At 32.4% G+C, this 217,455-nt stretch overlaps 5 protein-coding genes and 3 non-coding genes across 8 annotated transcripts; 4 read left to right on the forward strand and 4 right to left on the reverse strand.

The window, feature by feature from the left end:
- Positions 1-2,140: 2,140 nt before the first annotated feature.
- On the reverse strand, positions 2,141-131,427 carry LOC120420975 (lachesin-like). Its single transcript, XM_039584108.2, has 10 exons — positions 131,387-131,427; positions 129,394-129,497; positions 88,042-88,249; positions 73,556-73,711; positions 68,140-68,268; positions 67,900-68,037; positions 26,862-27,026; positions 26,283-26,342; positions 18,643-18,714; positions 2,141-3,627 (listed from the first exon to the last, which is right to left on the reverse strand). The coding sequence occupies exons 3-10, from the start codon at positions 88,097-88,099 to the stop codon at positions 3,479-3,481; spliced, it is 927 nt and encodes a 308-aa protein (XP_039440042.1). The 5' UTR covers positions 88,100-88,249; positions 129,394-129,497; positions 131,387-131,427; the 3' UTR covers positions 2,141-3,478.
- Positions 12,748-13,218, forward strand: LOC120420977 (serine protease snake-like). The gene has a single exon (XM_039584109.2). It carries the CDS (start codon positions 12,878-12,880, stop codon positions 13,190-13,192), a length of 315 nt encoding a protein of 104 aa, XP_039440043.1. The 5' UTR covers positions 12,748-12,877; the 3' UTR covers positions 13,193-13,218.
- Positions 13,272-14,474, forward strand: LOC120420973 (serine protease snake-like). Its single transcript, XM_039584106.2, has 4 exons — positions 13,272-13,376; positions 13,436-13,462; positions 13,515-14,024; positions 14,080-14,474. The coding sequence occupies exons 1-4, from the start codon at positions 13,307-13,309 to the stop codon at positions 14,472-14,474; spliced, it is 1,002 nt and encodes a 333-aa protein (XP_039440040.1). The 5' UTR covers positions 13,272-13,306.
- LOC120420974 (serine protease snake-like) lies at positions 14,485-15,733 on the reverse strand. Its single transcript, XM_039584107.2, has 4 exons — positions 15,613-15,733; positions 15,517-15,546; positions 14,947-15,450; positions 14,485-14,889 (listed from the first exon to the last, which is right to left on the reverse strand). Exons 1-4 carry the CDS (start codon positions 15,665-15,667, stop codon positions 14,528-14,530), a joined length of 951 nt encoding a protein of 316 aa, XP_039440041.1. The 5' UTR covers positions 15,668-15,733; the 3' UTR covers positions 14,485-14,527.
- Trnap-agg (transfer RNA proline (anticodon AGG)) lies at positions 107,243-107,314 on the forward strand. The gene has a single exon. It is a non-coding gene; the product is annotated as a tRNA-Pro (tRNA).
- Positions 131,428-143,647: 12,220 nt separating the features above from the next.
- Positions 143,648-144,327, reverse strand: LOC120420967 (uncharacterized). Its single transcript, XM_039584100.2, has 2 exons — positions 144,228-144,327; positions 143,648-144,172 (listed from the first exon to the last, which is right to left on the reverse strand). Exons 1-2 carry the CDS (start codon positions 144,231-144,233, stop codon positions 143,648-143,650), a joined length of 531 nt encoding a protein of 176 aa, XP_039440034.1. The 5' UTR covers positions 144,234-144,327.
- Positions 144,328-155,959: 11,632 nt separating this feature from the next.
- Positions 155,960-156,032, forward strand: Trnar-ucg (transfer RNA arginine (anticodon UCG)). The gene has a single exon. It is a non-coding gene; the product is annotated as a tRNA-Arg (tRNA).
- A 143-nt stretch (positions 156,033-156,175) lies between these two features.
- Trnad-guc (transfer RNA aspartic acid (anticodon GUC)) lies at positions 156,176-156,247 on the reverse strand. The gene has a single exon. It is a non-coding gene; the product is annotated as a tRNA-Asp (tRNA).
- Positions 156,248-217,455: the final 61,208 nt, after the last annotated feature.

A 217,455-nucleotide genomic window follows, 5' to 3' on the forward strand; every position in this document is an offset into this window, starting at 1 on the left:
AACCCAGAACTATTATACTTCACTCGAAAGCATTTTTCATCGTGCTTCGAATGTCATTTTAGGAAATAAAATTCCCTTTGTGAATCGCCTCCAGCATGCAAAGATTCCGCCGACCTCAAATCAGGTCCAGAATGGCCTCAAAAACGTCTTCGCCAAGCCAAGACAATTCAAGTCATTTCGGGAAATGACAATATGTAATGTGTTCTTAGATACCTATCCATGAGCCATCGATCGACTCCGTTAGCGATACACTTTTTACCCTTTCTTAAATTTTCGCTTTAGCTGTAGAAAGTGAGAGCGGAATGCAAGGCGAGAGAAGGAGAGAGTTTACGGAAATTTTGACTCGTTCGAGCACTGCATAGGGAAGTGGCGTTATATCGTGCTGCCATCTGGTTTTTTTTAAGTGCAAAAGTGCTGAGTCATCGTCTAAAAATAGACGGCGTCCTATCTCGCCCAGCAAAATGAAGTCGATAAAGTAGTCGGTTTCGATAAGAAAAAGTGGAAAACGTGGTTTAAAAATAGTGACGCCATCCCCCTATGCCGTCACGGTGTAAAAACTCGCGTGCATTGCTTACATGGATTTTCGTCGACGAACATAGGCGTATTTTACTTCTACTCGGATTGGATAGCATTCGATTTAGTAAGTCTCTAGACTATATACTAAGTATTCTGCTTTCAGTCAAAAAGGATCGCAAAGTTATTATTTTAAATTGTTTTAAAAATCCATTTTAAATCCTTTGCGGTCGTACAAAGGGTCATTGTACCCAGAAAATTAAGCTTTATCATTTTGAACAATAATATTAGCAATTTAGTTGAATTTTAGAACTCAATCAACGAATCGCCTCTATATATACATGTACATTCTCAATACATTTATTTGTGTATGAACCGAGAAGAGGAAGCCCCCATTCACCTAGGTGGATTAAGTAACATTTTTGCTTAAATTTTTGTTTTCGTCTAATCTTACATTTTTTTAAAACTAATGATTGCAAAACAACTGAACTAGTGCAAAATGCATTTTAAAACACTTTTTCCATGCAAATGTTGAAACTATGGCTTGTTATTTCAATTGTTATATTCTACTTTAAAGACGTTTTCTAATGAAACCACGTATGCTAATTTCAACTTTTTTTTTCAAATAATTTTTCTTTCTTCTCCCAATTTCATTGCACCGTGGAAAATGCATTTTCCGAAAAATTGTGAAGTTTTGGAGCTTAAGTGTCTTCATAAAAGTTGTTGTAAATGATAAAAAGCAACTTTTGGTTTGGTTGAAAATTAGGGTGGTTCACGATTAGGGTGATTTTGAAAATCTAACTTTTCAGGAATATTTTTGTGATTTTTTTTTGTCTTCTGGAAAGTTGTTGGACTTGCCAATCCAAGCAACTTTGTCGAAAACACTAAAATTTTATCTCGTAATCTACGTCTTCTACGACCAAATTTTAAGCAAGCATCTGAGCAAACCTTCAAAAATCTGTTTTTTGGGTGTGGAAAATCAGCGTCAAGTTTTAGAGAAAAGTGATATTCAGGGCACTTTTAGAGCTCTTAAAAAACAAACATCATTTTTTTTTGACGAGTCAATTTGGACTTGAGGGTAAAAAGTTGCAGCTACTTTAAGGTAAAAAAGATGTAGATTTAAAACTCTCATATCTCAAAAAGGCGCAAGCCAAATTTTAAGCACCAGGTTGCATTTGAAAGAAGAGATCCAGCACAGCAAGCGCTGAATAAAAACCTTAGGGGTGTTTTTCTTTAAACTCGAGATAGGGGAACATCATCTGATTCCAGCGTGCCTCTAATGTTGCCATATCAGAACTTTGACATTCAATTACAGCTTATTAAAAGCATTTTCAACTGATATCGAGGGAAAAATAGCTTAATAAGAAGTGAGCAAGCAAGTTTCTATAAAAAGTTTTGCAAAATTAATTGTTTAAATAGTGAAAATCAGCAAAGGCTTCATCCATAAAGTACGTCACGCTAAAATCAGCCAAAATTTACCCCCAAGGGAACCCTTTGTCACTCTTTTCCTATACTTATAACATGCAATGTCACGCTTGCAAAGACCCCCTCCCCCCCTAGAGAGTGACACACTTTATGGATGACGCCAAATTGGATGGAGTTTTTTGCGACCAGTTATAGGAATATTGTGGATGGAGTTAGGAGCGAGTGCTTAACCTGCCAAACATACGAGAATTTCCCCTATCTTCATTTGAAAAGGTCTTATTTCCAAGGGAAAACCATATGGGATCACCCTAACGAAATTCGATAATTGTCCAAATATATGTTTTTCCATATAAATTTGCCCACTGAATTTGAATCTGCTCTCAGAATTGAGCCAAAGTGTCGAAAAATCGATTTTTGGTCATATTTTGGGTTTCCAGGTAAAATTATCAAACAATTTCGGGATACTGTGTGGCACCCGGAATCGAAAGTGGTTTTCAGAAGAAACGCGATAATTTTATGAATCATGTTGCATGATTTTTTCAACCAATTTATTCAGAAAAAAATGTATAGAGTTAAATTTTATTTTGACTTTACATTGCAATTTTTATAAAGGAAATCATAAGATTGTCTTTGAACGCTTGAAAAATTAAAAAAATAATTATTAAAATTAAATTGAATATCTGCCATTGCCAAATATATAATTCCTTACCCTAGCCTTAATTTGAATTGCACATTCGCACTCCGATCGGCTGGGGAACAAAATTGAGCCCTCATTAGACGGTGAATGGCTAAACAAGGGACCACCAGCGAGAGAGAGAGGAATAGTGAAAGCCTCTTGATAAACTCGATACTATCGTGGTTGGTCTGCCAACGAGTTGTCACACATTTACAGCACACATACACGCGTGTGTGCATAATGACGGTAATTCATTAGTGTTCGCGAATGTGGCTTTGATCCTAATTTACTGATATAACAAAAGTGTGTGTTTGTGTGTGGAAAAGTGAATTTCGAAAATTGCGCAAATATTTGTAATTAAAACAGAATCGTTTTCCAAAAATCCATCAAATTGAGCTTTTCATCGCAATCGTTTCTTTTGGCTGATAAATTTTCTGATATGACGAAAGCATCAGTTTTGTAACACTATTTTTGCTTACTCTACCAGCTACGTTATTTACAAAACAGTTCAACCTAACTCAACTCAACATTCTAGCGCTCCGTATAATTTCTACAAACAATCTAACATATTTTTTTCTTATAAATATTTGCTAGCATCTTATGGTCAATTATTCTGCGCCGACTTCCTAAATAGAAATATTTTTTTTTCCTTTTCTATTCTCCTAGTTAAGAACCGTTACACTCTCTCTCTTGCTTCCATTCTTGTATACAAACAACGTGCTCCTTTTTCAAGCCGTAACACGTAACGCGTTACTCTTTGCACTTACCGCGCGCGGATAGATTTAAGCTAAACGATGATTAGTGAAAGATTTTGATGGTGGATGGGTGAAGTTGGTGCGCCGGGACTGGTGGGACTCTTTAGTTTCATCTGTTGGCGGAGGTTGTGGACAACCCCCGTAACACCAGCAGCATCACCACCAGAAGGAGAGTGGTCGTCGTCCGTTGCCACGGGAACCGTGACGGGCCGGAACTGCCGTTGTGGAAGGCGCCCGGTGGGTGTCGTATCGAGGGACCTGTGAAGGGGAGAGAGGAAAATAATGAGTGAATAGATGTTTTTTTTTTAACAAATTGTTTAATATTTTAAAACATGTTTTCGTTTTAATTTAATTTATTGAGTTGTTTTGGCAACACATTTGTGCCAACATTAGACAAGAGAAAGGTAAAAAGTAACAAAATATCCTTTGAAATAGCTCATCTTAAAAATATGTATCACATGTGATTAGCTTTAGATTTTGTCATATTGACGTAATTCTTTTGGAATCATGTTGTCATACCTTGGCAACACTGCGCGCCGGGAGTGTCACCACCCGTTTGACACCACCTTGACGGTGCGCTCCGCGACCGAGTTGCCGCGCTGACAAACGTCATTCTCACAACAACCACAAGCAGAGCAACAACGCGGAATCTATTCTTTATACTTAAACCTAGTTTAATAAACGTGTTAGTAATTAGTTGCTCGTTCATTACTGCTACTATCCGTCCCGCCTTGCCTCCGCTACCCTCAGATACAACACATGTTTTTAGCATTTTTTGTTTATTTTGTGATGTTGCAACCGGTATTGCAATAATTTTTAAATATTTTGTTTATCTAAATTGAAACTTTCATTTCTTGTTGGGCCAACAATCAATTTTTCATCCAATTTTTGATTTTTAAAAAGCATTGAAAAGAAGAACTCATAAAATTTTAAAAAGTTTATGGGATGGAAGTTTTACTTGTTTAATGTGACTTTGCCAATGATTTTAAAAATGAATTTTTTTTAGGGGTCAACTTTGGCTGTGTTTTTTTAACATTTTCTCTATTTTAAGTAAAAAGAAGTATGCAGTAATTTTTCTTGTATCCCAGACTATGCCTCTACGCATTTTGTTACAATTTAAATGATAATGGTGCCATTTTATAGCAGAAAATGTTAAAAACAAGCAAAAAATTTAAAAGTGACTGTAAAAACAGGAAAAAATTAGATAGGGAAAATGTAATGATAGAAGGTGGGAGAATAGGCCAAAAACAAACATAAACTGAACAAGATTAATGCAGACTAAAGTACTAAAAATGAATCCAGAAAAAACATAAAACAAGAGAAGTAAAGTTTTTTGTAGAACAAAAGTTGCTCAAAATGACCTCCTGAACACGGAAAAAATAAAAATTTTCGAAAAAGAAAATTTGGGCAGCAGAGGGTTAAGGTGTTTATGAAAAAAACGAGCTTTTTTTAATTTATCAACTCAGGATTTTGTCATAGCAAGTTGGTGTCTTCTAGTCATTTGTAGAACTTCAAAACACACATTTATCTTTCAAGAGAACAAAAATCGGGCCTTTGGATCGAAAGTTATATGACTTCACTCTTGGAAGCATCTGAACGAACACATTCTAGAGTACATTTGCTGAAAAAATTTCGGAGGTCTTTTTTGTTTAACTCATTTAATCTCAATTTGAAAACGAGGATTTTTGAATCGTTTTTTGTCCATAACTTTTGATAGAATTGACCAAAATTTGTTTTTCTAGAATAACAATGTTCATTTTGACAAGCTCTGAGATTGTCTAGAAGGGCTTAAAATTGTACAAAATGATTAAGTGATTGTAAAAGCAAAAACAAGTTTTAGCTAAAATACTTCAGGAATCAACAAAATTAGTAAAATTTATTGTAGAGATTCGACTTTAAAAATGTACTCAAATATTACCAATGTGGCCATACCAAAATATGGGGTTACCAAATTTAAAGTTTATAACTTATAAGAAAAGTATAACAAATTTAATTTTAATTTGAAAAAAAACTTGATATTTTTTCTTAAATAAGATGAAGAAATGATTTATTTTTTCAACAAACCAACATTAAAGTTTTATTTTTCTGCAAATCAGACAAATTTATTCAGCCCTAACAATTGATTTGGTCAAAAATATGTGTATAAAACCCTTTTAAAATGTTAAGGATGATTTGAAAACTTTGATTTTTTTTCGAAGGAACGGACAATTTTTTTGACAGTTTAATGTTTTGACAAATGGCGACACTTAAAAAGACAATTTTATTTTGATGGTGTTTAAAAACCTTTTTTATTTGGGCGCTCAAGTGACAGAAAGTTCAAGGAGTTCTAGAAAAGCTCTTCAAAATTAATACCGCACTAAAGTATGGACCGTTGTTTAAGTCATACCTTCAAGACTTAAAAATTGTCCTATATGTTATTTTCACGTTAATTTGGATGTGAATCACAATCAGTCAAATTGTGAAAAATATGAACTGCTTTGAAAAAGAAATTAATTTAACATTAAAACATATAGTTTTCTTTTGAAATTTTGGCATTCTCGAGTTAAAAAAATGGCCTTTGAAATATTTTGAGCACGATTTCCCCTTTAATAAGCAGCATCGTGCATTGATATTTGCCTACGCTTTTTCGAAATACTAGAGTTTTGAAATAGGAAAATTGCTGTAAATTTTCACCAATAAGACCAACATTATTTTTCAAGAAAAATTGTTGTTCAGAGCACACAAACTGCTCTGAACATCATTTTTTTGTAGTTTTAGCATAACCGGTGTTGAAAAATTGCTACACTCTCGTCTGCCGAAATTAGAACAACTTATCGATTTAGGCTTCAGGCTGTTCAAGTGTTATTTCGGCAAAATTTACACATTTACTTTTTAAATCGTCTAAAAAGCTCTGGTAACGAGAAACTATTCAAACTTCTATTTTCTGAATAGTGCGTCCATCCCGGGAATTCCCGGGACAAAAATCCCGGGATTTTTCCAAAACCGGGAATTCCCGAATCCCGGGAATTTTCATAATTTGTCCCGGGAATTCCCGAAATTGAAAAAAAATCAAATATTGGTCTGGAAATTCAGATTTGGTTGTAGAAATAGATGAACAGTTGAATACATAGTAATCGATACAAATTTTAAAGCATTACAATTTGTATTCGGCATATATCCGCTTTAATTATTCTTATAAGGGAAAATTGTATAATTTTTTTTATATCACCGTTCCCCAAAATGCCTGGTGTTTTTAATATTTTCTATTTAATTTTATGTTTTTTTAAAGACTGGGTATTATATTTTTATTGAGGATTTTAAATTTGAATAAAAATATATCATCTTGAATTATTTTTCATCAAACACAGGAATCTGCGGCAAATCACGACAAACGTAACGAATTAAGACAGCTATTTAAGTCCGATTTACAAATTAAATGCTCTAAAATCTCCTGTACCTTCTCAGCCTGTAGTCCTGATTTTCCCAAGTTGGCGGTAGTAACTTAAAGATTATTAGTAAAATATGTTTTATGTTAAATAAGACAATCAAAACTTATCTGAAATTTTACATTGACTGGTATCATTTTATTTCTAGAGTTTTTGTTTTAAAGGGTCCGAAAAACATATGAAAGACTTATAGGACTTAAAAAAAATCTGGTTTTGTTGCCACTTCTCGTTTTTTTACATTTTTAAAGAAAATTTTCAAGCTTTTCTAGTTATGGCATACAAAAAATATATAAAAGAAATATATTTTTAAAACACTTATTTAATTTGAATCACATTAAGATTGAAAATTATAGTTTTTTTTAAAGCACAAGCAAAGAACAAAAAAAAACAATTTTTAATTTAAGTTATTTAAAAACTGTCGTCCTTGTTTGGATGGAAGTGTATACTGTTGCCAATTATTATTATTGATCTAATTTATGATTTTAAGCTTGAAAACGTATCAAATATTATGAAAACATCGATTTTATGACTGCTTCAAAAATTTCCCGGGATCCCGGGAATTCCCGGGATTTCAAAAATATTTTTCCCGTTTCCCGGGAATTTCAAAACCCGGGAAATTTGGACGCCCTATTTCTGAAAAATGAATTTCAGTTGAAAACAAATAAACAATGTTTAGTCAAGGAAAATATTCATTTAGCTTTGTGCAAAAACAATAACTTTCTAGGATATGGATTTTAATTTTACGAATTAAAAATGAATAAAAAAAACTACGGAGGAAAACGAAATCAATGCAAAACATAATTTAAAAAAAATAAGTTATAACAATAATTCCCAAGCATCGTGTTGGCGAATCAATAAAAATGAATATGAATTTCTTATTTTCGTTTTTTTACGAAATATAATGTCAATAAAATAAGTTTCATCAAGAAATTGCGCTGCATTTTGAATGATCTTTTATTGATTTTGACGAAATTTTGTTCTGCCGCTGCGTGTTAAAAAATGATACTTATTTTTTTTTTTAATTTTGATGAAGGATTTTTTTTTCTAATAACACCGAAATGAAATCCAATGCAAAATCAGCTAAACATTTTACGAATTAAGGAATATTCTTTGCAATCAAATCAATACTAGATCGGATCAAATTATGCAAGCTTAGAAAGTATCAAATTAGCTAACAAGTTATAGCTAAATATATCATGATTTCTGTGCATTTATCTAAAAAATAAAGTTATTAAAACAAAATTCCTGATATAATTATCGATTTTATGAAATCTGAGAAAATATTCAGCCAACTTAATTCCTACAATAAGTTTTCAATTTAGCCTATCTCATACTACATAATTGGAAAAACAAAATATAAAAAAAACTGTGTTTCTGATTTTAACCATCATATTTAGGTCCACAATTGCAATTATAAAATCTAAACACATTGAAGAAATCATTGGAAATTACCATCAATTTATCAAAACGCTTGTAAATTTGGGAGGGGCGCCAAATTGATATTTCACCAAGGGCGCCGTTGAACCAAGGTACGGCTCGGACTACACTGAAAAAATATGATACACGATTAAAAAAATTGTTGATTTTAATTTCTTTTTTTGTCATAATTTCACTTGATTTGCAAAAAACACTATTTTTAATTTTTTTTCAATTTTCTGATATGTTTCAGAGGACATCACATGCCAACTTTTGGGATTGGGCAAAAAATCTTTGACCGAGTTATGAATTTTTGAATCTATACTGATTTTTTTCAAAAATACGAAATATTAGTCGCAAAAATTTGTCAACTTAGTTTTTCTAAGTAAAATTGTTGCAATGAAAAAGTACTTTAGTGAAATTTTGATTAAGTGCTCCGTTTTCAAGTTATAGCCATTTTTAATTACTTCAAGATCGTTTTGAATATTTTGAATTTAAAAAAAAAATTACATGTACAATTTGGAAAGGATTTTTTTTCGCCATTTTCTTTGTTTTTTTTTAACTAATGATATTGTTTAATATACTGAAAAAACTCCATGTAGTAACAATTTGACTATCGTTTGATTGTAAAAGTAGAATTCCAAATGAAAATAGATAGTGTAACTTTCACCGGCTTCCTGCAGCTGGTCAAGCTGAAGTTGCTCGTCTCAAATCGTCCACGTACCAGAATTGGACCTTTCCGCGAAAGGGGCTCATTTTCCAGCCATCAAAGTCGCATCGCTCCGCTAAACCCGCGCAAGGATCAGTGATGGATGGCGAATTAATTGGACCAAATGGGCGTAATTAAATGCCCCGCCTCCCCCCACTCCCGCGCTAATCTTCACGTGTGCCAGGTTGTGTCGACATTTGTTACACGCGTCGTTGTCCCTCAACCATCATCATCAGCAGCGGCGCGCACTCTTCAGATGATCTGCTTCTCCTCCAAACTGGGAAGTTGAGGGGGTGGAGTCCTCCCACGCACACTGCAGCCGTGGGGCCGAGGGCAATTAATTAGTAATTTCAAGTAATTTATGAGCTGCAAATCCCGCATCAACATTCGCCGCAGACCGGCTAACAAGGCTGTTAACAACAACCAGCAACAACAACAACAATTTCGCCCAATGAATATTACAGGGCACTCGTACTCTCGGGCAGTTTGGTGGGGTGGAAAATGAGGTTCGCGCATTAATGAAAAGCCACGTGGCCACTTAGATGATGGTGCACGAGCACTGGACTGGTAATTATGCCGTGGAATCTTTGGGCGCCGAGCGCATTTTCCAATCGAGTGACCACGCGCGCCGCACACCGTCATCATCGGGGCTCGGAAGGATAAGGGATAACTCGAAAACTCGCTAATAATCGGATTTTCATGGACAGAACCCGGCGAGGTTTGTGCGTAATTACGCTCGAATAATTGCAGGCTGCATTTGGTACAGCATAACGAATTGCGCTGTAATGTGATTATAATTGAAGATGCTGATCTGGAAGGATTTAGATGTATTTATTAGGGTGGCTGGACGTTTGATTCCTAAACAACCCCCAAAATGTATAGGGGTCATTCTCCGCCAACTCACACAGCAGTTGCCCCGACCCCTCTTCGATTTGCGTGAAATTTTGTCCTAAGGGGCAACTTTTGTCCCTGATCACGAATCCGAGGTCCGTTTTTTGATGTCTCGTGACGGAGGTACGACCCCTTCCATTTTGAACATGCGAAAAAAGAGGTGTTTTTCAATAATTTGCAGCCTGAAACGGTGATGAGATAGAAAATTGGTGTCAAAGGGACTTTTATGTAAAATTAGACGCCTGATTTCCTCAGAATTCCGAAAAAACGTATTTTTCGTCGAAAAAAGTACTAAAAAAGATTTAAAAATTCTCCCATTTTCCGTTGCTCGACTGTAAATTTTTTTGGAACATGTCATTTTATGGGAAATTTAATGTACTTTTCCAATCTATATTGACCCAGAAGGGTCATTTTTTCATTTAGAGCAAAAATTTTCATTTTAAATTTTCGTGTTTTTTCTAACTTTGCAGGGTTATTTTTTAAGAGTGTAACAATGTTGTACAAAGTTGTAGAGCAGACAATTACAAAAATTTGTATATATAGACATAAGAGTTTGCTTATAAACATCACGAGTTATCGCGATTTTACGAAAAAAAAGTTTTGAAAAAGTTGGTCGTCATCGATCATGGCCGTTCATGGTCACCCGCGACAGACACGGACGACGAAACAATGAGAAACGTAAAAAGTAACTTTTTCAAAACTTTTTTTCGTAAAATCGCGATAACTCGTGATGTTTGTAAGCAAACCCCTTATGTCTATATATCAAAATTTTTGTAATGGTCTGCTCTACAACTTTGTACAACATTATTACACTCTAAAAAATAACCCTGCAAAGTTAGAAAAAACACGAAAATTAAAAATTAAAAATTTTGTTCTAAATGAAAAGTTACCCTTCTGGGTCAATGTAGATTCGAAAAGAACATTAAATTTCCCATAAAATGACATGTTCCAAAAAATTTTACAATCGGACAACGGAAAATGGGTGAATTTTTAAATCTTTTTAGTGCTTTTTTCGACGAAAACTACGTTTTTTCGGAATTCTGAGTACGCCATCAAATCAGGCGTCTAATTTTACATAAAAGTCCCTTTGACACCAAATTTCTATCTCATCACCGTTTCAGGCTGCAAATTATTGAAAAACACCTCTTTTTTCGCATGTTCAAAAATGGAAGGGGTCGTACCGCCCCTCCGTTACGAGATATCAAAAAATGGACATCGGATTAGTGATCAGGGACAAAAGTTACCCCTTTAAACAAGGTTTCATGAAAATCGAAGAGGGGTCGGGGAAACTGCTTTGTGAGTAATTGTAAATTGTAAATTGTAAATTGTAAATTGTAAATTGTAAATTGTAAATTGTAAATTGTAAATTGTAAATTGTAAATTGTAAATTGTAAATTGTAAATTGTAAATTGTAAATTGTAAATTGTAAATTGTAAATTGTAAATTGTAAATTGTAAATTGTAAATTGTAAATTGTAAATTGTAAATTGTAAATTGTAAATTGTAAATTGTAAATTGTAAATTGTAAATTGTAAATTGTAAATTGTAAATTGTAAATTGAAAATTGTAAATTGTAAATTGTAAATTGTAAATTGTAAATTGTAAATTGTAAATTGTAAATTGTAAATTGTAAATTGTAAATTGTAAATTGTAAATTGTAAATTGTAAATTGTAAATTGTAAATTGTAAATTGTAAATTGTAAATTGTAAATTGTAAATTGTAAATTGTAAATTGTAAATTGTAAATTGTAAATTGTAAATTGTAAATTGTAAATTGTAAATTGTAAATTGTAAATTGTAAATTGTAAATTGTAAATTGTAAATTGTAAATTGTAAATTGTAAATTGTAAATTGTAAATTGTAAATTGTAAATTGTAAATTGTAAATTGTAAATTGTAAATTGTAAATTGTAAATTGTAAATTGTAAATTGTAAATTGTAAATTGTAAATTGTAAATTGTAAATTGTAAATTGTAAATTGTAAATTGTAAATTGTAAATTGTAAATTGTAAATTGTAAATTGTAAATTGTAAATTGTAAATTGTAAATTGTAAATTGTAAATTGTAAATTGTAAATTGTAAATTGTAAATTGTAAATTGTAAATTGTGTTTTTTCAGAACAAGCGTAACAAAACTCAACATTTTTGAAGCTGATGTCAGTAAACGGTAAGAGTTGGATCAATTTGGTAAAGTGCAAACGCTCGCTAGACCTTCGCTTGCCATTTAGTCGATCGTGAACTTCCAAGGAACGAACACACAGTGAATCCAAGCCTGATGTATTCAACGTTGTTACTTAACTCGCTGGTTCTGCTGATAGGCCTAGGTTCGGACATAATTGTTTTTTCAATATTAAGTTGCAAAATAAGCTTAATTTAAATTTTCACAGCATCAGCCAAAAGAATTTCAGAACTCAGTAAGTATCTCTGTTTCCTTTGTTAAGATTATTCCAACAGAAGAACTTCTTTGAAACAGATTGCCAGAACTACGCAGATAAAAACATAAGGTTCTCGTGGGCTGCTCCCCTGGTCATCGACCCGGAACCGATCCCCCTCAAAGCTCCCAACTGTTCGGACAGCATCGATCTGATCGTTAACGGAGAGGAAGCCGCCAAAGGGGAGTTTCCCCATCAAGCTGTGCTCGGGTACGCCAGCAACGAAACGGGCCACATTGGTGGGTATCAGTTCCGGTGTGGAGGATCGCTGATTAGTGAGCGATTCGTGCTGACGGCTGCTCACTGTGGACCGCCGCAGGTTGTACGATTGGGAGTATTTGATTTGAGGGAGATAGGAGATGGACAGATCTTCGATGTGGCCACGTTCTACAAACACCTAAATTATTCGATGAACGCATCGTACGACGATATTGCACTGGTGAGGATTACACGAGATGTTTTGTTCACCTCCCACGTAAGACCGGCGTGTTTGTGGACCAATACGGCCTTGAATCTAACCACGGTGATTGCGACCGGTTTTGGCAACTTAGATTTCGGTAAAGTTACTAGTTTCGATACAAACTGGTTATTCTTCCATCAAAAATTTCGTTGCAGCTTATGAAAGTTCGAACCACCTGATGAAGGTGCGTCTTCAAATCAAAGAGAGGGAATCCTGTGTGAAAAAGTTTAAGTTTCAAAGAAAATTTCGACTTGGCATCCAAAACAAGCAGCTGTGCATTGGAAGTCAGCAGAACGGGACGGACACCTGCCAGGGGGATTCCGGAGGACCGATCCAGACCATTACGGACCCCAAGTCGTGCATGTACCACGTCGTGGGAGTGACCTCAACCGGTGCTAGTTGTGGAGGAGGAAAGGCGGACAACGTTTACATCCAGGTGGCAAGCTATCTGGACTGGATTGAGCGCATCGTGTGGTTGGGAGAGCGTGCTTGACGAACTTGAAGATTTTAGAAACTTTAGAGTAACCCTGTTTCACTTTGCGGATGATCCGAACTCCTTTCAAATTCACTAGCTCAGTCAGCTGCTGACGCTCTTGGTGAAAGCATCATGCTTGCTACAGCTATCACCGTTCGTCTGTTGCTCTATCTAGTCTTTGCATTGGACGGCATCATCTCGGGTATGATGATTCATTTTGCGTACGTTATCAGCTTGATTACCCGACCTTTTCATTCCCAGCCTCAACGCAACGAGTAGCAGAGCGAAGTAAGTTGATCAAATTGAATTCAAACCGAATATCAACTTTTCTGTCTCGTAGAATGTCAGGAATTCCTCGCAAAGAACACCAAAACAACACTGTCGATACCGCTGTCCCTGCACGCCGAGATAATAACCTTGATCTCGCGCAACTGCTCGGACAGCGTCGATCTGATCATCAACGGTGAGGAAGCGGCCCGGGGGGAGTTCCCGCACCAGGCGTTGCTCGGATATCCCGTGAATGGTACCGCCAAGCGGCACGAGTTCCGCTGTGGAGGATCGCTGATCAGCGAGCGGTTCGTGCTGACCGCGGCCCACTGTGGAACTCCGAGGGTGGTTCGGTTGGGCGAGCACAGCTTGAGCGAGGTTGACGGCGAGGAGGACGTTGAGGTGGAAGCGTTCATCAAGCATCCGAACTATACGGTGAAGGCGTCGTATCACGACATTGCGGTTGTCAAGTTGGTTGAGCAGGTTGAGTTCGACTACTACGTGCGTCCGGCCTGCCTGTGGACCAGTGTTCCGTTGAACTTGAGCTCGGTGATCGCGACCGGGTTTGGGGTGACGGAGTATGGTAAGGTTTTCCTAGATCTTCATCTAAACTGTGAGTGACGAGGTTTATGTTTTAGCTGGCAACACGTCCGACGTGCTAATGAAGGTTCGACTGCAGCTACGGGACAGATCTTCGTGTGCGGAAAAGTTCGAGTTTGAGCGAAAGTTCAAGCTTGGAGTGCGCGAGGAGCAACTGTGCGTGGGAAGTCAGAAGGACGGTAAGGACACCTGCCAGGGAGATTCCGGTGGACCGATCCAGGTCGTTACGGACGGTCGGACGTGCATGTACCACATCGTTGGAGTCACCTCGCTGGGGATGTCTTGCGGGATTGGCAAGGCGGAGAACATCTATACCCAGGTGGCGAGCTATCTGGACTGGATCGAGGACACCGTGTGGCCAGGGGAGAGAAGGACTGCTCCCCAAATGTTCCCTGACCATGTGATATACTTTCCAGAGGATGATTATGACTAATTTAACAATATACAATCATACAAAGCTTCAACATAAAGCGTTTTATTTACCGATCAATATTCGTCATCATCTTCGTACAGCTCGCGCTGTCCCGGCCACACCGTATCCTCGATCCAGTCCAGATAGCTGGCCACCTGGGTGTAAATGTTCTCAGCCTTGCCGGCGCCACAGCTCGTGCCCACGGAGGTCACCCCAACGATGTGGTACATGCACGTCTTGGGATCCGTTACGGTCTGGATCGGTCCTCCGGAATCACCCTGACAGGTGTCCTTACCGTCCTTCTGACTTCCCACGCAAAGCTGCCCGTCAAGAACGCCCTGCTTGAACCGTCTATCGAATTCGAACTTTTCCTGGCAGGATGCCTTCGGCATAAACGCCAGCCGTACCTTCATCAGAACATTCGAACCGCTACCAGCTAAAACAAAATAAACTTTCAATCAAGAATCTTTACTCAAACCCAAAAGTAACCCACCAAACTTGGTATGCCCAAACCCGGTCGCGATCACCGTTGATATATTCAACTCCGTACTGGTCCACAAACAAGCAGGTCGTACAAAATTGTAAAATTCAACACCCCTAACCAACTTCACCAGCGCAATATCATTATACGAAGCCTTCACCGTATAACCGGGATGCTTGTAGAACGCGCCCACCTCAATGTCCTCCTCGTCCTCTTCGTCGCTCAAGCTGTGCTCGCCCAACCGAACCACCCTCGGAGTCCCGCAGTGGGCCGCCGTCAGCACGAACCGATCGCTGATCAGCGATCCTCCACACCGGAACTCGTACCCGTCGCGGCCGTCCGAATAGCCCAGCAGTGCCTGGTGCGGGAATTCTCCCCGGCCCGCCTCCTCACCGTTCACGATCAGATCGACGCTGTCCGAGCAGTTGACGGTCGTTACGACGAAAATGTCCGGGTTGAGCGTGAGCGCGGCGCCCATCGTGCGCCGGCTGTTTTGCTCCAGATATTGCTGGCATTCTTGAGGGGGGAAAGCGGAAACACTTCAAACTTTCTCAAACAACATCTTGAACAACTTGAACTTACTCAACTCCGAAACGCGAAGAGCCACCGAGACTGTAAAAAATAAGTCAAAGCGATTACATTCCAAGAATTGATTTGCATCTTAAGTTTCAGACTAACCTCGACCGTTCAAAAGCACTGAAGCTGCTAGTAAGGGTAGAAGTAACTTGAGCATCGTTGTTGTGGCGTGATCGCTGAAGGTTCACGGCAGACTGAGCGCTGATAAGTGTACGAATGCTGTGTAACCGGTTTGAGGCGTTACTAAGTTAGCGGTTTTCAACTGGGAGAGTTATGCGGTATAAGCAACGGTTTGAACCGGTTAAGGTGAATCTTGACGTTATCGCAACACTTTCTTTGCATGAAATATTGTTTGCATCTCAAACGCCCAAACAAATTTGCAGGAAATAATTATTAACACAAGTCTTTATAAAGCTGTTTTAAGCCTGTTGTACAAAACGAATTTATTTATTTTTTAAATTGTTTACATTCATGGGATAGATTTCCATCTAATATTTATCAAATCAATTATGTCAACTTCAGACAGATTAAACAGCTAATTTCTCGATTCAATTAGCTAAAATTTCAGCTCTGTTGTTGTTCAGCTCATTTTTTCTTTTTTTTGTCTTTTTTGTCTATTTTTGCCTTTTTTGTGTCATTTTTTTGAAAATTTTATGGCTATTTTTTGTTATTTTTTTGTATATTTTTTTGTTTGTTTTTGTCTACTATTTTTTGTCTTTTTTATTGCTTTTTTCCTTTTTTTTTCCTTTTTTTGTCAGTTTTTTGTTAATTTTTTTCTTATTTGTCTATTTTTGGTCTTTTTTTTTTGTTTATTTTTTGTCAATTTTTCGCAATTTTTTTTGTGATTTTTTTGTTTTGTTTTTTGTATTTTTTATGTAAATTTTTTGTATTTTTTTTTATTTTAAAATTTGTAGTAATTGTTTTGTGTAATTTTTTTGTCATTTTTTTGTATTTTTTTTTTGTTAACGATAAAACAACAGTTCTATCTTTATCGTCGGGACGAGAACGATAATCTATCGTTATCGTTATTTTGATCATTTTCCGGCGATAATCTTATCGCCGATAATAGACAATAACTTATTTTTAAAATCTTTCTAAACTCGACTTTTCTCATCTAAATCGTGTTAAATGTTTAATGCTTTCACCAAGAAAGTATGTTTTGAAAATTTAGTAAGCTTCAATAAATAAACGCTCAAAATTATTCACAAAATACCGTATTTTTTTGAAAGTACTCACATTTTAATTATTTGCAATATGGGTATCAAAGGAAGCAACATTTGTTTGCTTTTTTACCTTAGAGATTTTTTTTAAATACTAAAATTTTCACAAAATGCCGTATTTTTCAAAACTACTCAAAATTTCAAAATTCACAAAGGAAGCGAAATTTTGAATGCATTTTCACTTTATTATTGTTTTTGTAAATCAAATATTGCATATTATGTAAACTTCAGTACCTTGGAAAACAAGATATTCTTTTAGTATTTTTCAAAAAAAAAAAAACTCTTATGAAGTGAAAGAGCATACAAAATTTTGCTTCATTTGATACCAATATTGCAAATTTGCAAAAAATTAGTACTTTCGAAAATCATGGTTTTTTGTGAAAATTTTTGTATTAAAAAAACAATTATGAGATGAAAAAGCTTACAAAATGTTGCCTATTTTGCAAATTTAAAAAAAAACGTTTTGCGGAAAAACGATATTTTGTGAATATTTCGGAATTCGAAAAACAAAACTCTAAAAAAGCATACAGAATTTCGCTTTGATACCCATATTGCAAATTTAGAATTTGAGTATTTTCGAAAAAATAAGGTGAAAATTTTAGTATTTTTCAGAAAAATTTTAATGATGTGAAAAAGCATACAAAAAAATCGTTTCGTTTGAAACCAATATTGCAAATTTAAAAATATTTGAATATTTTCTTCAAAATACGGTATTTTGTGAAAATTTAAGAATTTTTCAAAAAATACTTGATGAATTAATAACGCGAACAAAATTCCGCTTCGTTTGACCTTATTGTACCAATACTGCAAATTTTTAAAATTTGAATATTTTCGAATAAAACGATATTTTGTGAAAAATGTTGTACAGTCCAGACTCAATTATCAGAAGGCCTCGGAAAAATTTCACTTCGTATAATCAAAACTTCGGATAATCGAATCACGAAAAAAAATCTTTTCACTGTCTTATTTTTGATTGTCGAGCTTAGGTATGACTACGCTAAAGTGATTTACATTTTTTAAATCCAAGATGGCGTCCAATATGGCGGTGACGAAATATTGACAAAATGCATTTTATTTTTTAAAAAGCAATAAACTATTCAAAATTGACTAAAATGTGGTCGCAGAACTCGAATTTGACGTCCCGGGCAGACGGTAATAACAAAATTCATGCCATTTCAATAACAAATTGTGTTAAAATAACAGAAAGTGTTATGGAATCTTCCTGAAAAGTCCATTTTTGCATAAGGGTTTAATAACAGTTTATGTTATCATAGCAAAATTTGTTATTGATCTGATATTGATTGAAAGCCAAAACAACTTTGGAATAACATTTTTTGTTATTGAAGAATAACTCCAACTGTTATTGGGATGATCGGATTAGTTGTTAAAATAACAAAAAATAATAACAAAGATTTGTTCGAAGAATACCTAAAAATGTTATTAGTCTGTTATTACAATAACAATCCAATAACAAAAAAATCAAAACGACGAATAACAAATCTTGTTATAAATAACATAAAATGTTATTGGCCTAGTATTTTCAAATATCAAAAAATGTTATTCCCAGGTTATTCCAGGTTTAAAACAAGAAAAAAATATCTTGTTCGTGATTCGATTATCCGAAGTCCCATACAAACCTTCGGATAATCGAACTTCGGATAATCGAAACTTCGGATAATCGAGGCTTCGGATAATCGAGTCTGGACTGTATTTTCAAAATAAATCTCTTTTTTTGTCTTTTTTGTCTTTTTTGTCTTTTTTTATCATTTTTGTCTTGCTAAATTTACAGTTTTAGTAACTGGTTGAAACTTGGGTTTTCAAAAAACTTTAAACTGTCAAATTATTAAAGTACATTGTAAATCATAAAATATTTATGTAAAAATGGTAAAACCTTGTCTTTTCAACTACTCACCATTCTCCTTCCACTCCTCAACGCCGTAATCTCCCACCATCATCGGGTCGAGCTTTTTGTTGGCTTTCCGTCCTGATGAAGGGTTGTCATATTTGTTGTAGTTTTTCCAAAGAAAACAAAACGAAACGAAACAACGATAAAATATGATTAATGAATTGATCGGTTATCTTGTCCAGGACACGGCACTCGTTATATCTCGCAGGACAATCGCTACTTTCTTAAGAACTCCACTCCACTGTCACACTTTCGTTAGCGTTAGCGTTTTTAGGAAAGGGTTTTCCGGTCAACAAAGCGATTCCCATTTTCTTCCAGCTAAGCTAATATTGATTGTTATCGACACCTCTCTCTTTGTTGAGTGGGCGAAAGGAGGGAGAAAGAGATTTTTCCAGCTGAGCGCCGCCGATTGAAAATTATGATTGGCAGTTTGGGATTCTTCGCTTTATTTGACTTGGCTGGAAAGTGAAAGTGGTGTCACCTCCCCCGCAACTTCCTCCTACTCGAACCTTGAAATTTATTGATAACGATGACGTAAATTTTGGGTTGGCGTCACTTGAAGAAAATTTTATCGCAGACGAAATCGAAAGCAAAAGTTGTAATGATGGAGGGCGTGAAAAACAATGACAGAGAAGTTGAATTTAGGAAGATTTGAGATTTGGGTTAGAGTTGGCGTTAGAGTTAGAGTTAGAGTTAGAGTTAGAGTTAGAGTTAGAGTTAGAGTTAGAGTTAGAGTTAGAGTTAGAGTTAGAGTTAGAGTTAGAGTTAGAGTTAGAGTTAGAGTTAGAGTTAGAGTTAGAGTTAGAGTTAGAGTTAGAGTTAGAGTTAGAGTTAGAGTTAGAGTTAGAGTTAGAGTTAGAGTTAGAGTTAGAGTTAGAGTTAGAGTTAGAGTTAGAGTTAGAGTTAGAGTTAGAGTTAGAGTTAGAGTTAGAGTTAGAGTTAGAGTTAGAGTTAGAGTTAGAGTTAGAGTTAGAGTTAGAGTTAGAGTTAGAGTTAGAGTTAGAGTTAGAGTTAGAGTTAGAGTTAGAGTTAGAGTTAGAGTTAGAGTTAGAGTTAGAGTTAGAGTTAGAGTTAGAGTTAGAGTTAGAGTCCCAAGTAGCAATGCGCAACATGCTAAAAATGACTAAGTTTTTTTTAAGTTGCATCTAGGGATCAGAAATCAAAACTGCAACAATCTTGCACAATATGTAACAATTATGTTTCAACAACGTTTCCTCGTTGGAGCATCTTTTTTGGAAACGGAATTCACGCTCTTCAAGTTATCGCTTTTGCGATGTTTCGGCAACATAATAATAACAATATTTTTGAACATCGGGGTGACAACCGCTCGTCGCGTGTTTTTGATTTTTTTTTCTGTTTTTACGTGTCCTGCGGAATATTTCCCTCAGCACCATATAGCTCGGTTCATAAGCCAACGGTACAGAACTGAACTGAATCGGATGGACCAAGAAAAATGGCACGGACTGAAGCCGCTGAAAAATCCCAGTTACAATCGAACGGAACGGATCACTTATTCTCTGCTGGAGAAAGTCTAGAAGATTACCGAGCGGCTGATGTTCAGGAAAAGCCTGTTAAACAGGAAACTCGAAGACTACAATGAGTAGATCCAGATTGTCCGACCTGAGTCAGAGGTAAACCATCGGTCCCGAATCCATGCAGGAGCTGTTGAACGCCCGGAAGAAACGGAGCTGCTGTGCGACGGCAACATAAAAAATATGCGAGCCAGTTCCAGCCGGGAAAATCTTCTGAAGTTGGTCGATTTTTGGAATCACGATTATTTATGTTTTATTTGTAAATTGGAGGAAGAATATTGTTGAAATTAATTGAAGTTTTGGAATAAACAACTTGAAAATATCACAAATTGTGTATTTCTTTGTCGGATTCTGAAGACTTTGTGATTGATGCTAACGATTGATTTTGTTTGACAGCTCCAGCAAATCACTGGGGCTGGAATATTGCGGTGGCAACAAAAATACAACGTTCAAATAACGTCATCAGATATTAATGTTGCTGTTTTGTTACAACAACATTGCATAAAATTCAAGAAGCTTAAAGTGATGGAAACTTATCTGAAACGTTTTTGCAACATTTTTAAAGCACAACTACTTTGCTGTTTCGTTTGCTTGAATGAAAATTAACAGGGACGTAATAAGGGGGCTTGATTTGGAACACATGTTATTATTATTTCTGTTTCTGCTGCTGGTTTACTGCTTTTCTTTGTCAAATTTTTGATAATTATTGATGTATTTGAGTTTTATGTTGTCTAATTAATTAAACATATTTTTTTGCTGGGCATTAAAACAATCATTAAAAACTTATAAAGTAAAACTGAGTGCATTTTTAGGAGTACAATTTTAATATCTTTGAAAAACCAAAAAAAATGCCAGCAAATTGCAATTGTAGCAATGCGATGCAAAGACTTGAAAGTGTATAAAAGATATACAAAAAAGTATATAGGGAAAATGCAAAATTTCGAAGGTTTTGTTCGAACGCGAATCAGTTCAATATGAAGTGTCGGATCGAGGTGCTCTTTTTTACGTTGGGTTCGTATAAGTCCAAGGAAGATTTTCACGCGCCAAAGTGACAACTTTGGCCACTCTGGAACTCTTTCGGAAAATCTGCAGATTGTATGGGAAAAGATGCGTATAATCTAATTTGATCACAGGAGACGGAATGAGCATACAAGCTAAAAACGTCAAGAAGCGAAAAAAAAAATACAAGACGAAGTTCGTCGGGTTAAACTTGTAGTACATAAGGAAATACTTTGCACCCTTGAACAAAGAAGTAGTGCAATTGAATTTCCTACAAGAATCTCATAAAGTTTGATGATCAGGGTGCCAAAATCCTGAAGCAATTTTTTCCCCATACATTTTTTGCGAATTTTACCATACAAACATCTAAACAGCAAAACCTAAACATCATCCGATTAGGCAAAATTAGCCCAGACAATGTTTTTTTTTTACAAAATCGAGCGACTGGGTCCCTCAAATGTCATTTTTTACAGGAGACATGAAGTTACGGTCAAAGGGAACTTAAGTCCCCTAAAAAGGATCAGCCGAATAAAAAATTAAAACAATAAAATTTCATGAAATCGGCTTATTTCGCAAAAAAAAAACAATTGGGTCCTAAAATTAAGCTTAAATTTGTTATATTATTGTTCAGAACGATAAAGCTTATTTTTCTGAGAGTAATATCGCTTTTTTCGATCGTAAAGCGTTAAAAATTTGAAAAAAAAAAATAACTTCACGGCCTTCTTAACAGAAAGTTCCTACTTGACAGCTCGTTCCAAAAGGACCACAGTTGATCCATCGAAAAAATGTTGTCTTGTCAATTTTTGAAATGAAAAAAGTGATCAGAAATATTTTTTAATCGAGTTTTTCCCGTTGTACACAAAAATTGACAAAAAAAATGTCTTAAGGACCCTATTACCACAAATTTAAAAAAATCATTCATCTGTAATCAACGTTAGTTTATATTTCATTTAAAATATTTGATTGCAAGCATTTGTCCTTATCAAACCTTTTCTTTATTTTTATTTTTTCAAATATCAAAAAAAATATATTGGTAGACTTTAAAATTGTACCTCCTGCAGAGAATAAATATATACACCCAAACTCCGATGATTTTACACCAATTGTTGTCAGACGATCTGGGTGGCAGTGCGTGGCCGAATGGTTACGCTGTCCGCTTTGTAAGCGGATGATTCTGGGTTCGATTCCCATCTGCTCCAACCTTCTATCGGATGAAGAAGTAAAATGTCGGTCCCGGCCTTGGTTGTTAGGCCGTTAAGTCATTCCAGGTGCAGGAGTCGTCTCCTTGCCATAAGTACAAACAACACACCAAACCAAGCCTACTCCGGTGGAATCGCTGGCGGCGGTTGGACTCGCAATCCGAAGGTCATCAGTTCAAACACTGGGGTGGAAGGTTCCTTGGAGTAGAAAGAGGTTTGGGTGCTCTCCCCATTCAAGCCTTCGGACTCCTAGGTTCGAGCAGAAACTTGCAATAGAGACCACAAAAGACCCGGGGGTCGTTAATGTGGATAGTATGATTTTTTTTGGGTCACTTTTCAGTTTGACACCCTCTTTACACGGAGCTCACACACACTACCAAATGATTGGTTTGATAGTAAGTGTGAGTCCCGTGTAAAAATGACAGTTCGTCATTTTTTAGTTTACCTTTGTCAAACCAATTAAGACCTAAAAAGTGTCAAACGAAAAAGTGACCAACCACCGGGGGTTAAGTGTAATAGTGTTACACAATCGATTATCGCATTCTTCTCATTAAAAATTATTTTTAATACATATTTGAATCAACCATTGATTCCTGATGAAAACTTAATTTTACAAGAAAAATAAAAATTACAGTTATAATGTTCTAAAGGTTCCTGAATACAAAGCGCCATCATTTATGATAGTATTGATTCAATTGCTATTTCTGCTTACAAATTGTATTTCTGCTAAATTTCTGCCAAAATCGGACTAAACATTATGTCTTATGCAATAATAGTAAGGTTTTTTTTCCCCTCAAATTAAATTGTTCGCTCTTTAGCATTGCCTTGTATTCACATGAAAATTTATGGTAGACTGTAAATTTTCAACTCCTGTAAAGAACAAAACTAATTGTGATTTGTGTAGCAATTAGAATTTACTCTTGATTCCTATTAAAAATCTAGTTTGCATAAAAACAACAATTTTCTTACAGCAAATTTTATTACAGGTTCCTGAATACAGCCCTTTGCGTACAAAGCGCCATGATGGTAGATAGCAAAACCAAACTTTAATGGTTAATTTTCAGCTATTTAAACCCATTTTGAAGTTTTTTTTCTACAGAACTGACATTCTACGTAGCTTGGATTAAAACTTATATAATTTTCAGATATATTTGCAAACTTTTTTAATTTTGATACTAAAATGGCTCTAGAAAAGATACCAAATTTTAAAAAGATTGAGGGCGCATGAAAAAATCATGAGTAGAATGCAATTTTACTCGGTAAACTTGAAATGGCCAAAGACATACCCCTTCTATACATTTAAGAAAACCAATTTTGTTTGTTGTCGACGAAAAATGTGACAGGTTTATTTTTCCAGACTTATCCATTTTTGTTTTGTAGCGAAACCAAAGCGGAAACATATTTATTGGGAAATTAATTAGAAGTTTGTTGCGCTTGAAATCATTTCGGGTGCACGTTTGATTTCAATCAACCAAAAATTTCACCATAATGGTGACATATTTGCAACATATTTGTTACATTGTTGCAACACCATCAATTTCTCCTACCAAAATAAGCATCGCATAGGAAACATTGCCGCAACACGTTTACAACTATCTGGCTATTGTTGCCAATCGCGTTGTTGCCGTGCGCTTTTTTTGTCGCCAGAAGTGTTGCGAATATGTTGCCTGAGCGATTTTGGTTTGCTTTGGATTAGTTGCAAATAAGGCTTGGCAACAATAATTGCTGCTTGGGGTTAGAGTTAGAGTTAGAGTTAGAGTTAGAGTTAGAGTTAGAGTTAGAGTTAGAGTTAGAGTTAGAGTTAGAGTTAGAGTTAGAGTTAGAGTTAGAGTTAGAGTTAGAGTTAGAGTTAGAGTTAGAGTTAGAGTTAGAGTTAGAGTTAGAGTTAGAGTTAGAGTTAGAGTTAGAGTTAGAGTTAGAGTTAGAGTTAGTGTTAGAGTTAGAGTTAGAGTTAGAGTTAGAGTTAGAGTTAGAGTTAGAGTTAGAGTTAGAGTTAGAGTTAGAGTTAGAGTTAGATTTAGAGTTAGAGTTAGAGTTAGAGCTAGAGCTAGAGTTAGAGTTAGAGTTAGAGTTAGAGTTAGAGTTAGAGTTAGAGTTAGAGTTAGAGTTAGAGTTAGAGTTAGAGTTAGAGTTAGAGTTAGAGTTAGAGTTAGAGTTAGAGTTAGAGTTAGAGTTAGAGTTAGAGTTAGAGTTAGAGTTAGAGTTAGAGTTAGAGTTAGAGTTAGAGTTAGAGTTAGAGTTAGAGTTAGAGTTAGAGTTAGAGTTAGAGTTAGAGTTAGAGTTAGAGTTAGAGTTAGAGTTAGTGTTAGAGTTAGTGTTAGAGTTAGAGTTAGTGTTAGAGTTAGAGTTAGAGTTAGAGTTAGAGTTAGAGTTAGAGTTAGAGTTAGAGTTAGAGTTAGAGTTAGAGTTAGAGTTAGAGTTAGAGTTAGATTTAGAGTTAGAGTTAGAGTTAGAGTTAGAGTTAGAGTTAGAGTTAGAGTTAGAGTTAGAGTTAGAGTTAGAGTTAGAGTTAGAGTTAGAGTTAGAGTTAGAGTTAGAGTTAGAGTTAGAGTTAGAGTTAGAGTTAGAGTTAGAGTTAGAGTTAGAGTTAGAGTTAGAGTTAGAGTTAGAGTTAGAGTTAGAGTTAGAGTTAGAGTTAGAGTTAGAGTTAGAGTTAGAGTTAGAGTTAGAGTTAGAGTTAGAGTTAGAGTTAGTGTTAGAGTTAGAGTTAGAGTTAGAGTTAGAGTTAGAGTTAGAGTTAGAGTTAGAGTTAGAGTTAGAGTTAGAGTTAGAGTTAGAGTTAGAGTTAGAGTTAGAGTTAGAGTTAGAGTTAGAGTTAGAGTTAGAGTTAGAGTTAGAGTTAGAGTTAGAGTTAGAGTTAGAGTTAGAGCTAGAGTTAGAGTTAGAGTTAGAGTTAGAGTTAGAGTTAGAGTTAGAGTTAGAGTTAGAGTTAGAGTTAGAGTTAGAGTTAGAGTTAGAGTTAGAGTTAGAGTTAGAGTTAGAGTTAGAGTTAGAGTTAGAGTTAGAGTTAGAGTTAGAGTTAGAGTTAGAGTTAGAGTTAGAGTTAGAGTTAGAGTTAGAGTTAGAGTTAGATTTAGAGTTAGAGTTAGAGTTAGAGTTAGAGTTAGAGTTAGAGTTAGAGTTAGAGTTAGAGTTAGAGTTAGAGTTAGAGTTAGAGTTAGAGTTAGAGTTAGAGTTAGAGTTAGAGTTAGAGTTAGAGTTAGAGTTAGAGTTAGAGTTAGAGTTAGAGTTAGAGTTAGAGTTAGAGTTAGAGTTAGAGTTAGAGTTAGAGTTAGAGTTAGAGTTAGAGTTAGAGTTAGAGTTAGAGTTAGAGTTAGTGTTAGAGTTAGAGTTAGAGTTAGAGTTAGAGTTAGAGTTAGAGTTAGAGTTAGAGTTAGAGTTAGAGTTAGAGTTAGAGTTAGAGTTAGAGTTAGAGTTAGAGTTAGAGTTAGAGTTAGAGTTAGAGTTAGAGTTAGAGTTAGAGTTAGAGTTAGAGTTAGAGTTAGAGTTAGAGTTAGAGTTAGAGTTAGAGTTAGAGTTAGAGTTAGAGTTAGAGTTAGAGTTAGAGTTAGAGTTAGAGTTAGAGTTAGAGTTAGAGTTAGAGTTAGAGTTAGAGTTAGAGTTAGAGTTAGAGTTAGAGTTAGAGTTAGAGTTAGAGTTAGAGTTAGAGTTAGAGTTAGAGTTAGAGTTAGAGTTATAGTTAGAATTTGTGTTTGTTTCTACGTTTTATTGTCTAGTTCTTTCAACTTTCGATTTGTATGTAAACAACCTTCCAAAAGGGAAAAAGTTCTACTGGTTAACGCCAACCCCGTTCCCGGCAGCTCCCGAACTGAATCATGAAAGGGAAGGTATCGATTGACGCGCGTCGCCAACGAGAGAGCGTTCGAGTGGAGTGGAGTAAAATGAAAATTTATTTTAAAATTTACATTTAAATTACCTTTTGATCGATTGTTATAAAGTGATTCGGTTGTCAATATTGTCGTTGGCGCTGGTATTTCTGCATTTAAATTAAAAGAAGAAAGAGAGAGAGAGCAAGAGAAAAAAAATCGGCGTTGGAAAACGAGAAAAGGTATCAGTTATCGATCTGGCAACACTGCTGTTTCGGGAAGGGCGTTTGAAAACAGTTGGGGGAGGATGAGTAGGATGGGCACGAAATTGGTTGAACTTGGTGTGGTTTTTTGATCGACGACGACCGGGTTGATGCTGGTCGTGTGGCCACCGACTGCGGTTGACCCGGGTTGATGCGTTCCCCCTTCAATGAGGTCAAGGTATTATGTGGGCTTTGTTTCGAAATGGTGCACATTTTATGGACGGGATTTATCTACCACAGGAAATTTAAGCTCAAGTACTCGTGGAGTGATGTTGTGGGATTTTTGTGCTAATCAAAAACTCAAAGAAGGATAATTTCAAGTTCATCGAACAAAAACAAGATAATGATGAGGCTTAAAATCAGCTCAGTTTCGAGAAAACGCATCAACCTAGTCCAGAAATTTTCCCCCCAAAAATGTGTTGTTACCATCCAGCTTGATCAGGCCGTCCGTTTCGCCGAGCGAATTCTTGGCCACGCAGCGGTACGAGCCAAAGTCGGCTGGACCTACGCTGCGGATCTTCAGCTGCATGTACTTGGTGTAGCCGGTGTTCTGGGACATGGTCTCGAACTTGTCCCCGGTGCGGGAGGTATCTGTGAAATTGAAAAGAGATAGTTTTCAAATGGAATGTTTTTGTATTGGTATAAAACAGTAAAATTCTGATGCTTTTTTTAAAATTTATTGAATTTTGTTCATTTTTATTCTTCAAAATTTACACGAACTGTTTGAACAAACAAAATATCTTCCATGGAGAATCTTATAAATTGATTTTTTTTTCTGGTTTTAATTATGATTAAATAATTTTAAATGGTAGCAAATTAAAAAACGTTACTTAATCCACCTTTAGGTGGTTGGTGCCTTCCTCGCATATTTTTATCAAAATATCTGAGATCCGGCCTCAAAAAAAGTTTATTAAAAACACTAAAGTACTTATAACTTTTGATAGGGTTGTCAGATCTTCAATCTTTTGGGCTTATTGGAAAGGTCTTTTGATTACCTACCTATCCAACAATGGGTCACATGATAGATCCGGACAACTTTTTCATCAAAATATTTGAGATCCGGCCTCAAAAAAGTGTATAAATAACACTTAAGTGCTCATAACTTTTGATGGGGTTGTCAGATCTTCAATCTTTTGAACGCGTTGGAAAGGTCTTTCAAATACCTTTCTAACAATATATAGCATGACGGGTTTTCTTACAAAAACCACCCTTTTTTATAATATTTCAATATCTAGCCAAATCGTTTTTTAGCATAACTTTTGAAGTACTTTTCTAAACTTCATAATATTGACTAGAGTCTTGTGGGACCCCAAGACGAATCGAATTAGACCAAAACGGTCCAAATCGGTCCAGCCAGTCCGGAGATAATCGTGTGCATATTTTTTGGTGCACGGACTCACATCCAGACACACGCACAGACATTTGTTCAGAATTTGATTCTGAGTCGATAGGTATACGTGAAAGTGGGTCTACGAGGTCAAATAAAGAAGTTCATTTTTCGAATGATTTTATAGCCTTTCCTCATTGAGGTGAGCAAGGCAAAATATAATTATTTATAAAAAAAATCAAGCTTTTATGTTTTATGTTTTATGTTTTATGTTTTATGTTTTATGTTTTATGTTTTATGTTTTATGTTTTATGTTTTATGTTTTATGTTTTATGTTTTATGTTTTATGTTTTATGTTTTATGTTTTATGTTTTTTGTTTTATGTTTTATGTTTTATGTTTTATGTTTTATGTTTTATGTTTTATGTTTTATGTTTTATGTTTTATGTTTTATGTTTTATGTTTTATGTTTTATGTTTTATGTTTTATGTTTTATGTTTTATGTTTTATGTTTTATGTTTTATGTTTTATGTTTTATGTTTTATGTTTTATGTTTTATGTTTTATGGTTTATGTTTTATGTTTTATGTTTTATGTTTTATGTTTTATGTTTTATGTTTTATGTTTTATGTTTTATGTTTTATGTTTTATGTTTTATGTTTTATGTTGTATGTTTTATGTTTTATGTTTTATGTTTTATGTTTTATGTTTTATGTTTTATGTTTTATGTTTTATGTTTTATGTTTTATGTTTTATGTTTTATGTTTTATGTTTTATGTTTTATGTTTTATGTTTTATGTTTTATGTTTTATGTTTTATGTTTTATGTTTTATGTTTTATGTTTTATGTTTTATGTTTTATGTTTTATGTTTTATGTTTTATGTTTTATGTTTTATGTTTTATGTTTTATGTTTTATGTTTTATGTTTTATGTTTTATGTTTTATGTTTTATGTTTTATGTTTTATGTTTTATGTTTTATGTTTTATGTTTTATGTTTTATGTTTTATGTTTTATGTTTTATGTTTTATGTTTTATGTTTTATGTTTTATGTTTTATGTTTTATGTTTTATGTTTTATGTTTTATGTTTTATGTTTTATGTTTTATGTTTTATGTTTTATGTTTTATGTTTTATGTTTTATGTTTTATGTTTTATGTTTTATGTTTTATGTTTCATGTTTCATGTTTTATGTTGTTTGGTAATTCTCCGCCAATTCACCCGAAACCGGAAATAGTTAGCGTACTCGGAATTAAAAAAAAAATGTTATTTAAAAAAATGCAAAAATGGTTTCAAAAATTCTGGTCAATATGAAGTGATCAGTGTTATTCAGTTTTCAGCCTAGCAACCACGTCTTGTATCGAGTTCACTGACCTAACTCACTAAATCTCTTTCGACCCACAAGGTCCCCTGTCCGGTCACCGAAAATTCCGGCCAAATTATCACGACATTGTTTACAGGACACAAACATGCCTTCCAATCAGTGTGTACACAAGAGCACACAACCACACACACATATCCCCGGGCTCAGGACTGGGCCAACAGCCTCAACAGGACATGGCCACCATGCTTGAGGGGCTAGCCAATCCCACCAGGGGGCCTGAACCAGCTTGTTGTGTCAAAGTCAATTATTGCCCGGAATGTGTTCAGAAAGGCAGAATGTAATTTTGGTTGGGCTTTTATTGAAATTTTGAGTTTATTGTTACTGAAATCAAATTAATGTTAATTTTAATAAGTTTAAATTTGTTTAAACTTTGACCCCGTTCTGATGTTTCAAACTTACCAGTTAAAAAATAGTTTATCATCAGAAGCTCATCTATTACCCATGAAATGTGGCCATCACTTAGGTGGGAGAAGTTATCTAGTAATGTACTAAAAAGTTATCTAGTAAAGTACTAAAACTTGAAAAACATCGCCACTAGATAACTTTTTAGTACAGAAGTTATCTAGTAGCGATGTTTTTTTTTAAACATAGAATTTACTAGATAACCAAGCTACTAGATAACTTCTCCAATATTTTAACTTACAAGATAACTTCGGAACATTTTTCAATTTTTTCTGAAATAACTAGATAACCATGCTACTAGATAACTTCTCAAAAAAAAAATAAAAAAAAAACTAGATAACTGAAATTCCACCAATATTTTTTGGCTTACTAGATAACTTCGGAACATTTTTAAATAATTTCTGAATTTACTAGATAACCAAGCTACTAGATAACTTCTAAAAAAAATTCAGATATTTTTGGCTTACTAGATAACTTCGGAATATTTTTTAATAATTCCTGAAATTACTCGATAACCAAGCTACTAGATAACTTCTTAAAAAATATTAAATATATTTAGCTTACTAGATAACCAAGCTACTAGATAACTTCTCCAAAATCATTTTTAAATATTTTTAGCTTACTAGATAACTTCGGAATATTTTTAAATAATTTCTGAAGTTACTAGATAACCAAGCTACTAGATAACTTCTCAAAAAAAAATGCAATGTTTTGGCTTACTAGATAACTTCGGAATATTTTTTAATAATTTCTGAAATTACTAGATAACCAAGCTACTAGATAACTTCGCCAAAAAAAATGCAATGTTTTGGCTTACTAGATAACTTCGGAATATTTTTTAATAATTTCTGAAATTACTAGATAACCAAGCTACTAGATAACTTCTCCAAAAAAAATTTAAATATTTTTAGCTTACTAGATAACTTCGGAATATGTTTAAATAATTTCTGAAGTTACTAGATTCCCAAGCTACTAGATAACTTCTCCAAAATTATTTTTAAATATTTTTAGCTTACTAGATAACTTCGGAATATTTTTAAATAATTTCTGAAGTTACTAGATAACCAAGCTACTAGAAAACTTCTTCAAAAAAAATGCAATGTTTTGGCTTACGAGATAACTTCGGAATTTTTTTTAAATAATTTCTGAAATTACTAGATAACCAAGCTAACTTCTCCAAAAAAATGCAATGTTTTGGCTGACTAGATAACTTCGGAATATTTTTTAATAATTTATGAAATTACTAAATAACCAAGCTACTAGATAACTTCTCCAAAAAAAAATCCAATATTTTTGTTTTACTAGATAATTTCCGAATATTTAAAAAAAAAATTTCTGAAATTACTAGATAACCAAGCTACTAGATAACTTCTCCAAAAAAATGCAATGTTTTGGCTTTCTAAATAGCTTCGGAATATTTTTTAATAATTTCTGAAAATACTAGATAACCAAGCTACTAGATAACTTCTCAAAAAAAAAATTAAATATTTTTAGCTTACTAGATATTTTCAGAATATGTTTAAATAATTTCTGAAGTTACTAGATTCCCAAGCTTCTAGATAACTTCTTCAAAAAAAATTTAAAATATTTTTAGCTTACTAGATAACTTCGGAATATTTTTAAATAATTTCAGAAGTTACTAGATAACCAAGCTACTAGATAACTTCTCAAAAAAAATGCAATGTTTTGGCTTACTAGATAACTTCGAAATATGTATTAATAATTTCTGAAATTACTAGATAACCAAGCTACTAGATAACTTCGCCAATAAAAATGCAATGTTTTGGCTTACTAGATAGCTTCGGAATATTTTTTAATAATTTCTGAAATTACTAGATAACCAAGCTACTAGATAACTTCTCCAAAAAAAATTTAAATATTTTTAGCTTACTAGATAACTTCGGAATATGTTTAAATAATTTCTGAAGTTACTAGATTCCCAAGCTACTAGATAACTTCTCCAAAATTATTTTTAAATATTTTTAGCTTACTAGATATCATCGGAATATTTTTAAATAATTTCTGAAGTTACTAGATAACCAAGCTACTAGAAAACTTCTTCAAAAAAAATGCAATGTTTTGGCTTACGAGATAACTTCGGAATTTTTTTTAAATAATTTCTGAAATTACTAGATAACCAAGCTAACTTCTCCAAAAAAATGCAATGTTTTGGCTGACTAGATAACTTCGGAATATTTTTTAATAATTTATGAAATTACTAAATAACCAAGCTACTAGATAACTTCTCCAAAAAAAAATCCAATATTTTTGTTTTACTAGATAATTTCCGAATATTTAAAAAAAAAATTTCTGAAATTACTAGATAACCAAGCTACTAGATAACTTCTCCAAAAAAATGCAATGTTTTGGCTTTCTAAATAGCTTCGGAATATTTTTTAATAATTTCTGAAAATACTAGATAACCAAGCTACTAGATAACTTCTCAAAAAAAAAATTAAATATTTTTAGCTTACTAGATATTTTCAGAATATGTTTAAATAATTTCTGAAGTTACTAGATTCCCAAGCTTCTAGATAACTTCTTCAAAAAAAATTTAAAATATTTTTAGCTTACTAGATAACTTCGGAATATTTTTAAATAATTTCTGAAATTACTAGATAACCAAGCTACTAGATAACTTCTCCAAAAAAATGCAATGTTTTGGCTTACTAGATAACTTCGGAATATTTTTTAATAATTTCTGAAATTACTAGATAACCAAGCTACTAGATAACTTCGCCAAAAAAAATGCAATGTTTTGGCTTACTAGATAGCTTCGGAATATTTTTTAATAATTTCTGAAATTACTAGATAACCAAGCTACTAGATAACTTCTCCAAAAAAAATTTAAATATTTTTAGCTTACTAGATAACTTCGGAATATGTTTAAATAATTTCTGAAGTTACTAGATTCCCAAGCTACTAGATAACTTCTCCAAAATTATTTTTAAATATTTTTAGCTTACTAGATAACTTCGGAATATTTTTAAATAATTTCTGAAGTTACTAGATAACCAAGCTACTAGAAAACTTCTTCAAAAAAAATGCAATGTTTTGGCTTACGAGATAACTTCGGAATTTTTTTTAAATAATTTCTGAAATTACTAGATAACCAAGCTAACTTCTCCAAAAAAATGCAATGTTTTGGCTGACTAGATAACTTCGGAATATTTTTTAATAATTTATGAAATTACTAAATAACCAAGCTACTAGATAACTTCTCCAAAAAAAAATCCAATATTTTTGTTTTACTAGATAATTTCCGAATATTTAAAAAAAAAATTTCTGAAATTACTAGATAACCAAGCTACTAGATAACTTTTCCAAAAAAAATTTAAAATTTTGTTGGCATACTAGATAACTTCGGAATATTTTTAAATAATTTCTGAAGTTACAAAATAACCAAGCTACTAGATAACTTCTCCAAAAAAAATTAAATATTTTTTGCTTAGTAGATAACTAGATATCTTCTCCAAAAAAAATTTCCAATATTTTTGGTTTACTAGATAACTTCGGAATATTTTTTAATAATTTCTGAAATTACTAGATAACCAAGCTGCTAGATAACTTCTCCAGAATAATTTCACCAACTAGATAACTCAGGGCTGCTCAAAGTTTTTGAATTACAACCCAGAAAATTTCAACACTTCATGAAAAAAAAATAGAAAATGTATAAATTGTAAGTTTGTTATGCAAAGTAAGTTTGAGGCTCAGTTATTATGATTTTTGAATTATTATTACATACTTATATTTTTGCATTCATTATAGTTTTATATCTAAGTCAAATTTGAACATTTCCAAAAATGCATGATGAAAATTTTGACGATATTTACTAGTTTCACTCACAGTGAAACATGTGCAATTGTTTCAATTACAAAGATTTTTGTACAAAATATTTTTGTTTTTATCCTTATTACATAACTACGAAATAAATTGGAATAAATTTTTGAGTTTTCTAGATAACTAAGCTTATAGCAATCTTCACCTGAAATATCAGCAATATTTTCACTTATAAAATAATATCTTCTAAAATCAATAAACATTTTCTAGCTTCGAAATATTTTTGAATAATTTTATGTTCAATTACGTGATAACTACTTCTAAAAATTCCAGCAACATTTTCGCTAGCTAGTTAGTTTCAGTATGTCTTTAATAATTTTATTTTTGCTGGTAAACCTTGTTGCTTGATTACTTCGGTTTATATTTGAATATTTTCTTTTTTTTGAAAACTTTTTACAGATCAGATACAAAAAAAACATAAATAAACTTGTAAATTGGAGTGTAAACATTGACCATGCGATGATTTCAAATTTTAGAACATTTTAGTACATCTATGGAATTACACTGATACAAATCTAACTAGTCAGTTTAATAAAACTGCTTTATCGATGAATCGATAATGACGTTTATTCTACTATACCTTACAGTGAATCGAATGATTGTTAGTACATTGCGGTACGGAAACATTGCTTTAGCTTTCAATTAATCAACTGAATCGTGTTGGGTTTTATAGACAATTTGTTTGACAATTAGAAAATATAGTTTAATTCACATGGTTTCTTGCAGGAGTGTACGGACATTTATATGACACACTGTATGCTCTGATGGAAACCTACTTTACCGAATGGTCAACTTTATGTTGACGTTAAGCTTAAGATGATTTTAAATTGGAATGATTCAACAGAGATAAAATAATATAGTCCTATAACCAAAAGCGTCACTTTCTTGTTTTGCAACGACAGATTTTTTGTAAGCATTTGCACATTTGCATTTTGCCTCGTATGTCGCCATTCTATTATTTCATTAAATTATTTTTTTATGTAGCCATTTTATTGAGTGGCCTATATCGGCTAACGACCTTTTTTCGATTAACGAATCATAGTGGCCGATACAGTTGAAGTGCATTTCTATAGGCGTTTATCTTCTTTCCTCCATCATCGGTCTGATAGCCGAGCGGGCTAAGGCGCGAATCCGCTTTGCGAGAGGTGGATTTGATTCCCGTCAGTAAAATCTTTTTTTTGCGTGGGGAATAACTGTAAATGCAGTGGATTTTTTTGCTCAGGTTGAGACAGTGGCTAGCCTTAAGGCTAGCAAACCGACATGCTGCTGCAGAGAAACTTCATGTTTAATTACACAGCAACAAAACCAATGGTAAAATCTCTTGCAAAAGCATGCACAGCACCTCTGTGAGCCAGAGCATGAAATATTGTATGAGAAAACGTGTACAAAAAAAGAATATACTATAGAAAAAAATTGCATTCCCTAAAAAATAACATCGACTTGGCGAGGCACTTCCAGATAAAAAAGCCCCCGACCCAACCCTCTCGGCTATCTGTATGATGTAGCAGTAATTTGTCCATACACCATATACAGTTAATACAGTATACGACGTACGGGAAACCTACTGGTACATTGGTGTTGATCAAAATGTTTTCGAGACGGTGAAATAGCCGAGAAGGTTGGGGCGCAGACTGGGTTATCTGGAAGCGACTCTCTCCGAATCAATGTATTATTTTGGGGTGTGCAATATATTTTTTTTCTTCGTATGTGCAACGTGTACCACGTTTTCTCATAAAATATAACATGCGTTTGCTCACGAATGTGATTTTACAAAGATTTTTTACAGTGTAAATATTAGGAACAGCTGTGGCTGAATGGTTACAGTGTTCGCTTTGTAAGCGAATGGTTCTGGGTTCGATTCCCATCTGCTCCCATCGAGAAAGTTAAGGACATAGAAATACTTGAAATGCTAGCCACTAGGCCATGGCGACACTTGGTGAGCCTAGACTGTTGTTGTTGTTAATTGATTTATTTCCGGCAGTTTTAACCTTTCGGTCATTCGCTGCCCGAGCCTAGACTGGAATTAGGAATACTGTTACAACCAACCCGCAACGCCTTTCGAGGTGTATCCTAGGGTTTCTACCTCTCCTACTAACATTGAGTCCAAAACCTCCCTACAAACATCTATACCACTAAGGTGACGTAGGGGTCCTTGCGCACTTTAGATAGGTGTTTACTAACGATCCTTCCCATCCCTGAGGATAGCTTGAACCCGGCCAGGACCCCCTTATGCCCTGGGTAGTATTACACACTCATAAAAAGATGAAGACATGGTATCTCCCGTGTTGGATTATTGTTCCGGATGAGGGTCTAATACAACCAGACCAAACAGTGGGATAAGCGTTGTGGAGTGGAGCCTTCCGGTGGTGTGTAATTTTTTACAGTGTAAATATTGTTCAGTTAAAATCGATTCGGCCTTAGACAGCCGGCTGTGGAAAAACTGAATCAAAGTTAACGTTTGGGAAATTTTCGAACAAACATTCTGCTTGAACAAACGTGAATGAACCGAAAAGGAGACACAAACTGACTTCCACTATTCTATTTCACTATTCTACTTTTTAATTAAATTAACGAATCCGAGAAATCAAGATCAGTGCAATGAGTAAAAGCACAGAAAAAAAAGTTTAATTTTGGAACGTTGAAAATTTGGTAGGTTGAATATTACCTCTTTTTTTGAGTAATATTACATAAAAAATGTGTAAAAATGTGAACCTGATGAATATTCATCAATAACTGATCAAAATTCACCATTTTCTGAAGTAAAATTCATATTTTTTTTACACAGAATCTGTCACCATTTCCTGATGAATATTACCATCATTTTTTTTCTGTGAGGCTTAGTAGTCTCCAGCTACAAAGATTAATATTGTAATTAATTTAATTTACACATTTCAAGAATGAGGCTTTTTAAAAAAATTATTTACGTTTTTTTATTCTTTGCTCGTAAAAAAAACAGGTTTTATTTATGTACAGTCCAAATTCGATTTTCCACAGTCATGGAAAGTTTCCAAAAAGTATAGGGGTAATTCTCTACGAACTCACATGAAATCGAGAAAAAGTTGCACCGACCCCTCTTCGATTTGCGTGAAACTTTGTCCTGAGGGTTAACTTTTTTTTACGAGCAAAAAATAAAATAACGTAATTTATTTTTCAAAAAGCCTCATTCTTGAAATGTGTAAATTAAAATATTTTTTTATTGTTCTGGTTAGCTGGAGACTGCTAAGCCTTATACTCATTGCACTGATCTTAATAATACATTGATTCGGAGAGAGTCGCTTCCAGATAACCCAGTCTGCGCCCCAACCTTCTCGGCTATTTCACCGTCTCGAAAACATTTTGATCAACACCAATGTACCAGTAGGTTTCCCGTACGTCGTATACTGTATTAACTGTATATGGTGTATGGACAAATTACTGCTACATCATACAGATAGCCGAGAGGGTTGGGTCGGGGGCTTTTTTATCTGGAAGTGCCTCGCCAAGTCGATGTTATTTTTTAGGGAATGCAATTTTTTTCTATAGTATATTCTTTTTTTGTACACGTTTTCTCATACAATATTTCATGCTCTGGCTCACAGAGGTGCTGTGCATGCTTTTGCAAGAGATTTTACCATTGGTTTTGTTGCTGTGTAATTAAACATGAAGTTTCTCTGCAGCAGCATGTCGGTTTGCTAGCCTTAAGGCTAGCCACTGTCTCAACCTGAGCAAAAATAAATCCACTGCATTTACAGTTATTCCCCACGCAAAAAAAAGATTTTACTGACGGGAATCAAATCCACCTCTCGCAAAGCGGATTCGCGCCTTAGCCCGCTCGGCTATCAGACCGATGATGGAGGAAAGAAGATAAACGCCTATAGAAATGCACTTCAACTGTATCGGCCACTATGATTCGTTAATCGAAAAAAGGTCGTTAGCCGATATAGGCCACTCAATAAAATGGCTACATAAAAAAATAATTTTATGAAATAATAGAATGGCGACATATGAGGCAAAAATGTGCAAATGCTTACAAAAAATCTGTCGTTGCAAAACAAGAAAGTGACGCTTTTGGTTATAGGACTATATTATTTTATCTCTGTTGAATCATTCCAATTTAAAATCATCTTAAGCTTAACGTCAACATAAAGTTGACCATTCGGTAAAGTAGGTTTCCATCAGAGCATACAGTGTGTCATATAAATGTCCGTACACTCCTGCAAGAAACCATGTGAATTAAACTATATTTTCTAATTGTCAAACAAATTGTCTATAAAACCCAACACGATTCAGTTGATTAATTGAAAGCTAAAGCAATGTTTCCGTACCGCAATGTACTAACAATCATTCGATTCACTGTAAGGTATAGTAGAATAAACGTCATTATCGATTCATCGATAAAGCAGTTTTATTAAACTGACTAGTTAGATTTGTATCAGTGTAATTCCATAGATGTACTAAAATGTTCTAAAATTTGAAATCATCGCATGGTCAATGTTTACACTCCAATTTACAAGTTTATTTATGTTTTTTTTGTATCTGATCTGTAAAAAGTTTTCAAAAAAAAGAAAATATTCAAATATAAACCGAAGTAATCAAGCAACAAGGTTTACCAGCAAAAATAAAATTATTAAAGACATACTGAAACTAACTAGCTAGCGAAAATGTTGCTGGAATTTTTAGAAGTAGTTATCACGTAATTCAACATAAAATTATTCAAAAATATTTCGAAGCTAGAAAATGTTTATTGATTTTAGAAGATATTATTTTGTAAGCGAAAATATTGCTGATATTTCAGGTGAAGATTGCTATAAGCTTAGTTATCTAGAAAACTCAAAAATTTATTCCAATTTATTTCGTAGTTATGTAATAAGGATAAAAACAAAAATATTTTGTACAAAAATCTTTGTAATTGAAACAATTGCACATGTTTCACTGTGAGTGAAACTAGTAAATATCGTCAAAATTTTCATCATGCATTTTTGGAAATGTTCAAATTTGACTTAGATATAAAACTATAATGAATGCAAAAATATAAGTATGTAATAATAATTCAAAAATCATAATAACTGAGCCTCAAACTTACTTTGCATAACAAACTTACAATTTATACATTTTCTATTTTATTTTTTTTCATGAAGTGTTGAAATTTTCTGGGTTGTAATTCAAAAACTTTGAGCAGCCCTTAGTTATCTAGTTGGTGAAATTATTCTGGAGAAGTTATCTAGCAGCTTGGTTATCTAGTAATTTCAGAAATTATTAAAAAATATTCCAAAGCTATCTAGTAAGCTAATAGTAGTTTATGCAACAAGTTGCAAAAAGAGGATTTTTTCAGCACGAGTCGTACATTTATCCAACGAGGTTCACCGAGTTGGATAAATACGACGAGTGCTGAAAAAATCAAGTTTTGCAACGAGTTGCATACAGCATTTTTTGCAATTCCGAAAAACACCCATTTAGTGAAATTTTAAGTCAAATTTTCATGTATTTTGTCAATAAATCGTTTAAATCAAAAAAATGTTGAAAAGTGTTACTTTTCGAAACAAGTGCTGAAAAGTTCAACTTTTCAGCACCCATTTCAGTGCTGGAAAGTAGAACTTTTCAGCATTTATTTTGAAAAGTGTTGCTATTCGATTCTGTTATTTTTGGAACTGAAAAGTAGGCTATTTCGTCGTTCAAGAATGACAGTAAAAGTAAGTAGTTTCACGACGGAATTGCAAAAAAATATTTAAAATTTTTTTTGGGGAGGTTATCTAGTAGTTTGGTTATCTAGTAATTTCAGAAATTATTAAAAAATATTTCGAAGCTATCTAGTAAGCCAAAACATTGCATTTTTTTGGCGATGTTATCTAGTAACTTGGTTATCTAGTAATTTCAGAATTTTTTTTAAAAATATTCCAAAGTTATCTAGTAAGCTAAAAATATTTAAAAAAAAATTTGGAGAAGTTATCTAGTAGCTTGGTTATCTAGTAACTTCAGAAATTATTTAAAAATATTCCGAAGTTATCTAGTAAGCTAAAAATATTTAAAAATAATTTTGGAGAAGTTATCTAGTAGCTTGGTTATCTAGTAATTTTAGAAATTATGAAAAAATATTCCGAAGTTATCTAGTGAGCTTAATATATTTAAAAATTTTTTTAGAAGTTGTGTAGTAGCTTGGTTATCTAGTAATTTCAGGAATTATTAAAAAATATTCCGAAGTTATCTAGTAAGCCAAAAATATCTGAATTTTTTTTGGAGAAGTTATCTAGTAGCTTGGTTATCTAGTAATTTCAGAAATTATTAAAAAATATTCCGAAGTTATCTAGTAAGCCAAAACATTGCATTTTTTTTGGAGAAGTTATCTAGTAGCTTGGTTATCTAGTAATTTCAGAAATTATTTAAAAATATTCCGAAGTTATCTAGTAAGCTAAAAATATTTAAAAAAAAATTTGGAGAAGTTATCTAGTAGCTTGGTTATCTAGTAATTTCAGAAATTATGAAAAAATATTCCAAATTTATCTAGTAAACCAAAAATATTGGATTTTGTTTTTGGAGAAGTTATCTAGTAGCTTGGTTATCTAGTAACTTCAGAAATTATTTAAAAATATTCCGAAGTTATCTAGTAAGCTAAAAATATTTAAAAATAATTTTGGAGAAGTTATCTAGTAGCTTGGTTATCTAGTAATTTTAGAAATTATTAAAAAATATTCCGAAGTTATCTAGTAAGCTTAATATATTTAAAAAAAAATTTAGTAGTTATCTAGTAGCTTGGTTATCTAGTAATTTCAGAAATTATTAGAAAAAATTCCAAAGTTATCTAGTAAGGGTTTGTTCAAATATTACGTCCAGAGATTTTCATGATTTATGACCCCCCCCCCCCCTCCCCCCTGTCACGCACTATTCCTATACCTTTAACATGGGCTGTCACAAACCTCAGACCCCCCCCCCTCCCCCTATTCATGGACGTAATTTTTGAACGAACCCTAAGCTGAAAATATTTCAAAAAAAATTTGTAGAGGTTATATAGTAGCTTGGTAATCTAGTAATTTCAGAAATTATGAAAAAATATTCCGAAGTTATCTAGTAAACCAAAAATATTGGAATTTTTTTTGGAGAAGTTATCTAGTAGCTTGGTTATCTAGTAACTTCAGAAATTATTTAAAAATATTCCGAAGTTATCTAGTAAGCTAAAAATATTTAAAAATAATTTTGGAGAAGTTATCTAGTAGCTTGGTTATCTAGTAAGCTAAATATATTTAATATTTTTTTTTAGAAGTTATCTAGTAGCTTGGTTATCGAGTAATTTCAGGAATTATTAAAAAATATTCCGAAGTTATCTAGTAAGCCAAAAATATCTGATTTTTTTTTTAGAAGTTATCTAGTAGCTTGGTTATCTAGTAAATTCAGAAATTATTTAAAAATGTTCCGAAGTTATCTAGTAAGCCAAAAAATATTGGTGGAATTTCAGTTATCTAGTTGGCGAATTTTTTTTTTTTGAGAAGTTATCTAGTAGCATGGTTATCTAGTAATTTCAGAAAAAATTGAAAAATGTTCCGAAGTTATCTAGTAAGTTAAAATATTGGAGAAGTTATCTAGTAGCTTGGTTATCTAGTAAATTCTATGTTTTTAAAAAAAACATCGCTACTAGATAACTTCTGTACTAAAAAGTTATCTAGTGGCGATGTTTTTCAAGTTTTAGTACTTTACTAGATAACTTTTTAGTACATTACTAGATAACTTCTCCCACCTCCATCACTTTCCGGGACGATTTTTTCCATTTGAAAAATCACATCACATAAACCAAAACAGGAAATCGATCCTCTCTCTGCGGTATCAATCAAATACTCACACTCACATCAACCACAAGCATACAAGCATTTTCAATGTGTTAGCTTCCCGTATTGATTAAATTGTTTCGCCATCATTCGGGAAAACCTACGGATTCGTGAAAATAAATTTCCCTCCCACGCCCCGGGCAGGTCAAAATCACGCAGATTTGCTTTCAACTTTTAACTTTTTTTTTCCCGTTTCTCTGTCATCTGATTGTGGTGTTGAAATTTGAATAAAATCACCGTAAACAATGGGAAGTCATGCACATCCAGTTTTCCGACCGGAGCCGGACTGCGGAAAATCAAATTCTGGATTCGGCTTTGTTTTATTTGGATGATTTTTTTGCCATCTCCCAAATCCCCAGAGTGAGAGAGTTTTTTTGTTGGTTCCCGAAAAAGCGCATGGAAAAATATCCACTAAAAGCATCCGCCAAAGTGCTGCTGGATGTGTTTAATTTGTTTTGGGAGTTTCCCGGAAAAAAATAAATGCAAAACAACAAAGTCGAGCGCATCATCAATCGCAGCCACAATGATTTGAAAATCGGAGGAAATTTCACCAACAGGAAAATGATGAAAGCGTGAAAGCATGTCAGTTGGTGGGTGTCTGTTTTTTTTTCGTGAGTATTTTTTATTATTTTTTTTTTCATTGAAAAAAAAAAACTCGAGAGATTCAAACAGCAGGAAATGTGCACTTTAGCACTTGGTTTGACATGTCAACTACAGAAAATTGAGGTAGAATTGATGGTATTACTGCATTTGAACACTCAAGCTTCCAGAAAAATCAGGTAGAATTTATTATCTTTTTTGTCATACAGCAAAAGGATGCTAAGTGTTTAAAAAGCATGCCAGGGTTGCCAGATAAACAGCCAACTTCAAATCAATTAAAAGAAGCGTAAAACGAATGTTTAACGATGGGAAGGAAAAGTCTGGCTTCAAGAATTTTTATAAATACTTCAAAATTTGTCGATTTGTCAAGGCAGGGTTGCCAGTAAATAAATATTCGAAATTACTTCTAATTTAAACGATCTTTTACTCATGTAGAATTATTTTTTTTCAATTCAATTTATAAATCAAAGCTGATGACAATGTTGCCAGATTATCACATTTGAAATAAATATCACAATATGAACAACAAAAATTGTCACAAGAGACTATTTTCTCCTAATAAACAATACTTGGTCTTAAAAAAATTCTGTTAAATTCCCTCAAGTCAAGATTCGCTTAAACAGTGTTGCCAGAAGAGAAAACTTGATGTTTTTTGCTAAGTTTTTTTTCGAAAGTATGTTAATTTTTCATAATTATGATTCAAATTTCTTTTCCTTAATTGCACTTTAAAAAGTTTAACAATTTTCACTTAAGTATTTAAAACCATAGACAGTGTTACCAGATTATCTAATTTTATGACTGAATTAGAAATATATATTTATTAATATTCATTTGTCTGACTTTATTAATGACAGAGAAGCTCTTTTCCATTTTAAGTTATTCTCTGCCAACTCACACAGCTGTTGACCCAACTCCTCTTCGATTCGTGATCAGGGAAAAAAGGACAAAGTTTCACGCAAATCGAATAGGGGTTGGGGCAACTTTTTCCGACTTCACAGTTGAGTTGGTGAAGAATTACCCTCTTATCATTTTATCATTTAATCATTTAATCATTTAATCATTTAATCATTTAATCATTTAATCATTTAATCATTTAATCATTTAATCATTTAATCATTTAATCATTTAATCATTTAATCATTTAATCATTTAATCATTTAATCATTTAATCATTTAATCATTCAATCATTTAATCATTTTATCATTTTATCATTTTATCATTTTATCATTTTATCATTTTATCATTTTATCATTTTATCATTTTATCATTTTATCATTTTATCATTTTATCATTTTATCATTTTATCATTTTATCATTTTATCATTTTATCATTTTATCATTTTATCATTTTATCATTTTATCATTTTATCATTTTATCATTTTATCATTTTATCATTTTATCATTTTATCATTTTATCATTTTATCATTTTATCATTTTATCATTTTATCATTTTATCATTTTATCATTTTATCATTTTATCATTTTATCATTTTATCATTTTATCATTTTATCATTTTATCATTTTATCATTTTATCATTTTATCATTTTATCATTTTATCATTTTATCATTTTATCATTTTATCATTTTATCATTTTATCATTTTATCATTTAATCATTTTATCATTTTATCATTTTATCATTTTATCATTTTATCATTTTATCATTTTATCATTTTATCATTTTATCATTTTATCATTTTATCATTTTATCATTTTATCATTTTATCATTTTATCATTTTATCATTTTATCATTTTATCATTTTATCATTTTATCATTTTATCATTTTATCATTTTATCATTTTATCATTTTATCATTTTATCATTTTATCATTTTATCATTTTATCATTTTATCATTTTATCATTTTATCATTTTATCATTTTATCATTTTATCATTTTATCATTTTATCATTTTATCATTTTATCATTTTATCATTTTATCATTTTATCATTTTATCATTTTATCATTTTATCATTTTATCATTTTATCATTTTATCATTTTATCATTTTATCATTTTATCATTTTATCATTTTATCATTTTATCATTTTATCATTTTATCATTTTATCATTTTATCATTTTATCATTTTATCATTTTATCATTTTATCATTTTATCATTTTATCATTTTATCATTTTATCATTTTATCATTTTATCATTTTATCATTTTATCATTTTATCATTTTATCATTTTATCATTTTATCATTTTATCATTTTATCATTTTATCATTTTATCATTTATCATTTTATCATTTTATCATTTTATCATTTTATCATTTTATCATTTTATCATTTTATCATTTTATCATTTTATCATTTTATCATTTTATCATTTTATCATTTTATCATTTTATCATTTTATCATTTTATCATTTTATCATTTTATCATTTATCATTTTATCATTTTATCATTTTATCATTTTATCATTTTATCATTTTATCATTTTATCATTTTATCATTTTATCATTTTATCATTTTATCATTTTATCATTTTATCATTTTATCATTTATCATTTTATCATTTATCATTTTATCATTTTATCATTTTATCATTTTATCATTTTATCATTTTATCATTTTATCATTTTATCATTTTATCATTTTATCATTTTATCATTTTTATCATTTTATCATTTTATCATTTTATCATTTTATCATTTTATCATTTTATCATTTTATCATTTTATCATTTATCATTTTATCATTTTATCATTTTATCATTTTATCATTTTATCATTTTATCATTTTATCATTTTATCATTTTATCATTTTATCATTTTATCATTTTATCATTTTATCATTTTATCATTTTATCATTTTATCATTTTATCATTTTATCATTTTATCATTTTATCATTTTATCATTTTATCATTTTATCATTTTATCATTTTATCATTTTATCATTTTATCATTTTATCATTTTATCATTTTATCATTTTATCATTTTATCATTTTATCATTTTATCATTTTATCATTTTATCATTTTATCATTTTATCATTTTATCATTTTATCATTTTATCATTTTATCATTTTATCATTTTATCATTTTATCATTTTATCATTTTATCATTTTATCATTTTATCATTTTATCATTTTATCATTTTATCATTTTATCATTTTATCATTTTATCATTTTATCATTTTATCATTTTATCATTTTATCATTTTATCATTTTATCATTTTATCATTTTATCATTTTATCATTTTATCATTTTATCATTTTATCATTTTATCATTTTATCATTTTATCATTTTATCATTTTATCATTTTATCATTTTATCATTTTATCATTTTATCATTTTATCATTTTATCATTTTATCATTTTATCATTTTATAATTTATAATTTTATCATTTTATCATTTTATCATTTTATCATTTTATCATTTTATCATTTTATCATTTTATCATTTTATCATTTTATCATTTTATCATTTTATCATTTTATCATTTTATCATTTTATCATTTATCATTTTATCATTTTATCATTTTATCATTTTATCATTTTATCATTTTATCATTTTATCATTTTATCATTTTATCATTTTATCATTTTATCATTTTATCATTTTATCATTTTATCATTTTATCATTTTATCATTTTATCATTTTATCATTTTATCATTTTATCATTTTATCATTTTATCATTTTATCATTTTATCATTTTATCATTTTAACATTTTATCATTTTATCATTTTATCATTTTATCATTTTATCATTTTATCATTTTATCATTTTATCATTTTATCATTTTATCATTTTATCATTTTATCATTTTATCATTTTATCATTTTATCATTTTATCATTTTATCATTTTATCATTTTATCATTTTATCATTTTATCATTTTATCATTTTATCATTTTATCATTTTATCATTTTATCATTTTATCATTTTATCATTTTATCATTTTATCATTTTATCATTTTATCATTTTATCATTTTATCATTTTATCATTTTATCATTTTATCATTTTATCATTTTATCATTTTATCATTTTATCATTTTATCATTTTATCATTTTATCATTTTATCATTTTATCATTTTATCATTTTATCATTTTATCATTTTATCATTTTATCATTTTATCATTTTATCATTTTATCATTTTATCATTTTATCATTTTATCATTTTATCATTTTATCATTTTATCATTTTATCATTTTATCATTTTATCATTTTATCATTTTATCATTTTATCATTTTATCATTTTATCATTTTATCATTTTATCATTTTATCATTTTGTCTTTTTGTATGCACTTGAAACATCGTTTAAAATAACTGCACTAGCATTAATCATCACAATTTCAGTCGCATTCCCCGAGGACATTTTCCTGATAAATTCAATAATCACACGATTTCGAACAAACGGCCTCGTTTTTTATTTGCTCACAACCAACTCGATTGCCCGTTTGCATTTTTTATTCCAAATTTTATTTTCATTTGACGAACATAATATTTTATGCGCAAATAATTAAAAATTTATATAGATCGCCGAGTAGCTGCTGCGTTCCATGTTTGTTCGAATTGCGTTTTTATTTGCAAGTTTTTTTGTCCCACTCCTTGCCTGCAACTGCTGTCTTCATTCCAGCTCGCCAAATTGAGACCCCGCGGCCACTCCAGAGTTTCGCACCAGTTTCGGAATTATATTTTATCAGATAGAATTTTTAACGCACTCACGCGCAGCCCAATTGCATCAAACAGATTTTCGGGTTGAAAATGAGTAATTCTGAAAAAAAGTGCTTTTCGAGCAAAATTTGTTTGAGTGTGGGAAAAGTCCATCTGAATGAGTGTGTTTGTATTTTTCCGCCAATAAATTATTCCCTTTTTTCGCGTAAAATGGAGGCCAATTGACACTACCCTCCCACCACTCTCGCGCAGAGAGTCCAACACAGAGGACCGGGAGGCTTACGAGTTGTTGGAAAATAATTAAAAATAAATAACTTTTCCTGTTGTCCGATTTCCAGCAAACCCAATAAAACGCCAGATGAACAACAACCGGTGATGCAAGGTGTTGATACTCCATTGAAACAATGTACTTTGGACCTGCCCCACTACTGGGTGTCTGTGTGTATGAGTGTGTTTGCCAAATGGGCTTGTGAATGTGATGAATGGGGTGCATCTAATTGAAAGTACTTTTATTTTCACAACTCACACATCGGCGTCATTGTCGATTGACAAAGGGTGTGGCCAATTTGATAAGCGGTGGGTGGGTGAGGTGAAAATTGCTCTCTCTTTGTTTTTGTATCGAGAGCCTTTTTGTCCATGACGAACAATGGAAATTCGCTTTCATCAGTTTGAATGGATGCTTGTTGATAGATTTTCAACATAATTGTGTGTGAAATTGATACTAATCGAAGTGATTATTTCCATGATATGCTCACTTTTTAAATGCTTATCTTCACAATCAATTAATTTCAATAAAACAAATCAATTTCACACCAAATATTCTGTTGCGCCCTTTAAACTGAGACAATCATACAATCATTGAACTTTCAAAAATAATCAAAACAGATCAAATTGCTTTTACTGAATCAATCCTCTTTTTGCTGAGATTGTTTTTCCCTTTTTTTCAGCATTTCTTCTTTTTTATAGAATTTTGTTTGCATTACACTTTAAAGCTGTTTGCGTCATTGGTCCGTCCATATAAATTTCCTGAAAAAAATAACTGCTGCCTGCCCATGAGAAAATGGAATCTAAATAACCTAACATCTAACGTAATATCTGACAAATTTTGTGTCCTTTTTAATCGGTTTTTAGTACTGCTAATAACATTTCTAGAAAAAAATAAAATCCCTAAACTTTTTTTTGTTGATTTTCAAAATCACTTTTTCTTACTAAAAACATGATTTCTTAAAAAAATTAACTCTCTACAACCTAACCCCGATTTTAAGCGGGCTTCGATCTACAAAATCGCAAAAAAAACAAATTTTCAACCAATTTTCGATCTTTAAAAAGCATTGGAAAGATAAACTCTTAAAATTTTTGAACATTTTAGGGTTGGAAGTTTTACTTGCCAATGTTTAAAAAAATGTGATTTTTTCTGGGGTCAACTTTGCCTGTGTTTTTTACTAACATTTCCTGTAATTTCAGTAAAAAGAAGTATGCAGTAATTGTTGTAGTGTCCCAGACTATGCCTCTACGCATTTTTCTACAATTGAAATTATGATGGTGCCATTCTATAGCAGAAAAAGTGAAAAACAAGCAAAAAATTGAAAAAGTGACTGTAAAAACGTGAAAAAATTAAATAGGAATTATATCAAGTGGTAGAATAGGCCTACCAGAAACAAACATAAACTAAACAAGATAAATGCAAATTAAAATGCTAAAAATAAAACAAGAAAAACATAAAACAAGAGAAGTAAAGTTATTCGTACAAGTAGGGGAGAGTGGGGAGACTTGATCCCCTTTTTTTGTATTGCACATAACTCTGTCAATTTTTCACAAAACTATAAATTTTTTTGCTTGAATTGAAAGCTTAAACATTCATCTATGTTTGGCTAATAAGGGTATTTCATCAGATGAACTCTTCGAATCATGCCAAGCGTTTTAAAAAAATATTTTAAACCGGCATTTTAAAAATGCTAGGGGTAACTTGATCCCCCTTTCAACATTTTGAAGAAATCTTAAGCAAAATGTTTCTTATTCATCCAAACTTTTAATTTTCTATAAGTTACAGCAATTTCACATAAAACCTGTACGTTTGTGTTCAAAATATAACAAGTTTAGTATGTAAAATATTTAAAAACCTAAAATATTATTTTTTAGACCAAAATTAAGCATGTTTACAAAAGCTGGAAATTTTTGTTTACAAAACTTTTGAAAAATGGTTCAAACTGCAATAAGTTATGTACAACTATACTAAAGGAAACTATGTACGAAAACCCAGCCCAATTAATGAATCTTGAGGCTGATTCCAGTGACTGTAAAAATGCAGGGGTCAAGTCTCCCTAAACGCACTTTTTTAAACAATTGATTGTAAAAATAGTATGACGATAAATTTAACATCAAATGCGTAAGGGTTTTGGAGTTGATAAGTTTATCAAACAATTCATGCATAAAAAATATTTTTGTGAATAATTTTTGAGTGTTTTCTATACATATCAAAACAAAGAAAAAAAGATCTCTTGGAAGTTTTTTGCAGCTAGTTTTAGAAAAATGTGTGTAACTCAATCAAAACATTGTTTAATTTTTTTCTTTGTTTTCTACAATGAGTTTTAGGTAATTTCGCACAACTTTCTAGAACAATGCTAATTGTTTTACCCACATGCTGACGAGATACAGGCTTGGGATCAAGTGTCCCCGGGGATCAAGTCTTCCCATTCTCCCCTACATAAAAAAATAAATAAATAATATGGGTGCTGAAAAGTTCGATTCTCAAATTCTCTCTTTAATTTTTTTATATTTTGCTTATCAAATACAATATCATATCAAACACCTATACATAAAATAAAAAAAAACTAAAATAAAATGGGTGCTGAAAAAAATCTTTCTTTTTTGTTATTTGTTTCATAAGGCTGGTACAAATATTTTTAAAAAGTTTTTGGGTTTATTCAAAAATCATTTAGATCATTGAAAATTTTTGATGTTATGTACAGCAAAAAGTTTTTTTTCACAATAAATTTTTGTTTTCGTCAAATCTTACATTTTTTGGAAACTAATGATTGCAAAACAACTGAATTAGTGTAAAATGCATTTTTAAAACAGTTTTTTTTTAATTGATTTGTTTTATCTTTGGCTTGTTATTTAAATTTTTATATTTTTTTATTTTTTTGCCTCCGCCCCTCCTCCGGCCGAGGAACAAAAATTTTGAAAAAAATTTCCATCTACTTTTAATAACAAGTCACGCAAGTCAAATTAAACTAATTCAACTACATTTTCATCTGATGTCTTTCCCAATCAATTGACAATAATGATTGCAAAATCTAACAAAAAAGCAAACAACCCGAAAAAAAAATGTCCAAAATTTCAAGCAACACCCCACGATTTCCCCCGAGGTGTGAAAAGTAAATCACTCCCGTTCGTTCGGCCTGTGCAAAGGAAGACGATCTTTCCTCAAAAAAACAAACTTTCTTTTTTCTTTTTTTTTTCTCCTCTTCACTCCTCTGTCTGGTTCGGGATCATTAATCAAACAAACAGCCTCCAGTCTCCGGGTCCGCTGGTTCTGGGCTACCGCAATATTTTCTTTCGCTTTTTTTTTTGTTCTGTTTTGGTGGTGCGAAAAGTAAATGACCTTTTGGTTGAGATTTTCATCTTCTCGAAGGTGGCGGTGTCAAGAAGAGTGGGGTTTGAGCTTTGAGTTTTTGAATGTTAAAAAGTTTTTCTTTTATAAACTACTAGAATTGCAAAAAAAAACAAATCATTTTAATATTTTAACATAAAAATAATTTAAAAATAAACTTAAACCCCACCGTGTCAACAACTTCTTCCCGAGTGTATTCTGCGGAAAAAGAAAAATGGTTTCCAATTTAGCACTGGAAAAGCTTTACTTTGGGGCTGGAAATCTTACCGTGAAGGAAACCAAAGTTACGAAAGGTGAAAAAAGGATTTCTGCTTTCACCGGAACAACAATAGGGAAAATAAAGTGCAGAAAAAAAAACTTTCACAAAGAATAAGCCACTCAAGGTAAGCTTCTTTACGACGATGGTGCTGTTTCATCACTTTGTGAGTGTGAGTTCCCAGCCCCCTCCCCTCCCACTTGGGTAGGAGGGAAAGTCGGTGAAAAGTTATGGGAAGTAATTAAAATTTATGAATTAGAGTGAAAATAAACTTTTGGTGCAATTCTCGAAATTATCTTTGCCTTTTTGTGGAACGAGAAAGACGGAGGAGTTCTTTTTCTGTTGATAATGTGGCGTGCACATTTTAAGCTACATTTTCCGCGAAATGAGCAGTATTTATGGAGAAAAGTGGCGAGAAAGTTACTTTTGTGAGAACTTTCCGCGCTTTTTCGGACAAATAAAGGAAGTGAAAGCAAATTGGAACTGTTAAAATAATTTAAGCAAACAAAAAAATTTCAACGCAAACCACTTCAAATCTCAAAAATATCTCCAAACTGTCAAATACTCACTTAAAAGTATTATGAAAACGATCACCTTTCCACAGCGACCCTCTTCAAAGCGTTTCCTCAAGTCCACTCGAAAAGTCAAAGGCCATTTCCACACTTGACGCCAAACTGTCTCAAATCTGCCACCATAATTTAGCAGCAAACTTTTCCCCAAGTGGTTTGATAACGTTTTGCGTGACATTTTTTTCGTTCGAGAGTGGGAGTTTAAAAGAAAAAAAAAGAAACGATGATCGCCCATCAAAAACTTTTCTAAGATGTGTCTGGGAAGCGGTCAAGAGAGCGTGGAGAAAAACGATTCAAAAGTTTTCCCAATGCATCATTTCCCGGAAGAATTTCCTCTGTTTGCGGGGGAGGAAATGTTGAAAGCTAGATTTTCTATGTGGTCAAATATAGATTCACTTTAATGTTTTGATTTGAGATTTAAGTGCCAACTTTTCGACTAATTAAATCAACAAAGTGCCCCAAATCCGAATCAACACACCCCTTTTCCAAAATCTCCGGAAGTACTAACATTCCCTCCCTCGAAAATCCCAAATCCCCATCAATGTCCGCGTCATGTCTCGTGTCGTGTCTGTGCATCAACATGATGATCATCATCCTGATGCACGTGCACACGAATCGATGAACAGAATTATCTATGTTAACATTTCATTTGCCATAATTAAATCAGTTAAATATCTCTCGTGTTCGCGAGCACACACACACAGAAGGCTGGCCAGATGCCCTCTGTCCGGAACCTGATCGACGATGCCAGCCAGACAGAGTGGCAGAGAATGTTGCGGAAATACTAGCCACCATCCACGGTATCGAGTTTCTCGTGCGGCATTTATTGAGATACTGTTGTTTAAGGTTAATTTGGTAACCTTTTTAATTAATCTGAATATGCAACAAACTAAACGTCAAACACTTTCAGGTGGATTTCCTTTCCAATGTTCTATCAATTAAACTTCACTACTCATACCATTAGATAGGACTATCAGATTTACACAATTCATGGCTCATTCAAATAGATTTTCAATTATCATTCCACTTCCACACTTAGAAGGTCGTAGGATGGATCTAGAAATTTTCATCAATTTTGCTGAGATTCAACATCAAACAAGTTCATAAATATCACTTAAGTGATCATAATATTTGATAGAGTTGAAAATTTTATCCACTTCGAATCATAGGATAGGTCTTCTAAGTTAGAGTTAATGATATTTTGTTTTAGAAAACTTTATTTTCCCCAACATTTCCACAAAATTCTTACACGTAAATAAATAAATACCTTGTGTTTTTTTCAGCTTATTTGCGACATTTATGCAAATAAGAGCACAGGGGCATTCTACTTATTTTTGAAATTAAATTTTCTCAGAATTTGAGTTGTATGCGTGAAGGTGAGCCCAGGAGGGCTCATTGAGATGTTTATTTTAATTGATAAAATATTTTTTTTTTCAGCTGAAATAACGATTTCATAAAAAAAATGATTTAATTAAATAAAAAAATAACTAAGCGATGAAATGTTTGCCTATGCTTTTCGTTAGTTTTTATGGTTTCCTAAATCGTTTACTAAAATCTAGGAAATCAAATATATATCTTGGGAATTGGGAATCAAGCGAAACAAAGTCATTTCATAAAATGCGTTTATATTTTTATAGCGATTTTTGTCTGAATCTTCCTTATAAATACTTTATTATCAATAGCTACAAGTATGCGGAAGATTTCAAATCAATGAAAAAATGCATTTCCTTCGTCACAAGGAGCTATTTTGCATAATTAGTTTTGTATTCCAATTCTCAACTTAAAAAAAAATGCTGGTCATTAAAAATTATAAAAGAATAAAATATAAAAAGAAGGAATTTAATCATCGAGTTGATGTCTTCGGAAAAGTTGTAAGTTTACACAGTTAAAAAAAAGATTTTTTTTACTTTATTCACCTAACCCTTTGAAGTCAGAGCTTAACAGAATTTTTGCGGAAATAATAGGCTAGATTTGCAAATTAAGATTGTTAGGTTATATAAACCAAATTCCAAAACTATTTTATAATTTTCTGTATTTAATTAATGTTTTTGTATTACAATTTATCAGTTCTGCATCAGGATGTTAAATTTGCATTCAAAGATTTTGAGAATCTTTCATAAGCCTTTGCAAAGAGAGTACATATGTTTAAGTTTGAATTTTGTTAGTTAAGTGCTTTTTTGAGAAAAATAAATTTTGAGTAAAAAACGTTAGTTTAGATTTGTTCTTGGAGAATAGGGTAACTTTGAAAAAAAGTAATGATTTGTAAGTGATTTGAAAAATAAGGCTATACAAAATTTTAAAATTTATTTAAAATTCAAAATCGAATTTGCTATCGAAATTTACAAAGCTCATTTCTTTGATATAATGCACCGTTTTTAAATTATAGACGCTTAGGATATAATTTTTTAAATTTCCTTTTGTGGCTTTGTAACTGGTTGCAAGTTTGTAGATAATTTATCAGTAAAAAATAACAATTTTTTTCTATAAATGATACGATTTTTTTGATAAGCAAACAAATGATGCCAAATTTAGTCTTTGGTCATAGGGAAACCTCGCACAAAGTTTTGAATGTATAAAAATATACAATTCCCAAGTAACATTTTTTTCCAGGAGTTCTACAAGAGCTCTTCAAGATAGCTACAGCATAGCAGTTTGGACCGCGGTAGGATAAAACTCTCTTCAAGTACTCTTCCAAACTCCTGAAGAAGTTTTGAAGAGAATTTTATCCTACCGCGGTCCAAACTGCTATGCTGTAGCTATCTTGAAGAGCTCTTGTAGAACTCCTGGAAAAAAATGTTACTTGGGTTGAGATCCATTTCTGGGTTTTGTGGATAATAGGTCAATTATGTGAATCAACAATAAAATCTAGACTTTTTTTTGATTAGGTCCTATAAGCATATGAAACACAATAGTTTATTGGACCTTTTCAAAAAAACTCTGGAAATATTTGATTTATTTATGTTTCTTGTCTTTCTTTTATGTGTAATAAAATTGACATTTGAAAATAAATTGAATCTTTTGACTATTACTTGCTCATTATTTCTCCCAAAGTAATATTTATATTTTGAAAAGAATTAATTTTCTCTTTTTCAAAGTTTATGTTTATGTCAAAATCGGACCGAAAAATCAGGGACCAAAAACCTTATTTTTTTTCATAGAACATCAAAATTTCAATTGAAATATAAGTCAAATCAACTGAGAAAAATATAAAATGCCTTTTTCTGCTTTGATAATCATATAAAGCTCGTTTAAGTATCATGTTTGAAAACGTTTAAAAATATTTTGAACCTTTATGAAATTACAATGTACAGCACCGCAAAAATTAAATTTTAGTCAATACTTAGACATTTTTGGAAATTAATTACTGCAAAACAACTGGACGGACGTGTAATTTTTTTTAAAACACTTTTTTCATTTAAATGTTGACAACGTGGCTTGTAATTTAATTTTTTTAGAACTTTGAAATACCTGAAGCATCTCAATCTCAAATGCCATTAATTTTGAATTATTTTATATTTCTGTTGAATGTTTGTTTGAGTCAGCTAAAATTCAAAGCATTTGTCATTATTATTTTATCACGGATATTTTGCAAACAAAAAATATTCCATCTCAATTTTTTGATGATGCAGCCAATACCTAATTTCAGTGAAAATAATCTTAAATGATAAAAAATCAAACAAATCGATTTAAATGCCGATAAGGCTTAGGTCATCAAAAACCAAAATTCTAGGCCTTATTTTCAAATTATAAATTAAATGCGACACAAAATTCATAATATTTGTAACAGTAACAAGCATCAAGCATCATTGTATAAGGGATTCTTTTTGCTAAAATTTTAGATTTTTCCTGATCTGCTGTTCTTTTTTAAATTCCTAAAAGATTCCTGTTTCATTAAAAAAAACCACAAGTAACCTTTAAAAATTATTTCTAAAAAGTATACAATCGATTGTAAAACTTTTTAATTTATTTTTTTTACCATAAATAATGTTTTGCCTTATGATTTCCATTTCTTAAAAAAAATGGTCATGAAATATTACGACATTTTAAATTTATAAGGCTGGTACACATTTTTTTTAATGTTTTTGTCCCCCCCCCTCCCCCTCAAGTTGGCCTGAAAAATCAAAGGGCGAAAAAAAAACATGTTTTCAAAAAATTTCAAAATTTCATTGGAAAATGAAGTGCAATCAGCTGAAATCAATTTAAAATGCATTCCCCTGCGTTAATAATCATTTTTAGCATGTTTGGGTTGATTTAAAAATCTGTTGAGGTTTTGGAAATCCTCGATGCTAAATATCTTAAAAGTTTTTTTTTTTCGCTACAATTTTTGTTTTCGTCAAATCTTACATTTTTTGAAAACTAATGATTGCAAAACAACTGAACTAGTGTAAAATGCATTTTAAAACACTTTTTCCATGCAAAAGTTGAAACTTTGGCTTGTTATTTTAATATTAATATTTTTTTTTTATTTTTTTAAGGTTCAAATAATTTCTTATTTTACTAGAGCAATTCTCTACGAAATCGGTCTTTTTTCTTCAATTTTAATTTTTGTATTTTTTAATCCGACTGAAACTTTTTTGGTGCCTTCGGTATGCCCAAAGAAGCCATTTTGCATCATTAGTTTGTCCATATAATTTTCCATACAAATTTGGCAGCTGTCCATACAAAAATAAGTAAATCTTTCCCAGTTCCTGAGGGGAACACCCTTGAAGAGTATCGGGGCCGGTATTTACAAAGCGGATTCAGTGGCAGTTTTAAACTCAACTAATGTTAGCATGTTAAGGTGAATGTTAACATTCCATAGGTTGCCTTCCTAAGGTGTCGTTGATAAGGTCTAGCTTGTGACGATGCACTACCTTCCCTTTACTAAGCAATCGAATCCAGAAGAGAAACGATCACCAGTTGTGTTGGTCCGAGCCGGGATTTGAACCCCGATCTACCGCTTATGAGGCGGAAGCGTTACCACTAGGCTACATGACTCGGTCCATACAAAAATGATGTACGAAAATTCAAAAATCTGTATCTTCTGAAGGAATTTTTTGATCGATTTGGTGTCTTCGGCAAAGTTGTAGGTATGGATACGGACTACACTGGAAAAAAATGGTACACGGTAAAAAAAATTTGGTGATTTTTTTATTTAACTTTTTATCACTTTTTGATTTGCAAAAAAACACTATTTTTAATTTTTTTTATTTTTTGATAAGTTTTAGAGGACATAAAAAGCCAACTTTTCAGAAATTTCCAGATTGTGCAAAAAATCATTGACCGAGTTATGAATTTTTGAATCAATACTAATTTTTTCAAAAAATCGAATCGAATCGAAGGGCGAAATATTGAATGTTTGGCCTTTTTGAAATGTTAGTCTTGATTTGAAAATTTTGAAAATATTGTTTTCGAAAAGATCGGAAAATTTCACAAATGTTTCATATTATAACATTGAAAATCGGACCATTAGTTGCTGAGATATCGACATTGAAAAATGGTGGGCTGTTTGTGTGAGACTTAGAAAACATCAATTTTCCTGTTTTTAAACCTTTGCATGGCAATATCTCAGCAACTAAAGGTCGTATCAACAAAGTCCGACGAAGCAAAATATAGAGAATTTTCTCAGCTTTTCAAAAATATTTTTTTCAAAAGTGGGCAGACATGTGCACTAATTTAAAAAAATGAAAAACTGCGACTATTTTGAAAAAAGTTACATAAAAATGGCTATAACTTGAAAACGGTGCACTTTATCAAAATTTCACTAAAGTACTTTTTGATTGCAAATTCAATTTTACATCGAAAAATGAAGTTGAAAAATTTTTGCGACCAAAATTTCGATTTTTTGAAAAAAATAGTATTGATTAAAAAATTCATAACTCGGTCAATGATTTTTTGCACAACCTGGAAATTTCTGAAAAGTTGGCTTTTTATGTCCTCTTAAACATATCAAAAAATAAAAAAAAATTAAAAATAGTGTTTTTTTGCAAATCAAGTTTCAGTGACAAAAAGTTAAATAAAAAAATCGCCAAATTTTTTTTACCGTGTATCATTTTTTTCCAGTGTAGTCCGTATCCATACCTACAACTTTGCCGAAGACACCAAATCGATCAAAAAATTCCTTCAAAAGATACAGATTTTTGAATTTTCGTACATCATTTTTGTATGGACGGCTGCCAAATTTGTATGGAAAATTATATGGACAAACTAATGATGCAAAATGGCTTCTTTGGGCATACCGAAGGCACCAAAAAAGTTTCAGCCGGATTAAAAAATACAAAAAAAATCGAATGACCGAAATCCTAGAGAACTGCTCACTAGTTTTCAGTAATTCCAATATCTCAACAAATCAGAAATCAATCAAAAAAATTAATACGTGATTAACATATGATGCTCTCATGATTTTACGCAATCATTAGAAATTTTTCCTTTTTTTTAATTATACTATTTTTTAATAGCGGTCCGATATTTTCATTAAATACAATTGTACTAAAATTTTAACATGCGATTGTTATAAAGATTTTTTTCCGTTTCAATTTAATTTAATGAATCAGTAAAAATAAAATTCCCTTCAACTAACGGTCTCATTAAGGCAAGTGACTGCACGCTGCTACAATCAGAGTGAAAGGTCTCTTCGTCGATGTCGTCCCTCTCTACAGCAAGCCACCTCGTTCGATATCGCCGCGCAGCAGACTGCAGAGTTTATACACAGTAAAAAAAATCATGGTAAAATTTCATCTAAAACGGAGTACATCTTTTATGTCAGAAAAAAGCTTTAATTTTACCTCTAATAATGTGTAAATTTACATCTGGCAGACACTAGGAAAAAATATCTGTAATCCTAAAAAAATATCAAACCGGCGATAGTTATATCTAGCTTAATAAGTCCGCGCCCCAACCCGCACGGCCAACTCGCCACTGTGAAAACTGGACGATCAAAGCCAATGTAGCTCTATGTGCTCCGTACATTGTATACTGTATTTACTGCATATACGATACATAGAGGTACATTGGCTACATCTATAGATCATTCTATCAGCTCGATATCAAACCCATTTGAATCTAAATTGCTCCTGGTGGCCGATGCTGCTGGTTCTGGCAGCCAGCCGATACTCAATATCAGTGAACGCGATGCCGTCGAGAGGTCGAGCTTCGATTCCGGAAAACATATGCTGGCAAGCTGACTGCCGCCAAAATGTGCTCAACATTAGTGCAGAGAGAAATTCTACCAAGATTGAAGAATTTAGTTCGAAATTAATTATAAAATATAAATTTTGATTTAATTTTTTTTAGATGAAGAAAAAAAATTTAAGGCAGAGAATGATCAAAAACTGGTTTCCCTAGTCTAGTGTTTTGCATAAATGCATGGAAATGTGGTTTTTGCGAGAAGAGGTGAAATGATTTCCCTCCTCCACGCATCCAGGCAGTGCTGGGTGGTGGTCGTTTAGATGACGATGCATGACTTCCTCGTTCCGGGACGAACTTCCCGAGCGATAAGCTAGCACCATTCCGCGGATGCCACTATCGTTTTCCTCCGCAGAGGCGCATCACAATTTCCACGTTGTTCAATAGTTGTTTTCCACTTGGAAAATACTGGGTTGGAAACATCTTCATCAACGCTCTCACTCCCACTTCCCTCTCTCTGACTGACAGTGGCAGAATTTCCAGCGAGTTGGATTGATTTTATTGCTCTCGCTGACTGCTGACCGGAAATTAATCAATTTGCGTTGAATATTTATTAAATTCTAGCACTTGATAGAAAAGCACTTTTATATTAAAAATACGTTTCCACGATTGGATTGAAATATCCCACCCGGAGGCACTCCAGCGTTAATGGAAATGAATTGCAGGCAAATTGGATCTATATGTGCGCTATTTGTGAGTGGTTAATGGCACCGTCATCAGCTTGACTTGACTTGGCTAACATTTTCTCCGCGAGCGGAAAACGCACGAGCGTTTGATTGCGGTGATTGGAGTCCTGTGATGATAGGAAATGTGACACATTTGGGATGCTGCTGATGGGATAAAATGTTTATTTTATCAATGTGAAATTTAATTATGAGCTCCAATATTGAATTATGCTACCGGGTGTGTTTGAAAGTATTGGATTTTAGGAGAGCGAGTTCTGGAATAAAAAAATAATTTCAGTAATTTATTTAAAAATTTGAATGACAATTATGTTCAGATCTATCAACCGATCAATTGTTCAAAAGTTTGAAGACCTGGATTGTTTTCATACTAGCTTCAATCAAGTACATAAATATCACTCAAAAGGTCAAAACTAGAGACAGGAATGCCAACTTTAAAACTTTTGGTTAAGTCGGAAAGTTCTGTCAATTACCATTCCAACTATACAGCTTTTGAGGCAATTTCTGGCCACTTATCTGACACAATTTTTCAAAACTATTGAACTACCATTCGGAAGTTTTTATTTTGTATTTCTTCATGCATTCTCTATCTTAAAAGAAGCCTTTTTGAAACACCAGTTTTTGACTAAGACTTTTCCCGATTTTTTAGTCACTAAAAGTTAAATTGCTAAATGGCGTTTTTTCTCAGGATTTCTATAATTATCTAAATTCAAATTTGCAAGCAAAAATGACCTTAATATTTCTGGTACAGGTGCATCTTATTTAATTAACAGACATTTCAGACACTTGAGCAGCTGAGAAAATTTTATGCTGATTGCTGTAAAACAGCCTCATAAAGTTTAATTTTAAAAATATTTTTTGCCCTTATGTTTTAACATATAATATCTCTGAAACTGTTGACAAAATTTACATCAATATTTCATTTTAATGAAAATTACTTCATAAAAGTCAAGCCCAATAAACGATTTTTTTATGGAAAAGAGCAATAAATTTCACAAAGGTTTATCATTTCATAAAAAAAATCGCATCAAAAATTCCCGGGATAAAGAAAAGAAAAGAAAGAAAAAAAAAATAGATTCAACGAGTTGATAAAATGAGGGTTTATTAGTGACACTGAGGAAAACTAGTCATTCATAAAAAATAAATTTTAAGAGGATATTGCTCAGCTGTCCGAACAATAAAATATAAAAAAAATATATTCTAAGCTTTTAAAAAGAGAGTTATTGTTTAAAGCTGGTACAAATTTTATTTAAAGTTTTTGTATCCCCCCTCCCTTCAAAGTTGGCCCGAAAAATTAGAGAGCAAAAAAAAATGTTTTCATAACATTTCAAAATTGTAATGAAAATTTAAGTGCAGTAAGCTGAAATCAATTAAAAATGCATTCCCTTGCGATGCGAAATTTTTTCAGCCTGTTTGGATTGATTTAAAAAAAATAATTAGTTTTTTTTGAAAATTATCGATGTGTATGGTATTATCGTAAAAAGTTTTTTTTTCGATTAAATTTCGTCAAATCTTACATTTTTTTTGAAAACTAATGTAAAACAACTGAACTAGTGTAAAATGCATTTTAAAACACTTATCCTTGCAAATGTTGAAACTATGGCTTGTTATTTCAATATTTATATTTATGCACAAAAATCGAAAAATTAAGAGATAGGTATTTTGGGAATTCTAATTTAACTAGAATTTTTTGCGATTTTGGACATAATTTTTTATGTTTTTTTCTTTCTTTTATTTGTGAACATTTGTGTAATTTGTCTATTGCCATAGAAGTCATTTTACATCTTTAGTTTCTTAACAGTCTGGACCCGAAGCCTAATTTTTCTGTTACATTCTTATTGGAATTCCATATAAACTGTAACGGGAATCGCAGGCATCGGGTCCTGACTATTAATACAATTTTTCATGTAATTTAGAAAGCCACCATAAAAAAATTGCCGTTGCAAATATTTTTCAAATTTAATTTCACCCCCCATTCTTCTTCAAAATATGTACCTAAAATCGAGGAGAAAAAAACATATTTTTGAAAAACTTTGAAGTTCATATTTAATTAAAAATCTAATCATATGAAAACAATTTAAAATGCATTTTCCTGTGTTTATAATTTTAAGCATGTATGAGCTCTTTTCAAAAATATTTAGAATTTTTGTGGAATTCCGATGTATAGTATCGCAACAAGTTTTTTTTTGCGAAAAAATAATCTAGTCAAATCTAAGTTATTTGTAAAACTAATGATTGCAAAACAACTAGACTAATAAAAATGCATTTTAAATCACCTTTTTCCATCAAACGGTAATATCATGGCTTGTAATTTCAATTCATATATATTTTTTTTATTTTTTGACTTCCGTCAGGGTCAAGGGATATAAACTTTAAAAAATATTTGCAGCGGCATAGCACTGAAAAAAAATCACTCTATTTTTCAATTAGAATTAATGCTAAAAAAAATGGATTTCGCAAAATATGACATTTCTTGGGCTCTTGGTTCAAATTCATTGTTTGGCAGTGTTTTTTTCCCCAAAAAAATCATGGTTTTGGAAAACATGGAAAACACCTCGAAAACGGTGCTCGATATTAGAATTTATGTAATTTTCGATTGCAAATTTAATTTTACAAAATTTTTTTGCCGTATTTAAAAAAAAATCATTACTTTTTTCGAAAAATTGGCAACACCGTCTAAAAGATAGCATTTTTTGGCATCTGAAACAGATCAAAAGAAATAGCCACTGATACCGCTTTGTAAATGCGGCCCTGATACTCTGATGAAAAATTAAACTTGCGTGTTGCATAGATAGCTGTAAAAATTGTATAAATAATGTAAAATGACTTTTTTGGTAATAGAAAAAAGTACACACAAAGTTTAATTCAAATCAAAAAGTTAACATAAAAAAAACTCATTCATTGGTGAAATACTCAAAAGAAAAATAAAAATTGAAATTTTTAATGTTTTTTTCAAAGATGAGGTTTTTAGCATTAGCATTAGCATTTGGAGGACGCCCCACCACCGGAAGGCTCCACAACGCTTATCCCACTGTTTGGTGTGGTTGTATTAGACCCTCATCCGGAACAATAATCCAACACGGGAGATACCATGTCTTCATCTTTTGATGAGTGTGTAATACAGCCCAGGGCATAAGGGGGTCCAGGCCGGGTCCAAGCTATCCTCAGGGAAGGGGAGGATCGTTAGTAAACACCTATCTAAAGTGCGCAAGGACCCCTACGTCACCTTAGTGGTATATATGTTTGTAGGGAGTTTTTGGACTCAATGTTAGTAGGAGAGGTAGAACCCTAGGATACACCTCGAATGGCGTTGCGGGTTGGTTGTAACAGTATTCCTAATTCCAGTCTTGGCTCACCAAGTCGCCATGGCCTAGTGGTTAGCATTTTTGCTTACCAATCCAAAGGACGGGGGTTCGAACCCCGCCACAAGCGACTTTGATTTTTCGTACATATTCAGCATTTCAAGTATTTCTATGTCCTTAACTTTATCGATAGGAGCAGATGGGAATCGAACCCAGAACCATTCGCTTACAAAGCGAACACCGTAACCATTCAGCCACAGCCGCTCCTATTTTTTTCAAAGATGAGGTTTTTGATTAGAAAATCCCTTTTGAGATTATTGGAATGTGGGGACAAAATCTTCGAAAAAAATTAATACGAAAATTTATAGACGTGATTTTTTGAGTCTGCTTTCAAAAACATATTTCAAGACGAACTTTATTTTTATAAAAACTTCCACGTAGAACGAGACTCAAACACAATGCAGATCAGTTTTTTTCTGACAACTCTGCCTGCTCTCCATGTATCATACAACATTGGTAGCTCACTTCCCCACGAGTCACTTGCAAAAGACCATAAATTCCGTCAATGCCAACAACGTCCACCACTGCACTCCTGCTGGATGATGGCAATTCCGGTGCAATCTGACACTTTGTTACCACACGTTAAATACCACTCGCCGTATCTTTCATCTTGAGCCGTCCTTTTGAAGGCTAGAATTCCTTTCACAGCACGAGAGCTCTTCTTCTCCAGCACTGGATCTGCGCTGTCAATGCTGCTGCTCATGTGTGTGTGGGTGTGCGTCTGTGTTGACTCCCGAGTTGATAACATGTCGTTGATACACAAAAGATCCGACGAGAGGACATCAAAGACGTAAACAGAATACTTCCGCTAACAGATTTGATGTCAGCTACTTAAGCTTGTGTAGTTGAGCTTCGAGCAGTGATGCCAGTTTTCATGAATTTTCCAGAAATTGTTAAATTACGATTCAATTCCTTAAATTAAGTGTTCTTCCACCTAGTTATGTAAACGAACCATTTCACACGAATTTTGTCCCGTACCAAACATGACAATTCAACTACAGTGCCGCCAGCACCGGACATTCGAGGACAAAGGGCCAATTGACTGCGGCTTTCCGTTGTCTGTCGGTCGGTCGTGCGCCGGCGGGGCTTTCAAAGTTTGGACGTTTGACATCAAAGGGATCGAACATCACAGACCCCGGTCAAGCACAACAGGACTGACAGGATTTGGCGGAACAATCGAATCGCGAAACAGACACAAACATTGGTTAGATGAAGTCCAAACAGGCAGTCGGATTAGTCGGCGCTCTGAACAACTCAAACAGTGGCATTCTGTGAACGGGGATCGATATTTTTGGGAAGGTGGAGGGTCAATTTGGGGGCAGGGAGGAGGATGATGGCAGTTTAGGTTTGTTTGGCCGAGTTTTGAAAACGGTTGGACTGTTGCTTTGTGGTTTAAATTGTTGGAAGTTGATGGCAAGAGTTGAATAGAGAGTACCTTTCTGGTGAACTGCTTCTTTATTCAGTTCAAATATGGGATGGAAAAATCTACAACAAAAGAGCTTACTACATTTAGTGATACCAAGGAGTTAAATTAATGCTCAGTAAAGAAATTAAATTCTTAAAAACTAAAAACAAAAAAATAAAAACTAAAAACTAAAAACTAAAAACTAAAAACTAAAAACTAAAAACTAAAAACTAAAAACTAAAAACTAAAAACTAAAAACTAAAAACTAAAAACTAAAAACTAAAAACTAAAAACTAAAAACTAAAAACTAAAAACTAAAAACTAAAAACTAAAATCTAAAAACTAAAAACTAAAAACTAAAAACTAAAAACTAAAAACTAAAAACTAAAAACTAAAAACTAAAAACTAAAAACTAAAAACTAAAAACTAAAAACTAAAAACTAAAAACTAAAAACTAAAAACTAAAAACTATAAAACTAAAAACTAAAAACTTAAAAACTAAAAACTAAAAACTAAAAACTAAAAACTAAAAACTAGAAACTAAAAACTAAAAACTAAAAACTTAAAAACTAAAAACTAAAAACTAAAAACTAAAAACTAAAAACTAAAAACTAAAAACTAAAAACTAAAAACTAAAAACTAAAAACTAAAAACTAAAAACTAAAAACTAAAAACTAAAAACTAAAAACTAAAAACTAAAAACTAAAAACTAAAAACTAAAAACTAAAAACTAAAAACTAAAAACTAAAAACTAAAAACTAAAAACTAAAAACTAAAAACTAAAAACTAAAAACTAAAAACTAAAAACTAAAAACTAAAAACTAAAAACTAAAAACTAAAAACTAAAAACTAAAAACTAAAAACTAAAAACTAAAAACTAAAAACTAAAAACTAAAAACTAAAAACTAAAAACTAAAAACTAAAAACTAAAAACTAAAAACTAAAAACTAAAAACTAAAAACTAAAAACTAAAAACTAAAAACTAAAAACTAAAAACTAAAAACTAAAAAAACTAAAAACTAAAAACTAAAAACTAAAAACTAAAAACTAAAAACTAAAAACTAAAAACTAAAAACTAAAAACTAAAAACTAAAAACTAAAAACTAAAAACTAAAAACTAAAAACTAAAAACTAAAAACTAAAAACTAAAAACTAAAAACTAAAAACTAAAAACTAAAAACTAAAAACTAAAAACTAAAAACTAAAAACTAAAAACTAAAAACTAAAAACTAAAAACTAAAAACTAAAAACTAAAAACTAAAAACTAAAAACTAAAAACTAAAAACTAAAAACTAAAAACTAAAAACTAAAAACTAAAAACTAAAAACTAAAAACTAAAAACTAAAAACTAAAAACTAAAAACTAAAAACTAAAAACTAAAAACTAAAAACTAAAAACTAAAAACTAAAAACTAAAAACTAAAAACTAAAAACTAAAAACTAAAAACTAAAAACTAAAAACTAAAAACTAAAAACTAAAAACTAAAAACTAAAAACTAAAAACTAAAAACTAAAAACTAAAAACTAAAAACTAAAAACTAAAAACTAAAAACTAAAAACTAAAAACTAAAAACTAAAAACTAAAAACTAAAAACTAAAAACTAAAAACTAAAAACTAAAAACTAAAAACTAAAAACTAAAAACTAAAAACTAAAAACTAAAAACTAAAAACTAAAAACTAAAAACTTAAAACTTAAAACTTAAAACTTAAAACATAAAACATAAAACATAAAACATAAAACATAAAACATAAAACATAAAACATAAAACATAAAACATAAAACATAAAACATAAAACATAAAACATAAAACATAAAACATAAAACATAAAACATAAAACATAAAACATAAAACATAAAACATAAAACATAAAACATAAAACATAAAACATAAAACATAAAACATAAAAAATAAAACATAAAACATAAAACATAAAACATAAAACATAAAACATAAAACATAAAACATAAAACATAAAACATAAAACATAAAACATAAAACATAAAACATAAAACATAAAACATAAAACATAAAACATAAAACATAAAACATAAAACATAAAACATAAAACATAAAACATAAAACATAAAACATAAAACATAAAACATAAAACATAAAACATAAAACATAAAACATAAAACATAAAACATAAAACATAAAACATAAAACATAAAACATAAAACATAAAACATAAAACATAAAACATAAAACATAAAACATAAAACATAAAACATAAAACATAAAACATAAAACATAAAACATAAAACATAAAACATAAAACATAAAACATAAAACATAAAACATAAAACATAAAACATAAAACATAAAACATAAAACATAAAACATAAAACATAAAACATAAAACATAAAACATAAAACATAAAACATAAAACATAAAACATAAAACATAAAACATAAAACATAAAACATAAAACATAAAACATAAAACATAAAACATAAAACATAAAACATAAAACATAAAACATAAAACATAAAACATAAAACATAAAACATAAAACATAAAACATAAAACATAAAACATAAAACATAAAACATAAAACTTAAAACATAAAACATAAAACATAAAACATAAAACATAAAACATAAAACATAAAACATAAAACATAAAACATAAAACATAAAACATAAAACATAAAACATAAAACATAAAACATAAAACATAAAACATAAAACTTAAAACATAAAACATAAAACTTAAAACATAAAACATAAAACATAAAACATAAAACATAAAAAATTTAAATAGAAGACTTCTTGAAAGTTGCTAAAAAAAATATGAAATTTTCTAATATTTTTTTCAAATGAAATATCAAAAATGATCTGTCGGTCATTATAAAATATATTCAAATAATATTTCAGATTAATTGGTTGAATTCATTTACAGTCCAGACTCGATTATACGAAATTCGATTATCCGAAGGTTTTTATGGGACTTCGGAGAATCGAATCACGAACCAATTTTTTCATTTTCTTGTTTTTAACATAAAATTTGAGTTCTACGACCCCATTTTAGTCAAATTTGAGTTGTTGAATGCCTATTAAAAAATATTTTTTTCTTTCAACATTGCATCACCGCCATTTTGGCCGCCATCTTAGATTTAAAATTTTAAAATCATTTTAGCGTAGTTTAGGGGTCATCCCTAAGCTCGACAATCAAAATTTAAATATCGAAAAAAAATGTTTTCGTGATTCGTTTATCCGAAGTGAATTTTTTCCGAGGCCTTCGGATAATCGAGTCTAGACTGTATTTCTTTCTTATGCCGGTAAACATATTTTTTAAATCCCTCCCCCATCGACTTCATCCAGAGTTTTGGGACAAAAACTTTGAAAAATATTTGCATTGGCCTTATCCTTTATTCAATTATTTTCATTTGTAACCGTTTTCCTCAGATCTTTATGGACACGATTTAACTCCGTATCAAATTTATTGCCTGTCTGATCTCAATCAGTCTATTTAAACTCCATCTTCTGTGTCATGACCCCATGTGACATCGTTGATCCTATCGAACTAAAAGTTAAAATAACACCAAAAACCCAATTTCCGAACAACCCCCTGTTCACCCTTCTCATCGACTTCCGGGTGTCGACACCCTCTTTTCAACCAACCAGCTGCTGCTCCAAAAATAAATGTCAATTCAATTAGACGAGGTGTTATGTCGATTTCCGGATCCTTTCCGCCCACATAATCTCGATTAGCTTCTTCCTCCCAGAAAACCCCCCCGCCCCGGTTGACTTCAAAAGCTATTTCGGTATGATTTATTTGCGGTGTCCCTTTTGCTGTCCTCAGCTTCTTGGTAGTGTCCTTTTTCATCAACGTTCCCGCTCCCAGCCTCCACTGGAAGTGAGACCAAGGATGCCAATTTGGTCCCGGAGAATCAGTTTCCAATTGACTTTGTGTGTGTGTGTGTGTTTGGCACATTCATGGCACAGCTCACTTGTAACTAATTCGCCAAATTGAGTTGAGATTTATTGATTGCTGTCGGATGCTGTCCGATTGAGGGCAGTTTAATGAGCGAAAATGGGAGATCCTTAACTGATTGATTGCGGTGAGAAAATTGTTGGGGTTTTTTAAAAAAGTTTTTTCATGATAAATGTTTAAATTTTTCATGGTTAATTTTCAATATTCCATCAGTCTATTGAACCAAGTTTTAAAATGTCGAAAGAATTTTAACTCAAATTTGTTTCTAATAAATCTCCCAAAAAGATACCGCAACCCCTCTAATCAAACACACAGCTCACGACCATAAGAAGTGCCAACTTAATTGATCGAAACTGTCACCGTTGAAATCACTCACGACACACACACTCGAACCGCACCACACTTGAATGATTTATGACCCTTGATATCCCGTCAACAGGTCAACCAAGCCCCCTTTCCTAATCTAAGAAGTTCAACTTACCGGAAATTATCATATCTCCCCGCTCGGTCGTCCAGTAATTTATGGAGGCCGGATACGCCTCCGTGTGGCACTCGAGGATGACATCCTGACCGACGTACGCCCCCTCCAGCTGGTTCGGGATGGACAACATCGGGGGGACTGGGAAGAAGAAGAAGAAGAAGAAAGCAGTTTAGGGGGATACATTCAAGTAATGAACTAATCTCTTGTCAAGTGTGGAAGAAGGAGGGGGATGAGACTTACATTGTACCCTCAGCTGGACCCTTTTGCTGATGGATGGTGGGACACCGTTGGACGCTACGCACAGGTACGCGGCCATGTGCAACCGGCTGACTTTGGTGATGTACAGCATTTCGCCGTCGACCACGTTGACTGTTGGGGATTAAAAGATATTTTATTTAGGTTATTTTTTATATTTGACTCAAATGTTAATGTAAGATAAAATCTAACAAAAAAAAAGGTGTTTTAAAAGGTAAAATGTAAACATTTTCATTTTGAAACATAAAATATCAGGAATATTTTTTAAACTTTTTAGTTTCATTGAAAACAAGTTAAAGTTTCATTAAAAAATTATTTGATAAACAGAATTAAAATAAAATCGTTACAAATCATGCTGTTTTTTGCAACACAAATCTTTTATTAAGTTCGAAATTATAATCTTATTAAATTTTCATTTACTTTCCTATCAAATTGATTCAGTTGTATTTAATCATGCAAAAAAAAGGAATAAATACAAAAAATAACTTTATTTAAACATTAAACATTCTACTGAATTTTGTTATAAACTTCCCAAGCAGTTGTGAATAGAATCTTACAACAAATAATTCTTAAAATTTATTTAATTTAAGGATGGTTTTCTTGCATTATAATGACCTGTGTGTGTCAAAAATGTCCTTAAGTGCACTCAAAAATACAAACAATGACAATCAACTAATACAACTATGTTCAACATTTTAAGCAAAGGATTTGCCTGTTTCGTTTTGCCGAAGGCTCTTTTTTATTTTTAACAATTTATTGGAAAACTTTTGGGAAATCATTGAAATATACTTCATACATAAAGATCATTCATGAAAATCGGTACTCAGAAAAAAATATGGTAACGTCAGGGAATTGTGACAAATTTTCTGTCATAAATAGCATCAGAAATTTGTGATTTTTTTCAGTTTCTGATGAATAACATCAGTTCACATTCTTAGACATTTTTTATTTAAAATAACCCAAAAAGAGGAAATCTTGAACCAACCAAAATTTCAACCTTTAAAAATTAAACTTTTTTCTGGGCATGATGTTAAAATTTGTCAATATTAAGAAGCCTATTGTCGGCAAATATTGATGTTGAATATATTTTACCATAACTCAACACAAAAAAAAGTTGAATTTGAAACGTTGAATTTTTTTTCGGTTGAAGATAATCTCTTTTTTGGGTAATTTTACCTAAAAAATGTGTACTAACGAAAATTTTACCGGTTTGTGATTTAAAATTAAACATTTTTTACACAAAATCTGTGATCAGTGAAATAGTTTAACCTTAAATCAGGGCTGCGGAGTCGGGTCATATTTCAAACGACTCCGACTCCGACTCCGACTCCGGCTTTCTCAGATTAGCCGACTCCGACTCCGACTCCGGCTCCGGCTTTCAACAAATGGTTGGCTCCGACTCCGACTCCGACTCCGGCCTACCAACTCTAGCCGACTCCGACTCCGACTCCGACTCCAGCTTTCAATAAATGGTTGGCTCCGACTCCGACTCCGACTCCACAAATTTTTAAATGTTTCAAAAGTTAGTTTACTATTATTAGTTAATTATTTTTTAAACATTGATAAATAGGATTATTTGAATACTCTCTAAGCGTCATGTTTTTCTCAAGAAAAATAAGTTTAGTAAAAGTAAGGTAAAGTAAATAAACGGAAAAAAAGTTTCTTGGTAACAAGTTTTATACGTTATGGAAACAGAAATCAAAAAATATCTTCAGTTTTAGAGGCATTTTGAGAAGAACAGTTTTGTAAGTAAATTTAGATTTATTTGCTTAACCTCAAATTTGAAAATATTTTTCAAAGCTAATAAACTTAAATATTAAATTGTTATTTTAAAAAGAGAAAGTATAACTAAAAGAATCCTGGCCTTAATGATCTATTGAACATTAAAATTCAATTTGCTCACTTTCAGGCTGACATTTGTAAGAAGCACAGTGACAGGCACCTTATTTTTAAATGACAATTTTAAACGAAACATTTATTTTTTTTTGTTTTTTTTAAGACGTACATGGACATTACACCATGGCTGAAGGAGATTATTATTGCAAATCAATGTATTTAAACAATTTATTCGTGGAAAGGACGCTTAAGATGTCCTTTTCAAATATCTGTGACATGGAAAATATTTTACCCGGGTAATTTTTAATTTATTTTAATTTTAAAATTTTATATACTTTAAAAAGGAGGCGCACGATACTTCGTGAATCTTCACCTTAAACGAAGCTTTATGAATGATCTTGCGCCTCCATCAAAATATATGAAAAAACTTAAAATATAATAAAAAACAAATATCTACAAGTAAAATATTTTCTAGGTCACAAATATTTAATTTTTAAGGTACATTGTTATGCAATGATTATCACCTTGCGTCATATTGGCGTGGGACATACAGTATGAGAAAATTTGCACCAGTTGATAATATGTATTTTGATTTTTTTTTTGTATAATATTTGAAAAATAAATTAAAATCCTACATTTTGCTCTATACATTTTTTTATTAGTTCATTTTTGTACTGAATTCTTGAGATTTTTTCAACGATAATTTGCAACGATATCAAAATAGTTTAACTAAAATCAACATCAACATCATTAATCAATGATTAATTCAAAATTTGTTGCAACTTCTTTTGATATTTTTTGTTAGTTTCAATTATTTTAAATGCAACATATTGATTTTCTTGTACTTAGTGATAAACAAAATGCGCATGTTGAGTTCCAAGTAAGAGATTGTTATTATAGTTGATTATTTGTTACAATTGTTAAACTGTCAGTGACTCTTTTTCGATTTGCAAAAACAGTGATTACTATTTTTAATCTTTTTATGTACCTCGTACCAAGACATATGCTATCGGGGTAAAAGATGACTGTGTGTGTACTTTTTTTCAGAAATAACTGGATGAAATTTGGTCAAATTTGAATTGAAAGGGCACATAAATATAGGCAAAAGGAAGCATTCCAGAAACAATTAGATATGTCTGACTACATAACCAATTTTTTTATTATTTTTTAAATTATGATACTACATACATGGGTAAGAGGTTATCATTTAGTGATTATAGTGTCATAACACAATTAGAGCTTTTCAATCACAATAAAAAGCTTCAAACACACAATGGCATCTGATAAATCAATTAAAAATATAAGATGTTTTGTAAATTAAGCTGTTCTATAGGAAATACTGAACAATAAAAAAAACATATTTTTTGTTGAATTTAAGATAACTCCGGCTCCGACTCCGACTCCGGGTTATCAGAAATACTCGGCTCCGACTCCGACTCCGACTCCAGCTCTTAAAATTTAGCCGACTCCGGCTCCGACTCCGACTCCAGCTGTTAGAGTTTTGACGACTCCGACTCCGACTCCGACTCCAGGTCCCCAAAAAGACCCGACTCCACCGACTCCGGCTCCGACTCCGACTCCGACTCCACAGCCCTGCCTTTAATAGTCTAAATTTTCTTAAAAAATATATTTTTGTCGTATTCAGGAGGTCTTTTGATCTACGAAAAACATTACGTTGTTTAATGTTTTTCTTGTTTTATATTAAGTATTTTGATCAATTAACCATTTGCGGAAATTACATTTTTGTTTTTTTAAGTATGCTACCAAAAAAAGAAATTATTTTTTAGATTTTTAAACATGCAACAACTGTTAAAAATAAACAAAGTACAAATTGTTTTTTTTTAATTTGCATTAACTTCAAGTAAATGCGGTAAAATTTACAAATTGATCATTCATTTAAAGCTGAATTTCGAATCATGAAATTTTTCGATTTTAAAGTAATTGAAGATCTTATTATAAAAAGAAAAAAAAACAATAAGAAATAAAAAGTAAGCCACAAAAACTGGACAAAAAAAAGAAAGGAAAATTCATATCAAAAGTAAAATGATGAAGGAAAAATCACAATATTTATTAAATTTTATCACCGAAGAAAAATTAAACATAAAAATTTGTTAAATTATCCAATAATTTCGAAAACAATATTTTCAACAATAACAATTCAAAAGGACGAAATATTGAATGTTTGACCCTTTTGAAATGTTAGTCTTGAATAAAAAAATACATGAAATTTTTTTTTTCAAGGAGGTCGGAACATTTCACGATTGTTTCAATATTTACATATTGAAAATCGGACCATCAGTTGCTGAGATATCGACATTAGAATTTGAGGGTTGTTTGGATGAGACTTAAAAAAATCAATTTTCCTGTTACTTTCTCTTTAAACCGCATCCAAGGGTCTAATCTTTAATGTCTGTTAGACAATTTTATAGCAAATATTCTTAACCTTTAAAAAAAATATTTTCAGGAATGGACAATCATGGATACTATTGAAAAAAATCTAAAAAACGAATTGTTTCGGACAAAATTTAAATTTGATTGGCTATATTTTGAAAACGGTGCACCATATCTAAAAAATTGTTAAGTACTTTTCGATTGCAAATTCGATTTTACACAAAAAGTGAGGTCAAAAAATTATAAGCACGAGATTTAATTTTTTTACAAAAATCACTGTATAAAAAAGTCATAACTTGTCAACAAAATGTTAGTCCATGGCTTAAAAACACCAAAAACATATGAAAAAAATGCAAAATTCAAAAATACGGATTTTGGGAAATTGATTCTTTGTGAAAAAAGGTAATTAAAAAATCACCAAAAAATGTTACGTGCACCTAGTTTTTACAGTATAGTCCTCATCAATATCTACAACTTTGCCGAAAACACCAAATCAATCAAAAAAGTCCTTGAAAATTGGCAGATTTTCGAATATTTACGTACCATTTCTGTATGCACAGCTGCCAACATTGTACGGAGACTTCACAATTAAATATTTTGATCATTATGTCTTGCTTACAACGATTCTTACTACAAATCTTATTTTTTTAAAGCAAGATGAATTTGGATTAAAAAAAATTAAGCATTAAGCTTCATTAATTTTTTAATGCAGAAACGAACAGAACTCCAAAGATGGAAAAAGTTTGAAAAGGTACAACACATTGAAACTTTGATCAATAAAACAAACATGAAGGTTTCTGTAAAAAATATACTTTTGGAATAATTGCATTCAAAATTTTAATAAATTATTTGATTAACTACTCAAGAAAATTAGAAAACATATTTTTTTATGTTAATAAATCCATGTTTGAAATTTATCCAAAAATAGTTCTAATTTACTCACTAGTAACGTTGTAAATTGTTTAATAAAACTTAAATAATATTAATGGGAAATCGTTTCTCTCATACAATAAACGAAAATAAGAAAAAATAATTTCTTAAATATCTAAAATTTGACGATTCAACTGAAATTAAATATTATCAAATATTACAAGATTTTTTGGCCATTAATTTTAAAACTCATTTTGTCGTTTAAAAAATAACATTAATTTAAATTCACGAATAAAACACTTACCATTCTCTCCTCCGATGGCCATCTCGTCGCCGTCCTCCCGGCGCCACATCACGTACGGCTCCGGGAAGCCTTTGGCCTTGCACGTTAGGCTCACGTTGGTGCCCTCGCGGACCACCATGTCGTTGCTGGTCATCGATTCCACTATCGCCGGGGGAACTGGAAATTGTAGAAAAGAAGATTTATTTGTTAACGTTTGAAATTTGAGAAATAAAAAACCGAATTTAAATCATAAAATAGAAATTTCTGAGTTCCTCGACTGCTATTTAACCTCCAACGCCATAAACGATGGACCCGCTTAAAGTGCAAAATATTATAATCTCGCTTGTTCACAGGTACAGCCCGGAACAATAGCAAAATTTTACACTCCACCAAATAAACCCCATCGCGGATCGGGAAAATGCGATGAAAACGTGTCGGACACCCAGCGAAATCAGATTTTATCACCCGCCTACACATTACCAAACATCAACAAAGGGGCCCGAGCAGCGAAGCTGTTGTCAGATAATAACACGATTTGTTCTTTGATTTTAGTAAATTATGTTTTTTGACAAAATTTTCACACATTGAAAAGAATTTTTTTTTTAGGAACAAACGTATCTTTTAAAAATTTAAAGATTTTCAAATCTGCAAAATTTCAAGTGGTCTAATTTATCGGACTCATTACCAAACGCTGGCTGTGTGGATTCCGTGGGGGTGGGTTATGAGTGGCCACCAAAGTGGAATCGTTTTTGGCGGGTGCCGGTGCACGCGATTCGTGGTGATAAACGTGCCATAAAATCCCTAATGACTCGAGCTCGAGAGCCAATCAACTCCATATCGGGGTGAGGAAGAGTGGAAAATTGAGGGGGTTTATCGAAATGTTTGGCAAAATATATTTTGTTATGACTTGTAGCAGACGTCATCAATCGAGAGGGAGAGGTTTAGTAATTGTTTGATTTTTCGGTCCCGATAGCCAGCAGCGTGCTTCGTGGTTGCACGAACAGCAAATCGGTCGTAGATTTGGGTCGAATATCAATTTGTCACGGGCGGTAATAAGCGGGAGCTTTATGGTTGTCGTATAAAATCAGGTTTTGTTGCACTTTAAACGTGGATATTTGAGGCATTTTGTGATGGAAGAGGAACAAATCTTATAATATTTTATTTTGTTGAATTTTGTAACATCAATTTTCAGGGATTATTTCGAATTCAAAACTATGCGAAATATTTTTTTATTGAAGTTTTGAAAAATGCATGGAATTTTGTATAAATCAAGACTAAGGGAGAACAAGCCTTGCATTTGAAGTGGATTTTCACGTTACGTTATAAAGTTTCAAGCCATTTTTATTGCATTTTGCTTCAAAATATGATTATTATTATGAACGTTTGCAGTTGTTTTTAACAAAAATATCTTTAAGCTAAAAACTGTAATAAATCTATGCATCCATAAATTGCTCTGGGTGAAAAAAAGAAAGATAAATGTAACAAACATTATGTTTATCAGAATACAAGACAAAAATCAACAGGATTTTTTACATTTTAATTATATACCAAAATCTATTTTAAGCCTGATATTCAGAATTTTGAAGCAAAACAAGTATCACTAAATGCTTTTTAGAAGTAAAATCAAATTTGCAATCGAAAAGTCGAAAAGTACTTTACATAAAATTCAATACCGTGCACAAGTTATTTAGCCTTTTAGTATAGAACCTGAAATGTTTTTTTATTTGTTTTGATAACGTGATTTGTTTTATCTGTAGAAATCATTAACAAGCTTGACGTTCTCGAAAATGTTTTTTTTTTCGAAATTATTAGAAAATTTTATCAACAAAAAAATCATTTCATGCGGCTTGAAAACGGCGCACGATATCGAAATTTATGTGAAGTACTTTTCGATTGCAAAATTTATTTTACATCTAAACATTTAGTTAAAAAATATTTACGACTTTTTTCAACATTTTTCATACATCTTATTTTTTAATGGCAACAACTCCCAAAAGAATTTAAACAAACTTGTACAATAGCTAAAAACAATGCATTTTTTTCATCTTAAGCATATCAAGAGATTAGAATAAAAATATAGGTTGTTTTGCGCAATTCAATTTGTTGTGTGAAAAGTCCAACTAATGAAAGGTCAGCTAGCTTTTTTTCCTATAAGTCCTTGGAATAGGTTAGACAACTTCGTTCTAAAATATAGATTTTTAAATATTTGAATAGCCTTGTTGACCTGCTACATTTTTTTTATTAAGTTATACAGTATGTAAAAAAAGTATTTACACCCCTTGGGCACTTAGCACATATTGTGATAAAACATGTAAACAATTTAAAGTTTGACAGAAACCTAGTACTACGTTTTGTTCAGAAACTCATGCCGAACATTTTGCTACAAAATGCTCATGAAAAGATGATTTCCATAAAAAGTTATATAGCAAATACTGTTACAAAAATAAAAAAGTGCAAAAAAAAGTTTGTAAACCTTTCGAAAAATTAACATAAATAATGTTATTTGTTGACAAATCACCATAAATCCAGTCTCCCAACTCCAAATAGGCATCCTTGACTGATTAAAAAAATAATTTGGGTTGAATATAAAGTTTACTAACTACTTAGTATAAAAGTTTATATAACTCTGGAAATTCTATATAAAACTTATCTTAACTTAATTTTGCAAACTTTTAATTCAACTAAATGTCAATATATTACCATAGAATTGCTAAATAAACATTATGGAGTGGGTATAACACCGTTTTGGGGGTATTTGTATCGATAGAATAGATTTTTCGTTGAAATTTCGTACCAACCCGGAATTACGTCGTCGGAAAATCCGCCGGCATCCGAACCGGTCCACGATTCACAAGTCAACCTGTGTGGAATCGGAAAGGGCATAAAATTTCCGATCTTTTGATACCCAAATATCTAGGTTTTCTTTAAAACCTACGTTTTTAAATACTGGGCAAAAAGTAAGTTTGATCCACGAGAACAAAAATTACGAAATTCCATACATTTTTGGCAGGTAGCTCAAACGAAACCATAACAACGTTTTTGCCTAGGTATTTAAAAACGTGGGTTTCATAGAAAACCTAGATGTATGGGTATCAAAAGATCGGAAATTTTATGCTCTTTCCGATTCCATATAGGTTGACTTGTAAATTGTGGACCAGTTCGGATGCCGGCGGATTTTCCGACGACGTAATTCCGGGTTGGTACGAAATTCCAACGAAAAATCTATTCTAGCGATACAAAGGCCCCCAAAACGGTATTATACCCACTCCAAAATGTTTATTTAGCAGTCCTATGGTTATATGTTGACATTTAGTTGAATTAAATGTTTTCAAAATTTAGTTTAGATAAGTTTTATATAGAATTTCCAGAGTTATATAAACTTTTATACTAAGTAGTTAGTAAACTTTATATTCAATCCAAATTTTTTTTTTCATCAGTCAAGGATGCCTATTTGGAGTTGGGAGACTGAATTTATGGTGATTTGTCAACAAATAACTTTATTTATGTTAATTTTTCGAAAGGTGTACAAACTTTTTTTGCACTTTTTTTGATTTATGTAATAGTATTTGTTATATAACTTTTTATGGAAATCATCTTTTCATGAGTTTCTGAACAAAACGTAGTACTAGGTTTCTGTCAAACTTTAAATTGTTTACATGTTTTATCACAATATGTGCATAGTGCCCAGGGGGTGTAAATACTTTTTTTACATACTGTATGTATTAGAAATTTATGAAAACAAAGCTGATTATATGGACAGTTGCCTGAATTGTATGGAGACTGGTATGGTCAATCTTATGATGCAAAATGACTTCTTTCGTTTTAAAAAATGTACGCACAAAATTGAATCCAATTTAAAAAAAAATGCAAAAAATCGGTTATCCAAAGTATCAGAAAATTGCTCTGTTCTGAAAATTTACTCCCTCTTCAACAATTTCTCAAATAAAAGCCCTTGAAAAATTCAAAAAATCAAATCAATTGTTATAAATTGAAAACTATATCATTGGTAACTATAATTAAGATAATTTGAATATTTTTTTATAAACAGGCAATTTTTATTTATATTTATAATATTTAAAGACAACATGCTAGAAACTGATGATGATATGATTTTCTAAAAATGTTTTTTTTCTCGACCAGAATGACAATAAAGGGTCGCAGCACCTAAAAGGACCTAATAAAAATAAGTTGTGAAGAAAAAAAAATGACAATAAAGTTTGAAAAGACTAAATATCAAATTTAAAACTTGAATAAACAACACAAATTATATTTTTTATTATAACGTTTAAAACTTGTTTGTAAAGTAGATTTAAATCACAAATCAATTAAATATTGATGGCATTAAAAGAGATAAAAAAGAAGTTTTGCTTTGACACCGTTTAAAAATTACCATCGAATATAAAGAATGCTTTTTCCTTAAATTTTCACTTTAACTCTAGAGCTTAAAATAAAGGAAAAAATAAAATAAAATAAATTTTCTTTTTGTCTCAAGCTTTGAAGTGGAGGTTATTAACCGTGTTTAGAATATTAAATTATGCTTTTAATAGCTTCATATTTTGTACAAATTCAATCCAAAGAAAACAGAATTAAAATGCGACAAAAATGAAGGTAAATGTACTAAGGTAATCATCAAAATTTTTAGGGACAAAAACGGCTTATTCCAAAAATAGAACGAGGTGGGTGTCTGGATTTTGTATCATTCCATGGAAACATGAAAACGTATTTATCTTAAATATTCTAGGTATATTTTTGTATAATAATGAGTTCCTGGTACAAGTTATTGAATTTCTCTTTAAACGACATATTCAACCCAGTCACGTTGAAATGCCTCATCAGCCGCCGTCAATCTCAGCTGCCAAAAATAAATAATTGGTAATTGATATCACCCCACCGCAAATCGCTCAATGCAAATCAATTTCCTCCGCATGAAATAAATTGCGAAGCCCTTCCTCAACAAAGCTCTCCAAAATAAACATACGTTCCCAATCGAAACAGTGCTTCCTTCCGTCCCCCAATTTTGTTCCAAAATCACAGAAAAAACACGCAATTTTCCATCCCATCAGAACACAACCTCAAATCACACCCAGTTACAATTTCAACCACCTCACCCCACATTCGGTTTTTTTCGCTGGTGGTGAATGTTGTGTAATGGGTGCTGCTCGTCTTTCCCCGATAATAATGCTTCCAACACACCGCAACAAACATTCATTTTTCTCACCCCAAACCCCCAACTTTGCCCACCCACCTTTTTCAACGAAAAAGCAAAAAAATCGTCTGAAAAAAATGGGAAGTTTTCCGTTTTTTTTCTCGCAGCCTCCCCCCACCCAACGGGGAATTTATGCAAATTCCAGAATTCAAATGAGCATAACAATTTAAAGTATATTAAATATATTGGAGTCATGGGAGGAGGGTCCTTCTACCGAAAGGCAGCATCAGCAATATGTACGCCCTCCCTCCGCCTCCCTCCCACTCTGCTCCGGGGGGAATCAAGCAGAAAATATGATAATTTTTCGCTGATAGCAAACTTGGTCTGGTGGTTTGGTTTCGGTGGGCTACATGTTGAGGTGATGTTGCTGACTGCTGGGAATGGGCGGGATGTTTTTTTTTTTCGAGAGTGTCATCAAAAGTTGGCTGTGTGTGGCAATGGTGTTGAAGGTGGATGTTTTCTGGTTTTGAGAATGCGTGAGCCTTGTTTAAAGTTGAACCGTTTTGTTGTGATTTCGGGATGGACAGTAATACAAAAATCAACAAGCCTTTCAAAGCTAATATTTTGTTGAAGAGCAATTCCAGTAAAAATCAGAAAAAAAACAACAAAAAATATGAAAATGTTGCTTACTGATCACGTGAATTGATTTTTCCAAAAAAATTACATGAAAATCTCTATATTGACTTGATATTAATCATTTCCCTAGGTGTGCATGAAAAATTGATTTTTTGGCCTCAGAAATATTTTTGCTGGAAAGCTTGTCTGATTTTTTAAAGATTGTTTTCGATCACAATTCCATTATATGCGTTAGTTGAATGATTGCAGTTAATTTACTATCTTGAAATAATTCGTTGGTGTCGAACTGTCAAAAATTAATCGCGGTGAATACTTTTGTACCACAGTTTGTGTGATCAATGTATTCAATGATTTGATAGATATTAGACAGTCCTTGGCTGAAAACGCTCAACTTTGAAGAGCTATCAAAATAATTTGATTTGTAAAGTGAAACTTTTACGCAAAATTTTCTTTAGATGTCCCCAACACAACTTTTGAAACAACATCTAGAAGAACCTGAATAATTGCAAAATCTGTAGAAAACCACTTCGACCCCTTCCCCCCACCCCCCCCCCCCTTACAGAACCAATGTCACCCCCACTTACGGTTCTAGAAAACTATGGTTTGCTATAATAGATATTTTTCAATCTTGTTGTTTTTAAATTACTGTTCAGAATTTTGAAATGTTCATCCTAAGATATCATTTGCTTGGATTTTTTGATTTGAATTTTATAGGTTAAGAAATTTTAAAACAATGTTGAAGGTATTAATGTAAATTTTCATTTTAACAAATAATTCAAAAATAAAGCCTTATGTCAAGTATCACACCTTTTCTGTGCTCCCAAATTTCAAAATTGCCCTGCATGATTTAACCCTTTCAAGCCTGAAAATCTATTTTTGTTTTAACACGCCTATATTTTTGTAATGATCCCTGCAAATCAATTTACCATCATTGAATGATTTTTTAAATTCCTGGCCTGCTTTTTAGGCGAACATAAAAGTGATGCAACGTATTTTGAATGGGTAAAAATCAATTGTAATGGTTTTTATCATTAAGTTTTTGTTTATTCTTGCAATAATTATGTTTTGCATCCTGATTTAAGAAATTTTGAAGGTGTCGAAAACAAAAATTTCAAATAAAATTAGCTTTAGCTTTATTAAAATTATTTTTTAAAAATCAAATATTTCCCTTTAAACTATTTTCCCAAAAGTCACAGTTCCACAACAATCTTTTTTGGAATATGGCATTAATTTTGTTCACACCTTTGCAAAAAAAAATGAATTTAATTTTACATTAAAAATGTTTCTAAAATAAATTTGATAAAATATTTAAAAAAAATACACCATGCTAATGTTTTATATTATGATAAGGTGGAGTATGCACAATTTTCTGGAAAGTTTACAAACAAAAGTTATCTAATAGAAAAACTTGGTTTAAAAAAAACTGCTATAAAAAATTACAATGCAATTAGGGCCAGTTGTATTTAACGCTTTCGTGGAATCTGCGGAATTTGTAAAATTTGCCTTGGGCCATGCTATACCCTGAAATCAGGAAATTCAATGAAATTTCTAGTTAGAAATTATTCAATTCCCTTTCAAATTTTCATTTTTAAATCCGCAATTCATGAATTATAAAAATTTATAGGGCCAGTTATTTTTTTCTGAATTGTTTACAAATATGGATTTTTTTCACTTATTTTATAAATTAAATGTATTCAAAATCTTTTTAACATACTAGATAGCAGCAAAAAAAAAATGGTTGTAAAAAGTTAAACTCTATAGATGTATACGAAATAAGATTTATATGTTTAGTTTATTAATGAAATTTTACCTCGGTGCCAAAACTAAGATAATCTCTTTTGATGTGAGAGTTTGACAGACTGATTTGATTCACTTTTAATCCAATAATTTAACTTTTGGGATGTTAAAGCTTATGAACCAGTATTTTCATTAAGGCCAATGCAAAGATTATTGGTAGTGTTGATTATTTTTTTCATTTATGATCAAATGAGACAACTTTAGCCTTTGAGAAACTTTTGAGACCGCAGATTGGAAAAAGACGTAAAACTTTGAGTAGAAAAATAATGTCTTTGAATTTATTGCCACTTTGAAAATTTCCGGCAGTATCATGTAAAGCATGTTGTGTTACACAAGTGTTACATTCTATTTAAATATTTTGATAATCATGCTTTAAATTAGATTTTTCAAATATTTAATGTCCTTCGACTTCAATCAGGGCCATCAGACAAAATCTATAAATTAAATTTGTACTAGCCTTAATGAATGAATTGTCTCCAATAATAAATTAATAAACTCAAGCCAAAAAAAAAGTATTTATTGGGTAATTCTCTACCAACTCACACGAAATCGGGAAAAGTTGCCCCGACCCCTCTTTGATTTGCGTGAAACTTTGTCCTAAGGGGTAACTTTTGTCCCTGATCACGAATACGAGGTTCGTTTTTTGATATCTCGTGACGGAGGGGCGGTACGACCCCTTCCATTTTTGAACATGCGAAAAAAGAGGTGTTTTTCAATAATTTGCAGCCTGAAACGGTGATGAGATAGAAATTTGATGTTAAAGGGACTTTTATGTAAAATTAGAGGCCCGATTTGATGGCGTACTCAGAATTCTGAAAAAACGTATTTTTCATCGAAAAAAACACTAAAAAAGTTTTAAAAATTCTCCCATTTTCCTTTACTCGACTGTAAATTTTTTTGGAACATGTCATTTTATGGGAAATTTAATGTACTTTTCGAATCTACATTGACCCAGAAGGGTCATTTTTTCATTTAGAACAAAATTTTTCATTTTAAAATTTCGTGTTTTTTCTAACTTTCCAGGGTTATTTTTTAGAGTGTAACAATGTTCTACAAAGTTGTAGAGCAGACAATTACAAAATTTTTGATATATAGACATAAGGGGTTTGCTTATAAACATCACGAGATTCGCGATTTTACGAAAAAAAGTTTTGAAAAAGTTACTTTTTGCGTTTCTCTTTGTTTCGTCGTCCGTGTCTGTCGCGGGTGACAATCAACGGCCATGATCGATGACGACCAACTTTTTCAAAACTTTTTTTTCGTAAAATCGCGATAACTTGTGATGTTTACAAGCAAACCCCTTATGTCTATATATCAAAATTTTTGTAATTGTCTGCTCTACAACTTTGTAGAACATTGTTACACTCTAAAAAATAACCCTGCAAAGTTAGAAAAAACACGAAATTTTAAAATGAAAAATTGTGTTCTAAATGAAAAAACAGGGCTGTGGAGTCGGAGTCGGAGTCGGAGCCGGAGTCGGTGGAGTCGGGTCTTTTTGGGGACCTGGAGTCGGAGTCGGAGTCGGAGTCGTCAAAACTCTAACAGCTGGAGTCGGAGTCGGAGCCGGAGTCGGCTAAATTTTAAGAGCTGGAGTCGGAGTCGGAGTCGGAGCCGAGTATTTCTGATAACCCGGAGTCGGAGTCGGAGCCGGAGTTATCTTAAATTCAACAAAAAATATGTTTTTTTTATTGTTCAGTATTTCCTATAGAACAGCTTAATTTACAAAACATCTTATATTTTTAATTGATTTATCAGATGCCATTGTGTGTTTGAAGCTTTTTATTGTGATTGAAAAGCTCTAATTGTGTTATGACACTATAATCACTAAATGATAACCTCTTACCCAAGTATGTAGTATCATAATTTAAAAAATAATAAAAAAATTGGTTATGTAGTCAGACATATCTAATTGTTTCTGGAATGCTTCCTTTTGCCTATATTTATGTGCCCTTTCAATTCAAATTTGACCAAATTTCATCCAGTTATTTCTGAAAAAAAGTACACACACAGTCATCTTTTACCCCGATAGCATATGTCTTGGTACGAGGTACATAAAAAGATTAAAAATAGTAATCACTGTTTTTGCAAATCGAAAAAGAGTCACTGACAGTTTAACAATTGTAACAAATAATCAACTATAATAACAATCTCTTACTTGGAACTCAACATGCGCATTTTGTTTATCACTAAGTACAAGAAAATCAATATGTTGCATTTAAAATAATTGAAACTAACAAAAAATATCAAAAGAAGTTGCAACAAATTTTGAATTAATCATTGATTAATGATGTTGATGTTGATTTTAGTTAAACTATTTTGATATCGTTGCAAATTATCGTTGAAAAAATCTCAAGAATTCAGTACAAAAATGAACTAATAAAAAAATGTATAGAGCAAAATGTAGGATTTTAATTTATTTTTCAAATATTATACAAAAAAAAATCAAAATACATATTATCAACTGGTGCGAATTTTCTCATACTGTATGTCCCACGCCAATATGACGCAAGGTGATAATCATTGCATAACAATGTACCTTAAAAATTAAATATTTGTGACCTAGAAAATATTTTACTTGTAGATATTTGTTTTTTATTATATTTTAAGTTTTTTCATATATTTTGATGGAGGCGCAAGATCATTCATAAAGCTTCGTTTAAGGTGAAGATTCACGAAGTATCGTGCGCCTCCTTTTTAAAGTATATAAAATTTTAAAATTAAAATAAATTAAAAATTACCCGGGTAAAATATTTTCCATGTCACAGATATTTGAAAAGGACCTCTCAAGCGTCCTTTCCACGAATAAATTGTTTAGATACATTGATTTGCAATAATAATCTCCTTCAGCCATGGTGTAATGTCCATGTACGTCTTAAAAAAAACAAAAAAAAATAAATGTTTCGTTTAAAATTGTCATTTAAAAATAAGGTGCCTGTCACTGTGCTTCTTACAAATGTCAGCCTGAAAGTGAGCAAATTGAATTTTAATGTTCAATAGATCATTAAGGCCAGGATTCTTTTAGTTATACTTTCTCTTTTTAAAATAACAATTTAATATTTAAGTTTATTAGCTTTGAAAAATATTTTCAAATTTGAGGTTAAGCAAATAAATCTAAATTTACTTACAAAACTGTTCTTCTCAAAATGCCTCTAAAACTGAAGATATTTTTTGATTTCTGTTTCCATAACGTATAAAACTTGTTACCAAGAAACTTTTTTTCCGTTTATTTACTTTACCTTACTTTTACTAAACTTATTTTTCTTGAGAAAAACATGACGCTTAGAGAGTATTCAAATAATCCTATTTATCAATGTTTAAAAAATAATTAACTAATAATAGTAAACTAACTTTTGAAACATTTAAAAATTTGTGGAGTCGGAGTCGGAGTCGGAGCCAACCATTTATTGAAAGCTGGAGTCGGAGTCGGAGTCGGAGTCGGCTAGAGTTGGTAGGCCGGAGTCGGAGTCGGAGTCGGAGCCAACCATTTGTTGAAAGCCGGAGCCGGAGTCGGAGTCGGAGTCGGCTAATCTGAGAAAGCCGGAGTCGGAGTCGGAGTCGGAGTCGTTTGAAATATGACCCGACTCCGCAGCCCTGTGAAAAAATGACCCTTCTGGGTCAATGTAGATTCGAAAAGTACATTAAATTTCCCATAATATGACATGTTCCAAAAATTTGTACAGTCGAGTAACGGAAAATGGGAGAATTTTTAAAACTTTTTTAGTGTTTTTTTCGATGAAAAATACGTTTTTTCGGAATTCTGAGTACGCCATTAAATCGGGCGTCTAATTTTACATAAAAGTCCCTTTAACATCAAATTTCTATCTCATCACCGTTTCAGGCTGCAAATTATTGAAAAACACCTCTTTTTTCGCATGTTCAAAAATGGAAGGGGTCGTACCGCCCCTCCGTCACGAGATATCAAAAAACGGACCCCGGATTCGTGATCAGGGACAAAAGTTACCCCTTAGGACAAAGTTTCACGCAAATCGAAAAGGGGTCAGGGCAACTGCTGTGTGAGTTGGCGGAGAATTACCCATTGCGTTTTTTGTGTCAAAATTAATCTGTTTATATTGTTCCAAATCATTAAGTATTTAAACATTACATAAAAGTGTTGAAATAAAACATTTTTGGATTCTTTAAAAACCGTTTTTCAATTTTTGTGAAATTTACTAGAAATTGAATTGTCATTCATAAAATCATGTTTCTTTATCAACTTGATTGCCAATTTTAAAATTATGTTATTCCTATTCAGAAGATAACATCCAGTTTTTTTTTAATTTTCTTAGATAGAGTTGAAAATAACACTTAATTGCTCTCGTTTTTTCCGTAGAATTAAATTAAGTTTATGACCTTTAAACGGCTGTTCGATTAAATTTCATGACGAAATAATATTGAAACCTTCAAACAACAAAATTTCTTGAATGTGCTGACCAATTAATCATTCAATGCTATTTTGTTGGGGGTGTTTTCATTTTTCACAAGCTGCTATAATTTTTGTCTAAAAAAATATGTTTAAATACTTTTGTCGCTGCAAAAAAGTGTATAAATAATGTGCTATGCTTTTTTTACTAACTCAAACCAGGTAAAACACCCACTTTTCAATTTCCGTTAAACATTGACCATAAAAGTAATATTTGTGTCTGTCCTCGATGCTTAGCATTATTTGGTACGATACAGGCAGATGCGATTTAAAAAAAAATGGAAAAAGTCCTGTTGTAGCTCTCAAAAGAAATGTGTTTTAGGATGTAAATGTAATTATTAAAGCATTTGAATTTGAGAAATGTAATATTAATTGTTTGTTTTTCAAACTTACAATAACAATAACAGCTGGTTGAATAAAAAAAGAAATATATTTTCAGAACATTGCCACACATAATTAATTCTGAATAATAAAATAGCTTCACTAAACATCCAAATTTAAGATTATGAAATTAGACGATTGTATGATGACCTACCTGGGGCAGGGTTAGAAATTGTTTGTTTTACAAATAAACATTAAACTCTTGATTCAAAATGCATCATACAATAATGTTTTCTTATATTTTATTATTTCTTTATTCAGGCCAATCCTTGCTTCAACAGTGAATGACAAAATATAATCTTGGGTCCATTTTCAGTCCCATCAACTCAAAAAATTCCAGGTCATCGCCATTTCAACCTGCAAATTATAAGGTCATGCCTTCTTTCAAATGCTGAAATATTTTAATGGTCGTATCTAGAGCGTCCAATTTCCCGTCCCGGGAAAAAATTTCCCGGGAATTCCCGGGATTTCCCGAAAAATAATATTTCCCGTTTCCCGGGAAATTTGTAAATTTCCCGGGAATTCCCGAAATTCAAGCGGAAGTATACATTTTCCTTACTTTTTGGTCCCAATTTTTTGAAAATTTATTTAAAAAAAATGAGAGAACCTAACTTAATTTTATTCATTTTAATCTACTGTGCATATTGAACTAATAAGAAAAAATCAGGTTCATTTCAGGTGTATTTCAGATAATATTTATTGTAAAACGGGGTAACAATCATAGGATTTCATTCTGTTTTTATATTTTTTTCCAACTTGTAAGGTTAGTCTCAAGATTATTATTTTAAAAAAAAGGAACTGGTCCATGCATTTTTGTTGGGAAATTTTTTTTTTCAATGGTTTTTGAAAAAAATGTGGCGTTGAAAATTATATTTAGCATTTGAGGGTGACTTTGTACAAAGTATTTGTTGTTAAAATCAGATTTAAAGTGTTCAAATTTTACACAATCACTAAGGTTGCTGATAAGTTTTTAAGAAGAAAAAAAAATCAATGTGTAAATTTACTTAACTTAGTTTATAAGCTTTTTAACAATATAAATTTTAGGTGAAATTGATAAAAAGTCAAAATTTTGCCTAAAAATCGTTAAAATGAGTTTTGTTGATAAAATTGCGGTCTAGGACAAGTTATTTGCCATGAAAAACATAAATACTGCATGATTTTTTTTTGCTTTATGAGTCAACGTTATTCTTAAACATATTCCCTTGAAACAGAGACAAATTTAAAAGCATTTTTATGGTTGAGAAGCATGGATTTTACTCACTGATTCAAAATTTGATTTATAAAATAATACTTCTCAACAAAAAAAAAAAATCAATTGATTTTTTTTTATTTGGTAGGAGTTGAAAGACAGCATATAAAATTAGAAAATTTCGATATTTTTTATAAAGTTGTATGATTTTGAAAAGCAGTCAAGCCATTAATTGACCCCACACTCATTTTGAACATTAAAGTTGCTGTTCTATACAATTTTGTTGCAAAATATTAATCAGAAGCAGGATAAGATCAATTTTCGATAAATTTAAAATTTCCCGGGAATTCCCGGGATTTCCCGGGAAATTTGTTAAAAATTTCCCGTTTCCCGGGAATTTTGTAACCCCGGGAAATTGGACGCTCTAGTCGTATCGCCCATCCGTATTGAGATATCGATAAATGAGCCACACATTTTTTCCCTAAAACAGAAATAAATTCTTAAAATTACACATAAACAAATTACTCACATAAAAATAACTAATTTCCGGTAATCTAACACCCTACGGTACCCAATTCCACCAGCCTTAATATATGCAGAAATCTTACGAAACCATCTTGAACCAAATGAAGCCTAAGTATTACAGTATCCACTACCTGGTGTCTCATTACACCTGTCTTATTTGCTCTTATCCCATGTAATCTCTGCTGTAATTGAGTACTTCCGACTTTCATCTCACAAGGAAAGCAAAACACAATCTGTTGCCCCCTCCCAAGGGTGAACTTGTAAGGTTCCGAGAGGTCAAAAAGGTAATCCCATTGGCATTTCCCATCTCATCCCATCATCGTAATCTTCATCGATTGACTTCTTCTTCACCGTCTTCTTCCCCCCTACCTTAAGAAGGTCAAACGCCCCCGGTCCCCAAAAACAACACTCACCGACGACCTGCAGGTAGCCCTTCCGTGACCGCATCGGATCCGTGTTGACCTGGCACATGTACCAGCCCCGGTCGCTCTCCTCGACCTCCCGGATGTGCAGGTACCAGGACCGGTGGTCGTTGTACGTCAGGCTGATCCGGGGATTCTGCGTAATCACGTTGTGATGGATGGACAGGATGGTCTGCGTGTCGACCCGGACCCAGGCGACCTGTGGGCGGAACAGAGGGGAAAAGCAGAAGGAAAAGTTTAGTGAAATTACGGGTGCAGATTAGGGTCGTGGTGGTGTCAACATCGTGTAATGGGATGCTGATTTTGGAGCAGGATTTGATACTAATCACCGGGATTTTGACGGTGGAATTATGACGGAGTAGAATGTTTATTATGGATTTATAACTGACTTAGAATCCGTTATAAAATGGTGATATTTCGATAATTTCTAACTTTGGAACGCAAAACAATTCTCAGAAATTGAACTCTTCGGTAAAATTAACAAATTTATTTTAATTTATTTAAAAAAAACATGACTATAACGCTTTCTTTAGAAAAAAATATATAAAAAAAACCATCCCAATCAACCAGCCCGGTTGCATGATTGCATTAGCAGCACAAAACCTGAGATTCGATTTTCTTTGCTGGGATTTCCTTTTGACTTCACTTCAACCACACGTTTTTCCCGCAAGTGCAACACGAAAACACACACTTTTGTGTTCACACGTGTCCAACAGCACCAACAATGGAGGCAAAAAAGCTCTTGTTCAGAGTGCTCATTACCCGCTTCGTTATCGGAGAGTCCGAAGCAACGACGAGAGTAGAATCCCAGTTGTGTGTAGTGTTTTCAGCTGTTTTTTTGCAACTGCTATTGTATGTCACTAGTTTTTCTTTATTTTTCAAGTTTTCACATTCTCCGTGGGAGATCTCTATCTTTCGATGGACTTTTCCCTCCCAGAGGACTTCACCCGGATTCCCTCTTCCCAAATGCAATTTTCACTGCCAGTACGTGGTACATTGCTGCTCACACGTGTTATTCTCGCTTGAATGAAACGTTCAATGATGTGATTTTAACTTGTTCTTAATTTTGTTTAATTTTTAATAAAACAAATATAATATACCTTAAAATATAATTTTCTTAAGACTGTTAAACTAAAATTATATAAAACTTTCCAAATAAATACTGAGATTTTTAAAATTGTGTAGCACTAAATGTCTTAAACATTTTCAAAAAAAATATATTTAAATAAAATGACAATGAAAATAAAATATCTTTTACAAACTTAAATTAAAAATAACTCTTGTTTGTCAAAAATACGATACCAATCTTTAGAAGGCCCAATTTTAATTATTATTTTTATGTAATTATTATTTTTTTTGTTTTCAAAAAACAAACGGCAAAAAAACAATATTGCGTCGAAAGATATATTAATGTACAATCACTACTAAAGTTATTCTTAATCAATGTTTAAAAAGCCTCTTTTAGCAACAGAAAGTGTTACCAACATTTAAAGCTGAGGAAATCATTTATAACAATATTTTGAGTTTTTTTTATCATTACATAAAATTAAATAAAAATTTACAAAACAATTAATCGACTTTTTCAATTGAACTTTAACAACTATAGGTATTTTTCCCATTAATTTTATTTCCTGGACTGAAAAGTTTTAATTTTTTATTGTTATCATTTGAAACTGCTGGTTTTTATATTTTAAAATCGAAGAAACTTCAAATTTTCAATTTTTGAAATCTTTTAATTTTCAAATGATAAAATCTTCAAATTTTTTTTTCAGATTTTTAAATCTTGGTAAAATGAAAGGTGAACCATTAACCCTCTACCGCTCAAATTTTTTTTCGAACATTTTTATTTTTCCCGTGTTCAGAAGATCATTTTGAGCAACTTTTGTTCTATGAAAAAGTTTACTTCTCTTGTTTTATGTTTTTCTTGTTTCATTTTTAGTATTTTTATTTGCATTTATCTTGTTTAATTTATGTTTGTTTTTGGTAGTATTTAGCCTATTCCACCACCTAATAAAATTACATTTTGCCTATCTATTTTTTCACGTTTTTACAGTCACTTTTTAAATTTTTTGCTTGTTTTTCACATTTTCTGCTATAGAATGGCACCATCATAATTTAAATTGTAAAAAATGTAATAGGCATAGTCTGGGACACTACAAAAATTACTGTATATTTCTTTTTACTTAAAAAATAGGAAATGTAAGTTAAAAACACAGCCAAAGTTGACCCCTAAACACATGACATTTAAAAAAAAAATGGCAAATTCACATAAAACAAGTCAAACTTACAACCCTAAAATTTTCTAAAATTTTATGAGTTCTTCTTTCCAATGCTTTTTAAATATGAAAAATTGGTCGAAAAAATTATTTTTGGCGATTTTTTAGATCGAAGCCCGTCTAAAGGCGGGGTTAGGTTGTAGAGGGTTATGAATTTCATTAAAAAAAATCATAGAAACTTTCTCCTCTTTTAGTAAAAAAACATCAATAAACTGAGAAATGGTTGATTCTGGAGAATGGGCTACTTTTGCGAATAGATTTCTGGAGAAGGGAAAGTATTATCTTAGGTAAATTATACGGAAGCGAATGACCCATAGGATTATAGTTCCCCTAATAAAATCAACAACAATTAATTGAATAAATTTTCTCGATTTCGTGAAACGCAACACAAATGGTTATTTTTCATGCAAATTTTAGCATCTCATCGAAGAATTTATGAAATATTTTGTTTATCATTTTTTATCGCTTTGTCAACATTTTTGATCTTTTCGTGTTGCAGTTTTTGAAAGAAAAAAAAACATACAAAATACATTCAAATCAGTTAAAAGCTTTCGTTTGAGTTTTGATAATTTTTAATTTAGCCCCTTGATCAAAAATAGATTTAGAGCAAATGAAAAAAGAAAGTTTTGTTGGTGTCAGGATCAAAATTGGTGAATTTATTTGAAATTTGATTGACAAATAATATCAGATAGTGTAGAAAATACTGTCAATACTTCTAACATAAAATAGTTTAGGTTGTTTTTTTTTATTTCGTAAAATTTCCATGCTGTTCTGGAATTAAAAGTTTTTGTGGAATTTGATATTTTGAATAGTAAATTAGTGATAACCATTTTATGTAAAAGAAATTTTGTAAATTGAAAATAAGGAGGTCAATAACAATGTTTTATAATCAGTACAATTTTTAATTCAAAATGTATATTTTTATTTAAAACTGATAGAGTTTTTTAATGAGCGATAGTAATTACCCATTTAATTACACTTGTTGTCACTTTAAGATAAATAAAAAAATGCATTTCTAAATTTTGAAATCAAACTTGAAAAAAAAATATATATGTAAGATGCAAATTCATATTTGCAATCAAAATTGACTTAATGATTTTGTTTGATAAAGTGCTTCGTTCTCTAGTTAAGCTTCATCCATAAAGTATGTCACGCTAAAATCAGCCAAAATTTACCCCCCCTCCCCCCCTTTGTCACGCTTTTCCTTTACTTATAACATGCAATGTCACAATTGCTCAGACCCCCCTCCCCCCCCCCCCTAGAGCGTGACATACTTTATGGGTGACGCCTATAAGAATATTCATGGCATTATTTTTTGGAAAATATTCAGTTTTTTGCAATTTAAAAATTACTATGAAGCAAAAGCAAAAAAAAAAATATTTGCTGTGTGTTAAGAAATTTTAATGATGTAAAATCAAATAGTTTTTTTCAGTGTTTCAACTGACTTGGAATTATGAATAAATGATAATACACTTATTTTTTACATGATGAAATGTTTAGCTTGATTCTCAAATTTCAAAATTATTTGCATTGAACAAAGTCGAAAATTACAACATTGAAAACAGTTAGTGGAAAAAAAGGAAAAATAAGAACCCTAATTTGTCAGAAAATTTCAAGGCTGTGTTTCAGCAAACAGCGTTCTCATTGACTTAGTCTTAAAAAGAAAATTTCACAACAATTTTTGCTCTTAAAAAATATTTTTTGCGCAGGTGCTATTTTCATGAAGTAAGAACACATCAATCTTTTTTTCGTGAAATTCAGTCAAGTTTTACTGAGTTTTACTGCAAGTTTACTGAAATTTCAGTAAACAATTCAGTAATTTAGATATTACTGAATTCTCAGATATTTGTCACTTTGACAGATGATTTACTGAAAATTCAGTGAAATGGTTCCCGGGCAGATGGTAATAACAAAATTCATGCCATTTCAATAAAAAAAACTGTTAAAATAACAAAAAGTGTTATGGATTCTTCATGAAAAATCCATTTTTGCATAAAGGTTTAATAACAGTTTATGTTTTCACAACAAAAATTGTTATCGGTCTGATATTGGTTGAAAGCCAAAACAACTTTGGAATAACATTTTGAGTTATGGAATACCTCCAACTGTTATTGGGATGATCGGATTAGTTGTTAAAATAATAAAAAATAATAACAATGATTTGTTTAAAGAATAACTAAAAATGCTATTAGTCTGTTATTACAATAACAATCCAATAACAGAAAAATCATAACGACGAATAACAAATCTTGTTATAAATAACATAAAATGTTATAGGCAAAGTATTTTCAAATATCAAAAATTGTTATTTCCAAGTTATTTCCGTCTGCTCGGGTTGTCAAAACAACTGAAATTTCAGTAAAGGAAACGTCATATAGTTTTGCTGAAAATTCAGCAATTTTCTTGTGGCAGTTTGATAGATCATTTGCTGAAGATGCAGCAATCGTTGCTGGTATTTCAGCTATCAAAAAATTGATTTTGCTTGTCATTAAAAATGTTTCCAGTGCTGTTATTTATGCATTCATACAACATTTTGATGTTATTTCTACATTTCCAACTTACTACATGATTTTTTCCAGCAGTAACAAAAATGATGCTACTAAGTGTCCGGATTTCAAGTCATGTCATTAGAATGCATTTTAAAACACCTTTTCCATTGAAATTTTGCAATTCTTTGACTTTTTAATTTAACTCACATTCCAAAGTTTGTTAGTTTGAATCCCGGGGTGAATGGAAGCTTAGGTTTAAAAAGAGGTTTGCAATTGCCTCAATCAAGCGAGTAGGAATCTCGCATTCGAGAACGCCAAAGCAATACTGCAGAGCAAAACAATTATTTTATTGTTTTATATTTGAATTTTAACTTTTTGAATGTTGTTGTTAAACCCATTTATATGTGCAAAATAAATTATTACAAATTACACGCGTATTTTACAGATGTTTAAAAAAATTTGAAAATGGAAAAATCCAGGTTAAAACAAAATTATGTTGAATAATGTCGCCCCACCACACGGTAATCTTCACCATCCGCTGAACTTTAAGCAGTAAATTTGCAGTAACAAGCAAAAGCGCTTGCACCGAGAACTGGTAGTGGTGAACCACACACTGCTGCTCTACAAGATATGCTCTTGTCGGAATCTCCCGTCCCATGACTGCGCCCCCATTACCGTTCGACGGCTGTAATTGACATTTATTTATATTTTTTTCCACTTCCAATCAATTTACAACCGATGAACTTTTCTCAGCCACGCTTCTTCTAGGCTTGATCTTCGTTTCTTTCGATGTGTGTGTGATTTTTCAAGAGGACTGGAAAATCTCTGGAAAAACGATGAAAAGCGCTAAGGGGGAAAACCCGGATGTCGGAAGCTCGCACAAATCTCATTTGAGGAAAATTCTTATAATAACATTGGCTGCTGCTGCTGCTCGTCAGTTTCTTTTTCCTCTCGCACAAATGCTCGGAAAAGTGCAACGAGTTCAATTGGTGTATTGAGATCACCGGAAGTCGACCGGGGGGAAACGTTCCGAAACTCGTGTTCGATTTCTCCCTCCTGGTACTGCACAACAATTCAGATTGAGCAAACAGAAATAAATTGAAGTACCTCGTTACTGGATTGAGCGAGTTGCCCAGAAGTGGGTGCTTTTGCTCGATGTACTCAGGGAGGAAGGGAAAGTTTGTATTCAATGCTTTTCTTCGGGTGGGGTAAACAAGAACGAAGCTTGGGATTTTGTGAAATTGTTGAAAGTTTGTGATGCATGGAAGCATGAGGGGGGTAAATATTAAGTTAGAATGTTTTATGTGGATCAGTATTGATTGCAGTTTTTCTGGGGTTAGAACTTTAAACTGGTTTGTAGTAGTTTTAAATTAATTTGAACTTGATTTGAAAGATTGTAATTGAAATTCTCGTTTCAGAAGAATGTCCAACTTTCGGTCTGTGAAACTCATTCTCTAGCAATAAATATCAAATTGAATAATAATATAAATAGCTCCATCCGAAACTTTGCCCCGTTTTATGAATAATAGATGCTGGAAATTGAATAAAATTGTACGTTTAGAGGACAAGCTAGAAATGGACAACACCCACCCACATTCACCCCGTACACAAAAGTAGTTTGCTGCGTGCCCTCTCTGTCAGTAGAGAAGAAGAAGCGTCCAGTCAGAGGGGTGGGGTATGGCCGGATGTTTGGGTCGTGTCGTTTGACCGCCCCACCGGTAGCCACCAGTGACAGCTACAACTGGTCATTTCCTGGGTTGGTTTCACCTATAGCTGTTCGTGGCCATGATATGGCAGCACGAACGATGAGTAAGCTTCAACACCCCCGGAATTATGTGGGGATTGGCACTAGTGAGTAGGGGTATTAACGGGACAGCTTTCACTGGTATTTCAATTAAATGGTGAAAATTGAATGTTTGCACTGTAAGTTTCAGATTTACAAGTTTGAATTTAGAGATCTATTTGGAATTCGAAAAGAATTTCGGAGGATCTCTTCGAAAAATTCTGGATCAAAATATCCAATGAAATTTATTCAAACGACTCTAAAATCCTTCGTCCACGTTTCTCGTGTCCAATCTTGGTTGGACAAATTCCAACGCAAAATCTCCAATTCGGAAGTAATGATCCTCAGCACACGTCGTCTTCCCACACTATCCACGAGGCCAAAATCTACTTACATCGTGTAGCTCAAAACGACCATCCAGTGAAGAGGCGACATTTCTTTTGCCACGCTCACCTTCCCCTTCAACCCAATATCCGAGCCAAGGTTCCGGCCAATTCCGGAGCAGCAGCAGCCTCAACCAAACCCCACGTAGTTTGCAGAATAAATTGATAAAATTTGAATATAAATAGAATAAAACTGGGCGACCGGGCGGCACACTCCGATTCCGAGCATGTATTTCTCAATCTCTTCGCATATTTCATTGCCAGTGTCGAACCGTACAAGAAGGACGACCAGGGATCCTGGGGCACACATGAAGTCCTCGGTCCCCGCCGGAATCTTTCTCCGAGGCAAGCTTACGTTTGCTCAATTTCATTTCGCTTATTTCTGCTTCGCCCAATCTGACTATGCTTTATTTGTGGTTTTTTTCTTGCACTCCTTCGTCCTGCAGGGACTCCTCCGAGGGACACCCCTCTAAGGATCTTGTAATACTGGCCCACAAACATGATGATGGACCAACCCAAGATATATGTGGTGCCATCCAGGAAAGAAATCGGCTCGACTTCTTCGAGCTTGCGAGATTTTTCTACCCTCTACTCCACAAAGAAAAAGTGGCCTCCCCCCAAAGCTGATGAATGGATGAATATGTAATGCAGAGCAGCGGAGTCGGTACGTCCCATTTTGCCACTTTCGAGAGCCACCGTGTAGAGTTAAGGTCGGCCGGTTCTTCGTGTCATGCCAACTGGCGGCGTGTGAGGACGGAGCCTGGAAAGCTTTGTTGAGCCACTCCATCACTCTTCTGAGGGGGGCAATCTGTGCGGGCAGCAGACGCGGCTGGATCTGGAGATGATGTGGGTGGAAGGCACTAGGTTGGACTTTGACTTTGTCTTGATACTTTTTTTTATTTATCAATATTTTTTTGTGGTGGCCATCTTTAATTTTGCCAAATTATGTATCTGATTTGAGCAAGCTGAATTTGGAAATATTAGCAATGAAATAATAATCAGTACTCACTTTAAAATTAAATTCAAATTATTGCTTTTTATCACATGATTTTATGCATCATTTTTTAATGTATTACTATAAACTTTATAATGTTTATTTATTCATCTGTGTTTTTTTGTCCAACGCAGTTCGAACAAAACAGCACCGAGGCATCGAAAAAAGATCCTGGACATTTAGTTAACATTTAATTTTGAGATTTCTACAAAACAATCCGGTGAAATTTTAAAAGTAAAATAAATACTCTTTGATGATAATTTAATTTGAAACCATCTTTAAAAAAACTGATTTTATTTTTGTATATAAATAAAAAAATACAAATAAAATAAACTATGATGCAGATAGCTATGTTAACGCATCATTTCTTAAGGTTTTCAAATAAAACATTCTTATTTTTATTTACAACATAATCAAAGAATATCCACGCGATCTTCAAATCATTCTTATTTATTTTTTATTTATTCGAATCAATATGTATTTTCTGTGAAAATATCCATTTTGATTTGAATTAAATACAGTTAGAAAATTACCATAATTGATATTATTTTTTAACCAGGTTTAAAGCTAATACTTTCAGGTTTTGTAAAATTATTTTTTTCACAGATCTCAAAACTTTGCTCTAGATGTCATTATTTTATTTTAATAATTGATCCCTGAATAAATAAATGATCTTGGCTCAACAAACATTCTCCAAACACATAAAAAAAAACATTTTTATTTTATTTAAAAAAAGTAAAAAGATGATAATCCAAATAACATAAAAAAAATCAATAAAGATTTTTAATTTCAAATTGTCACATTAATGCAAAATTCAGTTCTCATGTAACATTCACGTTACAAAGATCGCTAACGCTAATCATTTTTTTGTGCACACTTTCCTTACACTTACATTATTTTAATAAATATTTTTTTTTACATCTGGTTTCAAAAAATATTTTTTTATGTTAAAAAATTGCAAATAATTGACAGCAGATTCAGAATTTTAATTTGCAATTTAAAATTTATTGATTGTTTGTTTTTTACCAGGACTTTAAATTAAATTTTAATGGCATTAATTAGAAAAGAAAAATACAAAGAAACTTTTAAGAAATATTCTCAGGAGCCATCGTGGACTGGATGCAATGGCTTCATTTGTTGGATCCAGCTCGCGGTCCATAGGTTGGGCACCCCTGCTTTGAGACAAAAAAAAGAGCAATTCTGTAGAGTCTTGCAGTTTTTTGCGCTTTTGTTTTTATAAAAAATTGCTAATTAATTTACCATTCAAAATGGTACATTTCATTAATTTACCAACATATGCTTTGGTCCTTTGGTCGTGAAAGTAAAATTCTGGATTAAATAAAAAAATAGGAAAAAGAAGAGAGGATTTAAAAAATATAAACAAGCAATTTGGGCGGAAAAAGGACTGAATCCTTAATCTGCCTAACATTTGAAAAATTACCATAATTCAGTAGCATTTTGAAATATGAGTTTTCCCAATTTTGATTTATTGCAAAGCCATATCTCAGCAACAAAATGTAGGATATAGAATGCAAAAAAAAAACATCGTAGAGAATTTTCTCAGAAACCACATTATTTTATTTTTTGGGATTGACGAGAATACAAGATGAAATTAAAGATAAAAGCTTATGGGTAATTCTCTACCAACTCACACGAAATCGGGAAAAGTTGCCCCGACCCCTCTTCGATTTGCGTGAAACTTTGTCCTAAGGGGTAACTTTTGTCCCTGATCACGAATCCGAGGTCCGTTTTTTGATATCTCGTAACGGAGGGGCAGTACGACCCCTTCCATTTTTGAACATGCGAAAAAAGAGGTGTTTTTCAATAAATTGCAGCCTAAAACGGTGATGAGATAGAAATTTGGTGTCAAAGGGACATTTATGTAAAATTAGACGCCCGATTTGATGGCATACTTAGAATTCCGAAAAAACGTATTTTTCATCGAAAAAAACACTATAAAGGTTTTAAAAATTCTCCCATTTTCCGTTACTCGACTGTAAAATTTTTTGGAACATGTCATTTTAAGGGAAATTTAATGTACTTTTCGAATCTACATTGACCCAGAAGGGTCATTTTTTCATTCAGAACAAAATTTTTCATTTTAAAATTTCGTGTTTTTTCTAACTTTGCAGGGTTATTTTTTAGAGTGTAACAATGTTCTACAAAGTTGTAACGCAGACAATTACAAAAATTTTGATACATAGACATAAGGAGTTTGCTTATAAACATCACGAGTTATCGCGATTTTACGAAAAAAAGTTTTGAAAAAGTTGGTCGTCATCGATCATGGCCGTTCATGGTCACCCGCGACAGACACGGACGACGAAACAAAGAGAAACGCAAAAAGTAACTTTTTCAAAACTTTTTTTCGTAAAATCGCGATAACTCGTGATTATTATAAGCAAACCCATTATGTCTATATATCAAAATTTTTGTAATTGTCTGCTCTACAACTTTGTAGAACATAGTTACACTCTAAAAAATAACCCTGCAAAGTTAGAAAAAACACGAAATTTTAAAATGAAAAATTTTGTTCTAAATGAAAAAATGACCCTTCTGGGTCAATGTAGATTCGAAAAGTACATTAAATTTACCATAAAATGACATGTTCCAAAAAATTTTACAGTCGAGTAACGGAAAATGGGAGAATTTTTAAAACCTTTATAGTGTTTTTTTCGATGAAAAATACGTTTTTTCGGAATTCTGAGTATGCCATCAAATCGGGCGTCTAATTTTACATAAAAGTCCCTTTGACACCAAATTTCTATCTCATCACCGTTTCAGGCTACAAATTATTGAAAAACACCTCTTTTTTCGCATATTCAAAAATGGAAGGGGTCGTACCGCCCCTCCGTCACGATATATCTAAAAACGGACCTCGGATTCGTGATCAGGGACAAAAGTTACCCCATAGGACAAAGTTTCACGCAAATCGAAGAGGGATCGGGGCAACTTTTCCCGATTTCGTGTGAGTTGGTAGAGAATTACCCTTATTTTAATGAAAAAATATGCGAAAAAATTGTTATGAATCAAAAAACGGTGCAGTTTTCATTTTTCAAATGATTTTTGTAGATTATATCGTATGCATTTTCAAAATTTTCCGCCAGATCACCATTTTTTTTTTCAAAAAAAAAAAACATCATAACTTTCTTGAAAACAATACATCTGTTATGCACGACAGCTCGAACGTTGGCCATTAAGTTACTGAAATATATAAACATGAAATATTATCTAAGCGGGTAGTTAGTCAAACATAAGTTTTTGTAACAAAAAGTTCAAAAAAACTTTTCATTAACAAACTTAGTGTAACCGGATACGGATTTTCGAATATTTTCATAGCATTTTTGTATGGACAAATTTAAGTGGAAAATGGATTTTCCGAAAAATGCATCGAAAAATAATTTGTTGGTCATAATTTGGTCATAAATGATAATTTTACATGGAAACCCAAAAAATTACCAAAAATCGATCTTTCGATACTTTGGCTTAATTATGAGGGCAGATTCTGATTCAGCAGTCAAAATTACATGGAAAACATATATTTGGACAATTTTCGAATTTCATTTGGGTGGTCCCATATGATTTTTCCTAGAAAATTAGACATTTTCAAATAAAGATATCTCAAGTTTAAAGAAAAACACCTCTGAGATTTTTTCAGCGTTTGCAGTGCTAAATCTCTTCTTTCAAATGCAACCTGGTGCTTTAAGTTTGGCTTGCGCCTTTTCGAGATATTTAAGTTTTAAATTTGCATCTTTTTTAAATGGCTGTAGCTTTTGATCCTTAAGTCCAAATTGACGTGTCAACAAATAAAAATGTTCGTTTTTTTTGAGTTCTAAAAGTGTTTCGAATATCACTTTTCTCTAAAACTCAACCCTGAATTGCCACGGCCAAAAAACAGATTTTTGAAGGTTTGGTCAGATGCTTTCTATAAATTTGGTCATAGAAGGCGTAGATTACGAGATAAAATTTTGGTGTTTTCGATGAAGTTGCTTGAATTGGCAAGCCCAACAACTTTCTAGACGATAAAAAAATTCCCAAAAATATTCCAGTAAAGTTGGGTTTTCAAAATCGTCCTAATCGTGAACCACTCTAATTTTCAACCAAACCAAAAGTTGCCCCTTTCCATTTGTAACACCTCTTCTCAAGACACCAAAGCTCCAAAACTTAACAGTTTTTCGGAATATCCATTTTCCACTTAATTTTGCAATCTGGACCACTGTGCAATGATGCAAAAATTCTAGTAAAAACATAAGGAATCTAGGCTCAATTATCCAAAGGGTATTGAAAATTTAATTTCGGAAAATCAAATCCCATTTTTTTTCATAATCTTTTTTTTGTTTGTTGAGCTATATGACCAATAACTTACGTTAAAATTAAATAGAATTTTGAAATTCAATTTGGCGGCCAAAATAACGATGATAAAATATTGATAAAAATGCATTTTGTTAGTAAGAAAAATATTTGAAAGTGGTTCCTTGGGACATTGCTATTAATTTAAAATAAACGTTAACTTAAATATGTTTGAATCAGGAAATAAAAAAAAATCAACTGTTTAAATTTGTGTTGCGGAACTCGAATTTGATGTTGACAGCAAAAATAAAGCAAAAACTATATTTTTGTTCGTGACATGAAAATATTTTTTCTTCGGTAAATGGTGCAATTTTTTGGAACATTGGTGATTGCGGAAAAGTTGTTGCAAATGGAAAGGGGTAACTTTAAACATGGTTGAAAATAAGGGTAGTTCACGATTAAAGAGTATTTACTTTCCAGCAGGGCTGCGGAGTCGGGTCATATTTCAAGCGACTTCGACTCCGACTCCGACTCCGGCTTTCTAAGTTTAGCCGACTCCGACTCCGACTCCGGCTCCGGCTTTCAGCTCCAACCGACTCCGACTCCGACTCCAACTCCGGCCTACCAACTCTAGCCGACTCCGACTCCGACTCCGACTCCGACTCCAGCTTTCAACAAATTGTTGGCTCCGACTCCGACTCCACATATTTTTTAATATTTAAAAAAATTCGTTAATTATTGTTTTGAAAACATTGATTAATAGGATTATTTAAACAATCTCTAAGTGTCAAGTTTTTCTCAAGAAAAATTGATTATCCGAAGGCCTCGGAAAAATTTCACTTCGGATATTCTTATTCGGTCTTATTTTGAATTGTCGGGCTTAAGTATGACGCCTAAACTACGCTAAAGTGATTAAATTAAGATGGCGTCCAAAATGGCGGGATAACATATTGAAAAAATGCATTTTGATATTTAATAGGCAATTTACTATTCAAATTTGACTAAAATGGGGTCGCCGAACTCGAATGGAAGAACGAAAATATTTTTTTTAGAACGTGATTCGATTATCCGAAGCCCATACAAATCGAACTTAGGATAATCGAGGCTTATAATAATCAAGTCTGGACAGTATCAAAAATATGTCCAGTTTTGAAGGCATTTTTAGAAAAACAATTTTGAAAGTAAATTTGGACTCATTTTACCTCAAATTTACACTTATTTTATTAAAAGCTAAAAAAATAAATATTTAACTGTTATTTTTTTTTTTGTAATGAATCATTAAAAGTAACCTAGCCATAAAAATCGATTTAAATAACATATATAGGGGAACTATACCCTTTTTCAGCCTATTTCTATTATCGGCCTAACAGCACTTTGATAATGAATTACAGCTTTCATAAAGTGTTTTTGACTGTTCCAAAGTAATAAAAAGCTCAAATAAATGTGAGCAAGCAACTCTCCATTGTTGATACATCTGAAAATGTTGATTTAATAACGGAAAACGGCAAAAGTGATGAGAATTGGTTGAACGGCTTAGAGTGATTAAAATGGGTATATTTCCCCTATTTAACCCACCGGAGGTCGCGTACGTGTGTACACAGTTTGTTAGGGCACTTGTAAGAAAGGCGAAAACACGCGACTTCCCGAAAGTTAATTTGCTCACTTTTAGGCTGACATTTATAAGAAACACAGTGACAATCAAAGTCACCTTGGTTTTTTAAATAACAATTTAAACGAAACTATTTTAAAGCTCCATTGATTTTTATTTAAGTCGTACATGGACATCACGCCATAGCTGGAGAAGAATATTATGGCAAATCAATTTACATTTAAAAAAAATGGTGGAAAGGACGCTTAAGGGGTTCGTTTCAAATATCCGTGACCTAGAAAATATTGTACCCAGGGATGTTTGATTTATTTTAATTTTAAAATTTTCTAAAAGGAGGCGCGCGATACTTCTTGAATATTCACCTAAAACGAAGCTTTATAAATGATCGTGCACCTCCATTAACATATATGAAAAAACATAAAATTGGAAAAAAATAAAACTCCACTGGTAAAATATTTTCTAGGTCACGGATATTTCAAAAGGACCTCATAAGCTACCTTTCCAAAAAGATTTTGTTAGGTATATTGGTTTGCAATGATTATCACCTTCCGTCATATTGGCTTGGGACATATACATTATGAGAAAATTATTACTGGTTGAATAATATTTGAAAAATAAATTAAAATCCTATCATTTTATTTATACATTTTTTATTAAGTCCTTTTTGGTTCTGAAATCTTGAGATTTGTTCAACAATAATTTGCAACGATATCAAAATAGCTTGTCAAAGGATCGACACTTTGGTCAAATTTGAATTGAAAGGGTTAAGGATGCAGTCAAGACTTAATTGAATATTTCTGAGCACAAAACCAATATTGTCCATTATTTTTTAATTAATTAATTTTTTTATGATACTACAAACTTGGGTTAGAGAGGATTAACAGGGTATCATATCGACGCTGTCGTGCTATCTTGTCGCACCCGCCATTTCGACGTTCCGAGAAAAACGCGTTTTAATGTTTGACCTTGAATGAACAAAAACGAGAGCACGCAATGTAAACAATGAATAACACGTTTTGTTTGGTTGACCATTCAGTGCGTTGCCCCGAATTTTGGTTGAAATTGGTTGCTGAAGTCCCAAGTTATAATTACAAATGTTTACGGTAGTCTAACTTGTACGTGCGTCAAACGCATCCTGACCTGCAATCCCTTTGGAAAATTGTCGCACTTACATCAATTTTCAGGGAGTGACAAGATAGCACGACAAGATTCAAGCTTCTTTTGTATGAAAAGTGACAAAAATCCGCGGAGCTTTTTTGGTTTTTATTGAATATCTCAGGATTGAAATCGAATTTTGGGGATCTGTGAAGGTCAAAAGGTGAGGCATTGTGAGCTGCACAAAATGGCGTTCTTAACTCAATTTGGCCTAAAATGCACGTACGACAAGTTAGCACGACGGCCGCGATATAGTGATCCAAGTGAAATAAAACAATAAGAGCATTCCAATCACAATAAAAATTCTCAAAAACCATAATGGCATCTAATAAATCTCCTGAATAAAATTAAAAAATGATAACGAATGCAACTTAAAAAAAACTCAAAAATACAAGAAGTTCTGTGAAAATACTGAACAAGTAAAAAAATTTGTTGAATTTTAGATAACTCCGACTCCGACTCCGACTCCGGGTTATCAGAAATTTCCGGCTCCGACTCCGACTCCGACTCCAGCTCATAAAAATCAGCCGACTCCGGCTCCGACTCCGACTCCAGCTGTTCGAGTTTTGATGACTCCGACTCCGACTCCGACTCCAGGTCCCCAAAAAGACCCGACTCCACCGACTCCGGCTCCGACTCCGACTCCGACTCCACAGCCCTGCTTTCCAGGAATGTTTTTGAAATTGTATTACCTTCTAGAAAGTTGCTAAACACGACATCATCAATCTACGCCTTCTATGACTAATTTTATTTAAAAAAAAGCATTAGAGCAAATAGTCAAAAACAATTTTTTGAACGTAGCAATTCAGAGATGAGTTTTACAGAAAACTGACATTCTTAGCACTTTTAGAGCTTTAAAGCTAAAAATGTTATTTATGCATAATTGGATTCAATTTGAACTTATTGGTCAAAAGTAACAGCAATTTACGATAAACAGATGCGATTTTTTCTAGAGTTTTTTTTTCAAATGGTCCTATAGCTATTGTATTTTATATGTTTATATGACCTTTTTGAGGAAAATACCTAGATTATAAAATTCATAATTTTCAAGGGAAAAGTGTACCTTACAGAAATATGAAAATTGTCCAACTATATGTTTTTCCAAGTAATATCGACCGTTGAATTTTAATTTGGCCTGAGAATCGCCAAAAGTATTAAAATTACGATTCCTTGGTCATATTTTGAAATTCTAAATAATAATTTTTTGAATAAAACCATAGAAATCAGAAAATACAATTTTCATTTGATTTAAAAGTATGAAATTTCTAGAAGGATAGTTTTGTATTTATTTTGAAGAAAAATATGGTTTTAAAATTTTTTAAGCGTCAAAAAAATAATTTCTCACTACAGTTTTTTCAGATCGGCAAATCCTTTCTTCATTATTTTAAAAATTATTTTAAAACATAAACTTTAAATAACATGTTAACATTACATCTAATTCCAATCCAGTGTCACAACCCAGACCATTCCGTTCACCTTTTGCGGCCAGTTTACAATGATGGAAACCTTCTCCTTTCACATTTCCACCCAATCCTTTCCCTTCCTCGAAGAGAAGAAGAAAAAAATGTAAATCAGCTCCGTCAGGAAAAACCAACCAACAAGCTCTACTCTACAGCCCCGGGACCAATGATTTAGAGGGAAATTGATTGCTTAAATAAAATGAGAGAGCGAGAGCTTTTCTGGATGGGAAGGCGAAGTGACGTTTGAAAACATGAGCCAACATGGCAACAACATGGACTGTAACGGGGGGTGGTGCTTAAGTGAGCGTGCGAAAAATGGGGCTGGATTATGGAGCTCGGTTGTGGTCGGTGGATTGTGTGTTAGCAAAGTTGGACGAATCGTCCTCCAGGGTGGATGTATTTTTCATGAACTGGATCAACGACTAGAGTGTGTGACCGTTGTGTGACGACCAAGACTGTACTATCCATCATTCAAGCAACTAGGCTTTGCATATTTTGGACGTGGATTTTCGCAAAAGAACCTGTAAACTGAATTTTACGTTTAACAATGCAAATCTATAAAACTAAATAAAGATTTTTATCTTAAATAATTAAGCAATCTTAAGCATACAATTTTCCTTATCAATCCCAAAAGACAAAAAAGCTTAAATTCTAACCAAACAAAATCTTTCCTTTTAAAACATCAACAAAAGAAAAAAGCTTTTTGTATTCTTTTGTTCTCCCTCCAAAAAAATCCAACCCGGCAAAAGCATCGTGCCAACCGGAAAAATACTTTCCCGGGCTCCTTTCGGGTTTAATTTGTTTGAGTCACATATATTTCCGGAAGTTACGTGAGACACACCCTTCAAGCCCTCAAGTTTTTCCAGAGCAAGGGGATGAGAAAGAAAAACGGTTCCGGAACAAAACAACAAGAATGTGTACAACTTTCTTGCCTGTGTGTGCATTGCCATTATAATTCAAATATATACATAAATTCTAGCTTTTCATGAGCTTTCTGGGAAGAGTTTTGCCTTTCTTGTAAAGGAGGGGAATTTTTGTGTGACAAGTTTCGGCAAACATTCGTCACGGTGAAAGATTTCTGATTAATTCACTTAAATGAAATTTCATTAAAACAGAATTTTCGTTATATTTTTTTAGGCAAAACTCGCTTATTAGCAAAAGTTTTAAAATAAGACGATTGCAACTCTCAAAAAAGATTTAAAAAAATTTCATGGCTTTTCCAATTGATAATTTTTCCGAAAATCCTTCAATAATTCATGCTTCAATGCTTTCGTTCTCATTAAATCAAGAATCCAACCACCCTCAACTCATGTCGCACCCTTCCAGGAATCCAAAATCAAATCGGAGAATTTGTGTTTGCGTTGGCGAAATCGTTTAGCTTTCCAAATTTAATTCCAAAAGTTGAAACAAGAAATGGCGCTCTTGACCTTTTCCCCAAAAAAAAAAACAGAGAAAGCAAGTGGGTTGAGGGGGAGTTAAAACAAATCAAGCCTCGGACAAAAAGGTCCTCGACCAGATGACAAAACTAAATCAACTCGAGCACTTTTGCCGACATTCTAGAACGCAATTTTCTTCGAGAGTGAAACACGAGCAACTCGCTTAATGTCTTTAAAGAAAGACCAAATTAGTTGAGTTCGTCACATTTAACGAACTTTCGCCTGCAAGATAAATTAAATTTCGTAACTATGGAACTTTACGCTGCTGTCGACTTGTCGAGGTGCCCCCCCTTTCTTGAAGGTATGCTGTTACATGTATGATGTCTCCACGTGCTAGTTTTCTTCATGGTGGGGAGGAATTTTACAACTTGGGGTTAAACTGTGGGAGACAGTACCCTTTAACCCTTACCTTTGGCTGTAACTGAAATTAAAAAAAAATGTTTTTTTTATCAATATTGACAATTTTGACAAAAGTCCAAATAAAAAAAATTAAAAAATTAAAACCAAGAAACCAAAATTTCCAAGCTAAGGGTTACCCCGTTTGACATAATTTCACCCTGTGTCGTTTAGTTGGGGGTTGTCTTGTTTTCTTCTTTTTTTTCCCTGTGTGTGTGTGTGTGTGCTGTTATAGTTTCAACTTTTATACTATCTGCACCATCATCAAGCACACACGGTACTTTACCTGGGCGAGCAGGAGAGAGACCACCGCCTGCTGAGAGCACACGTGTTTCGGCACCTACCCCGGTGAGATGGCTGAGCTCCTGCCATCCAAACGAGCGTGCAAACTTTGTTTTACAACATTAATGTTATTTGTTGGGAGGATCTTAATTTGTGACGACGACGACAAGAATTGGTTCATTATTTTAGTTTTACTTGGTTTGATAAGCTTAAGAGTTGTAAAAATGTATTTCATTATTTTTTAAAAAGTTTAGATACTTCAAGAAGATTAATTGGCAGCCATAGTTCTTTGAAAAATGTTAAAAATATCATTGAAGCTTCAAAAACAAACAGTTTTTTGACTGATTATTTAGAAAAAAATAACATTTCTCGTGATAAATTTTGTTCAAATAAAAATATAAATAACAAATAAAATTACTTCTCTACTTTGATTTTTTTCAGATATGAAACGATACAAACCTCTGTGCTCTCTTGTGCTAACAAGACAGGACAGCTAAAAACAAGAGAGCATAAAGGCATTGAATCAACAATCGACAAAATTACTTGCAAAATTATTTGATTTTGCACTGGTTGAATAAAACCAGTGCAATTGTTCATAATTGTATTCAAATTGTTCAAACCACAAGCCACATTCACAAGGGCTCGTTGGTCTAGGGGTATGATTTTCGCTTAGGGTGCGAGAGGTCCCGGGTTCAAATCCCGGACGAGCCCACCTTATATTTTTTTGTTATGATTTTTTTTTTTCATTATTGGTATGAGAAAATCATCAAATCATTCAATTGTGATATTTTCATTTTTTTGTCATTCTCACCTACAAACTTGCCTTGTTGCTAGGAAGTGGAAAAACTGTTGTTCAATATTGAAAATTTTTCAATGTTTTCGTCCCTTGTCTCTGATTGAGGTCGAAAATTCGAAGAAAAATTAATTCCGTGAAACAGGGTGACATTGATAGCTTGGGTGACATTTATAACTTAAAGATTTTTTTTTGCAAAATGTTAACGGTGCACATCAACCAGAGCTTTTGCACCAAGATTTTTGTTACAGATATTTTAGTATTTTCAAAACTACGGGAACTATCGATATATTTTTTTATTCATCCCCTAAGGTACTGTCTACAAAGCGATTTACAACCAAATTTGCCTAATTTTACAATCAGATTGTTGCAGGATTGGGTCCGTAATTTTGACAACTTTGGAATAAGAAGACAACAACTTCCTTGGTTGCTGTGCACCCTTAAGTAAGATTTAAATACAAAATTAATGGTAAGGAATGATACTGAGCTTGGTAGAGTAGTATTCAAAGAAGCTCAAAAAGAAATTTTCAACAAATTTAGGAAAGTGGCAAATGTAAGTTCACATTAATATTTTGAAAATATAGATAAATATGGTTAGTTGAATACTCTCAAAGTATCATGTTTTCCTCATTAGTAATGAGATCGAATCATAAAACGGACAGCATTATTGGATTCTTTGGACAATTTTACACTAAGAACATTTAAAATGAGTTTCAAGGTACAAGGTCTAAGTGTTATTGAACCAGAAATCAAAAATAACTGTAAGTTTATAGGCTTTTTCAGAAGAACACTTTTCTAATTTAATTTGAAAAAAATTTAAACCATTTGGCGGCAACAAAATTTTTATTTTTTTATGAAAAATATCCAATTCTAATGAATTTTGATCAACTTGAAACTTTTATTTTACTTTTACTCAAATTCATATACATTTAATAATTCGTAAATAAACTTTTTTAAACATGCATTTAATTGATTTTTTTCAGATGAAACATTAAACAAGCCTTACTAATGTTCGACTCGGCGTAATTAGTTAAATTTGCTCACTTTTGGGCTTAGATTTGTTTAAATAAAACACAGTGACTGTCAAAGTCTAAATTCTAGCTTGGAAATACTTCAAATTTTTAGGTAAGAATGTCATAAATATCTTTTTTTTTATTGAAGATAAAAAAAAATTGCGATATTTTTTTAGATGCTTTTTTATGACAACCAAGCTGAAATCGTATAAATTATTAAATAGTTTTCAAATTGTATCGAGTAAATTTCATTCGGTTTTATATTCAAGAAAATAATTTTAAGGAGGACATTCTAAAAACATGTGTTATGACTTTCGTTACTAAGCCATTAAGAAAAATAACATTAAAATACAATTTGGGAAGATAATCTCGAAAAATCTATAATATAATTAAGGCCGTTACAAATATTTTTCAAAGTTTATGTCACTCCACCTTCAATATTGAGCCGAAAAGTCAGGGAGCAAAATAAATATGTTTCTAAAAACTTCAAAATTTTAATGAAATTAGAAGGCTAATCAACTGAAAACAATTTGAAATGTATTTTCGGCATTTAACATCATATTTAGCAAATTCGGGCTCGATTAAAAATATTTTGATGTTTTGTTAAATTGCAATGAGCAGTAGTGCAAAAAGTTTTTTCTTACGAAAAATAAAATTTTCATCAAAAGTTAGGCCGTTGCAAATATTTTTTAAAGCTTATGTCGCCTCCCCCTTCAAAGTCGTCTTGAATAATCAGGGGCAAAACAATTATTTTTTTCAAAAAACTTCAAAATTTTAATGAAAATGAAAAATCAATCAGCCGAAAACGAGTTAAAATGCATTTTTCAGCGTTTATAATCATATTTTGCATGTTTAAACTCCTTTGAAAACATTTTAATTTTTCATGAAATACCAATGTACAGTTTGTGTAAAATGCATTTTAAAACAATTGTTTCATCCAAATGTTGAAACCTTGACTTGTAAATTCAATTTTTATATATTTATATTTTTTGTCCCCCCCCCCCCCTCGACTCAGGTCAGAGCCGCGGGACATAAACTTCAAAAAAAATTCCAACGGCATAAGCATATTTTAATGCATTATTTCTTGTCTTTATAACAAATTCCCGTTTCAATCCTGAATTTAAAAAATCTTAAAAATGTGAGTTGTGCAAAAAGTGTTGAATTATAATTTTCTTGTTCCCCTTTCTTTTTTAAGTTGGTAAATTTAACTCCACAGCTTTGAAACAGATGTTATTCAAAAATAACTGTGATAAGATGCAATAGCTGCAGTTGTCATGATTATTGCCTAATTACGCATATCCAAGTTTTTGTATCGCCCCCAATATTTATCCAAAAAAATAAAAACAAAAAAAATGTTTCTGATAACTTAAATTTTCATTGAAGAAACTTGTTAACACGTTTTCAAAATATTAAAAATAAGTTGTTGAATTTCAAAATCAAATATTGGCTATTCAATCATTTTTTATTCCTCAAATTAAGTGTTTGATGCAACAGATCGGAAAAAAAAGTTATAAGTATTAATAAAATAATATTTTTGCGAACTTGTGACAGTAGTAAAACTGTTTAAAGACAAAAGACATTTCGTGGTACTTTTTGCTGATCAATTTTGAAAATTAGGTTTTATTATTATGTTTCAAAAAACACAAACTACAAACGTAGCAAGAAAAATAAAATTTAATTGTCTTAGAAAAAGTTTAATGTCCGTTTCGTGTTTAAAATCAAGCAGTTTCGAATTTTTATTGTGAAAAACATAACAGTTATTTTAATCTAGCCTATCGGAGGTTTTCAACGATTATAATTCAAATTTGGAATTTTATGCCAAATATATTCAATTTTTAATTCTGAGCAGTTGATTATGGATATTTTAAGGTTCTTCGAAAAAGTATTGTTTGGCTGTCCATTCTAGGCATTGTCCAAACATTTTGTTGAATTTGATTGCCGGAGTACATTTTGTATAAAGAGTGACAACATGGCCTTGGATTTTTACGGGTTTTGTTGAATATCTCAGTGTTTTGCCTTACTGGAAAGGTTAAAGAGACATAATAATGTTTTGACTCAATCGACATGTGACAAAATAGCACAAACACGACGATATAAACGTTTCACAACTAAAATAGTCAACCTATCGAACAGCTAAGTGGTCTTTCGTATACCTTTATTGAATAACAAAATGACAATGCCTCCAAATCAGGCCAACACAAGAAAAACGAAGTCTCGCCCCTCCATAAGTGGAGGTAAAAACGAAATTACCAGAAATAATTTGCTGCTCTCCTTCGGTCCCTGATCGTCCATTGTCCTCGTACATCTTCTGGTCCGAAGAGAGAATACCTCCAATTGGCCCCTCGAACAAAGACAAAAAAGACGGTGGAGCAAAAACACTCGAATTCTTCTCCAAACGAAACAAAAAAGGCGAACATCGTGAGCCCAGTAAGTTAGAGTGTGAGTGAGCGCTTGTCAGATGGTTGTCGCAACACCACCGCGCCAAGACCACTTGGCTCCCTGAAAACAATAGAATCCAATCGAGATTCCGAGGCGGAGAGAGAAAACGAAAACAACAAAATAAAATACGTGACCGGACTATGAATTTTAATAATTTTTCCCACCGCGCCAGGGTGGGTTTTTTTCGCTTTTCGCCCACTTTGGACATGAATACAGTTCGTTTCTACTGAAACACGAGATTTTTTGTTGTTTCTCTTGTTGTTGTGGTGAGGAAACAGTGGGAAACAACGAAATAAATCTTTAAAAATTGAGACTCTTGAAGTGTTTTTGTTTTAATAATTTCAAGTTTTCTGACTTAAAAAAAAAATCTTTTTATATTTCAATTTAGAACCCTGACAAACTCCATAAAAAAATTCCCCTTTCTTTAATAAGAGAGAAGACAAAAAAAACCCAAACTGACATTCCCGAACCAGCCCCCAAAAACGACCCCCCGTTGCCACGCTGTCAGTGGCCGTGTCCTGACCAGTGTCCCATCCCCGACTGTCTTTGGCCAAAAGTGCCACCGGACGCGAGAAGCACGATCCAGCTCAAACGAGCTGGAACGGACAGTTGTCCGGCCCTGGTCCACTTGGCACGGATTTTCGCTGCCTGACTCGGATTCTTTATGGATTCGATAAAGAGAAAACATTTTTCCTGATTGCATTCTCGATTGCAATTGTTTTTAGCAGAGCTTGCTCGGCAAGGTTGGCAACTTGAGGGCACTTGCGCCTTTTCTGGATTCCTGGGAACGTGGTTCGCCCCAATCACACAACCAATTGGAACCGATTCCCGGGGAGAAGGAAGAAGAAGACACCGATGGCATGTGTCCTCGGCACAGCGTACTGTCGTCGTACCTGATGCATTTAGTGTTTTGGTACAGGGCACGGAAACTGAAACGCATTGAATTTTATTTTGTTAATACAAATTTTAAAAATATGCTTGATATAACTTCTAAAGAACAGTATTTCTAAAGTGAAATTAAATAAGAGTCATTAAAAGGGTTGAAAAAATGCAAATAAAAATTGTGAAAAATAGTAAAATCATCGGATTAAATTTTTGATTGGCCTCTTCCCATGCTTTCTTTCAACTTTTAAATATTTTGAAGATTATTTTTTACTTTTTTCTTTCAGTTAATTTACTCGATTTTAAAGTGTCATGTAGTGGTAACGCTGTCGCCTAGTAAGAGGTAGATCGAGAATCTCTGGCTCGGACCAACGCAACAGGTGATCTTTTCTGTTCAATTGTTTTGGGAAAAAAGGTTGACATTAGCATTAAAAATATGTTAACATAAGGTAGGCAATTAACTTGCAATAAAGCCACACTTTAAATGCCGACCCTGATATTCTTTAAGGGAACTTCCCTCAGGAATGATTTGCTTACATTTTTGTACTGAAAAACTTGATGACAAAATATTCAAACAGAAAAAAATGTACAGTTTCGAAAAGATTTTCACTTATTAACGGTGCACATCAACCAAAACTTTTGCACCAAGATATTTGTTACAGATATTAAAGTATTTTCGAAACTTCGGAAACTATCGGTATATTTTTTTTATTTATCCCCTAAAGTACTGTCTACTAATCGATTCACATTAAAATTAACCTATATTTAAAATCAGATTGTTGCAGGATTGGGACCGTAAGTTTGTCAATTTTGGAATAAGAAGACAACAACTTCTTTAGTTTTTTTTTTTTTTCATAAAATTATTTTTATTAGGTCCTTTTCGGTACTGGGACCTGGTTAGGACCGAGTCGGCTTTTGTAATTACATTTGGCTTAATAATTACAGAGGATCTTGTGTGTAAATGTTAGTGGGAGGGGAGCCGATTACCCGCGGCCTACTCGGGGTTAGTAGGGAAGGGATTGATGTTAGAGACGAGGCGTGGGAAGGGAAGGGGGATAACTTCTTTAGTTGCTGTGCACCCTTAAAGTTCATTTTTTAATAAAAGAAGGTAAACATTACATGTACTAGCTCGATTGTTTTTTTTTTTTTTTGATGACCGAAATGAGTGTATTTTAAAGATTTTGCCTTCTTTAAGTTGCATTTTTAATGATACAAATTCAGTTTTCATTTTCGAGGTTGACAGAATTCAGCCGAAAACAGAACAACTGATTTTTTCGCAGAAAATTGCCGAACTTAAGTGTCATGTATCGCCGATAATTCAGTAGAATTACTCTTATTTTGCCGAGACTCAGTATACATTTCTGCCGAGCGATAAGTTGTTCTGATTTCAGCAGAATTCTGCCAAAGTTCGGCATAAAAATCTAAGTGTGTAGAAGGGATAATTGCATTGAAAAATTTATGACAAAATAAAAAAGAAAATGCAAATTAATTAATAAATTTAATTATGAAATAATCTTAGGCGATTGCAAATTTTATTTAAAAAAAAAATCCCCTCCCCTTCTCCTTCAAAAATTAAAAAAGGGGCCAACAAAGTAATCACTGCTGAAAATTTAAATTTTCAATGTTTACCATAACTTTTTTTGTGATTTTTTTAATAAAATATGACACTATTAGATTTTTTTTGCAAATTTTGAATATAGGGCCCCTTTTGATCTAAACCAGAGCCGAGGGAAAAAAATTGGATAAAATTTGACGTTCAATTACAGCTCATAAAACGCGTTTTCAACTTAAATCGAGTTAAAAATTGTTCAATAGGAAGTGTGCAAGCAAGTTTCTATAAACAGTTTTACAGTTTTATTAAATAGTGAAAATCAGCAAATTCGATGTAGTTAGGAGCCGTATGCCAAACATACGAGAATTTCCCCTATCTATTGGGACATAGCAATAGAGATACTTGATTTTCCGACAATTTAAAATCTCTAAAATAAATGTAATGTTTTAACAATAAGACATTTGATAATTTTATTTTTTTAAGCAGTAGTGGGCCATAGAAGTCCAAAATAATTTCTTTAACTTTTTATTTTTTCACTTAGTTTAATTTAACGAATAAATTACATTACATTACATTTTCATATAAAACATAAGTCACATATACCAATTCAAATAACTAAACTCAAGATTTTAGAAAATAAATGAATTATCATTTATAAATAAACAAATAGTTTTGGCAAATTTTCAAATCGAAGCTGATATAGAGGATGTTTATTGTCTTTTTTTCTACGACATTTTTTCAAATAAAATGCCAATTGCAAGTTTTGTACCCCCACCCTCTTCAAAATAAAAAAAAAAATGAATGAGAAAACTATTTTTTCAAAAATAAAATTTAAGCATTTTTAATCTTTTTGATCAAATTTTGTCATTGCAATGAGTTTGCCAAACTTTTGATAGTAGCATAAAATTGATAACGTATAAATTTTTTTGTGATACTTTTTTGTATAATGTTAAGTTTTTATTTTAAGTTTGGCCGTTGCAAATATATTCATGTAAAATTTATTTTGTTTATTGGCCCGAAAAATCAGGAGGTTTTTTTAAGCTTCAAATGGCAATAGAACTTCATAAAACTCAACAATATAAGATATTACAAATATTTGAAGTGACAAATTGTTGTAGACAATTCTCACCAAGATATATTTTTTGTTTATTTTTTAACCTTTATTTTAGATATACGGAAATTATGGAAATTCAAAAATACAAAAAAAGCGTTCACATGAACAGTAGGGTGCCCAGAATATGAGATTTTTTTATTCAAAGCCTCGCTCCACAAGCTGAATATTATTTCATGAGCTATTTAAAAATCAAAATCTGTCAAAATTTACCCATTGATACTGGAAGGTGAAGTTTGTATGGAAAAAAAACCAAAAAAATGTATGGAAATCCCAATTTTCTTACGGTTTGGTCTGCACGTTGCGCTTCTTCAATTAAAATATTCCCAAAATTGAGATCTCAGTGTAAATTTAATGCTCTACAACTTTGTAGAACATACCAAAGCTGTAAAACTCGATCCTGAAAAGTTATTAGCGACTTTAAAAAGTCAGCCAAGAGGTTTTATCTTATCAAAAACTATGCGGAATTGATGTTTATCAAATCTGATACTTTTTTATTTGTTATCTTTTACATAGTACTCTTGTCTGTAACCAAAAGAAAAATATTTTTTTACTAAATTTAGATTTAAAAAAATTTAAAGAAAAATAATAACAAATAAAAGAAATCTGAAAATAATTTATTGAAAAATTAGTTTTGCAATTAGTTTAACAACAACCCATTTTGATAATTAACCCATCAAATAATGGCATTTTGAAGAAATAATAACACATTACAAACTTAGTAGACTGGAAAATTTCAATCGAATATTTTAATTTATAGTACAAATATTAGAAAATCAACGAAAACAAGTGCATTTGACTGCATTTTGTTTTAAAGTTTGTATTTCAGAAAATATTTGAAACAATGCTGGAAAAATAATCTTGAAACAGCACAGAATCGGGAGCAGGTTTCATGCATTTTTCTCCATCATAACTTTCCAGTGCCTTTTCCCTTTTCCCCTCAAACTTCGATCGCAACACTAAGTTAGTGAAATCTATGTGGCTTTCCGTTAGTGCACGTACCTGTTTCTACCAGGTGCACCGAAGAAAGGAGCAACCTGAAAAAATAGCACAACACAGTGCTCTCACTCTCTCATTCTAAATCCATAATTGAATGAAAATATTTTCGCCAGAAAACTCAACCCAACTCAAGACTGGTGCACCCACATCGCACAGCAGCAGCAGCAACAGCAGTGCATCGTGCGATCGTGATAAGAGAAATCAATGTGTTTGTTAGTGAAAGAAGCTTTTTTTTCTTGTTGGGGTATGGGGTAGGGAAAAAGAAAATCGGATTTTCAATTTAGCTTCACCTGTCACGATCTGCGGAAAAGATTTGCTGTTAGTTGCTTGCAGAGTCGAAAGGATTGTATTAAATTGGTAGGTTTGTTTTTTTCTTGCCGAAGTTTATAAAGTTTGCTTTCAATTGTTGGGAAATGTCTCATACTAGACCAATTCTTCAATTTTTCAATTCTTCAATTCATCAATTCTTCAATTCTTTTTTTTTACAGTACTCAATTTAAAAAAAATAGTTTCTACATGCTCCAAACAATTTCTTATCAGCAAAAAAGGGCTCTTTGCATAATTTCGCTCATTTCTATCCGGACTATTCCTGTCTGTCACCCAATAATGAAATCAGCATTCATCAAAACAAGGCCACCGCCAAGGCGGACACTTCAATCACCGGGACATCAAAAAGCCCACCCGCGATGCAGCAACAGCTTTTTGCCGCATTCCAGGGGGGAGAGGCGGCAAAAGGGAGGTGGAATGCATAATTTTTTGTGTTGCTTGATTTTAGCATAAAAATGGCGACAACGCGTTTGAATTTGAATTTCAAGCTGGAACACAATTTGTCGCACCTCCTCCCCCACCAAAATGACCAACGACGACGACGAAAAAAGTGGTTTGAATATGAATTGGGAATGTTTTTTTGCTTCTTTTTCTTTAAGGGGAAAACATGAAGACAAGCGACAGAATTATGGTGAATAATGATTTCTCTTTTCTTAACCTTTATTGAATATGGAACAGAAGGAAGAAAGTAGCAAAAAAAGGAAAACACTTGACGATTTATGCCACTGTTGGTCGTGTCGGGCTCGTTTTCCCTCACTTTTTTGCAGCATCATAATGTTGTGTGGGGGGAAAACCTCCCAAGGGTCCTGCAATGTTTTATTCATAATCCACATTGCCATCGTTTTGTTGCCATTGAGGCTTATTTAATACACCAAGTCTGGAGGAGCTTCAGCTTAATGGTTTGATCTTTAAGGACTTTGTTTGAAAAAATCCTAATCGAATCGCCTTAGCACCAGCATAATCACAATAACAATATTAGCTTTAATTTCTATTCACCACACATGAACAAAGCTCACAAAGCTCGAAATTACACACAAGTCGAAAAGCTAACATTTGCCCTGCTCACATGCAAATGATTGTTTACCTTTTTAGCAAAGCAAACATGACTTGACTCTGCGCAAACGATTCACAAAGAGTAGGAAAAACATCCAGGGAAATAGCTGCGGTGGAAAAAGCTACTGTCGTCCATCGCCTTGAACTTCTCCGCACTGAGGAGAGGGTGTCGCCACGTGGACAGGCTCTGTGCTTACACCAGGGTCAGAAGTTCTCGAGCCCCCCTCCCACCCCTTTTGGTTCTGTATTTACCTAATATTATTATATCAGTCTCACATGCTGTGAAGAAGAGGACGGGCCCAGAGCAGAATGCAGAAATTGACCAATCGAGTTGAGAGGCAGGATATGGCAAGGGAAGAACCCGGAAGTGACGACCGGAAAGACCACCAGGGACAGGACGTTGGCAAACAATGGCTCTAACGGATCAGGCACGGTGGGCTTACAATAATTTTTTTTTAATATTATCACCGACTAACATTTTTTTCTGAGATTTCTCAGTTCATTGAAAAACTTAGAACATGTTGGAAAAATCTAATTGCACGTCATTCACGGTTTATTTATTTTTATTTTTGGTTTTTATCATTCATCACAGTCTATTTTTTTAATTCCATGATTACAGTTCAGACTCGATTATCCAAAGTTTTGGCTATCCAAATATTTCTTAGGAACTTCGAATAATCGAATTGTGAAATGAAAGTTTGTTATATATTTTCTTATTTTTTCAACAAAATCAAGTTCTGTGACCCCATATAAGTCAAATTTTGATCGTCAATTACGTGTTAAATCGCTGATTGAATATTGTAAAATCTTAAAAGCCACCTTATTGAAACCCATCTTGGATTACATTTTTGGATTACAAATTACTTTTAAGGTATATTGGGACAACTTTTGAGCGTTTAAGGGTAATATTTTCTTCTTCTTTTATTTCTTATTTTTCAATGTTCAACTCGAAGACTTCATTAATTTAAGCCACGTTGATGAAACATAAAATTAGTTACCAAGTTTATTCTGAACCATAAATTGCTATTTTTCAAGGAGATATGAAAAATGTGCTTACTTCTTAGAGACATTTTTAAATTGAGTAAAAGTATAAAACAATAAATTCTGTCCTTCTGATTTTTGTGTGTGTTGAAGTAAGCATGCGCATATAAATTTTGAATGTTTTTAAATTTTATTTTATTATTTTATTATTTTTGTTTTGTTCGGTGTCTTAAATATTATTGGTTTCTATTTTTTGTTTTCCTGTTTTTATTTCATTGCTTGTTTTTATTTTTATACTTCGGAGTTTTTTAAAAGTTTTCTTGGATATTTTATGTTTTTGTTTTTTTTACACCTTTTTGTTTGCTAGTTTTTTGTTTGTTTAATGTTTCAGTTTTTTCGGGGTTCTTCGATATTTTAGGTTTTGGTTTAGCTTTTTTGATTTTTCTTGCTCTTTTTTTAGGGTTTTTGGTTCTCTGTTTGTTTAGAATTTTAATTTTTGGTTTTCTGTTTCTCTGGTTTTCAGATTTGTTGATCTTATTTTTTTTTATTTTTATGTTTTTTGATTCTTTGATTCTTTGTTCGTTGAATGTCGTTTTATGTTTTTTGGTTTTCTGGACTTTGTTTATTTTTATTGGATACTTAAGGTTTTTGGATTTTTGTTTTAGCTTTATTGCTCGTTTTTCTGCCTGTTCTGGTTTTTTGGGTTCATTGCTGTTTTTTTTTAAGTTGACTAGTTTTTGTTTGCTGGTTCTTTGATTTATTGTTTGTTCAATGTTGTACTGTATTTTTTGTTTTACTAGTTTTTTTTCGTTTTCTGAGATATTTAATGTTTTAGTTTTTGTTTAGCTTCATCGTGCTTTGTGTAGCTTTTTTGTTTTATGATTTTTTGGTTGTATTTTATGTTATCAAAATTTTGTTCGTTGGTTCTTTGTTTGTTTGGTGTTTTAATTTTCTAGTTTTCTGTTTTTTTTTTGTTTTTTTTTATTTCATTGATTTTTTGATATTTAGATAATTTTAGTTGTTTTAATCCTCTGATTTCTTGGTAATTTTGGATTTTGGTTTTATTTTGTTTTTCAGCTTAATTGTTTTATGTTCTATTGTTTGTTAATTTTGGTTCTTAAAGTTATTTAGTTTTTTATTTTTTGTTTTTTTACACTTTGTTTTTTTATGTTTTTGCATTTCTTTTTTTTTAATCTATTTATTGATATGGTTTTTGGGATTTTTTGAATCTCCTTTTTATTATTTTGGATACTTGTTTTCTTGTTTTTTTGTATCTCTAGTTTATCTGTTTTTTTAATGTTGGATTTCCTGTTTTGTTTTGGTTTTTTGATATTTTTTTTTTGTTTTTTAATTTTTTATTATTCTTAAATAATTAACTTTTTTATTTTTTTTTTAAATTATTTTGATGTTTGTTTTTGCTTGTTTGATTTTCTGAACTTTTGTTTTTTTCTAGCTTTTGCCTTTTTTTGTTCTTTTGGGATTTTTGAATTTGTGTTTTGTTTTGGTTTCTTGTTACTTTTAGTTTCTTTATTTGTTTTTTTTTTCGATAATTCAGTGTTGTTGAATTATTTGTTAATGTGTTTTTTCTAGTTTTTTTTTTGGGTTTCGATTATTTTTTCTTTAGTTTCATTGTCTTTTTGGTTTTTGTAGCTTGTTTTTTTATTTGTTTATATCTTAGTTTATTGCGTTTTGTTGATTTGGTTTTTAGTTTTCGAATTATTTTTTGTTTTTTGGGTTGTTGGAAATTTTCTACGACTTTTGGTTTGATGATGTTTTAAGATTCGTTTTTTTTTTGTTTTTTATTTATTTATTTGTTTTTATAGTTTTTTTTGACTACATCCTTTTTTATGTTTAACTTAAATTTTAAGTTTGCGGATTTTTTTTTGTTTTTGTTTTTTGTTAGGTTTACTGATCCTTTATTTTATTTTTGGTTTTCCGCTTTTTTGCAAACGTTTGTTTTTGTTTCTTTGTTTATTTTTCTAGTCTATGATTTTATGTTCTTTTTTGGTTTTAAGGTTGTTTGTTAAGTGCTTTTTTGATTATTTGATTTTTTTTTGTCTCTGGTTTATCAACGTTTTTTTTTTTTTGTTTATTATAATTGTTTTACAGTTTTAAAATTTTATGAGAATATATTAAGGCCGTTGCAAATATTTTTTGAAGTTTATGTCCCTCGAATCTGGTCGGTGTCGAGGGGGGGGGGGGAGGGGGCAAAGAAATACAAAATATAAAAATTTAAATTACAACCCATGGTCTCAACATTTGAATGAAACATTTTTTACACCGGCTCAGTTGTTTTGCAATCATTAGTTTTCAAATATGCAAGTATTGAAGAGATTTTTTTTTTTCGTCGAAAAAAACTTTTTGCGGTGCTGTACAGTGGATTTTCACAAAAAATCAAAAATATTTTTGATCGATCCCAGATATGCTAGATATGATTTTAAATGCAGGAAAAAGCATTTCTTATTGTTTTCAGTTGGTTAGACTTCTATTTCCTTTGAAATTTTGAAGTTTTTTGAAAAAACCATGATCTTTGAAAAATATTTGCAACGGCCTAATCTTAAAAAAAAGAAACAAAAAAAAACATTGTAACTTCACATTATCACATCTTTTAATCATATAAAATAGAAAGGTGAATCTCTATGCATTTAATATTTCATGTTGAAATTGATAACATTTTTGTAGCAAAGCATGTTTAAAACATGTCTGAGAAATGGTTTTTTGAGGGTAAATGTCCATTCTGACGGAAATAGAATCATTAAGAACGATAGACAAAAATCAAAATAACAAAACAAAATATTAATGGTTTGTTCTGTTACACCTTGGCCTATGGTTAATTTTTTTGAGGCTGTTGCAAATAATTTTTAGGTTTATAAAAAAACAAAGTACCTCTGCAGAATTCTACAAAATGCCATGACCAGTAAGTACAACATCCGCAGCTCGTTCGAGTTTTGTCAGTATGCAAACGCCCTCACAGTTTCAAAGAAAAAATAAATAAAATGCTTGAAAAAAATGCAATAGAGTCTTTTTTATGTCATGGGCATTTTCATGATGTGGATATTTGTACTTAGTCTATGATTTTCTCAATTATTTTTGCAAGCAAATCCCGAAAACTAACACCTCCGTGCCACCCCAGCATGTGTACAAACAGCGATGAATCGCAAATGAGTGCTCTAGAGTGCGAAGAGCTCCCCATAATAGAGTAAACTGAGCATCCTCATCGTTAAAGGAAGGATCCTCTCCGTTCCCACATCCACCCACAATCGATTTGTTGGTTTCCGGTGGGACTGCTCTTCTCTCGGGAGATGCCACCAACAACGAGGGTTGGGGTTCAAAGGGTCACTGCCTCTGTGGCAGCTCGCTCGCAGCACGACATTTGATTATTTTGTTGAATGGCATTATTAAGGAAGTATGTGGGGCAAGAGGAAGTGGGACGGTTGGTCCAAGGATATTGATTTCACTTTAGCATATTGGTTACGCAAATGGCATTCCGAGTGGAGCACTTGTCGGCATTCGATTGCAGACCGGTAATTGGAAATGGGTTGAAGGGTTGCACTTACAGAACGTGCTGCACAACTTGTGAGCGCCTTGTTATTATGATGGATTCATTCATTATCTCGAGATTGAAGCACTGTGAGGTAAGGTGTGGTTTTGATTACATTTGCTGAGGGTGGTGATCACAAATCAAACAGATGGAAATTGTTTTCTGGAATAGTTTAAATTTGCTGCTGTCTTGAGATGACCTTTAACAAAAAATCTCAACAATGTCAGAAATTGTTCAATTTTCAATAAGTGATCGATCAAAACATTCAGAAAATTTCCAGACATTCTCCTCAATCATTCCTGTGATTGATATTGCACTTTGATACGTGTGCTCATGTTTCAGTCTTTATGCTCCCACAGGTATTTCCCCACCCTCATCACTTTTTCGCACCAAATTCTCACCTTTCTGGGCAAAAACAGCTTCATATCGTGTCGGGAAATTCCACCTCGTGAAAATTCCTTCCGTTCGATGCTCGAGAAAATTCCGGACAAAGACGATGTGGCGACGACTTTTCCGTTCACACACAGCCACATCCACCTCCACATGTCAGTCACACAAACAAGGGTCGTTGCAGGTTTTCGAGGAAAGAAATTTAAGCCGAGCGATCCTGAGCGGGAACGTGATTGGAATTTCTTTCCTGGACATTTTTTTTTCTTGTTGAGATTTTTCAACCGTGAATTCTTTGTGTCTTTCTTGGAAGATATCAGAATTGCAGGAACTTCTTGACAAAAAACCTTCAAAAATAACCACAACTTATTTAAAAAAAAAAAACCAAGACAACTCCAAAACTAACCCAACTTACTGTCACCAAAATCGCATAGCACAGTAAAGGGGGTTTGACTTTCCCAAAATAAGGGACGATAAAAATTTTCCAAAGTCCCGACTGACAGCTGCCACTTGGAGTTTGATCCAGCTGTGAGCGTAGGTTTTCCCCTCCCCAAAAGCCAAGTGGATCAATTTCCTTCGACTTTTAGAGAAGCAGCAGCACCGTCATATGTGGGAAGCTGTGCATTTGAAGTTTGAAAATTTAACGGAGGGTTGAAAACGGGAAATGGGTCGTGAAATTTGTGCCTATCAAACGTAGTGATTAGGATTCAGTCGGTGGGTTTGGAATGGAAGTGACTTTGGGACGTTGTTGGATAGTTTTATATAATATAAGTAGAACAATCACTGCCATGCTTGCTCATATATTTTTTAATTTCAGAATCGTAATCAAAATTTAATAAAAAAAACAGAAGTAAGGGGAAAAGGTTGCAATGGCCTTAAAAAAATGTTAATTGAAACTGCTTTGAAGTATTTTTTTGTTGAACATATAAAAATGAAATAATTCAAGGATTTTTCCATGATTTCTTCAGGGTGCCTTACACGAAACCAACAACATTAATATCTAGGATGACATTTAAAAATGTCAGATATTTTGCAAAATTAAAAATACAGGTTAAATAGGTACAGAATGGTATAGAATCTTGGGGAAAATACCCATTTTAATCACTCTAAGCCGTTCGACCAATTCTCTTCACTTTTGCTGTTTTCCGCTATTAAATCAACATTTTCAGATGTTTTACCAATGAAGCTATTTATTACTTTGGAACAGTCAAAAACACTTTATGAAAGCTGTATTTCATGATTAAAGTGCTGATAGGCCGATAAAAGAAAAAGCTGAGAAAGGGTATAGTTTCCCTACCATAAATCGTTTTTTTTTTTATCAAGGATCAAAAATTTTCATTGAATTTTGAAATGTCTAAAAAGTTAGTCGATTTTTCAATTTTAACGATTTTTTAACGAGAAAAGTTGAATAAAATTTCAAAACTTAGTAAAATAGGAATGATTTTCTAAAAGTATCAATTGTTATGTGGAAAAATATTTCCAATGATTATTTTCTACATTGCAATAACAATTAGTTTAACAAACGTTTTACAATACATTGTTTGGTCCATACGATGTAAACCGTTCTTTTTTTATATTTTATATAAACGGTGACTGCATGAATTTTTTAAAAGTCCTAGAGGTCGAATAACATTAAATAATTATAAGTATTTTAATGGATAAGTTGACTATTTAAATATTTTTATATTTTTTATAGATTTGTTCCGCTGAAAATTTACTAATTCTAAACATAATTTTTATTTGTTTATCAACTGAATTTTAAACCAAATAAAATTACCAACCTTGTTAGCAATAAAAATATCGAGGCTTGATAACGTCAACGGTAGTTTGAAAATTTTCAAATTGCGCAACATGGGTTTTGTATACATTTTTAGTTTATTTTTGTAAATAGCTCAAATTTTCACACAAATACATTATCTCAAGAAAAAACGAATTGTGTGTTCTTTTTCAATTTATTAGACCTTTTTTTGTAAAATTCTCATATTTTTAAACTCGTTTAACATTCCAACGCCCAAGGCTCCAAAAAAGTTGGAACAGTAACTTCAACTCGCTGGTTCTCGGGCACAACTCAACCAATCAAGATGATTCTTCTTTCCAGTGATTTGTTAGGATGTCTAGATGATTCTAGAACTTTGCAGAACTTAATTCGATTAAATCTGTAATTTTTGCGATCAAAAACATCGTTCCAACTTTTTTTTTCGCGTGTAAAAAAAAAATTCACCAAAAATTCCGCGGAGGCAGTTTTTTTGAAAAAGTTGGAACGATGTTTTTGATCGCAAAAATTACAGATTTAATCGAATTAAGTTCTGCAAAGTTCTAGAATCATCTAGACATCCTAACAAATCACTGGAAAGAAGAATCATCTTGATTGGTTGAGTTGTGCCCGAGAACCAGCGAGTTGAAGTTACCGTTCCAACTTTTTTGGGAGGCTTGGGCGTCCGTGTAAGTTGGACATGCGTTGGGCGTTCCAGTGTTAATATTCTCGTATTTTTAAGAATATATTTGTTTTTTCATAATTTTCTTATGCATTTTTACATTTTTAGCTGTATTTTTTTCAACAGTACGCGTCAAACTTATTTGTTTCTTTTGTTTGAATTTTATCTTTTTTAAGAGTATTGCCTTTAAAATACTGAAATAGTCACAAAATATCCATTTCTAAAAAAATCAGAAATTTGGCCAAAAAATGTGTCTGCAAAACATGGTACTTTGTGAAATGTTAATATTCTACAAAAATTATTAATAAACGCAAAATACAAACAAAATTTCGCTTTATTTCATAACCATATTACAAATTATATAAAAATAGTGTTTACAGTATTTTGTGAACATTTAAGCATAAAACAAAAAAAAGCGAAAATGCAAACAAAATTTGACTTTGTTCAAATCCCATACTGCAAATTATGAATTTGTAAGTATTTTCGATAATAAATAATGTTTTATGTGAATATTTCAGTTTATCACAAATAAAGCTCTAATATAGTGAAAATATATGCAAAATTTCATCTCGTTTGATGCCCACATTGCTAATTATAATAGTTTTAATATTTTAGAAAAAACTGTATTTTGTGAAAACTCGAGTGCTTTTAAAGGTAAAAAAATGTTTAGTTTGATACCTATACAGGAAATTATGTAGATTTAGGTATTTTCTAGGAAAATGGTAATTTTGAAAGTTGAGTACTTAAGAAAAACAAGTCTACTAAAAGTGAAAAAAATCTACAAAATTTTGCATTCTATGCTAGCCATATTGCATATTATGATACTTAGAGTATGTTCAAAATATACAGTATTTTTGTTTTGTATTTATACTTAAAAATTTACTACATTTTCAATTAATATCCTGACTTTTTTTCAAAAGTTCCTGTGAACTATGGATATCGCTTTGTTTATAGGACATTTTCAAAAAATAATAGTGAGGTATTGAAAATTTATCATGATATGGTTGGATTAGGTCAACTTAAGAAAAATTCAAAAAAATATTTTTTTTCCATTTTCGTTGATAAGATTTTCGCTGATAGATACATCTAAAAAACGATACTGATAGATGATCGTTATCGTCCCGACGATAATCATTATCATTATCGTCAGGTGCTTATATTATCGACGATAATTTATCATTTAATATTGTTGGAAAAATTACACTAAATATTCGAAATCATTTAAAACTTTTATTAATTTACATATTTTTCAACTTCTTTTTTACAGTATAGAAAATATATTTTTTTTTTTTTTGAAAAATTGGTAAATTATTTTGTCTTTTTAAAATTTGGCACTCTTTGTCGTCTAAAACATGTCCAAAATTAAGCACTTTTGAAAATGTTTTTTTTTTGTGCTACCAAGATTTTTGTAAGGAACTTAGCTAAATACATAATTACTTTATTATCGGTTCCATATTGGTATGAACAGAGTTCACATTTTTGAAGACTTGTTGATGCAAAACGTCTTTGTTAGTCTTAGAAGAGCGCACACAAAGTTTCATTGAAACCAATATTCGAAAATTATATTTCCAACAAATTTGCTCATGCACACTGTATGGATGACTTTTAAACACCTTAACGGAAGTAATATTTCCTGCAATGTTTTTTTTAAGAAAAAGTTTCGATGAAAGGTTCGACATAATCTTTCAAATCGTATATAACACAAGCTAATATTTCATAAATAAATCTTCCCCGTTCACAATTCAATCAGTGACTGCTCGTCGCACATCTTTTCGCGCACACACACACACATGGAAAATCCATAATCTTGCCCTCAATTTTCGACAACATGCTTGCCGAGTAGTATCACGTTCGAAATGCTACCGCTGATGCTCGTCGACCACCTGCCACTTGCACAGATCCTACCCTGCCAAAGTTGCCCTCAGAATCCCCGATGATCCTCTCGGCGAACGAAACGTTTTATTGCCTTTTCCAGCATCCGCGCCACCAAAACTTTTCGTGTGAGAGAGATATCTACGTATTTGTGAGGGGGTGTGTGCGTTGACGTCAAGTCAACTTTATCTTTCACTTCTCGTCGCTCTGTATGTGTGTCTCTGAGTGTGTATCGCTGAGCTCAGTGATGCTCGTTAAATTGATTTTAAATCAATAATAAAATTATACTTTATCGATATTAAATCCAACCCACATCATCATCATCAGCAGCAGCAGTCAGAAAGTGAAGGGGTTAGTTAGGATATGTGTATGTGTGTCCATCAGTATGTGTGACGACAACATCTCAATGAAGGAGTTCAACCTCGTCGTTTAACTTATATCCACCGACGACACTGACAAGTTGAGCAGTCGAGAGAAGCCAATCGAAAATCGGAGCAGGGATTTGCACGAAATCAGTTGGAAATCCTTCGCCGGATAACGGAGGCCATTTCTTGACTTTCTGGGAGGCCAACTTCTTGCCGTTGTTTTGTGTCAAACTGTGGCTTTTCGAAGTGGGTTTTGAGGACGAGAAGTGATATGTATTTCCCCCATGTTGATGGAGGAAGTGATGACACCACGATTTCGCAGTGAGGTTAATTTTGTGGAGGATATCAAGAAATGTTGAAAAATGCATGGATCAACCTTAGTTTTGAAAATAGAGCAATTCCAGCTCAAATCAGGAATTTTTCTGGTACTTTTGTACCCGACCCTCGCCGATTTCAATGAAACTTTGTAGACATGTTATCCTAGACCTATTTAAGCCATTTTTGTGTATATGGAGCCAATAGAACTCGAAAATAACATTTGAGAAGGTCGTAAGCTATTTAAATATTTTTGTATTTTGGAATTTAAAATTACTGTATAGTAATTTAATGTATAGTATACTCTTGCTAGTGCTTAGTTAAAGAAATAATTGTTCCTAAATGGATTATGATGCAACACACAGCTGTAAGGAACTCCAAAACTCTGTTATGCACTTCAAAATAACTCATTGTATCTTGATTATTCACCAATAAAACCGAATTGAAAATTGAAAAATTTAAAAATTACTGTATCTCGAAGCCGATGCGTCGTATCAAAAAGTGGTCAAAGACAAACTTGTAGGAAATTGGACGAGCTTTCTGAAAAAAAATACACTGAAACAAAAATACACGCCACTTCTATGAGATTTTTTGATTTTTAAGTCTAAAACTTAAATTTAAAGGTGATGTCACGATTTTTTTTCGTTCAAAATTTTTGAGGAAATAGCCTAAGATGTCACCAAAAGACTGACGAAAAATGCAGGATGGTATGTCTCTCCTAAAAAAATAGAAAAATCATTTACTACAACTGTTTTTTTGAAAAGTGGTCTAAACGTCGAAATTTTCAAAAACCGGTAGTGGGAATCGATTCCCCAGACAATTTTACATAAAAGTCTCCATATTGACCATTATCCTATGTCCAATCCTTGGGAAGATACAGCGGTTTTAAAAATAAAAATGTTGAAATAATGGGTTTTTTGGCGGTTTTTGGCAATTTCTATATGACAGACTTGGTTTTTCAGTCTCGCAAATATTTTTACCGGAAAACTCGTCCAATTTCCCATAAGTTTGCCTTTGACAGCATTTCAATTGGATGTTAGGGCTTACAGATATAAGCTTAATTACATTGCTAATAACTGAAAATAGAATATTTTTTTCAGTGTGGTAGAAACCAAGATAGTAAATTTGCTTACGTAAATATCAAAACGAGTCAATCAAAAAGCTGTCGAAGACAAACTTATGGGAAATTGGACGAGCTTTTTAGGAGAGACATACCATCCTGCATTTTTCGTCAGTCTTTTGGTGACATCTTAGGCTATTTCCTCAAAAATTTTGAACGAAAAAAAATCGTGACATCACCTTTAAATTTAAGTTTTAGACTTAAAAACCAAAAAATCTCATAGAAGTGGCATGTATTTTTGTTTCAGTGTATTTTTTTCAGAAAGCTCGTCCAATTTCCTACAAGTTTGTCTTTGACCACTTTTTGATACGACGCAACGGCTTCGAGATACAGTAATTTTTAAATTCCAAAATACAAAAATATTTAAATAGCTTACGCCCTTCTCAAATGTTATTTTCGAGTACTATTGGCTCCATATACACAAAAATGGCTTATATAGGTCTAGGATAACATGTCTACAAAGTTTCATTGAAATCGGAGAGGGTCGGGTACAAAAGTACCAGAAAAATTCCTGATTTGAGCTGGAATTGCTCAATAAGTCTTTTTTTGTGATTAAAAAATAAATAAAATGCCACAGTGATCCTGGTCGCAAACTTTAGAGGAAAATGGATTTTCCAAAAATGGTGAAGTTTTGAAGCTTTGCTGGCTTCATGTGAGTTTCTGCCAATGGGAAAAGGTAAATTTTGGCTTTGAAAATTTGAGTGGTTTGGCGATATTAAAAAAAAAATAAAATTATCAAAACTTATAACGGCTTATAATTTCTAGCAAAATGAAAACGGAATCTTTCTACCTCATGTGTATATGAAAAGTCTGTATAGGTGTGGTTTTGGCAAAATTAGTGTGCGGTTTATACCCACAAAACTATATCTTTCTCACACACACACCTCCCCCAAAATCATAAGCATAAGCATCGGCAGCAGCTGCCAGCTGGCGGCTAGCTAGCTTTGGCTGGCTATCCGCAAGATGGTACAACTTTAAAACCGCAAAGTGGATATCATGGATATCATTTCCCGAACCGCAAACGATTACCATCCGCCTGGCCACGTGCGGGAGGAGAACTTTTTCCGGCCCGTGTGTGTGGTTTTGGACGAGATCATTGGACTTTTTCGTGGCGGGAAGCTTTGTTTAAAGTTGGGTTTAATCTAGGAGAAATTTCAAACAAACAATTTGGTCAATAAATATCATATAAATTAAAAAAAAAATAGTTGGAGTTGAAATCTTCACTGATTAACTGAACTGATTTTTTTTCTCTCCATCAAACTCTACAAATAAGTTTTGGGTTCATTCTTTGTTCTGAATGCAACCATTAAGTTCAGCAAAGCTGATGATGATTCACATTCTGGAGAATTTGATATGTAGTCACGATGATGTTGTAGAACATCACTACAAAAGCTTTCCCCATTCAGAAATTTTCAACTAATCCGATTGGTACAAGAGATTTCAGGATTTTATTTGGTACGCAAAACAGAGTAAGCTCCCCTTTGAAATGCTATATTAGATCCTTCTTTTTCCCAAAATTGCACACAAAACATGCTTCCCAACAGAAAAATCCGTCAACCGTATCATTGCTACTAAAATCAGTGAGCCTGACGTTACATAACATACCTTGTATCCTTTGAGGTTCTCGACGACGCACGCCAGCAGTGCGTCCCGCCCGATTGTGACCGTGATGTTGGGGATGGGTTCCGCGAACCGGGGGAAGTTGGCTTCTGTGAATTTAAAAAAAAAAGTGGAGAGAAAGGGGTTAAAAATAAAGCAAGTAGACAATTTTCGAAAAAGGTTGACACTTTTTTAAATTTACTCAAATAAAGAGAACCATCGTCTTAAAAATCTTCATTTCAAATCACAAGAATTATTGAATTATTTATTTTGAAATTTATTTCAATAAATAAAAATTAATAACACTACACAATTCTGACAAACTTAGGTAGAATTTGTTTAAAAAATGTGCAGTGTTATTAAATTTTATCACTGTCAAATTATTAAACTTTCAAATATAAAAATCTTCAATTTTCCAATTTCCAAATTTCCAAATTTCCAAATTTCCAAATTTCCAAATTTCCAAATTTCCAAATTTCCAAATTTCCAAATTTCCAAATTTCCAAATTTCCAAATTTCCAAATTTCCAAATTTCCAAATTTCCAAATTTCCAAATTTCCAAATTTCCAAATTTCCAAATTTCCAATTTTCCAATTTTCCAATTTTCCAATTTTCCAATTTTCCAATTTTCCAATTTTCCAATTTTCCAATTTTCCAATTTTCCAATTTTCCAATTTTCCAATTTTCCAATTTTCCAATTTTCCAATTTTCCAATTTTCCAATTTTCCAATTTTCCAATTTTCCAATTTTCCAATTTTCCAATTTTCCAATTTTCCAATTTTCCAATTTTCCAATTTTCCAATTTTCCAATTTTCCAATTTTCCAATTTTCCAATTTTCCAATTTTCCAATTTTCCAATTTTGACAATTTGACAATTTGACAATTTGACAATTTGACAATTTGACAATTTGACAATTTGACAATTTGACAATTTGACAATTTGACAATTTGACAATTTGACAATTTGACAATTTGACAATTTGACAATTTGACAATTTGACAATTTGACAATTTGACAATTTGACAATTTGACAATTTGACAATTTGACAATTTGACAATTTGACAATTTGACAATCTGACAATCTGACAATTTGACAATTTGACAATTTGACAATTTGACAATTTGACAATTTGACAATTTGACAATTTGACAATTTGACAATTTGACAATTTGACAATTTGACAATTTGACAATTTGACAATTTGACAATTTGACAATTTGACAATTTGACAATTTGACAATTTGACAATTTGACAATTTGACAATTTGACAATTTGACAATTTGACAATTTGACAATTTGACAATTTGACAATTTGACAATTTGACAATTTGACAATTTGAAAATTTGACAGTTTGACAATTTGACAATTTGACAATTTGACAATTTGACAATTTGACAATTTGACAATTTGACAATTTGACAATTTGACAATTTGACAATTTGACAATTTGACAAATTGACAATTTGACAATTTTACAATTTTACAATTTTACAATTTTACAATTTGACAATTTGACAATTTGACAATTTGACAATTTGACAATTTGACAATTTGACAATTTGACAATTTGACAATTTAACAATAAGACAATTTGAAATCAAATTGTCAAATTGTTAAATTGTCAAATTGTTAAATTTTTTTGAATTTCATAAATTATTTGTTTGGAACGCCTTGAAAAACTCAATTTCTAAAAAATTATTTCTAAAAAATCCTTCACCAAAATGCTGCTCAGATTTGTATGGTACTTCAACGAACCATAATTAAGCCAACACAAAATTTTCCACACCGTTTGAAAAAGCTTTCCCTGAAAATCAGTGCAGTGTAGCGAATACTGCAAAAAAAAAAGTGAAAACACGCGCACCCTCTAAAAATCCCCTTGAAGCGCACACAGGTGTGAAATGTGTTTATCTTCATTTTCAGAATCAGGAAAAAAAGGAAAAATAACTCGTGTGTAGTATCGCATATGGGTAGATCCTGAACGCAAGGTACGTTACCGTTGTCGAAGTCCGGGACGCTTTCGTGGGCACGTGTCTGTTTGGCTGAAATTAGATGAAAGAGAAAAATGAAACATGAGTGCGGGGAGAGATATATTAGGTGAATTAATTTGAAAAGTTGGGATTTTTACAGGTGAAATATGTATGCAGATGTGGCTTCTTTTTGGGTGTCGGTATTGAGTTTGGGGATGCTTGAAAAATGGGTTCGAGGTGAGTGATTTATTTGAGTTTGGGAAATTTTCAGTGACTTGCAGTAGTACAGGTAAAATGGTGTCAACGTTAGAACATAACATTTTGTTAAATGCTCTAAAAAAGTATCCTTGAGAATCTTTTTTTCAAATCTCAGCAACATAAGCTGCCAATAATTGGCAATGATAAATTATGATTTTATTTCAATGATTTCCCCTGAAATCGTTTGCAAAGCTTCCAGTCAGAAAAGAAAGAGAAAAAAGTGGCCCCAGGCAATCCAATAAAAGTCGAGCTTTATGTTTGAAGTTGAAACGGGTCTGGTCGGGCTCCCTTACTTCTTAAAGACTGAGTCTGTTTTTTTCTTCCATTTTTCCTGACTAGCTTTCCTTTCCAACCCAATATGGAGTGATGGAAATCGTTTTTCCCTTTGTGTACAGGTTCCTTCCTCCGCGCAGACAATGGTCCATTAGCAATTTGGGGATGTTTAGGGTGGCTGCTTATTTCAAGAATTATTTCGATGTTATTCAGATTTTTTTGCGTTTTTCTTTTGTTTTTTAAGATAAATTTTGATTATACTTTTTTAAGGATTCCAAAAAGACTTGTTGTTTTTTGAGCAAAAAAATATTTTTGCAATTTTTGTAACTAACTCAATCATGTACTCACTAACTGACTCAATAACCCATTGACTAAATGATTACCAACGTACTCATTCACTCACTCTCTCACTAACTTACTCAATAATTCACTGACTAAATAAATTGTTCACTAACTCATTCGCTCACTCATTGACTCAATAATTCAATAGCTCACTGATTTAATTATTAAATCACTTCCTAATTCTTACAATCACTCACTAATTGACTCAATTACTCACTGACTAAATGATTTATTCACTAACTCATTTGCTCACTCACTCACTTTTTGATTCAACAACTCACTGTCTTAATGATTTACTCACTTACTAACTGAATCAATAACTCACTGGCTAAATAATTTATTCACTAACTCATTCACTTATTTACCCACTCACTCACTTACTCACTCACTAACTGACTCAATAACTCACTTATTGACTCAAAATCTCACTGACTGAATGATATAATCTCTAACTCATTTATTCTCTCACTCACTTACTGACTCAAAACTCACTGACTAAATTATTTATTCACTTACTCACTCACTCACTCACTCATTGACTCAACAACTCACTGACTAAATGATTTATTGACTCACTTATTGACTCAATTACTCACTGATTAAATGATTTACTCACTTACTCATACAACCACTCGCTCACTAACTGACTCAATAACTCACTGATTAAATGATTTTTTCACTAACTAATTCGCTATCTTACTTACTCACTGACTCAATAACTCACTGACTAAATGATTTACTCACTCACTCATTCAATCACTGGCTCACAAACTGACTTATTAACTCACTGATTAACTGATTTACTCACTAACTTATTCACTGACTCACTCACTAACTTACTGACTCAAAAACTCGATAATTGACTCAATAATTCACAAACTCGTTCGCTCACTCACTCACTCATTGACTCAATAACTCACTGACTAAATGATTTTCTCACTAACTAATTCGCTCTCTCACTTATTCACTGACTAAATGGATAACTCACTTACTCATACAATCATTCGCTCACTAACTGACTTATTGACTCACTGATTAAATGATTTACTCACTAACTCTTTCACTGACACACTCACTTACTGACACAAAAACTCGATTATTCACTAAATAGCTCACAAACTCATTCGCTCACTCACTCACTGATTGACTCAATAGCTCAATGACTTATTCATTCACAATTGTTTTTAACAAATGATTTTTTTAAGAATGAAATATTCAAATTTTCGGTTTTCAAATTCAAAAGGTAATAAATAAAAGTTTTTTTTAGATTTGTTTATTTTTTAAAGATTGAGTCGACACCCCTACCTTGTTTCGATGGGGAGGTTAGAATCGGCATCGTGGCAACAAATGGACGCGAAATCGACATCGTGGAATAAAGATTTTAATGTCGGGCGATAATAATTTATGCATTTCGACGTGAGGGCCTCTTTTGGCGCGGCCAGGCAGTTACTGAGGGGCCGTTTGAATCGTTTGTTTAGTCATAAAAGCATTTAATTGGACTAATGTTAGGTGGGTGCGTTTAAGGAGCAATTAAGTTGGCATTAGAATCATCGAACGTGCCAACATTGGCACGTTTGAATTATATTGGGCTGAGGGGGTGATGTAATCGGTTTTGTTGAGACGTTTAATTAAATGATTTCGTCAGACAAAATCGTTTCTGTCTACTTAAATTGGAGTTTTGGAACAAACCATTAAATTCACATAAAATAACATTTCAATTCGAAAGGAAATTTCCAACTCGATTTTCTGACGAAAAATTCTTCAAAGCTCCAGCTCCTCTTTCAACATTTCAAGCAAAAAGCTCACTCCCTTTCAACACAGTATACTTCATCTCACTTTACTTCGCCCAGTAGAAACAAATCAATTCTCATTACTTTTAATTGGAATTCCGTTTCGGTCTGGAGAGAGTAATCCCCACCACTTCCCTACTAAATAGAGAAAAATTGTGAAAATACCACCCGACCAAAGTCACTGCCGGGCTGTAATTGGACACTTCCTTTCTTCCATTTGGGAAGGTGAAAACCACAGCGGAAAAATCACCCAACTTGTTGTTGTTGGTCCAGGAAGTTGGTCACTCTGGACCACCCATGAAAATGATGATGATAAATGAGAAACTCGTGAGTGCGGAGACTAATTGAGGAGGATTTTTTTTTGTTTTGGAGGAGGAGAATGGAATGAGGGCAAATGTTCGATACTCTGAATGTTTGGTCAAAATTTTGAACATTTAATTTCTTGGCTTATTTCGAGCTAAAATTTTGTTAGGGTTGTCCCTTTAATCATAGAATTTATTTTGTGTAATTGGTTCAACCACTAACTTAATACAATTTTGGCAGCAGAAAATCTTTATTTTTAAAAGAATTTTATAGCCGAATCTTTGGAAAAATTAAGGACTATTCATCAAAAAGAAGAAACATGAAAGATACTTATTTGTTGATTTTTAAAACAATTCTCAAATTGTTTTTTTTTATAAGATAATTGCAAATATTTTTCCTACAAAATTAGTCTATACTTCAGAGGGTAAACAAACTAAATTATGTCTTATATATCATTACAAAATTTAAATGAAAATAAAATTAAATTACTTTTCCTTACTTAGCTATTAAGGAAACTAGTGTTTCCAAAATAACTGAACTGGTGTGTAATGCATTTTAATACTTTTTATTCATTCAAATGTTATTTTAACTTTCAAATTTTCATCAGATTAAGAACTTAAAAACTAAACATATTTAAAATTCTCCGATCCTTTAAAACAAGTTTTGTTAAATTCCAGCCCAAATTTTGAAAAGGTTAAAAAGTCAAATTTTTAAGGATTTTTCTAATATTAGCAAGAGTTTGAAATCTTTAAGTTTTTTTTTTATTAAACGGGAAAACTCACAAATATTTAATTTTATCTTAACAAGTATTTTGTTGTTTTAAGTTATTAGTAATTAAGTTTAATTTATTGACACTTTAAATTTTAAATAAAATTTCATTCATTGAAAGGTTGTATCTCAGCAAATTATTGTTCGTTTCTAACAGTTCGTAAACATAAATTATAGAAAAAAATTCAGCTATTCGATTTTTTTTAAATGAACAAAAATTTACACTTTTCTAATTTATCAAAAATATTCCAATTATTATCTTAAATAAGGCTAAAAAATTGTGCATTTAAAAAATACGTACTTTTTGAATGAAACATTTGATTAACTTTAAAAATTGAAGCTTTTTTAAGTAAGAAAATTAGCATTGGTAAAATGACTATTTTTTCAAGCAAAAAAACATCATTTCGAGATTTTTTGACAACTAGAAACATAAAAAAATTCAATAGTTCAGATTTTCTGTATTTGAATGTTTAGTAACAAAAAGCTTATTAAAAAATCAGCAAAAATAACTTCCGTGAGCCTATTTTTAATATATTCCTTAACTTTGCGGAGGAAATTTAGTAGTACGGAAATTTTCTTCAAATGATACATTTATTCGAATATATAAATTTTATTTTTGTATGGACAGTTGTCAAAATTGTATGGAAAAAATATTGATACAAAATGACTTCTTGGTCATAGGAAAGATGCTTACAAAGGTTGATTCAAATAAAGTTATATCAAAATTAAAATGCATGAAATTTTCTTATTCAGTAGAGAATCGCACAAATGAAAAAAAAATGATTCATTCCCTAAAGTTGTTAAGCTTTGGTTTTTAATGTAGAATCGTAGTCTTAATGTTCTGTTAAATTTTTGATAAATGCATTATATTCAAGTTAAAGTTATTTTAAACCTAATTTATGGTATAATATGAAAATTTTCGATTTAAAAAATATTCATCCCAGTCCATTCCGGAAAAAAATCTACCTTATATTTTCCTTGGACTTTCAAAATCGGACAATTATTGCCTTACAAAGAATATGAATTGATATAGTTAAATTTTTGCTTATTTCTTTATTTTTCAAAAGTTGTTTATTGTCAATGTTTAAAATTGGAACAATCGTTAAATTTTCTTCCAAAACCATATTTTTAAAATGTCAAAATATAGTATAACAATTAAAAAGTTTAAAAAATCTTGTTTAGAATCTTTTAAAGATAAGCCAGAACTCGGGGAGAAAAGTTTTTGGAGATACATTTGATCTGTATTAAATGCCAATCGATTAAAATTATTACATTGGACTGATAAGCTTATTTAATTGAAGTTTACTCTTTGATTAGCAATAGAACTTTGATGATATGAACAGAGATCATGGGATGTGTTAATTATTATTATTTGGGAATTCTGAACAGAAATCAATTTCCGTTACAGGTTTTAAAAGCGATTTCTTCTAAAATTAAGTAATAAGCATCCAAAAGGGAACTTATCAAGCAGGTTTCTCTCAAAAGTTTTGACAAATAAGTTGAGTTGACATTACAGTAAAAATTTCCAATCCATTTCAATAACTCATCATACCTACAACAACACCAAACAGTACAACCTACAGTCAATACTTCCGAAAGCAAATAATTACAATCAAAGAACGAGAGGATGACTTTTCGCTTCCCCGACGCCGGGTATGATGGAAAAGGCAAACATTTACCTGTCCATCAGCGTAATGATAACATTCGACAGCAGGTGCTGGCGAAAGCTTTGAAACGGTCGTAAAAACTGGTCAGCATTCAGCAGAAAAACATTTCAATTTCAAAAGTCCTCCCCATCAAATAGTGAAACACGGGAAATCCATATTTCGAAATTGCCTTTTTTCCCCTCACCTGGTAGTGCACTTCTCAATCCCAGGAAGCTGGGTGGAAACTGGGGAGGAACTTCAATTGAAACCGAATGAAAAGTAAACAAAAATAGGGAAAATATTCATTTCCCGAGTGGCCACCACCACCGCCAACGCGATCGGCTGGCCGTCATATTATGCAAATAAGAAGTCGTCGGTGGCAAGAAAAAGGAATAAAGTAAAAACAAGCACACAGAACCACTCTCGCGCAATATTTTCATCAATCAATTTATCGACTAGATTAAATATAGGGTGAGCCACTGGAATTCCGGGGGTTGAGGTAGAAAGGGCGACTCTTCACAAGAAACTACTTTTAATTAACTCAACTCCCGCTGATGCTGTTTCCCGTGGACGTCACCGGAAGTGGCCGTGGGTTTCGCGTTTCGACTCGAGTGTTGTTTGATTTCCAGTCAGTGAGTTTCGCTTTTTTTTGCGCAGCTCAGTGAGGAGGAAATTAAGGGTTTTTAATTTTTCCGGTACACTTTGAACGAGGCAGCAGTATAGATACATTTTCGGGTTCAATAGAAAATTCGGGCCGTTGCAAATATTTTTCAAAGTTAATGTCGCCCCCTCACACTTCCCTTTAAAACTAGACGGAAAATCAGGGGGTACATCGAATATTAAAAAAAAACATCAGAATTTTAAAGGAATTATAAGTTTAATCTACTGAAATTGACTTTAAATGCCGTTTTCAGCGTTGATTATTGTATTAAGCATGTTTTGGCTCATTTAAAAATATAAATTTTGTGAAATTCTGATGTACAGTAAGTATTTAATACCATGATTGCTAAACAACTGGATTAGTGTAAAATGCATTTACAAACATTATTTTAAATCCTCCCCCCGTTCAAAACTCACTCAGCTTTGGTAAGAGTCGAAGGACATAAACTTCAAAAAATATACGCAGCAGCCTATCTGTCATTTTACTTCGGTTAAATGAAATAATGTTATTAAAATTTTATTTATTGTTAATTATAGAGCATTTTGTTGATATGATTTAAACAAAACAAAAAGCAGATTTAAAAAAAACTTAATTTTATTATTTGATATTTAAATATAAAAAAATGCTTTTGTGTTACTTCAACTTTTTCCAGTTTTTTTTTGTGGATTTAAGTTTTGTTTTTTTTTATTAGCCTTAAACTTTGTTGCGACTTTTCCTTTGACCAAAGTAGCAATTTTGCGTCATAGATTTGTCCATTTAAGTTTTTGACAGCAAAATCTTAGAATCATTGAAATTTGATTTTCAAATTTTGATGGATTGAAAGATTGGAGCTCTATTTGCTAAGAAACAGCAATTAAAAGGAAAATAAATTGGAAAAAAAATTTGGCTAGCACTGATTCGATTCCTTAGGCAAAATGAAGTGACTGTGAAAATTTTGAGCGAAATCAGTTAAGGGGTTTTATCGCTGAAATTGGTGAACAAAAATCGTCACTAACTCGACACGAAAAACTCGGATTGTTTTGTGGTCAGCGAAAAAGTTGTTTATCATGAAATTTTAAATATGAATTTTTCACTTGACACTGATTCGACACATTTATCACCACCTTTTGGCAGAATTTTGAAATGTTTGCTTTTCCTCATGCATTTTTTTTTAATTTTCCAATACAAACTTTAACGATAAAACTTTATAAACATTTTCAAACTTACAGGTTTTATAATGGTTCTGAAAACCCTCATACGGCTTAAATAGGCTTTTATGGCCTACTTAAAACCTAAAATGCTACTAGGGAAAGCGACCCTTATACCTTAACCGATTTGGCTCAAAATTTGCACAGTTACTTAGTTTTACCTGATGAATCGAGCCAGGGGGTATCTCTTACGATTTACCGTGTTTTTAAAGCTTCTTAATTTAAAAAATGGCAAAAATGCCAAATTGATTTTTTTTTTGTTTTGAACAGATCGTTTTTTTGTGTTGATTTTTTTTTGTCTAACTTTAAAAATTTATTTGAAAAAAATCTTTTCCATGTTAATGAAATTTTTTACAAATTGAACTTTGAAATGTCGTTTTAGATAAATTTTTCGGTACAAAGTAAATTTACAATCGGTTTTTAAAAAAATCGGAAAGATATATCATGTTTAGAGCTAAAATCATATAAATAACCTATTTTACATAAGTTTCAAATCAAATTTCATTTATTTAAATTGACAAAAAAATAAATTAAAATCAATTTTGAAAACTAGATTTAAAAAACATTTGTTTTGATGCAAAAAGTTATACTTTAAATTTTGTTTTTAGATTTATTCAAGCAACAAGTTTGTTAAACCCTAGAACTCAAATATTTAGGCAATTGTTTTTTAGAAAAATAAGTATTTTTTTTAGAAAAATAGAAATTTCCATTTTTTTGTATTTTTTTACATTACAAACTGTTTTTGAAAACCATTCTTAATGATTTTTTTTCGAATATTATAAAGTAAAAAAATAAACTATGCTATAATGCCTTAATGTTACATGAAGAAAAAGACCAACACCTAGGTAAAACAGATCCAGCTCAATAAACTATTGCCGACGGTTTATTTTTTTTTTTTTTTTTTTTGATAGTTTTAAAGATATTTTTCAACCTGTTTTTATATGAAAAAGTTAACTAAAGCTATTATTTTTAAATGAAACATTAAATTTACAAATATTCTGTAAACTTACTTACTAACTAACTTTACTAATTAAATTTTAAATTGTCGTTTTAAATACACTTTCCGGTACATTGAAATAATGCAAAAAAAAGTATCTTTTTTTAAATAGGAACGATACAACTTATAGCTTAAATCATATAAATAGCCTATTTTTTATTAGTTTCAAATCAACTTCGATTTTTTTAGATTAACAAAAATATAAATTTAAATCAGTGTTGAAATTTAGAAAAAAATAACATCTATTTTGAGGCAATATAGTTTTGTTTTCAATTTTGTATTTATATATAATCAGGATAGTTGAACAAGTTAGTTAAACCCTTGAACTTAAATATTTAGATTTTTTTAAATAGAAGGTTCTTTTGAACCTGGTCTCCATTTATTTGATTCTTTTGTATTTTTTATGTTCTGAAACTGTTCTGAAAAAAACATTCTCAATGGAAAGATTTTCGAATATGTTTAATGCACCTTAGTAGAGTAGGTTATATTTACGTAACAAAACAAAATACCTTAACATTGTTTAAAAAAAAGCTAGAAGAAATCAAAAAGCAATTGCTCAACTGTCTCTATTTAAAAAAAAATCTTTATTGGTAATTTTCTTTAGGCTTCATAGATCTTTTTTTTCGTTCGTCTTCTTGGTTTGTATTATATTTTCCTTAAAAATGTCAGAAGAAAATAATAAAACCATAAGTTATTTGCAAACTATTATTTAAAAAAACAATTAAAAAAAATGTAAATGGTTTAAATAATTAAAAAAAATATATCATACAATTTTGCTATAATGTCGTGATGTTACATTAAGAAAAAAATAAACATCTAGTAAAATCAGATCTTGCTCAATAATCTTTTGCCAACGGGTATTGTTGAAAGTTAAAAATATATTTTACGATTTATTTTATTAGGCATATACAATTTCTCAGAATTGAATGATCATAGATATTATACTGCCGCTCCAATCTAGTCCGTCCCATATGTATTTTTGTCAAAAATGAGATAAACTTCACATAAGTCTTGTTTTTACATGTAATTTTAGCCTATTGAATGAACAGGCAATGTTTGTTTCAAAAATTCCAAAATAAATATGACTTTCGTGCTGTCCCATATGCAAAATAAAGGCAAGTCAGTTCCTAATATAGAAATGTCTCGCAAATCGTTTGAGTGGATGCAGAATTGTTTAAATTTTACAGAGTATGTCTTTATGAATACGTAAAGCATAAAAATGTCATTATCGGTTCACTGCCCATGTTCGCATAAATGTCCCATATGCAAAAACAGCAAGCTGAGAAAAACGCATTTAAAGTTTGTCCCATACATAAGGCTACGTGTTAAGTTTTCGCGAAAAAACTGGATTTCCTCCTGATTTCTAGAACAAAGTACTGGATGTTATAGGCTCTTTTGAAAGAGCACACAATTTTGAACAAAACTGTATCAATAACTCAAAATCGATGAAAATGCATATGGGACATTTATGCGATCAGGGGCAGTTCATTTCTGAAGAAATATTTGAATATTGAAAACGTAATAATCCACACCTTTATTGCTTTTTTCCTTCTTCAAGGGAAAACCACGAATAGAAAAAATAAAATGCATGCCGTTATGGCTAATATCTACACCATACAATTAGTTCTATTTTGTCTTGAATGAATAGGCTTGATCCGGGTTCTGGAAAAGATTCCACCTCCGAAAAGCGGATTTTTTTAAAATTAATTTCTACGGTTAAGCAGTTGAGATTTGCATTCATATGTCATTTGCCTCTGTATTTCTTAAATTTCTGGTGTCGTTGCTGATCATATTTTTTGTATCTTGGAATCCTATAAAAATCTGAAATAAACAAATTTGTATCATTTGGTGACCATTAATTACTTGGAAAACTTCCAAAACAAACCTGGAAATGACAGTTGAATCAGGATGAACCTCGGGTGTAAATGTTCAAGCCTACCTTGATACCATGACTGACCTCCCTTTATTTATGGATAAATAAAGTCAAGTCGGTCTCTTGTTGAAAATTTCACAAATTTACAATCAAATTGTTAATTTTTTAAACAAAATTTATGATAGTGCTGTTTTTTAGACTGATATCGAAATAACTGTATAAAAAATTATATAGAAAATTTTGGTTTAGAATGAGAAAAATGGTGAAACTTTTTTTGGGCTTCTCACAGCGTTATCTCAGCACTCACTTTTTACATATTGGACGGACAAGATTAGAGCGGCAGTATAGATATTTTTTGGAAAAAAGTTAACTATAGCTCTTATTTTGAAATAAAACATTTAATTTTCAAATATTTTGCATAAAATCATACTTAAAAAGGCATTTAAAAATCCTTGTTCCTCAAAAAATAATAAATTTAGGTTAAAAAAATCATTTGAGCCAGGGTTAATTGTCAACAACCATCTGAGAGGAAAATGTGCACGTACTTGTTGGAAAAATATACAATGCTATCCCGTTTTTGGCAACACAAATTTTTCAAACATTTCTGCTTGCCAAAAATCAACGTCAATTTGTCATTATTATGTGAAGTTTAAGATTGGGTTTCGAACAACAATTTAGAGGAAAAATTCACTAAGACTCATTTGTCAGTAATTTTTGACGAGAGGATATTTGTCGAAAAGACGTGTTGCGAAAAACGGGATGGCACTGTGAAGTGATTTTCGATTTCAGATTCATTCATTAAAAATAAATTCACCTGTCAAAAAAATAAGTCGATTTTGGGGCTCGATCTAACGATCTAACCATTGGCATATGAAATCTGTGCTTTTTGCAGAATCTGATAAAGTGAATAAAAAAAATATGGAATTGACGCTTTTACATACAATAAGTTCAAACATGTGTTATGAAAGCACATCGATGACGATTTTTTTATTTGTGTATTTAAGTTAGATTCATCGAGTGCACCCTGCACAATCATATAAAAAATCACTTCAAAATCAACGATAAATCACGTCTCACAACTGCTTGCTGGTCCATTTTCTTCAGCCCGTTCCATCTATAAATCAAAAGATTACCAGCAAAGCTCCTCCCCCTAACCAAGACTCACCCTGTCCATCCATTCATCCATCAGAGAAAAAGCTCACTCCTCCCCGACCCAGCCCAAGTCGTTCCAGTTATCACTCCATCATCGGCTTCTGCCCCCGGATAGAAAGCTCGGCTGCTGCTGCTGTGCCAACACGGAGCTGTCAGATTTCGTCTTGCACTTGTCAGCTTACAACGAAACGTTTCGTTCCGTCCGAGCGTTACAGTCCGGTTGGTTTATTTTTAACGTGTGCACTCTTCTTGCAGTTTTTCAGGGGAAAATCCGGGGGGGAAACCCGGCCCCGGAAAGACGATCTCCGCCAGCGAGGAACGGCGTCTTGAATAAAAGATTACTTTCTTTCGTCCGGGGTTTCACGGGTAGGGGATGTTGGGGTAAATTTAGTTTAATTTTTAGAAAAATTAGAAACATTTTTTTAATAAAACAAGATTAAACTTTTTATCAAAATTAAGTTTCTTCTGAAAATCACTTGCATACTAAATTTCACCCAACTTCCCCTAAATTTTCCTGCATCCAGAACAAGCTGCCCTACTTCAACTGTCGTCGTTGGCTGCTGGTTCTAGGTTGGCTTGGAAAGCTGCCACCACCGGCCGGTCCCTGCCCTTAATAACACTTTGCTCATAAATTTTAAGCATGCACCTCAAGATTCGTCGCCGTCGTCCTGGACAATTTTCGCTGAAAGTCTTCATTACGGGTCCCTTGGGTGCATCCCTTGGCTACTTTTGGCCGGGATAGGGCCACTCAGCGTTTTGCCTTTCTTTTTTCTTTGGTAAATGGTGCCACTAAGTCGCCGTAATCGAAGTGCTGCGCCATCTTTTGAAGGAGGTACCTTCTTGTATGTTAAGATGAGGGAAGACATGCTGATGAATATTTCTATCTCTTTTTTTTTTAGTAAGTCAGGAGGTAGTGTTGACAGATTGTTTAGTTAGCAAGAACATGGATGGTTGAAACTAATTTGGACTAATTTTAAATATTTAGGAAATAAATGAAACAATTTATTCCTTCATCTACTTGAAACCTCCCTCTCCTCTTCAAAACAGTCCCCAGTGCTTCTTCTGGTGGTGCTCCTTGATGTGCACCGTCACCGGGACATGCTTCTCCACGAACACCGGCTTCTGGACATACACTGGAACGGGCTTCTCAATGTGAACTGCGTACGGCTTGGGCACTTCGATGTACTCCTTGTGGACAACCGGGACCTTCACCTCGACCGGGTACGGAACGGGACGATCCACGTGGACGGCGACCTTCTTCTCGACGTACACGGGGACGTTCTTCTCCACCACCACCGGGACCTTTTTGACGACCTCGACCGGGTATGGCACCTTCACTGGAACGGCCACGTGCTTCTCGACCTCCACCGGGTACGGCACGGCCACGTTCTTGGTGATGATCTCCTTGTGGTGGTACTCGTGATGGTCGTTGAATCCGTTGAATCCGTCAAATCCGTGATGGTGATCGTCCAGCTCCCACAGACCTCGTTTGTCCTTCTTGGAGGAGTCGTCGACTGCCGCGCAGGAAGCGATGGCCAGGGCCATGGACAACACAATGAACGCCTGAGGAAAATCACAATTTATTATTTTGAACAAATATCAAGCAACTCTCACAAACCTTCATGTTGAAAAGCCGTTGACAGACGATTTGAGCTGCGCTCCAGTGATTTTCGGACCGAACTGAGCCGATTTGATGACCACAAGCCAATGATGATGATCTGGGCGGACGGAGCTGATTTTATACGATTTCGGATTTTTGGACTTGGTCAAAGCGTCTTAATTGGTTGCACTTGCTTTTGCAGTGAGTTTTTCGCTTTTGAATTCAACCTTGGTTGCACAATTTTTTGTTAAGGCCAATGACAAATTTCTCCATTGCAATCCTCGGAAAGACTGACCAAGGCAATTTTTGTATAACTGAACTGATTTTTTAGTCTGAACTGATTGTTGGATTTGCGTTGGACAGAGTTTTACAAGAAAATTATGACTTCAAATTCCAGCGAAACATTTAAACTCCTACAAAAAATGAAAAAGTACTGATGCAATCGTTAAATACTCTTAATAATCAGTTCCTGAAAAAATAGTTTTTTTCACTGTGATCTCGATAAATGTCAACTTTCAACTCGCGATTTATCGGAAACTTTTGGTTTGATTTTCAATGTTTAATTTCTAATTAAATTTTAAAAAAATACTTTTTGAACGGGCTTAAAATGTTTACTTTAGTCATTTTAAACTGCTTTCGAAAATTTCGAAACCCTTATTATAGAAAGAAGAAGAAAAATTTACAAATTTGTTAAAAAGAAGAATAAATTACGAAATTTTCTCAACCAAAAAAAAAATCTGCTCTTGTTTTGAAAAATCTCGTTACTGACGGCATGTATAACATTCAAGCGAAGAAACAGTACTTTTTCTTTGAAAATTGAATTCAAACTGTGTTTTCCGGAACTGTAAAAAAAATTAACCGGTTTAACCGTTGCAAAACTTGAATTTTTCAGCACTCGTCACATGTTTGCAACTTGTTTGATTAATGTACGACTCCTTCTGAATTAAATTTAAATATGCTTTTTTCAAAAGGCAATTTTGCTCACATCTCTTCAATTTTATCCGGCTTTTTTTCAAATCGATTAATATACTGATAAATTTAAAAATCGTTAAAACGTTCTACCTCTTCTAACTACAGTCTAACCATAACCAAATTTTCGCGTGAGAAAAATAAAATTTCAAACCTTTTTAACATTTCGAGCTATTTCATCATTTCTTTATTGAAAAAATAAAAATGGGTAATTCAACGCCAACTAACACAATATATACAAACCCCAAATTTTTATTTTTGTACTTTTTTAAAAAATAACCCTATTAAAAAAAACACTAACAAATGGAAAATTTTGTTCAAAATTAAAAAAAACCCTTCTGGACTATTTCACATTTAAAAAGTACATAAAATTTCCCATGAAATGACATGACTCACGATTTTTTAAAGTTCAGTAATGAGAAATGGTGGCAATTTGAAAACTATTTTTTAAGTTATTTTTTCGAAATTTGGAGTGCGCTATTAAATTGGGCGTTTGAAACCAAATTTCTATCTCTTCACGGTTTCGAGCTACAAATCACTGAACTACGTGTCTTAGTTAAAATCTAGAAAAATGAGAAAAAGATTGATTTTGTGTCTTCGGCAAATTTGTAGATGTTGATCAAGACTATTCAGAAAAAAATAGTTAGAGATAGTTTTCATGACTGTCCATTCCCAATTTTTTTTAAAGTTCAGGAAATTTCCTACAATTTCGTACAATGAAGGGTTGTTTGGATGAGACTTAAATTTTCTTGTTTCTTTTTCTTTTGTCTGCTATATCTCAGCATTATGTGGTTTAATCTTCAATGTTTCTCAGGCAAAATTGTAGGAAATTTACTGAACTCTTTGAAAAAATAGATAGGAATAAAACAATCATGAACACAAATTGGAAAAATAAAAATCCGGAATTAATCGGACAACATTCAATTATTAATGGCTTAATTTTGAATGCGGTGCACTCTATCAAAAAAAAAAAAAAGTGTAGTAATTTTCGATTGCAAATTATATTTTACATAAAAAAAGCAAGGTCAAACAATTTTAAGTACAAGATTTCATATTTTTTTAAACACTATTTTAAAAAACCCGATTTAATATCACCAGAGGTGAAATAGAGCCTTTCTTACAAAATGAGGAAACTCCGACAAATATATTGGCGCAATTAATTTTTCAGAAACATAATGATACCACCCAGTAAGAATTTGACCTAAAGCATCGAATCTTTTTAGGCTAAACCTCGAATGCCATTTTTTTTTAATTTCAGAGGCACATTATGCGTATCAAGATAATTAAATTCAATTAAGAAAAACATATGAGCAATTCTCTACCAAAACCGGAAATGGATTTTATTTGTATTTTTTTATTTGGCTCAAACTTTGTGGGGGCCTTCCCTGTGACCAAATAAGCTATTTTGTGTCATTGGTTATCCCATACAAGTCTCCATACAATGTTGGCTGCTGTCCATACAAAAATGGTATGTAAATATTCAAACAGCTGTAACTTTTGAGTGAATTTTCTGATCAATTTGGTGTCTACGGCAAAGTTGTAGGTATTGTTGAGGACAATTGAGAAAAAAATATGTACACGGAAAAAAAAAATTGTTTAGGGGACAAAAATCCGCAACTTTTGAGCTATAGAGAAACATGGTCAAAAAATCTGCCGCCAAGTAATGAATTTTTGAAAAAAGAGTGATTTTTGGAAAAAATCCAAGTTTCATGCAAAAACAAATTTGAAGTTATTTTTTAATGCAAAATTGAATTTGCAATCGAAAAGTACTTTACAATTTTTTTGATAAAGGGCTTCGTTTTCAAGATATAGCCACCGAAAGTTGGATTTTAGCAAAATATTTGCAGTTTTTCGATTTTTAAAAATAGTGACTATGAGCGACCATTTCTAAAAATATTTTTTTTGAAAAGTTCAGAAAATTTGCTATAAAATTGTCTAAGAGACATTGAAGATTGGACCTCGGGTTGCTGAGATAGAGCCGCTTTAAGAAAAAGAAACACGAAAATTGAAGTTTTCTAAGTCTCACCAAAACAACCCACCATTTTCTAATGTCGATATCTCAGCAACTAATGGTCCGATTTTCAATGTTAAAATATGAAACATTCGTAAAATTTTCCGATCTCTTCGAAAAAAATATTTTGAAAAATATTAAATCAAGACTAACATTTTAAAAGGGCCAAACATTGAATATTACGCCCATTTAATATTTTTACGAATGTTTCATGTATTTACATTGAAAATCGGACCATTAGTTGCTGAGATATCGACATTAGAAAATGGTGGGTTGTTTTGGTGAGACTTAGAAAACTTCAATTTTCGTGTTTCTTTTTCTTAAAGCGGCTGTATCTCAGCAACCCGAGGTCCAATCTTCAATGTCTCTTAGACAATTTTATAGCAAATTTTCTGAACTTTTCAAAAAAAATATTTTTAGAAATGGTCGCTCATGGTCACTATTCATAAAAATCGAAAAACTGCAAATATTTTGCTAAAATCCAACTTTCGGTGGCTATATCTTGAAAACGAAGCCCTTTATAAAAAAATTGTAAAGTACTTTTCGATTGCAAATTCAATTTCGCATTAAAAATTGATTTCAAATTTGTTTTGCATGAAATTTGGATTTTTTCCAAAAATCACTATTTTTTCAAAAATTCATAACTTGGCGGCAGATTTTTTGACCATGTTTCTCTATAGCTCAAAAGTTGCGGATTTTTGTCCCCTAAAACATATCAAAAAATCTCGAAAATCAAAAAATACGTATTTTGGGAAATTGAGTTTTAGTAAGAAAAAAATTGATTAAAAAATCTGCAAATTTTTTTTTTCGTGTACATATTTTTTTCTCAATTGTCCTCAACAATACCTACAACTTTGCCGAAGACACCAAATTGATCAGAAAATTCACTCAAAAGTTACAGCTGTTTGAATATTTACATACCATTTTTGTATGGACAGCAGCCAAAATTGTATGGAGACTTGTATGGGTGAACCAATCAATGACACAAAATAGCTTATTTGGTCATAGGGAAGGCCCCCACAAAGTTTGAGCCAAATCAAAAAATACAAATAAAATCCATTTCCGGTTTTGGTAGAGAATTGCTCATATTTCAAACGCTTATATCTTTTCCCCCATTCGATTAATCCAGAAGATTCAATCACCAGTCGAAAGGGGAAGACTTAAGCTATCGTTTTATTACATAACAACTTTGACTAAACATAGTTAAAGGGATTAAAACATGCAATCAAAATGAGTAATTTTTCCATTTCGACAGTAGTGACCACAACCTGTACTGGCTGGTGCCCTCGAAGCAGGTTCCCCCGGGGCCCGGAGGGCCTTTTACAGAACCATACGAGTTTTGGCAATATGGGTATCAAAATTCATGGTTTTTGATACTGAACATGAAAATGGCTATTTCGACAGTAGTGGCCACAACCTGGAGTTGCCGGTGCCCTCATGGAAGGTTCACCTTGGGGAAAATTTATGACAATTTTGCCGACAAATCTATGAAACAAAAAACAAAATCTTATTCTAAATTTCACTAGCAATCCAAAAACATCAACTATCTCATTAAAATTGTTTGGTCCTATGTCTTTCGGTTATGTTTCTGACATACCATCTTGAACTTTATTGCTGTGTATATTCAAAGATGCCATTTTATATCATTAGTTTGTCCAAATAATTTTCCATACAAATTTGGCAGCTGTCCATTCACAAATAATATATAAAAATTCAAAAATCTGTATCTTTTGAAGGAATGTTTTGATCGATTTGGTGTCTTCAGCAAAATTGCAAGTATGAATAAGGACTATACATTAAAAAAATGATATGCGGTAAAAAATTTTTGGTGATTTTTAATTCCACTATTTGTCAGTAAAACTTGATTTGCAAAAAATACATTTTTTTTATTTCCTAAAATGTTTTAGGGGACATCAAATGCCAACTTTTCAGAAATTTCCGGAGTAGACTAAAAATCTTTGAACGAGTTATGAATTTTTGAATCAAAACTGATTTTTCAAAAAATTGAAATAGGGGAAATATACCCATTTTAATCACCCTAAGTCGTTCGACCAATTCTCATTTTTTTGCCGTTTTCCGCTATTAAATCAATATTTTCAGATGTATCAACAATTGAGAGTAGCTTGCTCACTTTAATTTGAGCTATTTATTATTTTGGAACAGTCAAAAACACTTAATGAAAGCTGTAATTCACGATCAAAGTGCTGATAGGCCGACAACAGAAATTGGCTGAAAAAGGGTATAGTTCCCCTATCGGTCGAAAAAAAAAATTCAACTTCATTTTTCTATGCAATTCGATTTTTTGATAAATTGCACCGTTTCCAAATCATAGCTATTTTTGGTAACTTTTTTGAAAATAGTTGTTGTTATTCATTTTTTTAAATTAGTGCACATGTTTGCCCACCTTTAAAAATTTGTTTTTGAAAAGCTGAGGAAATTCTCTATATTTTGCTTTTTTGAACCTTGTTAATACGACCCTCAGTTGCTGTGATATTGCCATGCAAAGGTTTAAAAACAAGAAAATTGATGTTTTCTAAGTCTCACCCAAACAACCCACTATTTTCTTATGTAGGTATCTCAGCAACTAATTGTCCGATTTTCAATTTTAAAATATGAAACATTCGTAAAATTTTCCGATTTTTTCGAAAAAAATATTTTCATTTTTTTAAAATTGAATGTTTGGCCTTTTTGAAATGTTAGTCTTGATTAAAAAAATGAATATTGTTTTCGAAAAGATCGGAAAATTTCACGAATGTTTCATATTTTAACATAGGTTTTTTGCATTTTCTGGCAATTTTTGAAAAGTTGTCATTTGATGTCCCCTTAAACATATCAGAAAAAAATAAACAAAAATCGTTTTTTTTTTTGCAAATTACGTTTTAGTGACAAAAAGTGAAATAAGAAAATCACTAACATTTTTGTATGGACAGCTGCCAAATTTGTATGGAAGATTATATAGACAAACTAATGAAGCAAAATGACTTTTTTGGGCATACCAAAGGCACCAAAAAAGTTTCAGCGGGATTAAAAAAATACAAAAAAATAGAATGACCGAAATCTCAGAGAATTGCTCTATTGATAAATTCAAAATTGATCCCACAAATCAACAAATATCTTTCGATTTTTACCAGAATCTTCATCATATCCTTCTATCTCAACACGTTTTATCAAATCCATAAACCCTGTTGAATTCAAATCAACTGTTTAGAAAAAAAAAAAAATATCTGCGAAATACGTCAGCAAGGTGTGCCAATTCGGCCCACCTATTCGCATTCCAATACTACCGAGTGTCATTCTTCAACATATTTTCAAGTGAGTAAAAAAAAAACCCTCCCCGTTTGGCATCACTTCCCAGCTGCCCGTAACTGATCCCAAATTAATAATGCATACGTGGCCTTTCACTCCCGACTTTTCTGCAGCAACCCCCAGAAGCCATCGTATCTGCTTCTAAAAAAAAAAAGAGAGTTTCCATACCAATTGGCCTGTACATCTAAAATTCCAAATTCCCAAAGCAAAAATCCAGCCAGCCAGCAGCAGCTCCATTCTGCATGCAGATGAAAATATTTTGCTCCCAATAAATTTGCAAACATAGACAGCAGCAGCATCGGCAGCAGGAGAGAAAAAAAAATCGCCAAACTCATCCATAGTTTGGCCATACATCTTTCATCGTGTGATGCTAAGTGGCAAGATCCTCCCGGAATCTCCCTGGTGCAGATTTTTTTTCGCTTCTTCATTCTAACAGCATTTTGGTTGCTAACTTCCCACCTGGGACCAGAAGCGATCCTGGTTTTTTTTGGGTGAAAGATTTGTTGTCTTTCTTAAATTGGTAATTTTAATTTGTTTAAATTAATATTGTTGGAATGAAAATAAAATTATTTTTTGACGATTTCATAAAATTTAAAAAAAAATTAGAAAATTCTTCTCTTAGGGAAATTAATCCACCCTTTATTCCGGCATGTTTTCCATGCTTCAGGTGCTCACTGAGCTGACCCCGGGGCGTTTGGGGAGAGAACATATCGACATATCCCCCCGCGTCGGAGTGCGAGCAGCTTCGTTAGCATGATTTCTGTAGCATTTCCCTGAATCGGCAAGGAAACAGCGCTATCGGAATTCGGGGGCCATTTCCTCTGAGGTGGAAATAATCTCCGCAAAAGGTCCGGGGCGCGCGCTTCGAATGAAGGGTTGTTTTCGCACTATCGAACAAGCAGAAGCGAGTTGTTCCCGTTTAGTGGGAGTTCTTTTTTTTTCTTTTGGGAGGAAGGATTAAGGGTTAATTCCTGGGAGAGTACAGGTTGAAATGCTTGCCAGGGAGTAACAGCTCAGGATAATACATTGTCGATTTGAGCTTGATGTGTGCAACTTGGGAAAAGTATAGGAAGTTTGTGCTTTCCCCCTTGGCAGATGATTCGGGGGACGAGGAAAACGAGGAGGAAGTCCTCTTCCGGAGAGACGAGGAAAGTGACTCTTCCGGACCAAATCCGAAGCGCAACAAGGTTTCCAAGTCCACAAAAGCCGCTGGCGGCAAGGGTAAGGAAAGTGACTCGTTGAACTTCAAGATCCTCGTGGCAGTGATCATTTGCCGATCGCTATTCTGGTTAGCCATGGCCCACAGCAATCGACAACGGTGGAGATGCCTTACGATCTGACGCGAAATATCGACTGGAAACAGTACGCGGAGGCAGTCTCCATTGGAGTTGAGTTGCGAGCTGGGTTGGCACCGCTTGAAGAATATGCGTTTCTGGCTAATACGATCTATGACAGTGCGTTACAAGCTCAGACGAAACCCGTCCCGGGACCATACATCCGAACGCGCCCTCCACTTCCCTGGTGGGACAAGGAGTGTACGGATCTCTCGGCGGCCAGGTCTGTAGCTTATGTGGACTTCTGCAAGTGTGGATCCCCAGCGAACTTCCAAAGGTATAGAGCTCTCGATCGCAGGTACAGTAATACTCTGAAGCGGAAGAAGCGAATGTACTGGCGGGAGTTCGTTGAAGGACTACCAGCAGATACGTCCATGAGCACTCTGTAGCGCGTTGCGAGGGCCATGCGTAGAGGTTCCGTTCCGAACGAGAGTGTGGAAAAATCGGACAAGTGGATATTGGATTTCGCCAAGAAGGTGTGCCCGGACTCGGTGCCGACACAACCATCATTCGACGTTGTTGATGGGAGCGATGCTAATCCTCCCTTCTCGATGGTAGAGCTCTCCATAGCACTATTGACGGGCAACAACACTGCTCCTGGTCCGGACAAGATCAAGTTCAGCTTGCTGAAGAATCTTCCGGACGTCGCCAAGCAGCGTCTGTTGAATCTGTTCAACACGTTCGTGGAGCATAACGTAATTCCACACGAATGGCGACAGGTCCGGGTGGTTGCCATTCAAAAGCCCGGTAAGCCGGCGTCCGACCACAACTCGTATCGTCCAATCAGCTTGCTGTCGTGTCTACGCAAGTTGCTGGAGAAGATGATCCTCGACCGCCTCGAACCATGGATGGAACGAGAGCACTTGCTGTCTGACACGCAGTATGGCTTCCGGAGAGGCAAGGGAACAAGCGACTGTCTAGCCTTGCTGGCCACAGGGATCGACATAGCCCGTGGTAAGAAACAGCAAATGGCTTCTGTCTTTCTAGACATCAAGGGTGCATTCGATTCAGTCTCCATCGATGTGTTGGGAGTAAAGCTGCGGCGGAGCGGTCTCAATCCGACGATGTGCAACTTCCTCATCAACCTGTTGTCAGAAAAACACATGCACTTTGTGCAAGGTGATCTGGCAATCACCCGGATAAGTTACATGGGTTTGGCACAAGGCTCACGCCTTAGCCCATCCATGTATAACTTCTACGTCAGCGACATCGATGATTGCTTGACCGGAGACTGCACCCTTATACAGTACGCAGATGACGCAGTGGTTTCAATCGCTGCCAAGAAGGAAGTCGATCTGCTAGAACCCTTGCAAGATACCCTGAACAACTTGGCCCATTGGGCAGTTGAAAAGGGTATTGAATTCTCTCCGGCGAAGACGGAACTGGTCGTTTTTACGGGGAAGCATGAACCGCCGCAGCTCAATCTTTCTCTCTCGGGAAAGACTATCGAGCAGTCGGACCACTTCATGTACATGGGTACCATCTTCGATCAAAAGGGAACATGGGGGAAGCACATTAACTACCTGAAGCAAAAGTGCCTGCAAAGAACTAATTTTCTGCGCAGTGTCTCTGGCAACCGGTGGGGTGCTCATCCTTCTGACCTGCTTCGACTGTACAAGACAACGATACTCTCGGTACTGGAATATGGCAGTTTCTGCTTCCAGTCAGCTGCGAAATCACGCTTGTTGGTTCTCCAGCGGATACAGTACCGAAGTCTTCGCATTGTCTTGGGATGCATGCACTCAACTCACAACATGACCCTCGAGGTCTTGGCGGGAGTATTGCCTCTGCGAACTCGTTACTACGAACTGTCTTACCGGTTCCTGATCCGGTGTGATTACAGGAATAAACTGGTAATTGACAACTTTGAAACGTTGCTGAACCTTCACGTTGAGTCTCGGCGCATGCTTCTATACTATGACTTTATGTCATCGTGGGAGTGGAGCCCGAGCACAACGGTACAGCGCACGCCTCCGTTAACCAACAGCACCCTGATTGGCTTCGACACGTCCATGAAAGCCGATACTCGCGGTATCCCAAACCATCTTCTGCGGGGAGTTGTACCGTCGATCTTCGCATCAAAGTACAACCATGTTCCTCCAAACAACAGATTCTTCACCGATGGCTCCAAGCTCGACGGCTGTACGGGCTTCGGTGTTTATCATGAATCTTATCAGCTGTTCTTTAAGCTGAAGGACCCGAGTTCGGTTTACGTCGCAGAGTTAGCCGCGGTTTACTGCGCACTGCGAATCATCGAGACCATGCCACCTGACCACTACTTCATCTTCACCGATAGCTTTAGCTCTGTTGAGGCTATCCGGTCTCTGAAGCCGACCAGGGAGTCTGCGTTTTTCCTCACGGAAATACGCAAGACTTTAAACAACCTGGCGGCTCAGTCCTTCAGCATCACGGTGGTGTGGGTCCGCGCTCATTGCTCGATTCCGGGTAATGAGAAAGCGGACTTGCTCGCCAAGAAGGGTGCTGAGAGTGGAGACATTTTTGAAAGGCCAATTAGCCTACAAGAATGCTACGGTTTGCCGAGGCAGCGTGCGCTCCTGGATTGGCAAAAACAATGGGACGACGACGCCAAGGGACGTTGGATGTATTCCATACGACCTAAGGTGCAAAGAAAAGCCTGGTTCAAGGGAATGGACTTGACGCGTGGATTCATCAGAACGATGTCCCGCCTTATGTCGAACCATTACTCGTCCAAGGCTCATCTTTACCGTATCAACATGAGTGATACAAACTTATGCGACTGTGGGCAGGGTTATCAGGACATCGACCATCTCGTATGGGCGTGTCCAGATCACCAGGCTCACAGAATTAAGTTGAAAGATACCCTCAGGGCCCGAGGAAGACCACCAGAAATCCCGATGCGAGACGCGTTTTCTCAACTAGACCTTGATGTTCTCTATCCGATCTATCAGTTCCTCGTAGATTCCAAAATATCCATTTAGTTTTCTTCCAGTTAGTTTTCCTTCAGTTAGTTTTCCTTCAGTTAGTATAACTCGCCTTCACACAAAGCCGTCGTTTCTGGATTGCACCGGAAGCAAAGCAAGAACGCCCCAGCAGCTGGACACCGAGTTGCGGCTGAGGACAAAACGCAAAGGCCAGAAGAGCCAACCAAGACCCCTACACAATCCCCCTTCCCATCCCACGCCTTGTCTTTAACATCAATCCCTTCCCTACTAACCCCGAGTAGGCCGCGGGTAATCGGCTCCCCTCCCACTAACATTTACACACAAGATCCTCTGTAATTATTAAGTCAAATGTAATTACAAAAGCCGACTCGGTCCTAACCAGGTCCCAGTACCGAAAAGGACCTAATAAAAATAATTTTATGAAAAAAAAAAAAAAAAGTTTGTGCTTGAAGCAGTTTGGAAATATTGGTCCTCTGGGAAAACCTTTTGATTTGCTTTTCGATTGGGCATGCTTCGGCTCTTTTAAGATTTCAACTAAATTATGCAACATAATTTCTTTGATTTTAAATCTTTGTAAAATGTAATAGTTGTTAAACCCCCTGTCTTACAATCTAAACAGAATGCCATAAATTCCTGTTGTGGTCTAATAGGAATTTAATTTGAACTGTACTGTTGAAAAACATTTGAACTTGAAAATGTTTGTTGGATTTTCCCATGAATTTGCTTAAATTGGAAGTGCGATATTCTAACTAGATTTGGTCAACTTGTTAGCAATCATATTCGAAAAAAATCTTGATGGAGGTACCAGACGCGATTGCTAGTAAACAATGTTTTTCTTATTGAGCGAATTGTTAAACTACCACTCGAATACCATTGATTTAACCGAAACCAATAAAAAAATATTTAAATAATGTACAATAACGAGACTAAAACAGATTTCCCAATAGGGGGATGGCGTCGCTATTTTTAGACCACTTTTTCCACTTTTTCTCATCGAAACCGACTACTTTATCGACTTCATTTTGCTGGGCGAGATAGGACGCCGTCTATTTTTAGACGATGACTCAGCACTTTTCCACTCTTGCGCTTAAAAAAACCAGGTGGCAGCACGATGTAACGCCACGTCCCTATTCACCCCAGATTATGTTGCAATTAAATCTAATCAAAAAATCATCATGTGATTAAAATTCGTGCAACGAAACAAGTGACCGTGTGGCCTAATGGATAAGGCGTCGGACTTCGGATCCGAAGATTGCAGGTTCGAGTCCTGTCACGGTCGACGCAAACATTTTTTTTATTGTTGATGATTGCATAGCTTTTTTTTTCAAATCAACTGAATTTTACATACCTTTTTCACTAAAATCTATGTCACAAAAAATATTTATTCCATACAATTGTAAAACAGTGTCGCGAAAAAAACTCCTCCCCGACGGGGAATCGAACCCCGGTCTCCCGCGTGACAGGCGGGGATACTGACCACTATACTATCGAGGAATTGATGGTTGGGTCAGTTTAATAACTGGATTTGTAGCCTTCATGATTAGTTTGACTTTTTTCAGTGCTGGTGCAGTTAGCATATATTTCCATCGAACACCTAATGTTGGCATATTAGAACTTTGACGTTTAAATACAGCTTAAAAAGCGTCAAGTAATCTATAGTAATGTTAGTGAGCAGCAAGCATGTGAAAATCTACACATCTAATTGGATGAAAAAAGGGAAATTGTCTCAAATTTTATGTCTAAATTTGAAGAGATTGAGGCTCAATAACCTGTTGGAGCTTGTCCAATTTGTAGTAAATTCAATTAACATTTTTCGATACATTTATTGACAGAGTAAAATGATCCAAGAAGACTTTTTCCGTCATAATTGATTCATCAACAAAAGCAGGGTTGCCAGGTACAAATTGAAAAAGTCTGCCCAAGGTCAAATAAATATCTTTCAAAATTTGTTATTAAAAAAAATAAAACAATTAAAAAAAGGAAAAGGGAATCGAGGTGATGGTCGAATTGAAAAGTTTAAAAACACTTGAAATGAATTTTGTGTTACAATATAATCTTACTTACACTAAGTAATAAATAAAAATCAAAAAATCATCATTTTTAGATTGAATGTTTAACTTTTTCAATACGATCAAACATTTATTACAAATTGGCAAAAATTAAAATCTTGAGAAATTTTTCAAAATCTGAAACAGATAACTGGTCTTCATTCTTGCTCATACTTTAAAAATCTGGCATTCTCAGATTTATCTGACAACCTGGTAACCCCGCATACAAATCTCCATACAATTTTGTCAGTTGTCTTTGGAAAAAGGCTAGCCAAATATTAATATTAATTATTTTTCAAATCAACACTAACATTTCAAAAGGATTAGATTACTGATTTTCCACCACATCAAATGTCAGGGCATATTTTAAAATTTTGAATCTGGAAGTTGGAAGCTGGATGGCTTAATTTGACTTTTAACACATAAAAAGAATTGAGTATATTTGTTTTTTGTTATTTTTATTTTAGGATTAGTTTAAAATCACAAAAAAAATCATTTATTGAGTTATGCTACAAGCGTTAAAAATTTTTCGGTAGTGCAGCCAATTTTATAAATAAATACTGATATTCTCAAACTTTATTGTATAAAAAAGCAAAAACTGCTCGACGGCGGGTGCTCCATTGTAATGGTTGTTGTTGAAATAAACGGATCTTGTTAATAAAAATATTTTCGAAATTTTATTTAAAATTAACTCTAATAATTTATGTAGTCGAAAAGAAGTGTTGATTCCAAAATTTCGAAAGTTTTTTTATTCGAAAAAATAAAAAATAACTAACAGATTTTGGTGATAGTTTAAAAGCTTTTTTCTGTGAACAGCTTCCAAAAAATTGTGAAAAGACTTGTATACCGGAGACAAGCCAATTATGCAAAATGTATGTTTTGATAACCGTCATCATGGCTGACATTGATTCTAGTGCAGGCGAAATGGCCCTTGTAGCCATTTTATCCGGCCTTCGACGACCTCTGAAAATGGTTCAATAACTGTCCCTCGAGACTCTTTATGAAATTATTATTTTTATTTTTATTTAAAGCAATTAAATTGGTACAATATTGTTGATTAAACTTGGAATAAAATTTCCATGATTTCAAAAATATTTTAAAAGTATCATAAAGTTATCTTAATCTTTGTTTCAAATTATTGCCATTAAGAATTATCTAAAAATCAATACATTGCAAATTCCAATATTTTTTTTTAATTTTAAGAATTCATGTATATTTGTTTCTCTTAAGTTTAAAGTCTGTTTATCATTATTTCAAAAATTCTATAACTTAATTTTTAATCAAAATGAATAAAATGAACTTCAAACATTCTATTAACAATATATTTGAAGTAGATTTTTTCATTAAAAATTTCAGATTCATGTGCTATTATATTTCTCCCTTATTTTTTGGATAAACGTAAATTTAAAAAAAAAATCTTATTATCATGAGAACAAATCTTAACATTTAAATAACACTATAAAATGAACCCCCACCCCCCCTACTGAAACGTTGCCAAAACTATTCGCAAATGTTGGAAATTACACTACAACCATACGCCCCCACCAAAAAAACCAACCCATCACCAACCACCACCATTTACAATACATGATTCTTACCTAACAAGGACCACATGGTACATACTTCATAAAACCCCCTCTAATGATATCAAAGACTGTTTTTCTCCCATAATACATAACCAACTAATCACCACAATCCAACCCACCACATACCAACCAAAACAACACCCACCCACTCAAACCTCCCTAAATACAATCTCCAACAAACCCCCCCTCTTCCCAAAAAAAAAAACTACAAAAAAAAAACAACCCTCCCCCCTCCCTCATCCAATAAAAAAAACCACCCCAACCCAATTCACAACAAAATCCCACCAAAATCACAATACCCCCTCATAAACATCACATACCCCCACCCAATCCCCCAAACCAACCCACCTACATTTAAATAAACCTCACAACCATCTCACACCACCCCAAAATTCAACTAACAACAACTAAAAAACAACCACAACCCACCTAACCACCACCCCAAAAAATCCCTATCAACCTCCAACAATTCATAAAACACAAACACTTACCCAACAACCAAACAAAATATTCCCAAACAACCCCAACCCTAAACAACCCCCATTCAAAAACCCACATACCCAATAACAATAAACCCATCAAACCTCATTCAATTATAAAACTCCTCAATCTTCCATCAACTTCCTAAACAACACAAAACCCAATAAACCCTTTTCCAACAACCTAAACCCCTCATTCCCTCCCCACACCAAACCCAATCCCCAACACCATCTATCATCTAACAACAAACACCACATAAACCCCCCCCTCCCCCCCCCCACCTTCCCACCCCCTTCCCCCCACCAATTAAATAATATCCACCTAAAATCTTCATCCAAACACAATCAATATCACTAATCCCTCATTAATTAATTATTTCATTTCACCCCAAACCAAAAACTCTAAACTTCCAACCATAAACCCTACAAAAATACACACAATTCAATAAACAAATCTCACATCTATTACCCATTACACATAATATCCTCCACAAACACCCACCCCTATTCCCAACCAACCTCCCCTTCCCCCTCCATCACTAATTATACCCATCCCCAAAAATGGCTCTATTTACTCTCCACCACTGTATTTGCGCCAGTTCATCTTATTTTTATCGCCAAACTGCCGCTGCTGCTGGTGGTAGCAGCCTCAAGAATTGGCACCAGGTCACATCACACATGTGACCACCGTCGTCGTCGTCGTCGTCGTCGTCGGTCACCGTCAGTTTTGAGGTCCACACTTTCAAGAAGTTGGCCCACCGATGTCCTTCTTGGCAAACAAAGGGAAAATTTACGATTTTTTCGTCGTCCCTTCGTGGCAAACCGGGAATTGCAACGCTGGACCTCCGGCATGCTATCGGGGAGAGATCGAAAGGTAATAAAAATAAAATTCTATTGGCCAGGGGTTTTCTGTTTTCACGGGGGGAGAGAAGACGATTGAGGTTTAGGATTAGCTGCGAGTGCTGGCCAGGGCAAACAACATAAATCGCAGGGGCGGAAATGCCAAAAAAAGGTGGAAAAGCTGCCGTGGAGACGCTGTTTATTCTTTAATGTGGGTTTCGGGGAACAATCTGGGCTGGGCGTGCTCTTCCGAGGGGAATCGATTTGGGATAATTTGAGTTTATTTCGACTGAAAGCACACACGGTTGTAAATAAGTGCGATTCCTTGAAATTGTGGGATTTATCTGTTCAAAGCCCCAAGGAACAGATTTTTCCATGTGCTTTAAGATGAGAGCTTTTTGTTCAAAGCTGATGAATTTCCACATGAAAAAGCACTCCACTGAAATCAGAGGTCATAAATTTCAATGCCACCGCAAAAGAAAGAAAAAATCCCTCTCCCTCTATTTAGTGTCGTTAAAATTTTAAAGCTTTTCAAATGCAGCTCACAGAACAATGCGAAACCTCTTTCAACTGTTGTTTTCCCCCTCATCAACGCTCACCATCCAGCGTTGCAATCCGGTAAAAGTCGCGCATTTCCCACCGCAACCCATTTTCTTTACCACCTCCTCACAAACCACCTCCCACTGACTGTTGCTGCTACAGTAATCTCTGTGGCTAGCAAACCGCAAGTGTTTTAATTCCATCTCGACCTGTTTTTGTTACCAGCAAAGCCACCAACCACAATTCTGGATCGCCCCCACCTCGGCTTTTGAAGTGAGTGGTGGGAGGTAAATTAATGGAAAACCACCCACTTTCTAGGTTAAGGGGTAACTCAACGTTATTTTGTCAAATTGTCAAAATTGTCAAATTGTCAAATTGTCAAATTGTCAAATTGTCAAATTGTCAAATTGTCAAATTGTCAAATTGTCAAAATTGTCAAAATTGTCAAAATTGTCAAAATTGTCAAAATTGTCAAAATTGTCAAAATTGTCAAAATTGTCAAAATTGTCAAAATTGTCAAAATTGTCAAAATTGTCAAAATTGTCAAAATTGTCAAAATTGTCAAAATTGTCAAAATTGTCAAAATTGTCAAAATTGTCAAAATTGTCAAAATTGTCAAAATTGTCAAAATTGTCAAAATTGTCAAAATTGTCAAAATTGTCAAAATTGTCAAAATTGTCAAAATTGTCAAAATTGTCAAAATTGTCAAAATTGTCAAATTGTCAAATTGTCAAATTGTCAAATTGTCAAATTGTCAAATTGTCAAAATTGTCAAAATTGTCAAAATTGTCAAAATTGTCAAAATTGTCAAAATTGTCAAAATTGTCAAAATTGTCAAAATTGTCAAAATTGTCAAAATTGTCAAAATTGTCAAAATTGTCAAAATTGTCAAAATTGTCAAAATTGTCAAAATTGTCAAAATTGTCAAAATTGTCAAAATTGTCAAAATTGTCAAAATTGTCAAAATTGTCAAAATTGTCAAAATTGTCAAAATTGTCAAAATTGTCAAAATTGTCAAAATTGTCAAAATTGTCAAAATTGTCAAAATTGTCAAAATTGTCAAAATTGTCAAAATTGTCAAAATTGTCAAAATTGTCAAAATTGTCAAAATTGTCAAAATTGTCAAAATTGTCAAAATTGTCAAAATTGTCAAAATTGTCAAAATTGTCAAAATTGTCAAAATTGTCAAAATTGTCAAAATTGTCAAAATTGTCAAAATTGTCAAAATTGTCAAAATTGTCAAAATTGTCAAAATTGTCAAAATTGTCAAAATTGTCAAAATTGTCAAAATTGTCAAAATTGTCAAAATTGTCAAAATTGTCAAAATTGTCAAAATTGTCAAAATTGTCAAAATTGTCAAAATTGTCAAAATTGTCAAAATTGTCAAAATTGTCAAAATTGTCAAAATTGTCAAAATTGTCAAAATTGTCAAAATTGTCAAAATTGTCAACATTTCAAAATTGTCAAAATTGTCAAAATTGTCAAAATTGTCAAAATTGTCAAAATTGTCAAAATTGTCAAATGCAAATTGTTAAAATTGTCAAAATTGTCAAAATTGTCAAATTGTCAAAATTGTCAAAATTGTCAAAATTGTCAAAATTGTCAAAATTGTCAAAATTGTCAAAATTGTCAAAATTGTCAAAATTGTCAAAATTGTCAAAATTGTCAAAATTGTCAAAATTGTCAAAATTGTCAAAATTGTCAAAATTGTCAAAATTGTCAAAATTGTCAAAATTGTCAAAATTGTCAAAATTGTCAAAATTGTCAAAATTGTCAAAATTGTCAAAATTGTCAAAATTGTCAAAATTGTCAAAATTGTCAAAATTGTCAAAATTGTCAAAATTGTCAAAATTGTCAAAATTGTCAAAATTGTCAAAATTGTCAAAATTGTCAAAATTGTCAAAATTGTCAAAATTGTCAAAATTGTCAAAATTGTCAAAATTGTCAAAATTGTCAAAATTGTCAAAATTGTCAAAATTGTCAAAATTGTCAAAATTGTCAAAATTGTCAAAATTGTCAAAATTGTCAAAATTGTCAAAATTGTCAAAATTGTCAAAATTGTCAAAATTGTCAAAATTGTCAAAATTGTCAAAATTGTCAAAATTGTCAAAATTGTCAAAATTGTCAAAATTGTCAAAATTGTCAAAATTGTCAAAATTGTCAAAATTGTCAAAATTGTCAAAATTGTCAAAATTGTCAAAATTGTCAAAATTGTCAAAATTGTCAAAATTGTCAAAATTGTCAAAATTGTCAAAATTGTCAAAATTGTCAAAATTGTCAAAATTGTCAAAATTGTCAAAATTGTCAAAATTGTCAAAATTGTCAAAATTGTCAAAATTGTCAAAATTGTCAAAATTGTCAAAATTGTCAAAATTGTCAAAATTGTCAAAATTGTCAAAATTGTCAAAATTGTCAAAATTGTCAAAATTGTCAAAATTGTCAAAATTGTCAAAATTGTCAAAATTGTCAAAATTGTCAAAATTGTCAAAATTGTCAAAATTGTCAAAATTGTCAAAATTGTCAAAATTGTCAAAATTGTCAAAATTGTCAAAATTGTCAAAATTGTCAAAATTGTCAAAATTGTCAAAATTGTCAAAATTGTCAAAATTGTCAAAATTGTCAAAATTGTCAAAATTGTCAAAATTGTCAAAATTGTCAAAATTGTCAAAATTGTCAAAATTGTCAAAATTGTCAAAATTGTCAAAATTGTCAAAATTGTCAAAATTGTCAAAATTGTCAAAATTGTCAAAATTGTCAAAATTGTCAAAATTGTCAAAATTGTCAAAATTGTCAAAATTGTCAAAATTGTCAAAATTGTCAAAATTGTCAAAATTGTCAAAATTGTCAAAATTGTCAAAATTGTCAAAATTGTCAAAATTGTCAAAATTGTCAAAATTGTCAAAATTGTCAAAATTGTCAAAATTGTCAAAATTGTCAAAATTGTCAAAATTGTCAAAATTGTCAAAATTGTCAAAATTGTCAAAATTGTCAAAATTGTCAAAATTGTCAAAATTGTCACAATTGTCAAAATTGTCAAAATTGTCACAATTGTCAAAATTGTCACAATTGTCAAAATTGTCAAAATTGTCAAAATTGTCAAAATTGTCAAAATTGTCAAAATTGTCAAAATTGTCAAAATTGTCAAAATTGTCAAAATTGTCAAAATTGTCAAAATTGTCAAAATTGTCAAAATTGTCAAAATTGTCAAAATGGTCAAAATTGTCAAAATTGTCAAAATTGTCAAAATTGTCAAAATTGTCAAAATTGTCAAAATTGTCAAAATTGTCAAAATTGTCAAAATTGTCAAAATTGTCAAAATTGTCAAAATTGTCAAAATTGTCAAAATTGTCAAAATTGTCAAAATTGTCAAAATTGTCAAAATTGTCAAAATTGTCAAAATTGTCAAAATTGTCAAAATTGTCAAAATTGTCAAAATTGTCAAAATTGTCAAAATTGTCAAAATTGTCAAAATTGTCAAAATTGTCAAAATTGTCAAAATTGTCAAAATTGTCAAAATTGTCAAAATTGTCAAAATTGTCAAAATTGTCAAAATTGTCAAAATTGTCAAAATTGTCAATATTGTCAAAATTGTCAAAATTGTCAAAATTGTCAAAATTGTCAAAATTGTCAAAATTGTCAAAATTGTCAAAATTGTCAAAATTGTCAATATTGTCAAAATTGTCAAAATTGTCAAAATTGTCAAAATTGTCAAAATTGTCAAAATTGTCAAAATTGTCAAAATTGTCAAAATTGTCAAAATTGTCAAAATTGTCAAAATTGTCAAAATTGTCAAAATTGTCAAAATTGTCAAAATTGTCAAAATTGTCAAAATTGTCAAAATTGTCAAAATTGTCAAAATTGTCAAAATTGTCAAAATTGTCAAAATTGTCAATATTGTCAAAATTGTCAAAATTGTCAAAATTGTCAAAATTGTCAAAATTGTCAAAATTGTCAAAATTGTCAAAATTGTCAAAATTGTCAAAATTGTCAAAATTGTCAAAATTGTCAAAATTGTCAAAATTGTCAAAATTGTCAAAATTGTCAAAATTGTCAAAATTGTCAAAATTGTCAAAATTGTCAAAATTGTCAAAATTGTCAAAATTGTCAAAATTGTCAAAATTGTCAATATTGTCAAAATTGTCAAAATTGTCAAAATTGTCAAAATTGTCAAAATTGTCAAAATTGTCAAAATTGTCAAAATTGTCAAAATTGTCAATATTGTCAAAATTGTCAAAATTGTCAAAATTGTCAAAATTGTCAAAATTGTCAAAATTGTCAAAATTGTCAAAATTGTCAAAATTGTCAAAATTGTCAAAATTGTCAAAATTGTCAAAATTGTCAAAATTGTCAAAATTGTCAAAATTGTCAAAATTGTCAAAATTGTCAAAATTGTCAAAATTGTCAAAATTGTCAAAATTGTCAAAATTGTCAAAATTGTCAAAATTGTCAAAATTGTCAAAATTGTCAATATTGTCAAAATTGTCAAAATTGTCAAAATTGTCAAAATTGTCAAAATTGTCAAAATTGTCAAAATTGTCAAAATTGTCAAAATTGTCAAAATTGTCAAAATTGTCAAAATTGTCAAAATTGTCAAAATTGTCAAAATTTCCAAATTTCCAAATTTCCAAATTTCCAAATTTCCAAAATTTCTAAATTTCCAAATTTGGAAATTTGGAAATTTGGAAATTTGGAAATTTGGAAATTTGGAAATTTGGAAATTTGGAAATTTGGAAATTTGGAAATTTGGAAATTTGGAAATTTGGAAACTTGGAAATTTGGAATTTTGGAAATTTAGAAATTTTGGAAATTTGGAAATTTGGAAATTTGGAAATTTGGAAATTTGGAAATTTGGAAATTTGGAAATTTGGAAATTTGGAAATTTGGAAATTTGGAAATTTGAAAATTTGGAAATCTGGAAATTTGGAAATTTGGAAATTTGGAAATTTGGAAATTTGGAAATTTGGAAATTTGGAAATTTGGAAATTTGGAAATTTGGAAATTTGGAAATTTGAAAATTTGGAAATTTGAAAATTTGGAAATTTGGAAATTTGGAAATTTGGAAATTTGGAAATTTGGAAATTTGGAAATTTGGAAATTTGGAAATTTGGAAACATGGAAATTTGGAAATTTGGAAATTTAGATTGGGAATTTGGAAATTTGGAAATTTGGAAATTTGGTAATTTGGAAATTTGGAAATTTGGAAATTTGGAAATTTGGAAATTTGGAAATTTGGAAATTTGGAAATTTGGAAATTTGGAAATTTGGAAATTTGGAAATTTGGAAATTTGGAAATTTGAAAATTTGGAAATTTGGAAATTTGGAAGTTTGGAAATTTGGAAATTTGGAAATTTAAAAAATTGGGAAATTTGGAAATTTGAAAATTTGGAAATTTGGAAATTTGAAAATTTGAAAATTTGATAATTTGAAAATTTGAAAATTTGAAAATTTGAAAATTTGAAAATTTGGAAACTTGGAAACTTGGAAACTTGGAAACTTAGAAACTTGGAAACTTGGAAATTTGGAAATTTGGAAATTTGGAAATTTGGAAATTTGGAAATTTGGAAATTTGGAAATTTGGAAATTTGAAAATTTGGAAATCTGGAAATTTGGAAATTTGGAAATTTGGAAATTTGGAAATTTGGAAATTTGGAAATTTGGAAATTTGGAAATTTGGAAATTTGGAAATTTGAAAATTTGGAAATTTGAAAATTTGGAAATTTGGAAATTTGGAAATTTGGAAATTTGGAAATTTGGAAATTTGGAAATTTGGAAATTTGGAAATTTGGAAACATGGAAATTTGGAAATTTGGAAATTTAGATTGGGAATTTGGAAATTTGGAAATTTGGAAATTTGGTAATTTGGAAATTTGGAAATTTGGAAATTTGGAAATTTGGAAATTTGGAAATTTGGAAATTTGGAAATTTGGAAATTTGGAAATTTGGAAATTTGGAAATTTGGAAATTTGAAAATTTGGAAATTTGGAAATTTGGAAGTTTGGAAATTTGGAAATTTGGAAATTTAAAAAATTGGGAAATTTGGAAATTTGAAAATTTGGAAATTTGGAAATTTGAAAATTTGAAAATTTGATAATTTGAAAATTTGAAAATTTGAAAATTTGAAAATTTGAAAATTTGGAAACTTGGAAACTTGGAAACTTGGAAACTTAGAAACTTGGAAACTTGGAAATTTGGAAATTTGGAAATTTGGAAATTTGGAAATTTGGAAATTTGGAAATTTGGAAATTTGGAAATTGGAAATTGGAAATTGGAAAATTGGAAAATCAGAAAATTTAAAAATTGGAAAAATATAAAATAAAAAAATTGAAAATTGTAAAATCGAAAATTTTTGTTTTAACTGAAGTGTAATTTTTAAGTTTGAACATTTTCGAATTAAATTTACTTTTTAATTTTCATTCTAACCTACCCCCTTAAGCTTCAATTGCCCACGCGGTATGCAGCAAATGAGAGGGGGAGCCATTCCACTGGGAGCGAAAGCCTTCGTGGCAGGAGCTTTTTCAACCCCCACAGCAGAGGGTCCTTGCGGTTTTTTGGCGGAAACCCGGGCCAGTTAAGTTAGCGCGGAGCAGGATTCAAATATTTTCCGTTCGCGCGCGCCAAACTGGCGGTGGGACGATTTGGTTTCGGTTTTATTGTTCGAGCAGGTTTTCGGAAATAGAATAAATAGATGGTAAATGAAAAGGGTGGGAAAAGCTTTTATGCTCTCACTGTTTGGCATGGATTTGGTTACACAAATAGAATCGAATTCAGGTTGAATTTTACGAAACGTTATAAATAGTTTGCTGCCATTTCCTGCTATATTTAAAAATTGTTCGAAAATTTCAAAAATTAAAACAAATCTTGAATTTTGGATTTTGAAACTTGAATCTTGAATGTTAAAGCACATCTCCAAATGTTCAGACTTTCTTCCAGATTCAACGTTTTCCGCACGAACAATCCCAACAAAGAGGGAGAGACTGTCCAGCAACAGCTTTATTGGAATATTTATGTTTTCTCGTTTATACAGAATGCCGAATGAAACCCAAGGCAATGGCTAGTTTTGTCCTTTTTAGTTCTCGCTCAACGGACTAACGGAAAGGAAGGGTAGGAGGAACTCTCCAGTACATGACTTGAATCCTTGAGTACAGTGTTGTGCTTGAGTTTGCCTTGATAACGGAACTATGCTGTTCATTGAGAGGAGCAGGCCTATCCGGAATAGTGGAAGGCTTCTTTTTGTAGGTTAACCCTTGCATATCTCTCAAGAAGAAAAAAAAGAAAATGTTTAGTCCAACTTAAAAGACCAATTTCAAAAATGAGACAAAATTGGACAAATGGACATTGAGACAAACTTGTACGAACGGACATCCTGTGGTTCAAGTCGGGACATCGTTGAGTCAGCCAGGGGAAAAAAGTGAAAACATAGATTGCAACAACAATGAGACACAAAAAATGATAGAATTGGTTAACGAAAGTAATGAGACAAACTTGTACAAAATTGCACTTTACGATTTAAGCTGGGACAACACTCAGTTTTTAACGTTTTTTTTTTTTATTATGTTGAGGTCTAAAATAATAAAATCGCTAGAATTTTAAAACAAAAGAATTATTTTAAGGCAAAACAAAGTTGAGACAAATTCTTCAATATCTGAGACAAAACTAACCCTTTGGTCACCCGAGGGTTACCCCGAGGGTCGCAGCTGCGGAACAACTTGTTACAAGAAGCACTCCGGGTCTTCAACTCGTCTCCTCCACAAGAAGCAAAGAACCTAGCGAGTGTGTGTACGAGTTTGTTCAAGTGGCCTCTTCCACCGGGGCAGATGGGACAGGGTGGGACGCCTACAAGTGGACACTAAACAGGGAGTCCCCAGATAAAGTGCTCTTTTATCACGGCATAACGAACGGCAAATTATGAAAATTAAGTGTCATGATTTACTCTCACCCGCATAAACAGAAGTGGAAAAGGTCCTTTTTGGCTTCTTTTTTTAAGGGTGGGACGGCCGTGTCGATTTTTGCCTTGTGGTGTGCGACTTGCGGGATGGCTTCGGGGATCGCTGGGAGGAGTTCAAGCGGAACGGGGACGGTCGGTTCGGTAATTAAGGGTGGAATTATTTTGCGTGTATAATTAATGGCCGGATGTTCGAACTTGGGCAGGGTGTCAAGTGGGTGTTGAAGCCTAACTGGTGGTATAATTTGATTATGAGGAGTTTTAGGGCCTTGATTTTGATTCTTAGGGGTTGGCAATTAGAGAACTGTTTATTTAGTGCTGAGATTTTCAAACTCATTAAACTATGTTTGAATTCGGTAGTTTTAAAAACAACTGAATCAACAAACACTCAGATGCCAATACGACATTTCTTGTCCCATTTACAAACACCAGAATAAACAAAATCGCTATCAAAGAGATACCAGCCACACTCGAAAAACTTTAATCAACTTTTCCAATTTCCAAAAGTACACGTACAAGCGCAAATACCTGCGAGCACACACACACACACACAAACAGTCGAAATTGGTAATTAGTATGTATTTTCATCATCCCTGGTGGGACAAACATTGCCACCACCACTGATGGTAACCGAAAACAAACAACTCCCGCTACCACCACCGCCCAGAATCACAAACACGGGGTACTACTCATATGGTGCAAATCCGGTGCCGAAATTGAATTGATAACGCTCTGGTGGGCGCGAATGACAACACACTGATGATGAGGATGACGAGGAGAACGCCGTTTCAGAGGGGGGAGGGGGCAGGGAATTCGCACAGTTTGATGGCCCTCGGGAGTTTGACTGAGCCTGACAGAGTTGCGCACTGTGGAGTTGAGGGAATTTGGAAGAAGAAGATGGATGGTGATTTTTGAATGTTCTAGTTTCACAATTTATTAAATAACTAAATTTTTTAACTGATAAATTGTGATAGTGTCTTAACCATTTAAGCGTCTCGAGAGTTTAAAAGTCTCAAAAGTTTTAGCATCTCAATCGTTCAGTAGTCGTTATTTAGCGTCTCAATAGTTCACACGACTCAAATATTCTAGTATCACCAATGTTTTAGCGTCTTACCAGCGTCTCAAATATTCTTGCGTCTGAACAGTTGTAGTGGCTCAAATATTATTGCGTATCAGAAGTTTGAACGTTTTAGATATTTTGTCTTTACAAGTTTATAATTTTTCAATTTGTATACTTCAAATGTTTAGTATCTCAAATGTTCTAGCGTCTCCTTGAGAGTCTCAGTAGTTAGAGATTCTCAAATGTTTCTGGGTCTCAAGAGTTTCATCAACACATTTTCAGCATTTCAAAAGTTCTAGTGTCTCAAATATTAAATTTTATCTTTTCGACATTTTAAGCACCTTATTTGTCTTAGCGTCTCAGGTTGCAAAATTTGAAATATTCTGGCCTCTCAGCAGTTTGAATTTCTTGAATGTTTCAGCGTCTCAACAATGTCTGCGTTTTATATGATTTGGCGTCTCAAATGTTCTGCAATCTAAAATATTTTAGCGTCTCAACGGTTTAAGTTAATTGAATGTTCTAGCTTATTAAATGTTTTAGCGTCTTAAACGACATAAATGATCGAGCATATCTAGTGATTCAGCGCTCGCATGTTAAAGCAACTCTAGCGTCGGAACAGTCGAAGTGTATCATAAGTTTTAGTGTCACAACAGTTTCATTGGATCAAACATTGTAGCGTCTCAGCTAGTACAGCGTTCCATAAGATTAAGCGTCTCAAGGTGCAAAGCCTAAAATGTTCTTGCTTTTCAACAATTTCCTAAACGTTTCTTAAATATTTAAGTGTCTCAAGCCTTTTAGCTTCTCAAATATTCGAGTAAAATGTTCTAGCGTCTCAATTGTTTTAGCATCATAACAGTTTCAGATATTGAAATGTTCTAACGTCTCAAAGTCTTGCATACTAAATATTCTTGCGGGTCAGCAGTTTAAGCGTCTCATCCGTATCATCTTCTCAAATGTTTAAGCGTCTCAATAGTTTCGGCTTCTCATAAAATTGAGTGACTAAAATGTCTTAATAGGCTAGCATCTCAAATTTTTAATCGTCACGACAGTTTAAGCGTCTTGAATAAACGAGTGTCTCAAATGTTTTTTTTTTTAGATTCTTAAAAATGTTAGCGTCTCAATGTTCGTTTCAACCATTTCAGCGTCTTAAATTAACAAGTGTCTGACAGGTTCTTGTATACCAAACATTTTAGCGCCTTAGCAGTTTGAGCATCTCTTCAATTTCTGAATCTTGTAAGCTTTAGCGTTTCTGGTTTCATCAGTTTATTGGTTTGAATGTTTTAGCGTCTCAATATTTCCAGCTTCTCTAATAATCAGTGCCTCTAATGTTTAAGCGTCTCCATATTCAAGCGTCTCAAAGATTTTAGCGTCTCCACCGTTTTTGTGCATAAAATGTTCGATCGTCTCAACAGTTTTGTTTAAATAGTCAGGCGTCTCAACAGTTTCAATGTCCTAAATATTTAAGCGTCTCAATAGTCAGCTTCTCAAATAATTGATAGTTTAAAATGTCAAAGTGTTATACATTCTTTCATCACTATTATTTGAGCGTCTCAACAGATTCAAGTAATCAAATGTTCTACAGTCTCAACAGTTTCAGCGTTTTAAATGAACGAGTGTCTCAAATGTTCTGGCATCTCAAATATTAAAGCGGCTCAGTAGTTTGAACATCTCATCAGTTTCAGCATCCAAATGTCTTCGGCCAGGAGGCAATTTTTCTGGTGAGTTTCAAGCCTGAAACATTCTAGCGTCTCACACTTTAATAACTCAAATGTTTCAGCGTCTCAATAGTCTTTGCTTCTAAAATAATTGGGCGTCTCAATTGTTCAATCTACTCGAGTGTTTTATAGTCTCGAAAGTCATAGTTTCTCAGAAATTCCAGTGTTTGATTATTTTTCTGGTTTCTCATTTTCGTTCAGTTGACTCAAATATTGAACATCTCAACAGTTTCAGTGAATCAATGTTCTGTCGTCACCACAGTTTCAGCGTCTCAATTGATCTCTTAACTCACAAATTCAAAAATCTTAAATGTTCTGGCGCAATAGTACTTTAAGCGTCTAAAATTTACAGAAACTCATTTTAGAGTCTCAAATATTTTAATGTCACCAATGAATCAGCATTTCACATTTTCGAGCATTCTCATCAGTTTCAGCGTCTCAAATGTTCAAGTGAATCAAATGTTTGGCATCTTAACAGTTTCAGCGTCACAAATGTTTTGGTGTTTATTTCTTTGGAGTATCCCAAATGCTCTGGCGTCATAACAGTTTGAGCGTCTCATCAGTTTTTACGTCTAATTTTTTTAAGCAATTCATTTTAGCGTCTCAAATTTTTTCGTGCTATAAATGTTACAGCATTGCAGCATTACTAGATTTTTTAGCGTCTTTAATGTTCAAGTGACTCAAAATGTTAGCGTCTCGACAGTTTCAGCGTCTCTAATGAATTGGTGTTGGATCATTTGAAGTATCCCAAATGTTCTTGATTCTTAACAGTTTAAGCGTCTCAACAGTTCAGCGTCTCTAATGAATTGGCGTTGCATCATTTGAAGTATCTCAAATGTTCTTGCTTCTTAACAGTTTAAGCGTCTCATCAGTTTTAGCGTCTAGAGTTTTCAAGAAGTTCATTTAAATGTCTCAAATATTTATGGTTTCCAATGTTGCAAAATCTCAGCAATTTCTAAATTTTCGAGCGTCTCAAATGTTCAAGCGACGCATATTTTTGGAATCTCAAATGGTGTTTCAAAACATGGGGTATTTAAATGTTCTAGATTCTTGACAGTTTAACACTCAAACGCTCGGGTAGTCAGTTGACCCCTATTTTTTTTCTTAGAAATCTCATAACTTTTGGTAGAATTGACCAATTTGGATGCTTCCGGATGCAAAAGATCCAGATTTGTCTATATTTTGAACTGTCAGATGGGGGACAAATATGGTCCACTATTGCCTTAGATATTCCGGATTCCGTTGGGGTACCTCGACCCTCCTACTTGGGGTTTAGGCAAATATAACAATTACTTTTTCACAGAACAATGCCGGAAATGATGCAATACTTCAAGGCATCATCCTAATACATCATCCAGCAAAAATAATTTACATGGTTAATTCCTACGGGGCACCGGAGCCGGTTCCAGTTGGGGACCCATCTACATCAGCTCAGTGAACCGTTTCCGGTTGGAACCTGTTCCGGTGCCCGAAGGTCTTGACCATGTCATGTATCTATGCATGATGATGCATTAGGATGATGCCTTCAAGTATTGCATAATTTCCGGCATTGTTCTGTGAAAAAGTAATTGTTATATTTGCCTAAACCCCAAGTAGGAGGGTCGAGGTACCCCAACGGAATCCGGAATATCTAAGGCAATAGTGGACCATATTTGTCCCCCATCTGACAGTTCAAAATATAGACAAATCTGGATCTTTTGCATCCGGAAGCATCCAAATTGGTCAATTCTACCAAAAGTTATGAGATGTTTAAGAAAAAAATAGGGGTCAAATGACTACCCGAGCGTTTGAGTGTTAAGCGTCTCACCTGTGTCAGCATCTCAAATGAATTGGTGTTTCATCATTTGAAGAATCTCAAATGTTCTGGATTCTAAACAGATTAAGCGTCTCATTAAATTTAGCGTCTAAAATTTTCGAGAAACTCGTGCTAGAAGTTCTAACGTCTCAAATGTTTTCAACAGTTTAAGCGTCTCAATTGTACTTCTGTCTGAAATAAGTTTAAAGTCACCTTCAAAACATCAAACCAACTCCCCTCCACGGTGAAAACTTCCCCCTTGAGGCTCTGTAGACCTGCACCACAAACAAGCACAGGACCACACCAGACATTCCAACTCGTAGTCACCGTCGTCGTCGTCGTACATATCCGACAGGATACACACGTTAATTAGTTCCTCTGACGTTGACTAATCGCATTCATACACACCCCCCACTCTGAAAAGCTCGTTTCTGCAGGTAAGTTCCAACGCGCTCATATTCGTTACCGGCTTGTGGCCTTCAGCAAGCAAAACGAGTCGAGGAGAGAGCTTATGATGGAAAACGACGCGTAATCTGAAATAGTGCGAAAAGTTTATTCATAATCAGGTGGCGTTAATTTAGTTTTCCCCACCACAACTCCACTCCGAAGGTCTCCGGGGATGATCATACGAGAAAGGTTGCTTTTTGGTATGCAAGACTTTGATACGCAAATATGTTTTCTCAGCGGAGGAAAGCTGAATTATGTGAGTTCTAATTAATTTGCGCAAGTCTCATTAAGTAGCGCGTCTTCCCCGTGGGGGTGTTGATTTGTGGGGATTTCAAGATTGATTAAGTGGCTTGTTTTTGTAAGGAGAAAAACTTTAATAATTTTAGTTGTTTTCTTACCTTTTGTATTCCATTTTTGTTTAATAATATAAATAAATTTCCTTTTTCTACCGTTTTTTTTTTATTCAATGATTTTGTGTTCCTCTTCTCAACTTATATTTTTCAAAAGAGTTCAATCATTTTTTTTTAATTTAATTTAATATTTTTTAATTTTAAATAATTCTTCTGTTTGTTTTCAATTTGATGATTTTTAATTAACTTAACTAAGGTTGATGTCTTTTTCTGTTGTTCTTTGCTTTTATTCTAATCTCCTCCTTCAAATTTTAGTATTTTCTAATGTTTACAAATCCCCACTCTTCAAACACATGTCACCACAGCAAAATTACCCTTTAAGCAAGCACTTTACCCCTTCACCTTGATTACTACCGGAAGCACCTGCTCGTGATTCTCCACTCAATTTCTGAGAAGTGATTTCGACCTCCAATCCCCCCATCCCCCGCAAGACTGTAACGTTCTTGGAGGCGCGAAAAACCAGGTGTAAAGCAACTCCCTAATCTGACTTCACCCCCCACCCAAATTTCCCCCTCCTTTTCAACAAATGAGCCAACACGTGGAAGGAAGTTTAAACATAGTGTGGGGGTGTGTTGGTGTGGGTGGTGAGAAAATCGGTATAAATTATGTTTAATCTTTTCCACTTCTTGCCAGTGGCAGGCTCGAAGGCTGCTGATGATTCCCGGGCAGACACGAGCGAGCAGACATTTTCCGCAGAAGCAAAACATTTGGCTTTAATTTGCTGGAAAATGGGAGGGGGTGGGATTGCGGAAAATTAAGGCGCAGGCCAAGTGGGAGGAAAACTTTTAATAAACAAACAAGTTGTTGATGATGATGAGGAGCTTTCGTGGGTGGGACGGGAAAAGCCGGAAAAGATGAACATATTGAGCTGAGGGATGAGAGATAGAGGAAGTTTGTGGTTCGTTTTTTTTTTTTTTTGTTTGTCGGTGGAGAAAATGAGTAGTGGAGTTGAAGAAAAAAAAGGCTATGGAAGCAAGCCGTAAATTTGAGCGAATGAATTATCACGGAAGAATGTTGGTGTTTAATTTGCGGAAATTTGCAGTGGAACATTGCTGAAAAGTTTCACAGTTTTCTTTTGATAGTCCCAAACCTTTATTTGAGTTATCTAGCTAGACATAGTTTGATAATTTTCATTATTCAGCTAATATCTGTGAAAAAGTTCTTCTTCTCAGTGATCAAAAAGACAACTCATATTTGTCATTTCAATTGCAGAAAGGTTTTGCAACACTTTTTAATACCGTAAGCCGGGTGACTATGAAAGTTTTGAGATTTTTTTTCGCAAAATAAAGAGTACAAATTAAATACGGAACAGTTTGAAATCATATTTTTCGTGGCAGAGAAGTGTTCGAAGTACTTCAAGAAAAAAAGTTTCATAAATTTTTTTATGTTTAAAAAATTATTTAGCTAAAATTACACAACTGTTGATTAAAAGTATTGTTTAAATTCTGTCAAGGTGTCATGACTTTTTCAAGGAATATGAGTTTGATTCCGAAAACGGAATGTATTTTCGGATTCTCTGAACATTTTTTTAGCAGGGCGGGATAATGATTGTCTCCAAATATTTTTTTTTATGATTTACAGGCATTTTCAGTAAAACAAATTTTATATAACATGTGAAAACTCCTGGTTTTTGCTTCGATGTCGGTTTGAAATGCAAAAAAAATTGCAATGAAATCTTTTTTTTGTAAACTAAACTTTTTTTTATCAATTTTTTTGAAGTCATTTTTCCGTTTTTGTGGCAATTGTGTCTTGGAAAATTGTTCAAATTTTGTTGTACAAACTGGCACAGTCTCAATCTGAATTCAACAAGAAAAAATTACTAGAATTCAAAATAATAATTTGCAAAGAAACTGTTAAAAAACATTTTTGAAACATCTTTTTTTTTTCCTAAAAAGCCTATGGACTTTGTGTGGCCTACCCCAGTACATGTTTTAAAAATAATAAGCTTAAAATAAGCTCTACCAGTTGGAAATAACATTCAAAAAAAGAATGAAATCCTATCAATGTCACCCCGGATCTAAGGATTTTTCTAATCGTTTTAATGGCATCGGAAAAGTTGTAGGTAAAAATGTGGAAATTTCTGGAAATTTCATTAACAAATAGGTACAATAAAAGTATCCCAACTTTATATTTATTTTTTTATGACTAAAAGCCAATTTTTATTTATTTTTCGATTTTTTGAATACTATTGAAGAGACAAATGTGCTTGAGTTAAGGATGATGCCAAATCTAGTACCAGATTTATTTTGATTTGGCACATTAATTTTCAGATGCAAATTCAAGTTTGTAATGATTCAATTTCAAAAGTTTGTTCAGTATTTTTGCAATTTCCGTTTTTTTATGAAAGATAAGCATGCCTAAAATTTTGTTGAAAAGCTGAAAAAACTTCAACTATTTTCTTTTTCAGATTTTTTGCCATTCAACAACTGGCAGCTGAGATATAACCACTTAAAGTTTTAATATTGTGAAGCATGAGTTTTTCCTAAGCATTACCCAATAAGCCTTCATTTTTCTACTGACGATAAAAACAGTAAAACTTTTGGTTTAATTTCCAAGGTTTAAAAATTAAACTCATATAAAGGTGGTTGATATTTTTGATAAAACCATTTTGTTTTTGAATTCAAGCCTAGCGATTTAAAAAAGCTAAACACTTTTATTTTAAACAATTTAATATGTTTAAACGAAAAAAAAGATTGATAATGTTAAAACGTAAGGTTGGAAAGTTGATGAACATGTTTTGCCGTTAAAACCCACTGGGAATGGAATATTGGGTCAATTTAAAAAATATAAACATATTTTTTCATTGAAAATAGTAGAAAATTTTACAAAAGTTTCCATACGTCCGATATTTTCCAAAAAATAAATTCAAACTAAACAAAACTTTAAGTTAAAAAGTAATACAGAAACATTGATAGGTAATCTGTTTTTTTTTTTAGTTTCGCTGGAAAATAATTTTGAAAGCTGGAGTGACTTTGATATTCACTGTGACTATCGCACACACATTCATGTTAAGGTCGTTTTTTGAAGTTTATGTCCCTCGACTCTGACCAAAGTCGAAGGAGCGACAAAAAAAATTGAAATTACAGGTTTCAACATTTAAATGAAAAAAGTGTTTTAAAATTTATTATACACCTGTAGTTGTTTTGCAATCATAAGTTTCCAAAATTTCTAAGTATTGACGAAAATTTTATTTTTGTAAGAAAATAAAGTATTTGCAGTGCTGAACATTGTAATTCATAAAATTTCAAAATATTTCTAACGGGTCCAAACAAGCTAAATATTTTCGATCAATGCAGATAAAGGCATTGTAGATTATTTTGAGTTGATTAGACTTTTATTTCCATTGAAATTTTCCAGTTTTATGAAAAAATATTTTTTATGCCCCCTGATTTAACGAACCAATGTTGAAGTGGGGAAGGGGTGGGGGCAAAAATTTCGAAAAATATTAGCAGCGGCTTAAATTGACTATTGATAAAGTTACTTTTAATATTTCATTTAAAAAAATCATGTTCTGTTGTTATTTCATGAAATTTTTATTCACAAATTATTTATTTCCGATTCGAACTCGTTTTCATCGAGAAAAACATGTAACTTGAGAAAATTTAAAAAAAAATTGTTCATCAATGTTTTAATAATAAATTTATGAAACCTTTCAACGTTGTATGAAAACCTTTTGTTGAGGTTCTTTGCGCACTTACCATTCCGTTTAAATTTAATTTGTATTTTACAATATTCAAAAAAAAACAAACAATCGATGTCATCACAGCTCTATTGTTACCCAGATTTATGGCACCTTATTATCTTAATAGGCTCAAGATACCGATTTTCGAATATTCACAAGCCCATTTTGTATGACCAGCCCACAAAATTGTAAAGACTTGTAGGGAAGAATAATGATGATTTATTTTGACACAGGAAATGCATTGGTTAAAAAATTCATCCAAATAAAAAAAGTTAAAATCAGCAATTGCGAAATTATAAATAAAATAATTAGATATTAAACTATTTCTAAGGTATGCAATTTTGAAGAGATTAGGAAAATTCATCTTCCTAACAAGAAATAAGCTTTGTTCTCATGCTACTTACTCATAAATAATCAAAAAAAAAAAAAACTATGCAATAATAAAGGGTTTTAAACGGCTGAAAAGAACGAAAACTCGAAAAATCATTTTAGTATTTTAGAATCAAATCAATCCGTGAAATTTTGTTCATTATGTTACTTTACAACATAAAATTATACTACTTTCTATTTCTCAATATAATTCTTTTTTTTAAATGTGCAGAAAAAATTACATCTTTTTATTTTTCGATTAGATAAGACAAATATTCCAGATATCATCAGACGATCTCCAAAAAGAAGTCCGACTAAAATACCTCTAAATAATAGTTTGCACCCAATAAAACTCTTAAAAAAATCTTCATCACGCAACCAAATGAGTACAAAATTATATTTTTTTTCATATTTGCGATCCGATGAGTGCGGAGGGGCTTAATCAAATAAGGATTTACTCACGTTACGCGTTTCGCGTTTGCCATCACGCTCGAATTTTCCAGTTCATAGCTTATAACCTGAATTTTCCATCAAACAACCCGCTGGCTTATTTGCCGATTTTCATTTTTAATTTACTTTTCCCGGAAAACGGTCTCTTTTTGTTATTTTATTTTTTGCTGAAAACGACTTTTCACCCACTTATACACTCGCAATCACTCTGTTGTACGAAGCGATTATTTGCTTTATGATTATCATTAGCGCGCGTGGAAATAATTTAAATTAATTTATTTCCCTCGCAGTGTGGTGTGTGCAATGTAGATGATGTATGTGTGCAGAAGCAGTGACCCAGTAAAGCCAAGATCATGCGAACAGATGAACAGGAACAGATTGGTGGAGGTGACAAGCCTGAAAAACGTGACATGGCAGGTCGGTTAACCTTTGAGTGACATTTAAAAATTTCAAAAAAATTATCTGGTAAAATTTATTTAAAAAAATCGTTTTAAAATTAACAATATAAAAATTGAAAATATGATAATATTGAAAATAAAAAAATTAAGTCAGGGTTAACAAGCTCACGTAACACCCATTGAATAAGCCCTTCAAATAAGGCAGGCCACGTGTCACGTTTCGCACTTGGATCATCGCGTACGATTTGCGATATTTCATCGCAAATTGGAAAGCCCATCTGGTGTCGTCAGCTTGACGTTGTACGGAAATTTTAGCCCACTTTTTGTGTGACCCTTTGATTTCTTCGGGATGATTTTAGATTGAATTGAAAATATTTAAATTTATTTCGATAAAGTTTCACCATTTTCAAAAATTCAATATCAATTAAGATTAAAACAATCGCATTTATTTGCTTTCATGTAACTTGTTTTCCAAGTCGAGGTCCTGACTCAAGCTTTAACCCTTTCACTACAGCCGTCACCCCCACCAGTCGCCGCTAAGCTTCAATTATTGACACTTGGCTCGTAATGCGCTGTAAACAAGATTGAATTAAGTGTGAAAATCCTTTTGGCCTGCCTCCCCTCACTTCCCGATCCTCAAATATCTTCCTCACAATATTGTGTGTGCTGTAGCACGCCAGCTGTGGGCCAGGGTCCAACACAAAGCCTTTCTTTGTTGGGGCCACCAGAATCCTTCAGAAGGGACAAGAAGGGGAAAGGACACATCCTTTCCCTCTTAAAGCCATTAGCCGTAACCTTTCAATCTATCCAATCTTATTTATCCCCGTGTCGCGTCCTCGCAGGTCCTTCCGCACAACAGCTGCTGTTACGACTTGGCCCTTGCTGGTTGGCACAGTATAAAAATTGATTTTAAATATACACCAAACATTCGTTAAACATCAATATTTTATTTTCTATTGTGCAACTACTTTCCTTTGGAGATCCTGAAACAATCTCGTGGGAGAAGGAGCGGTTCCACCATGACTAAGGCTAACACAATTTGTCTTCTCCTTCCGCGCAGTTCGTGATCGCCCTCGTTGAAGTCGTCCTCGTCGTCGTCGGCATGTTCTTGGGAGAGATGTTTGCGCGAAAGAAAAGCTTTTTCCTACAGATTTTGCTCTGCTTTGAGAGTGGGGAGACGCGCTGAAGAGCAGCCAACGATGAAGCTGTTGGGGTACAGGACAGGACAGCTTGAGATGTCCTCTAAGTTGTGTGGGGGGAAAAACGGACGGAAAATCTGTGTATTGTTGTTGCTCTAAGTACACATCTATAGAAGTATGTCCGGAGGATTGAACAAGAAGAGTTGGTGGAAAAGCTTTCCAGATTTTTGCGAGTTTTGATTTTACGTTTTAACAATAACATTGGAAAACATGATGGCATTAAAAAATAAACACTATTTGATGCATTTCACAAACTGCACTTATTCACTGAGGTTCTGCCAAGTTAGATAACTTAAAAAACACATTGGAATTTTATTAAAAACACATATTTTTTTGCTAATTTGTGAACAAAAATGCAATTTTTGCTAACAATACAACTACAATTTAATAATTTCATAAATTGCTTCTCCATATACATTGAAAACTTTAAATTTGTTTAAAAGAACGTTGATATATTAACAAAAGTTTGTTCATTCTATCAAATTCAAATTTTTAGTAAACTATTCTTTTGATTGATGATTACAGTTACCCAATGCTTTAAATAAATGCAAGTTAAGGCATTGTTTTTTTTTATTTATTAGAATGAAACAACAATGCTACATAAATTAATAACCTTTTGTTAATCGAATTGATTTAGAGTTTAAACCTGATATTTCCTGTTTGTTATTCACATGAGAAATTTAAAAATTAACAATTTAAATTTTAAAATGATAACAAAAGTTCGTAGACCAGTGTTTCTTAACCGGTGAATAATTCCCTCCGGGGGGGAGAATTTGCCCTTTATTTGGGTGAATAAGAATGAAATAGAAATTCAATGTTTTTTTACGTTTTTGCCAAAATTCTCAATACTTTTCAAGCTCTTTCTTTGAAACTTTATTACATACAATTATTTTTGAATGTTTTGTAAAATTTGTGAATTTCTTTAACAACTTTCAACAGATTCTATCTTAAATTTCATCCATAAAGTTTTTTTTTGTAAAGAAATAGCTGACAAAAACTAAAAATATCATTGCTTAATTTTTGCTAATTTTCTTGTTGCCTGAAACACGAACAATGGAGCTCCGGATTCTAGTGGTAGAAATGACAATTCTCCCATAAGGAATACATTGTAGAAAAATTGCAAAAACTGCTCGAATCCGAAATATTTTTGCTGTAGTTTTAAAAATTGAGCTGTACATCATTTTTATTTCAAAAATAACTGTACTTTCTCTTCAAAAGCATTTATGTGAGTTTGCAGGTTCCTTTAAACATGAGCATTTCTTGAAAATATGCAAAGATTTTTTATGTTACCTTGAGTTTTTGAAATTGTTTCGTTCACGAGCCGTTCTCTATTATTATTTTGCATGAGATTGTTTGTTTGATTTTTGTTGAATTTAGTTTTTCTTTAAACAGACCTTTGAAAATTAAGTTAAATTTGAAAACTTTTAAACTTGAGCAACATTTGAAAAAAATGTTTGTAAGCATTTTTATTTTTAATTACATTATTATTCACATTTTTTTACATTGTAATCCTTTCAAACAATATTTTTTGCAGTTTTTTTTTAAATAGTCGCAGTTATCATTTTTTTGAAATTAGTGTTCATGTTTGCTTACTCTTCAAAAAAAACTCTCTATATTTTGCTTTTTTTAACATTGTTGGTACGACCCTTAGTTGCTGAGATATTGCCATGCAAAGATTCAAAAACATGAAAATTTATGTTTTCTAAGTCTCACCCAAACCCGATTTTCAATGTTGAAATGTTATGAAAAATTCGTGATAATTTCTGATCTTTTCGAAAAAAAAAATGTTTTCAAATTTTTTGAATCAAGACTAACATTTCAAATGGGCCAAACAATCAGTATTACGCCCTTTTGAATTGTAAGTTTTGATTTACATTTTTTGAAAATATTTTTTTCGAAAAGATCAGAAAATTTCTCGAATGTTTCATATTTTAACATTGTAAATCGTACCATTTTTTGCTGAGATATCGACATTAGAAAATGGTGGGTTGAGACTGGGTGGGACTTAGTAAACATCAATTTTCCTGTTTTTAAATCTTTGCATGGCAATATCTCAGCAACTAAAAGTCGTATCAACAAAATTTAAAAAAAAAAACAAAATATAGAGAATTTTCTCAGCATTTCAAAATATGTTTTTCAATAGTGAGCAAACATGGGCACTATTTAAAAAAAAGTTATCTGAAAACAGGTATAACCTGAAAACATTGCATTTTATTAAAAATTTCACTTAAGTACTTTTTGATTGCAAATTCGATTTTGCATCGAAAAATGAAGTTGAAATTTGTGGGCGAACGGTAATGCGATTTTTTGAAAAAATCAATATTGATTCAAAAATGCACAACTCGGTCAAGGATTTTTTGCCCATTCTGGAAATTTCTGAAAAAATGGCATAATAAAAATAGTGTTTTTTGCAAATCAAGTTTTAGTAACAAAAAGTAAAATAAAAAATCACCAATTTTTTTACCTTGTATAATTTTTTTTAGTGTGGTCCTTATTTATACCTACAACTTTGCCGAAGATACCAAATCGATCAAAAAAATCCTTCAAAAGATACAGATTTTTAAACTTTCATACATCATTTTCGTATGGACAGCTGTCAAATTTGTGTGGAAAAGTATATTGACAAACTGATTTTGCAAAATGGCTTCTTTGGGCATACCGAAGGCATCTACAGTCGTGCCTCGGTTTAGCACCGCATATGGGGGATGCAAAACCGAGGCGTGCATAACCGAGGCACAGAGCTTATGGGATTTTGGCTATATGGGAGACATTGGCTTTAATCGTACGAAAAATCATGCAAACATCAAAAAATTATAGTGTTTTGGAATCGGGATGATGTCAGCTATCCATTGAAATTATTATTTCATGAAATACGTATTTTTCCTGCATTTCGAAAATGCATATTTTTTCTCTAAAGAAACCAAAAATATATTGTTATTGCAATATGGGTATCGAATGATCAGATTTTTTTCATACATTTTGGATGTAATAATAACATTTTTAGAAAATACTCAAAATTTTCACAAAACTACGTTTTTTCGAAAAAATACTCATAGTTTCAATAATTACAATGTGGGTATCAAACGATCGGGATTTTTTCATACATTTCGAATGTTATAAAAACATTTTTTGAAAATACTCAAAATTTTCACAAAACTACGTATTTTCGAAAAAAATACTCAAAATTTCAATTTTTACAATATGGGTATCAAACGATAATAATATAATATATATATATATAATAACAATAACCGCAATAACTGATTTTTTTTAAATAAGAAGTTTTGTGAAATTTTTTAGAATTTTCAAAAAAATTGATTACATTCGAAATGTATTAAAAAATCCCGATCGTTTAATACCCACATCGTGAAAAAGGAAATTTTGAGTATTTTTTTCGAAAATACGTAGTTTTGTGAAAGTTTTGAGTATTTTCAAAAAAATGTTGTTATTACATTCGAAATGTATGAAAAAATCCCGATCGTTTGATACCCACATTGAAAAAACGGAATTTATGAGTATTTTTTTTTCGAAAATACGTAGTTTTGTGAAAATTTGGAGTATTTAAAAAAATGGTTATTACATTCGAAATGTATGAAAAAATCCCGATCGTTTGATACCCATATTGTAAAAATTGAAATTTTGAGTATTTTTTTCGAAAATACGTAGTTTTGTGAAAATTTGGAGTATTTTCAAAAAAAAATGTTATTACATTCGAAATGTATGAAAAAATCCCGATCGTTTGATACCCATATTGTAAAAAATGAAATTTTGAGTATTTTTTTCGAAAATACGTAGTTTTGTGAAAATTTGGAGTATTTTCAAAAAATATTGTTATAACATTCGAAATGTATGAAAAAATCCCGATCGTTTGATACCCATATTGTAAAAATTGAAATTTTGAGTATTTTTTTCGAAAATACGTAGTTTTGTGAAAATTTGGAGTATTTTCTAAAAATGTTATTATTACATCCAAAATGTTTGAAAAAATCCCGATCGTTTGATACCCATATTGCAATAACAATATATTTTTGGATTTTTTAGAGAAAAAAATGCATTTTCGAAATACAGGAAAAATACGTATTTTTGTGAAAATTTTTATGAAATAATAATTTTAATGGATAACTGACATCATCCCGATTCCAAAACACTATAATTTTTTGATGTTTGCATGATTATTCATAGAATTATAGCCAATGTCTCCCATATAGCCAAAATCCCATAAGCTCTGTGCTTCAGTTTAGCACTGGGCCGTGCTTAACCGAGGCAGCTGAACGGTGCAAAACCGGGGCAGTGCAAAACTGAGGCGTGCAAAACCGAGGCATGACTGTAAACAGTTTCAGCTGGATTAAAAAATACAAAAAAAAAATCGAATGGCTGAAAACTCAGAGAATTGCTCATTAACCTCTTATATTGTGTAAGATTTTCAAAATTTAAAACATATTTTCAGAATCTGGGAGCCAAATGAAAGTTATCAAAAGTAAAAAATTTAAATGTCAAATTCAGATAAACCTTTGATATCTAAATTTGCTTTGCGAAATTCCATATGACAACTCGTAACAAAAATTCAAGAGGATTATTTAGCAATAAAAATAGACAAAATAGTATCGCCACCTTCACAGAAAATTCCTTCCAACATCACTCTCAGGCTTAAGGACCGTAAAAACTTAAAGCCGATATCGTTTCGTTCCGAGAAAAGCTCAGGAAAAACATTCCCAGACGACCAGCCACGTGTCCTTCAAAGCTCAATTTCCCTTCAACCCCGCGCTAAAGAAGGATGAAAAACCACATTTTCGAGTACCTAATACCATCAGTGAGTAAATCGCACAACAATGTATCCGGCTGTGTGTGACAGAGACAGATGAACATTTTTCCTCTTTTTCTTTCTTTTCTCAAAGAAAGAAGGATATTGTCGAGGCGGAAGGCGACGATCGGAAAATGTCTTCATCTTTTCAACCAGCTCGCCACATTTTTGCTTCTTATTTAGTCGTCTTTTTCCGCACACAAAGCTTCGCGCGTGTGTATGGGTATGTGTGTTTGAGTGTATTTGAACAAGAAGAGAGTTATTCAATTCCAATTTTTGCCGTCGAATGGATCGACAAAGACGTCTCAACGAGAAAAGGATGCCGGCGTGGTACACCGGAAGGCAAGGTTCTCATTTTTGGCAATTTTTCCGGATTTTTACAGTTCTTTTGAGGAAAAGTTTTTGATTTTTTGATTTTCAATATCTTGTTTAAGTTGTGAATCTTGTTAAGCATACAAATATTGACTTTTTTCTTATTTTTTTTCTACATCAACATGTTTTCATAGAAAATTCCATTACATAATTGGGTGAATCGACCACCTTTTTTTCCCTCCTCACCACGTCACGATGACGCAAAATAACCGAAAATTGAGCATGGAAGGATGTGGCAAAAGAATTCATTGTCATGATTTTGTTATGTCGACAACAGAGCTCCCCTTTCCTCCCACGCAATTTTTGCCTAATGTTATTGAATTTCTCCACACTCGGCGTCACTTGGAGTCACGGGGAGGAAAGATTATCGAAAAGTACTCTTATATTCTCGAGAGAGGGAACGATGCTGAGATTGCTGTACGGTACTTGGTGTCGAGCTGTTGATCTAATCTTGAAACGCTCATGATTCGAGGAGGGGGATCAAACTTGGGTCGAAATGGGATTCGCTGGAAGGCATTTTGACGTTGGTTCAAGGCCAGCCAGGTGAGCAAAAGTGAGAAAAAGAGCTTTAAGTGTTTTCAATAAATTTCTTGTAACTAGCTCAAATTTTCAAAAACCCATGAAAAACGACAAACAACAAAACATTCTACCTTCCTCAAACAACCTCGCTGCAAACAATCAACAAGCTCAACTATTTCCAATCGTCTTCCGCCCAGTCGTCGTCGTCACAAACAAACAACAAGTTCAACAACTATCGAGCTCTTTTCCCTACCCCACAGAATTGACCGAAATCGAGAAAGTTGCCTCCGGAAATGGCACACAGGCACGACCTAACCAACTTCCACTCAACCCCAATTGCCATATTACCCTACCACGAGGGCTCTGTACATTTCCCCGGTAATGTTCGGAGTCGTTTTGTGGTTTTTGTGCACTCCCCGTAAACAAAATATTAAACTTTTCCCTTTCAGTTTGGGCAAACAGCGAGAGTCGCATTCGATGGTGGATTTTTGCTTCCTGTTTTGGCCCCCAAGGGGAAAAGGGTAAACTGAACGGGTTTTAGATTTTTTGAAATTGCATTTGAGTTTCTTATAGTTTTCAGGATTTTCTTTTTAAAGTCACAATAATAAAATAAACAACAACATCCAAAAAATATATGTTATTATTCAAAAAAGAAATATCACATCAATTTGATGTTTTCATGTTTGGACTATTAATTTAAAACACAGAAAAAAATGACAGATGACAGATTTTGTGTCAAAAAATGTGTAATATTGCATCAGGAACTGATGATTTTTTTTGTAATATTACTCAAAAAAGAGGTAATATTCAACTTACCAAATTTAAACATTCCAAATTAAACTTTTTTCCTGTGTAACTCAACTTTTTAATTATGTTTTTATCACTTGTAAATGCATTCCTAAAATCGATATTTTTTATTTTAGATTTTTTAAATATATTTGAGAACCAAAAAAGGAACATTTTCAATCATATAGAAGTATTGGCCAACATTTCGCCAAGTTATGATTTTATTTAAGAAATAGAGATAATTTGAAAAAGTCTACACAGAAAAATAATGACGGCCATATTCATCAGGGAATAATGGCAGATTTTGTGTTAAAAAGTGTGTAAAATTACATCAGGAACGGGTGAATATTCATCAGGTTCCCATTTTTAAACATGTTTATTAGGTAAAATGACTAAAAAAGAGGTAATATTCAACCAACCAAATTTCCAACATTCCAAAATTCATTTTTTTTTTGCTTTGCAGTCTTAGGTAAAATTTGTTGACATAAGTTCAATGTGTTCAAACCTGAGATAATGCCATCAAAAAAAAAAAAAAAAAAGAAACTTAAAAAAACTGTTCAAGTTTCAAATGCGAATATCTCAGCAACCGTATCATTTGATTTTCAACATATTTTTTTTTTGTTTGACTGAAATATCTTGAAAATTTAGATCAATGACTTTACAATTTAAAAGGTCAAAAAAATTCAAATACAAACAAATTGAAATGTTTGTCTTGAAATTAACAATTAAAAAAATAATAGAAAAGACAATTTCACAAATGATTCTCCTTTCAGCATTGAAAATCATACCAATATTTTATGAGATATCGGCATACAAAAAATAGGGTGATTATAAGGTGACACCTATATAACTTTAATTTAACAAATATTAAAAAATTCGAAAATACAAAAAAAATCTCATCGAATCCAACGATTTAGCTAAGAACTGTTTACATTTTTTTTTGTGTTTCGTATTGATATGAGTTTGAACAGATATTTAATGAATCTTTTGGATAATTCTTTTTATTTTTATATTTTAGACTGATGCAAATTTTATTTTATGTTTTTGCCATTTTTTCGCTACAAATTTTCTATGATTTAATTTAAATAGATTGGTAAAGTATTCAAATCATTGATATTTTCTTAAGTAGTACTGTACCATAACAATAAATAATTAAAATGCATTAAGTGTTGCTTAAAATTTTAAATATTTTTTTCAAGAATTTTGTCCACTTTCCTCCCCAACTAAAATGAATTTGTACTTGCCAAATAATTTGAAATTACAAAAAATTTCCAATATTCTTTTATTTAATTTTTTGGTAATTTGGTGGATTATTGAATTTAAGTTTTTTTTTCAATGTAGTAGTTAATAAAAAACTCAATTTTTGTTAAAGTCATAAAATATTGTCTACATTATTTATTATTTCATTTTCCACGAAAAAAAAATAAAAATTAAATTTCCACATAAAAAAAAAAGATAAATGTGTTATGATAAAGTTCAGTAAAATATAATTCAATTCATGAACCAAACTTATTCTTCAACAGTAAGTAAAAATTATCCAATCCTTCCTTAGGAAAAAGTGTGTTCTTGTTTATAAAGGAAAAAATGTATGTGCGAGTCTTACTGAAAAAATTGTTTCTGAAAAAAACTGGTAAAAATAATGGCCTTGCTCTTTTCGTTTTAAAAAAAAAATTAAAAAATGCATAGGAAAAGGTTTTCTTTATCGATTTTTGCTTGAATAGTTGCTTCTCAAATCAAAACTTTGTCCATTGTGAGAGTCTGAATTCAAATTTGACGCTATACACTTCAAACGTTCTTGTTTTACACTTTTAGTCCATTGCAAATTTTATTTAAAGTTACCTAAAAAAAATGCCCCTAAAAACAGAGGGGGAAATTTTTGCTAAAAATTTTATTTTCCACTGGGAAAAAATGAACAATTCTAGAGTTTTTTTCGTTAAAATGTCCTATTAGCTATTGTGTTTCATATGTTTACAGGACCTTTTCAAAAAAGAAACTATAGAACTGATTAGTAACTTTTTTAAATACATTGTATTTTCAGAATTTTAAGGAAATTTTGAATTTTCAGAAAACACATCACAAGTTATTCCAACTTAAGGAAAAAGTATTTTCATGAATTAATTGACATTTTGGTAATTTTCGGAGTAGCATAACTATAATAACCTATAAAGCATTTAATGACACTTTTTGCTCAAAATATTTGAAGGCTGGGCTTATAATTCGAAATTTATCATTATCATTATTATTTTTACTATCCATTTTGATGATCATAAATTGGTAGAAGTTTGATTATTGGTGAATTTTCAGATTTTAAACCACCCAAAACCATTACCACCAAGAGGCGGTGCTGGGTTGTATAGGGTTTACCAATTTTTTTAAATTTTAAAACAATATTAATTAATAAGTTTATTTTAATTAATTTTTCAAATAATATTGAAATCATGTTCTAGTTTGCCTATACTTTCCGTAAATGGTTATCCTTCTTTTTTTTTTGATTTGCTGAAAATAAAGTTGATTTTTTCAAATTTACATAACTTTTTGTAAGTATTCAGGTCTGAGAAGAGGAGCAGAACCAATTGAAAAAAAAAATAATAATTGAAATGCAAAAAAAAACTGTCAACTTTTTCATTCAAATTATACTATTTTTTAAAATCAATTGCCAACTTTGGAAAAAAATTCTGATTTGATGAAAATAAATAAAATGTGTCGGTTGAACGGAAAAAAAACGGAATCGACGTAACACCTTATAATGTGGCTCTCTTAAACCTTGCGGTTTCGTCAACGGATCCACAGGCGTGTATCGTTCTTTTTGCGACAAGACTCCGCCTCCCGGGTCTCCTAAGTGTGAAGGTATGGGCACGGGGAGAGGGCACCGAATACCTATATTAACACTTAGAATTTTTTGCGTCCGCCGCGGGATTCGAACCGGCGACCTCTGGAATGTGAGTCCAGTGCGCGGTCCGATTGATCCACACAGGCAGTTGAACGAGTGATCGTCAATAATTTGAATTTAATTTGAATAAAATTCATAAATTTAAATATTTAATATCTCGCTTTGAAAAAACTGATAAAAAATTAAAATTAATGAATAAGACAATTACTGCAGCCATTTACCCTTTCACAACAGTATTCAAACAACCACTCGGATATTGCTTTTCGAATTGAGGCAAAAATGTTCATTCCTTCGCCTTTCCCGAGACGACATACATTGCACGCCAAACTGGCAAACGAGTTTGTCCCCAGGACCTTGCCTCCCCCCTCCCACCTTCCACCCTTTTCCGGGTTCCTACCTTCCTCACCTCAGGAAGCAATTGATAAATAAACTTTCTCCAATAACTCGCATTCATATTTATATTTGCGTGCTCGTGCTGTTTGCATTCCCTGGGAAAACTTTACGATACGTTTTCTCTTCCTTCCTCCTCGGAGAGAGACTCCGGAACTCGGACTAGATACAGTTGGACATTTCTTTTCCCCCACCCGCTCCCAAGTCCTCTGACAACCGTCGTCGTTTGGGTGAGTTAGGTGAGGCAATAAAGAAGGACCCTCTGCTGTGACATTCAGAGGACGAAGAGAGCAAGTCCTTTTGGTGCCGACTGTTGGCAGGCCTAAGGCCGTTGAAAGGGAGGCACTTGCGCTCGAGAGTAGATCAAAAACATGAATTATGTGCTAACAATGTCTGGAGAGGAGCTGGGTGGGATTCCAGCTGGGAGATGGTGGAGGGTAATTACTGTTGGGAGGAGCCGTTTTGTTTTTTCATGTTTTTATTTGTTAATTTGATTTTTTTTTAAATTCTAAAATTAAATTTGTTTAAACAACCAATCTCTAAAATCTCTAAAACTTTAATCTAAAGTCACTCTTGTGAACGGTTATAGTTCCTTCTACCAAAGCTCACCCACTTTACACTTGACAAAGTAAGTTCAGTTCTGGCCCATAAATAACAGCTGGCGACCGAATGGGATTCCCTCGGATGTCGCAGACAACCCTTTTCCCCCGAAAAGGGTTTGTTTTATGAGCTTTTGAGTTATTATTTGGTGGGTCAAAAATGATGTTTTCTGGTCGATTTGGAATGCAAATTAAGATGATAAAAAAGGATGATTTTCAATTTGACAACCGTTCTCATGAATATTTGAAGCTTTTGACCTTCTTGCATTTAGCAAGCAATGATAAAATGATAAAATGATAAAATGATAAAATGATAAAATGATAAAATGATAAAATGATAAAATGATAAAATGATAAAATGATAAAATGATAAAATGATAAAATGATAAAATGATAAAATGATAAAATGATAAAATGATAAAATGATAAAATGATAAAATGATAAAATGATAAAATGATAAAATGATAAAATGATAAAATGATAAAATGATAAAATGATAAAATGATAAAATGATAAAATGATAAAATGATAAAATGATAAAATGATAAAATGATAAAATGATAAAATGATAAAATGATAAAATGATAAAATGATAAAATGATAAAATGATAAAATGATAAAATGATAAAATGATAAAATGATAAAATGATAAAATGATAAAATGATAAAATGATAAAATGATAAAATGATAAAATGATAAAATGATAAAATGATAAAATGATAAAATGATAGAATTATAAAATGATAAAATGATAAAATGATAAAATGATAAAATGATAAAATGATAAAATGATAAATTGATAAAATGATAAAATGATAAAATGATAAAATGATAAAATTAAAATCAATAAAGTTGCTAGAATCATTCAGGCAAATATAATCAACACAAGTTGTAATTACCTTCCCTCCAAACAATAAATTTGCCACTGAGTCGCATAATTAGTGCTAAGTGCAGCACAACAAGCGCAATTATGCCCACTTTAACCTTCTCCCTAGCAATTGATGGTAGCTTCATTGACCTATTTATTCTCTCTTTGAAGTGTGCTTAAAGTTCACCTTTTTCACTGTTGAAAAAGTTAAATGCTCAGTTTAGTTTTGTTAGCTTTTTTAGCAAATTTTTAACACGTTTTTTAAAAATTTATTTTCAATTTTTTTTCCAAAAATAAAAAAAACTCAAATCTTAATTAAACGTACACTTTTCAAACAATGTTGACCTCGAAAGGCACGTCACTCACCTTTTCCTCATTACTCCCTTTTCATGGTTTCCCCCCAAAGTCCCTCCCCCCTCACCAAGCAAAACTTTTACCCTTAATGAATTCTTTTAATGGATTTATATTCATGTACTTTTTATGCTTATGATTTTTGCTTGCCATTCGCCTCTTTCAAGTGCGCTCGCCCCACTTCATTTCGCCAACTCAACTCCCTTCTCTTCGCCCTCTTGGAAGAAAGTGAATAAAAAAGCCATCGCCACCACGCCCTGGCCGTTTTCCGGAACGACCAAAGTTTGCTGCTGCAGTAAAGCTTCCCACCCCGAATTTCTTTACTTCCAGCTTGTGCTTTTTTTTTTGCTTGCCTCCTTGGAGCTTCTGCATCTTCTCTGTTGTAGAATATTCATTAATTTTCGCCCGACCACCACAGCGGTTTTTTTTACTTTGCCGTGATTTTTTTTTGCATTTGGTTAAGGGAAAAAGGTTTTACTAATTTAATAGTTTTTTTTTTAAATTTGAACTCAAATATTATAAAAACGAATAAAATTGTTTCAAAACATTATGAATTGGTTTCAAGAAACTTATCTTCGTTGCAAGCCGATTCTCTGAAAAAAAAAAATTAGAAAGACTCAGCATTGATCGTGAGTGGATTTGATACTTTAATTAGAAAAAAAGTGAAATAACGGAAAGTTAATTTCCCTTTTTTCTTAAATTACAGAAATTTGTCTCTAAACCACAAGAAAAATTGTTATTTAAAATACTTTAAAAATAATTTTAATTTTTGAAGCGTTTCAGTGTTTTAAAAACCAAAAAGCGGTGAGCCAACCCGGAAGCCAGCCGCGTAGGGGGGAGCTAATTTATTCAGTAGACAATTTAACGTAAATAATGAATTACGGTCGGATCCGGCGTGGGGTCGTCTCCGTAGTAAGATGTGTCCAGCAGAGAGGGACGGTTGCTACTACCCAGAACCAGTGTAGTGTCTAGATGGGACAGGTAGTTTCTTGAGCTCACTTTTATTTTTAATTTCTGGGCTCACCGAGTTAATGAAGAACGTAGCCACACGATTAATTTGAGCAGGAGAGGAAGAGGAAAGAAGACAAGTGTGTGTTTTTTTTTGCAATAGGGGGATGGCGTCGCTTTTTTTAGACCACGTTTTCCACTTTTTCTCATCGAAACCGACTACTTTATCGACTTCATTTTGCTGAGCGAGTTAGGACGCCGTCTATTTTGAGACGATGATTCAGCACTTTTCCACTCTTGCACTTAAAAAAAACAGATGGCAGCACGATGCAACAAATATCAAATAATATTTTTTGAAAAACTTTGTCTTTACATTTTCCTTCAATTTTTTTTTCAAATAAAATAAACACGTAGTTTTCCTGTTCAAATGCTTGATTTACAAAAAAGATCATTTTTCTACATTTTCATTGATGTCTTTACTGAAAAGAAAACAGAAAATATCGGTATAATTTTGAAAAAGTCTGAACAATCATCGTAAACAACTGAAGGTTTTCATAATAAACAAACAATTTGAATTTTTTAATAATTCAAACATTGTGAATGATATCTGAAGCTATTTTTAAATAGCTCCAATAAACACCATTTTAATTTTAAGGTTGTTGGCAAGCAAAAAAACAAAGCAAATTTTCTTTATTTTATGTATTTAATATATAAAAATTAACAAGCGCAGTCATTTTTTTAAAATTGTTTTCCCACCAACATTTTATCAAAAATAGATTAGAAATGCCCTAGTTAAATTTTAAAATGCTCTTACAAAAAAAACTAGCTCCAAGGATGCAATTTTTTTTTCAATACTTATTTGAATGATAAGTCCATGAATCCGTTATGTAATAAGAAACCATTTTGAAACATAAGTTTCCGATGCAATTTTGAGAGCTGGTCAAACAAAATTTTGGTGAGAATGGGAATTTTAAAAATCGTCGGACGGATTTTCTGATCACATCAAAAAAAGAATTCCCAATTTTTATTTCACCTCCAGTCATCGAAAATTAAATTCCGAAAATATGAAAATAAAAAAATTTGAACTATTTATTTTTTGATGGTTTTGCTAAAATAACGGAATCGACGTAACACCTTATAATGTGGCCCTCTTAAACCTTGCAGTTTCGTCAACGTATCCACAGGCGTGTATCGTTCTTTTTGCGACAAGACTCCGCCTCCCGGGTCTCCTAAGTGTGAAGGTATGGCACGGGGAGAGGGCACCGAATACCTATATTAACACTTGCTAAAATAAACTAAACTATTTTGAAAAATTTATATTTTCTGCTAGAGTGCCCGTATAAAACAATATTTTTTCTAAAGTTATTGAGCATAAAGTCAAAACAAATTTAAAATTGTATTTAAAAGCCAAATTCAGATTTAACATTGAAAATGACGCTAGATTTTATTGAATAGTTCACTTTTTAACATTTTTAGGCACTTATAGGCTAAAAATTCAAAAAAATGTAATTTTTTCTACTTAAGATATTTTGTGAAGAAAAAGTATCGCACTAACAATATTATCGAATAGTCAAAATGTTCTTTTGAAGACTCAATTGATCGGTCTTTTTGGAATTTCACCTTTTTAACCCTTATTCTTTTACCGAGAAAAGGGTCTTTAGCACCACAATTTGCTGAATATTGTGCTTTAGTTGACACCGGAACCCAATTTTATTCGGTACTTCTTCAGTCCCGACTTGATTATTCAAAGTCCTCATTGTAGGGATTATGGGTTGCAGGATTGAATATGTAATAAATTATTAAATGAGTATTTATTATAAGATTGATATAATTTATAAATAAGAATTTAGAGCGCAACAAAAAGTGCGCACCTTCATGAATATTTCCTTGTCAGCTGACAGCTCGCTAGCGAGCTGCGAGAGAGAACAACGAGCGTGTAAACAGCGAGATGCGCACGGCCGGTGAAAGAGAGAATGAAGATTTTCAAATCAGTTTTGTGGTTAATTTGTGTGGAACAAGACGTGTTGTTTGTTAATTGTAAAATATCTGTGTTTTTATTATAAAAGAAATTCCCCGATCACGACACTCATCATTTTTTATTTCAGATAATCAAAACAAAATCATTTATTTGTTGTCTTATTTTATATCGTTTGTATTAAAAATGACCCCATTAGGGTCACAGATGTCAGGTTAAGTGTTATAAGTAAGAAAATAATAGATACAATAAAATATTTTCGTAAATTATTCGATTATCCGAAGTTTCTAAAGAAAAGGAATTCTAAAAGGGCAAAATTTGCTTAAATGTTTATACAAGGACATGTTTTGACTCACAAGGGACGCCCACTTTACTTCAATATTGATGGCTAGGCTGATGGGTTACCTATGGATTCTGCAAAAAATTGTCGTTGATAATATTTTCCAATAACGTCATGATTCGAAATCCGGACACTTAGTAGCATATTATTTTTGTTATAGCTGGCAAAAAATCATGTAATAAATTGGAAATGTAGAAATATCATCAGGATTTAGTATAAACAGTCAGTTTTAAGATAATGCATGCAAAATATATCTTTTCTAACAATTTTTCATCAGAATTTGAAAATTAAAATCACTTGTTGTGCTTCGAATCCCGGACACTGTTAAAAGCTGATTCGAAATCCGGACACTTTTGCTTCGAATTCCGGACACTCGATTTTGCTTATGAATCTAACAAATTTGGACTGAAATGATAGTGAATGGCATTCTTTAGGTCTCAAATAAGCTGTTAACGTCAAAACAATCGATAGTTTATATAAAAATTTGCTAGAATTTAAGGAAATCAAAAACATAAATTTCTGCTTTGCCTTCCCGGTGCTTCGGACGCCTATGAAATATTTCAGTTGAAATGTTTCGCATTTTTGGTGAACTTATAATTTTATTTTATTTAATTGTTTTGGCATTAACTACAGCGTTCAAACAAACTTTAAATATAAGTTGATGTTAGAATTCATCAAATAACACAGTTTTGACATTCATAATGCAAACTTATATCCAAATAATTGATAAAACAAGTTGAAGTGTCTGGGTTTCGAAGCGTCCGGGAATTCGAATCATGACGTTAGAAGCATCCACCAAAATCTCAGATAAAACCTTATAAATTACTTACTTACTAAGATGCAGCAAAATAGAAAATATTACCAAAAATAATATTTCCCAAATTTTTCCTATCTTTTTTCATATATTTTCAATAAAAAAATTACATCTTTTACAGTTGAAAGTAGAAGCGATAATATGCAATACCACCGAACAGGATTGTTTCTTTTTTTTGGAATTGAGATGGAGGTGGTTCAAAATTTCTAACATAAATATCCCCCGAAAATCCCCAATTTCCCACTTCTAAGCGCAATCAACTGTCCTTTCTCACGCTTCACCGGTTACCACAAACGAGCAATTTTTCAATCCAACAACTGCTCACTTTTCAACGCCACACCGCAGCGCCCAAACTGCCAAGTGTGCTCCGACGATTCGGACCACGCCGTAGCCAACCCGGTCAACCTATCAAGATTTCCGTAAATTGCATCCGGCCTCCCTCACCTGAAGTAGATTCTCCAATTTGGGAATCGTGTTGAAAATGTTTGTTGGACATGCAGCGCCGGTCCAATTCCTGGCCTTATGCTCTCTTTCTCTTTGGGTTGGTGCTTTTTTGGGGTGGCAGCAGCAGCAGGGCTGCCAAATTGCAGTTCCAGCGGACGAGGACCTTCTGCAGGTTGCAGGTTTGTGGTCACCTGCACTGCATTGCACTCTCGAATTTGGAACAGGTTGACTAACCAGCACCGAATGTCGCTGAATAACCGTAAATTTAGTAAAATTTGTAATTGTTTAATTTCGTGAAGATTTGAAAATTTATTTCAAAAATTAAATTTCTATAGAAGGTCAAAGATTATAACCAAATTCACCCCACCCCACGGTGACCAGCGCTTACCCAGGGTCACAATTCACGGTTGCAGCAGATTTGAAAAACGGATCCTTCCCGTTTTGTTGGCCGGGGTTGGTCACGGTTGCCGCATCACAACCCGCCACCAAAAAGACATATTATTTGACCGAAACCCCGCTCCCCTCGTGAGAGGTTCTGCTTTCCGGGTGCGATGTTATCGGTGAGAAAATTATATATTTTCGCCAAATTATTACCATTGCGGAAGAGCGAAAATGTGTGGGTTGGTGGGTCTCTTGCTAACCAGGTGGAAAATCACGTGGGTGAAGGTGCCATTTTGGAGTGGACAGCTGAGTGAGAAAAATGAGGACACGCTGTTAAAAGGGTAAAAATATAATTTCGGCCTTATTTAAATCAAATTTATTTGGCTAAAGATAGCTTGTAAATCATGTTTAAGAATCTTGAAATTGATGAAAACGGATCCAATGAACTGACAAAAAGGAAACGAAACATTCAAACCGCTCAAACGTCATTCAAATTATGCGCTTCATTAGGGCTGAACCATCGTAAAACTGTAACTCCAGCTAATTTATTACGGAAATGCTAACGGAAGCGGCGATGTTCACCGCTCTGCGACGTTCGACCAACAACTCCATTCAAATCCTCGCACGGAAACGGCCCATCCAGATCGCATAAAATCGGATGAGAAATGAGCGCCCACACGTGACACGTGGACCACCCGGCCGGTCCAACCAGCCAATGAATTGGGCCTGACGTTTGACTCGTGTTCGGTTCGACCTCATCAATTCAACGAGAAACAATGTATAATTTCCTGGACTCCGGGGCTTGACCGTCAAGAAGTTCTACCAAGTCACTGCGACCAACCACCACCACGTGTGTGTGTGTATGTTTGTGTATTTTCGATTTTCCCGACCGAGCTTTTCCGCCACCCTGCGGAGCTGCTCGGAATAAATACATAAATAAACCCTCACTCTCGTTCTCCCTGACATACAATCAACCTTTGTGTGACTCCGTACGCGGGAATGGGAATAACTGAATAAATTATCATATCAAAGTGATACCTTTAGTGTGTTTACCTAGTGATTTCTTGTGTGCGCTCTCCCTCTTTTTGTGTGCCCTCTTGTTGTTTTGTATCGCTTGTTTTGGATGTCGACCCTGAGGGTGGGAGAGACTGACATGTCTTTTTAAGAATGTCTTTGGAAAATTGGCATTTCAATTGAAAAAAATCACACATATTTAATTAACATTACACCAAAAAAATAAAAACAAAACCAAAAACAAAAACAAAAACAAAAACAAAAACAAAAACAAAAACAAAAACAAAAACAAAAACAAAAACAAAAACAAAAACAAAAACAAAAACAAAAACAAAAACAAAAACAAAAACAAAAACAAAAACAAAAACAAAAACAAAAACAAAAACAAAAACAAAACCAAAAACAAAAACAAAAACAAAAACAAAAACAAAAACAAAAACAAAAACAAAAACAAAAACAAAAACAAAAACAAAAACAAAAACAAAAACAAAAACAAAAACAAAAACAAAAACAAAAACACCATCATTATTTTTTTATTTTAATATAAAATTATGTTTTATGTTTTATGTTTTATGTTTTATGTTTTATGTTTTATGTTTTATGTTTTATGTTTTATGTTTTATGTTTTATGTTTTATGTTTTATGTTTTATGTTTTATGTTTTATGTTTTATGTTTTATGTTTTATGTTTTATGTTTTATGTTTTATGTTTTATGTTTTATGTTTTATGTTTTATGTTTTATGTTTTATGTTTTATGTTTTATGTTTTATGTTTTATGTTTTATGTTTTATGTTTTATGTTTTATGTTTTATGTTTTATGTTTTATGTTTTATGTTTTATGTTTTATGTTTTATGTTTTATGTTTTATGTTTTATGTTTTATGTTTTATGTTTTATGTTTTATGTTTTATGTTTTATGTTTTATGTTTTATGTTTTATGTTTTATGTTTTATGTTTATGTTTTATGTTTTATGTTTTATGTTTTATGTTTTATGTTTTATGTTTTATTTTTTATGTTTTATGTTTTATGTTTTATGTTTTATGTTTTATGTTTTATGTTTTATGTTTTATGTTTTATGTTTTATGTTTTATGTTTTATGTTTTATGTTTTATGTTTTATGTTTTATGTTTTATGTTTTATGTTTTATGTTTTATGTTTTATGTTTTATGTTTTATGTTTTATGTTTTATGTTTTATGTTTTATGTTTTATGTTTTATGTTTTATGTTTTATGTTTTATGTTTTATGTTTTATGTTTTATGTTTTATGTTTTATGTTTTATGTTTTATGTTTTATGTTTTATGATAAATTGTTTATTGTTTATGTTTTATGTTTTATGTTTTATGTTTTATGTTTTATGTTTTATGTTTTATGTTTTATGTTTTATGTTTTATGTTTTATGTTTTATGTTTTATGTTTTATGTTTTATGTTTTATGTTTTATGTTTTATGTTTTATGTTTTATGTTTTATGTTTTATGTTTTATGTTTTATGTTTTATGTTTTATGTTTTATGTTTTATGTTTTATGTTTTATGTTTTATGTTTTATGTTTTATGTTTTATGTTTTATGTTTTATGTTTTATGTTTTATGTTTTATGTTTTATGTTTTATGTTTTATGTTTTATGTTTTATGTTTTATGTTTTATGTTTTATTTTTTATGTTTTATGTTTTATGTTTTATGTTTTATGTTTTATGTTTTATGTTTTATGTTTTATGTTTTATGTTTTATGTTTTATGTTTTATGTTTTATGTTTTATGTTTTATGTTTTATGTTTTATGTTTTATGTTTTATGTTTTATGTTTTATGTTTTATGTTTTATGTTTTATGTTTTATGTTTTATGTTTTATGTTTTATGTTTTTTAGTTTTTAGTTTTTAGTTTTTAGTTTTTAGTTTTTAGTTTTTAGTTTTTAGTTTTTAGTTTTTAGTTTTTAGTTTTTAGTTTTTAGTTTTTAGTTTTTAGTTTTTAGTTTTTAGTTTTTAGTTTTTAGTTTTTAGTTTTTAGTTTTTAGTTTTTAGTTTTTAGTTTTTAGTTTTTAGTTTTTAGTTTTTAGTTTTTAGTTTTTAGTTTTTAGTTTTTAGTTTTTAGTTTTTAGTTTTTAGTTTTTAGTTTTTTAAATTTAAAATAATCTACTTTATTTTCACAAAGAATCCCACTTTTGATACTTTTTTTTTGGGTAGGAGTAGGAGGAGAGTTCCCATTCCGGAGGGGTCTGATTTGCTCCTTTTTTCCGTTTCTGAATCGTTTCGTCACGAAAACATATCCTTCACCTCACCTGGCTTAGCCTTGTTGTGGTGTGTATGTGTGTGATTGTTCGCTGTCTGCAGATTTATGGCCCACTGGCGTGTGAAACGATGAGGACGAAGGATCAACAACCACAGCGACAGAAAACGAAGAGCCTTCAAGCAGGCAGACTCTTGAAAGCTCAAGCAGCGCAGCGATTGTTTGCGCATTTTGGATGTCTTTCCGACTGGGTTGGCACAGGTGCAGGAACGGAAGGTGATAGTTTAGCGTTTTCGCGGCGGAATTGGGCTGGAGGTGTCATTTTTAGTTTTTTTTTATTAAATTGAGATTTTGGTTTGTCTCAAAAATTCAAAAGTTTAAAGAGTTTCCTTAAAAATTAAAAAAAAAGATATTCTGAAATTTAGACCATCCCCACAGCAACATCAAACGAAATTCTTTTCCGTCTCATCGTGTGCCCTATCAAGCCTCAACCGTGGCAGCCAAGAGTCAAACAATAAAGGCGGATCTATACAGCATGAAAGCACGACAACGAGGGCAATCCAGGACTAGAACAACGAGCAGCCCGTTGAAGAATCGGTTGACATTCATAAGCCGGGATTTACTGGTATTTTTTGTGTGTGCTTTTTTCTTCTTCCTGAGCAAGCATGTCTATGATGCCACTTATGGCCACCGCAGGTCTCAACTCCTGAACAGCTCTTGCAAACAAGTCTGCGGTATTGTACAAGGATCACACCGCCGCCGCCGTTGCAAGCAAGGTGATGCTCCTTTTTTGTCGGTGAGAAGGAGGGCTTTTTGATGATATCGTTAGGCTTGATGGATTCGGGTGGTCGTTGACACGATATGAGGAGAAATGATTTTTGATTGGAATTTTGAAGGAAAAAGAGCTGTGAATAACAATATTGATATTTTCTTTAAAGAATTGTAGGAAAACCCACGTTTCTTTTTTTATAATTTTAGCATAAACAAATTAATTATTTCTTTTGCTTTAAAACCAAGCAAAAGAGGACTCAATATTTACATATTTAAAATATTCAAGAAACTGGACCATGAAAAAAATGATTATCGTCCCCTGAACCTGGTGGAGGTCCAAACATAGTCAAGGATATAAATGAAAAAAATTACAGCTGTTTAATTTCTAGCTTTGCTTGAAATTTACTATAAACTGTTGATTTTAAATTTTCGTTAAATTTTTAACTGTCTCAAATTCAAATTCTAGTGTTTCTTTTTTTGCTATTAGTTTTTGACAATATAAAAGAAGGGGAAAAACATTCATTACAAAATGTATTAGTATTATCTCAGTTTTTATTATTTTTCAGTGCTTTTTCGTAGAAACCGCCAGTTTTTCATTTAAAAATATCTGAACCTCAGAAATTTCAATCCTCATCTACAGTGAATCTGGATTTACTTTACCTACAGATGCTACTTTTTATGAAAATGTTGTTTTTTAATTTAATAGCAATACACTAACAATTTTGACTCTTGACTTTTAGAGATAATCCAAATATCTTTATTTTTATTTATAAAACACTATTCAGTGTAAAATCCATCAAAATAATAATTAATCAATATTTTTTTCTTCAAATACCAAGTTAATGAAATAATAATGGATATATAAAATTCAAAAATAAATTAATATTGTAATAATTTTGGAAGGTTGAATATTCCCTTTTTGTTGTAAATTTAAATTCAACAAATTTGTATTACAGTTTTTCCAAAATTAAAATTATTTTTTTTTTACAAATGTTTAATTAAATATTTTTTTTCACAAAGTTTGTAATTAAACGGTAGGAACTTTTGAAGTATTCATCAGTTTCTGTTCAGTTTTGCTGATTTACACATTACTTTTGGGACAATTACAAAAAAAATTGGTAATATTCAATCTTCAAATTTTTAACCTTTCATAATAAAACTTTATTAATTTAATCACCAGAAAAAGGATTCAATCACTGTATCATTGTTTCTCTTCTTTTTCATTTCTTTACATTTAACCTCACAGAAATATCATCCATAAAAAATAAAAATGATTAAGAATCACAATGCATTCATTTTTTTTTTTTTTTCATTAGCTGTGTTTTTAAAATAAAATACAAGTAAAACGTTAAATGCTGCACAGCGAAAAAAAGTTGAATTTTGGAATGTTGAAAATTTGGTAGGTTGAATATTACCTCTTTTTTGAGTTACCTAAAAAAGGGTAAAAATGTGATCATGATGAATATTCACCATAGACTGATGAAAATTCATCATTTATTTACACCAAATCTGTCACTTTTTCCATCATTTTTTTTTTGTGCAGTATAGCTGTAAAATTATTAAAAATTATTAAACTCATGTGATATCGATAAAAAAAACAGAATGTCAATGTATTTACAGCTAGTTTCTTTATTTCAAATTGATTCATATGCTTTAAAAAAAATGAATTCATTTCGATGCTTCTGTGCTCTCTTATGCAAACTAGATAGGAAAACCAGCAAGCTAAAAACAAGAGAATACAGCGGCATTGATAAATTGAGTATAATCTTATTCTTTAAGTTAATTTCAATATACAGAAGATACCTATCTTGAGTATTTTTTTTTTGCTTAAAATTTAAAATCAAACCATATGAAAATTATGGAAGTTCAGAAAAAACTGCAATTGCAAACATTGAATTTTTATTCAATTTTTAATTTTTAAGATTCATAATTTCTTGTTTGTTAAAATTGTATTTGTCAATGAATAAATACTGAACCTACACTAAACATTCACAAAGCTACAAATTAAAGTTTGTTAGCATAAACTCAGCGGAAAAAAAATAAGTGCACATAACTACCCGGATTGGCTAGAACAATATTTTTTAAAATTTTATTTATTCTCGTAAAAATATTCGAATTTTAAATAATTTTAAATTTTAATTTGTAATCAAATTGATCCATAACTAATCTTATAATTTTTCTTGAAAATTATCCTGAGTAGGAAACTGTTATAAAAAAAAACAAGAATAAGGAAACCAATAAGAATCAAATAAATAAAAATATTCAAATCTATTAAAATGGATTCGGATATAAAAAAAAGTAAATCTTTCCCAGTTCCTGAGGGGAACACCCTTGAAGAGTATCGGGGCCGGCATTTACAAAGCGGATTCAGTGGCAGTTTCATTCTCAACTTAATGTTAACATGTTAAGGTTAATGTTAACATTCCATAGGTCGCCTCCCTAAGGTGTCGTGATAAGGTCCAGTTTGTGACGATACACTAGCTTCCCTTTACTAAGCAATCGATTCCAGAAGGGAAAGAATCACCAGTTGTGTTGGTCCGAGCCGGGATTTGAACCCCGATCTACCGCTTACGAGGCGGAAGCGTTACCACTGGGCTACGTGGCTCGGTCAGAATGATTCGGATATGAAAATTTAAATTCATAAAACATTTGATGTTAAAATAAAAATTATAGATTAAATCGACGAAACCAAATCAAAACCATCACCGTAACTGAAAAATCACACCAAAGCTCAAGTCCCGATAGCTTTAAGCACAGATCAACACGTATCGATATCCACTCCCATGTGACGATGACACGTGTGTTTTTCCATCCATTCCACCACGGAGCGAAAGGATCGGAAAAATCCGTTCCTTACACCCATCCCGACATCGACATTCCCGCGTTGACAGCCAAGAGATCAAACGAGTCACCTTACCGTCGTCGTCGGGTCCGGAAAAGCGTCAACAAAAAATTTCCTCCAGCCAAAAGGAAACGCTTTTTTCCACCATGTTTTCCCTTTTTTCCCATATGGAATCAACCTTGGCATCTGGATTTTTTGCTTCCTTTTTCCCCTTGTCACTAAAGTCGAGCTTTTACACGCACCAAGAAACGATTAGCTGGTTTCGGTCTTCCTCTCGTTTCTGGAGAGATGCCCAGCCCAATCTATTTCATCGCGCTCAATTTGCTGACTAATCTGGAAGTCAAAGCGTCGGGGGGAAAACGGCGTCGCCGTCGCCGCCGGCGGGGAGAAAATAAAGGAGATGGATTTTCCGGTGAAACACTGGAAAAAGTTTTTACTTAAATTTTTCTCAAAAAATAGGATTTGATTTTAGAACATTTAGTTTTATTTTTGAAAGATAAATAAAATTATTTAAATAAATTGTTATATTTGCATGCTTCAATTTTTGTGCCATTTTATTTCGAATTAAAGTTAGCATTTTTCTCAGTGCAATCCAGTCTACACCCACCTTTCTACAAAAACAACCCAACTGGCAGCACTGATTGACATGTTGTGATCCGGTGCTAATCGTCGTCGCCATCGCCGTCGTCTTTGGTCGGTCGGTCTGTTAAAATGCTCTGGTGTGTAAGTGGAATCGTTTGTGTGAGAGTGATTGTGTGTAGACAAAAGCGAGAAAAAATGAAAAGAAAATTGCCTTCAGGGGGTAACGTGGTCGTGCATTGGATGCTCGTTCCTCTTATGGCGTGGTACCTTTTTTTGTGTGCGTGTGAGCATTTATGAGCTGGTGTGTGAACATGCGAAAGATTTTCCGGTCTATTGCGATGCTGTTTCCGGAAAGCTGGTTTGACGAAGGACTACATCAAATCAGTACTAGATTATTGAATTTATGTTTGAATTGATATTCTTGACATTTTTTTTTAAATTTTCTATATAAGAAACAAATAAAGTCAAGCTATAAAATATATAAAGTATTATAAACTTTTTTTTGTGTTAAATAGATTCTCATTTTTCCCTTAACCAAAAGTTTAAAACAAATAAATATTATTCAAATGTTTATAACAGTTTGAAAACTTTTGGGTTCGTCCACTTTTTCGTAAGATAAAACAATTTATCAGCACTCTCATCAAGTGTTTTCAATTATTGTTTCAATTGTTGATTCAACATATAAAGAACATCGCTTTCGTTTGATATTTTAACAAAAAATACAAAAATGATTTAAAAACATCGAAATATATAATAACTAGTTCTGTATTTAGGTAACGTTATATATGAATAATTATTGAACATGCTTTTTCAAGGACATCAAAATCGTGAACAGGTTTTCTACATGAAGATTTGTTTGATGTTCAATCAAAAAATAATAATTTGACTGCTTAAAAAGTTTTTTCTTAAATTTCGAAAATTTTGAAATCGAATGAAAATTGATATTTTATTACAAAAAAATTATTTGAAGAAGAATTTCGACATTTTATAAGTTTTATTCTTTTAGAATGCTATTTCATAAATCATAATTTCAAGGAAAGAAGACGATAAAAACAATTTGTAATACATATTCCTGTGTTGCTACTGTTGGTTTTCTAAAACATCAAGAAAAGTGAGTTATTCCCCCCGCATAAAGTCGTTTAGCCGAATGGACATTTCGCCGAATAAACGATTCGCCAATGTGAAAAAATTACAGAATAAACATTTAGCCAAATGAGAAAAAATTACAGAAAATGAATTGTGAAAAATTAATTAGCAGTTTAAAAAATAAACATTTTGTTCCCATGAGCTGATTTCGAAAATAATGCGTTGAAAAAAGCTTTTAGTTTTTATATTATTTTCAAAAATGACCAGTTCTTTGAAAATTAATCGGTTTAAAAAACTGTAGTTTTTTTTGCATTGTTTCAATCATGACTAGTTCTTTGGACAATTTAAAAGATGATTTAATAAATTTCTGGGAGTTCTTGCATTATTTTCAAAATAAAAAGACCTTTGCAAATAATTTGTTTGAAAAAAAATCGATTGGTTGTTTAATTCTATTCAAACATAATCAGTTCTTTAAAACTAATTTGATTTTGAAAAAATGTTTGAATGAATTTTATTTTCTTTCAAACATGACATAGCAATCAATCAATTATTAGAAAAAAAACTATGAATCTTTGAACTCTTTCCAAACATGATTGGTTCATTAAAAATAAATTGTTTTTTCAAAACTATTTTTTCAATTTTTGCATGCGTTCGAACAAGTTCTTCGAAAATAAAATTGTTTTTCATAAAAATATTTCCGTGAGTTTTGGAATCCTTTTGAACATGAAAAAAATCTGTGATTATGTCAAAGAAATAATTTCAAAATTATGTATGCATGATTTTTGCATTTGTTATTTGGCAAATTTTTGAAATATTTTTTATTCGTTTTTGAATTCTACAAAACATGAGCAGTTCTTGAAAAACATTTTAAAAGATTATTTATCTGATTTTTTTATGAATTTGAAAAAATCAGTTCCGACATTGACATTGAAGTGTCAACGAGGTTAATGGATGGGCCCTTTAAGATCTTTCTAATTAATTACCTGTTAATTGTTATATAATAAAGTTGTAAGAATACATTTATTTTTGCTTTTGTTCCATCATTGTGGTTGAAAATGTATTTGAACACAAAAGCACATTTGATTTTATTAATTGATTTTTATTTTCGCATTTTGATAATTATTTAATCGGCATGAAAAAAATATTTGGTGAAAAGCTAACTTGTTTTCATTTTAAATTTAAGCAATATTTTAAAAATATTACTAGCTAGCGAAATTTGTTATTGCTAGTAGCGGTGTAGTTCTACAAATTGTGATTTGTGAGCGTTTATATACTTAAATTGACCAGAGAAAGTAGTGTTATATGTTGGATGAGGAACAATGTAATCAATAAAAAGTAGTGCAAAGCTTCTCAAATAGAAAAAAAAAATCTTATTTATCGCAAGCAAACTCGGTAAATAAAATACACAGAAAAAAAAGTTTTATTTTGAAAGGCTGAAAATTTGGATGAATATTACCTCTTTTTTTGAGTAATTTTACATAAAAATTTCCTGATATAATATTACTCATTTTTTTGACATAAAATCTGTGTTCATTTCCTGATGAATATTCCCATTTTTTTTTCTGTGTATATCATCTTGATTATATCTGAAATAATATTTTTATTGATAAAATTTGAATAAAAATCATTAGGTAGAATAATCGCATTCTAGGAAATTTAATTGATTTTTTTATGAAAACTCTGTTGGTTTCAAATGATATTTTATTATATAATTATTTAATTTGGTTCAAATAAAATTAATTGCAATGGATAAAATTTGCATGTTTTTATCTGAAATATTTTATTTTTTTTGCCATGTAAAACATGTTTTTTTTAATTTTTGGAAGAAATATTGGTTAACCCTCTACAACCCAACCCCGCCTCTAGACGGGCTTCGATTTAAAAAATCGCCAAAAATCCATTTTTCAACCAATTTTTGATCTTCAAAAAGCATTGGAAAGAAGAACTTTTAAAATTTTGGAAAATTTTAGGGTTGGAAGTTTGACTTGTTTTATGTGACTTTGCCAATGTTTTTAAAAATGTATTTTTTTAGGGGTCAACTTTGGCTGTGTTTTTTACTAACATTTCCTATATTTTAAGTAAAAAGAAGTATGCAGTAATTTTTCTTGTGCCCCAGACTATACCTCTACGTATTTATTTACAATTTAAATGATAATGGTTCCATTTTATAGCAGAAAATGTGAAAAACATGCAAAAAATTGAAAAAGTTACTGTAAAAACATGAAAAAATTAGATAGGCTAAATCTAGTGATAGGAGGTGGTAGAGTAGGCCAAATACTACCAAAAACAAACATAAACTAAACAAGATAAATGCAAATTAAAATACTAAAAATGAAACAATAAAAACATAAAAAAAGAGAAGTAAAGTTTTTCGTAGAACAAAAGTTGCTCAAAATGACCTCCTGAACACGGGAAAAATAAAAATTTTCGAAAAAAAAATTTGGGCAGTAGAGGGTTAATCTTTAGATTTTAGGGTAAAAACAAACTAAGTCCAAGCAAAGCCCTACATCAATTTTCAAGTCCCTCATATGATTCAAACATCTTTCCATTCCAGATAACCCTCGCGAGGGTCTTCAAAAGTCGTCTATCAAATAAAAAACATCTTCATCGTCAACCATAAACGACCCAAAAGTCCTTAGGCCCCTCAAAAGCCTCACCACGCTGAAGTAAGAGTAGATCCTCGCGACTTATGGTTATTGTAGTAAAATTCACTCAGGCAAACATTAAAAACGTCAGCGTCAACACAGGTCAGGTCCTCGCACATTATGATGGAGTCAAAGGTCGTTTCAACGCCGCGGCAGTTTGCTCCCTTGCGTGGGCTGGGAGCGGGGCAAACATTGCCTTTAACGACTTGCCATCATATCTTTATTCATGGGAGAGCTTTGTTGATTAACCGGGAAAGGTTTAGAATTGTGTTGGATCGTGATTTTACAGGATGTTTTGAGGTAGATTAAAAACAAAAATGATTTTTCTTTTCTTAAATTTATTCAACAATATTTTAAAAAATTCTGGAAAGCAATAACGTACCTCTAAACAACAAATCACTCACAAAGTTCCATTTCCAAAGCCACATTCTGCCACATCAATTCCAAAACCAGTGACAACGTCAACCACGTGCCACGATTAGAGGGGGGTAGGCAAAAAAAATCAACCAGAAGGGTCGATCAATACGGTTGAATACCGAATCCTCTCTAAACGTTTCTGGTGCAGCGATGTTCATCCCGAAAACCACAAAACAAAATTTCCCGCGAAAAGCGTTTTTCATCCCGCTAAAATGTGTTTGCTGCACTTAACCCGAGTTGTAAGAAATTTAAAAATTAACAATTCAAGTTTTTTTTGAGAAATTTACGAGTAGTTTATTGTTATAAAGTTATGAAAATTTACTTAAAAAAAGAATTTAAATTTAAATTAAAACAAAATTGACACCTCCTCCAACTCGGACAGCAACCAGCTAGATTTATGAAACCTGATAGAAAACCATCCAACCGAGCAGACTGGTCAGCCTTGGTCACACTATATTTGTGTGACGGTGTGTGTGAGGTTCGATATTGAAAGTGGTCATCGAACGGCGGTGGTGGTGGGCCTCCAAAATCAAATACATATTTGCGGTTTTTAGGCAAACTGTGTCAACTGTGGAGCAAGTTTTTTCTTTCTCGATTTGAGTTTTGAGCGGCAAAAAGTGTAATTGAATCGATTTATGATGTTGTTGCTGCGAGGGTTGATTTTGGGGGGGTGGAAAACGGATGCCTCTTTTTTTCTGGGAAAGTTTAGAGCGAGCAAATAGAGCTGTGGCAGCTTGTGGGAAGTTTCTTTTTTGCTTTGAATTTTTGGTCAATGTGTTTGACACGGTTTAATCCATGTGTTATCGGAAATATTTTTTACACAAAATGTTTTATTGTAGATTAACTTTTAAGGTACACTTTTTAAGAATTTGGCAAACCTCCAATTTTTCATAAGAATTTAAACCTGACTTTCTATTAAAGTATGAAGTCAATTTTTGCAACAAAAAAATGATTTAGATTTGTATACTAAATGTACAGTTAATATAATTGAATCTTTTTAAGGCCGTTGAATCTTTAAGGCAAATGCAACACAACGTGATAGTTGTCTTTCAATCAATAGTTTTCAAAAACCAATAACTTTACAAATATAACTCTGGGCAGTTTTGACATCCTAATTTTCAAAAAAAGAATCCTTATGTTTTTTTACCGACTTCATCATAAAAATACAATAATCAACATATTAATTTGCTTTCAGTTCATTATTTGTAAGTTTTAAAAAACATATTTGCAACGGCCTAAATTTCAATATGATATAGTTTTTTTTTAATGTATGCTTTCGTTAAAATGTAAGAAATTTTAATAATCTTCCCATTTCATATCCGCAGTGAAGTTTTGCCAAGTCGTTTGGATAATCGAGTCTGGACTGTAGCATGAAATTTGTTTTTGAGCATTGAAAATTTAATTTCAAATTATTCAATAATTATAAATTAATGTCAAATTTGTCAGATTTGTTTACACAGTGTTCTTTTTCAATTACTTAAATTACTTCAATAGTGAACGATTTTCTAAACAAAGGTAAAAAACTTTTCATTGTACAACTGATTGTAAAAATACATTAAAAAATTATCCAAGTACAAATTTGAGCATTTGAGCAGAATGCTTAACCTGAGAAATTTTGCCGAAAAACAACTAAACAGCCGTATCCAAACTCTTCTTGCCAGATTAACATTTGGCGTTTAGAGGCTTTATTGATTAAATCAGAATGTATAAAATAGTTCGCTGAGTATTTTCTTAAAATATAATATCAGATTTTGTTTAATTTTAGCATAAATAAACGCAATTTCGTAAAATTAATAGCAATGTTATCCAAAATCCTAGATTTAAGTATGGGTGCTCTCCCCATCCAATTATTCGAATTGATTGAATCAGAATGTAAAAAGAGTTCGCACAATATTTTCTCAAAATAATGTTCTCAAAAGAATCTTCACGTTTTATTTTTTTTTAATAATGTTTAAAAGTCTAATTAAAACATAAAAAATCACAACAAGCATTTTCAACCAAATTTTTAAAAAAGAGCGAAAGAGCCGTACAAAAGAGCTGCTCATTTTGAGAAGCGAGTGAAAATTAGCGGGTTTGCCCACCTCTACTGCTTATTAACAGTTGAGAACAGAATGGAACAGGAAAAGGAAATCCCAAGAAATTGCTAAATTCAACTCTCGATTCACGGGAAAATTAAAATCTTGAGAATTTATTATTCATTGTTTGAAACACTCTGAACAAAATTTTTCCGAAAACGGTAAAATTTGAACTCAAATCAAATTTAAAACGTTTATTTATTAATATCCATGAAAACAATAAAATAAATAAAACTAAACCTTGATTTTTGAATATCTAAGCGCAATTTATTCAACTATGTTCTGGTCTCATAAATGACATTTTCGATAGATTTTTCTAACCCAGTGTTTCTCAACCGGTGAGGAATTCCCCCCTGGGGGGGAATTTGCCCATTTTAGGGGGGGAATGAGGGTTCAATAGAAATTCAATGTCTTAAATAATTATCTGACACATTCTTTGCAACTTTCAGTTTATTGATTAGTAATAACAACATTTTATTTTTCCCAAAAAAATAATTATTAAAGTTTCAATTTCTGTGAATTTTGACATTTCTTTGAAACAATGAAATGATTTTTTTTATATTTCTCAGGCATTTGTATTTTTTGGACACATGCCGATTTTTTGCTGGTTTCTGTAAGATTTTCGTACACTTTTTAACAAGAACAATTTTTTGAAAAATAATTGGAAATTGAAAAAAAGTTTTTCAAATATTATTTAAGATTGATTAAATTCTTAACATTTTCGAGAGTGATCTGTCTTCTGCTGCAGATAATTGTTAATTACATTTAATATTTGTACATATTTTATAATTGTACGTATTTAATGTAATTTAAACGAAAAGAAGCCTAAAAAAGTGGCTTTTCTTGTTCTTGTTTCTTGTGATCAAATAAACAAACCTGCATTGTCTGTAAGTTTTTTTTTTTAATTAAAATAAAACGTTTTCAAATACCTACTATAGTTTATTGCGTAATTTACACTTTAATTTGTTATGAAAATTGTAATATTTTTGCAAACCTATAAAAAAATTAATTATATTCGTGCATACCAGTAAATTAAAAATAAGGGGGGGGGGGAATGAAGTTCTAGCAAATCAGTCAAGGGGGGAATGGATCGCAAAAGGTTGAGAAACACTGTTCTAACCCAACAGTAATGTTTCTTTAAATCTCTCTCTGACTTGATAGGAATCACATTCGCCAGACAAGATTTCGAGTAAAATTAATTAGAAAACAGGTTTACGCATTGCCAAAGTTCATATTTTTCTATTTTCTATTTTTTATACATTTTAAAGGACTTTAAACAGCATCTTTTGCGTTAGAGTTAAAGGTGGAAAAAATTGTATACTGGAGGCATGATTTTTTAAACAATTATCTTTGAAAAATATCGGTATACGAATATTGATCTATTGACAAATAAAAACCAAAAACCCAAATCTTAAACCAATCATTAGAAAAAAAGGCAAGCATTTTTAATATTGTTTAACAAAACTTTTAGATGTTATTGTTGATGTTGTTTTAGATGCAAAATTTCATAGAAAATTACTCATCCTACTTTTGAAAAATGTTTTACGGTTATAGCATTTGCAAGTTGCAATTTTAAAATATTGAATGAAGAAAAGGCACCAATCCAAAAATGTCATATTTTGAACTTTTTGATCGGACTGTTTTTTGCTGTGATACAGCATCTTGAAAATTTATTTAAAAATGATATTTTCTCAGTGTCCCCGAATTTACCCTCATTTTTCATCTCGCGTTATCTTGGTAACTACTGAATCAATTTTCATTGCTTAAAAATTAAATATTTGCGAAATGTTTTGCTCTTTTGAAATAGAAATAACTTCTAAATTTTAGAATCAAAAGGGATTTTTTGAAATTGCTTAAAACACTTATTTTTGACATTTTCATGTGTGTTAGGATGAATTTTTAAAATCCAATTTTTTTTTAATAAAAAGAGCAGAATATTTTTTGCGCAAAGTATTTTTCCCCATCGGCTTTGGTAAGAGTCGAGGGACATAAACTATTAAAAATATTTGAAACGGCCACACTTTGCTGAAGACACCAGCTCGATAAGAAAGAAACCGATTTTAAATCATGTACATATGCCATTTAAGTTGAAGACTTGCAGACTAGCACTCAAAAAAGACTTGTAAGGAAAAATTAATGATGCAAAATAGATTGATTTGACATAGAAAATGCAAAGACAAAATTACATTTAAATTAAAAAAAAATAGAAGAAAAGTCGCTTCACATAAAGCTGCAAAATTTAAACGATTTTTTTTTCCTATATTATTTTAAAATTCATGACAAATAGAAAACGTTACTTAATCCACCAGAAGGTGGTTGCTGCCTTCCTCCTGAAAGCTTTGGCTAACGCTTACTTAGTAAAGACACTATACATCTGAGTGCTGCCATCTATGATACATTTTTATTATTCATTTGAAAGCACTGCAGTGTTTGTGTGCGTGAACGGCGTGCACTGAGCGGAAAGTTCCAACAGCTATCCGCCGGAGCTTTCAAATTATGTAAATAATGACCTTTTTTAGTATCAACCAAAACAGTTTTTCTAACATAACTTTTGAAGTACTGCACCAAACCGGATGAAATTAAAAAAAGACTTAAAGGACCTGAAGGCGAATCTAAAAACATAGATCCGGACAAAATCGGTCGGGCCAGTTCCGAGAAAAGTGAGTGAGAAAAAAAATTCTACGTCCATCCACACGCACAGGCATTTGCTCAGAATTTGATTCTGAGCCGATATGTATACGTAAAGGTATATCTAGAAGGCTTATTTAAAAAGTTCAATTTTTGAGTGATTTTATAGCCTTGCCTCAGTGAGGTGAGGAAGGCAAAAAGCCTTCAAAGTAAAGTTTCGCATTTCAGCCTGGATTTCACAGCAACAAAAAAAACTGAATAAAAACTATTTCCTGTTTTATTGTTTGCGGCTGTGACTAACTGTGGAAAAAAGTGGAAACAAACCCCTGAAACAGGAGGAAGAACGGGGGATTAGGTCAAATTGAAAACCAGATTGGTTTGAATCGATCGGTGGTTTTCCCCCTCTTTTTTTTTTTTTTGTTCATTGAACCTGCTGCCTGGGGGTAAAATTCTAAATCCAACCCGGTTATGAATCGAGCCAGCTCGCGGTTGCTTCACGCGTGATAAATGTGCAAATTGAAGTGGCTTTGAGGGGTTGCAACCAACTGCACGCGGTGGTGGTTTATCCGGGGAAATTGACTAGATTGAGCGAGTTTGGTTTTGGTGGGAAATGGGAAAATATTTGTTACGGATTGGTGTTGTTTGAAATGAGCAAATTTGACATACCAATTCTGTGGAAAATGTGCTCATATGGTTGAGGTTGGTACGTACCTGGAAAAGAAAAAAAGGGGTATTTTGTTAATTAAGCGTATTAATATTTACAAAATCCCTTATCGAACCTCCGCAACCAAAAACCACACGCCCACAACAGCCATTGTTTCTAATTATAACTACGGTCCATAATCTTCTCTCGGAAGTAAACTTTAATCCCACGTCCAGCTGAAAAACTTTTCATCCCACACCACAGACCACCCACCAGGATCGCCAGGAGATCAAAGCTTAACCGCATTTTCCTTCCATTTTCCAATGCAACGCCACCAACTTGCTTTCTGGCTGGAAAACTTGGTTATTTTTCCCGAAACCGAAACCTGGCTGCAGAAACTATCAACTTTTATTATCACGTTCTGGCAACTTGGCTCGTTGAATTTTTCCGGGAAGGCAAAAGTTTTTTCGGCTTTTTCCTACGGACAAAGTTCGTCACCATCAATGGGAAGTTTGGAGAAGGTGATGTCCATAAGCCATGGCTGTAAACTTTCAACGATTTTCGTAAACTTTTATTTTTGGAACCAAACAGCGTCATCATGATCATCGTCAAGAATTTAAAGTAAAGTTAGTGAAAATCGCTGATTTTTTTCCAAAAGTAGTAAATATAACCCTTAATACCATAAATCTTTCAAGACTTTAAGTCAACCGAGGAAGTTGTCACCCCCAGCCAGGATCACGTTCCTCCTGTAACACTTTTAATAAATTCAATTAGAAGGCCCAGCCAAAGAAGTATCATAAAAGAGGTGGGCATCTCTGACCTGGCCTTGGTGGTGGTCCCTTTTGGATTCAGTATCGGGAAAACTTCTTCTTTCTTGTCATTTTTCCCAGCAGCAGCAGCGGCAGCGTCTCGGCTGGTAATGGGAAAATTGAAGCTAATGATGCTCTATGAACTGCTTTTGTGACCCGGGTGTCGTCGTCCGGAGGTTGGAGACCTGCTGTTAGGGCATTAAGGAGTTGGCTCTGGGGGGAAGAAGAATCTGGACCTAGGGGAAGCAGGTGGGGGTTGCCCTACGGGAGGTCATGGTAGCTAATATACTCAACTTGGGAAGGACTAAACTAGGTAATTCAATTTATTGGCTCACTTCTTTGAGATGGAACGTATCGGAGAGTTTGGATTTACTTTTAAAATGTTTGTTCTCTGTTCAAATGATTTGTGTTGGATTATTTATATTTTTATACATGTTCTTGAGAACATAAAATGCCATCTTTTCAGAAAATTACAGCAAAGGAATGAACAAATGGATGTAAAACTAAATCAAGGAGCTCCACTTCATACCTTTTACTTTTTAAAACTTGGTTAATAGGGACTTTTATTGCTGCGAGAGCTTTTTGCTGTTTTGCTTTTAGCTGTTTTGCTTTTTGCTTTTTGCTTTTTGCTTTTTGCTTTTTGCTTTTTGCTTTTTGCTTTTTGCTTTTTGCTTTTTGCTTTTTGCTTTTTGCTTTTTGCTTTTTGCTTTTTGCTTTTTGCTTTTTGCTTTTTGCTTTTTGCTTTTTGCTTTTTGCTTTTTGCTTTTTGCTTTTTGCTTTTTGCTTTTTGCTTTTTGCTTTTTGCTTTTTGCTTTTTGCTTTTTGCTTTTTGCTTTTTGCTTTTTGCTTTTTGCTTTTTGCTTTTTGCTTTTTGCTTTTTGCTTTTTGCTTTTTGCTTTTTGCTTTTTGCTTTTTGCTTTTTGCTTTTTGCTTTTTGCTTTTTGCTTTTTGCTTTTTGCTTTTTGCTTTTTGCTTTTTGCTTTTTGCTTTTTGCTTTTTGCTTTTTGCTTTTTGCTTTTTGCTTTTTGCTTTTTGCTTTTTGCTTTTTGCTTTTTGCTTTTTGCTTTTTGCTTTTTGCTTTTTGCTTTTTGCTTTTTGCTTTTTGCTTTTTGCTTTTTGCTTTTTGCTTTTTGCTTTTTGCTTTTTGCTTTTTGCTTTTTGCTTTTTGCTTTTTGCTTTTTTGCTTTTTGCTTTTTGCTTTTTGCTTTTTGCTTTTTGCTTTTTGCTTTTTGCTTTTTGCTTTTTGCTTTTTGCTTTTTGCTTTTTGCTTTTTGCTTTTTGGTTTTTGCTTTTTGCTTTTTGCTTTTTGCTTTTTGCTTTTTGCTTTTTGCTTTTTGCTTTTTGCTTTTTGCTTTTTGCTTTTTGCTTTTTGCTTTTTGCTTTTTGCTTTTTGCTTTTTGCTTTTTGCTTTTTGCTTTTTGCTTTTTGCTTTTTGCTTTTTGCTTTTTGCTTTTTGCTTTTTGCTTTTTGCTTTTTGCTTTTTGCTTTTTGCTTTTTGCTTTTTGCTTTTTGCTTTTTGCTTTTTGCTTTTTGCTTTTTGCTTTTTGCTTTTTGCTTTTTGCTTTTTGCTTTTTGCTTTTTGCTTTTTGCTTTTTGCTTTTTGCTTTTTGCTTTTTGCTTTTTGCTTTTTGCTTTTTGCTTTTTGCTTTTTGCTTTTTGCTTTTTGCTTTTTGCTTTTTGCTTTTTGCTTTTTGCTTTTTGCTTTTTGCTTTTTGCTTTTTGCTTTTTGCTTTTTGCTTTTTGCTTTTTGCTTTTTGCTTTTTGCTTTTTGCTTTTTGCTTTTTGCTTTTTGCTTTTTGCTTTTTGCTTTTTGCTTTTTGCTTTTTGCTTTTTGCTTTTTGCTTTTTGCTTTTTGCTTTTTGCTTTTTGCTTTTTGCTTTTTGCTTTTGAGCAATTCTCTACGAAATCGGTCTTTTTATGAGTTTTAATTTTTGTATTTTTTAATCCTGCTAAAACTTTTTTGGTTCCTACGGTATGCCCAAAGAAGCCATTTTGCATCATTAATTTGTCCATATAATTTTCCAAACAAATTTGGCAGCTTTCCATGCATTAATGATGTATTAAACCTCAAAAATCTATATCTTTTGAAGGAATTTTACACGGTAAAAAAAATTGGTGATTTTGTATTTAACTTTTTGTCACTGAAACTTGATTTGCAAAAAACACTATTGTTATTTTTTTTATATGTCTTCAAATCAAATCAAATTATTCGCTCTACAGCATTGCCTTGGCGTTCTCGATTGCGAGATTCCTACTCGAAACTAGGTGTCCGAAGGCTTGATTGTTGAGGCAATTGCAAACCTCTTTTTACACCTTAGCTTCCATCCATCCCGGGATTCGAACTGACGACCTTTGGATTGTTAGTCCAACTGCCAACCAGCGAATCCACCGAGACAGGACCCAGGGAGACGACTCCTACACCTGGACTGAGCTAACGACCTAACCTTTTTAGGTTAGTCCGGGGCCAACATTTACTTCCCTGTCCGACGGAAGGCGTGATCAGACAAATCTCGTCTCGAAAAATGCCACCGGGACCGTCTGGGATCGAACCCAGGCCGACTGGGTGAGAGGCAATCACGCTTACCCCTACACCACGGTCCCGGCCGTGGGGACATAAAAAACCAACTTTCCAGAAATTTATAGGTTGTGCAAAAAAAATTTGACCAAGTTACACATTTTTGAATCAATACTGATTTTTTTTTAAAATCGAGATATTGATCGCCAAAAATTTTCAACTTCATTTTTCGATGTTAAATCAAATTTTGCAATCAAAAAGTACTTTAGTGAAATTTTGATTAAGTTCACCGTTTTCAAATTGAAACTTTTTTTAGGCAACATTTTTGAAAATATTAGCAGTTCTTCATTTTTTTTAAATTAGTGCACACATTTTTGCCCACTCTTGAAAAAAATATTTTTGAAAATTCTCTATATTTTGCTTTTTTGAACTTTGTTGATACGACCCTTAGTTGCTGAGATATTGCCATGCAAAGGTTTATAAACAGGAAAATTTATGTTTTCTAGGTTTCACCCAAAAAACCCACCATTTTCTAACGTCGATATCTCAGCACCTAATGGTCCGATTTACAATTTTGAAATATGAAACAATTTTTCGATCTTTTCGAAAACTATGTTTGGATATTTTTTGAATCAAGACTAACATTTCAAAAGGGCCAAACTTCAATATTACGCCCTTTTGAAATCTTAGTCTAGATTTAAAAAAATGAAAATATTGTTTTCGAAAAGTTCGGAAAATTGTTTCATATTTTATCATTTAATATTAGTTGCTGAGATACCGACATTAGAAAATGGAGGGTTGTTTGTGTGAGACTAAGAAAACTTCAATTTTCCTGATTCTTTTTCTTTAAGTCGCTGTATCTCAGCAACCAGAGGTCCAATCTTCAATGTCTTTGAGACATTTTCAAAGCAATTTTTTTTTAAATCTTTAAAAAAAATCAGGAATGGAGAAACAAAAACCCTCTTTAGAAAAAATAATGAGATGGAATTTTTCGGACAAAATTCCAATTTGAG

This window comes from Culex pipiens, chromosome 2 (assembly GCF_016801865.2).
Source record: "Culex pipiens pallens isolate TS chromosome 2, TS_CPP_V2, whole genome shotgun sequence".
Lineage (NCBI taxonomy): Eukaryota > Metazoa > Arthropoda > Insecta > Diptera > Culicidae > Culex > Culex pipiens.

Excerpts from the sequence above, each read along its gene's own strand:
- LOC120420977 (XM_039584109.2), top strand. The coding sequence starts at position 12,878 with ATGAAGGTGCGTCTTCAAATCAAAGAGAGGGAATCCTGTGTGAAAAAG.
- LOC120420973 (XM_039584106.2), top strand. The coding sequence starts at position 13,307 with ATGCTTGCTACAGCTATCACCGTTCGTCTGTTGCTCTATCTAGTCTTT. Across the intron at positions 13,377-13,435 it reads ATTGGACGGCATCATCTCGG|CCTCAACGCAACGAGTAGCA; the intron begins GTATGATGATTC and ends TTTCATTCCCAG. Across the intron at positions 13,463-13,514 it reads GCAACGAGTAGCAGAGCGAA|AATGTCAGGAATTCCTCGCA; the intron begins GTAAGTTGATCA and ends TCTGTCTCGTAG.
- LOC120420974 (XM_039584107.2), bottom strand. The coding sequence starts at position 15,667 with ATGCTCAAGTTACTTCTACCCTTACTAGCAGCTTCAGTGCTTTTGAAC. Across the intron at positions 15,547-15,612 it reads AGTGCTTTTGAACGGTCGAG|TCTCGGTGGCTCTTCGCGTT; the intron begins GTTAGTCTGAAA and ends TATTTTTTACAG. Across the intron at positions 14,890-14,946 it reads GTTTGGGCATACCAAGTTTG|CTGGTAGCGGTTCGAATGTT; the intron begins GTGGGTTACTTT and ends ATTTTGTTTTAG.
- LOC120420975 (XM_039584108.2), bottom strand. The coding sequence starts at position 88,099 with ATGTGCCAGGTCAACACGGATCCGATGCGGTCACGGAAGGGCTACCTG. Across the intron at positions 27,027-67,899 it reads GGGAGATATGATAATTTCCG|ATACCTCCCGCACCGGGGAC; the intron begins GTAAGTTGAACT and ends TCAATTTCACAG. Across the intron at positions 26,343-26,861 it reads CGGCCTGATCAAGCTGGATG|AAATACCAGCGCCAACGACA; the intron begins GTAACAACACAT and ends ATTTAAATGCAG.